General features: G+C 35.4%; 8 protein-coding genes and 1 long non-coding RNA gene across 20 annotated transcripts; 6 read left to right on the top strand and 3 right to left on the bottom strand.

Annotated features, from left to right (window-relative positions):
- Positions 1 to 10435: 10435 nt before the first annotated feature.
- AGD15 (ARF-GAP domain 15) lies at positions 10436 to 47799 on the bottom strand. Of its 2 annotated transcripts, XM_088211483.1 has the most exons (9): positions 47519 to 47787; positions 47135 to 47193; positions 44802 to 44892; positions 41165 to 41219; positions 40886 to 40976; positions 15729 to 15933; positions 15072 to 15177; positions 14873 to 14935; positions 10436 to 10661 (listed from the first exon to the last, which is right to left on the bottom strand). In XM_088211483.1, coding segments are annotated over exons 1-8 (660 nt in total). In that variant the 5' UTR covers positions 47570 to 47787; the 3' UTR covers positions 10436 to 10661; positions 14873 to 14933. The 2 variants fall into 2 exon arrangements, with proteins under 2 accessions (XP_088067609.1, XP_088067610.1); XM_088211484.1 differs by lacking the exons at positions 10436 to 10661; positions 14873 to 14935; positions 15072 to 15177 and adding an exon at positions 24224 to 24710 and having other exon boundaries at positions 15796 to 15933; positions 47519 to 47799.
- Positions 47800 to 53444: 5645 nt separating this feature from the next.
- On the top strand, positions 53445 to 58371 carry LOC110810099 (Polynucleotidyl transferase, ribonuclease H-like superfamily protein). The gene is made up of 6 exons (XM_022036166.2): positions 53445 to 54001; positions 54353 to 54510; positions 55265 to 55311; positions 55412 to 55475; positions 56393 to 57129; positions 57672 to 58371. Exons 1-6 carry the CDS (start codon positions 53713 to 53715, stop codon positions 57901 to 57903), a joined length of 1527 nt encoding a protein of 508 aa, XP_021891858.2. The 5' UTR covers positions 53445 to 53712; the 3' UTR covers positions 57904 to 58371.
- Positions 58372 to 64705: 6334 nt separating this feature from the next.
- LOC110810094 (zinc finger protein ZAT1-like) lies at positions 64706 to 66006 on the top strand. Its single transcript, XM_022036162.2, has one exon. It carries the CDS (start codon positions 65007 to 65009, stop codon positions 65781 to 65783), a length of 777 nt encoding a protein of 258 aa, XP_021891854.2. The 5' UTR covers positions 64706 to 65006; the 3' UTR covers positions 65784 to 66006.
- Positions 66007 to 84472: 18466 nt separating this feature from the next.
- On the top strand, positions 84473 to 143838 carry MIM (P-loop containing nucleoside triphosphate hydrolases superfamily protein). 3 transcript variants are annotated; one of them, XM_088211331.1, is made up of 28 exons: positions 84473 to 84755; positions 85102 to 85207; positions 87982 to 88115; positions 94986 to 95041; positions 100276 to 100362; positions 100432 to 100752; positions 100946 to 101065; positions 101257 to 101391; positions 109552 to 109628; positions 109733 to 109808; positions 112930 to 113004; positions 113179 to 113283; positions 119226 to 119395; positions 119493 to 119595; positions 119775 to 119887; positions 123674 to 123878; positions 128851 to 128976; positions 129077 to 129191; positions 129287 to 129372; positions 129489 to 129584; positions 139372 to 139508; positions 139585 to 139687; positions 140389 to 140468; positions 140583 to 140661; positions 140838 to 140895; positions 141167 to 141264; positions 141415 to 141509; positions 143521 to 143838. In XM_088211331.1, exons 1-28 carry the CDS (start codon positions 84593 to 84595, stop codon positions 143576 to 143578), a joined length of 3177 nt encoding a protein of 1058 aa, XP_088067457.1. In that variant the 5' UTR covers positions 84473 to 84592; the 3' UTR covers positions 143579 to 143838. The 3 variants fall into 3 exon arrangements, with proteins under 3 accessions (XP_088067457.1, XP_088067458.1, XP_088067459.1); XM_088211332.1 differs by lacking the exons at positions 119226 to 119395; positions 119493 to 119595; XM_088211333.1 differs by lacking the exons at positions 84473 to 84755; positions 85102 to 85207 and having other exon boundaries at positions 87977 to 88115; positions 94958 to 95041.
- A 2280-nt stretch (positions 143839 to 146118) lies between these two features.
- Positions 146119 to 149227, top strand: LOC110825572 (F-box protein At5g07670-like). The gene is made up of 2 exons (XM_022056036.2): positions 146119 to 147632; positions 148391 to 149227. The coding sequence occupies exons 1-2, from the start codon at positions 146446 to 146448 to the stop codon at positions 148695 to 148697; spliced, it is 1494 nt and encodes a 497-aa protein (XP_021911728.2). The 5' UTR covers positions 146119 to 146445; the 3' UTR covers positions 148698 to 149227.
- Positions 149228 to 151382: 2155 nt separating this feature from the next.
- LOC110810078 (P-loop containing nucleoside triphosphate hydrolases superfamily protein) lies at positions 151383 to 191418 on the top strand. 7 transcript variants are annotated; one of them, XR_015816377.1, is made up of 17 exons: positions 151384 to 151808; positions 152094 to 152177; positions 152881 to 152954; positions 153042 to 153075; positions 157679 to 157737; positions 163353 to 163467; positions 163556 to 163593; positions 164028 to 164125; positions 164268 to 164323; positions 171923 to 172211; positions 172353 to 172468; positions 173168 to 173224; positions 175092 to 175157; positions 177072 to 177146; positions 178161 to 178533; positions 190424 to 190519; positions 190654 to 191418. XR_015816377.1 is itself a non-coding variant. In XM_088211542.1 (16 exons), exons 1-15 carry the CDS (start codon positions 151635 to 151637, stop codon positions 190484 to 190486), a joined length of 1398 nt encoding a protein of 465 aa, XP_088067668.1. In that variant the 5' UTR covers positions 151388 to 151634; the 3' UTR covers positions 190487 to 190519; positions 190687 to 191418. The 7 variants fall into 7 exon arrangements, 4 of the variants coding, with proteins under 4 accessions (XP_088067669.1, XP_088067668.1, XP_088067667.1 ...); XR_015816376.1 differs by having other exon boundaries at positions 190424 to 191418; XM_088211542.1 differs by lacking the exon at positions 178161 to 178533 and having other exon boundaries at positions 151388 to 151808; positions 190687 to 191418.
- A 1095-nt stretch (positions 191419 to 192513) lies between these two features.
- On the bottom strand, positions 192514 to 195796 carry LOC110810093 (NAD(P)-linked oxidoreductase superfamily protein). The gene is made up of 5 exons (XM_088211544.1): positions 195578 to 195796; positions 195102 to 195277; positions 194768 to 195011; positions 193427 to 193606; positions 192514 to 192866 (listed from the first exon to the last, which is right to left on the bottom strand). The coding sequence occupies exons 1-5, from the start codon at positions 195695 to 195697 to the stop codon at positions 192639 to 192641; spliced, it is 948 nt and encodes a 315-aa protein (XP_088067670.1). The 5' UTR covers positions 195698 to 195796; the 3' UTR covers positions 192514 to 192638.
- Positions 195797 to 215527: 19731 nt separating this feature from the next.
- Positions 215528 to 227017, top strand: LOC110810113 (uncharacterized). 3 transcript variants are annotated; one of them, XR_015816198.1, is made up of 3 exons: positions 215543 to 217823; positions 218329 to 219572; positions 226020 to 227017. It is a non-coding gene; the product is annotated as an uncharacterized LOC110810113 (long non-coding RNA). The 3 variants fall into 3 exon arrangements; XR_015816197.1 differs by lacking the exon at positions 218329 to 219572 and having other exon boundaries at positions 215545 to 216049; positions 217109 to 217823; XR_015816196.1 differs by lacking the exon at positions 218329 to 219572 and having other exon boundaries at positions 215528 to 217823.
- A 371-nt stretch (positions 227018 to 227388) lies between these two features.
- Positions 227389 to 231068, bottom strand: NAC057 (NAC domain containing protein 57). Its single transcript, XM_022056055.2, has 3 exons — positions 230888 to 231068; positions 230373 to 230650; positions 227389 to 228022 (listed from the first exon to the last, which is right to left on the bottom strand). Exons 1-3 carry the CDS (start codon positions 231042 to 231044, stop codon positions 227714 to 227716), a joined length of 744 nt encoding a protein of 247 aa, XP_021911747.2. The 5' UTR covers positions 231045 to 231068; the 3' UTR covers positions 227389 to 227713.
- Positions 231069 to 274773: the final 43705 nt, after the last annotated feature.

A 274773-nucleotide genomic window follows, 5' to 3' on the forward strand; every position in this document is an offset into this window, starting at 1 on the left:
AAATTTGTCTCGAATAAGTGTGGATACTTTTTCTTCATTTCGTCCTCCAATTCCCATGTTGCTTCTTCCGAAGTATGATGTTGTTATCGTACCTTCACCATGGGGATCGTCTCATTATGTAAGACCTTACCAGTCCACCTGACAATTTCTACAAGAACCTCCTCATAGGTCATATCGACCTATACTTGTACCTCATAATGAGGAATAACATGAGAAGGATTAGGGTGGTACCTCTTGAGCATTGAGACATGAAAGACATCATGCAATTCTGTGAACTCTCGGGATAGAGTGAGGCAATAAACCACAAGTCCAATACGCTCGACGATCAGAAAAAGTCCCATATAATGAGGGCTCAACTTCCTTCTCTTTCTAAACCGCATCTTGCTTTTGCAGGGGTAAACTTTTAAGGAAACTTGATCTCCCACAGCAAACTCCAAGGTCGCTTATAATTATCGGTGTAGGTCTTTTGGTGGCTTTAGGCAGTTATCAAATTCTTGTGGATGATTGCAACCTTCTCTATGGTCTCTTGAATGAAGTCTCGTCTAAAGTGGTGCTGGTTCCTGACTTCGCTCCAGCAAGTAAGGGAATGGCAAGGTCTTCTATATAAAGCTTCATACGAGGCCATACCGATACTGGAATTGTAGCTATTATTATAAGCAAATTCATAAAGAGGAAGATACTCGTATCAATTATCATCAAAGTCGAGAACGCAAGCACGTAACATATCTTTCAACGTTTGGATCGTACGCTCTAACTGACCATCTGTCTAAGGATGATAACCAATGCTGAAGTACAACCTAGACCCCAGAGCTTCTTGAAAGTTGTCCCAAAAGTGAGAAGTGAACTGGGGGTCGTGGTCGGATACAATGGATAAGGGAACTCCATGAAGTCGAACAATCTCATCAACATATAGGCAGACTAACTTACTGGTGGAGTCCGTAGTTCTAATAGGCAAGAAATGGGCAGTCATGGTCAACCTATCTACAATGACCCAAATGGCATTTCGACCAAAATAAGTCATGGATAATCCAATGACAAAGTCCATAGTCACGTGCTCCCATTTCTATTCGGAAATTGGAAGACCCTATAGCAAGCCACTAGGTCTTTGATGTTCTACCTTTATCTATTGACAAGTAAGGCATCGGGAGACGTAGCCAACTATATCCTTCGTCATTTCTGGCCACCAATATTTTCATTTCAAGTTCTGGTACATTTTAGTACTTCTGAGATGAATTGATAACTTGGAAGCATAGATGGTCTTGAGTACATTTGTACGTACAGCAACCAGGACCCAAATTCAGTTCCGAAATCTAAACAATCCATCACCAGAGATCCTAAAATTAAGAGATTCGTCAGAAGTGAACTTACTCAGATTCTTGATGAGTTTCGGGTCCGTGACCTGTGCTTTCCAAATCTTCATAAAGAATCTGATAGGGCTCGAATCTAGTCAAGATAGGTGTCTTTGCCATAATAGCTAAGGTGGAGTGATTGTACAGTGTTTATCATCTTCCAACTGGAGGTCATGGTTTGGGCCAATACAGTAGACTCCCTTCGACTTAGAGTATCGGCAACTATGTTCTCTCTCGGTGTGATAAATAATCTGGCAATCATAATCATTCAGAAGAACCATCCAGCGTCTTTGTCTCATGTTTAGCTCCCGTTGAAAAAAGATGTATTTGAGACTCTTATGGTCAATGTAGATTTTAAAAGTCTAACTATACAGGTAAGCTATATCTTCAAGGCAAAGATAATGGATGCCAGTTTCAGGTAAATTAATTAAGTTTAAGACGGTCAAATGTCTGAATAAATAGAGTTTCCAAATCACTTTAGCACAGTGATGGGCAGGGTATTACAGAAACCTTATAATTTTAATAAGAATATTTTCTATTCATGGATACACAATAACTATATGGTAATTTATTAGATTCTAAACTCCATATTAAAAGAAATTTCAATGAATGTTACTTTTTATTACATAATCGATGTAAATGGAGCACAAGATTGACAATAATTACATCGGTAAAAACAAAACTCGTTGCTTATAATGTTTATATAACGAACCAAAATGTGTATGTACAAGTAGTTATTGTCAATTCAAGGATGCTTTTTAGCTAATAAAAATTGGTTAAATAAGTGCTTTTTTTGCACTATGGTTGTATAAAGTCTATAATTTTAGTTTACTAAAGTAATTTGATGTTGAGTATGTTTAAGTCTATCAGAAAAATGAAGGATTATTAGAGAATTTTCTAGGCTATCAATCTTTATTACCTTAAATTAGAATTTTCATCTAATCGTGTTTGAACTAATTATAGATTTATAAATGAATTATAATAATACAGTATTTTAGATATATCTTAAAAGTTGAGGGCAATATATGCATTAGGTAGCCTAAATGGGAAAGAAATCTTTTAGGCATATTTTTTACCTTAATTACTGTTTCTTTTTAGCTTACTGAAATGCACTATAATTTAAGTTATTAAAATTAAGGATTATCTTCTTTTTTTTATATTTCATGCTATTTTTGTGACAAAAGATAAGATTTTTTTTTTATGTATTTTGATTAATAATGTCTTATTTGGTAAAAAATTAAAATAACCAATCCGAAAGTGAAACACATATTTATTTGAGTTACTAGTTGCATTCTAAAGGTCTATAAATATGTCTTCCATTCTTAAAATCTTTCAATCCTTAGCAACAACTAGCTATAATAATTATTTTTATATATTTTTTCCTACAGGAATGGCGAGGATGTCTGACATAAAGCCTCACCCAAAAAAATCTGAAGCTTAAAAACCTGGCGAACTCTTTTTTAACCTTTAGATCAAACTTATTTGAGAAACCAACACAATTTTATGCGCTCTGTGCAATATAGATAGTGCTAACTATGACGTCTCTCACAAAAGCTTTCTTCTTCCGTTTTCTCGATGGTGACACAACCACAAACAATGTCAAGAATGGCGGCAAGAAATCAATATCAGGGCTCGATGAGTGGAGGCAGTTCTACAACTTGATGACCACCCCAATTGAGTTGCTCCAATCAAATGAGATAATAGTGCTAATTTTAATCTTGAATAAAGCTTGTCAAATACTCAGAAATGGGGCTTATACTCCATATGGTAGTCAACTTATCAACAATCCAGGTATCCCTTCCTCGGTTGATACTCATGGCCAGGGTGTTGGCCATGAGAAGTAAAACAAGTCAATGTAAGATTGTCATATGAGTTTGGCTTGATCCTTTTTTGTTATAGGTTTTCGATTTTAGATGATATGATTTTAGCCAAAGTACCTACCATTACACCTGCATATTATGTAATCAATAAATGAAATAATTAAGTTTCCCTTTTTGGATATGCTTTGGGATTTAATGTTGATGAATGCTTAATGTTTTACTTTTTTTTTTAATATTTGAATTAATTAATGTATTTTAGATCCTATTTGAGATTGTGAAATAATTTTATGACAAACCTATGTGCCTAATCATGATGCATTCAGTTATTTTAAGTTTAAATTTTTGTAGTAGAAATAAGAATACGAAACAAATATAATAAAAAATCAAATCATAATGATATTATAATTCAAATCAATTCTATCTCCAATTAAGTATATTTTTTCGTGTTTCAATTTTTATTACATAAGAATTTTAGTGGAACTGAATATATAAGTAAAGTTGATTTAGTAACTAATTAAATACATAACCATCACTAGTTTCTATATATTAAAAAAATCTAAAATCTAAAAACTAGATGAGAATATAATGAATTTAAACTAAATGCAAACTCAGAGAATTATTTGAAGAATTATTTGCATACACACAAATAAACAAGCGTATGTATAACGGCAATAAAAACCTTATCTGAATATATTTTAGTTTTTTCTCTATCAAATACCACTTAATACTATCATAGCTCAAATACTGCCCAAAGAAAGAAAAAGGTGACTTATGTATCAAGAATAATAAATTAAATTGAAACTCAATAAAATAAATGACTTTTGGTCTCATCAAAACAGCACTCAAGGATAGGTCGAGCTATTGAAAGATAATGGAAAAGGAAGACCACGTTGGAGCAAAGAAATTAGCAGATTAATAATTTAATAGACACAAATAGGTGCAAATTTTGATATCACTACAGCCGACTTGATTTTCTCGTTCTGCTCTTTTCCAAAAATTATGTCAAGTGCAATTCAATTCTTTTTTTTTTTTTTAATAAATTTGTAACACCCAACATTTCTTTTTTTTAATTAATTATTATTATTTTTTTGTATAAATATAATTATTATTTATATGATTTTAATTTAATTTATTTAATTTTAATTTAATTAATTAAAATAATAATAAAAAGGGTAAAAAATTAGTTACGGATTTAATTGAAAATAATTTTGAAAAAAAATGGTGAAAATTTGGCTTTTAGAGATATTTTTGAAAGAAAAATCAGAAACTGGGGGTCAAAACGCAATTTTAAAAAGTTACGCCATGTCAGCTGTCCGGTGAGAAGCCCCGACCAACCAGGACGCGCCAGGTGGCAGAGACACTGACGCAGGAGGCCACACGAGGGGGAGCCACGTGGACGATCAGCGTACGCGCTATCGAACGGCTGAGATCCGTTCCCGCGCGAACGGACGGCCCAGATTAAAAACGCGCACGGACACCCCAGATTGCATCACACACGGACAGTCCAGATTGAATCGCGATGAACGGTTTAGATTCACTCCCTATTTAATCGTGATCTGACGGTCTATATTAAATGCGATGGATGGCCATGATCAAAAGCGGATGGGTATAAATAACTCAATCCACACCCAAACCCTAACCCTAACCGCCAGAGCCCCTCACCGGAGAAGACAACCCAGTTGTCAAGGAGCCGACCACCGCCACCCGCTGCCGTACCGGAGAAATTTTCGAACGCCAAACAAGGTAAAAATTTCCCCTCTTGCACGAAATTCAATTTTAAACGCACCTATAGCCAAATCAGAGTGAAAGAACCGGCCGATTGGCTGGAAAATGCCGCCGAAGCTCGGCGCCGCCGCCGCAGGGTGTTTCAAAAAATACCTCCGATGAGGTCCTTCCCGATTCCCGTTCGATGTTATTTTTCCACCGTTGTGACAACCATTTCCTTCTCTACAGGTTGACCGAAGCAAAACACCCAACCGTAACGTGAGCTGGAAGAGCCGCCGCATCGGAGAGCCCCACCGTCGGTGAGTCTCAGTTTTCTGCATTTTTTTGGCCCACCGAGGGCTCTAAGTGTGTTTTCTCGCAGGAACTGGTGCAAGTTCGGCTGAGCTGCCATGCCGGAATTTTAAAATTGGTCCAGTAGGCCCTGGGTCTGATTTTTGGATTTATTTAGGACACTAGTAGGTACCGTAGGCGCATTTCAGTTCCCGAAGAAAAATTCAGGGAACTTAGGGACTGCCCGTAGGCGCAGTAACCATCTAGTTTTCAGCGTCGAATTAAGTAAGAACCCCTCACCCTATTTCCTATCATAGATGTGAAGTTTGACTAAATAATAATACGGTCTTTTGTACAAGTTAGATAAATATGCATAATTAACTACGGATTGCTAATGGAGCCCAAAATTGGACATTATTCTCTGTTGATTCCTGTTGATTTATTTTACAGTTTAAAGGCATGATGGTATCTGGTTTTAGAGTTTTAAATGCATGTATTACTGTATTATTTGACCACTGTGTGATTTTGAGATTTAAGATATAATTGTATTACCGGGTGCATGTTCATTATTTATGTGATTATGTTTAATTTAGTAACGAAGATTAAGGATAAACAGGAAAGGGATGTAATCTAATAAACAGATAAGGTGACAGCCTCACTAGATATCCTAGGAGATGGTGGATGGACCGAGTTCATAAAGAATCCTACCTATACCGGACGGGGTATGGAGACTTAGTCATTTGGCACTCATACCGGACGGGGTATGGGGACGATCCGCTTCACTCTCATACCAGACGGGGTATTGAGGTTTAATGTCTTGACGCTCATACCGGACGGGGTATGGGGACAACCCTGAAATTAAGATTGTAAATGGAAAGGGTTCACGTATAGCGGGGACACCCCTATGGATCTCAATGGATACTAGTAGACTGGTGAAATAAAAAACGGTGATAATTAGTTATTATTAATGAATATGAATTTATAATATGTTCTATGTTACTGATTGTGCATGAAGTCATGATCTGTATGATGTTATTATTTTTATAAGTTGTTTTCACAGATTCTCTAAGGGTAAGAAAAGGAAAATGATTTTAATTTTAATGAATATATTAGTTTAAAATTTGTGTTCCATTGGTTGTGGTTAGTTTTCTACCAATCTTTACTTCTGTGACGGCGATATATTGTGATGTCCTTACAGGGCTAGTGTAGCTCGCCCCTTATTTAACCATTTCAGATCAGGAGGACCCGGATCCCGAGCCCGATCTGCAAGAAGAATACGAGTAAATACTAGATACTTTGTAGTTTCCTTTATTTTTCTATTTTTCATATTTCTTTCAGAGAATTTGTTCCGTGATGTTTGTTAGTACTTTTGAGTTATTGTGTAAGGGATGTTAACCTTAACCTTTATTTCGCTTCCGCACTCAAATTATTATGTGCATTTCCTTTTAAATTTTCGGGGTCGTTACAGTTGGTATTAGAGCCGCGTTCCTCGGACCCGTCCCTTACACAATAATACTTAGAGAAACACCAAAAATTGAATTATCACTCAACCCTTCCTTGTGAAATGCAGGTACAGAGAGATGAAAAGAGGAAGACCCCCACTAAACCGAGCAGCCCGGGAGGGTTTGCTCAGGGAAGACGTGGATAGGATATTTGAGATGTTAGAAAGACTCATTGCAGCCCAGCAGGGCCGAGAGGAGATGAGGGGGCTACCTGACCCTCCCCCGCTGCCACAAGTTAAGCCACCACAGTAGCGAGAAGATCCTAAGCCACCTCGGTATGACCTGCTCCTCCACAATACCATCCGGTACCACCGTCACAGTATAATCCGTTGCCCCCGCCGTATTAACAAGTACCACCACAGGGCCCCCCAGTCTACCATCAGCCTGGCTCAGTCCCTTTTTCACGGGACCCAGTTCCTCCCATGATTGACCCGGACTACATAGAGAGGTACAAGAGACTAAACCCTTCCACTTTTATAGGGGGATCCTCTTTTGAAGATGCTGAGTACTGGTTGGCAGAGACAGATAAGGCCTTCAAGACCTTAGGGGTGACTTCTGAGCAGAAGGTCACCCTTGCTACCTACATGCTAGTGGGAGAAGCAGACCGCTGGTGGGAACTCAAGCAGACCACCCTGCCCATTGCAGTTACTTGGAAACAGTTCCTAGCAGCCTTTTATGCAGAGTACCTCCCAGAGCATCTCCGACATCTGAAGGAGATGGAGTTCGTCTACTTGGTCCAGGGGAACATGACTGATAGTATGAAACAAAATACTAGGGAACGCACTGTTATTTTGTCTAATAAAGATTTTTGTTTTATTTCAATTATAGTTCTCTCTCTCTCTTTCTCTCTCTCTCTCAAGATTAGGATTCTTTTAAATTTTAGTGATTATTTGAATGGACGATGGTTAGAATTGAAACATAAATTGCTCGCTCTATAATAGTTTTAAGGAATTTAATAATTATAATTGCTATATTTTTTTTAGTGTTTGTTCAATTTTTTTCTAATGTGATGTAATGAAGCAAACAATACGAGTACTTGGTGCAAAGGTTGTTTATACATTATATTTTGAGAAATACAATGATCCAAATCCATTTACCTTCAGGATAAATTGGTTTAAGATTAATTTAAGTACTCAAGGACACAAAACTTTATTTTAAAGATATTGTCATAATATCTTTGATTATAAGTCTTTAAATTTAAGGATTTTGTTAGAACATCTTTATATCTATCTATTTATAAGTACTTTATCTCTTATATTTGACTATATTTTATTAATATATTAATATTTCTTTCTCATCATTCTATTCAAGTGTCATGCTAATTGGCTAGTAAGATTAGCAACTATATTGTAATAAATAGTAGTTAAAATATTTACACAGTATAAACAAATGATAATAAAATATAATTATAAATTATAAATTCTACCTACATATAACTAAAAAAAAAAAAGGGGTATCGCAATAAATATTTTATGTTTAATTAGTTTAAGTTTTAATTTTATGAAATAGAAATAAGTATACAATACAAATAAAATAGAAAATCAAACCACAGTAATATTCTAATTCAAATTAATTCAAACTCTAATTAAATATTTGTTTTCGTGATTTAATTTTTATTACATAAGAATATTACTAGAATTGAATATATAAGTAAAATTGATTCAATTACTTATTAAATACATAACTATCACTAGTTTCTATATATATCAAATTAAAAGTGTAAAAAATTAGATGAGAATATAATGAATTTAAACTAAATGCAACTCTAGAATCATTTGAGACTGAATGACCACCTGGACGATGGCGAAGAATCAACATCAGGGCTCGATGAGTGCTCTGTTCAGTGCGATGATCACTGGTTGATGAAGTGGAGGCAATTCTACTCCTTGATGACCACCCCAATTGAATTGCTGCAGTCAGATGAGATAATGGCGTTAACTTCAATCTTGAACAAAGCTCGCCAAAGAATAAACATATTGCGTCAAACACTCAAAAATATGGCTTATACTCCATTTGGTAGTCAGTCTGCCAACAATTTAGGTATCTCTTCCTCAGGTTGATACTCATGGTCAGGGCGTTGGCCATGAAAATTAAAACAAGTCAATTTGGGATTGTGAGAGGAGTTTGGCTAAGTCATCTTTCCATATAGGTATTTGATTTTAAGATTATATATTCTTAGTCAAACTACCTACCATTCATTAGTTTTTTGAATATTTGCATTAATTAATGAATTTACTGCTTTAGATTTTGTGAAATAATTCTAATGGCAAATCTATATGCCTAGTCATGATGTATTGCATAAACAACATGTCGAATTGAAGACTTGCTATTTTTCTAAATAGCCTCCTACAGGAAATCATGAGGCCTACACCCATTAGAATTGGTGTTCTGGCAAACTAGATTTCTGCGTCCACTGTTTTTATTTGACTGCGTGTTCTCTTTTTTTTTCTTTTTTTGATCATTCATGTTTGATAGTATCTTTTCTGTCTTACCATTACTTGTATGAGACAAAATACCAGTGAATTCATAGTTAATTTGTCTGATAAGGATTTCATTTTTAGTTTAACCATAATTATATTTTTTATTTTTTTCTAAAAAAATTGGGATTCTTTTAAGTTTTGGTAATTGTTTTTTTAGACAATACAAGGGTTAAAACTAATTATTTTCATATGAGCTTGTACAAGTTCGATAATTTAACGGACGGTCCATCCAACTTATGGAGGGTCTAAAAGAGAGTTCGACTTGGAAATAAAAACGAAAAAAGGCTAGAGATTGTTCAAAAAATTATATTGGAAACTAATTATTTTCAAAACCATCATATTTAATTTAATACTTTATTTTCAACTTAGTTGTAATGTTGTTTGTGTGTTTTATTATTTGCCGCTCAAAAGTTATGTATTACTTATTATTGTTGAATGTTCAAATTTAGTCTTTTGAAAATGAAAAATATTAGTTATTTTATATATTACCTATAAATTAAGAAATCTTATAGTGGCAATTATCATTCTATTGAACTATAAGCAACGACGGACAATGATTATATCAAGTTAGACATCTTGGTTCACATTTACATCATGTAAAGAAAAATATAGTGACAAAATTCAACCGTAAAAAAAGTAGATTTGGTTGTAAATAGATCCAAAATACAAAAAAAAATCCTTATAGGGATTGTAACGAGATGGGTTTACGACGGGTTATACCAAACCCGAATCTAACCCACCCCAATATACTATAAACCTAAACTTGTCCCAGGTTTAAATTCTTTTTGAATTTTTTGATAGTCTCTAATTTATAAGTTATTTGACTCGAATACAATACAATTATTTTATTATATTAATATAAATATAATTATATTTATAATAAAAAAATTTTAAAATGCATTTATTGATGTAATATATTATAAATATATATATATATTTGTAATAACAAAATTTAATGCATATATATACACACATATATAGGGTCGAAGTTCGGATGAGTTTTAAAATGACAAACTTGAACTCACCCTCAACATGCCCTTCTATTTTCACCATCTTGAACCCGCATTTTAACGAAAAAAATTGCACCAAATCAATTCAAACAAGTCGACTTATGCGAATTTTGATATAAAATGTCATTCAAAAATCCTTATAAGTTACCATTGTTCAAGTTTTTTTTTTTGGTATGCTAAGCATAATTCCATAATCCTATCTTTGTAGGTGACAATTTCATTATTTATTATGAGGATGGCAAATAGTAAAGCAAGACAAGAGAAATCATAAGAGCATAATTAAAGAATAGTGAATTCTTGTAGTAATAAATTTAGTGACCAATTATGTTCATGCCTTTTTACTGTTTGATTCTAACTAAGAAATAAATTACAATTAGGAAAAATATAGGCACCAACTTCCCAACTCTAAATATAATTTTGATTATATAATTTGAATACAATTTGAATGGTCACCACCCCGAGTCTATTGTTGAAGATAATTCAAGGGGAGCCATTAAGTGCAGACCTAAGAAATTCAACATATAAAGGTGTTAGTGATTTTGATAAGACCTGATTTTTCAAGAAACACATCAAAATATACTGAACTTTTTTCTTCTCAAAATTATCATAATTAAAATAATTTTAAACACGTGTAGAATGAACGAGATGACGTGTTAATTATTATAATACATTTAGGTTATAACGTTTTCTTTAACTTATAGTGAATTAAACCAGTGTTGCTCAAGTTACTAAACCAGAGAATTGTCATAATAATTTGACTTATAAATTAACTAAGTGTTTGAGATCATAAAGAAATGCGTGGAAAGTAGTAAAGTTGCTATAAATGACTTAAAATAAGTTATTTTTATTTAAGAAATAAGTAATTACTGAATGGACTAGTTTTAAATTATCTAAATAGATTAGATATAATAATTCCACTTAATGTAAAAGTGCTATACTATTCCCCTGTAAAGGAATTGGAAGAGGAATATCTTGCAGGGTGGAAGAGGAATTTTTTGTCCAAATGTGGAAGGTTAACTCTAATCAAAAGTACTCTTACCAATCTTTTTATATATTTTTTATCTACATTGACCATCCATGTGAAGATTGCAAAGAATTTAGGAAATATTCAGTGTCATTTTCTCTGAGGGGATGATGAGAGGAGTAAGAAATATCACTTGGTGAAGTGGGATGATGTGAAGAAGCTTGTGAATAGGAGGGGCTAGGGGATTAGATCATTTTTTTATTTAAATAAATGCCATGTAGGGAGAGTGGTTATTGAGGTACCTTACGGAGGAGAGGAGGTTATCGAGTTGGGTCATCAAGGCTAGATGGGGGGTGGAGATGGAGAGAGGGGCTATTAGGGAGGTGGTGAGGCCTCATCAGAGGCGCTTATGGGAAGATAGGGTCGGGGAGACGCCAAATCTTAGAGTGTATTAGTGGAAGCTTCGGATAGGCAATAGAATACGCTTCTAAGATGATGAGTGGATTAGGAGGGGAATCTAAAGAATTTCCAAGAATATACGCCATTACTCAAAGGAAGAATATGTTAGTGGAGAAGTTTTTCAAAGGGGAGGAAGGTAGGGGTGGGTTGAGCCTGATGTTGACCAAAAATCTTAATGATTAAGAGATTGATAAGTTTGGGACGTTACTTCAGTTATTGTTTAATGTGCATTTGAATGATAATAAGGATAAGGTGGTGTGGAAACTGAAGACCGACGAATGTCCATAGTCAACTCCTATAATCACTTAGTCAAGGGCAATGGAGAGGGTGTTAGATTTCTGACCCAACAGATATCGAAAGTGAAAGTACCTCCTAGAATCGCTTTCTTCGCATGGGAAGCTGGTCAGAAATGCATTTTAACAATAGATAAGCTAATGAGAATGAGTAAAATTATGGCTAATGGTTGCTTCATATGCATGAAGGCAGCAAAATCTTATAATGATATCCTTCTTTGGTATCTAGTAGCTTATAATATTTAGACTATAGTTTACGGACTTCTGAGTATCAATTGGGTGATTGCAGGAACAGTTAGGGATGAACTTTGGGCTTGGGGAGGGATTTGTAAGAAGTCAAAAATTGTAAAACTAATACCCTCAACTATTATTTGAGTGGTGTGAAAAGAGATGAACAACAAAACGTCTTATGGATATGTGAGATTTGTCCAATACTAAAGATAGATGGATTCATACTTTTGGAGATCTAATGTTGGGGCATGATCTCTATTGGTGGGATGATTTTGGGAAAGTAATTGATGTATTCATAAGTTGTAAATATTTGTACATATGTGGCAACCCCTTAGTACCTTATAAAAATTACACATTGTTTTTATCCCAAAAAAAATATTTAGAAGTCCATTATTATAATTTTAGTAATTTTACTATTTTATTTTTATTAGTATTTTATTTTCCTATTTATTTTAATATCATAATATTTTTAGTTCTCTATCTTACTAGAAGTAGTATTTATAATCTTATTAGATATAATATTTATTAGTTTCATCCAATTTAGTAAATGTTACTAAGGGAGCACGATAAACATTATTATAATTTCACTTCCTCAGAAAATTCAGTTATTAAATAAATATTTTATGACATTCTCAATTTTCCAATTATATGAGGGAATCAAAACCTTAAGTTTAATACTTAGCCTTCTTAAATATGATGTCTAAGAAACCCTGTGTTGTCTAGGCTTTGACTACAAATTCCTAACTAGACAAATCAATCGTATTTGTCATATATCAACTTGATATAAAAGCTAAAAGATTCCTATACCCGAACAAATTAAACTCATTTGAAAAAAAGAATAAAACAAAACAATAAACTCTAACCTAGTTTACTATTGCCATCATAGCTCATGGTTACTATTAATGGAAGATGATCGACACAGTGTGATCATCAGTCTCAAGGTATCAGATCTAAAACCTCCAGAATCCCTTTGTGAAATGTCACTAGAAAATACATCATTCACCAGTGCAAGTTCTCCCACCACTGCCTCTCTCAATCATGTATTTCTATACCACTGTGTCTCATACTGGCTCCAAGGTACAACTGCTACCTCTAGTCAGTTGACTTATGTAAGATTGTCAAACAGTAACCTAAAGTCGGCGTTTGGACCCCATGCCCATGCACCCACGAGTAGACATTATAAAATTATGTTCTCTTTTGATTTTCTCAAGTCGGATTTCACTGAATCGGTTTACCTAGACCATTTTACCCCTCCTAAATTGACTTTCAGCAATTTAAATTGAGTTATTCTTGTCTGCTCTTCTGATTTGTAGTCTCTTTCAAAAGGTACAGCTACAGTTGAACGATTCAACCTTTCTATGCAACCTCATATACAACTATAAAGACTAACTTGGACAAATAATTTAAGCATTTGGGTAACTCAACAAAATCTTATTTCTACACGTCATGGTACCACCAGTGATCTAATCTTATATGATATAGTTTATATGACGTTCACACATATTTTTCTATATCAACCTTGCAATTCCGATCGACATATTCAATGTGGTGAAACTACTAATACTTAACATTTTATGCTCTAATAAAGGATATAGTTTTTAAACCTCTCACTATGAAAGAGATAAATAAATACAAATGTTCAGAATTTACCTACAATCAATGAAAAGATAAGAAGGAAGCCATTGAAATTGAGAAATGAATAAAACTGTCATATCTTCCTAAGAGCAAAGATATTGAGTTATTCAAGATCTTCTACTACCTAAGGAGAATTGCATGGAAGTTTAATGCAAGAAGGGAACTAAGCTGATCATTAGGCCTAGTGATCAATGAAGTTGAGACACAAATTCATCAATGTGTTCACTCCATCATACCATCAAGATTTCACACTATGTTCACTCCATACCATCAAGATTTCACACTATATATGAATTTCCATCATGTTCTCTATTAAAAAAATGACCGTGTACAAAATTCATTAAAATTTCGTAAGGAAGCTCCAACATCAAGTTTTTACCTCATTTGCTGCTTAAAAACTCATGGAGGAGTTTTCTCTTATCAAAGGAAAATGATGGAGAGCAACTTTAAATTGCTTAACTAGATTAATAAATATAATTCTACTAAATATAAAATAACCATACAATTTAAGAATCTATTATTATAGTTTTAGTAACTTTAACATTTTATTTTTGTTAGTATTTGGTTTTCCTATTTGTTTTAATATTTTCTAATGTTATTAGTATTAGTTTCCTAGTTTTCCTAATTCTATTAGCTTTAATATTTTATTTACTTAAGAAACACTATAAATATCTTTGTAATTTCACTTCTCGAAAGATAATTCAATTAGTCAATAAAATATTTTAAGTTTCTTAATTTTTTAATTATGTGGTACACTCAAACTCGCAAGTTTTATGGCTAAGACCTTTTAGATGTGATATTTAAGAAATCATACGAATCGAAAAAATTAAAAATATAGTGTCTAATTAAGGAAGTCAGTTAAATAATAAAAATACAAACTGAAAAAATTTAAAACATAATGTCTATTTTCTATCATCTTAAAGTCTTTAAAAATTTAATGAGCACTCCATTTTGTATTACCAAACGAGAATATTAGAACAGTAATGTCTAAAGTTACTTATAAGCAAGAAATAAACACTGTTCAAACACTCTCTGAATTTGTAAAAATAGTAACTAATAAATTGACTTCGAATATTATATACTTTTAATCATTTGAAAATTATGAAAAGTTATATATCACGACAAGAATCTTACCTATATATAACTTTGTGATGTCGAAAGTATTCCATGTATGCCGTTCTGTAACTCATTTTGTTTCTGTAAAACCGCATACAGTTATGAAATTAAATATCAAATATTTAGTAAAAATATCTCATTTGGTATTTAAGTTATATATACACACACACATACATATATATAACAAGTGAAATATAAATGCAAAATAAAGGCTTACATTCAAATGTTGCCCAGCATGAAGGAGTTACAACAATTTCTGTAACAGATGGTTGTCCCTTTGTTGGAGGTGAAGCAAAAGTTTTGCTGTTCAAATCTACTGAATTCTACACAAAAGAACATAATCCTCTAATTATTCTACATATTCTTTAATTTACTATGAATATATGATAAAGAAAATATACATACATATATATGAGTCCATATGCTTATAGCATAATATTTTCATATTAAATTCTTGGATAATTATGACAAAACCTTTGATATATTTTTACATTCATATGTAATTGATTATTAACATTCTAGTTGAAGCAATTTATCCCAGATAATACAATCTCTTTAATTACAAGAACTTTTCTTTTTTCTTCAAGGGTATGTCAGTCTATTTCCACTTAAAAGGTGCCAATTTGATAACATTAAATTAATTACTTCAACTAAAAGGTTAATCATCAATTCTTTTTAGATACGAGATTGGATATGACTTTAATTCATACCATTTACTTTTATACGAAATGTTATGTCATCTGAATTATATATTATATTCAATTAACAGTCAGAACAAAAAATTTTGTAACGAAATATTATAAATATAATATAGTGTTAAAAATATTATATATGTGTATATATAGAGAAAGAGAGAAAGAGTATAGAGAGATACCGCACGAGGTCTTGAGAGAGGAGGAGTGAGTTGGCCAACATGCTTAACAAGAATCTCTTCCTCTAAGGAAAAAGTTCTTGTTTTCCTTGGAATGTCTATGGTATTGGACCCAATTTCTAATAAGTGATTAATGCTGTAGTTTATTTCACTTGGTGTAGGAGTTGGTTGTGATAACCTTTTTGAAGCCCATCTTTTCTCTTCATACCTGTAAATAATTCTTCTATCCAAATTCAATATTTTCTTAATTAACAAAAATATAATATAATAAAATATTACCAACATAATGTACGAATCATTTATCCTTCACTATAATGCTTTTGATATGTGTATATGTGAGACTCTATCAAGAGCTCTAAACTATTTGCTCTGACAAACTTACGTAGGAACAGAAGTTGTTAACAGATATAGAGAGAAAGAGGAAGTTTAGTTGAGAGAGAAAAACAAAAGAAAATGAGATTATTGAGATTCAGAATCTAGTAAACTGTAACATACTCTAATTCGACATCAACCTATTTATACTGTTGATAGGAAAAGAGTAACTCTTAACTAACTCGGCCCTACACTTATCTCAATTACACACGCACATATAATAACAATACTCAACCTAACAACATATTCTTACAGCCTAACTTTATGCCTCCTGATACACTTTCAGAGGCTTACTAGAGTTAAAAACGCCCTCCCTCTCAAACATCAACCTTGTCCCCAAGGTTGAGGTTTGGAAATTGCTGAAGCAAGAATTCATGATCTTCCTAAGTGGAATCATCAGTATTGGTTCCTGTACAATGCACCAGCAGCTGTTCCACTTCTTTCACACTATGAAGAATTAATCAGCTTTGTAAGATCTTCTCCGGAGCACCACCACCGCACCCTTTGAATCCATCACTGGTAGCTCTTTCAATGAATTTGCTTCCCCTAAACATACTTCTTCAGTTAAGAGACATGAAATACTGGGTCGATACAGGAAGTGGCTGGTAACTTCAATTTGTAAGCCACCTCCCCTTTTTCTGCATAATTTCGAACAGTCCACAGGAACAAAGAGAGTTTGGATGCCTAATCTTTGTGAAATGATCCTTGAAGGTTTGTAACTTTAATAACACTACATCATATTCACAAAAGTATCTTTCACTTTGATGCAAGTTTGCATATTGCTTTGTGCAACGTGACCCTTAAGCAAGTGCTGACGAATTTCACCAACCATCTTATAGCGTTCAGTCAGGCAATCCTCTACAGCTTGAGAAGGTGTGTGAATGTCCACTGTCTGCAGGAAATCGGGAGGGGCGCACCTAAATAAAGCCTGGAGCGAAGTCATTTTCAGGAGGGGTAAGTGGTATTATACCACCATCCTGCTAAAGTAAGCTACTTCACCCAAGCCTTCAGCTTCTAATGAATCATTCATCTGAGATACATGTCAAGACACTGATTAAGCTGTTCAGTCAGCAAATCAATCAACGGGTGATATGTAGAATTGACGTGCAACGATGTTCCAGCCAACCCTATCAACTCCTGGCAAAAGAGACTGTTACAGACTCGATTAAAGACGAATACCTTGGTTACCCCGTGCAGTCTGTGGACAGTCTCCAGATATACTCTAGCAACCCCTTGAGTAATTAAGGGATACCTCAATGCAATGAAATGACCATATTAAGTAAAACAGTCAACAATATCTAAGATCTGTCATTTGCCTCTAATTTGGGTAACTATTCAATAAAATCCAACGAAACATGTGCCCAAGCTTGAGTAGGAACTGACAAGGGATGCAGTAGTCCTGGTAAAGGAACATTCTCACTTTCGCATCACTACCAAACGTCACAACATTGTATCTATTAAATTACTTCTTGCTTGGTTCCTTGCCAAAAGAAGCGTTGTTTAGGCGTTCATAAGTTGTCTTAATTCTCAAATGCCTCCCAACAGCTGAAATATGATACTGACACTTAATTTGTTCCCTTAAATTAGTGCTTGAACCAATCACAATCCGACCCTTGTATCTTAAAATCTCATTTTTCAAGTTGAAAGATGATCATCTTTGAGCTTTATGATCAGTTCTGACAATAAATAATGCAATAAGAGGTCACCCTTTAAACTGTCCAACACCTCAGCTAACTGGGCTAGCGTCACTGTAGTCACCACAGCCTGAACTTCAGCTGCTTCTTCATCCTTAGGCCTTTTTGATAAAGCATATACCATTATGTATCTAGACCCCTTCTTATACTACATCACGTAATCAAATCATAGAAACTTTATCACCCCTTTCTGTTATCATGAAAGAGCGAAAAATATTAGAGACTCCTTTCATCTGGTTTAATTGCGAAATAGGTCACTTCCAGATAGTATCGCCATTTTGTCACCCGTTACGGTACTGCCATAAGCTCCTTGTTGGCCCAAAATCTAAGACAACCCAACTTTTTCTTAAAATTCTTAATTTGGTTATTAAAATTCTTAAGCTCTTAAGCCCACTACCCAACTTTTTCCTTTACATAAGGCTTGAACTAGGACAGACGAGCTACTTATATATTTGTCTTCTTTATTTAATTTGTTAGAAATGTTTAAATATTAGTGAAGTTAGTTTCTATTCATTACGTTCCCATGGAAAATAATGATGATATAAACAAGTGAAAATTAGTAAGAATGCTTGTGATTAAATCTGCGTGCTTGTGCAGTATGAACAGTTATGTGATATCGAATAATGATAAATAAAAATTTTAAGTAAAGAGGAAATAAAATAAAGTACAGAAACTCTTTTATAGAAGTTCAATCACACCACTTGTCCACCTACGTCCTCTTTCTCAAGCCATTCACTACTTTCTTTGAAGTATCAAATAAATTAGTTAATTATAGTGTCTAACTTGCCATTCACTCGTTTTTCACTGAACACCATGGCCTGTTAACCAAGGTGTCAAGCTCAACCATCATTCGTGTTTCCTTGAATAATACAGTTTGGTCTATCAAGGGACCATATTCACCTATCATTTATGTTCCACCGAACACAACAACGTGTTCATCAAGGTATCAAACTCACATTTCTCTTGTGTCCCCCAATATAAAACTTCCTGAAGTTTTCAACAAACCATATGTCCTAAGAGAATAAAGATGAAGGGATTACGGCTTTTTCTCTTTAAGAGTAGATATATAAATGAAAAGTTCATTTAGGAGTTAAACAAAGGGTCAAGAGAATGAAAAAGATTTATCATTTGAAATTCACGTTCTTGCACAAAGTCCCTCTGGTTTAAAATCTATAGAGGCAGTATTTATATGTAGGAACATGAAAAAAGTCGTTAGAAAACAATTTTAAATTTTAATTCAGTTTTAACTCCAAAAAGGTTGCGTTAAATTTTACCCAAAATGTGCAGGAAAATTTCTCTCTAATGTGCTCTGTAACACTGGTAGATTAATCTTAAAATAGAAGCCAATTCTTAAAAGCTATTTTGACTAAATATTGTTTGCTGACAACATACTGTTTTCACTGATACTTTTAAGATCTGCTTTTTCTGACACCTTTAGTATTCAAAAAGATATTTTAACTTGAAAACCAGTATGATTTATAATACAATATAAACCAAACACATAACTGATCATACATAACGTTGAAAGTGTACTTTTCTATGTGTTTTGAGCTGTGTTTTGGTAAATCGCTCCTCAAGTTATATCAACTCTTAAGGAGATACTTTTGAAGTATATGGAGGTGATTCTTCGAATCACATATCATTAAATATTTTATTTTTAAAATTCTTCCAACGTATAAATCGCATTTTAAAAATAATTATTTTTTACAAATCTAATCTCTTTAAAATACTGTAAAGTTAACTTGAAAACAGTGATATCTTCAAAGAGATTTTTAGAGGAATTTCTAAAGGGAATCTTCTTGAACCTTAAACAATGAGTTTCCTAATTAGATAGAAAATAAAAAATTTTAAAATGAATTACTCCTGGTCGTTATTTGTTTATCTTCTTGTTGAAGCCCTTTTCTCAACTTGCTCCTCTTGGTTGAGTCAAGCCTTTAATGCTAATTTAAAACCTCAAATGGGCTCTTAGTGAGAAAAAAGTTTATTCCATTCATCAAAATCAATGTGATTACTTCATTTTGTTTAATACTCCTTTTCATCTACAACTTGGCCTGGTTCTGAATATGTAAGGCCTTGCTAATGACGGCAATTGGTCTCTCCTCCTGTACTAATATCATCCCCATACCCTTACCACTTGCATCTATTTCCACTATAAAGAGCTATGAAAAGTCAAGAAGCCCCAGAACTGGGTTGACTACCATGGCTTCCGTAAGCCGCTGGAATGCTTTAGTAGAGTCTGTAGTCTATCTGAAGGCATTCTTCTTGAACATGTTATATGAGGGATTTGTTAATCCTTTATAAGGACGATGGCTTATTCTCCTTGATCGTATTCTCTATTCTTCTTTTCTTAACTAATAAAACTTCTTTTTTATCCAAAAGAAATCACTCCATAATTTCTAATAAACTTAGGAAATACACGGTTAAACGCATAAAATCTCCTTAAGGCCTTCACTGACTTTGGCTTTGGCCAAGAAATGATGGAGACAACCTTCTTCAGGTCTGTTCTAACCCCTTGGAATGAGATTAGGTGTCCCAAATACTCAACCCTGTGTTGCAAAAAGGAAAAATTAATCTCCTTGGCAAATAGTTTATGCTTCTGCAGTACTATCATTATCTTATCTAACTGCTCAAAATGCTCTTGTTTGTTCATGCTATAAATTAAAATGTCATCAAAGCATACTAGTACAAATTTCTTTAGGCATTCTCGGAAGACAGTTCCTCAAGACATGAAATATTTTAGGTGCATTCGTTAACCCATGTAAACAGTTAGGGAAGAAGAATACTATATATTTTTTGTATTTCATTCCGTAGGTTTAGGGATATACATAGAGGGAAGATCTAGATATGGAAATATAAATCACCCTACTAATATTAGGAAATCAACTAATAATTATATAAAAATATTCCATAACATATTTTGTAATATTCTAACACTTCCCCTCAAGTTAAAGAATAGGAATTAATCATGTTCAACTTGTTACGAAGATATTCAATTCGAGTTTCATTCAAAACCTTTATGAATATATCACCTACTTGTTCCCTTGTTTTCATATAACTAGTAGAAATTACATTTTCCTGAATCTTTTTACGAAAAAAGTGACAATCAATCTCGATATGTTTAGTTCTTTCATGGTACACCGGATTTAAGACAATATGAAGGGTTACTTGATTATCACACTAGAATTTTACAGGTAGCATAGGATTTAAACCCATTTCTACTAAGACGTGTTGTATCTATAAAACTTCACATGTGAACTAGACCATAACTTTGTATTCAGACTCTGCACTGGACCGGGACACAATGATTTGCTTCTTACTCCTCCATGATGCTAGTTTCCACCAACAAAAACATAATAATCTGTATAGGATCTTCTATCAATTTTAGATCCAGCACAATCAATATCTACAAAGCATTCAATGCAAGTGTGTTCATGATTGCTAAACAATATACCAAGTCCTAAAACTTCTCAATATTTGACTGTAGGTGAAGATATAAATTGACTAATCACACTGACAGAATATACAGTATTTGGACAAGTCACTATAAGATAATTTAGTTTCTCAACTAATTCGCCTGTACCTGTCCGGATCATCAAGGGGGTCACCATCATTTTTAGTAAGGTGTACATTTGGTACCATTGGTGTGTTAATTGGTTTAGCTCCCAACTTTCCAGTTTCTATAAATAGATCAAGTACATACTTTTTCTGAGACAAAAAAATCTCTTTCTTACTTCTTATTACTTTTACTCCCAAAAAATATTTTAACTGACCTAATTCTTTGATGTGAAATTTGGTATATAAGAATGATTTGAGAAAGAATATTCCTGATAGCCATCTCATGTGATAACAATATCATCAACATAAACAACAAGAAGGATAAAACTAGCTGCTGACTGTCTATAAAAGACTGAGTGATCACATTTGCTCTTCTTCAGCCCAAATTCCAGAGCTACTTCACTAAATTTCCCAAACCATGCACGAGGACTCTGCTTTAAGCCATACAAACATTTTTTCAAATGATCGATTTTTTTGTACTCCCCTTGAGCAATACACTCAGGTGGTTGCTTCATATATACTTCTTCTAGAAGATTGCCATGAAGGAATGCAGTCTTCATATTCAACTGGTGGAAGAACCAAGTTCGAGATGCTGCAATAGAAATGAATAAACGGACAGATGTAACTTTGACCATCAGAGAGAAGGTATTAGAATAATCAACCCCACAAATTTGAGTATAGGCTTTTGCTATAAGTCTAACTTTAAGTCTTGCTACTAAGCCACCTGGGTTTACTTTCACTGAAAAAATCCATTTGCAACCCATGACCTTTTTTTCCTTAGATAAATCCACCAAATCCCAAGTATGATTTTCATCGAGAGCATTTATCTCCTCAAGTATTGCATTATACCAGTCAGAATGATTCAAAGCTTCTTTAACTGTCTTAGATATGTAAATCAAATCTATAGAAGCAATGAAAGAGCTAGATGAAGGAGATAGATGATCATACGAAACAAAATTAATAATGGAATAAGTTGGCTTAGGAATTGTGCATTGACGTTTACTTTTATGAAAACCAATGAGAAGATCGAGGTCCTGTGAAGCAGAATTAGATGACAACGGATCTGGTGCAGTCAGTTATCTTCTGAAATAAATATGAATAATTGGTAGTATCACTTGGGTCAAAGACACACTAACAATATCATCAACTTGCTATAGTAGATTTAGAATTACACCATCTAAAGAAATACTATTATTTGTTTGCTCAATGGAGGCATCTGATGTAAAACTATAGATGAGTCATTCATCGTCCACCTCCTAACTTGTAGACTTGGACAATAAGGAGAAAAACGGTATACTCTCTGAAAAGACCACATCAGTTAATAGCAAGTATTTATTGAGATCTGAAAAGAAGCATGAGTGCCTTTGTGAGGCGAGAATATCCCAAAAATACATATTTCAAGGCCTTTTGGTCTATTTTGTCACAGTAGGTTGCACATCTCAAACATAACAAATGCTACCAAATATTTTAAATTGCACCAAAAATAAAGACTTGTTTAGACACAAAAGACTGTAAGGAACATCTCCATCAAATACTCTAGATGACATACGATTAATCAAGAAACAAATTGTGGAAACAATATCAGCCCAAAATTGCTTAAGGACTTGCGTTTAGAACAAAAGGGCTCGAGTTGTGTAAAGTAAATGTTTGTTTTTTTCTTAGCAACTCCATGTTAAGATAGTGTATCAACACACGAGAATTGGTGAAGGATCCCATGTTGAGTCATATACTTTTGAAATAAATCTAACATATATTTCTTACCATTATCACTCCTCAATACATGTACAGAAATATTGAATTGTCTCTACTTCAGCATAGAAAGCACAAAAGTGAGAAAATACTTCAAAACAATTCTTCATAAAATATAAGTAAGTCATTCAAGAGAAATCATCCATAAAGATAATGAAATAGTTAAAAGCTGTATTAGATGGAATAGGATAGAGGTTCTAAACATCATAATGAACTAACTCAAAAACAAACTTAACTCATCTATTGACCATTGGACCTGACGGACTACGATAATGCTTTGCAAACTAACATAAATTGCAATCCAGTGAAGATACACCATAAAACTGAGGATATAACTTCTTCAACACAAGTAAAGAATGGTATCCTAATTGACAATGTATTTCAAATGAAGAGATAATACTAGAGCAGACAACTGATCGAGACACCCAAATATAAAGAATGTAGAGACTATATGATGTATTTTCTTTACCAATAATCTTTTTCGTCGTAATATCTTGAAGAATACAGTGATTAGGAAAGAATGTAATACAACAATTTAAATCTCTAGTCAGCTTACTCATAGAAATTATATTGAAGGCAAGTTTAGGTAAACTTAATACAGATGATAGAGTAATATATGAATTTGGTTTTGTGGTCCCAAAACCTTCAATGTTATAGGTTGACCCATCAACAATGGTTTCGAGAAAAGGTACTTGTGTGGTCGAAAACTAGAAAAAATATTAAGATTACCTGCATGTGATCTGTAGCACTAGAATCAATTACCCATTTGTTTGAGGAGGAGATAAGAAATTTTTTCTCTGATTCAGCAAGAGTAAAAAATTTACTTAAAGATTTTTGATATTGAGTGAATTTAGTATTTTCGTAAGCTGAAATCATAACAATTCTCTTAAAAGATGAGTTACCAATAGCAGCAACAATATTAGTGATCTGTGTCATCCGATTGCGATTCTACAATTTCTTACATTACTGTTTTATATGTCCTCGTTTACAACAGTAATAGCAGACAATGTTATCACCCATTTTGATCCATGAATTACAAAAAATGTCACCAAGAATACCTAATACACACAGCTAAAGATATACGAAAAACACTGAAAATAAACTAAAAATTTTGATAAAACAGAGTACCTCTTATCACATGGAAACGAAAAGAACCACACAACCACCACCGGAGACTGATCACCGCTGCACGTGCCACCCCTGGAAAACCACTCGCCGCCGCCGAAAAACGTCAAACAACCTCCCTTTGGCCAGAAATCACCACAGAACCAGAATGTATACTTGAATCCAGAATATGGCTCCCAAAATCACCCTAAATCGGGTTGGAGAACTGGAAAAGACTTGCTGTCGCGCGATCCGCTCAACCTTAGGTTTCCTCCGCTCTGGCCTTCTAGTTTCATGCTCAGAACCAGCCAGTTGAGCTTCCCTTCACCTTCGAACTTCGTATGGGACAGACACGACGTTGCAACTTCAAATTGCGGCGCAAACAGCAAGCAAACTCGACTCCCCGACTCCAAACAGCCGCACAAACGGCCTCTTCTTCTTCTTCTGCTTACACCACCATGCTAGCCGCACTCTGAACTGGGCGGAGATCGGTGGTTGACTTCTTCCGACACTGAGAATAGGTTGTTCAACCCTTTTTTAGTTTGATGTATTATGGTCCCTAAAACCCTAATCCTAACCCTATCTTTAATACTATGTAAACAGTTAAGGAAGAAGAATACTACATATTTCTTATATTTCATCGCATAAGTTTAGGGATATATATATATATAGAGGGGAGATCTAGATATCGAAACATAATCACTCTATTAATATTAGGAAATCAACTAATAATTACATAAAAATAATTCCGTAATATATTTTTAATATTCTAACAACTCAAAAGGCACCCTCTTGAACTCATAATGCTTGTGATGGGTTCTAAAGCAGTCTTATTTGTGTCTTCCTCCTGCACCCTGGTTTGATGATATTTTGCCATTAGATTAATCTTAGAGAACAAAACAACTCTACAAAGTTCATCCAATATATCATCAATAATCAAAATTGAAAATTTGTTTTTTACCGTGAGAAAGTCAAGTTCATGATAATCTATACAAAATCTCAAAGTTCCATCTTTTCTTTAACCAACAGAATTCGAGAGGCAAATTGACTGTTACTTAGCTAGATGATAAGATCTTCCAACATCTTGGTTACTTGATGCTCTAACTTATTCTTTTAAAGATGGCCATGAAGGAACAAACTGATATTTATTGAGGAACTGCATTAAAATCTTGGTTACTTGATGATGCTCTAACTTATTCTTTTAAAGATAGCCATAAAGAAACAAAGTGATATTTACTAAGAAACTGTATTTAAATCTTGGTTACTTGTTTTAGAATTAATTTACAAATTAAAAATAAAATTAATTAGTTTGTTAGTAGTTGTACTTCATAAATCAGAGTCTCTATGTGCCCCTTGATTTATTAACAGTTATGTGTCATAAATTAGATTTATTACGTTTGTTGGTGTTTAAAATAAATTTTAGTATTTGTAATAGCACTTATAAATAACCATATACTTAAAGTTTTTTTGTAACAACCACAATAAAAAAACTTTAAGTTTTCTTATTTGTCTCTCTAGTCTCTTCCTCCCATCTCCAACAAAATGGTATCAGAGTTTTTTTTTTTTTGTTCTAGAAATTTAGTGAGATGGTTAGTCATAATTTTTTTTTTTTTCCAATTTCCTCGTCTTACAAAAGAAACTATCAAAATTGGTGTCTTTGCATGGAAGTCATATTTGGTTCACAAGATGTGTGGAATATTATAGAAATTGTCTTTACTCCACCAGAAGATGAAGGATCCTTAACTCAAAATGAGAAGGATGCTTTTGCAAAAACAAGGAAGAATAATCAACAAGTCTTTGCACTTATCCATCAAGATTTGAATGAATGTATGTTTTTAAAGGTGGCCGATGCTACCAACACAAAACAAGTGTAAAGGATTAGGGAAGAAAAATACTAAATAATTCTTATATTATTATTGAAATAAAAGTTGGGATATATATACATATAAACAGATTCATATATGGTAACCAACATAAATTACCATAATTATTTTCTTCCTAATTATGCTTACATATTTAGAAAGATAATCAAATTATTATGTATAAGAAATATTCTATAATATTCTAACACACCCCCTCAAGCTGGAGTATAGATATTAATCATGTCCAACTTGTTCCGATAAGATTCAATCTGTGTTTCATTCAGAGGTTTTGTAAATATATCACTAAGTTATTCTCCTGTCTTTACATAATCAGTACATATAAAGTTTTTCTAAATCTTTTCTTAAATGAAGTGACAATCAATCTCGATATGTTTGGTTCTCTCATGATACACAGGATTTGAGATGATATGAAGGGCAGCCTAATTATCACACCAGAGTTTTGCAAGAGATGTGGGTTTCAAACCCACTTCATCTAACAAATGATGTATCTATAAGATTTCGCATGTGAACTGAACCATAACTCTATATTCGTACTCTATGCTTGAACGAGATACAATTGTTCACCTCTTACTTTTCTATAATATGAAATTTCCACCAACAAAAACACAATAACCTACAATAGATCTCCTATCAATCTTATATCCAGCCCAATCAACATCTGTAAAACATTTAATGTGAATATGCTCATAACTTTTAAACATTATGCCGAGTCCCAGATCATCTTTTAAGTAACACAAAATCTATTCTAAAACCTCCCAATATTTGACTGTAGGTGCCAACATAAACTGGCTAACAACACTGACGGAGTATGCAATATCTGGACAGTCACAATAAGATAATTCAATTTTTCAACTAGTCGCCTATATTTCTCTGGGTCATCAAGGGGATCACCATTATCTTTTGTAAAATAAATATTTAGTACCATTGGTGTATTGCATGACTTAGCTCTCAGCTTTCTTGTTTCTGCAAGTAGATCAAGTATATATTTTCTCTGAGATAACAGAATTCCTTCCTTACTTCTTATTAGTTCAACCCCCAAAAAGTATTTTAGTTCTTCCAAATCTTTGGTGTTGAACTTGGTATGCAAGAATGACTTAAGAGAGGATATTCATATATGTTCATCTCTTGTAATCACAATATTATCAACATAAATAATAAATATAATATCAGCTGTTGATTGTCTATCGAAGATTGAATGATTACACTTGCTCTTTTTTCAATTCAAACTCGCATACTATCTCATTAAATTTGTCAAATCACGTACGGGGACTCTGCTTCAGACTATACAATAAGTTTTTGAAATGACGAATTTTTCCATATTTTCCCTAAGCAATAAACCTAAGTGGTTGCTCCATATACGTTTCTTCTAAGAGATCACCGTGAAGAAATGCATTTTCAATATTCAACTAGTGTAAGGGCTAATATCAGGATGCTGTAATAGATATGAATAAGGAGACAGAAATGAATTTGGCCACTAAAGACAATGTATCAGAACAGTCTACTCCATAAGTTTAAGAATAGTCTTTCGCTACCAGTCGAACTTCAAATCTCACCACAGAGTCATCTGAATTCATTTTGATTGCAAATACTTATTTATACCCTAGAGTTATTTTTTCTTTGGGTAAATCTACCAGATCCCAGATATGATTATCATCAAAAACATTTATCTCCTAAAGCATAGCATTACGCCAAGTAAGATGATTTAGAGCATTCTTAACTGCCTTGAGTATAGAAGTTGAATCTATAAAAGCAATTAAAGTACTAGACAAAAGAGACAGATAGTCATATGATATAAAATTAGCAATGGAATAAGTTGACGTAGAAATTGTGCACTGACGATTACCTTTACAAAGACCAATGGAAAGATCAAGGTCTTGTGTAGCAGAACTGAATGACAACGAATTTAGTGTAGGACATGTATCATTAGTCTATTATCTTCTACAATAAACATGAACAATTGGTGGTGGTACTTGGGTCAGAGGCACATGAACACGATCATCAACTTGCTCAAGTAGAATTGGAGGCACTCCATTTAAAAGAATACTTTTATCTGTTTGCTCAGTGAAGGCACCTAATGTGAAACTATAGATAAGTCACTCATCGTCCGGCCTCTTCACTTGTAGACTTGGATGATGCGGAGAAAAACAGTATATTCTCTGAAAAAACTATATCAGTTGATACCAAATATTTATTGAGATCTGGAGAGTAGCACTTGTATCTTTTCTGAACGCGAGAATATCCCAAAAATACACATTTTAAAGCCTTTGGGTCCAATTTTATCATAGTAGGTCGCACATCTTGAATATAACAAGTGTTACTAAATATCTTATATTGTACCAAAAACAAATATTTATTTGGAAAAAGAATACTATAAGGAACATTCGATCAAGCACTGTAGATGAAATACGATTAATCAATAAACAAGCTGTAGAAACAGCATCAAGCCAAAATTGTTTACAAACTTATATTTGGAACAAGAAAACTCGAACTGTCTCAAGTAAATGTTTGTTCTTGCTCTCAGTAACCCCATTTTGATATGGTGTATCAACACACAAGAATTGATAAAGGATCCCGTATTGAATTATGTAATTATGAAATGAATCTAAAATATATTTCTTGACATTATCACTCTTCAATACATGCACAGAAACGTTGAATTAGTCTTAACTTTAGAACAAAAAACACAAAAGTAAGAAAATATTTTCGAACGATTTTTCATAAAATATATCCAAGTCATTCGAGAAAAATTATCCACAAAAGAAACAAAATACTTGAACCCAGTTTTGCATGAAATATGCCAGGAACCCCAAACATCAAAATAAATTAACTCAAAAGCAGACTCAACTCATCTATTGACCCTTGGACCTGATGGAGTACAGTAATATTTTGCAAACTGACATAACTCACAATCTAGTAAGGGTACATCATGAAACTAAGAACATAACTTCTTCAACACAGGTAGAAATGAATGTCCCAATTGACAATATACTTCAAATAGAGAAATAATACTAGAGCGGACAACTGATCGAGATACCTAAGCATCAAAAATATAAAGAACATCTAATATATTTTTTTTTACCAATAATCTTCTTCGTCATAAGATCTTAAAGAATACAGTGATTAGGAAAAAATGTTATACAACAATTCAAATATTTAGTAAATTTATTCATAGAAATCATATTAAAGGCAAGTTTAGATAAACTTAATACAGATAACAGAGTAATAGATGACGTTGGTTTTGTGGTCTCCGAACTCACAATATTATATATTGACTCATCACCAATAGTTACAAGAAAATGTATTTTGTGTAGTCGAAAACTAGAAAAAATATTAAAATTACTTGTCATGTGATCTGTAACACCAAAATCAATCACTCATCTGTTCAATGAAAAGATAAAACATTTTCTCTCTGATTCAACAAGAGTAAAAAATTTATTCAAAGATTCTTGATACTGAATGAATTTAGCATACTTATCAGCTGAAATCATAACAGTTCTCTCAGAAGATGAGTTAGCAGTAGCAGCAATAATATTAGCAGTTTGTATCCTCCAATTGCGATTCTGCAATTTCTGACAATGTCACTTTATATGCTCTTATTTACGACAGTAATAACAGACAATATTATCATCCATTTTAATTCAGGAATTCTAAAAAAATGTCACTCAAAATACTCAAAACTCAACAGTCAAAGATACCCATAAAACATTGCAAATACATCAGAAAATTTGAGAAAACAAGGTACCTCTTTACGCACGGCTGTCAACAATCCTACCAGAACGTCACTTCCAACCACCAAAGCTCATGTGTCGCTGCCGGAGTGCATGCGATGCTACCAGAATGCCACGCGCTGCAGCCGGAAATCACCAAAATGCCTCCTTTCGACCAGAAATCATCACACACTCTACCGGACAACCAAAATCCAGAAGGGGCTCACAAAAACACCTCAACTCGCACCAGAAAACTCCAAAAAAACTTGTTGTCGCGCGATTTGCTCTGCCGCGACCTTTCTCCGCTCCGACCTTTTGTTTTCTTTCTCAGAACAGGCTGGTCGAGGGTCTCTTTAGGTCCTAACCTCGTGCCAAACTCGACTCACATGCGAACCGGCCTTCTCCGATTCACCCAATGCATGAAGACTCAAAACCGCCAGAAAAATGGCTTCCTCCACCTCTTCTGTGTGCACCACTGTACCGACCGTGATCTGAACTAGTCAGAGAACAGTGGTCAACTTCCCTCGGCACTGGAAATAGGTTGTTTAACCCTTATTTAGTCTAATCCTTAAAAAATCATAACCCTATCCGTAGTTCTGATACCATGTACAGGATTAGAGAAGAAAAATACTGAATAATTCTTGTATTATTATTGAAATGAAAGTCGGAATATATATACATATAGACGGATTCATATATGATAACCAACATAAATCACCCTAATTATTTTCTTCCTAATTACACTTACATATTTGAAAAGATAATCATATTATTATATGTATAGGGAATATTTTACAATATTCTAACAGCAAACTTGGGAGTTTTTGAAAAATTTCCTCTAAGGAGTTGACAAGGTAAAGAATGTGCGACTCCAAATTTTACAAAGCGAATTTGAAACTTTGGAAATAAAAGATGCTGAATCGATTTCAGATTTTTGCTAAAAGCTAAAGTTTATAGTAAGCCAAATGAGGAGATATGGTGAGATGATAGAAGATCTTCCTGTGGTGCAAAAAATTCATCAATCCTTACCACCAAAATTCGACTATGTAGTTTGTGTCATTGAAGAGTCAAACAGTCTAGACACTTTGACTTTTGAGCAATTAGAATGATCTCTACAAGCTAATAGAGAAAAATTAAAGAGAAGACAAGAAAAATATTTAGAACAAGTTCTTAAATCAAATGTCTCTTTGAATTATGGTGGAAACTAAAGAGACGAGGAAGAGGTAGAGGACATGGTCATGCTCATGGTCAAGTATCAAAACGAAATGACATTCAAGATGATGCCAAAAATGAAGACAAAATTCAACAGTCAAATAGAGGCCGTGGAAGAGGGAGAGATAACTATAAAAATTCTAACAAATCTAATGTTGAATGTTATAACTGTCACAGATATGGATATTATACTTGGCAATGTTGTAACGCTTCAAACGAGAAGGAGAAGCAAGTCAAATTTGTCAATGATAAACAAGATGAGGAAGAAACAATTTTGTTCCTAGCATGTAAAGAGGGAGATAATGATATCCATATGTGACATCTTAGGTGCCAATTAAGGTAAATGGGTGTTAAATACAGATTCAAAATAACAAGTGCATGATAATATTTATGCAGCGGAATCAAAACCTTAACAAATCTCTTACAGATACATATATATTGTTCCAAATACATTACTGAGAGCATAAGTGGGTACAAAATACAAAACATAAGGGACACTTCTCTCACTATGCTACTGGAATTCATCAAAGTGCGGGAACAGACATGCACTCAAACTTGTGGATCCACAGGATCCTCATAGACTTCCAAAGATAGGTCTGTCTGTTTTTCCTCATTTTCTTCCTCATCTGGGAGAGGAATGGAAAGAGTGAGTTGCATATGTTCAGTAAGAAAAATAGTATTTAATAAATATCGTAAAATTTCAAAAGTTTATTATTTTTCTTACCGTTCAGCTTTCTCGTTTACTTAACTCATCATTAAAAAAAAATATTTATTTGGATATCAAAATATTACGTTAGTACAGAAAATCAAATATACATATATCATGCCAACTAATAGAGAAAATCAAATAAATCATGAAATGCTCATACTTTTCTTATCATGCTTCTCGAAATCATTACAAACTTCCGTCTCTGAAGACATATACAAATATAAATTGCTAACTCTCTAAGTTGAATGACCAAATCATATACAGATACGGCAATTTGCTCAGTCCTACTTCCGGCTGGCCAAACTATAATACGATCTATGATCACGGTCGTACCAACCATATTGGTCCTAACAGATAGTCTATAATCACGAGATTACTTAGCCACGGATGACCCTTACAGATAGTACGATACCACTCTCGTCAGAGAGCATGCCGTCATCCAGTGGGAACGGCTCTCATACGTCTTTTCAGACCAAATAGGAGAAGAAAAAACAGATACTCCGAAAAGTAAGGGGAACAACTACCTCTTAGAGATAAAAAGTCTAACGAGACACTTGATGCAATATGTATGTCAATACAGATACATTTTGGACTATACAACCCTCATCCCACTTTTCTCTTTTTCTTTTTTCTTTTATTTTACTTTTATTATCATAAACTATATATTACATTTATTACATGCAAATTTATCAAGTGCCAGTAAATCACACAGCATCCTTGAAAATTAGAACAATTGACTCATTTGAATACAGAGGCACGCAAAACAGGCAAAATAACTATCATATTAAATTTACTTATGTAAAACTACTCTTTAAAACGTTGAAAATAATACTAAATTTCTTACCAAAACCTTAATGTTTTCTTCACCGTTTTTCCTTTTTTTCTCTTCTCCCACTAATTTACTACCTCTCTCTCTCTCTCTCTAAACCTTTGAAAAATGGAAGAAATGAAAGTATGGAGAGGAAGGGAAGGGGGAGAGAAATTTATAGAATTTTAGAACCGTTAGATTTGCGCCAAGTGACAAGATCCGATGAGGAAAGAGGAGAAAAGGATTTTTGGCACTAAAAACGAGGGAGGAAATTTCCTCCACTGGTGGCAGCAACGCGCCGCCCAAGGCAGCGGCGGAGCACTACCCGAGGTGGCAGAGCCCGGTCGGCGCGCTGCAAGCTAGCTTGTAGGCGCACAGGCTTGCTGCCGCGCGCGCAGGGCCTAGGCGCACTTGGCGCCGCGCACGCAAGTCTACTGCACGCAAGCCCCTTGCACGAAGTGATGCACGGAAGGCCCGCGCTGTGCACGCTATGAGCACATCCCGTGCGTGCGTGCGTGCGGATGGGATGGTCGCGTTGTGCGCACCCCCATGGCCACTGTGCATGCATGCGCACGCGCACAGTGCCCACCACCCGCACGGGCAAACCGTTTTACTGCGGGATTTTTCCCGCGAGCTGGTTTTATTCTGTTTCGGCGTTTTCCAATTTTTTCTAAATTTCTCTTTTACAATAAAACAATAGTAAAATAAATAAAATAAATAAAAATAAAAATAAATTAAAATCACGGATCTCGAGAACAGCATAAATTAATTTAAATTTAAGACAGCCAAAGTTCTGAATAAATAAAGTTTCTAAATCATTTTAGCACAGTGATAGGCTTGGTATTACACCATAGTTCATGGCACTTGGATAATGGAGTAAGCAATCATATGTGTGGTTACAAAGAAAATTTTGTGGCTCTTAGTGAGAAGATTAATGGCAATATTTCTTCTGAAGACTCTTCAAAAATTCGAATTCAAGGGAAATATACAATTATAATTTCTTCAAAAAATGATGGGTATGTATTTATTACTAATGTCTACTATGTGCCCAAGTTGAGAAGTAATAATTTGAGTTTAGTTCAATTTCTTAAAAATGGATATGAAATTCACATGGAAAATTATTGTGTTTGGCTTAGAGATCACAGTGTTAATTTGATTACTAAGGTGCATAAGTCAAAGAAAAAAATGTTTATCTTAAATCTCAAAACTATTTAAACAAGATGCTTGAAGGCTAGTGTAGAAGATGAAGCATGGTGTTAGCGTATGATATTTGGCCATTTGAATTTTGGCGCACCCAAGGCGATGGGAGAAGAAAATATGGTAAAAGGGATGTTGTTGATCAACCATTCTAATCAATTATGTGAAACATGTCTACTTGAGAAGAATTCAAGGAGTTTTCCAAAAGAAGCCACTACAAGAGCAGCCAAGCTACTTCAACTCGTACATGCTGATGTGTGTGGGCCAACCAATACACTTTTATTTGATAAAAATATTATTTATTAATAATTTTAGTAGGAAAACATTAATGTATTTTAATATTATTTATTAAAACTCTTGTTAAAAAAGATTGTGACTGTGAAATAAAGTTTTTTAGAACAAATAGAGGAAGTGAATTAACTTTAAAAGAATTCCATGATTTTTGTAAATCTAATGAAATTTGTCACCGTTTAACGGTTTCAAGATCACCACAACAAAATAGAGTTGTGGAAAAAAAGAATACAATTATTCTTAATATAGCTAGAAGCATGTTGAAAGTCAAAAACATGCTCAAAGAATTTTGGGCTGTAGCAATTTCTTGTGCAATATATTTATCTAATAGATCTCCAATATCAAGTTTGAAAGACATGAATCTCCAAAAGCAAAGTATAATGTCAACCATTTGCAAGTTTTTGGAAGTATTGCTCATATTCCATAACAAGAGATATCCAAGCTAAATGATCGAAGCACCAAACATATTTTCATTGGTTATGATGCAAACTCAAAAGGCTACAAATTATATAATCCAAACAATAGCAAAATCGTGGTAAGTAGAGATGTTGAATCTGATGAAAAGGCCACTTGGAATTGGGAGAAGAAAGAAGAAAATGTTTATGATTTCTTTCCATATTTTGAAGAGGAAGGCCAAGAGACCATAGTGCCTTTGCAAGAGACAACTCCACCTCATTCTCCTACTCATCTTGCATCACCCATGTCTCAAGGAACTTCAAGTGAAAGGCCATGAAAGATGAAGAGCATTCAAGATCTCTATAATGAAATTGAAGAAATCACTAACTTTGATATAAATGATTTGTTTGGCCTTTTTCTTGATAGTAAACCAATGAATTTTGATAAAACCATCCAAGATGTAAGATGGAGACAAGCCATGGGGGAAGAGAACAATTTTATGGAAAATAACAACACCTGGGAGCTATTCACTCTTCTTAAAGGGCATAAAGCTATTGATGTCAAATTGGTCTATAAAGTAAAAAAAGATTCTCAGGGAAATGTAAAAAAATACAAGGCAACACTTATGGCCAAAGGATACAAACAAAAGCATGGAATTAATTATGATAATGTTTTTGCACCAGTTGCTCGCATAGAGACTATTTGCTTGCTCTTAACTATTTCAGCTCAAATGAAGTGGAAAATTTTCAACTTGATATGAAATCAGCATTTCTCAATGGCTATCTCAATAAAGAGGTTTATGTAGAACAACTCTTGGGTTTTATGGTTGAAGGACATGAAAATAAAGTATTGATATTGAAGAAATCTTTATATGGGCTAAAGCAAGCGCCAATGGTATCGAATAGCCGTATAAAAAAGTATTTTGAAGATAATAGGTTTGTTCGTTGTCTTCGTGAATATACTCTTTATGTAAAGTATCATTCTAATTGTGACATTCTACTTGTACGTCTATATGTGGATGATTTCATCTTCACTAGCAACAATCCAAATTTGTATGAAGAATTCAAGGAAAACATGTTACTTGAATTTGAAATGACTAATATTGGGCTCATGTCTTACTATTTAGGCTTTGAGGTAAAGCAAATGGAAGATGGTATTTTTGTTTCTCAAGAAAGCTATGCAAGAAAAGTATTAGAGAAATTCAAAATGCTTAATTGCAATCCTATGAACACGCCTATGGAATGTGGAGTCAAGTTATCAAAATTTGATAGTGGAGAAAAAATCGATCACTCTCTCTTTAAAAGCCTTATAGGAAGCTTGAGATACTTGACATTTACAAGGCCCGATCTTCTCTTTGCAGTTGGACTAATAAGTTGTTTTATAGAAGCTCCTACCACCTCTCACATGAATGTTGCTAAAACAATTCTACGTTACCTTAAAGGTATTATTGATTTTGGATTATTTTATTTATCTTTTAATGAATTTAAGGTTGTGAGATTTTTTTATCGTAATTTCGCTGAAGATATTGATTATAGAAAAAGTACAAGTGGTTTTGTATTCTTTATGGGTGATTATGCAATTATATGGAGCTCTAAGAAGCAAGCTATTGTTACATTATCAACCTATAAGTCTGAATATGTAGCAGCAACCTTTTGTGTTTGTCATGTCATATAGTTTAGAAGATTATTGAAGGAACTTTATTTAACACAAGACAAAACTACTGAAATTTTTATTGACAATATGTCCGTACAAGTATTAGCTAAGAATCTAGTATTTCATGAATGAAACAAGCACATAAATACAAGATATCATTTTATTAGAGATTACATTGCTAAAAAGGAAGTGGAGCTCAAGTATGTAAAGCCTGAAGGTCAAGTGGCGGATATTTTCACCAAATTAATACATAAACACAAGATATCATTTTATTAGAGATTGCATTGCTAAAAAGGAAGTGGCGGATATTTTTAACAAACTGCTCAAATTTGAAGTCTTTCAAAAGCTACGTGCTAATCTTGGGTTGAAAAAGAGATTTGCAAATTAAGGGGGAGTGTTAAAATTAATTTGCAAATTAAAAATATAATTAATTAATTTGTTAGTAGTTGTACTTCATAAATTAGAGTTTCCATGTATCCCTTGATTTGTTAGTAGTTATGGGTCATAAATTAGATTTGTTATGTCTGTTAGTAGTTAGAATTAATTTTAGTATTTGTAATAGTGTTTATAAATAGTCATGTACTTGAACTTTTTTTACAATAATCACAATAAAAAAATTTGAGTCTTTTTATTAGTCTCTCCTACCTCTTCCTCCCATCTCCGACAACTTGATGCTCTAGCTTATTCTTTTAAAGATAAGCATAAAGGAACAAACTAATATTTATTGAAGAACTGCATTTAACCAATAGAATAACATGGTCAAAGGCTCTAAGAGGTGGCATTCCTTCAAATTCTCTAAATATATCCTAGAATTTATCCAATAAAGTCTTCAACTACTCATTTTCAAGCCTTTCTCCCCTAACATTATAGGGTTCTCCAATACTCCCCACTTCTGTTCCCATACACAAAAATGACTCCATCGTCTACTTTTTGCTTTTACTCCATCAACTTTTTCATTTATCCCCAGACAACTTTATCAAGCTATATGCTCCCATTGCCCCATTTAAAGATATCTATATGTATTCATATTTGAATTTCACAGTGGACTTCACAGAGTCAAAATATCATGGGGTTGCACTGCTTTATCAAATTAACTCAAGATCATATTTTTACCCTCCTAGTTCAATTATGCTAAAATTGTAATGGAATTGGTAGTTCTGCATGCCCCATTCTCCAACCCCTCCCCCCCCCCACCCCTCAGACGCTCTTTTTTGTTAATCATCTTTTGCCCACTATCCACCATTACCCTGAGTAGTTTATCACCGCAATTTTGTTCTTGACTGGTTTGGCAACGTGTGTGTCAGCCAAGAAGCGAGAGTTGCCATTGCAAAGTAGGATGGCAATATCTATCGTTCTAACAATCCTCTAGCTTTGAGTTTTCTTTCTTTTTGAGACCCTTCAATAGCCTAAAGAGACAAAGTGCCAATATCTTCTTCCTCCTCACTCATTCTAATTTCTTCTTGTTTCACCTCCTCTTCCTCTTTAACTTCTTCCGTCTCATCTGCGGCTCTTACTGTCTTCGCCTGACACTGATGATCCAAGTTATATTAATCACCACACGTAAAGCACAAGTCTCTTCACATCCATTTCTTTCTGACCATTCCTATCCAAAAGGGGATTATTTTCTTAAAGTTACCAGTTGTTCTTCGATGTCCATTTCAAGGAGAAGTAGAACTAACTCTTCCCTACAAAGTGTAACTTCTTGGCATCTTAATGATTGACTGCTCTTACAGTAAGACTTATTCAAACACCTGGTTCAAGTTTTGAGGCTTCAACAGTCTAATCATCAGCATCAGCTCAGGCTTAAAACCACTAATGAAGCTCGAATGAAATACTTCTCAATCAAAGTGGCGTTACCAATCATCATTAGAGCCGTTAGGTGTTCTAGATACTCCTGATACTCTAATATTGTTCCAACTTGGACAAGCTTATTTAATTCTTCAATGAAGTCCTCTCGATTAGTAACCCCAAACAACCTATATACTTCCTCTATAAGCATGTTCCAGTCTTGGCTATCGTTCTTTGATTTCCAGCCTTAGAATCAGACATCAACAGGATTTCCAAAGAAAAGTAACAAGGTCAACTATCTGTTCATCTGGAATTCTGTGAACAAGGAAATACTTAATGCATCTCCTAATCCACAACGTAAGTTTCAATCCTCCAAATATTGGTATTTCAAACTTAAGCTCGTAATCGTTATTGAATTTCATTCTCTTCCAGTGATACTACTTCCTGCAACCCATGCACTTTCTGGGTTGGCAGTAATCCTTTGTCAGAAGCTCAATGATTTGTGCGATTTTCTAATAAGCCTGCGTTTACAAATCGTGCATTTTAGTCAAAGAACTACCATTCAATTTCCTTAACCAATTCCCACTTCCGTTAAAAATAGACACCTTTCTTTTCTTCCTTGCCATCAAAATCACCATTTTGCTTGTGTTTCCTCTTAATCGAGCTGCTCCTATACCACTTTGTCAAGAGCTCTGGACATTAGCTTTAACAAACTTAAGTAGGAACGAAAGAACTTAGAGAGGACCAAAAAGGAAGTTTAGTCAAGAGAGAGAAAGAGAGGAAACTGAGATTATTGACATTCAGAATCTAGTAAATTGCAACATGGTCTAAAACATTCCGATATCAACCTATTTATACTATTGATTAGGAAGACAACCATTCTTATCAGAATACTAACTGTTAACTAACTCAGCCTACACTTGCCTCAGTTACAACAACACATGCACAGTAGTAATACTCTGCCTAACAGCACATCCTCACAGCATAACTTTATGCCTCTGGTACACTTCTAAAGGCTTACTAGTGTTGACAGATTGCAATCCCACATCGAAAAGATATGCAATTGTTGATGTTTCTATAGATTTTTTTTTTTCCTGATTGATTTATTTGCAAGAATTGGCAGCACCACACACTTTGCCAACCATATTGGGTAACAAAGTTGATGAGTTTACAAGGCTCCTAGAAGTTCTTGCTCGTGTATTTGGATAATCATAGAGATAAGACTACTTGGAAGTTCAAGAAAGACAACATTTTTACAGTGAAGTCCAATGACTATTTGACAACTACGGAGGATGATGGCCTGAATTCCCAGATTATCAGAGTTGGAAAGTGAAGGTGCCGCCAAGAATTGCTTTTTTTCCTTGGGAAGCAGATTGGGAGTGCATTCTCACTATTGACAAGTTGATGAGAAGGGGTCACACTATGGTCAATGGTTGCGATCTTTGCATGGAAGCTGCTGAATCCTTTGGTTCCGGGCATGTATAGTCTATGGCATATGGTGTGCAGGTTATTGGGTATCAATTGGGTGATTGGGGGCTCGGTAAAAAATGAACTTTGGGCTTGGGGAGGGATAGGGAAAAGATCAAATATTGTTACACTAATTCCTTCAACAATTTTTTTGGGTGGTGTGGAAAGAGAAGAACAATAGAACATTCAATAGTTGTATGAGAGATATTGGTAGAATTAAAGATAGGTGGTTACGTACCTTTGGATCTCTAATTCTGGGTCATGATGTAAATGGGTGGGATGATTTTAGAATGGTATTAGATGTACTAACAGACATGTAAATATTTTTGTATAGGAGCAGCACTCTCTTGGCTTCATATACTTAATATACATGTTTTTTATTTCAAAAAACAATATTGGTTAACAAAGATTGTATCACTCTTCTCAACGTACTTTTGACATAGTTCTACGTGATTTGTCCCTTCACATGCAACCTTCTTATTCTAAATGTAATTTATGTGATTGTAATAAATATGACAAAATTACCATTTTTTTCTTCTATATTAACTGATATTTCTATTAGAAAAAACTTGCAACCACCCTCTTGAATTTGTACGTAGATTTGGGCCCTGCCCTGATTTTCTATACTGTAACTACTCTTATTATGTAATTTCTATGAATTATTTAACTAATAATATCTTGCTTCATCCCTCAAATCTATTTTTCTTATTCTTTAAATTCAAAACAATGTTATGTCGATGGTCGGTGAGAACATACAGAACTCAAAACCATCTGACCATCATTGACATTTCTCACCTTCAAACCTCACCCCAAATGACATAAGTGGAGCAAATCCCCAATGGTATAATTTTCCAACTTAAAAACTCAGATAGTGGTAAAAATTTGACTAGCGCCCATGCATTGGCTACTTTGAGACCTTCAATCCTATCACTAAATTAGCTACTGTTCTACTTATTTTTCCTATTTTTTTCAATAGGTATTGACCTTTCTTTCAACCAGAGATAAATAATATATTGTTGCATAGCCAACAACACGCTATTTACATGTCGTTTCACAAAGCTATCTATGACCTCAAAGAAGTCCCAAGAGCTGGTTTATGACACTCAACAAGTTTTTTTCAAGCCTATGTATGGATAATTTGTCTATGTGGATAGTTTGATACCAACAAGAGGAAATTTAAAGGATATCCGTGATTCTATAAAGCTTTTGCATCTGATTTCCTTAAGAATCCCTCTTCTCTTCAGTATTTTATTGGTTCAAAGTGATCCATTAGGAGGAAGCTTTACATTTCTACTAACCCCATATATATATATATATATATATATATATGTCATCATCATCTCTAAATGCTATGTACAGATAAGACTTCATGTTAACATAAGAAAGAATGTTTTCGCCCATATGCATAACTCTATAGTTAGCATATCTCTTAAATCAGGAGACATTTGAGCTTAAGTTTCCTTTTCCTATCATTTTCTCTATATAAGAAAGACAATGTATGAGTATATTTAATACATTAGTATCATCTCTTAAGTTCAAGCAATATCACATAAATATTCACAGTGGATATTTTACTTGGCCCGGATAAAGTTCTCGATTCCACTTCTATCAAAATTTTCTGGCAGTTCTGCTTCCCAATATTTGTTGGACTTATCGTTACCCATACCTATACAATAGATCTATATGTCAGATTCATAATACTAATGCGGTAATTAAATATTCTAAATATTTTTTATTAAAAAACTCAAGCACAATCCATCATCTACATAATATGCATTGAGTTAATAAACAAATACCTGTTATTATATAATTCCCTATAATTACCAACATGGAAAACTTGGAAAATATTCTTACATGTCATATAAGCCACTTGCTCCGGTAGCCATGTATCCAAAGTAATAGACCGTACCTATTTCGAGAATAGAAAGACAAGGATATTTAACAGATAGAAATAAAGTAAACCATCTGATTAGTAAAAACAAAATACTTATTCACTAATTACAGAAAATAATAATTAGTTGTAATATCATAAAATCCCATAGTAGTTTAATTATTTGTTAAGACAGTTGTAATCCCAATTTCTTCCACATTCCATAAACAAATTTTTCTCCTTGTATCTCTCAACTCCCACCCATAAACATAAGTTAACCAAGAAAACATTGATAAAGAAATAAATTTATAGATTTTTACAACACATTTTTCTTATTTTTTATACAATACACAGCAATTACATTGCTCAGTCTTGTGCAGCACACAATTTGTATATTTAGTCATATAGATGCATTTTTGGTACTCACTGTAACTAAGTCATTTCCAATACATTTTTCTTCACAAGGAATCATATATGCTTAATTCTAAGTCCTCCTATCTAAATAGTGTATTTTATCCTAAACACAATTTTTAGCAATAGGACTTTACATCGACCAACCAATGAAATCTCTAGTTCTTCTCCATATTACTTAAACCATTTAGATAATCTAGGAGAAATTTTAATTTCTTGTTTATTTGTAGATATAAATACTATAGATGAAACAAGGTTATGAGAAAACTCTTACTAAGAGTAACTATGTTTTTTTTGATAGTACTTCATCTAAACCGCCTAGTCCATCTTAAAAACAAATTTAATTCCATGGTTGTTTCATGGATATGTTCTCAACTCTATATCAATAGATACCTGTAGAGAAATGTGGAAAGATCTTGAAGGTATTCTTTTTTTCCTGAAAATAAGATGTTGGTATTTCAATTGTGTTGTCATATTGTAATGCATATTTTGCTACACTGAAAGGCGTTTAAGATGAGCTAGGAACTTGTGATGTAGTCTCAACTTGTACATATGGAGTATTGAAGGATTACGTCCATATCTTTTTTAAGTTTGTCCTAAACTGCGTCAAAAGGTGTTGAACCCTCATCTTCTTTGTAAAGATGGGAGGATATAATGAAATCAGCTCAATTTAGTTGATAAATTATCTTTATGTTTGAAGCAAAAAAAAAGCTGATAAATTTTAATGGACCTAAAATGATACCTCTGCCACAATTTAAACAGAAACATTAGAAATGGATCCTATGCCATGTACTAATAATTTTTATTCTTTTATTTACAAATTTCGAAAGAAGAAAAAGGTTGCCTCTGTCGATCTGCCTCGCCTTGAAGCAGGAACTCTCACTGTAAAAGGAGAAACATTTAACAATGACAAGATCATGGGTAGAGACAAAAAGGAAACTATTTTACAACCATTATAACTAAACTGCTCTTGGTAGAGAAATTTCTCTACAAACTATTTTTATACCTCCAAATTAGAATGCAAGAATTTGAAGCCAAAACAAGTAAATAGAATCATATCAATTTCTTATAAAAATTAATTATGTAACTATGATGTAAATATTTATTTTTTGTATTGGATTCTTCTTATTATTCAAAATTGTATCCCATCCCTATAAATGGTGGCATCGCAAGAAATAAAATTAATTCTATTCATTTCCTAAAATAATATAATATCATAGCGAAGAACTGAAACAATTTCTCTTTACCTTCATTTCAAACCAACTCATCCATGTCTTCCATCTCCTTTACTCCACTAGCCTCTCAATCTTATCCACCATTCGTTCTCTATTAAACTTATCTCCATCATTTAAGTTAACTATTAATTTTCTACAAGGTTGGTTAGATCTGTGCTTAATCCACGCAGTTAATCTGCAAATCTATGTGTCCAAGGGCATGTTAGAGTATAAATAATTATTAGGCACTTTCATATCAACTTAAGTTTTTAAGATAATCGACTCAGTCACTTGATTAATTGCTATCTACTGTTGTTTGTTCTCATGCTTTATTCTTATTGCATTTATTTTATTATTTTTGGGATGTATGATTATAATTGTTGGACAAATTTCTACCTTTTTGTTTCTTTTATTTTTACTCACTTGATTTTATTCTCTAAATACTTATAAATAGAAAATTGGTGAAGGATGAGACCAAAAATGCTTAAACTTGCATGAAATATTTAAATTTGAAAAGACCAAAAAAACCTAGACAGGAGAATGTACTAGGTCAACCTCTCGGTTGGACAAACTACAATGCCTAACACTTTTCAAAAACCAATCTAATTACCCTTATTTGAAATATATACTTGCATTCCTTATAAGGAATCTAGAAGTTTTAATCTCATTTGCATCATGCTTTTTATCTGGGTGGCGCTTCCTCATAATTTTCCAAGCAGGCCAACAGCCATGTCCCAGACTTCTAAGGCTTCAATTGTGCTTGCTAGAAGCTTGGGTTGTGAGCCAAAATCCATAGCCACAAATGCTCACTTCTATATCAAAAAATGTAAGATCTCTAAAATATTTCTGTAGTATAGAAGTTGCCTATTTGTTTTAATTTACTGTCTTAGCTAATAGAAATGTATCATTGACATGCTTCAAAGATAAGAATAAGAATGCTTGGTGCCAAAACATGTGATATTCATAGGCAGCAAAAATTTTATCTGATTAATGATGGAAACCTATTAGAGGACTCATCCTCGTAATTAGTCTATTAATTTTTTTGGTAATCACTACACCAAACAATTCAATTGATGTACATATTTTCTTTATGTAAAGCCAAGAGAACCATGAAGTTTCCGTTCAAGTTCTATACTATTTGAAAACACTATCTCAAAAACACTCTTGGTAACTTGCCACCTTTAGTGCTTACGTTGATTTGGATTTGGAAACCTGCCAAATGCCACATGGGTCTCCTCAGGCTAGTTTACATGTTTGGGATCCTATCCAATCTCATAAAAGAAAAAGAAACAAGCAAAAATTTCTTGTTATTTTGCTGAAACTGAGTATGGCTCCATAGCGGCTAACCAATTTGAGTTGTTATGGCTCTAAACTCTTTTAGATTGACTTAAATATTCCCATCAATAAGAGTCAACTAAGATTTTCCTTCTAATATCTCTCATCTCCCTTGACAGAAGCCAACCACATTTGCTTAGTTTCTATACTATACATAGCAATTACATAGCTTGATTCTAGTCTCTCGTACGACACACAAATTGTATACATAGTTACACTATGTATTCAATGAAGTCAAGTCATCTTCAATGCATTTGTCTTCACATTATTGTATTAAAGAGTTCATATAATGTCTTAAAATTTTTAATTATTATCATGAATATACAAGATGTACAAAATAGTACCATAAGAAGGATTTTTTAGGAGAAAATCAATAATACTACCTTGTATCCACAAAAAAGTGAGAAAAAGTGATGTTTTAGAAATTTGTATAAACAAGATTGTTAAAACTTAACAAATCATGTCATCTCATGATATTCTTTGATATATTTTCTAAATTCATGAAACTACCTTATTCAATTAAAAGAGATATTAACCATTTTGATACAATAGTAAAAGTAGAAAAGATTTTGTTATATCAATCCTATGGCTTATGTATACCCATTTTTATTAGTTAGGCAAAAGAAAAATAAATAAATAAATAATATTGGATGACAATAACCTTTGAAACATGAACACCGAGACTCCGATGGATCCCTGAGCATTGCATGCATATGAATATGCCAAGATTCACACTTGCCCATCGAGGAGCCCTGAGAAAAGCCAAAGAGAAAATTGTCTTCCAAGAACAATTGCTTCAAACTATTAATTAGTTTGGGAGTGTCGTTAAAGTAGTATATTAATGTTAGTTATAGAAAACAAAATTTGCTCATAGATATATCAAAAAATATATATATATAAAAATAGTCAAAAACTTTTTGTATAATCTACTTGTCTAATAACCAATTATACAAACAAAAAGGAAAAAAATAATTATTTTTAGGCTTTTATTTTACCTTCACAATATTAGCAATCTAGATAATAAAAATTGTAGATTTAAAAGAGACATTTGTACGACCTTGTCGGTCATTGGATTGTGTTTGTGATTGTGATATGTGGCAATGATAAGAACATCACAATTTTGGGTGGTCGATGTTGCGATACTCCGGTCTCACATCCAAAAAGTATGTAACTGTCGACCTATATAGAAGGATAAATAATAGACCACCAACAACTCGAGTTTGAGCTTTTAAAATTGTGGAGATTGCCAAGTCTCTCCTGTTTGAAAAGAAAATGTTCATAGAAATTATAGGGAGTAGTTAAGTTGCAATATGATTACTTACTAGACTTCGAACAAAAGCCTTGAAGAATATGACACATTCTGAGGCTTGGTCTAACAAAAAAATACATGATGGATCACTTCAGGTGTGTTCAGGAGCATCTATTATACACATGTTCCCAATGTGAAAAAGGACAAACTTGATGAGAAGCCACAAATCATTCTGCTCAATTATAGAAACAATGCAAAAGGGTATAAAATCTTCAATCTCCAAACTGAGAAAGTAAGGGTGTTTAGGAGTGTAAAGATTGATGAAGGTATTTGCTGGAATTGGGTGAAAGCAAAAACGGAAACTTCAAGCAGAAATTTCATCTTGATGGCGCTACTCAAGAACAAGATGTTGAGCTGCAAAAGGCTTTATACAAGTTAAAACAAGATGATCTTCTTATGAGTGGCTGCAACAAGGGGTTGGTGGACAAGTTCAAGACTAAAATGCAAAAGGCTTTTGAGAGGAATGATTAAGGAGAAATATTGTATTTTCAATGATATAAGTGCATCAAACTGATCAAAGGATCTTCAACAATCAAGATACGTATACAAAGGAGATAATAAAGTAAACTATTGGCATACATCTTGCTAATGAAACTTCAAGCGTAAATGACGATGGCACATTATTGAAGCTGGATTTTGTGGAAGTTTGGGGAACTACTCGCTCTGTTTGACAGCCAATAGTCCTGCATCATGTATGCTTCAAGTTTGCTCTCAAAGTTTATGAATGATTGGAATCAATTGCACTTTAAAGTTGGTAAAACATTGTTGGGATATGTGAAAAGAACGTCAGACTATGGTATTTGGTTCAAGAAGAGTCCAACTTCCAACTTAATTTAGTTCATGGACAGTGATTGAGCATCTGGCTTGGATTTTTTGATGATGTTAGTAATATATTTCGATATACTTTCCATCTTATGATATGTGCTTTTAACTGGACTTCAATGAAGCAAGAAACATATTGTTCAATCAACTGCTGAACTAGAAAGTTGACGTGAACTACAAAGAACATAAAAATGTGGTGTGTAAGAGAAGTTATGTTCATTGGTTGCTATAAATAGCTTTTAAACTTATCGTATACACATAAAGAAATTAGCAATTCTCTCTTCTTCTTTATTCAAAACTGACAGATTTCAAGTAAAGATTACTAGTAAGGTCCTTATCACGATTAAATATAGTGGAAGCACTCTTAGGATGGCCATTTTTTTATCAGCTATATTTACAAGATTGTTAGAGGCTATTTGCTCATTGATATGAGCTTGTGTTTTGCATAAGAAGTTGGATGGTCCATGTATAATAGAAGTAGTACTTGGGTTGGCTCAAGTTTATTGATGTTTAAGAAGTTGCAAGTGGCTCAATCTTCATACCATTTAACCCAATTTGTATTTTCAATTTCACTTTAAGTAATAATTAGGAGCTAAACTGTTGATGTATTCTTCTTCCATTAAAAATATGTGTAAATATTTCTTATTTATCTTACTCTTCACTTTTTCCTTCTCTTTTCCATCTTAAAGTCTGAATCCAGTAATACAAAAAATATATTAGATTTTTAATAGTTTAACTAAATACTTATTTTCCCATGAAAAATTCTATTCTGACTATAATAAACCCTCTACCTCCTCTTCCTTGGGATGGAAACCAGGGGAATTGATATGAGGACACCATTAAAAAGAGTACTGAATGCATACCTGCTCAAACAATCTGCACATTCTTTATTTCCTGGTAGCTTAACAAGGCCTTCTAAGACCTGCACTATTACAATCACAATCAATATCACCAGAATGAAATCTATTAAAGATTTGGAATAAATTAATCAGCTCATACTCTATGATACACCCAAAGAATGGAAATAAATTTAGCGATAAATCTTTCATTTTCATCATCAATCAATCTACATTTGTTCAAACATGATAACTGTTCATCTCTTCTTCACATTCTAACAAATTGAACGTAAAGGAAATCGCAATCACAGTAATTGTAGAAAAACAAGAAAACCCAAAAGAATTATATGTATATATGTATATATAATAGAAAAATGTGCGATGAAAGAAATAAAAAATCAAGGGAAACACCTTGGAATGTTTTGCACTGAGTTCCTTAGAAACAGAGGCTTTGTCGTTCATGTTTAGCTTCTTCTTCTCTTATATTTACGCATTGATTTGATGGGTTTGAGATTCTAAACCCCAAAAAGTTGAAAAGAAAAAGAAAAACTGAGAATAAATCTAACTTTTATCTTCTTTTCTCTCTCTTTCTCTCTCTCTGTTTGTGGCTCGACAGGTTTAAAGAAAAGCACCATTGAAAAGCCCTAAAAAGACGCAACAAATTCCCCATCTTTGAGATTTTGAGCCACTCTCTTACTTAATTTAACTTGGTATATTCTATTAAAAAAATTGCAAACTTTTATTATTTGTTCATTTACTTATTTTCATGATGAACATATATGTATTTAAGTTATTTCTTATTTAGTTTCTAGTTTTATTTGGTAGGACTCTAAACTGCACAAAATATAATATTATAATTGTATTTTTTTTAATGTGCATATATATATATATATTTATATTTATATTTATATGCTGAAATATAAATTTAGATTTTGAATTATTTATCTTTATGTTAATTTAATTTTCATATTTTTAAATAATATTCTAATTAATATTTATCTATTATTCTAATTTAATTTTTTTTTTCATTTTACATGCTAATCAAATCTATTTGTTTTACAAAAGACTTCCTTCCCCACCAGGTATGATCGGAATAGGCCTTAAATCTATCTAGTCCTATCTCCAATGGCGTACAAATCTAAGACCAATAAACATACTGGTTTCTTTTCCACCTCTTGCCCTTTTGTCTGTTGGTGTATCATTTTTATTTTATTTTATTTTTTCACCTATGCATCACCTCTTACCCTTCATCATCCGCCATTAATACTCCTTCCTTTTCCTAATCATACACTCAAACCTCCTTTTAAGACCAAAGCTCGAAGATTAAGCTCCAGGACCATCATTTCTTTCTCTCTATCATGAGTTTCTTCTTATTCAAATTCCTCATACTCAAGGTCAAGTTATTGATCATGAGTCGACGAGGGAAATTTCTGATTTTGATGCTGATTGTGATAGCGATTTGTCTGTTAAAAAATACAGTTAGAGTGAGATAAAGAGATTCATCTTCAATTTCTCGAAGGTGATTGGTTATGGAGGATTTAGCAATGTTTATCTGGGTCAATTTTACAAGTCCATATTGGTTGTTATCACCTCAACCGAGTTTTTCAAGCAGGAATTAAACATTCTTCTTTGTCTCTGTCATTATAACATCATCAAGATTCTTAACTATTACGATGAACGAGGTCTGCAACTTTGCTTTTCTTTTATCTTTTCTCGTATAGGTTTTCAAGTTGGAGTGACGGAAGTCAAGTGTTTTTGTATGTTCTCAATGGAAACTTGCAAGAGAAGCTCCATGGATGCTCACAGGCAAGAAATCACTTAAAAGTTTTCATGAAGAAATAGAAGGCCTGTAGCTTGGCAGACGCTGTAACGCCCAAATAATTTCAGCATTTTGTTATTATTTTTATTAATTTTATTTATTTAGTAAAATTTAAAAAAAAAAGCCAGGTCAGCAGCCACGTCAGCGGTCCAGTCAGCAGCCCTGCTCAACCAGGACCTGTCGCGTGGCAAGACCACGTCGACCAGGGAACGGGCCACGTGGGCGATCCGCGTGCGCGCGATCGGACGGTCCAGATGCGTCCCGCGCGCACAGACGGCCCAGATCAAGCGTGCGCACGGACGGCCCAGATGCAATCGCACGGACGGCCCAGATACACGCGCACGGACGGTCCAGATTCAATCAAGAACGGACGGCCCAGATTTAACCAAAATGGACGGCTGTGATCAAAAGGCAAAAGGGTATAAATAAAACCCCCACACCTGACCACAAAAACCCTAGCCGTCTGCCCTCGCCGGAGAAGATGAACCAGACGCCGGAGGAGCCGGCCGCCGCCGCCGCTGGCCGCCGCCGCACCGGGGAGTTTTCCGACCGTCGATCGAGGTAAATTTCATACCTCCGACTCGTTTTTCCACGCTGAGTTTCCCTGTGGCCAAATCGGAGCCAAAATCCCGGCCAAACGGCCGGAAAACACAGCCGAAATCCAGCGGCGCCGCCGCGCCCCTCCTCGGTTTTTGCCTCCGATGAGGCTCTTCCCGGCCTCCGTTTGATGCAATTTTTATATCATCGTGATCACCGTTCTCTTCTCTACAGGTTGATCGGAGCCGAATCACGAAAACACGAACCTCGCCGGAGAGCCGCCGCACCCGAGAGCACCGCCGCCGGTAAGCTTCGGTTTTTCGTAATTTTTTGGCCCCCCGAGGGCCATAGGGTTGTTTTATCACAGGGACCGATGTAAGTGTGGCCGAATTCGGCTGGAAACGGCCGAAAATGGCCAACCTGAGGTGAATCGCCGCCGCAAGCGGCGGCGCCGTCGCCGGAGCACGACGGAGCCGCCGTGCCGGAATTGCGATATTAGCCGAAAGGGGTCCTGGGTCTAATTTGGGATTTTTTGGAACACGTGCAGGTACTAATAGTGCGTTTCAGTTCCCATGAAAATTTAGGGGCCTGTAGGCGCACTGTGGAGCCGTGTTCGGACTCCAAAACGAGTAAGTACCCCTCACCCTATTTCCTATCACGGTATTAAAGTTCAATAATGATAAAACGGTATTTCTTGAATCAACGAATGTGTGAAATTGCTTAAAGTCGCTAATGGAGCCCGAGTCTAGTGTTTTGTCGGTTAACTGTTGTTTGGCCTATTTTACAGTTTTAAATGCAGTATGAGGTTTGATGTTTTCATTTCATAGTTTCGTGTGCATATTTTACTGTTTTATTGATTATGGGTTGAATGACTGAGAAACCGATGCTGTATGTTGTCTTGTTTGGCATAAATTACTGTTTTACTTGTTTGTGTGTGAATTGATGATGCTGACTGAGGAAAAGGGGAATGAAAGGTTATGTAAATTGATAATTGTATAATGTGATCAGTCTTACTAGATATCCTGGGAGATGGTGGACGGACCGAGTTCGTAGGGAACCCTACCGGGATTGTGGTCTCTCATACCGAACGGGGTATGGGGACAGCCCGTTTCACCCTCGTACCAGACGGAGTATTGAGGTTTATAGTTTTGGTGCCCATATCGGACGGGGTATGGGGACGGCCCTGGAATCTGATTACAAGTGTCAAGGGTTCACAGGTAGCGGGACCCCTATGGATCCCCATGGATACTAGTAGGCTGGTAAATGAGGAAAAATATGTTGTGTAATGATTGAATTACAAAAGGCGTGATAAGTATTATGTTATACAGTTTATATGATTTCATGATGATGATAATGTTATTGCTTTCGTATATTGTTTTATGAATTTCACCGAGGTAAGTGAATGGTAAAGGTTTTATTATTGATAAAAGGATTTGTTGTAAATTATGCTCCATTGGTCTTTTTGTGTTTTCTACCCACCTTTACCTCCGTGACGGTGAGATATCGTGATGTCTTTACTGGGCTAGTGTAGCTCATTCCTTATTTAATCATTTCATATCAGGAAGACATTGTTCCCGAGCCCGTTCCGCAGGAAGACGACGAAGGGGACGCCTAAAGACTCCATAGTCATATTCATAGCTTTTACTTTCGAGTTTCTCTTTTAGTTAGTTTGATCTTTTATATTTTGAGCACGTTTTTGGTTTTAGTGTAAGGGATGTTAATCGAAATTTTGACTTCGCTTCCGCATTTGACATTTTTAATACACATATTTTATTTTAAATTTTCGGGACCGTTACAGACGCAATCGAGTACATGGTCGCATCAAGGCTTCAAACATCTTGCTCGACAAAAATCTGAACTGAAACTCGCATGTGGCACGAAAATTGGGGCTCTATGCGAGAAGGCAGAGAAGTAATAAACACGAAACGTAATAGTTTTTTTTTTTAGATGCATATTAGTTCAAGTTAGTCCAACGTGCAAACTAATTCTAATATTATTTGAAAGTATAAGAATTAAATTGAACAAAATTAAGATAGAAATTAAATCAAACAAAAATATTTTTTAAGTCAGTCAATCCATGTGCAAAACTTTTTTTCTACATCATGTGGTATTTGTTTTGAGTTAATGGCCTATTAGAAAATGTTCTATTTTAAAAGATTTTATATATAATATTTAATGTTAACGGTATTATATGTTAATAATGATGATAAATTAATTCAAATATTATATCAAATAAAAATATATATTTTTTTTACTATTTTGAGTTAATGGCTATTAAAAAATGTCATATTTTAAAAGATTATATATATAATGTTTAATGTTAACAGTGTTATATGTTAATAACTATGATGAATTAATTCAAATATTATATCAAATAAAAATATACTTTTTTTACTATTTTGATTTCTATGTCTTTTTTCTCTTTCATTCCGTATTCACTATCTAATGAGTGACGCTTGTAAATTATACATTGTAATTCATGGACGTTAGTAAATTAGAAATTTCTTTTATTTTTGGTAAATTTCATAAATGATAACCTTGATATTGTAAGTTCTCCTAATTTACTAACAAAAAGTTCCTTAAACTAATAAAAACTTGATAACGAAGGAGTTATTTTGGGACTACATCGTTTCAAAAATTCATTATTTATAAGAGTTTAGCAAGTATAGAAGTTTTTAAGAGATAATATTCATTCACAAAGATCACTATTTTTTCTTTGCACGATAAAATGAGATACTAAATTCTAAATTTGAGGTGACAAAATTCAAGTTCCAAACAAAATTAAGTATAGACTTAAACCATTATAAACTCCAATTACAAGGAAACATATTATAAATGGGTCTTAAATTTTAAAAATTTAGACACTCAACACACTTAAAAATAAAAATATGCCACTACAAATTTGTCAAAAGTTTTATAGAGATTTTAGGGTTCCAAACATACTACTTCAGATCTCAAATTCAACAAATATAAATTAATTTCCATATTCGGTGAAGAAATTGAAAAAAATTTCTGATAAAGCATTAGTCAATGTTGCAACCGTTTGTCTCAATGAAGTGTAAAAAATTTTTATGTTGTTTAAGTACAAAGACATATTCGGTGTTAAAGCACCGAGTAATTGATTATGCATGAACTTTCGACTCAACATATTCAAATATGATGAACTGCAAAAGGATGAAGATGAAGAAACTTTTGTCAAGGAAAAAAGGGAAGAGGACATAATATATTAGGTTTAGGTGTTTGACCCATTAATGAGGGTGTGACATGGCAGTAACGTGGTGTCCATGCATTCGTGATTAAAAATTTAAATTAAATTATATCAACACGTTATAAATGATTTTAGGGCTTCCTAACATAGAGGGGCTTGTTTGATACATATTTGAAAGTTTAGTTCAAAAAAAATTGAATTTTTTTAACTTAATTAAAATTAAAAAAATTGTTAAATCGCACATAAAAAATATTATTTAAATAATTAAATAATTCTTTATAACTTAATCACTCGATAAATGCAACTATATTTATATATTGTATGTTTCTTAATAGAAAACATCCACGATTCGTGAAATCCTCCCCTTTTTTCTCCTTTTTTTTTATCGCTAGTATCAATATTTTATCAAAAAAACATAACAAAACTGAAATTAAAAACGATATGTCTACTTCTCGATCAACTTTATTATTTTTCAGTTAATCAAAATTGATACAAGGGGATGTTTAAGATTAGTTTAAACTTAATGACAATGGTAAAACTAAATTTTATAAGATGCATGAGATTATTATTAGCCTACATATCCACAAAATTTTATAATTTTTTGAAACCATGGTTGGCTAGTCAATTGATAGTATTTGGTTGTATTCCATGCTTGGTTGAGAAACCAAAGAAAAAGGTAACTTCTTCTAGCTCACTAAAAACACCAAGAGAAGGAAGGTGATATATTCATTTGTTACACAAGGAATCATACTTTCCTTATTCTAAGGAACTTTGGTAGAAGACTTTCTATGAGCAAAAAAAGTAATTTTTCTATTTAACGAAGGAGATGAAAATTAATTAGTATTTCTAAGATCCTCTGGTTCGAAAATGGGCTTTCATCCACATCTCTGGAAAACCCACCAGGCGAAGCAACCCAAAAATCTCAAATCCAAAAACTCTCCCAAACTCTCCCTTATATTAACCTAGTCCGTCAATTGGCGCGCCAATGTCAAGCTCGATTCTTCCATTCCGAACAAGTTACAGTTCACAAATTTAAAGCCGATGATGGGTCTGACTCCGGAGCAAGACAGATCGGAAATTGCATTCTTCGACGTCGAGACGACGGTGCCAACGCGAACCAGACAGGGTTTCGCTCTACTGGAATTCGGAGCCATCCTAGTTTGCCCGAGGAAGCTGGTGGAGCTCCATAGCTATTCGACTTTGGTGCGACCCGCTGACCTCTCACTCATCTCTTCCCTCTCTGTGCGATGCAACGGGATTAACCGTGACGCCGTCGTTTCTGCACCTACCTTTGCTGATATTGCAGATAAGGTCTACGACATTCTCCATGGTGTGTTCCTTTCGTTCTTCATCTTTACGCTTGTGCGTTAACTGGTTGTTGAAAGAAACCAAGGAAGTGAACCAAAAAAATTTTGAATTTGCGTTGGATTTGCTTGCGGAGAAATTAGGAGTTTGAGATTGGCAAAGTGCGTTTTCTTTTCCGTTTTTTATTGGGGGAAGGGGGAGTTTAGCTGCCTTTTTTCTGCAAGCAAATAGAGAAATGGGTTTATAGGCTTCTTTGAATTGCTGATATGTTCTTTTTTTTTTTCTGCGTGGGTGTTCTCCAGAGTCAAACATGTCTAATGATTTTGCTATTATTTTTCGCGTTTAAGTTGACTTTTTTCTGGGTTTGTTTTGGTAGGACGAATTTGGGCGGGACACAATATACTGAGATTTGATTGTGCAAGAATAAGGGAAGCATTTGCTGGAATTGGTCGGCCTCCACCGGAGCCCAAGGGTACAATAGATTCATTGGCGTTGTTGACTGAAAGATTTGGAAGGAGAGCTGGTGACATGAAGGTACCAATAACTATATGTATTTTCCATTTTCCTCTCTATCTCTCTCTCTTTCTCTTTCTATCTCTTTAAGAGGCAATTGTCTTGAGAGTGGAAAGCAGCAAGGCAGCATAAAAAACTTGATTTTATATATATTCTTTGAAAAGAAAAAGCTTGGTTGTATATGGTTGGACAATTATACTTGAAGATGTTTGTGAAGTGAATTACTGCTGGCTTTTTGAATGAGTTTGGAACATTTTGTCATGTGCCTCCAGACTATTTGATCAGCCGTGCATCAGGAGCCACTTCAAAAGTTGATATGTTGGATGCTTTAATATTCTGATTAATTGCATCCTACATTCTTAACAAGAACATAGTAACTGCCTAGTTTGCTCATGCAAAATAAATATATTTTTCCCTTGCATTATACATAGTGAATTTGGAAAGTTCTTTGAGTCCTTACTTGCTTTTACCTTTGAGATTTCTTAGGCTGTAAAGTAGAATGATGACTTTTACCTCTCAGCAAAGACTAAATAGTTAAGCAGCTTATGAAAATTAGTACTTTGATGATAATATGGAGTGCCTTTTTGTTATGGCATACGAGAGTCTCTTTGGACATTAGGTTAGCTGCAGAGCTTTCTTGATGTAAGCTGCTATGTACTCGCTAACCAAAAATTTAGGATGTTGTGGTTGTATGCAGTGTTCAAGGTTAAACACTAAAATTGTAATCTGTGTTTTGGTGACTATGTAAATATTGACATTTTTCTGTTCTTTCAAGATGGCAACTCTAGCTACCTATTTTGGCCTTGGGCAGCAGACACACAGGTAATAGTACACAGCTTTAGCGAGTTATTCTATTTATTTGTTTTGTATGAACCGCTTTCTAATGTTTCCTTCTATATTCTTCTCTGCTTGAATTCGTCAGGAGCTTAGATGATGTTCGGATGAATCTTGAAGTTCTGAAGTATTGTGCGACAGTTTTGTTCTTGGTATGGATTTCACCAATTATGTGAGAAGGAAAAAAAATGTTATCTTAGATTATGACCAGTTCTCTTTTCAGGACTGTTTGAAATCTCTCTCTCTCAAATTTGAAAATTTGAACGCTTCTCTGAGTTTTCCTTATTTAGGGTGGTTTCTTTGGCAGCCTTTGTTATGGCTTATTGTTGAATTTCATGCATCATGTTGATTGAATATACCGTATTCCATTGGTTTACATTGACAGATTAGGTCATTCATGAAGAACTTACAGGAAGTTTGGCTAAGGTTATTTTTATCCTTCCAAAAGTTATACTACCTTAGCTGCACTGTGTCATCAGTAAACACCATTATTAACATTTATTGTTTTTTTATGTGCTTATTGAAACTATTCTTGTACAAACAAGCATATTTTCATTTTTAAGTTCCAACTGTAATGTTAATTTCAAATTGCACCATCATTTGACTGAATAGCAACAGAGATATTTTTATTTAAAATAAAAAAAAATCAGGTATTTGTTTTATTCTCATGATGACTTCTTTGAAAATTTAGTTATATTTCAATCCTGATTTCTGTTCTATTAACCTCTGTCTTGAAACTGGCACTGACTGCATAACCTCAGAATTGACTTGCCTAAAGTTTCCTTTTCCTGGCATCTTGAAGGACTTTATTTACTTTTTCACATATCTTGTGGCCAAAATTCTGTTGTCTATTAGTACCCATTAATGCTGTTATAGGTAACTCCTCCTGGGTCAATGCTCCTTGGTTGCCCGTTTGGTGCTTTAGCATACTCATAGATCACTATTAGATATGCCTCCTTATTGCATGGCAGGACAAGGATGATTTCTGTCGTTGTGACTTTTGAATAAGGGTTGTATAATATTTTGAAATATTAGTTTCATGCATTTTAGCTAACATCCATGATTACAGGAGTCAAGTCTCCCTGACATATTCACGGAGAACCATTGGTTTTCACCAACGAGAACAACAAGAAGTCGAAGTGCTCAAAAGTCATCTCCTGAGGCAGAGAGCCCTAACATGAATACACCGTCATCAGATTTTGAGCTCGAAAATGCTCCAAAGTCATCTCCTACTGATGAGAGAGTGGGAGAAAATCATCCTATATTATTTCCTCTGACTAGTTGCACAGAAGAGGTGATTTCAAATGCAGTTGCACGAGATACAGCTCAATCAGATCCATTTGACATGAGCCTACTAGGCAATGAGATGAATACTGACATCCTTATACCAGACACCACCATGGAAGAAAATGCTAGGTCACAGAATTTTGATGTGTCTTCTCTAGAGGGATGCAGTGGATATGGAGGATTTTTAGGTCCCGATGAAGTTTCTGTTTCGGATATCCATGTATCTCTTGTCCCATTTTATCGTGGGAGCCAAAGAATAAAGCTGTCATATAAAAATGTCCATCTGCAGCTTTTTTCTCATCTGAAAGTGCGGTTTGGAATAAGTTCAAAGTTTGTTGATCATGCTGGCCGACCAAGGTTGAGTTTTGTGGTTGATGTACCTCCCAGCTTATGTAAGGTTCTGGATGCATGTGATGGTATTGCTCAGAAATTGTTGACTGATTCAGGTAGCTGTTCTGAGTGGAGACCTGTTGTCACTCGAAAAAATGGTTTCTTTAACCATCCTACAGCAAGATTGCAGTTAAGTTCTAGTTTCTCTGCTGTTTCAATTTTTTATCCATTATTTTGGTGTATATATGCTATTGCCCTGGTTTAGGAAATACATCTAAACATTACATTGCACTTCACTGCATAAGTTCTAGGGCCTTTTTTTTTTAAAGAAAATGGAGCTATTTTTATGCAATGAACTACCATGTTTCCTTTTAAAATTTTGCCATGTTATGTTCCTCCAATGTCATCAATATTATTTATTTGTTTTGTTGTCATCTTTTGATTCACATCTTACTGCAAAGTTGCAAAATAGATGGACAAAACTGGTCAGTTGGTCCAAAGCGTGCTTGCTTGTTCACAATATCACAGTTTTACCTATTTATTCTTTTAGGAATATTATTTTTGTGCACCATATGTCTGAAGATGTATATATATATCTGTTCCTTTCTCCATCTTGTTAACTGTTGAGCACAGTATGAATCTGGCATGAAAGTTCTATTGAACTATCAGTTATCAGAAGTTCGTCTTAACATATGCGTAGTTTTTACCCTGTTTCTTCGGTGTTTTTACAGGATACCAACAGTAGTGCATGGGGACACAGCCCATCATGCCACAGAGATATATCAGAAAGATGCTTCTGGCACCTTGCAAAAGCTTGTTTTCAGTGAATTTGGTGCCGAAGAGGTTAAACTCTTGTTTAATCCAGGGATCTTCGTAGATGCATTTTTCTCCTTGGATCCATATGACTATCAGCTGAATGCAGGCATCCGACTTGTGGCAAAGAAGTTGATCATAAATTCCTAATTATAGAAGAAATTGTTGATCTGATTCTTACAAGCTATTGTTTGAGTTGGAGTTAGTGTACAGAATAAGCAAGTTTTTCATGATTATGAGATTTGGATGCAGCTGACAAAAATAATGACGCATGAAATTGCATTATCCTTCCTAGTCTAATGGTCCCTGTAGTAACACAGCATAGTTTCATTAGGTTTTATTGGCGATTGTTTAGTAATTTGAAGTTTTAGAGGGTGCATTTACTACAAGAAAAAAATAAGTAACATTAGGAGTGTTGGTGATGTTGCCAGTAATCTACCTTTGTTGCCGTTAAAAATTTCGTTGCTGATGCTGTTGTCAAAAACTAATCAAGTGCAATTTTTCGACAAAAGAGTAGTTACTAATGACCCCCGCACAAACCAACATTAGATTGGAAATTTGTTCACCGAATCTGTAACAAACACATATTTTTCTTGTAGTAAGTATATTTGCTTTTTATTGACTGTACAAGCGATTAATGGATTAGTTTTAGTACGCATACTGATCTGAACTGCATTTAACAATTGTTCTAAGTTCATGATTCTCCAACTGAAAACCTTAAATGGAATGGGAATTTTTGTTCACCATATCTGTGACTTCTATTATAAATTATAAACCAATTTTCTCCTAAATAGTCCTAGAGGCCTTTTTATCATGCAATAATGAATGAAATAGCCATTGAGAAGGACAACATTAAAGGAGAACACTCTTATTAATATTTAAGGTTTAACTACTTGAGACAAGACTATTACGTAACGGTCCTCACTCATGTCACTATATGATTGGCTTAAGGATATACTACTATTGCTTAATCGTTATCTAAGGTCAAAGTAAGAAAATATGATTCCATGGACAAGTGTACATTGTTGATGACATTTTCTGATTTAAAAGAAAAAATCCTAAAATTTAAGTAGGAGTTGTTTTTCAATTAGAACAAATAAATTAGGTCATTTAGTCAAATTCATGATTATTTTTTGTGAAGAAAAAATATTTTGTTAGTAATATGAGAAGCTTATACACTAAGACAACTAGTTGACACAAAGATTTTGGGTGTATGACAATACAATTCCTATTACAAGGATGAAAGTCCAAATGCTTATGATATTCCATAAAGCTCATAAAGAATACCAAACCACACGGCCCAGTTCGGATAAGGAGTGAAACCCTGAGATAGAAAACAAAATCCAATGAATGGAAAGCTACCTTACAATAAGTATACAATCATCACTATCATAAAATATAAGAACAAAAAATCACAAGGCTGACCAAAAATCAGAATGATTTATGGAGTCAAAAGGAGAGGAGGCCAAAAAAATACCACAAAATATCATAAAAAGAGCATAAAATTAACGTGACCATAATATAGTCAAATTAAAGAAAAGCTATTTGAGCACATCACATGAGAACAAGGCCATATTAGAGTGTGAAAGCATCATACTAGACATAGAGGAGTGTATCGGGAGTCACGACCTGTTGCTGCTAGTGGTGACTAGCGATTGTAGGGAACAATAGTTGATTATGGCCAAACCAAGAGGTGCTCCTAGGTTACGTGGTTGTTGCAAGGAGCAATGGCTACTTTTAGGGCCGATTATGAAGGTTGGCTGACGGGGGAGTTAGATGATCTTGTGGTGGTTTGTAATACCCAAATCTGAAATTTAGTTTAGAATTAATTTTAAAATTAAAAATACATATATAAATATAATTTTTAATTTTTTAAATTTTTATTTAACGTAAAATTAGAAAAAATAGGTGGATGATGAAATTAAAAATAATTTTAGAAAAAAATGGTAAAATTTTGAGTTTGGGAGGTATTTTTTTTAAAAAAATAAAAATCGAAAATCAAAACGTAATTTAAGAAAAATACATCATGTAGGACTGCCCAGTCAGCAGCTCCAACAAACCAAAGCGTGCTACGTGGCAGGACACGCTAACTCGGTGCCATGCGGGAGGCCACGCTGGCAATCTGCGTGCTCGTGATCGGATGACTCGAATGCGTTCCCGCGCGCATGGACGGTCTGGATCTGTTCCCTCCTCAGGCACGATCGAACATTCACGATTAAACGTGATGAATGGTCCGGATTTATTTCTTCTTTAAACGCACGATTCAGATCTAATCGCGATGAACGGTTCAGATTTATTTCTTTTTTAAACGCAATCAGACAGCCGTGATCAAACGCGATGAACGGCACAAGTTTAAGAAAGATGGGTATGAATATCTCACTTCACACCAAACCCAAACCCTAGTCGCCAGCCCCCCGCTGGAGAAGAAGAACCAGTCATCGGAGAAGGGAGCCGACCGCCATCCACCGCCGCGCTAGAGCCACCTCCAACGGCTAAAAAAGTTAAAAATTCTCTTATTCGCTTAGAATTTAATTTTGAACACCATCATGCCTAAATCGGAGTAAAAGAACCAGTTGATGAACTGAAAACAGTGGGTAAAGCCTGGCGGCACCGCCGTGGGAAAAATAAAAAATCGCCTCCAATGAGCCCCTTCCCGATTCTTGTTTCGTACAATTTTTTCACTATTGTATTCACCATTTTGTTTTCTACAGATTGACCGAAGAAAAACACCCAACCGCGAAGGTGAGTTGGCAGAGCCGCCGCACTGAAAAATTCCGTCGCTGGTAAATTTTTATTTTTCGTTTTTTTTCGGCCAACCGAGACCCCCTAATGTATTTTCTCATAGGAATGAATAAAAAATTGGCTGAAACTAGCCAAAACAGTCCGAAAACGGCCAATCTAAGGCAAACCACCGTCGTAGGCGGTTCTGTCGTCGCCGAAGCACGATAGTGTCACCGTGCCGGAATTATGAAATTGGCCGAAAAAGAGTTTTAACACCAATTTTGGATTTTTAGGAGGTATTTTTATGTATGTAAAGCATGTTTCAATCTCCGCAGAAAATTTAGGAAATCCGAAGACCGCCAGTAGACACAGTTGAAAGTTTAGTGTTTCGAACACCGATTTGGATAAGAATCCATCGCCTTATTCCCTATTATGGAATTGAAGTTTAATTGTCAATAATACAATATTTTACATAATTTAAAAAATTTCGAGAATTAATTATAGGTTACTAATGGAGTCAGAATCAGTTATTTATTATTGTTGTCCTGTTTAACTGATTGATTGATTAAAACGCATGATAATATACTGGAATTGGCAAAATGATTCAGTTGTATTTTCTTTATGCATGCATTGTTGTCTTGCGTTGATTTACGATTAAATTATGAAACTGAAAATTAAATATAAACAGAAAATTGATTAATTAAGTGGATGAATGAATGACAACCTTACTGGATATCTTGGGAGATGATGGAAGGATCAGGTACATAGGTAACTCTACTGTGAACATCGCCTCATACCGAATGGGGTATTAAGGATTGATATTTTGGCTCTCATACTGAACGGGGTATGGGGACAATTGGTTAATTGACAATGTTGAATAATGGTTCACGCGTAGTGGGAACGTCCCTATGGACCTTTATGGATACCAATAGCAGATAAAAGTAAAAAGTTATTTTTTTTACTTATTTAAATGTGAGATTATGATGTTGTTGAGTTATTCTCTCTATAGGTCAGTTTCGAAAATCTCGCTACGGTAGGTATGCAATAAATGATTTTATTTATGATAAATAAATTTACTTAAATTAAGAGTTTTATAGTTATTTTTATTATTTTTACCAACCTTCATTTTTGTATCAGTGAGTAGTGTGATATTCTTACTAAGTTAATATAGCTCACCATTTCATTAACCATTTCAGATCAAGAGAACCAAGATTCAGATCTCGATCAACAAGGAGGTTGTGCATAGTTCACAACTCGGACTCTCTTCAAAGGATAGTGAAGGTCGTCTTAGGACACCTAATCGCTTACTTTTCATTTATTTTTTGATTTTTCGCTTGTTCTTTTAGAATGGTCATTCTCGTAGCCCTTTTGGGTATTTTAAATTATTGTGTAAGGAATGTAAACCCTAACTCTATTATTTCGCTTCCGCATTCAATTCATGTTTTTATTTCCTTCCATGGACTGTTACATAGTTAGCAGCAAGAGGGTAATGGTCACCTATGTAGGTTGACATTTTTTAAGTTTTTTTATTTCAATAAAGGTAGAATATGATTTGTAAAAGAATTTAGAAATTTCTTAACCTAAAATTTTAGTACCATATTAAAAATATTTTTTTATTAATATATATTCCATTGAAGATTACAGCGATGTATATACAAGTGTTATAGGACGAGAGAAGAAATAAACAATTAAGTACAATTAATTGCTAAATGTATAATTTTCTCCTTTAACTTAATTTGTTTACTCTCTAACATCTTGATTTATTTTATCTCTAACACTCTGATTTATTTCTCCTACAATACTTTGATATATATATATATATATATATATTTTAACATTTTGATTTACTTCCCCTTAAATATTATGATTCTCTTCCTCTTTAACAACCAACTTCTGAATTAGAAAACTGCAAGAAGGTGATGACCTCATCGACCCGAATGAATTCATCACACATCGGGTTTTAAAGGCCTTCATCAATCAATTTATTAATTCCTCTAATACAACCGCATAGATAGGTAAATCTTTTATTTTTTCTCTCAATTAAAATTTTAATTAGAAAAACCTATTAAACTACAAGTGGAGTAACTTTTTGAGCACCACTCGTAACTTTATCTTAGGATGACGAGATTGCTTTATGCTAATTTAACAAATATTTTCAATGAAACCTTGAAAACTAAGAGAGAGAGAGAGAGAGAAAAGACATAAAGAGAACGCTAGAAAGTTTAACCAACTAGATAAAAGTGTCACTTAAAGGTGCCATGTTATATAAATTAAGCACGACATAATGGTAGTATAAGGTTTGATAAAGTTAAGGCTTTAAGAGTTATCACTCGATACCCTAGTCCTAAGCTCCTCAACTTGGTGGCTCTTTTAAGTGGTCTTTAATCTTTCAACAAAATCTTCTCCTTCTTACCTGCCATATAAAATCCATTAACAATGTTCAAAGAATCAATTTCAATACATTTATAATTTAAGTGATACGGTAAGGTCTCAAATTCCATTAATTGGTGTTGAGTTTAGAGGCTTTGATCCAGATTTTTTGGATTACTTTTTAGTTTAATCTCCTCCAAATTTAGTTTTCATTCAATGTCTAACTCTCTCAAATTATTTCTCTCATAATTTCTTTCAGTGGGTTAGATATTTAGCTTCTTGTGTCCTTTTTCTCTCCTTTTATACTCTTCACTAAATAGGATTTAAAAAAATACCTTGAGGGCTTCCTACTCATGTGATTGCACTGTGACAAAAATTTCTTCATTGCAATGCTAAAATATGACTCTCAGTCTCCTACAGACAATCATGCTCGATGAAGCCCAAAGTTTTACTCTAACAACAAACCTCTTGTAAATCATGCGGCAGTGCGCTAATTATAACATTACAATGAGAAGCTCTTTAGGTAATTTCTATAATTTTTGCTAAAATAACTCACTGCAATGCCGTTTACCCTAGAATTTTCTTGTTCGTTGGAGCATGAAAATTATGTGTTACAATGTTATTATGATCTTGAGATTTTATTTTTCATTTTGCTTCTTTTTCCTTAAAAAGTAAAGAATTCGCTACTTGATTTACAAACATAAACTACCAACTAAGTATATCTTGTACTCATAAGCTACCATCGTATCCCTTTCACCTTACTATGAATTTAGTATTAAGATCTCTTCAATAAATTAAATGATCATGACCTTTAATTCAATAAAAATGCAAAAATAGTATATACGGTTTCGAAAACCTTCGCATTTTTCTCTCTTTTTATGATTCTTTATTTTCTATATAAATACAGAAATTAAATTGTTACTTAGTTAAAAATAATCTGTCTCGCACCTTAAAATCTTAATTCATGATAATCTTAATCCATAATGATCTTGTTTTGGTTGGTATATCTCCACGAAGAAGGATTACTTAACTTCTAAATAAATATCACTACTTTGTATTTATTGACATGGATGCTATACCTTGTTTGATTTCTTACATATTAAGTGTCATTTATTTTTGGAGAACTTATCATGTGTTAAATTCAAATTGCAGGACTAAACATAGATGTGATTAGAGTTATCCAGGTCATACAAAGGACTAGAAAAGAAAAATCTCTATTGTGGGTATAAAGAAATTTCATAATTCAAAAATAACAATAAACAGGTTGGATATTAATCTTTGACACTTTATATATTGTTATGCATACTAATGACTAACCAATAAAAATGATGCGAATATTTCACTTAATATTTTTTGTTCTATATGTGAATTTATCGTATTTCGTAATTTAAATTTTGTTCAGAGAGTCAACTTTATTGATAAAATTTTTTTATTATATTATTTTTTTATAATATTCTACTAAAATAAAATCATGTGTTCAATTTTCTTTTCTAAACTTCCCATATTGCAAATGAACAAATTGTTTTTTTTTTTCTAACGGGAAAAGAGCGTAGATGGTACGTTGAAGCATATCTCTCCAAATTGGATCACAAAAAATATTGAAAATTAAAGGAAAAGAAGGTTATAAGATTATTGTGATCACCCATAGATATCTACTTTTCCTTTTTCATTACATATGTTTGTTGGTATTTTCTCTTTCCATGGTATAATGAACATATAGGATTTGATTTACTTGCTTGGATTGTCTTGTCTATCTTCTTAATTTTCGTAATTGTACTTTATAGTCACATTTCCTTCCCTTTGAATCAGTGAATCAGATATCAAATCAAAAAGAGATCTTTCATTAACAGATGAAACCATTGAACTTATCACAATAATTTTAATTTCTAAAGTTAATATGTATATATACATATATATATATATATATATATTCAAAATAATGTAAGGTTTACGCGGACTCCTTGTGTGCCGTTTGCGAATGAATGGTTGTCACCTACTCGATTAAGTTGCCACACTCTCCTTACTCTGTTTGACACTATAAGCATATATGTACATATACATATATACATATATATATATATATATATAGAGAGAGAGAGAGAGAGAGAGAGAGAAATAAAGTCTGTGAAAAGGTGTTTGGGTGCTTCTTCTCTTCTTCCTCCATGGACAAGCAGCAGAGAATATGCAAGATCTGCAACAGGCGGTTTGCCAATGGTAAAGCCATGGGCGGCCATATGAGATCTCATTTCTGCAAACTACCTATTCCTCCCAAACCCAAACCCACCAACCATGGTGGCCCAAAACCCCCATCTTCATCTTCTTCTGTACTGAGTTTTCCTGTTGATCGACAGAGCGATACGGAATCTCCAAGAAACCCAACTAGAAGAAGATCCAAACGGCTGCGCAAATCTGTTTCGAAATTGGTGCAGTCACTGCTGGGGCGAGAATCGGTAAGTTCAGTCTCTCAAACTTTTTCTGATATTGAAGAAGTTGCCATGTGTCTTTTAATGCTTTCAAAGGATAAATGGGTGGAAGAGGAAGTTGATGACGAGGATGATGATGATGTTGATGACGGTGATGATGATGGTTATGAGTCATCATGTGTTAATGGTGTCAAGTTCCGATGTGAGACATGCAAGAAGAGATTCACATCTTATCAAGCTTTGGCTGGACATAGAGCCAGTCATAAGAACAAGAACAAGAAGGTTCAGAAAGAGGAGAAAATGAATGTTAATGGTGAAGGTAAAAAATTATTCAAGTGTCCACTTTGCAGTAAAGTGTTTAAATCTGGACAAGCACTTGGTGGACATAAAAAAGTTCATTTTTCTTACCTGAACATTTCTAAATCATGTAATCATGATGATCATGATGAAGTTAGCCAGGTGGAGTTATCATCAATCTGCAATACAGATATGTGTGATCCAGTAAATACACCTTGATGATACAATACTAGCAGTATTACTCAAGGTGAATCAAGTCAACAAAAGCCCAAAACTATTTTTGTATATATTAATCCCATCTTACATGGTGATGATCAGTTTTACAGTTAGATACATTGGATGATTACGGGTTCAGGGAATAATTTCTTTATAATCATTTGTCTTCTATTCAGATGTTACTCAGTATACTTGTTTTTACTATATCTAATGCCTGCATATGCAAGTTTTCTTTTCTTTTCTTTTCTTTTTTTTTTTTTTACAAAAAGTTTCTACATGATGGTGTTCTTCTTTTGTTTTTCTCTTTAGTGAAATATAGGTAAGAGATACGTTGAAATGTGATTCAAAACTCCCTTGCAAAATAAAAATAAAAATGTTATTCCAAAATAATTAAATTTTCACTTGAACAATCTTTAAAGTTTGTAGAAGATATTTTATTTTACAATTTTTCATTCATTTTTTTTTATCGATATAATTTTTTTTTTTTAGAAAATATTATAATTTACAATATTTTGTACACTTTTTTATTGTAAATTCTTAAATCATATATTTAGATCGTAAATCATTTAATTTACGAGATAATATTATTATAAAACATATTTGATTATAGGAGAAACTCCTATTCTATTACTTATGCAGTTTTAATAAGATTATATATATTTCTTATGATTAATCAGTGATTAACGAAGATGTTTTTTTTAAAAAAAATACGTATTCTGCGTATTATTATACCGATTAGATTAGCTTTATGCATATATATATATATAATAGTATTATAGATACAGTGTAAAGATGTGTACTTGTTAGTTGTTGGTAAAAAAAAATGTGTGACAAAATTATGATGGTTAGAGCATAATTTCTTGAATAAGCATATATAAGTTACTAATTAATTATTTTTTAAAGCTTCTCCTAATCTCTGTAAAAACAATTTTTTTCAACAGAAAAAAACACAAAATATCACGATTGAAATATATGCTAATTATTTTTTACCCGACAAAAAAATGCCAATTAACTCAGGTACGTGTAAGTTAAGGTGAGGTGACACCAGTTATTTACGCATTAGAAAAGGAAGGACAAAAGAGTTATCTTTCTTGTGTTGAATCTCCATTGAGAAGAAGTTGTAATGAAGCTACACTTGTTTTTCTTCTTGTACAGCTGTTGTTAGCTCTTAATTCATAAAATAGAAATATTGAAGATGGCAAGAATCCATAATTTCTTTCTTCTTCTTTTTTTTTTTTTTTAATTTTAATCTTTATTAATTATTAAAGAGAGATTCAACAATTAAAAAAAAAATCAATTTTTTGGGATCATTCATTTCTTTAAATGAAAGTAATAAAGATAGAATCGGACAAATTTTCTAAATGCTTTTTTGGATATTTTGGCTATTTAGAAAGAAATCGAAAAATTTTATTAGAAATCTTACGAGACTTATTCATGTTTTTTTTCTTTTTCATGAATGTAAGAAATTTATTTGAGTTTGAATCCTACCGAAAGATCAACTAGAGATCACAAATTATTGAAGAAAAAATAAAATATTCTTTTATTATTTTCTGGCGATTAAAAAATAATTAATGTATTCAAGATAATTATATATTTATAAAATACTGTTTTAATTCATCATATTTCATCCGTTTTGGTTGTGATATGGTTTCCAAGAATAAACTGGATATGAACTGTTTTAATAAATTTTTTATTTTTGAACAAAAATTTATTTTTTGATTTATTTCCTCTATTCCATGATCGGAATTAACGTTATACTATAATTTTAAATCGGAAGAGAAATTTAAAAAAATAAATAATTGAATATATTATTATATAATAAATAATAGGAATCAATTTTTTATTTATAAAATAAAATGAAATAAATGTAAATAAAAAAAATAATATAATGTGTAACACCCAAATATATATATTTTTTATTTTTGTATTTGAATTTTTAGTTTAATTTTTTATATATTTATATTATAAGATTTTAATTTAATTTAATTTAATGAAAATAAAAATAATAATAATGATAAAATTGGGTAAAAATATTATTTGAATTTAATTGAAATTGATTTTGAAAAAAAGGGGTGAAAATTTGGATTCTGTGGGTATTTTTGAAAAGAAAATCGGAAACCGGAGGTCAAAACGCAATTTAGAAAAGTTGTGCCACGTCAGCAGTTACATCAGCAGCCCCGGCCAACCAGGACACGCCGCGTGGCAAGAAAACGCTGACACGGGACGGGCCACGTGGGCGATCCGCGTGCGCGCGATCGGACGACCCAGATCCGTTTCCGCGCGCACAGACAGCCCAGATCAAACGTGCGGACGTACAACCCAGATTTCACGCGTACGGACGACCCAGATCGCATCGTGATGGACGATCTAGATTTAATCCCAATTAAATCGCGATCGGACGGTCCATATTTAATCCTGATGGACGGTTGAGATTAAAAGACAAAGGGTATAAATAATCCCACCCACACTTGACCAAAAAACCCTAGCCGCCAGTACCTCGCCGGAGAAGAAGAACCAGACGTCGGAGGAGCCGGCTGCCGCCACCCGCCGCCGCACCGGAGAAGTTTCCGACCGCCAATCGAAGTAAATTTTCTCCCCTGGCTCGTTTTTCGATGCTGAGTTCACCTATGGCTAAACCGGAGCCAAACCACCGGCCAAACAGCCGAAAAATCCTGCCGAAGTCCGATGGAATCGCCGCGACTCCTCTCTGTTTTTGCCTCCAATGAGGCCCTTTCCGGCCTCCGTTCGATGCAGATTTTATACCATTGTGATCACTGTTCTTTTCTCTACAGGTTGATTGGAGCCAAACATCAAAACGCGACTTACACTGGAGGAGCCGCCGCACCCGAGAGCACCGCCACTGGTAAGTCTCAATTTTTCGTGATTTTTTGGCCCACCGAGGGCCCTAGGGTTGTTTTATCACAGGGACCAATGCAAGTTTGGCCAAATTCGGCCGAAAATGGCCAATCTGTGGCGGATCGCCGCCGTAGATGGCGGAGCCGCCGTGCCAAAATTCTGATATTGGCCGAAAGGGGCCCTAAGTCTGATTTGGGACTTTTGGGGACACGGGCAGGTACCGGTAGTGCATTTTTAGTTTTTCGAAAAAAAATTTAAAGAAATTAGGAACAGCCCGTAGGCACACTGTAGAGCCGATTTCAGACCCCGAAACAAGTAAGGACCCCTTACCCTGTTTCCTATCATGGTATTAAAGCTAAATAAATAATTAAACTGTACTTTATGACTTTATAGATGTGTAATTGATTAAGGTTGCCAATGGAGCCCGAGTCTGATACATTGTTGGTCAGTTGTTGTTTGATCTAATTTTCAGTATTAAATGCAGTATGATGTTTGATGCAATTATGTTATGGTCTCGTATGCATGAATCATGGTTTCTTTTATTATGGTTTGTATTATGGTGAACACGATACTGTGTTGTCTTATTTGGTGTCAATTACTGGTTTACATGTTGTGTATGATTGGATGATTGAGATCAAGGAAAAAAGGCAAAAAGGTTATGTGAATTGATAAATGGATAATGTGGACAGCCTGACTAGATATCCTGGGAGATGGTGGATGGACCGGGTCTGTAGGGAACTCTACCGGGAATGTGGTCTCTCATACCGGACGGGGTATGGGGACGGCCCGTTTCACCCTCATACCGGACGGGGTATGGGGATGGCCCTGGAATCAGGTTATTAATGTTAATGATTCACGTGTAGTGGGAACCCCCTATGGATCCTCATGGATACTAGTAGGCTGGTAAAAGAGGAAAATATGTTGTTTAATGATTGAAATGCAAAGGCATGGTAAGTGTTATGTTATAAAGTTTATATGATTTCATGATGATGATAATGTTATTACTTTCATATGTTGTTTTCATGGATCTCACCGAAGAAAGTGGACAGTAAAAATTTTTATGTTAATAAACGAGTTTGTTATAAATTATACTTCATTGGTCATTTTTGTTTTCTACCCACCTTTACTTCTGTGGCGGTGAGATAATATGATGTTTTTACTGGGTTGGTGTAGCTCATTCCTTATTTAACAATTTCAGATCAAGGAGAGGTTGTTCCCGAGCCTGTTTTGCAGGAAGACGGCGAAGGGGATGCCTAAAGACTTCGTAGTTATATTTATAGTTCTTATTTCGAGTATATCTTTTAGTTAGTTTGTTCCTTCATGTTTTGAGTACGTTCTGGTAATTGTGTAAGGGATGTTAATCAAAAATTTTATTACGCTTCCGTATTTAAAATTTTTAATACATACATTTCATTTAAATTTCTGGGGCCGTTACATAATGAGACTTTGACTCTTTATAGAGAGGGAAAATACACATCATCATCAAGGTTAGCCTTTGACTTTTCTTTTTTGTTTCTGGTCTCTTAATGTTTCTTTTTTTGGTTTTGTAGGAATAAGTTTAGCTGGTACTCATCATCGATGTCTTCATATCGCGTGTGGGATTGGTGAAGAAATCAAGATTTGATTCTCTCTTGGGCTTCATTTTGATGATTTCTTTCCAGTAAAAATTCATCCAAATACAAGAAAAAATCATCATAAATAAGGTTTTAAAAAAAACCCCCATTTTTCAAATTAAACTGTTTCTCTATATATATACTTTTAATGCTAAATGTTGTCTTTCTTTAAATTATAAATAAAACATTAAAATTTATTTACCAAAACTCTTTATTTTTTCAACTTTTTTGAGTGAACTTTGTATATTTTAATTAAGTAATATGTACACACATTAATTATAACACAACATTTTAATTGTTCATAATACATTCACATGCATAAAAGACAAATAATGTCATATATTACTTATAAATTAAAAAATTTTACCTTACTCTTTAGGATTTTAAAAAATATGGTTTATGTCAAAATCTTATCAATGATACATCAATTAAAAATGGCACATAATTTGTATTAATTATTAACATGCATAAATCATCACTTTAGTCGAAATTTTGATTAACTCCTTAATGGTGTCTCCAAGCTGTTATACGATAAATTAGCATAAAACTTTGTAAAAAAAATAAAATTTAAAAATTTAAAATTATCACGAATTCTATTAAAAGTAATATATGCTCTTAAGATTTACTGGTGTTCTTAAATATTATAAATTTAAGGATGAAACCAAGTAGAAAGGTCTAAAACATCTACCCACAAAGTTCTATTACTTGTAATTATCATGCCGAATTGACTACGCATTTTAATTTCTTTCTATTTTTGTTTTCTGACTTTTAACATTTTTTAACCGAGCTGTTCATTTACCCATAATTTAACAAAGTAGTTTCATACCTAAGTTTTGCCTTGAATGCAAGAGTGCCATACACCTAAGAGATGAAGCAGAAAACTCTTCTAATTTTGTAATACCCGGGCCCGAAAATTGGCCTGGTATCACTTTTAGCAATTCAAAAATAAATAAAAATATTAATTATAAATTAATTTAATTTGAAGTTGTTAAATTATTAAAAAATAGGTTATGGATGTCATCGAAAATAGTTTTGAGAAAAATGAATAAAAATTTAAGTTCGGAGGGTATTTTTGAAAGAAAAATTTAAAATAGAGGGTTAAAGTACAAAAAAAAAATTCAGCCACGTAGGACGGTTCAGTCAGAAGTCCCGACGAATAGACAACGTCACATGGAAAGACACGCTGACGTCGGTGCCACGTAGGAGGCCAAATGGGTGATCCGCATATCCAGCGATCAGACATCCCAAAATTGATCCCGTGCGCATGGACGGCTCGGATTCGTTTCCTCCTTAGGTGCAATCAGACGAAGGACATCAATCGTGATAAACAGTCCAGATTTGTTTCTTCCTTAGGTGTGATCCCACTAATGAGATCAATCACAATGAACTGCTCAGATCGATGCAGGATGAGTATAAATACTTCATGTCGCATGAGAACCTAAACTCTGACCGTCAGCCCCTGCAGGAGAAGAAGAACCAGGCGCCAGAAAAGGAGGCCGACCACTGACCACCACTGCATCGAAGCCACCATCGATCGCTACCCGCTCAGAATTCAATTTCCAGCATCCCTATCGCCAAATTGGAGCAAGAGAGATAGGAGTGAGTCAGAAACTACGGGCAAGGCACAGCAGAGCCACCGCGGCCAGAATAAAAAAATCTCTCTAATGAGCCCCTTCCTTCTTATGGTTTCAAATGATTTTCTGATAATTGTATTCACATTCCTTTTCTATGCAGGTTAGCCAAAGAAAGAATCCCAGCCGTGAAGGAGGATTAGTGAAGCCGCCGCACCCGGAGGTCCCCCCCGTCGATAGGATCAGTTTTTGTGATTTTTTGGTCAACTGATACCCCATAATGTATTTTTCTGTAAGGATACGTGCAAAACATGTCAAAACCTGCCAAAATCAGCCAGACCAAGGTGAACCGCCCCCGTAGGCGACGGAACTGCCACTTGAGCACGACAGCACCACCGTACTGAAACCTCAAAGTTGGTTGAAAAGAGTTTTAGACACCGATTTTAATTTTTGGAGTATTTTTAGGTATGTAACGAGTGTTTTTAATTTTCACAGAAAAAATTTAGGAAATTCGATACCCATTAGGAGATGTAGTAGACAGTTTGACATCTCGAAATACCGATCCAGGTAAGGATCCCTCATTATATTCTTCGCTACAGTAAATTGAGGCTTAACATTGTATAATTTTGTATTTTTACGAAAAAATTAGAGCACCTTAAAAATAATTACAGGTCAATATTAGAGGCAGAACCGATTAGTTCACGATTGTCCCTATTTCCTATTTATTTTCTTGTACTACTCTATTTGCTTGTTATTACATGGTGCATGTTCTTAATTTATATTTTCTATAGCCTTATCGATTTATCTGATTTATTCGGTTATTATATTGTTAGTATGAATATAACTTAATTGATCTGTAAATATAATACAAGATATTGGTGTGCGTGCTTGGTTGTTTTGTTGATGAGAACTGTTATGTGAAAGACTTATTGGGTACCCAAGGAAAGGGCAGATAGACCCGGTACATAGGGAACCTTATCGTGAACGTTACCTCAGTCGGACGGGACTGAAAAATTCCTTACCGAGAAGATTTGAGAGATATAGTTCACCCTCATATAGGTTGGGGTATCGAGATAATAGAATATTTGGAGCTAATGACCGGACGGGGTATGAGGACGACCGGTTAATTATTTAAATTGGATATTAGGTTCACGAGAAGGGAGACATCCCTCTAGATCCCTAGAGGTACCAGTAAGTAGGTAAGAAAGGAAAATTATCGTTTCTTGTGCTCTTATGCATGAAAATAAAAAATTGTATCAATATGGGTTTCATATATTTCTTTTGGAAAACTCATTATGGTAAGTACGGAATAAACAGTTTTTTTATATATTAAATGAATTTACTCAAATTAAGGGTTCCATTACTTTTGTTATAATTTTTACCAATATTTAGTTTTCTGTATCTGTAATTAGTGTACTTTTCTTACTGGGCTAGTGTAACTAACATTTTCATTAACCATTTCAGATCAAAAAGACCAAGTTTCAGATCATGATCAGTAAAAAGGTTGTGAGTAGTTCACCACCTGAACTCCCTTCAAGTACTAATGAAGGTTGTCAAAGAATACTTATTTATTCGCTCTTCTTTTTATTTCATTAATTACCGTTTGTCTTTAGTATGGATATTCTTGTATCCTTATTGGCTATTCTAAATTATTGTGTAATGAATGTAAACTCTAACTCTATTAATCACTTCCACATTTAAATTATAAATTCATTTCCTTTAAAGTTCTGGGTCTTTACAATTGGTATCAAATTCGCGTTACTCGGAACTATTTCTTCACGAAGACTTAAAAATACCAAAAAATAAACTATCGCTCAACATTTCTTTGTGAAATGAAGGTACAAGAATATGAGGAGAGGAAGGCCCCCACTAAATCAAACAGCTCAGGATGGTTCGCTTCGAGAAGATATTGACCGAATTTTTGAGATGTTGGAGAGACTTATATCTGTCCAGTAAGCCCGAGAGAAAAGAAGGAGTTGTCTGACCCTCCCCCACTACCACAATTTTAGCCACCCTTATAGCGAAAAGGTCTGGAGCCACCCCAGTACAACCCTGCTCCTCCACCATACTCTCTGACACCACCATAGCACAATCTGGTGCCTTCACTGCATCATTTGATACCGCCATAGTACAATCTAGTGCCTCCACTATATTATCCGGTACCACCACAAGGACACCCGGTCCCTCCCTAGCACAATCTAGTCACTCTTCCACGGGATCCAGTTCCACCCATGATGGACTTAAGCTACATTAAAAGGAATAAAAGACTAAACTCATACACCTTTGTAGGGGCATCCTATTTTAAAGAGGGTGAGTATTGGTTAGTTGAGATAGAGAAGGCCTTCGCAACTCTTAGGGTGGTTCCCGAACAGAAAGTTGTACTTGCCATTTGCATGCTTGTGGAAGAGGCGGGTCACTAGTGATAGCTTAAGCAGGCTACCCTGCGCATTTCAATCACTTGGGAACAGTTCCTTATGGCCTTCAATACAGAATACCTCCCAGAGTATCTTTGGTATTTGAAGAAAATAGAGTTTACACACCTAGTTCAGAGTAATATGACTGTGTCGGAGTGTGCCTGAAGGTTCCTAGAGTTGGGCCGATAGTCCCCTGAGAGCATGATAGATAAAGGCAGGAAGGTAAAAAAATTTGAGTGGGGCCTCTGTCCTGAGATCGGACAACAGTTGTACATATTTGAGTTCAGTATCTACTCAGTCGTTATGGCTAAGGCACAAGTAGTGAAGAGGAACCTTCGCATCTTTTCTACAATAGTGGGGAATACCATACCCCCAGTTTTACACCGCAGACCAGCACCCATTACATCGGTCCAAAAGAATAAGAGATCTAGGCCAGTAACTTAGGCTCCTCCTTAGGCACCGGTAACAGAATACGGTAGGACTTGCTAGTATTGTGACAAGGATCATGGGGACTGACTCTGCTATCATTTCAATAGTACCTGTCGCATATGTGGGAGTACCTAACACTACGCGTGAGAGTGCTCACAAAATCAGAACTAGGCCAGATCTCCTATCTAGGGCAGAACTTACAACCTCACTCAGTAGGATGCTGAAACTAATCCGGACATGATATAAGATACGTATCCTATCTGTAATCACCTTGCACTTGTTTTGATTGATACTGGTGCTTTACATTCATTTGTCTTTCATACTTTTACACAAAACTTAAATGTATCACCAGAAAGACTTGATTATGTGTTGTTTATGTCTACTCTTGGAAGTAGGATGCTACGAGGGGAGGTTATACACAAAATTTGTATTATAAACATAGCAAATAGGAAGTTGAGTGTGCATCTGATAGAAATTGAGATTGAGGGCTTTGATGTAATCCTATAAATGAACTAGTTAGCAGCATACCATACTACCGTAGATTATTTTCACAAAAAACTTGTATTCAACCATTCGAACGAAGAGTCATTTACAAGTTAATAAAAATTTTAAAAGTTATTTCCTCTTGACAATTTTCTTATTATATTGTACTTTAACTCGATTGTTTTCTCTACATTAGACAAACTTAATAAAGAAGTTTGCATTCAAGAGATCCCGGTAGTCTGAGGCTTTTCATATGTATTTCCTGATGAACTACCCGAACTATCAGTGGACAGAGAAATTGAGTTCACCATAGATCTTCAGTCTGGCACCAAGCCTATCTCGGTTGCTCCTTACCGCATGAGCCGTGTTGAGATGGAAGAACTGAAAAAACTTATCAATAAATTACAGGACAGTGGGTTCATCCAACACAGTGTATCTTCTTGGAGTGCTGGAGTCACATTTGCAAGGAAATTGGATGAGACGTTAAGATTATATATTGACTACAAAGGATTGAATAAGGTCAAGATTAAGAACAAATGCCTCATCCCCAGAATTGATGACCTTTTTGACCAGTTGCAAAGTGCCCAACTCTTCTCTAAAATCGACTTGCATTCGGGTTAACATCAGGTAAAGATTAAGGCAGAGGACATTCCCAAGACAGCCTTCAAAACCAAGTACAGATATTAAGAGTTCTTGGTCATGTCATTTGGACTAACCAACGCATCAGCCATTTTTATGGACTTGATGAACAAGATTTTTAGATAATTCATATATTAGTTCATCATTGTGTTTATCAATGATATTCTGGTCTATTCAAAGAGCAGAAAAGAACACGCTTACCACCTGACTCAGGTTTTATAGGCTCTTAGAGAGAAAAAATTGTATGCCAAATTGAAAAATTATGGGTTTTAGCTCGAGCAGACTACCTTCATAGTGCACATTATATTAAGGGATAAAGTATCAGTGAATCCTGAAAAAATTGAGACAGCACTTGGTTGGGAGAAATTGATCTCGACCAAGAAAATTTATAGCTTTTTAGAAATGACAGGTTATTAACATAGGTTTGTGGAATGATTTTCTAGCTTAGTCGCTCATTTGACCTAGCTCACAAAGAAGAATGTTAAGTTTGAATGGAATGATGACTTTGAAAGGAGTTTTACAGAACTCAAGAAGCAGTTGACTACTGTACCCGTATTGCCTTTACCGATTGAGACATGTGGATATACAGTTTATAGTGAAGCTTCCTACCTTGGGTTGGGTTGTGTTTTGATATAGTATGGCAAAGTCATAGCCTACTGGTTCAGGCAGCTGAAGAGTCATGAAAGAAAACTACTCCACCCATGACTTAGGGCTTGTCGCCATTATCCACACCTCGAAGACCTGACACCGCTTCCTATATGGAGAGAATTTTGATATTTATACTGAACATAAGAGCTTGAAGTACATATTTACTTGGAAAGATCTCAACATGCGTCAGAGATGTTTGATAGAGCTTCTCAAACATTACGATTGTAATATTTTGTATCATCCAGATAAGGGTAATGTGGTAACCGATGCGTTCAGCAGAAAAAGTGCAGGTATGCTAGCTCACCTAATGGTTTCTAATTACAGGGTAATAGGGGCCGCACAACAGATACGACTTTAAGACTTGAAGATAGTTGCATGTTTGGCCCACTTGACTGTCCAATCTCAATTGATCCAGAGAATAAAAGAAGTCCAATCCACCGATTCCACCCTAACAACTCTAAAAAAAAATGCAGAACAAGGAGTAAATTTAGAATTTTAAGTCTCTACGGATGAGGTACTCACATTTCAGGACAGAGTGTGTGTTCTATGTGACAGTAAACTAAAAAAAAACATCATGACAGAGACTCATAGCTAAGGGTTCACCATGCATCCCGGAAGTATGAAACCTCGATTTTGATGGAGCGGGATGAAAAGAGAGGTTGCCGACTTTGTTTCTAAGTATCTAGTATTTCAACAGATTAAGGTAGAACATCAACGCCTAAGCAGGCTACTTCAGCCATTATCGATCTCGGAGTGGAAGTGGGAACATATCATAATGGATTTCGCGACAGGGTTGCCTAAGACACATTCATGACATGATGCCATCTTGGTAATTGTCTATCAGCTCAGTTAGTCTTCTCATTTCTTGGCTATCAAGATAACTGACATTTTCTACAAGTTTGCAAGAATGTACATCCAGGAGATAGTTAGGTTAAATAGAGTTCTAGTGTCAGTAGTATCCGATAGAGATCCCAAGTTCACTTCTCGATTTTGTTCGAGTTTTCAATAAGCCATAGAAATGAAACCGTCCCTTAGTACCACATTTTACCCTTAAATCGATGGACAATCGAAGAGAATAATTCGCACACTTAAGGATATACTTTGATCTTGTGTCCTAGACTTTAGAGGCCATTGAGATGATCACGTACCTTTGGTAAAGTTCGCCTACAATAATAACTATCAGGTAAGTATCGACATGGCTCCGTACGAGGCATTGTATAAACCCCCATGCAAATGACCGATCTGTTGGGAAGAGGTGGGTGATAGAAAATTATTCGACCCAGATTTTGTGGATGAGACTACATCTAAGATAGTTAAGATTAGGAAGAACATCTAGACAGCTCATAGCAGATAGAAAAGTTATGCAGTCACTCGAATGATAGATTTAAAAATTTAGAAATGTGATCGAGTGTTTCTTATGGTCACTCATTTTTAGGAGATTAGTAGGTTTGGTAAGATGTAGAAATTAAATTCTCAATTTATCGGACCATTTGAGATCTTAGACCGGATTAGTACGACTGCTTATAGATTGACACTATCTTCAGAGCTATTCAAAGTTCATAATGTGTTCCACGTATCCATGTTACGTAAGTGCGACCCGAACTCCTCACAGATCCTACTCCACAATCTCTTTTTACTTCAAGAGGATCTATTCTTGAGAAGGTACCAGTGGGCATTGTAGAACAAAAAAGTAGAGTACTCTGCAACAGAAAAATTTCCTTCGTCAAGGTCCTACGACAGAATCACACACCGAAAGAGGCTACATGAGAGCTAGAATCGGACTTCAGAGCCCAGTATCCCTAATTGTTTAACTAAGTGAGAGGGTGACAAATTTAAGTGACCAAATTTCTTCTTAAGGGGGTGAGAGTTGTAATACCCAGGCCTGAAAATTGGTTCAAGATCAAAATTGACAATTTAAAAATAAATAAAAATCTTATTTGTAAATTAATTTAATTTAATTTTGTTAAATTATTAAAAAAAAATTAGGTTATGGATGTAATCGAAAATAATTTTGAAAAAAGTGGATAAAAATTATAGTTCAGGAGGTATTTTTGGAAGAAAATTCGGTCATGTAGGATAGTCTAGTAAGCAACCCCGACGAATTGGAGCACACCGCATGGCAAGACACATTGACGTTGACGCCATGCAGGAGGCCACACGGGCGATCTGCGTACCCAGCTATCAAACCACCCATGATTGATCATGTGCGCTTGGATGGCTCGGATTTGTTCCCTCCATAGGCGCAATCAGACGAACGAGATCAATCATTAACCATTTCAAATTAAGAAGATCAAGATCTAAATCCCAATAAGCAAGAAGGTTGTGAGTAGTTCACCACCTAAACTCCCTTCAACTGCTAGTAAGGGCTTTCTTAGGAGGCTTATTTATTCTCTATTCTTTTTATTTCCTTAATTACTATTTGTCTTTTAATAGGGATATTCTCGTAACCCTATTAGGCATTCCAAATTATTGTGTAAAGAATATAAACTCTAACTTTATTAATCACTTCCACATTTAAATTATAAATTCATTTCCTTTAAGGTTTCGGGTCTTTATAAATTTTTTTTCTCTCATTATTTAATGCAAAATATTCATGTCTGGTCTCACCAAAAACTCTCTTTCTTACTCACCTTCTTCACGGTTTCCCTTACAAGAATTCTCTTTTTCCATTCACTGACAGTCTCCTTGTTTCTCACCAACTTCCCCTAACTTTTCCACCTCATCCTGCTTCCTAGATTCTCCCACACACCAGCTTGCTTTCTTTCTCCTCCAACAAATCTCGGCTATTCGAGCTTGAGATGCTTATGGATTTCTCCCTCACGCATAGCATGTTTTGTGGAGTGAGGAAGAAGGAAGTATCATTTGGCCGAAAGGCTTCCCTCTTATGACATGCTAAACGATGTCGTTTTAACGCTTTAATTAAAACAACATCGTTTTGACTGTTGGAAGGACGATTGTTGGATTTTCTTTGTTCTTTTTCCTTATAGGTTTTTTAATAAGAAAAAAGGCTTTTTCTTCTTTTTTTATTCTTTCCTCACATTTCCTCTTCCCTTTTTTCTTCTTTTTTTTTTTCATTTCCTTTCTCATTTCATCATTATGTTTTAATTTATTTAAGCCGAATCTCAACATTTTTTTATATAGTGAAGAAAATCAAATGAGATAAAGTTGACTCTGAATTACAATAACAATAACAATAATGATTTATTAGCATCAATTTTGAGAAATGTTAAAATTATTTTTGTACTAAATTTTACTTTAATTTTTTTCAATAGAAGACTTCATCATTACAATTATCACCACTCTTTTATTTTGTTTACTATTATTATTACTCCTATTTTTAGTTATGTTATTATTAGTATTTGTTTATTTTTTGTTTTTATAATATTTTTTATTTATTATGGCTAAATAAAATTAAACTATGATAAAAAGAAAGTGAAAATAACAGTAGAGAGAGAGAGAGAGATAAGTGAGTGTGAGATTGAAGAATGAAGAATTTTAATGCGAGGAAAAGAATGAAAAAAGACTTTTTAGGGAGAGAGAGTATCTGAGAACATGGGATAACTTAAAAAAAGTGTTCATTTACTAAATGTCATTTTGTAATGAATTTTGTGAAAAAATTGAATTTAACCTTTATTTTTAACAATTATCATTAAACGAATTAATTATATTGATGTTCTTTCATCTCTTTATTCCATTATTCTTATTGAGCCTTGATTAGCTTGTATTAAGATATGTTTTTGTGTAACGGCCCCGGAAATTTAAAATGAAATGTATTAAAAATATCAAATGCGGAAGCGAAGTCAAAAATTCGATTAACATTCCTTACACTAAAATAAAAAACGTGCTCACAAAATATAAAAGATCAAACTACCTAAAGGAGAAACTTGAAAGTAAAAGCTACGAATATGACTATGGAGTCTTTAGGCGTCCCCTTCGTCGTCCTCCTGCGGAACCTGCTCGGGAACGATGTCTTACTGATATGAAATGATTAAATAAGGGATGAGCTACACTAGCCCAGTAAAGACATCACGATATCTCACCGTCATGGAGGTAAAGGTGGGTAGAAAACACAAAAAGACCAATGGAGCATAATTTACAACAAATTCTTTTATCAATAATAAATCATTCTCCATCCACTTACCTCGGTGAAATCCATAAAACAGTATACGAAAGTAATAACATTATCATCATCATGAAATCATATATGAACTGTATAATATAATACTTATCAAGCCTTTTGTAATTCAATCGTTACACAACATATTTTCCTCATTTACCAGCCCACTAGTATCCATGGGGATCCATAGGGGTCCCGCTACCCGTTAACCCTTAACGCTTGAAATCAGATTTCAGGGCCGTCCCCATACCCCGTCCGGTATGGGCGCCAAAACACATAAGATCTCCATACCCCGTCCGGTATGGGAGACCAAAATCCCGGTAGGGTTCCCTACGGACCCGGTCTGTCCACCATCTCCCAGGATATCTAGTCAGACTGACCACATTATACAATTACCCATTTACATAATCTTTCATTCTCTTTTCCCTCAGTCAGCATCATCAATCCACATACAAACAAGCAAAACGGTAATTTATGTCAAACAGACAACATACAGCATCATTATCTCAATCATTCAATCCATAATCAGTAAAACAGTAAAATATGCACACGAAACTATAAAATGAAAACATCAAACCTCATACTGCATTTAAAACTGTAAAACAGGCCAAATAACAGTTAACTGACAAACACACTAGACTCGGGCTCCATTAGCGACCTTAAGCAATTTCACACATTCGTTGATTCATGAAATACCGTTTTATCATTTATTGAACTTTAATACCGTGATAGGAAATAGGGTGAGGGGTCCTTACTCGTTTCGGGGTCCGAACACGGCTTCACAGTGCGCCTACGGGCTGTCCCTAATTTTCCCTGAATTTTTCCCAAGGAACTGAAACGCACTACTGGTACCTGCACGTGTTTTGAAAAATCCCAAATTAGGCCCCGGGCCCCTTTCGGCCAATATCGCAATTCCGGCACAGCGGCGTCGCTACATTTTGTGTAGTTAAAGTTCACTTTTGTAAACTAGATATTTACCCTTGTTTTCATAGTTCAAGTATGTGTTGGGATGCTAAACATAAAGAGGTTTGGTAGTTCTGATGAAAGAATGAGTTTGAGTCAAAGCATTTAATGGATTAAGGTTTTACATTCATTTAGCTTTAGCCATTTATACCTATACTGCTTCGATGGAATTGACTTTAAAACTAACATGTTTTGTGCCTTTTGAGTGTGTAAAGAATCATGTTTATTATAAGAATTCTTTGTTATATTGATTATTAGTTTATGGACTGTCCAAAGGGTTTATGAAAATATGGATATTGAATTTACTTATAAGTAATAATGTTAGGAGTCTATTAAAGAAACATCTTTTGGAACTTATGGGATGATTGACAATTAGGGACTAAAAAAAGAAAAAGAAAAAATTGATTTCCTTCACATGATGTAGTGTCATTTCCACTTGTTTTATTTTCTAGTTTGATTCTATATTTTGTTGTTAATCTTCGATCGAAAATTTTCAAGCTTAAATTAATTAGTATACGCCATAAGATGGGTAATTTACACCTAGACTACCATTAAACCTGCTCACCAATGACAAAAATCACATTAGTCTGATTGCTCTTGGCATTGGTAGCTAAAAGGAGATGGTACCTTCATTAACTAGATGTAAACAACGTCTTCCTACATGGTGACTTAGAAGAAGAAGTTTAAAAGGAGTTGCCGTAGGGTATTCTCAAACAAGGCCGAAGAAGGTATATTGATAACTAAAGAGTTTCTTATATGACTTAAACAAGCATCCATGCAATTTTATGGAAAACTATTTAACTTTATTATTCAACAAGGCTTCTGGCAATCTAAGGCAGATTATAGCATGTTTGTAAGGATATAAAAAAAATGAATTTATAGTGGTGTTGTGTATATAGATGATATTACTGTGGCAAGAAATAATTTGGGTCAAATTAAAAAATTGAAGGTAGGTATGGACGGACAATTCAAGATCAAAGACTTGAGGAATCTAAAATATTTCTTAGGCTTGGAAAATTGTGCAATCTAGACCAGGAATATATATTTTTCAACAAAAGTATGCATTGGACCTGCTTAAAAATGTTGTAGTTATGGGTGATACGACATTTATAATGCCACTTAATCAAATTTTCAAGCTTTTAAAATGGAATGAGAAATTAATTTTAGATCTGACGGTCTATAAAAAAATGAGGGAAGACCAATACACTTGACTATCACAATACCTGACTTATCATACTTAGCACAACTCTTAAGTCAATATATTGAGCAATCAACAAATAAACACATGAATGTCGCAAACAAAGTATTGAGACACATCAAGAAGGCTCTAGTTCAAGGATTATTATATCCTTTTGGGATTAATATGCAACTTAATACTTTATGTAATAACGATTGGGGAGCATGCTAGGGCACGCAAAGATCAATGACAGGGTACTGTGTATTCCTTGGAGCATCACTAATTAGTTAAAAATTAAAGAAGCAGTACACAGTCTCTCGATCATCAGTTGAGGCAGAATAGAGAATTATGATGAGCACCTGTTGTGAGTTAAGATAAGGTATCTCTTAAACAAATTCAAAATTGATTATAAAGAACCAGTTGTAGTACCATACGCTAATAAAACAACTATCGATATAACTAACAATCTATTTTCCTGTGAGATAACTAAATATGTAGAAATAGATTTTTCATTTGGTGCAAAAAAAGTACAAGATGAAAGTATTACAACTAAAAATATGAGCAGTAACTTCGAGGTAGCTGATATTTTTACTAAATTATTGGAGAACAGATTGCTGCTTATGCATATTGTCGAGATGGGAGTAGAAAATATGAAGAGCTCGTGTTGAGAAGCCCATAAGGAAAAACCATAAGTCAGCAACTTGAAAAAAAAAAAAAACAGAGCACAACAAACTGAAGAGAAAAGCCTGACCAGAAGCAAATGCGATCAAACCTAAAGAAGAATGTAAATATATGTGATCCATCATAAAGAAGAAAGTATTTGTAGAAATTTTTGTTGAATAAAAGCTTACTTAAAAAAGAATGTAAATATGTGTATACATATTTAGGAAACGTTACCTTGTAATTATGGTGTAAGAATATTATACTTTTAAGAAAACCTCAAGTATAAGTATATAACTTGTGCAGAGTTAGAATCATTAAGAAAAAAATAAAATCCTCACTTCCTGAAAATTATAGAGAGGTTTTCTTTCACCACTCACTCATGTTACCTTCTTTATTTGATTTTTATGTTTCTTTTGTGTGTGTTTTGCAGATCAGTAATGGTTATACAAGAATTTCTTTTAGAAACAAAATTTGACACCTACATATGTATTATTACCATTATTTCATATAATTTATCTAACTAAAATAATATTTATTAAAATAAATTATAAATAATAAATAAAATTATCATATAAAATATATATAATAATTATTATAAATTTTAGTACGTATTTTAAATAAATAAGAATATTATATATAAATTAAAACAATACTTATTTTCAAAGATTTATGTTGATAATTATTAACCATCTTATGATTAAATATATAACATACAAGGCATGTATTAATGATCATAAATTCGTATATTATTAAATTTTTATAATTAAGATATCATTAATCTTAAAAATTTATTTTAATAATTAAAATTCTTATAATTAAATATATTATATACAACGCACATATTAATGACTAAAAACTTGAATGTAGATTTTTATATATAACTAAATGAAAATATTATATAAATGAAAAAATCTTATTATTATATGCTGAGATGGCTCGAGGTAATATGTACACACACACATATATATATATATATATAAGATGACGTTATCTAACCCATTTTCAGCCCATTGGAATATATAAGATGACGTTATCTAACCCATTTTCAGCCCATTCGAATCCATTGAGCTGCCGCTTTGTAATATAATGAGAACGGGCATGGCCCTTAAAAATCAAACGAACAGTTCCGCGCGTGTCATTTGAGTCAGTGACACTTGCGTTTCCTTGGTTCCCGCCAGAAGCACACTCTTTCTTTGCCCTCTGACAAATCCTAGGGCTTTCGAGAGAGAAATTCTTGGCATGGCAATGGGCGATTCCGGGGTTCTACCCAATCGCATTCACGGTTCCTCGCGATCCGGTGCAGGTACTATTCTCAGGATTCGAATGGAGAACTTCATGTGCCACAGTAACCTCCGGATTGAGCTCGGCGAATGGGTGAATTTCATCACTGGTCAAAATGGAAGTACGTCCCCCTCGCTTCTCTCTTTGTCTTTGTTTCTCTTATTATTAGTTGAGTTTGCTTATCGTTGCTTTATGGATTTACACGTTTTACCAGTAAATTATTTTCTGGTTGTGCCTTCTTTTTGTTACGATGTGTATGCTCTTACCGTATTTAACTGATATTGATGGCTTTGCGTGCGCGTATCTTTATCTAATTGGACTTTTGAAGTCTATGTAGGGAGTCAATGGCTGATTAGCAAGTTTATATGCGGGAATTTTTCATTCGCTTATGTTCTTTTTGGTGGTGGGTCTAGTTGATACAATGAATTTTGTGCCATTTACCAGATGTCTATTTTTTGTTGTTCCAGGCGGTAAGAGCGCAATACTGACTGCTTTATGTATCGCATTTGGATGCCGAGCTAAAGGGACTCAAAGAGCATCTACATTGAAGGATTTTATAAAAACTGGTTGCAGGTTTGTGGGATTTGGGTCTTTTCCTTTTTGGTCACGGTCGAATTTATAGTTTTTCTTGTTAAATTTATTGTTGCATTTGAGAATTGTTGACTTTGTTCAACAAAAGAAAATGAATTTTCATTTTCATTTGATTTTTTTTTGGAGTATATTGAATCAGCATGAACCTACTGATAATAATAAATTGCTTTTCCATTTATAAGAGAGCGACGTTACTTTTTGTAAAATTCATGTGCATGTTAGACATTGGAATTACATAGCGGCATATCATTACTTAAACATGTGATCTTAAAGGCAGTGTAATTGGTCGCAAAAAAGGCAGTGTAATTTAGAATAATCTGTTTATTACCTGATGGCTTAGCTAAATTATTTATTATTTGGAATCCCATTTTGTCTTTGCATAAACATATTATCAAATTTGGACTTCTGAAATAATAAGAGCACTGCTGGTAGCTATTGGCTTATGGTTATTGTTCTAAAAAATTGCTTGGGTGCCTTCAGCTTTTAGGTTGACTTTTAGGCTAGCATTTCCTTTATTATAAACCCAAAGGTTGTATTCTCTTGGGAGACAATGACTTTTGATCATAATGCATAAGTTCTGGAACCAAAGGTCTCTAAACAAGTATTTAGTGTATTTCAGAAAAGAATGAGGGTAAATAGGTAATAGAATATTACATTATTGAAAAAACAATAAACAGAGCTAAAAACTTCAAAATCTTACCCTTTTTCGTGCTACTAGAGCTTTTAATCCAAATACCTTAATCCAGACTAAGGTCTTGGATTATCTCACAATCACTAGCATATTTTCTTTCTTTTCCAAGAATTACTTACATAAAGTTACTTCGATTTACTAATTTATCTCCTACCTCAATATCTTTGTGGTGTCTTGACTTCTAAGTGAAATTTCTTTATTTGATTGTGTGTTTCCCATAAGTATTGCAGTTATTTGTGGTCTTCTTCACCCTTTGCTTGGTCCTGTATTATTGTCTTTCATTGCCCGGGAAGCTATGTTGTACAAAAGAATTTTAACTTCATAGATTTTGAAGAAGAGAATGAGAATCATATTTTGCATCTTTTTTTTAAAAAGTAGGCTGAAAAGTCTATTGGCCACTTTCTTTTGTGGGTCATGGGAACTGTCTTTTGTTGGAAATTTCCCCATTTATGTTGTATCAAGATAGTTTGCAGCAGGTCTGTCTCAAGTAAAAGGTTGATTGGGGCTGGTATATGAGCCTTGGAGAGATGGTAAAGAGTCTTCTCTCGCACTCTTTTGGCTGTTTGTTTGGTGATTTGGAGGGAAAAGAGCCATAGGGGCTATTGAAGGGTTTACTTCCATTTGCACCAGATTACATATAATTGGCTTTAGACTCGTAGTATTACAATCAAGAGCCATCCTGTTTCTAGTAATGAGGATTTACAAGTCTTGGGAGATATATTTTCTAGAAATCGCTCTTCTATTTCTAATCTTTAGCACTCCTTTTTTTTTTCTCTCTCTAATCAGTTTGAGGGTGGATGATAACTTGCAAGTTCTGCATTGAGAGGATCCTTAGTTTGATAACATACCTTTGCCCAGGCGTTTCCCCAGCCTTTACAATCTGTAACGATGTGTTATTTCAAAAAAAGAAAAATCTGTAACAATGTGACAACACTCATTTCTCGTCTTTCACTCTCCAATATGATGTTCAATGGTTCTGGAACCTTTTTACTTTGAAATTCCAATGAATGTGAAGCTGCTAAACTTTAATTTTTCTTCTCAATTCTAATGTTTTTTCTTTCGGACTGATTGTGGAGTTTGGTTTTTGGATCCTTGCCTATATTTACTTGTAAATCATTCTTAAATTTCTTAATTCATAATCACAATACTTACTAAAGAAGTATACTGCTCTTTCAAAGGCTAAGGTTTTGTTTGAACTGCGGTTCTAAATAGGTCGAATACTAATGTTTTGCTCCAAGCTCATGCGCTGAATTGTACTTTGTGTCCAAGGGCGTGTGTGGCTCATGTTTTAGAGTTGTGGGGTCTAATAGTCATCTTTTTTACTATTGTAATATGACTTGTTAGTTGATACGATTGGTGTTTCCTTTGGTTTTTCTTCTTCACTTTGTGGTATTGGGTAAGAGAAAGGAAGATACATTGCTGAGGTAAGAGGCTTTATTTGTTGGGTTATGGGTTTTGTGGGTGGAGAAAAATGCTAGAATCCTGAAGAATTATTTCTCGCCTTTCATGTTTCTTTTGGACAGGATGCGTTTTTTGCTTCTCCTTGGATTATGGTGTATGGGCTCTTCAAGAATTTTCCTTTGTCTAGTTGCATAGAGAATGTCTTGTTATTCTGTTTTGAATTGTACTGTTTATCTTTTATCTTTTGGTTATTTTCATTTTGGTTTTGTTGGAAGAAGACTAGCCTTCCTCTGGAGTATTTCTCCTCTCTTTAATAATACTTCTTTTTCTTTGAAAGAAGGTGCTCTTAAAGCACTCTTGCTTGCTAATAGTTAGCATCCTTTTAGTGCTTTGCAAATTAAACTTATGCATTTTTTTCAGCTAGAAAATGTAAGAATGTTGTAACTTATATTTGTATATCAGTTTTCTAATTCTTTAATTTATAATTTGGGCATTACTTTTTTGTCATTTATATTTAGGAAACTCTTATTGTGAATTAAAAATGCTAATTTTGGCCCTAGAGGGTTTGGGTATCATTTTATTTTTTCTTGAATATATATTTTCGTGATTTACACAGTTTTGTATATGAGATACTAATCTTAGGTTCTCTCCTTTTCTTTTGCAGCTATGCACTTGTTCATGTGGAAATTAAAAATCAAGGAGAAGATGCTTTTAAGCCAGAAATATATGGTGATGTAATAATTCTCGAGCGAAGGATTACCGACTCAACTAGTTCAACAGTTCTCAAGGATTACCGAGGTTTAAAGTCATCTACTTTAGTTACATTTTTGCCTCCACATCTTAGAGTTGTATGTCTAGAATCCCCTTGTATTACATCTCTTTATTTAGAATCTTAAGGAGGTGGTTGAGAAAATAGAAGATTTAAGAGGAATTTAGTATGGTTTGGGTCAGGTGTATTACTTCATTAAGCCAGAATGCTTCTACTTCCAATTTTGTATGTCATATAGGCAGAGCTGTTGCTTGAGAACTTCACTTTGCAAAAGCCTAACAGATCAGGAGACTAACAACATAACCCTATTAAGTTTGTTGGAATAACTCCACTATACCCAGCAGCCCCATAACAGGATTTGGACCTTAGACCCCTCGGGATTATGCACGTTTAAATCCTATTTTGATCACATAAACAAGCCTTATCTGTTACTAAGTTCTTTTTGTCGATGTATTTGGAAAACTGAAGTCCCTTAAAAGGTGAAGGCGTTTAGGCTAAACAAGCTCAATATTAATGGGTTGCTGTAAATTCTCAGACCTGATCAAGCTTTTTCACTGGACTTTTGTGTTATGTGTCGCAGGAAAGGCGAGACACACACTCATTTATCCTTTCAGCGATTGGGTTTGGAAGTTGTAGATGAGGTTGTTTGATATGTTTAGATTGGTTTGGGTCATTTCTCCTTTAGAATGTATATGAGTTCGAATCTTTATGGGGAAGGAGTAACGCCTAGTAGGTTAGCCTTAGATTTCTTAAATAGTTTAAAAATTGTAATTATATTAAATGTAAAACGATTATTTTTTTTTCTTTTGAGATAAAAAGTCTGATAAGTATATTAAGATAAGACACCAAGGGGATACCATCCATTTACAAAAAAAAAATGTACAACTATTGTACTAGTTAGGAATCTATATTATTGAGGAGTATTATTATAATTTTACTAAATTAGAATTTTATTCTTATTAGTATATTTCATATTTGTATTAGAATTAATATTTCTAATTCTATTAGTTTATTATTTGTCAATTCAATTCTGTTTAGGAAAGTTTACTTAGAAGTTATTATAAACAGTTTTGTAATTCACTTATCATATTGTTCAAGTATTCAATAATATTTTAAGAGTTTTTCAATTTTTTGGTTGTATGATGCAACTAAATTCTTAAATATAATGTACAAAACTTCTTAAATGTGATATCAAATGAAATCAGAGTGATTGAATAAATTTTTTTTGATATGTGTTTCTTGGTTTAGTCTGTGTACTGTTTTTATACATTAATAGAGGAGAAAATATAGGAGAAAATATAGGAGAAAATATAAGAGATATTTTAGGAAAAAATCTAATCAAATTAGCCTAAATCAGCCTAGGATCAAGGATCCTAATCGGAAAAAGAATCATTCTAGGATCAGGAAACTTTGACCAAGAAATGAGTCGAATTACTTATCCCTCGGTCTATTAGTGAATTCTCTCTCCAGGGATTGTGAAAGATGTTCCACTAGAAATATTCTTGTTATTGCTTCGACTCATATTCCTAAAAAAGTGGATCCCGCTCTAATAGCCCCGAATAAATTAAATACATGTATTAAGATACGAAGGCTTCATATTCCGTAACAACGAAAGCACTTTTTCACTCTTTCATATACTAGGGGATTTCACTTGGAAAAAAAAAATGTTCCGTACTAATGGATTCGAGTCCATAACCATGGGTTCTAATGCACGAGATCTTGTAGCACTTGCCAATGAGGCCCTATCGATTAGTATTACACAGAAGAAATCAGTTATAGATACTAATACAATTAGATCTACTCTTCATAGACAAACTTGGGATTTGCGATCGCAGGTAAGATCGGTTCAGGATCATGAGATCCTTTTCTATTAGATAGGAAGGGCTGTTACACAAAATGTACTTCTAAGTAATTGCCCCATAGATCCTATATCTATTTATATGAAGAAGAAATCATGTAACGAAGGGGATTCTTATTTGTACAAATGGTATTTCGAACTTGGAACAAGCATGAAGAAATTAACGATACTTCTTTATCTTTTGAGTTGTTCTGCCGGATCGGTTGCTCAAGACCTCTGGTTTCTACCTAGACCCGATGAAAAAAATGGGATCACTTCTTATGGATTCGTTGAGAATGATTCTGATCTAGTTCATGGCCTATTAGAAGTAGAAGGCGCTCTGGTGGGATCCTCACGGACAGAAAAAGATTGCAGTCAGTTTGATAATGATTGAGTGACATTGCTTCTTCGGTCCGAACCAAGGAATCCCCTATAAATGATGCAAAATGGATCTTCTTCTATCATTGATCAGAGATTTCTCTATGAAAAATACGAATCGGAGTTTGAAGAAGGGGAAGGAGGAGTTCTCGACCCGCAACAGATAGAGAAGGATTTATTCAATCACATAGTTTGGGCTCTTAGAATATGGCGCCTTTGGGGCTTTTTATTTGATTGTATCGAAAGGCCTAATGAATTGGGATTTCCCTATCGGCCCAGGTCATTTCGGGGCAAGCGAATCATTTATGTTGAAAAGGATGAGCTTCAAGTGAATGATTCGGAGTTCTTGCAGAGTGGAACCATCCAGTACTAGACACGAGATAGATCTTCCAAAGAACAAGGCTTTTTTCGAATAAGCCAATTCATTTGGGACCCTGTGGATCCACTCTTTTTCCTATTCCAAGATAAGCTCTGTCTCTGTGTTTTCACATCGAGAATTCTTTGCAGATGAAGAGATGTCAAAAGGGCTTCTTACTTCCCGAACGGATCTTCCTACATCTATATATAAACGTTGGTTTATCAAGAATACGCAAGAAAAGCACTTCGAATTGTTGATTCATTGCCAGAGATGGCTTAGAACCAATAGTTCATTATCTAATGGATTTTTCCGTTCTAATACTCCATCCGAGAGTTAATAATATTTATCAAATTTGTTCCTATCTAACGAAATGCTATTGGATCAAATGACAAAGACATTGTTGAGAAAAAGATGGCTTTTCCCGGATGAAATGAAAATTAGATTCATGTAACAGGAGAAAGGTTTCCCATTACTTAGCCGGAAAAATATGTGGCCATGAAATAGGGATTAAGTGGAACGGAATTGACTGGGTGGTAAAGTCGTGGAAACACCAGATAGCAAACTGTCACACTTGCGGTGCAAGCTCCTACAGCTGCTGCCGTTAGCAAATCTGAACTTCTGCACCATTGTGCTCCGATTTGAGACCAGAACCTCAAGTTGAGTTGATTGTCAAACGGCCACCATTGTCCTGTGGCTGTAAGGCTGCACATGCAGCCTATGAGCAGCCAACTGTGAGTAGACATTGCACAAGCTGTTTTGTTTTGGCTCCCGTGATAAGTTTCCAATTTAACCATACATTCACCAATACAAAATGTACAAGTTTTACAAGTTGCTGTTGAAGATAATGCCAGAAAACTGCTAAGAGGGTGAAGGTCGAAACTCATGATTTTGATGGAACAAGAGGCGTTGATTTTTTTTTTTTCTTTCCTCGATTGACTTAATTGAATGGAAGAATACTTTAACTAGTATGACAAGTTGGATGCACAAAGACTTCAATTTGCTAAGATGATGTTAGTTGCATTTGCAAAAATATGGTAGTATGCTATTAATGAGAATAGAACAAGAAAAAGACAATCAACAATTGAAACATAGGATGAGATGAAAACTAATCTTCGCGAAAAGTATCTACCTTCCAATTATTTTGGCAAACTTCATGATTAAGCTTATATTTTAATCCAGAGCAATATATCAATAACTGAGTACATACAAAACTTTGAAAAATTTAAAGTTTGGAGTCAATTGGTTGAAGATAATAGTCAAGCAAGATCTTGATTTAAGGTAGGACTAAAAGTTGATATTAAAAGAAAGTTAATTCGGCAACTTCTTGCTACTATAGCACAAACTTACCAAGTGCTTAACGTGGAAGAATAGTTGAAATGTCCCATCCCAAGAATTATTACGTTTCCGTTATGGAATCCACTCCTAAGAATACATTTGAATCAAAAGGTAGCTGAAGAATGGATCAATATAGAATTTCAAAGGTCCTTCTTTAAGCAAGAAAGTTGTTCGCTTTGGATGTGGACAAAGTAGGTATATGAGTTACGAATGCCCAACGAAGAATAATTTGCATGTTGCAATAAAAGAAAAGGAGCAAGAAAAAGATGATAATTATGTATCCTTTGAGGATGATGTTTTAGCTCCTAGTAAACAAGTAAGTACCTCTTTTTTGTTAAGGTGCATATTGTCAGATTCCAAAGTGGAAGAGCAGGAAGAACTATGTCTTCTTATTGCTCAAGATCTTTCCCAAGAGTCAACTCTATTGATGGGCAAAAAAAGTCACTATGTTTTCTTATTGCTCAATATATTTTCTCGAGAATCAAGTCTATGAAAGTTCTATGCAACATGGCATTTGACATACCAATTGGTCATCATGTTGATTTAATCCTCCCACCAAGATTTAACACTCCTAAATAATTTTGCATTTCTATTGTTTTAGGTATTGACTCTGGCAAACATCCAGCTCCCAAATCATGACAACAAGCTCAATTGGAACCTAAAGAAGAACGGCCAATTCACTGTCAGTTCTCTCTACCATTATCTGGATGGCCACACCATTGACGGACATAATAAATTCCCCTCGAAAATCATCTGGAACTCTGGTGCTCTCCCTAGAATATCATGTTTTGCTTGGGATGCTGCCAAAGAAAGAATTCTCACTGTAGATAACTTGATGAAAAGAGGCTATACTACTGTCAACAGATGTTTTCTCTGTAAAAACTCTCTGGAATCGTGCAATCATCTACTGCTGGAATGTTCTACTTCTTACAAGCTATGGTTCATGATAATAGAGCTTTTGGGCATCTCCTGGGTTATGATTGATATGATCAATGCTGAGCTTCTGGCTTGGGAGGGACTGAGCAGCAACAACAAATCAATTAGACTCATTCCCCTTACCATATTTTGGCTTATTTGGAAAGAAAGAAATAACTGGTTTTCGAGGGGATGGAATTAGATTTTGAAACCATCAAGGATAACTGGTTTCACTATTTTGGCTCTACTATTTTAGCACATAACCTTAATAGTTTTGATGATTTAGAGTTTATTATAGGTATGCTAATTGATATGTAAATTTTGTACATAAGCGGTGCTCTCTTAGCACCTCACACCAATACAATTTCACACTTTTATTTAAAAAAAAAAATTGTTTTAGGTATTGGTGAGAACAATTATACATAAAGGCTTCTAAATTTTCATAGGGAAGCTCGAAAGCACACATTTGCCATTTTAAAACTTGTGGGTGAGTTTTCTCCAAGCAGAGGAGAATGGTGCAGAATGGACTAGTATTAGATTTCTTAAGTAGTTTAAAAATTATAATTATTAAATGTAAAACTACTGTAATATTTAGGAGTATTATTATAGTTCTAGTAATTTAGTATTTTATTTTTATTAGTATTTTTTTATTTATATTAGGGTTAATATTCTTAATAATATTTTTAATTTCACTATTTTCTATTTCTTATCTTAATTCTATTAAGGAAAATATAGAAATTATTATCAATAACTTTGTAATTTTGTTTATTACGTAATATTCAATAATATTTTTAGAGTTTCTTAGTTATTTAGTTGTGTAATGCAATCAAATTCTTAAATCTGATGTTTAATACTTTTTAGACATGATGTTTAAGAAACAGGAAATGTTATGTTTAAGTTCTTTATTCCCAAATTCTTAAGTAACAAAATCAGCCCCATTTGTCCTACATCAAGGGGTGAGAGAAGTTCAACCTTTTTGACAGGGTGCTCTGTTCACGGGGCTGTGGACATTATGGTTAGAACAAATCATGGATTTTTTAAGATTGTTCCTGTTTGACTGAAGATCTGTGGGAGAGGATGACATTTCTAGCTGCCTCATGGTCCAAGGCCCATGAGAAATTTTCAAGATACTGCTATTTCCATGTCACATAAGAACTGGGGGGCAATAATATACTGTTCTTCAGTGGATTTGGTTGTGACTTTATCAGGTTTTAGAGCTTTTAAAAGGCTCTTGCTAAATTTCTTATTTTCTGTCGTTACATTTGTAACTTTCTCATCCTTAATAATATCTTTTTTTTTCTAGGAAAGGCAATTTCAGGAAAAGACCTCTGGTATTCCTGCCTAATCTAATTGAGAGGGTGCAGTCGGCATTTTTGTGGACCCTGGATCCATGTCTTATGGACTTTAAGTTAGAAATATTCACACAAGGACCTAAAGTTCCCTCAATTCCTGGCTGAGTAAACGAATTAGAATCTTTATCTCATTTCTGAGAACATCCTAAATTTCTCTTGATTCTCTCCCTAGTCTCTCCCTAAAAAGACACTGGTTGAAACATTTTATAGAATGTATTTGGAAAGGCAGGTGATTAATTAAACAATGATTATCCTAGCAACATTATCCTTTTGTTAAATGACAAATTATTGTTCTGTCATGATTCAAAGTACAAAAAGTTTAATGAAATGTTAGCATAAGAAGAAGCAGATGAAACCACAAGAGTATATGAATAGACCATAAATGCTGTTAAGGTTCAATCCAGACATTTTGTTTATGCTTTTCTGCATGATTAACAAAATAAATTATAGACTGCTTTGAAAGTTTTTATGTTGAATGGTAAGAGTGTATTTGTTTTGAAGTTTTCATATATATATTTGAAGGTTGAACATTTATAAAATGGAGTCTGCGGTATTTCTGTTTATTCCTTTGGTTTCCTGCATGTTTTTTTTATCCTTCTCAATAATATTTGTAGATTTTTTACTCATATCTAGATTTCTTCTTTTTAATATAATCTTTATCTATTGACTAAGGAAAGAAGTTGTGTGGTTTACCAGATATTTTCCAACTTGCGCTATTTGACAGGAAAGAAGGTTGCTAGTCGGAAACAGGACGTTCTGGAACTTGTCGAACATTTTAATGTGAGTACTTTTCCTGTTAGTTTATATGCTGATTTTTATCTGTCGTAGTTCCGCTGGTTGTTCATGCTTATGGGATCCAGGAGATTTTAATGTGACTGTTTTCTATCTGTAGTACTTTTTGAATTTTCAGGATCCTTGTAGCTGTTTAAGTAAGCCCAAATTGGTTAAACGTAAAGCTTTAGGTAAAAAGAAAGGCAAAATGGATAGGAGTCTATAGGATAGGAGTCTATAGGTCCAAGTCAAAATCAGACCATCTTCTTTTTGTCTATAGAGGAAGTTGCCCAAGTATTCCTGCCAGGAGCCAACCCAGGTTAATTTTAATTGCCTCTACTCTCCACTGTCTTCTTTGTAAAAAGGCAGAGATGTCCCTGAAAATCCTTCTTTTCCTGATACTCCTTCATTTGTTAAAAATCGTGTCGAGAACCGGTCTTCTTTGAACTCTTTAGGAAATGTTTTGGATACTGATGACTTGTTCTTTTATCCACTTTGAGTCCACTTATGGTCTTCTTTTTCTGATTGGCCTGTTGAGGAGAGGGGAGAGCCCTATGATATTCTGCCTCTTCCTAGAATGAACCTCAAAACTTAGGTATTGGTGGGAGAGTGAGTTCCAGCAGGGAGGACATTAGGCTTTTTGAGTTGCGAAATGGAGGGCTCGGGGAAAGAGGTAGGAGTCTTGGTGCTTGGTGCCTCAAATTGGGTGATAAACGCATGGCTAGAATCAATTGTTTGTTGGGTGTCAAATGAGAATTTCGACGACCATTAATTTGTTTACAACCATTTGAATTGAATAGAGGAGTGAAAGAGCATTCTAAAACATTAAAGTCTTAGGAGAGGAAAAAGCTAAGGTAGGCAAGTAAAGGAGTTGGAAAACTTGTATAGCTTTGTTGATTATGGGAAGGGGTGTAAGATGGGAAAGGGTGATAGGGACTTTACTGACAAGGAGTCCTTGTGTTAAAAAAATAGGAACTAGGAATTTGATATGGAGATATCAAAATAAGCATGCAGATATTAAGATTGTCTTAATGGAAGTCAAATATTGTGTCTACAAGAATCTTAAATGGAGGTTTTTGTGATGTTTTAGCCCATGGGATGGGCAAGGGTAAGACTCTAGGTTGGTACGACTTGCTTGTAGTAGGGGCTTTCGGATTGTGGGCGGTAATTGTTTTATTGGATCAGAGCTCGATGGAGTTGGTGGATTGGGTAAGAGATAAGTGATTGATAACCAATGTTTGAAACATAGAGTGTAAGGGTGGATTTGGATATAATTAGGGGTGCATGGTAGAGGGGCGATCTGAGTAAGTGAGGTTTTGTGGAATGATATGGAGATGATTATGATGAGATAAGGTTTTCCTTAGATTGCTAGAGGAGATTTGGATATGGTTTTTTACAAGCACAAGAGAACCAACGAATCTTATCCGAGGGTCTATAATGATGGACTTGGTTCTTTTTTTTTTTTTTTGATAAAAAATCTCATTAACCTCTCTCTTTCGAGTAGTAAATGGACTTTGTCAAACTTGAGGAAGAGTTCTAGCTTTTCTAAAATTTACTCTTTTCTTGTCTCAACTTGTTTTGAACCCCAAGTGCCTAGAGTAGTTGAGAAGATTCTTAGTTGACCTTTGACTAGTTCTCAATTGGCCTAGAGGTGACTGATATTTACTCGGAGCTTTTTTCCTTTCAGAATTGGGATCAAATGGCTTGGAGATCTTGGTTTTGTAATCTAGTTTTGGTGGGAAGAAGCCTAGGTGGATGCCTTTGGTAGCTTTGTGATGGCAAGGAAATGTGCAATAAGGACTGGAACAAGAATGATTTTTGGGTTATGGAAGCTGAAAGGATAGTTTGATGCAGGTTCTGTCCAGCCTGGTTAACATGGAAGGCGGAAGAATCTTATGTTCTTTTGAGAAGGAGGAGAGGGTAGTGGCTAGAGTGGAGTTGGTGAACCTTCTTTTGATGGAGGAGATTGATTGGAGATAATGACCTAGAGTTACCTGGATTAACAAAAGGAACAAAAAAATTTCGGGTTCTTTGATTGCCTTGCAAGTCGACATAAGAGGGGAAACGTCAAGCAAAGATAGGTAGACTTTGTTTGGAATAGTGGCAGGAGAGATGTGACAAGAGCTTTCTTTGAAGATCTCTGTAAGGAACCTGTTGATTGGCACCCATCCCTTGATAATTTTGCCTGTCTCCTAGTTACTTACAAAGTAGGTTGTAAGGTCTTTGACTAAGGACAAGATGCTTGATGCTATAAGAACTTGTAATAGTGTTAAGGCCCTAGGCTTTGATGTTTTTCTCTTTAGTACTAAGGACATTTATGCTCTATTTCAAGAATTCTTCGAAAACAGGTTCTTTATCCTTAACCTGAATGGGTACATTGTCTACAATATGGCCCAAACTTTTTGGTTTTCATTTTGAAGATTGATAATGTTTTTTACGTCAAAGATTTTTGGTCCATTAATCTTGTAAATTTTGTTTTAAAACTTTTTACTAGGTGCTTGCTAAAAGGCTTGAGGGTAGTGAGGTGGGAAGTTTCGACATGCGTTTATGGAAGGAAGACAATTCTCAATGTAACTCTTATTGCCAATGAGGTTGTTGACTTGATGAGAATAACGGTGAGAAGGGCCTTATTTGGTAGCTTAACATGGGAAAACTTATGATCATTTCTCCTAGGAGTTTCTTCTCTATATTCCGAAGAGGCTGGGATTTAAGTGGAGGTGGTTTTCATCAATTTTATTTGTTCTACTTCTTTAGTGTTCTTTTTATTGGTGACCTTTTTAGATTTTTTCTAACTTAAAGAGATTTGAGACAAGAAGATCAAACTCTCAATAGATTTATTGCCAGAGCAAGGGAGAAACAACTAATCTGGGGTTTAATAGTTGGTGAGGGCGGACGCAAAGGAAGTGAGATATATTCTTTTGCTAATAACATTTGATTGTTTTGTTGGCGTAACTCTGAAACTCTCCTTAACATTAGGTGTATTTTCCTTTATCTACAAGCAATTTTGGTTTCAAGATATTGTCATGGAAGATGGTTCTCTAAATACCATTGTTGGGAAGGACAACATGAAGCTGAGTTCTATCTTGGTTCTAGAAAATGTGTTGCATGTTTTTAGACATGTAGAAATCTTGTGTTAGTCACTAAATTATCACAAGATTTGAACTGTAAAGTAATATTTTTTCTTTTCACTATGACTTTCAAGATCAGAACTTAGGAAAGATGATTGAACGTGTTGAGGTTAGAAACAAATTATATTGTTTGGATACACCTGATGGATCGCTCTCCGTTATTTCTACTGACCTTAACCACAAGTTTTGACTTTACCACGAGAGACTTAGCCATCCATTCTTTTCTATTAAAAGGTTATCTTTAATCTAGTATTAAAAATTCAGATAGTAGAAATTTATATTATGATGAATGTGAGTTAATCAAATATGAGCGTGTACACTTTCCTATTAGCAGTAAAAGAAGTATGCTTTCATTTCTTTAGCCGGTAGTTACTTTTGGTGGCCATCCCACATTTTCAATATTTTTGGGGTTCAATGATTTGTGTCATTTATTGATTGCACTATGGTTACATGAACTTTTTTTTTTTTAATCAAATCCAAATTAGATGTTATCCACATAATGCCCTAGTTCTTTAAAATGATGAAACCCTAATTTTCAACCCACATAAAATGATAGATAATGGTTTGGTAGATTTGTAAGGGTAGTGACAGGCTTTGGATACAAGGAAACTTAAGGAGACCACATTCTGTCTTCAAGCATTTTGAGATAGGGGGAGTTGTTGTCCTCCTAGTATATATCGATGACATTATTATAACATATGATAATAAAAAAAGAGAGATCGATGCTCAAGTAATGCCTGACTAGAGAATTCGAAATTAAGGAGTTAGTTAAGTTGAAGTACTTTTTTGGGAGTTGAAGTCGCTCGCTTAAAGTTAGAGATCTTCATCTCTCAACAGAAATACCTTCATAACTTGTTAATAGATGCGAACAAATCAACATGTAAGCCAGCTAGTACTCCTATCGATCCCAATCATAAACTGCAATTGGTAGAAGAGGATACACCAGTGATAAAACGATGTATCAAAGATTGATTTACGGACTGATATACTTGTCACACAAGACCCAACATCGTATATGTAGTAAGTTTTATAAATCAGTTCATGAACAACTCTAAAAGAGTACACTTACAGTCAACCTATAGAGTGCTGCATTACCTAAAGAGTTACTTGGGAAAAAAATCATATTTAGAAAAAATGACAAGTTGTTTTTAGAAGTCTATATGGATGCAGACTAAGCAAGATCAGTTGTGGATAGAAGATCTACCAAGGTTAACTTATTTTCTTTGGAATAATCTGGTTACATGGAGGAGTAAAAAACAAAATATGGTTACAAAGTCAAGTCAGAACCAGAAGTTTAGACAATGACTCAAGGAATACGTAAATTACTTTTGTTAAAGAGAATTTTAGAAGACCTGAAAATCAAGTGGGACAGCCCCATGCATTTATACTTTGACAATAAATTGGCCATAATCATTGCCGATAATTCGGTGCAACATAATAAAACCATGCTTATTAAGTTGACAGACATTTCATAAAAAAAAGCTATGCAATTGCTTAACATGTATTCTATACATGCCAACCAGCTCACAGCTTACGGATGTGTTGAGTAAACGTCTGACTACTTTAGTATTTCAGACTATTATTGACAAGTTTGGGATTGACAATATCTATTCTCCATCTTGAAGGGGAGTATTAAAGAGAGTATGTAATTAGGTTAAAAAACATTAGAGCAAAATGCACCCTGTGTAATTAATATAATTAATAGTCTATTTACTTTTTTATTCTAGAAAGTTTGTCTATATAGGATTGTGGTATTCAATAAAATACATACTTAACCATTCTTCACAAATCTTACTTACATCTCTCATATCCTCATCTTCACTGCAACTTTCTTTAGAAGCAAATATGCAAAAGAATATATCACTTAGAATTGCTTTTTTCTTTCTCTCTCTTGGGAGGCTGCTACAGAGTAGGTCCTTGCTATTGTTAATGTACAGAAGAAAAAGGATTCAACTGAACTGATGGTTTTTCTGTACGGAGCTAACTAGATCCCAAAATTTATTGCATCGGTTATTTAGATTTTGTTACTTCAAAAATTTATCTTGTCTGTTTATTATTATTATTATTTTTTTTCGCTTTTCCTTGATAACCTTGTGTTTTATGCCACCTGTGTAGATTGATGTTGAAAATCCATGTGTCATAATGAGTCAAGACAAAAGCAGAGAATTTTTGCATTCCGGAAATGACAGAGACAAATTTAAGGTAAAATCTAAATACATGAGTATCAGAAGATGAAAATTACTGATATGCTGAAACTTTCCTGGTCTTCAGTTTTTTTTCAAGGCCACACTTCTTCAGCAAGTCAATGATCTTCTACAACGTATTTCTGGACAACTTAAAGATGCAAATGCACTTATTGAAGAGCGGGAGGCTACAATTAGGCCCATAGAACAGGAACTTAGCAAACTACAGGGCAAAATAAAAAATATGGAGCATATAGAAGAGATATCTCAACAAGTGCAGCAATTGAAAAAGAAGCTTGCATGGTCATGGGTCTATGATGTGGATAGGCAACTAAGGGAACAGACTGAGAAGATTGGAAAGCTTAAAAATCGTATACCCACTTGCCAAGCTAAAATAAATTGGGAAACAGTGAGTCTTTTTTTGTCTAAAGTCATAATATTTCGTCGCCTTTTCACTTAAAAAGTAATTATTCATTTGATGGGAAATGAGGGAAGAAAGGAGGGTGTAGCTATTGAAAGTTTGATTACTGGGCAGGTTGGATGTTTGGGAGTTAATTAGTTTATAAGTTTTAAACAACTGCATTCTTTTATTTACCATGTAGAGTAAGGTACAGTCGCTGAAGGACCGTCTTAAGGAAAAGAAGGCTCAAGTTGAAGTGATGGTGGAAAAATCATCAATTGTAAAGAGAAGCATGGATGAACTAAAACACTCCATTTCTTTGGTATGTTTAAAGTTCTTATTCGATTCAGACAGGCAAGTGTAAATGAAACGAATTATGGACTACGAAATTAGGGTACTAGAGATATAGACTGACAGATAACCAGCTCTTATGAAAATGCTGCCATTTTCAGTGCACTAATTACAAATTTGGTTATTAACTATTCCAATTGCCCAATTTGCAAAATCTTGTAGGCAACAAAAGAGAAGCAAGAATTGGAAGAAGAAAATCGCCGCAGGATGAATGACATTCAAAAAACCATGATTTTAGTTAGGCGGCTTGAGAAAGAAGCTAGTACTATTCATGAACAACATATCAGAAGTACACAGGTTCTCTTTTACTTAAAAAAATTAAATCTCTATTTCCTTCTAACAATATGTTTCTTTCTTGTCCTTAATTAATTTTTAGCTACTCTTTCTCTTTTCATCTATGATGCTAGTGGGCTTTTTATTTATTTCTAAAAATTAATTTTCTTGTAGGAATCCTTTTGAAGGCCAGTGCCTTTTTTATATACAATATGCAAATGCCATTATTAAAGATTCTTATCTCTATGTTAGCATTTGAATCAAGCATGAGGCATGTTACATGATAACCCTTGATAAAATGATGTGGGATGAACTTGGTTGAATTACTATAATATGTTGATCATGTCAAAGAAGGGTTTTGGGGCAGTGATACTCATTATCCTTAAACATTTTTACATCAAGTGGCTACTCATATCCTATGATTCAAACTGCTCTTTTTTGATAAAAAAGAAATGTAATTAAATAAAGAAAGATGGATACAACTAGGGAGGAGTAGATATGCTCCAATCATGAAAAGAAAACATAAACAGTGCGGATACCCAGAATTTTGGGTCAATGAAATCCAGGTTTTTGTATGTAGTTTTTAGGGATCAATTGTTAAAATTTATTTTAATCTCTTTCCAAGAATAAAGGGATATGGGTATTATCTCATCTCTTTCTTAGAATAAAGGGACATGGGTGTTATCATTTTCCAAATTTTGCTTCCCTTGATTTGGTGGAAGAGATTATCCTCTTCCCGGCCATATATATTGTTGAATTTTTCTATTTTATTATTTAAATTACTTTATTATTTAATTAGATAATTTAATGTAATTAAAAGTTTATTAGAATAGGAATTTCCCTAGTAGTAAAATAGTTATTCTATAAATAGCAGGTGTAACAACCTAAATGATGAGAAATAAAATTATATTTTTTATCCTAAAAATCAACATGGTATCAGAGTTAAAGTAAAACTATTTTAAGGTTTTGAAAAAAGTCTTAAAATGGCAAAATAGGTTGAGTAGAAAGACCCAGATCAGAAGAGAGGGAGATTAGAAGAAAAGAGGTCAGAGCAGAGGAAGAAAGAGAGTAGCCGGCCTCCATTGCACGCAGAGCCGTGCGAAGACAGAGCCTCGGAATCCGTCTTTTTCAGTCGTGCGTAGAGTCGTGTTCGTCTCAAGTTCTTCTTTAGTCGTGCGCAGGGACGTGTTAACCCTGGGTCTATTCTTCTTCAATTGCACACAGAGACGCGCAAAAAAAACCAATCAACCCAACTTCTTTTTCCACTGTATGCAGAGCCACACGAAGAGCTACGCGATCTGGTTCTCCTTCCTCCGCACGTAGAGCCGCGCAAAGTGCCGAACAACCAGCTTCTTCTTTGCCGCACGCAGAGCCACTCAACAGGAAGCTTTTTTGGCCGTGATCTCTACTTCGCGTAGATCTACCTGAGCTAAGATGAGCCTTGAGCCGAGCCGAGTTCGAGCCATTTTTGAGCCGAACCTGAGTTGTTTTGAGCCGAAGCCTAACCGTGCCGCCACCTAACATATCTTATTTTAGTTTGCAACTTGATCTGCAAATTAGGCATGAAAAATATCCCTGCACCAACTTGAGGGGGGATGTTGAATAGGATATTTCTTTTTTTATTATTTAAATTACTTTATTATTTAATTAGATAATTTAATGTAATTAGAAGTTTACTACAATAGGAATTTCCTTATTAGTAGAATATGTATTCTATAAATATTCAAGTGTAACAACCTAAAAGGTGATAAATAAAATTATATTTTTTCTCCTAAAAATCAACATAAATGTATTCAGTTCAGCGTAAAAAAAAAAAAAAAAAAAAAAAACGAGAATTATTCTTGAAATTCATTCTCAATCTTTTATATTGTATCCGAGTTTCCTTTGAACTCTTAAAATCCCTTCTGATGACCAAGTACGTTATGGTCATGGAAAAACAAACCACGTCTTCATCAAAGGTGGCTTTAGGTTTCAAAGCACTTATTACCAGCAATCATGGTGGATCAAATGGTTTTCCTCTTGGCATTAGAGGTCATAAGTTGAATGGAAACAACTACCTGTAGTAGACACAATTTGTCATGATGTATGTTTGTGGTAAAGTAAAAGATAACTATGTCACTAGCGTCATCATTCTTCCAGAAGCTAAAGATTCAAGATTCAAAAGCTGGACGATAGAAATAACATGGTCATGTCTTAGTTGGTGAATTCCATGACGAGTAAAATTGGTGAGTACTCCTTACTTTACAGCATTAGAGGTCATAAATTGGCGAGAACTTCTTTGTGACGTTGTGCATGAGCAAAGCATTAGAAAGAACTGCATGAGTATATTGCCTAATAAAAAAAGAAATCAACACTTAGTTATCTACACCTTCCCATATTTATGTAACTTATAGGGATTAGGATGTCTTGTGCATCTCAACCTCAATTTATCAACCAATATAGGACTTGCCATGTTGGTACAACTATCTCCATCAATCATTAGACTATACGCTTTCTCATTCACAAAACAACGTGATACAAATCTTGGAGGCACATATCACAACTCGTAGTCAAGACAAGAGTCAAGCTCATATAAGAGGTTACATGAGCATGAAAATTCAAAAATTCAAGTTCGAAGCCAATAAAATACAAAACTTTTAGCTTGTCAACTTGTGAGGTGTTTCAACCTTCTTGTTGAGTTGGGAAATTGGTGTCTACTTATTAAGGTAACTTGTGGTGTTTTCATCAATCACTTTCCTTAAATTGATTTTAATTTATCAAGATTTTTCTTATGGTGTTCTAATCAATTCATTTATTCTTGTTACCTTAGTTCTAATCATATGTTGATTGTGAGTTAAATAGAGGGTTTGTTTAGGAAAAGTTTTGATGCTAATTGAAATTGTGTGAGTTTTGAATTACATTGTTGATCCTGAGTTTCGCATCACATCGAGTATGGAAGCTGCTATCTCTTTGATCTTCCCTACTATGGAATTGTTCTTCCCCCAAGCCTTTATCACTGCACGGATTGGCCTCCTTCCTTTGGATTTGTCTTCTGGGTATTGATGAAGTAGAGGTTCTTTACTTTACTTCCTTAAGGTTGGTGCTTGAATCTCCAATGGCTCTACCAAGCTTTGTGAGCTCTTTGTGCATAGTTCCCACATAGAGCTTCACATCAGGTGGGACGTTATGAAAAGACATGGTGAGAAAAACCTGCAAGAAAGGTTAGTAAAGAAAATAACACTTCTTCATGTGTTTCTCTTGTGTTTCATTCAAAATTGGTTTTTACCCTTTTTTGAGCTCACTCATTCAAGCTTTTTACCTTTCAATCTTCTTCCCTCAAGTTGAATATCGAAATGAGATTCTCTTAAATCAAGCTACTCGAGTTTTGTCTTATGACACTTCAAGGAACTCTAGGAAAATAAAGTTGTAACACAATTATAGAAGCAACAAGTTTAATACTCACATGAAGAGTATGTGTGTTTGTATTTTATGCTAAGTAAGATGCAATTAGCTAACTAGTAACGTAATGGAACAAAAATACAATGAATGAAAGAAACTTAGAGTGCAAGAAAGACAATTCTGGACATGATGTGATAGATTTGACTTAATCCCTAAGGAGAAAAACAAAGATGCAACCTAAATACTAAACCCACTTAAAACTATGCTCTAATATGATGATTTAGTTTAAGGCTAAGATAAATGGATGCACACTGTCCTTTATTTCGAAAGAACACAAGGTTATGTGGTGGAAGTTTCAGCCTTGCAACAATATGACAAAGGGTTAGCTTGATCAACTAAAGAATGATGATGAAACAAGCAATTGAACAACCAAACAATGGGTGAACCGATTTCGATGATGATCCATCGGTTTTTTTTTTTTTTGGTTCTTTTTTTTTAGTAAAAGAATAACTTGATCCCTTAGAAACAACAACAACAAAAACTTCAAGTGAACATAAACTTGATGATGATGCTAACTGAAATAACAAGCAAGGGAAACCCATCAGTTTTGCTTCTTGCTTAGTTCTTTTTTTTTTTTTATTATGAAGGATAACGAAGATGTAAGGATAAAATATGCATAATAGTAAGATTTATCTTGAACATAAATTCTGATACCAAATGATGCAAAACTCAAGATCAATAATGCTATCCAAAACTCACACAACAAAAATTAGCACCAAAACTTATTTTTAGACAAACCTTTTCTATATAACCCACAATCAATTGATGATTGGAATTAAGCTAATTAGGAAAATTAAAGAATTGATAAAACGTCATAAAAGTTACCATGATAAGTTGAACCAATTCTTCATTCAACAAGAAGGATAAAGAAAATCCCACTAGTTGAAAGTTAAAATTCTTGTATTTTTTTTTTTTGTTTGAAGACTTGATTGATTACAACCAATTCTTGAGAGCTATTTATAGATGTAGGTCAAGAGAAATGCAAGAAAAGAAAATCTCCTAGTTAATTGCTAATGCTTCTTTAGGAAAATAAATAAAAAATAATAAAATACATATAAACAAAATAAGAACTAATTAATGGAGATATGACCGCCTCATGAGGAAACTACTTGATTTGGTGAAGATCTTGATTGGAATAAGGAAAATTAGGGCCGACCATGCTTGAAATAAAGGAGATTTCTCGCTTCCTTAAGTGTTGATGTGAATCCTCCCATGATTCTAGGGAATCCATCCATGGATTTGCCTGTTCTATCCATAATTCGTGAATTAAATGTCCTTGATTTAATTTGCTTTTGGAAAGATAAGATCGGCTCCTTGCTTTAATTCTTTGATTTGGTTTCCTCTTTGCCATTTGAGAAAGATATGGGAAGGAGAAAAATCTCTTTTACGCGGGAAAAGAATCCCTCACGGGTAGGAAAGGAATTTTCCTCCCTTTGGCCGAATGGACTTGGTCCTCCTCCTTTATGGGCTTCCACTTTTTGGTCCAAATTTTATTTTCTATATGAATCCATCCTTTAACATAGATTTGAAAGTCATCCTTGAATTTATTAGCCCAAGATTTAGTAATACTCTATCCATAAAGCCCAAGTGCATATTGAAGTGGGCTCATCATAGACTTGTCTTCATATGGACTTTGCTTGGCTTGAATTGGATCTTTTGTCACTCGTAAATGGATCAAACTATGAGGCCTAATCCGTGGCCTTTTAAGCTCATAATGCTGTGAGCTTCATTGGATCTTCCCATGGAAGATTTATCTTGGGTGGAATTATTGCAAATAATCTGAAGATATAAATTGTAGAGTTCATGGGATATACTAGATTAGTTTGGCCCTTGGTATACTTGGGAGTCCTTTTAGGCAGCAACTTGAAGAACAAATCTTTTTGGGAAGGAATGGAGAATAAAGTGGCTAAACGTCTTGATAGTCCGCGAGGAGGATTTTTTTCCCTCTAGGGTCGGGTCACTTTTATCCGTACTCGTTTCTAGCATTTCGCTTTACTTCTTGTCCATGTTATGGTTACTTGGTCAGCAGTAGAGAGATTTGACGGATAGATAAGGATAGTTTTTTGGGCATGAGTGGGTGAAAAAAAGATTGGGATCACGTTGTTGTTTCGGAAGTGTGTTGTCAGTCCAAGAGTCCAAGGGGATTGGGCATTGGCAATTTTATTGGCTAAATGATTTTGGTGCTTCCCACGAGGATTAAGGAAGCACGAGGATTAACTCTTTGTGGTACAAGGTGATAAACAATATCCATTTCATAGTAAGCCCATCCATTGTTCCTCTCCTTAACCTGATTCAATGTGGAAGACGGAGCTAGTGTGAGGTTTTGGGAAGATACCTGGATCGGAGATCAACTGTTGGCAACAAAATTTCTTTAGTTGTTTACTATCATCCAAACACAACATCCTGATTTCTGACTTCACCTTAATCACATAGGGTAGAGTAGTCTGGAACTTCTATTTTACCTGTAATCTATCAAGTAGGAGACTCCTGAAATGCAAAATTATAGTCTGTTGGAACTGTTTAACCTATCATCTCAGCCTAATATTAGACGTTGGACATTGGAACCTTCAAGTTCATATGCTTGCAAATCGGTTTTGGCCACCTTATCGAAAACTCTTCTGTTACTATCTTCCATATTGCCGAAGTATTTTTGAGTGCTCCTGTTTCTTCAAAGGTAAAGATGTTTACATGGATAGTCATGCATCAAAGGTTTAATACCAATAATATGCTTCAAGTTGTTGCCTTCGTCGTGTTCTATGTCCAGATGTTGATGTCATAAAGGAGGCCTTCATTCTGAAATAGCTTTGAAGATATGGACAAAACTGTACTACTTTTTGGGGTCATTTTGGTGGCACCTCTGACAGTAAAGAGTTTTTTAGTCATCCACCATTGGAATGGGGGTGAGAAAGAGAGGGAAACACCCATTATAGGGGGGCGGTTTTGTTAGGGTTATGGAGTCTATGGACTGCATGGAATCATAGGATTTTTGATGATCGAAAGACCTTCTATTGATAATGGGAAATTGGAATTTTTTTGGAAACCTTATGGATTAAAGCCCTGGGAATTATATGAAGACATCTATTTCCGACCTATATCGGAGTTGGGAGACCATCATTTAGGCCCTTAAGAGGCCCACTTTTCTGCTCCTTAGGTAATTCTTTGTTTTTTTGTTTGCATTTGCATTTACTGAGGATTTCTAATTCTCCATAGTTGTATCATTCTTTCTATTCAATAAAATTTCTTTTTTTATCAAAACATTGTATTTATAGAATGCTATTTTCATTTATTAGCAGTGATGGATACTTAACTGCCACTCACATGACTATGTACAATTTAGGTTATACTCAATAATTAGCTTGGCCAAGACACTTGAATATAGAAATAACTTTTAGTAGCAAAATATGATAGGTCATGCATAAGGCATTGCAGCGGAGCTAAGTTCAAAGAATAACTTTGTGCTATTGTTCTTATTAGATTTTTAATTGACATGTAATAATAAATTTTTGCAAGAATTTAAAGTCAATAAATTAGTACTGGCAACAAACATCTTGCAGTTGCCATAATGCCAACTATATTATTGTTTAATAAGATAAACACTGATCATAAACAACATGATCCATACTAGTTTATCTAGATACAATAGTGTCAATTTATATTATTTTATATGATAAGGAATATTTACAAGTTATTATGTCCCATTATTGTTATTTCATCATAGTCATATTGGCATTACGTAGTTTATATGATATTTATAATTCTAAAACAATTTATGATAAAAGCAATATTTGCTTACATCATAACAATATAGTGTTATTTGCTTATATTATTAAGAAATTTTTTTTCTGTATCCCACTCCCAAGTCTGAAATATATGTGAATATTAAGTTTCATGTAAGAGTTTAAGTCACATATTACGATAACTTAAGTTTGAATTTTGAGGACGAGCGGTTTAACTCCAGAAGGTTATTTAAATAGTGGTGCTTCAGTTTGGTATTATAACTGGTACTAGAGTATGTGATAAGTGACTCAGGTTTGTATAATCTTAATTTCGGAGTACATTATCTCTAATGCCTTTCTTACAACAAACAAGAGCTACAGCCCCCCGTATGCTCCGCTTCCTTCTCATATAAAGAACTTGAAATCTACTTCTTGATTATGCACCCTAAGCTCCAACAGATTCTAACCAAGATTAAGAGTACTTAGTTTTGAAGCCAATGCTCTTAATCTAAGGTCTCTTATCACACTTCCAAAACAAACCACAGAATCTCTCAACAAAGCAAGCAAACTGAATATCTTCTCCCATTAACATTCCTAGATAGCTGGAGCTGCTAATGCAGGGACACACTGCATCATCTCAATCACCTAGAATTTCATGGTGCCCTAATAAGCATGGCCCAAGGTGAAGCCCCCATCAAGGGTAAGAAGAAATAACAAGAAAATGTTTCTCTCTTTAGACTAGAGAGAGAAGGTTTATCTAATTTCCATTACCTTAAAAATGGTTCAAGTTGATGGGATGCTTTCTCATAATAATATGCACAATTGGGTCTTGTCTCCTCAACATATAGTTCAAACAAGCAAATTTAACATTTATCTGTTGCTTCCTAAAAGTAATAATGATGATGTTTACATATCGCTTGGTTGTTACTTGAACCATTTGCCCTTGCACTTGAAAGGGCTTATGCATGGGTTTGCATCCTTTTGCCTTAAAAGGTTATATATGAATTCATATTATGTGATATTACTACAGGCTGAAGAATCTGAAATAGAGGAAAAACTTAAGCAACTCCAAGTGGAGGTTGATGATGCCAAGTCAATGCTTTCTAGGTAATATAATAATAATGTAATTCCATCTTTCTCTACATTGCTTTATTTCCTTGTTATGAATTTTTGTATTTCACTTAGTCTTGGTGAATTTTGATTATGCTTAGGTTAAAGGAAGAGGACAGTGCCTTGATAGAACAAATATCCATGGGAATGAATGAACTCACGAGAATAACTGACTCAGTATGTCTTCATAAATATTATGAATACCTAAGCATGGGCGCTGTGTGCTCTTTTTTTTAATATTGTATTCATGGTGTACTTTTGTTGGATTACATGAAAATATAATTGTAGATCTGAATATCTAATTAATTTAAGATTTTATTGCCTCTAGGATTGATTTATGTGCCTATGATAGGGAAATCATGGTTGAGGTTGGACTGGTGTTCGTGGGTTTCCAACCTTTACGACCTATCTTGACTTTTTAACAAAGGCTCGTTGGAGAAAGCATTTTTGTTTCTAGAGCTGATCATGACTCAAGGAGTTATAAAGGAAATTACTGCTTGCTGTTTTATTTTTGTGGAATTATCAATAGTAGGGAATCCGCATTACTTTCAAATAGAAGTATATTATTAAGATGAGAATAGATATTTTCACGCATGCGAACAAGAAATCCATAGAAAATTGGAAATGAAAGAAAAAGACAAAAACAAATACAATAACCTCAATATGAAAACAATTGAAAAGAGAAACCTTACTATCAAAATGATAACCCTCAATTTTAGGTAAGCCCCAATTATTGTAATGCAGTAACAACACACCAGGCAAGTACAGTTGTAAAAGGAAAGCTGAATAATAACCTAGGATGGAATTAGAGAAATAAAATAAGACCTTCAACAAAATCGTAGGGAAAAATTTGGAAAATAAATCAAATACGATTCTAGTATTGATCTTAGCATAAGAAAATTGAAATAACCTTCTTCCTCTAAGTGACCAGAGTAGAAGATGATTTCGTGATTCTTTAGTCTCAACTAAAGAAAGCATTTATACTGGGATAGAGCCCCATTTTCTCAAACTGTGTACGGGACCGATGTGGCCTTAGGCTGCTTCCCTGGCAAAGGATGTATCCTCATAATACAACTTAAAATATCTAGGTCCCCTGTGTTTGTTCACATTCATGAGCAGCACAGATGCAAACCTAACTGCAAAGCAGTCAAGTGCATACTTCTCGACTATACCCCAATAATAAGATAGGTAGCTATAAGAACAACTTTTCTCAATAGTATTTAGGGACGTGAGTATGAAACAAAAAGGCTCTGAGTTTTAACAAGTAAATGACTATTTTTTCTAAATGACTATTTTTTCTTTCTATTGCTCTATTTTCTTGTGGAGTGCACTCACAAGATGACTCGTGAATAATTTATTCTTAATGAAAATACGAAGAAAGGGTGTGGATGAAAAATCCCTGGCATTTGTCAATTTGAAGCCTTTTAGTGAAAACACTAAACTGAGTCATCATAGTTCGAAGTGTGGAGGAATATTACTTACTTAAGGTTTGGACTTAAGCGAAAATATCTATGTGACTCTTGTAAAATAATCAACAAAAGATACAACTCATCTAGTCCATGAGATATTAGGAATGTTGGATGATCCCCAAATATCACTATAAGTTAGAACGAAAGGAGTTAGACTTCCTGTATTCGTGATAAAAAGATTATTTGTTTGTGTTTAGTAAGTTCATATACACCACAATAAAAATTGTCACCATTTAGTCCTTTAAATAAAGAGGACAACATAATCTTAAGTGTGGAAAATGAAGGGTGTCCAAGTCTTTATTGGTAGTGGTACTAGGGAGAAAGGAGAGAGTTAATCCAGGTGTCTCCAAGAAGTATAATTTATCCCTTACCTTAGCATCTGCAATAATCATCCCAAAATCCTGGTTATGAAAATACATAGTGAGAAGGGAAGAAAGTTACTTGACAATTTAAATCCTGAGGCAGTTTAGTTATCAAAACCAGATTTGTGCAAAGCCATGGGATATAAAATACATTCTTAAGAGTAAAGGTGAGACTAATCTTGATATTATGAACTCCTATTACAATGGTTATTTTTATGCTAATGAGAAAAGGAACATATGTACTAAAATGGTGTGAGGAATGTGTCACATAATCAGTGACTCCTAAGGCTATAATCCATGAATGTGCAAATAGTCTATCTGATATATTTAAAACATTTGAAAAAGGTTACTTACTTGAATCAGCCAATAATGGTACATTTAGTTTTTTTTTTTAAGATAAGGAAATCTTTTAGCCTCTCAATATCTTCTTGGCTGAATTGTCCGGATTGTGAAATTGTTTCGAATATGGTAGCAAGTAGTTGAGTGCAATAATCGCAAACTATAAAGACTGGCAGTGTAGCTCGGCATGGCTGACGGCAATTCGCATGGTAGGGCACTGGAGCTGGGTGTGAAAGAAGCTTTAGACAGAACACACAGCAGGACAGTGCAGCAGAGCAGGTCAGCAGGATAGCAGATTAGATGCAGCAGGAGATAGAGCTATGCACGGCTTGGTGGTGGTAGGAACTCACGCGACTGATATAGAGCTGACTAGCAGAGCCTTCTGGGCCCTGGCAGGAACTGTGCGCAGCTGAACATGGCTGATCACTGGCAGTAAAGCAGGCAGCTATGACAGTCGAGTTAAGCAGGGTGGCACAGCTGGAGAAGGTGGCATGATCAGTGTCTATAGCAAGTGCAAACTCAGCTATAAAGGGTGGTTGTTGGGATTGCCGACTCTCAAGGCTAGTGATGGATTTAAGGCTTTTTCTTTTTCTGTTCCAGCAATAAAGGCCTATTAGGGTTTATAAAAAGACTATGATATTTTTTGTATGAATCTGACATACGTGGGAGAATAGAATGTTACGATATTATTGAATGATTTATATATATGCAATTCTAAGTATAGAAAAGGAAATGCTAAAAATTAATTACATGGGGTATACTTTTACTAATACACCATTCTATACAATAATTACAAATATACACTTTCTAACAGTTTTATCCATTAAATATGTGCAACTTCTCTTGCAAATTATTTGCTGCACTTAAGTTTATTTCACTGTGTATGCTCTTGCTTATTTTATTAAAGGTCCGACTTACTTTAAGCATGCCTTTGTTTCTGTGCACTGTTTGATGAATATTTCTTCATTCAAATGATTAAGTTGTTATTTGACGCCTGCAAGTTTCTTTCACAGTATGCAATCCAGCTTATGTTATTGAAGGTCCAACATTACTAAGAATGCCCTTGTTTTCTATGCTGTCTTTTATTAGTATTTCTTCATTCAAATGATTAAGAATTTAGTTTTATAGATTGCTGATCATGAAAAGAGACAACGGGAGATCAATATGCAAATCCGTGAACTCCGACAACATAAAACAAACAAGGTGCATGCAGGTCTTCTAGTTATTATGATCTTTTGCGACTACTAGCATACTGGTCTGTTTAGCTTTCTAGTTCTCTTGGGGGGATTTCAATTCAGCTCTCTCAGTGCTAGTTCATCTTTTAAGATTTAGTTGTGTACTGTCATTGTCTAATCAAAGAAATTGTTTTCTTGTTAGGTAACTGCTTTTGGAGGAGAAAGAGTGATTAATCTTTTACGAGTAATCGAGAGACATCATCACAGGTTCTATAGACCGCCCATTGGTCCAATTGGTGCACACTTGGTGAGTGCTACATAAGATTTGTACGCATAACTTGCTGTTGTTTTGATGCATTTTTATTTGCTTGGTGTTTTTGCTTTTTCCATGTGTCCTTTTTTTTTGCGGGAGGCCTCCTAGGAACTCATTTTGACATTGAACAACTCAAGAATAAGATGCTGCATGATCGTCAACTTTGCCCCTTTTGTCTTCATGATAAAGGGAGCCTTTAATCATCTCTTTGTCTGGTGTACAGAGTGGAGAAGGGTATGGAATTTGGCTTTTAGCCAACTGGGCATTCAGTGGATGGTGAGTGGTTTGTCTTACCAAAGTCCTTGCTTGAGAGGGTACTGATGCTTGCAAGAGAAATCATTGCGCTTATCCTCACTCCATTTCTCAGACTACTTGGATAAAAAGAAAGAGGACTTTGAGGGTTATCTAGTTTTTCCTGAAAATGAATTGTCAGTGATGCTCTCTTCATCTGAGAAGATCTTCCGTATCTTGACTAATTCTCTTTTCTAATCTCCCACTCTCTGGAAAATATCATTGCCATTAAGCCAATTAAGGTGTTGCATCAGGGAATCCATTCGCATCTCCTGAACAAACTGGATTTCAGAGTAATAGATGAGGGGCGGAGTTAGGTAGTCATATCCCCCAGGAAATACACTCATAGGAAGAAAACAGTACAGATGGGGATTAAGTGTGTGGCGCAAAAACCTGCATGAAGGAGGAGAAAACAACCTAGGAAAAGAGAGTGTCAGATGAGAATTGTTATATGGAATGCTAATGGTTTAGGTAATGAGCTTAAAAGGAAGAAAATAGAAGAGGTGCTGGGGACGACTAATCTTGATATAGTCATGCTCTAAGAAACAAAAAGACAAGAGGTTGAGAGGTTAATCGTTTAGAGTGTGGGGGTACTCGATATAAGAAATGGGGAGCTCTTCCCACTCTAGGAGCTTCAGGAGGAATTTTAATCGCATGGGATACTAGGGTAGACATGTTAGTAGGGATGTTTGCCTTGTATGTTGTGTTGAATATGAAAGGGAAGGGTTGTTGATGGTTAACCTGTGACTACAAACCCACTAGTTATAGAGAGGTGTCATTTTTCTGGGATGAATTATCGTCTTTGCCAGGTCTATGTAATCCTTTATGGTGTATCATGGTGACTTCAACTCCTGTAGCTTTTCTCAGGAAAAAAAATCGGAGGATGAAGGAGAATGACCACACCATGCATAATTGTAGTCCTTTCATCGATGACTGTTGCCTGAGAGACTTGCCCTTGTCAAATGCTTAATTCACTTGGACAATTATAGACAGAGAGTTGTTTCCTCTCACTAGATTGTTTTTTGATATCTAAACAATAGCAGGATAGTTTCTTTGATTTGTTGTAGATGGTTCTACCTAGTCCTTTTTAGATTATTTCCCAATTCTTCTTGAGGCTCAAAGGGTAAGTTAGCCCCCAACCATTTTAGGTTCGTAAATGTAACAAAAAAACAATTGGGATTTAAGAATGGGGTTAGAGAAAGGTGGAAGGATGATGATGGTGCAAATTGGGAGAGTTTCAAATTGATGCATAAATTGAAATGTTTGAAAGGCATTATCAAAATTTGGGGTAAAGAGGTGTTTGGGATGTACTCTTAGAGAAAGCAGGGATTTTAGAGTGTTAACTACCATATTGTATTATTTAATTATTTTAATTTATTATTTGATATTATATAATTAGAATTTCATTAAAATAATAATCTTATATAATTAGAATTTTAGTTAATAAAATTTCTCTATCAATAGGATAGAAATTATATAAATATCCAAGTGTAACAACCTAAAGGATGAGAAATAAAATTATTATTTTTCGCTAAAACTATCATGATATCAGAGACAAAAAAAGTTATTTTAAGGTTCTAATTATAGGGGTACAATAAGCTGGGTTAGTACCCATTTATCCAAATCTACACTTATCACCACCCTAAACAGCGTCAGAGACTCATCACCGGCCTCCTTCCGACTCAGGTTAGAGAGAGAAAGTCATAGAAAAACCGTATGTGATTCTTCCCGTCACCTTCGACCGCCACCTGAAGGAGAAACAGAGGCGGTGGGCGGCAGATCAGACCACAATGTGTGGCAGCAGTGCGGTGACTAGCTAAACTAGAAGCGTTGCACGAGGAGATCTACCCAGGCGCGGCCACATGAAGCCTGAAAATGAAATATCGCGGCTGGTTGGAAAAAAATCACGCGACAAGCAATTTGCTTAGATCTGCGTGACTGAAGAGGAAGAGGACGAGACAAGCGGCAAGATCTGTGCAGGTTGACGGCCAGAAAACCGAAGAAAGAACGCGCGACTGACCAGAGAAGACAAACTAGTGTGACGGCGGTCAGATTGCGTGAAGCATGATCTGGGGCGGTTTTTGGTGTCCTCACCAATCCAAACTGGATTTGACGATTCAACGTATTTTATGATGTTTTCGGTGATTTCCAGCAACGGCAAGTGGTGGCTGGCAGCGGCATGTGGTAGTTCCAGTGAAGGCACGTGGTGGCTCGATGGTAAGGTGTCTGGCGGTGCGTGGCAACGCATGAGAATTCGTGTGGTACTCCGATGGAGCTGAACCCGAGCCGGTTTAAGAGTCAAGCCCGAGCTATTTTGAGTCGGGTCGAGCTGTTTTCAGACAGGCCGAGCCGTTTTGAGACAAGTCGAGTCGTTTTGAGTCGAATCGAGCCGAACTGTTGCCTGACAGATTTGATTCCGGTTTGCAGCACCTTTTGGACATCCTTTGGTATTTGATAAACTGCAGGATGACTCTTTAGAGTTTGGTCTGCAAGTTGGGCATGTGTAATATCTCTGCACCAGCTTAAGGAGGGATGTTAACTACTATAGTTTATTATTTAATTATTTTAATTTATTATTTCATATTATGTAATTAAAACTCTATGAGAACAATAATTTTATATAATTAAAATTATAGTAAAATAAGAATTTTTCTATCAGTAAAATATAAATTGTATAAATACCCAAATGTAATAACTTAAAGGATGAGAAATAAAATTATTATTTTTTCTCCAAAATCATCATAGAGAAAATGAAAGATCTTAATAAGTTGGAAGCAGAGGGAAACTGGGTCATCTTAAGAATGAGATTTAAGCGGTGGTAACTAATAAGGAAAGAAGCTGGAGACAAAAGACAAAATTAAAATGGGTGAAGGAACGGGATGCTAATACCTGCCTCTTTCATAGGGTGATGAATGGCTGTAAGAGGAAGAGTGTCATCAAGGAATAAGAACTCAATAACAACTAAACGGAGAATAGAGGTGAGGTCATGGTAGGGAGATCACTAGGCCTTTTCACAAGCTGTATCTAGAAGAAATTAATCACAGATTGTTTGTTGAAGGTATAGAGTTGGCACCAATCCCCTTTGGCAGTGTTGAGAGAATGGAGAGACTTTTGAGGAGGCAATGAGTTTGGGACTTGGATAGCAACCTAGTACCAGACCCCGATGGATTTACTATCGAGTTTGTTAAGGATCACTGGCAGCGTTGAGAGAATGGAGAGACTTTTGAGGAGGCAATGAGTTTGGGACTTGGATAGCAACCTAGCACCAGACCTCAATGGATTTACTATCGAGTTTGTTAAGGATCACTGGCAGTGTTGAGAGAATGGAGAGATTTTTGAGGAGGCAATGAGTTTGGGACTTGGATAGCAACCTAGCACCAGAGCTCGATGGATTTACTATCGAGTTTGTTAAGGATCACTGAGATATCGTGAAAATAGATTCGGTTGAGGTATTCGAGGAATTTTTCATAATGGTAAAATATGTAATAGCATGAATTATACTTCTATCACCCTAATCCTGTAAAACGATGGATTCAGGAAGTTGTCTGATTATAGGCCTATAAGCCTAATGATTAGCTTATACAAAATTATAGCAGAGATTTTATGTTTAAGATTGAGCGAATCTCTTGATATTACAATTTTCATTCGTCAGAGTGCTTTTATGGAGACAGACAGATCATTGATGCATTTTTAGTGACTACACCAAGGATCTAAAAGGAAAGGCTTGGTATTAAAAGTAGTTTTTCCAAAGGCATATGATATGGTGAATTTTGAAATTCCTAGATAGGATAATGAAGAGAAAAGGGTTTGAGAATAGATGGAGAAAATTGATCTAAGAATGTTTGACCACTTTCTGTTTTGCTGCGATGGTTAATGGAAAACCACGGAAAATGAGTTTTGGCCTCCAGAGGTTTGAGATAAGGGGATTCATTGTCTCCTTTTTTGTTCACTCTTGTGGTTGATGTTTTGAGTAGAATACTCTTAGAAGGTGGGAGGAGGTGATGTGTCAAGGGCCTGAAGGTAGGGAAGGATAAGGCTAAATTGTTACACCTCCAGTTGGAATGTCTTTGCTTGAATCTATGTCTCTCATCAAAGTCTTTGGAAGGCCACTTCCCAGGTGTACTCATTTTTCCTACCACATACCCGAATACAAGTGGGAAATTGTCTTTCATCGAGGTTTTGAGAAGACTATTGGTTGGGCAATCAATCATTAGCCTCTCAGTTCCCAAGGTTATATAGGCTTCTTGAAGACCTCATGCTTACATATTTCACTTCACCACAACATTGGAGGGTAGGACATCTTGGGATTTATATTTCCTTCGGAACCTTTTAGATAAAAAGACCCTTGAAATGTCGACCCTCTTCAATGTGCTAGCATCCATTAACATTTCTACCCAACCTAATAAAAGATTGTGGTACCTAGATTTTCTTGTAAATCTCTCTTTGAATACCCCATAAATAATCCCGTCTACCCATTGCTCAATGTTGCTTGGGGATTTTAGAGTGCCCCTGCTCCTTCTAAGGTGAAGCTCTTTGCTTGGACAGTGACTCATCAAAGCCTTAACATGAACGATCTAATTCAAATACAATGTCCTAATCGTGCCTTTTCTCCCAAAACGTTGTTTTATACTTCTGTGGTGGTGAAAGTACATGCTCTTGTGTTCCTTCATTATGCGGTGGCTTGGAGGTAGTTGACTGATGTGTTTAAGTTTCTTGGTTGCTATTGCGTTTTGCCTCCTATTGAGGATAGCTTCTTTTGCACTTTTATGAATGGAGATGGGATAAGGAAGGCTGCCAACCTTTTGTGGCAATGGGTCCTCTTTGCAGGTTTTTGGTGCTTATGGCTGGCGCGGAACTCAATTATTTTTAACAACAAGAATGCTCCATATTCTAATTTGTGGGAGCGGATGACCTTTTTGGTTTCCCTATGGGCCAAAAGACATAATTTATTTCCTGATATCTGCATAACTGACCTTTACTGAAGATGAGATATTATCATACACGAGTTATAGCTTTTATGTTTATTGTTTTTTCTCTGCTCATCTTTTTATTTTCCTAGCTATATTCGGTCTTTTCTTTTTCTCTTGTTTGATGAGGAGGTTATCACTTCCTCCTTGATTGTGTTCCTTCTTTCCACTCTCCATGATATCTTCTTCTTTGATAATAAAAAAAATAGTCTCCCACTCCATCTTTTACGGAGCTTGTCGGTGCCTGGCTGATGAGACTTTTTTAGAGGGAAGGGGATAGGTCTTGGGTTTGCTTGTTAGTTTTTTGTTGCACACATTTAGGATTTTCAGCTTTGCATGTGTGGACATTGTCCTCTTCGTTCTGGCATTTGATCATATGTTTTTGCCTCTTCCTAGAAACTCATCATGCAGTTTATTCATCTCTTAACTTTTTGTAGACCTGTTCTAATAAAATGCTGAAAAGAAAAATCCTCAAAGGATACTATTTTCTTTTTCTCTGCATATTAGAATCCAGTATTCTAATCATTTAGCTAGTCGATTTTGCTGGAACCTTCCGTAACATTTGAAGAGGTGATGTTATATTGATATGTAGGTTCTAATTGTAAGAATCGTTTTGTTGGTACTCATGATTATCAGATGTTGGTTAGCTCTCAAGCACTTGAATTTCTTATCCTGCAGAGATTGGTCAATGGAGATACATGGGCTCCTGCTGCCGAACAAGCTATTGGGAAGTTGCTTAATGCTTTTATTGTGACTAATCACAAAGATTCACTTATTTTGAGAGGATGTGCAAGGGAAGCAAACTATAACCATCTTCAGATTATTATTTATGACTTTTCGAGACCTAGGTAGAAGGATGAACAACTAAGCCTCATTTGCATACTGAACTCATGTTTGACTGATTAGTTTCTATTACAAGTATTTTGTTCATTCTTCTTGGTGTAGGTTGCACATACCGCCAGACATGCTTCCACAAACAAGGCACCCAACTACTCTGTCTGTTTTAAGTTCTGATAACGCTACTGTTATTAATGTCTTGGTGGACATGGTAATTTACTGGTTCATAATATCTTTTATAGTGTTTGTAATATGCTCCATTTTCAGAGAAAAGAAAAAGATTGTTCAAGTTTGCTGTTTGGTATTTGCCTTTGTACTTCATTCAGATGATGGTCTTTCAGAAATTATTGTTGCCTGCTGATGTCTTGCACAATTTTGTCTACTCTTCAGGGTAAAGCAGAGAGACAAGTGCTTGTTAGAGATTATGATGCTGGAAAAGCCGCTGCTTTTGACACCAGAGTCCCAAATTTGAAGGAGGTCTACACTTTAGATGGTTATAGAATGTAAGTTCTTTTTTCTTTGAGAAGAAAAAGATGTATATTTTGATTTAGAAATAAAACAATAAGAGAAATGCTAGTAGATAGAGAAAAAGGAATATAAAATGTGTAGGGTAAAATATCCTCCTGAAAGAAAAAAATGAAAAGAGAAAATGAGAAGGATGAGCAAGCCTTAGAAAAGCATGGTGGCCAACCTCTATGCAAAATACACAGGATAGTCTTTAGAGTAAATTACTAATATAGTCCCTGAAATATGGATTCTTTTGCAATTAAGTACTAAAATTTTTTTCAATACAATTTAATTTTCAGAACTTACAAAATTGTTTCAAACTGTCATTACTTTAATTAAATTTCTTACAGAAACAGACTTTATTTATTACCTGGATAACATAAAAAATGATCTAAAAATATAAGAAAATTGTAAAAAATTAAAAAAAAATGGTTTCACACATATACATTTCTTCCTTAATATCTGCTATTTTAATCTGCATTACTTAAACTAACAAATTAATTGTTCTTTCTTAGTTTATTATGGTCAATTTTTAGTTATCATTTTCAAATTCCCAAAAAGAAAAAGAGTAAAGCGAAAAGAAATTCAGCTTTTTCTGTTAAAGTTTTTAGAGTTGAAAAACATCATGCATTGCAACAATTTTATAACTTTAGGAACCAAATAGTACTAAAAAAGAAAAAATTTAGGACTTCGTTATAAGATGACAAATAGTTGAGGAACTAAAATGATTGTTTGTCATAATCTTTGAAGTGTCAATGCTAGCTGTGACCGCCCCAGTGGGCTTGCTATAGGCTAGTTTCAGTACAATGGCCAACAGGGATGTTTTTGGTTCTAGAGACATGAAAATTACTGAGTATTATTAATGGTGACCGTAATTAATCATCAACTTATTGTTGTGTTCAATGTGAAGAGGAAATATTTCATATTAGTAGTGAGAATGACTTGTGGGATGTGTGAGAATTAAGAAGAGGCTGTGATATCAATCATATTAAATTCTATTGGTTCCAGTTGGTGTAGGGTGACTGAGGAATTGTCTGAGCACATCGTTATTGAAAGGAGTGATATATTTGACTGATGTATCGAGTGGCTACAAGGTATTTGCTGACAATGGTCTTTGGAAACGGGGGAGGACATTTTCTTGTGTTGTGATACTGTAATGGACATAGAAGAAGAAATAGAGTCTGCATGCCAAAGGTGAGGGAGGCTTGGCTAGAAAGAGATGTCGGAAGCATTGAATATGGGGAAACTAGTGACAACCTGCATGTAAAAGAAAGAGGGATGGTGCACGGTGGAGAAGACCTGAAAACTCAAGGGATGGTGATAGAAGAAAAGAGAATCACCTCGGGTTGGATGGCGAGAAAATACAGGGTACAATCCAGGTTGGCCTTTGGTGACAGGGCAGTTTTGGGAAACAGAAACAAGTAGGTGGGTCACCAAACTGTGGACTAGGTGCAAGTTGATGGCAGCGACACTGAAGGAGACATATTAGGGCTCCTTTGGTTGGCTAACAGAATCTTTGAGGTGGCTATTGTTATGCCACATGATCTGGGATTTTTTCAATTCCAAAATAAGTTTTGTGGGGAAAAGTAATTAATTGTGTGTATCGATTTTTTCCTTTTGTAACAGATTATGTTTATAGAAGTAGGCTTCTTTAATTAGATGTCTATTACGGTAGATTATCTGATGAAATCTTGGGATCCCAAAACAATTGAGATTCCTTTTATATAGCTAAGTTCGCAGTATATATATGTGTGATGATGTTTGTGTCTTAAATTGGAAAGGCAGAAGAGGGTGTAGAAATAAAAAAGAAATGTGTCAGTGCCTGGGAAGAAAACTAATTTATCTATCTCATACATGACTAGATAAGCATATGCGGTAACTTTGATCAGTCAGTTTATAGATAGCCCTAAAAGAGTTCATCTATTGGTAGCTCACCAAGTATTGCAGTATCTTAAAGCACACCAGCTAAAAGTATTCTATTCAAAAGGAATGGAGTTCTGTTCTTAAGGCATATACAGATGCTGAGTATGCTGGGTCAATCATTGACAGAATGTCAACCTCTGGGTATCCTTTCTTAGCAGTAATCTGATAACATTGATGAATAGAAAACAGAATGTGGTAGCACGGTCAAGTGTGGAAGCAGAATTTTGAGCAATGGCCCAGGGTGTGTGTGTACTGGGATAAAGATCATTTTATAAGATTTGAAAATTTAGTGGGATGGTTTAAAAAGACTCTATTATGATATAAGTTTGTCATCAACATAGCTCATAATCCTGTACAACACGATTGAATGAAGTATATTGAAGTTGACAAACACTTTACAAAGAAAAATTGAAAAACGAGTTGATTTGTACACCTTGTGTGTCAGGCATGGTCAACTTGCTGATATACTTACCTAAGGATTGAGTTGTCCAGTGCTTTAGAGTATTGTCTTCAAGCTGCAAATATAAAATACCTGTACACCAGCTTGAGGGGAAGTGTGGAAAAAAATAATGAATTGCGTGTACATTTTTTTCCTTTTGTTACAGATTAGATCTCTATAATTAGACTTATTTAGTTAAATGTCTATTACAGTAGAATATCTTATTATCATGGGATCCTAATGTAATTGAATTTCCTCTTCTGTAGCCAGGATTGCAGTATATATATGTGTAATGTTCTGTATTATTCAATAATAAGACATCAAATTCTTCCACAAGTTTGACAGAGGAAATCCTGGAGAATCAGCAGTTCTTTGGAGAATTTACAGTCTTGATACATACTGATTGTTATGGAAAAAGGAAAGTTTGGTGGGTTGTGTGTGATTAAAAATCCCGTCAGCATCTACAAGGAGGCTGTTGTTAAAAGGCTAGGAATTATATCCAAGCAGGAAGCCCCAAGTATTTTTTTTTAGGCTAACACTCAACCCACTACAGGAAAATGAATTAAAATCTAAAAGAGGAGGCAGCTAACAAATCAGCCCAAGGACTGAAATTTATGTTTAAAAACGCAGGTAATAAGGCAAAGGCTGGATAAGGATGAGGACAATCAAAATCAAGTTAGCATTGAGTTGGGACGAGAAAACAAAAAGGGTGAACAATCTTCATGAGAGGGCGTTTTGAAGCCTTCTGAAATTTACCTTGAGCCAGTAAGCATTCTAACCTGACCATTAATCACAGCTCACTTGTCGGAACTATAAATGAGATGGATCAAGTGGGCAAAGGCACCCTGTCTGTTCCTCAAGCTAACCAGATATCCTGTACTTATCCTGAAGGTCATGAAACAAGAGAACATTAAATAGCACATTTGTCATTAGGCCAGTCCAAGTGACTTCAGATCAAACTTGGATCTAAGTTGGTGGGGAGTCGGGTAAAGAGGTTATATCGATGTATACTGCCATTTCTTTTTTTTTTTCTTTTCATTTGGTTGGATGATGCCTTATATTTTTTACGCTCTCTCCTTTTTTTTAAATAAATATTTTACTATATTTCGTCACTTGTCTTGTTGGAAAAACTCTCAAATCTAGTGGGTAAGTGTATATTTTAAGTGAAAGGGATATTTGTACATATTAAGGCAAAACTTATAGGATATTTTTGTGTAATTTATACTTTCGTATGTGATGAAACTTGATTGATAGGCATTGAGTTGTAATAAAATGAAGGTATATTATTTTGATTCACTCCACAGAAGTCATATTGGGTAATGAGACAATATTATCGACCCCAGAAAAATTCATAGTTTCTTTTGTTCTGTAATATCTCATATTATTTGTCTCTGAAGGTGATATTTTGTTTTGTTCCTAGGTTTTCTCGTGGCTCAGTTCAGACAATTCTCCCGCCCAATAAGCGGCTAAGAACTAGCGGTCTTTGTAGCTCTTTTGATGGTCATATAACTGACCTTGAAAGAGATGCATTGAAGGAAGGAGAAGAAGCTCAACAGTTGAAGCAGAAAAAGAGGCAAGCCGAGGAAAAATTCCGAGGTCTTCAAAGTAGTGAACAAAGTGTCAAGGTAAATGCAAGTAGTTTTTTTAATAATATCAAATATGCATGCAATTTAAAGCTAGGCAAAAGGAGAGTTTGGAAGGGTGGATGGGGGTTTAAAGTCATCCATGGTTTTATTGCAGTCGGAAATAAACATTGATTCCTTACCATTTTCTTACTGATTTACTTTCATATTATACATTACGCATAATTACCATAACACGAAACTATTTATAATTTTACACATACATGCAAACAATGTAGAAAACATTTTTAACTCTTCATTCTAAAGCTTCCCAGGGGCTGTTACTTCTTCAGCCATTTATATTTTTGTAATATCAAGCAAAATTGCTTGTGACTTCATGGAAGTAGACCATCTACGTACAAGGCACCTAGTTTGTTGGTCACTAAGCTTCTCTTGTATGCCTCAATTTACTCTTGAAAAAACATGTTAAGTGGTTCTTATATGATAATTCTGGTTATTTGTTTTAGTTTGTTCACGACTGATACCAGCAGCCAACATTGCTTTGTTCACCACAACCAGATGTATCATAGCTCTCTCCTACCACGATAATCACATGTCAAGTGGTCCTTACCTAATATATTCTAGGTACTGGTTTCAGCTTGTTCACAAGTGATACCGGAAACAAAGTTTGTCTACCACAACCAGATGCACTATATCAGTGCTCATACTGATTTCCTCCTGCTGAACCTAGGAATACGACGTCCCAAAATAATATTGTGCCTTCCTCGTCTAAAATGACGTCCCAAAATAATATTGAGACGAAGTAGTTCTTACAGCTACCAATGTTATTAACCGCTTGCCCTCTAGCATTCTAGACTTCAAAAGCCTTTTAGAAGCATTCTCCAAAGTCTACCCATAAGTGAGTGTCACAAACCGTCTATCCCCTCAGATATTTATGTATATTGCATTCGTTTATATTCATTCCCTTCAAAGACGGAAATAGGATACCTGGATCCTAAAATGTATGTTTGTGAGGTACTCCTCTCAAAAGAGATACAAATGTTACCATCCACTGACACAAAAATTTTATGTGCCTACATATGTCACATTTGTTAAACAATAATCATATTTCATCCAAATCTATCTTGAAGGGAAGCCTATATTGGAAAATAAGGATACATATTTTTTTAATGACTTAATCCTACCATCTTTGCTACACACTCTCACACCATTACTAAATTACATGAGATCCCATTATCAAAATATAACTTAAACTCACATGAAAGGCCACATGGGAGTTCATGGCAATATGGGAGGTTACATGGAGGCTCACTGCCTCAAGAGGAAGCATATGGAAGCTCACAACTTCATGAGCTTGAAAGGCCACAATTTAGGCCTTGTGAAGCATAGAAGTCACGACAAAGTCCAACCCAAGAAAGATCCTCAAGGTTTGGTCCATTTAAGTGAAAAAATAAAAGATCCAATTCAAAGTCTATATGGGGATAAGCCTATGATGAATTCACTTCAATATGCACTTGGGCGTTATGGAGGAAAGATCACAAGAACATGGGCCAATAAGCTCAAGAGAGACTTTCAAGTTTATGTTAAAAGATGGGTCCATGAAAAAGAGAGTCTCGATCCAAACTTTAAAGGACTTGAAAAGGAAAAGTTGAAGCCATCAAGTCAGGGAAGAGGCATCCAAGAACTTGTCCTACAACAAGGGCAAAGCCGATCCTTAAAGAGTCCTATACGTCAAGGACTCTCGGCCGCTCATTCTCAAAGAGTTTTATCCTCCTCCAACTCATCAAAACCAAGCCAAAAGGTGTCCTCAAAATTATGAACAGTTTTGATTTGCACATTAGAAATTTTCTCGCACTCAAGAGAAATTTTCTCCTAATTTTTCTCATCACAAACGGCCAGCCCTTCACAAGAATTTTCTCCTTTTCCAACTCTTCACAACCAGCCATTTAAGAGTGCTAACACCTAGGGAAGTTCGACCAAATCTCTTCCAAGAAGCCTTCAAACAACCGGCCACCAAGGACTTCTGGGTTTTTCATCCCTACAAACATGGGAGCCGTCCAACTCTTCTTCCAAGAGTCCTAACCAAGTTCTCTCACCCAAAAGTAGGTGGAAAAGTATGTGGAGAATCCAAGGAGAAAATTTTCTCCCACATATTTCTAGCATTCCAAGCTAAAGTGACCCACCTTGTCTACAACTCTAGCCGTCCACTCTTGTCCAAGCTAAAGACTTGGTTTTCAGCTTCAATTTGCATAAGGAGTCTTATCCAAGCACCAAGGCTGAGAGTTGTCAACTCGTTGGAGTAATTACCACATTTGGATTTCAACTTCAAGTGTGATTCAAGAGTCCTTATCCATTACAACCAAAATTTCTAAGATGAAGATCTTGATGGATGGCCACACAAGAATCTTTATAATTTTATTTTTTTATTTATTTTAAAGAGTTTTTATTATGTGAACCATGATCTCTTAAGAGTTTGAGATAATCATGATAGTTAGAGTCCTTGTTACTTTAAGAGTTTTATTTCTTTAAGAAATCTCATGGCCTACATCTATAAATAAGCCTTATATATTGGTTGTAATTTCATTTCACATTCAAGTTCAATAAAGTACAAGCTTTTTGATTTGATTAGCCTTCAGCTTTGAGTGCTTCTTGTGGAGGTTTGTTTCAATTTTCTTGTTGAGTGAAAAATCGGTTCTATTTATCAAGATAACTCTTTTTCCGTTCTATTAATTCTTATTCTTTTTCTCAATTACTTTATTTCTCAATTACTTTATTTCTCAATTATAGATTGATTGTAGGTAAGTATGGAGGGTTTGTTTAGGAGTTAAGTTTTTGTACTAAATTGTATGTGTAGGTTTTTTATTACATTGGTTGTTTCTGGCTTCTGCATCATTTGATATCAGAGCTTAAATTTTAAATAGATCTTATTATCTTGCATACGGTTTTTGCATAGTTGTTATTCTTCATTCGGTTATCATATCTTGCATATCTTGCATCCACCCTTTTATTCATACACATCATAAAACAAAACAAAAAAATATATCACAACATACAACTTTGTCTTTTCTTGCACTCTAAGTTTCTTGCTTTCATTGTGCTTTCATTCCATTACATCAGTAAGTAGTTAATTGTGTTCTAGTTAGCATCACACATAAACACGCACCCTTTTTATCTGTGTTTAAATTCTGTCACATTACTATGTAAGAAAGAGCTGTATTAGAAAAATTGGTAGTCAAGAAATATTTCTGTATTGTAAGCCTCCCCTCAAGCAGGAGCATATGTATCATATGGCCAAGCTTGTAACAAATGAACTTCACGCAAGCTCCTTTTAAGGATCTTGTTAACATATCAGCCAATCGGTCTAATGGCTTCACATGAGTATTCCAAATCACATTCTATAGAAGTATTTCTCCAATAAAATGGCGGTCAACTTAATAGAGAAAGTTCAGTAAAATAGAAATCAAATTGCCAAATACCAAAAAAAAGTTAGAATACCAAATTACCAATTTTGGAAACCAATACCGAATTAAATTAAAAGCCAAATTAATTCGGTTTGCTTTCAGCTATTACTGAAAAAAATGACTTTTAATTGTTTTACTTTGGTAAATGATGAAATAACTTTGACAACAGTAAAACATAAAAGATAAATTTATTTTTAAATTTTTTGGCCAATTGCTAGGTTATTGCGTATAATTAAATGATTTACACTATTATTAAATGCTGTTTGCTCAATTATCTATCACATAACATTTAAAATAATGAATGGTGCTATATTTACAAATATGATAATATCACTACTTTCTTTTAGGAGAATATATTTATATGTTTTTTAAAATTGTTATTTTAAATAATTGGTAGTTCAATAAACTAAAATATTGATTTTCTAAAAAATTCAAAACCAAAGCAAATTACTGACTTTTATTCTTGGTTTTTCATTTTATCTACTAAACTAGCATACCACAATTCACAGAAATGGTTGGTTTTGTCCTGTATATGTTTTTTGGTTTAAAATTTTCATCCTAAACCAACCTCACTATGTTTAATTCTCTACCACATGGTGATTCTATAGGATGTGATTGTAGGAAACCAAGTTAGGCAGATGTGTCGATTAAAGCTACTCACAGGTTGCATGAGCCATTGCTCGATTTTCAGACTTAGCAATAGATCTGGCAACTACACTTTGTTTCTTACTTTTCCAAGATGTCATGTTACAACTGATAAAGATGAGTAACTTGTGGTGGATTAACCATTAAAAGTGGAAGCAGTCCAATCAGCATCTATATATCCTTGGATCTAAGTATGCCTATGATCCTCAGGAACCAGTCCAATCAGCATTTTGATATCCGTAGATCTATATAGGCATATGATCCTTATAGCGTAATCTACAACCTGACAGAACATTAAATATCTCCTGGTACATACAGTTATCTTCTATTAATTGTTCCAAGAAGATTCCTTAAATTGACTTATGAAACTCGTAGCAAATGAAATGCCTAGGTGAATCATGGTGAGCTAGTTTAATTTTCCAACTAGTCTCCCATCACACTGAGCTCTTCCAATAGTTCACCATCATGTACAGCCAGTTTGAGATTAGGATTTATTGGAGTGTCAACTGGTTTAGGAAACAACATACTTTCTTTGTGGCAAACGGACTCTCAACCATGAACTAACTATATCAATAACCTGAAGGTAACGTAAAGCTCCTAAGTCTTTATACTAAAATAATTTTTGAAAGAAAATCTTCAACTCATGAATTCTCTTACTATTTTCACATGTGATAACAATGTTATTAAAATCCACAAGTAACAATTTTCCAGCTGTTGAGTGATGATAGAAACAGAAAGGTCAGCTGCTGAGAAGTTGGCTGTATGGAATTTTTACTTGTCAATTTTTTCTTTCGTAGAAGTAATTTATTTGTTAAGTTTTGTTTAGGTGCTTTATTGATGTTCTGCTAATAACTTCTGTAGATAAATTTTTTATGTTCTAATCACTTTCTGTCCTCTGTGTATTGTAGAGGAGGCGCTTGAAACTGGAACAGATTTTGATTGCTAAGGACCTAGAGTTGCAGGATGTGAAAAATTTATCTGCTACTGAAGCTAATGTGTCATCTATTGTTGATGAGCTCCTTCAAGAAATTGCAGTTTGTCCATGGATCTCATGCTACCTAAAAAATTTGGCTGGACTTGGGGTAAATAGTGTTTGCTTTTTTAAATCATATGTTCTTGTGTTATATTTTATAGAGAGCTCGAGAGGAGATCCAGGAGAAAGAAAGTCTTCTGGAAAAGCTCAGAGCCAGGATGAATGAAGCAAATGCAAAGGTTGAAGAACTTAAATTGTCACTGACAAATTTACGTGGTATTTTGGAAGTGCCTTTAACCATCTTGACATGAGTTAATTTCACATTGCTGTATAAAATTTTATATTTACTCAATGCGTTATAATAACTGTAGAATCCACAAAGAAGGAAATCGATGCTTTTGAGGAAGCAGAAAATGAATTAAAGAAGATGGAGGACGATCTTCTTTCTGCAGAAAATGTTTTCTTCCTTTCCTCATCTATTTTTTTTAGTTACATATTTGTTATTTTTCTTTTTTGGTCTCTGGTTTTGCTTACATAAGTTTTAGAGTACTAAAAATGTAAGCTCTTTGTCAGGAGAAAGCCCATTATGAGAATATAATGAACAAAAAGGTCCTCCCTGATATTGAAGAGGCAGAGTCACAGTATCGTGAGCTTGAGAGCATCCGTAAGGTACATATAAGTCTTTCCAGCATCAGAGCAACTCCAAAACAATTTTCGCATTTCATGTTATTTAGGCTCCATTTAGCACAGTTTTTGGGTAGGGTTTTTACTTTTCAAAAGCACTTTACAACCAATCAGGTAAAATGCAAAGTGTTTTTTGCAATAGATAAAGTTAAAATCTGTTTTTGCCAGGTGTATAGCCATACATTACAGTATGTGGCTTTTAAAAACTGACTTTAGTTTTTACCCTCAATCAAGATGTATTATTACACATATACCCCATATGTCCCAAAATCCTTCCTATATTTTCTCAAACTAGTCGTCCATTTCCTCTACCTCCCCGCACTCTAGTGGTCACCTCCAACTACCAACCTCCATGATTCACCTCCGACGCGCCACCGGCAGCCTCCACACCACATCTGCTTTTTTCCGTTGTTTTCTCTTTCTCTCTCTACTGTTGCGTGTGTGTATATGTACACAGACTGTTATGCTTTATTTCTTTGACTATATTAGCAGTAATTTTTTTATTTGTGTTTAAGAAATATAAAACCTATTTTTTTAAATATCTCATGTATATATGTGTGTGTGTGTGTATATATGCATGTGTAGTCGTGCAGAAGAGAATTAGAAGATGATTTTTGGGTGTGCATTATGGATCAATTTTCAAAAAAAAAAAAATGAAAATAAATTGTTTGCTGGGCAGGTTAAAGTTTGATGTATATAAGAGAGGTATATATATCTCTCATATATATATATACACACCAAGCAAATGCCTATCAACACTATTGTGGGTGTATATTATGGATCAATTCTTCAAAAAAAAAAGGATAGGTTAAAGTTATGCGTATATAAGAGAGGTGTATATATCTCTCCGATATATATTTTTTTGAGATAAAAAGTGTGAAATATATATAAATAAGGTACCAAGAGGATACCACCATATATAAAAGATTTACAAAATGTGTTAGAGTGTCAACGACATTCTCAAAATTTTCATTCCTAATGATGTTATGTCATAACAAGGTAGACTCAAAATCATGATACCATCTATCTTTCAACCTGTAAGTCTCTACCTCTTTGTCCTTAAAAATTCTAAAAAAAATTTCTTCAATAAGACCCAAAAAATAGTTAATGGAATTAATTTTACAAACTCTCTTTTCTTGCATACCCCATCCCATGCCCAAATCTCCTCTTTAACAGAACCCACCATCACCCAATTAATTCCCAAAAGACCATAAATCAGGCTCTACAATTCATAACTAATAGGCACCACAAAAGGAGATGATTGCAAGATTCTGCCACACTCATGCATACGATAATTTGGTCTCTAGTCATCAACTTATCGATAATTAATATGCATTCCCGAGTAGCCTACCAAGCAAAAAAAAAGCAATTCTAGGGGGCACCTTTGATTTCCAAATTTGATGAACCGGAAAGTTGTGACTCCTACCAGGCCCATCCCTCATAATATGGTTATAGTAAGATTTAACTGAGAAGTCCCCATTCTAATTCAGCTTCCAAAGCACCTGTGCCATACTGGAATTAAATTGTTGTAAAACTAGTAATTGCAGTAAAGATTCGTACTCACAAATTTTTCAATCATTCAGGTTTCTAATAACATTCACTATCCTTTCTCTTTTGTCATTAATGTCCTTGTACACCTCCTCAATCACTATGTTACTTGATTGTGAAATTATAAATATCTTCGGAAAGCGTCTCATAAGGCACCTCCCCATCTAACCAATCATCCAGTCAAAAATATGATTTTGTTATCTCTGCCTAATTGAATACACTCCTGAAAATGAGATCATTCCATCAAGATTTTTCTCCACAAATCTAACCCATGCGGTCTCTTAATCCAGCCCCTAGCTCCACCCTCCTCAATACCTCCCCACCTCACCTCTAGGATCCTCCTCTACATATTGTCCTCTTCCTTCAAGAATCTCCACGGGCACTTCCCTTGAAAAGCCACATTCATCTCAACAAGGAATTTAATACCCAAGCGACCTTGGTTAAAGGATTTTTGACACCACCTCCTTTAACCAAGTGATATCTCCTTTTCCCCTCCTCATCATCCCAAAAGAAGCGACATTGGATGGCTTTCAATCTATTGCAACTTTCACAAAGATCATCAATGTAGATAGATAATAAACGGGGAGCTTGACAAATGTACTTTTGATAAAAGTGAACCAACCTTCCGTAGATAAAAAATTTCTTGTAACCAGTTAATCTTTTTTTCAAACAACTCGACCATTGATTCTCACATATTTAGATCTTTATATTTAACCTCCAATGGGACCCCCAAGTACTTAATTGGAAGACTAACAATTTTACACTCTATCTCTGGAACAAGACGACACTCATCACATTTATCACCAATTCTGACCATTTCTGATTTATTAAAATTAATATTGAGTCCAAAAATTGTTTGGAAACACGAGAACACACACTAAATGCAACATAATTCTTACATTTGGGAGACAAAAAATCAAAGTGTCATCTGCAAAAAAAAATGTGAGATCTCAAGTGAATTGTCTCCTCTACCCATAAAGACACCTTTCACCAACTGCAAATCCTTGATCTTTGTCATCAAGCCATTCAATGCTTTCATAACAATTATGAACAATAGTAGAGATAGAGGAGACCTCTGTCGAAACCCCCGTGAGGCCTTAAAGAAAGTTAGCGGGCCCCTGTTAATGAGAACAGTAAAAGATGTAGAGGAAATATAAGTATGCATCCAACTTCTCCACTTCTGCCCAAACCCCATTCTTCCCATCATATAATCCACAAAATCTCACTAACATGATGATCTTATGGCTTCTCCATATTTAGCTTACAAATCAGCCTTTCCTTCCTTCCTGCCACCAAATCATCCACCATTTCATTTGTTGCCTTAACTGCATCTAGAATCTGCCTACCCTCCACAAAGGTATGCTGACACTCACAAATTACATCACTAAAAACTTTCGATAGTAATGAATTTATAGATGCAGTCCACCAAACTAATTGGTTTAAAATCTCTGATGTCATTTGCACCTTCCTTTTTTGTAATGAATTCTAAAAAAATACTGTTTAGAAATCTTACAAACGTACCAAAATCATGCATCGCTCTAAAAAGCTCCACCACATCACTCTTGATTACATGCCAGAATTCTTGCAAAAACTTCATATTGAAACCATCTGGACCTATGGCTTTGTCACCATTACGCATCTTCAAGCTCTCGTAGATCTCACCTTCATAAACTCTAGTTCCAACAACTATCTGCTTTCATCGGTTAATCTGTTGAAATGTAGCCCATCTAATCTAAGCTTTTCCACAAATTCTTCCTCATACAACCTGGAAAAATAACCGCGGGCAACTTCCCTCATATCTTTATTACCCTTGACCCTCACCTCATCGATCCATATCTCATCAATGTAATTACATCACTGTCAATAACTGGTCAAAGCATGAAAATATTTTGTGTTACGGTCCTCTTTCTTCAGCCATTTTTCTATGGATTTCTATCTCTGTGAGGTCTCCTCAAGATTGATTTTGCTTGCCAACTTCACCTGCATGGAGTCTCTTCTTGACCTCTCATCTTCATTTAATCTGCCTTCACACTCCTTACCAAGCTCATCAATCTCATCCATCATGATAATGAATTTCTCCCCTTCTCTCTCCCTTTCTTCCTTAGTCCATATTTTAATCTCATCCTTCAACATCTTAAACTTACACGCCATCCTGAAGCTTACCTTGACCTTAACAGTAGAATCTTTCCATTTCTCTTCCACTAAGACTCGAAATTTATCCACCGTCAACCATTTATTGTCTAACTAGAAAGGAATAGGACCCCATTGTATGTTATTTGATTTCAGACATATCGGAAAATTATTCGAAATAGGACATTGCAAAAGTTTTTGACAAACACCTGCAAGCTACAATAAAAAACAAGGTGAGATAAAAAAAGTCTATCCGTGAACATGAAGGTTGGCTTCTCTTATTAGTCTATGTCCACTGTCCCTCAACTAATGGCTAATTTGCCGATTCCAATCTATCCAAAGTATCTTTAAATTCATTGGCCCAAGAATTCGAAAAGTGGGCTCTGCTACTTTCCTCCCTCCTCAAGACCATATTAAAGTTCCCCTCAACAACCTAATTTTCATCCCATTTCTACTTACACTCATCAAGCTCCCTCCACAGTATCTCTATCTCATCACTATCTCCCAGCAGTACATACCTGTGAACACCCACTCAACCTCTCCCCTACAATTTTTGAATAAGGAGGACAGTGTGGTCATGTGATCACAGTAAGCAAAGGAAAAGGGTCTCGTGGGAACAGGAGGGCCTGCACCCGCACGGGGTAAGTATGTCGCACGCACAGCCGCAACACAAGATGAGCATGCCACACGCACGCCAACAGAAGGACAAGGCAGCATGCACCAGCCCCACACGTGCGTAGCTACAAGGCACGCAGAGAGGAATCCGTGCTCGCAAGGATTCTAGTCCCGCAGGAAAATGGAGTCCTTCCTCCCGTTGGAATCCCATGGCCTAAACACCAAAGAGAAAGTATTTTTGAACTTTCCTTACTTCCTAAATTGATTCATCTCAATAAGGAAATTAAGTCCCAACATTCCAAGTTTCCTAAAATATTTCAAGAAGGAAAGTACAAAATTTAAGAGAAATTGGGCTTAGTTCAAGAAGATGGATCCAAAGGTCTTTTAAACGGTCCAACCCGTGAGCCCAAGAACAAGGCAAGGAAGTTTTGGCCTTTGGAGGATCAAACAAAGGGCAAGTGCAAGGCCTCTCAGCCAAGAAGGCTCCAATATTTACGTAATCCTACTTCTACTCCTATTAGTCAAGTGAAGTCTATATAAAGGATCTAAATTAGATTATAAATAACAACTTTGAGAAATCAGAGATTAATAAATTTGAGAAATATTCAGTTGAATATTTTATTCAAATTTTACTCTAAGTTTTTGCTTAATTGAGTGTTTAATTAAGGAGGTTGCTTCAATCCACTTGTTGAGCTTGGGAATCAAATCGACTTATCGGGTAAGTCGTGGTGTTTTTTCCTTTCTTATTTTTATTCCCAGTTACTTTAATTGCATTCAATTCGTTGAGTATTTTTTAAGTAGGAAGAGTTAATTAGGAATTGAGTTTCTAAATGCTTGTGTTCATGTAAGGTTTACGGGAGTCAAAACGATCCTACAAATCCCTCCCGCATCTCGTGGTCATACTCTTCAACACTTCCGCATTAACACAATCCCACCAACCGTACCTCTAGCCGGGTTGCAATCCTACCCCAAATCTTTTTCTCTCCACAAGCTCTTCAGGATGTTATCAGAACACACCTCCATTTTAGATTCCTGGAGACAGACAATATCAGAATGCTACTTGCTAAAACGATCACTTGTAACAAGTCATTTATACCCCTCACATTTCAAGATACAATTTTGTCGATCATTTAAAACAGTAATTTTCCCCCCTCCATCTTCTTTGCCTCTTTTCTCCGACAATTGCAGTTAATAAAAGATTCAAACCTCTTCAATTATCTACGAGTACCCTCACACTGTTTTTTTCTTCTCCATATACACCAACACACCCTCCTTCGTTTTAATAGATCTTCTATCAATCTCAGAGAAAAAAGATAATACTTGATCGTCTATGCCTTCAAAAGAGACTTCATCATCCTGTTGAATTTCTAGATATTTTGCAAAACCCACAAAGAATTTCTATCATCCTCCCTGTCCTCCAAATTGACCACATTAAAGCTCAAAGTCAGAGTCTCCTCACTGTCAGGGTCCTTCACCAAGACAATCGTCTGAATCTCCTCTTTCACCAGGACCATCCAAGATCACTTTCAGTGAAGTACAGAGATTTTACAACATCGTCTCCACTGACCTCCTCCTCCAACACTTCGCGCATTGTGAAAATAGCGCATAAAGTCGATGTTTATCTCCGACGGGCTCTCCCGATCCAACACCTCCTCCCACACATCCTCTCCGCACTTAATCGCCAACATTTTCTCCACCCTCTCCTCCGTTTGCTACTCAATCATAAATCTCTTCGAACAGGTTGACTTTTGTACCTAGCATTCAGACTCGACACCTCACCACTAGTCAAGATACTTCCCATGGACTCCACCATCCTTTCAACTTTGGGTTACTTCTTCTGGGTCCTACCACTTTCAGGTAGGCTCCACAACCCACTTTTCTTTTTCCTCATAAGTGTACCATCTCCGCCCATTTGGCCTAAACAGTGCTTCACGAATTGAGTTAGACCATGTCAACCCAACAATACTTCGAGCTCCAAAATGATGCCCATTCCTTGTGTTTCAGGCATTCCCCCTTTGCCACTTGGAATTCCTACTTTGAGTTTTAAGATTAACCAGACCTGCCTTCCTCATGGGTGGTATCTACCCTACCCGCTTCATAGGCTCCCCCTGGATTAGAGTGTCGCCGCATAGGATTGGGCACCATCAACCTCCATCTAGAAGTGTATGGGCACCGCATAGTTGGGGCACTGAAAAGATGCTTTCCACGGAATTGATTGTCTGTGTTTCACTCTTACAGCATCTCTAACCATCCTCTTAGGTTTCGTTCTACTCTCAAGGTTGACTGCAGACCGCTCCGCGGGCTCGAATGCCGACATCATAAGTCCTCACCAGTCTCTCCCCTGTGCTCCATCCGAAATAAAAATTCTCTTCACCTTTTTACCCCACAACTCATACAATATCAAATAGATTCCTCTCTTGTTACTGTCAAATGAAATCCAGAGTTCATGATTCCATCCCATGGAGTGCTTTGACCACGGGACTCCCCCTTTCTTCCTGTGGGAATCCTCGAGAGCGTCAAGAACCAAACCAACCTTGACCTTTTCAAAAGAAATCAAAATCCAAAATCCATGTCCATTCTAGATTATTCTCAACCCATCCATCCTCCTATCCTCGGCAACTAAGTCAAACAACTAATTGTCAATAATAAAGAACTTCTTTCCGTTCTGGGACATTGTTCCCCTCAAGGTGGTCAGCCACAGCAGCCGACTGAAGGACGTCAAAGTGGAAAGCTTCATTTCTTCTCACACTCTCTCTTACTCTGTTACTCTCTCGCACACATACATATATAGCATTTATCTTTTCATATCTCTCCTATATATATATAGCTAGCAAATGCTTATCAACAATATATTATGTATATCTATATATATATACCATAAAAAGTATCTTATATTGTATAGAAATATCATAAATTTTTTATATTTTATATTATACGTGTAGATTTATATCTATTTCTAATATTTATAATTTATATATATAACATATTAATATAATTGATGTGGAACTCGGTATCAACACGTGCAATCCAAAAGTCCGCATATAATATGCAGAAACTTAAATTCCTAATAAATCTACCCTCCTTATTTAACCCATAATTAATAAGGTGAAGATGAACTAAGGTAATAGAGAATAGAGAATTTGGAATTGAAAAGATATCACGAGCTTACCCTGACAAGTAGATCCAATTCCTAACTCAATGAGATAATTGAATAACCTCCCCAAGAGCACTCACAATTACCAAAGATAAAAGCAAATAATACTGGATTTTTTTATTGATCTTGAAAGTTGTGAATAACAATCTAGGGTTGAGCTCTTTATATAGCCTTTCACCATATTAATTCTACTTGAATTCAGAAAACAAAATCCTAATGATAATGTAACTCAAAGTAGAAAACTATTAAAATAATAATCAAAGAAACGAACTTTAATTAAAAGTAAAATTCTTCTCTCTTAAACGGCTTGAAGACTCATGGCCGAACTTGAATATCCTTTTCCTTCTCGGCTTGATCTTTGTATTTTTAATTGATTTTCAACTTGAAGATGCTTGAAGAGACTTGTTGTTGAAGTAGGATATACACATAATCAAAGAGAAATTCTTGGAGGAAGAATTCGGCTAGGAGAGGTGCAAGGATTGACCCAGTCCTTCTTGACTTTCAACTCCCTTAATTAATTTTCTTGTTTGAGTAGTGTCCTACTTGAGGTCGGGATTCCAAGCCATGAACACCTTTTTTACTGCAAGTTTAGTCCAAAAAGGACTCAAGAAAATCAAGAACTCCAAGAGAAGGAGTCGGGTGAAGAGATAGTCCTCATGGGTGAGGAATCCTGCACGGACGGGATTCTTTTCTCCCTTATCTTCTTGGCCATTTCCTCTAGTTCAACTAGGACTCCAAACTAAAACTATTATTGGATTCTTCTTCCTTTAGCCGTTTGCCTATCCAAGTTGGACTGAAAATTCTTCAAGAAACCAAGAGAAGAAGTTGAATAGGAAGGACTCCTCACGGGATGAGGAATCCCGCGTGGGCGGAACTCTTCTCTCCCCCTTCCTATGGACGAAGTGCGGAAAGTTCCACAACCACACTAGGCCGCGGGCTTCCAAGACTTCTTGGGCCTTTCTTCGAATCTTTATAGGGCTCTAAGCTTGGATGTCCATTAATCCATTCTTGCACAAGAAATTGAAGGCTTGTTGGAGTTTCTTGGACTTTGATCTTGTAATCGAGTCGATGAGCATCATGATTTTATTTCCAATATCTCCAAGTCCATCTTTTTGAAAGTTCTTGGGCTGAAATTGCCCTTGGACTGTTTGTGGGCTTGAAAAAGAACCGATCTCCATCTCTTTCTTTAATCCAATTCTCATGGGAATTCTCACGGGAAGAGGATTCTTCTTTCCTGTGGAAAAATCCCTCCATCCTACAGGTTGTCATGTGCCCACAGGATTCTTCCTGTTCTGGCGTGCGCTCGTGGGTTTCTTCCCTTGTTGGCGCACATCTACGGGATCCCTCATTGTCGTGGGAACTCGCAAGCTCATAGGTTGCATGCCCATGAGATCCATCTCTCGTGCCTTGAAATGTTTCTCAGCTACCTTGACTCACATTAATAATAGTTTTTATAATATATATTTATATATATATTATATTCATAAAATTTATTTTTATACATATACTAATAGATAAATTTATATATTTACTATATTGCATGTAATATATATATTCTATATGTAAAAATAATGATCTAAATTAAATTTTTGTGATTATTTTTTTGTAAAGTAATATAATATATTGTATATTGATTGTTATACATACAAATAAACATTTATATATGTATTTATATGTATATATACTATATTTCTATATATATGTATTATTATATATTATATGGAATATAAGATATGGTGTACAAATAATAATAATATGTAGGATTGATAATTTAAATTATATATTTATATTTATTAATATTATTTTACAAATAATAATTTAAATTAATTTTTTTATTAATATTTTATTAATTTTTTAAATTTAGTTTAGTTTCTCTAACTATTTTAAGCAAATACATAGTTTCTGCTTTTGGTTAATTCTCTTCTTACACCTTTGTTGGTAATTTCAGCATCAACAGTTATTTTTATCAAAACACAGCTTTAGCTTTTTTGAAGTAAAAATATTTTTTACAGTTATTTTTGTTAAACACCAAACAGTTTTTTGCTATAAATACTCTTAGTTAACAGTTATTTTGACGACACTTTCAAAAGTTACAGTACAAAGTATAGTCGTGCCAAACGTATAGTTAGATGCCACTTTTAGCTCATTGACTATTAATTAGTTAATTACTTAATATGTGCGATGCTTTTGGCAATGCCTATGCTTTTTATAAATTTCATATTGGGAAAGTTGCAATGTTTTTGATAATGCCTATGCTTTTCATGAATTTCATATTGAGAAAGTTGATTTTGAAATTATGTGCAAAAAAAAATTGTTCAATTACAGGAGAGTTGCAAAAAGGCTTCTATTATTTGTCCAGAGAGTGAAATTGAAGCTTTAGGGGACTGGGATGGAAGCACGCCTGAGCAACTTAGTGCCCAACTAGACAGACTGAATCAGAGACTTCGGCATGAGAATCAACAGTATGGATGGTGTTTGTTCTTAACAGCATCTAGTTCTGGAACATTTGTTCTTTACTCCATGCCTTTGGATATGCAGATGCTCTGAATCTATTGATGATCTGAGGATGCAGTATGACAAAACAGAGCAGAAGATATTGAGGAAATGGGAAACATACAGAGCTTGTCGAGAAAAATTGAATGTAGTTTCTATATTTGCTTTTCATTTCAATTTATATGTCCTCTATTTGTATTATGTCTGGTATCAGTGTCATTGGTCTGCTTAATCTGTACCTTTTGATCATAGTCATGGCTGGGCATGACCTATCGAAATCCTGGTGTCACCAGTTATAACTTCTTGTCACTCTACCAACCTTCCCGTCTGATAATCTTCTGTCCCTGATCAGTTTAGGAAATTTACTTCTCATTAATATTCCGTTATAAAGTTTTTGTTATGAGTGATCAATATTTTGATTGATGGAAATGACTTATGATGTTTTGGGCTGAAACAGTTGAAAGAGTACAAGAGTTGTAACTGCTTTTTTCTGCAATGAATCATGGACTAAAAGGAAAAGCCATTTCTGTAAATCGATTCTTGTCTGAATAGCAGGAACTTGCTTGTGTTTCCTTAGAATTAATATAAATTCTAATTTACTTTCTTTTTTTTTTTTTTTTATTACTCAACTGAGATTCTGAACTTTTAGACTAAAGATTAACTATTTAGTTCAAAAAATCAAGTTCTCAGATTAATAAATTTCAATCATTCTTTTGTTTTTCCTTGTTTTACTTGATTTGTCATCACATGATTATTTGAGCTATTCTTTTCTCCCGTCTCCTACATTGTTTTGCTACATATAAGGTTCCTGATGGTGTTTTATATATTTACTATTTTGGAATAATGCAGGCTTGCCAAAAAGCCCTTGATTTGCGTAGGAGAAAGTACGAAAGAAATGCAACTCTCTTGAGGCGCCAATTAACTTGGGAGTATGAATTTCTCTTCTTCCTCATTCATCAAGGAGCATGCCATTTCAGCTTTTTTCTATTTTGATTGATGGATATATGCAATTTCTTTCTCTATTTGTCAATCTTGAAAATCAGATTTAATGGTCATTTGAGAAGGAAAGGGATTAGTGGACTGATTAAAGTTAGTTATGAAGAAGAGACCCTCTCTATTGAGGTAAGTAGTGTCCCTTCTACTGGAATTGACCTGGTGGTGGTGAATATCTTTTTGTCCTCTGCAGAACTTCTGGAAAAAAAACTTTTTGCATATCTTTTGCTGACTATCCAGAAGACTTGAGTTACTTTTGCTTGATGTTGTCTGACATTTAATTTCCATACTGGGAACTTTTGCAGGTGAAGATGCCCCAGGATGCATCAAGTGGCACTGTTCGTGATACTAAAGGGCTTTCAGGTTCCTTTTTATAACACTTACTGTTTCTTTTTTTATGCCTCCCCATTCTCTTCTTTTTTTGTCCTTTTTTTTTCTTTTATCTTTTTTGCTTTTTAAATATTGTAAGTTGCCTTTCAGGGCTTGAAACCAATTTTCCTAGAAACAGGAAATTGGTATGACCAATGGAGCTACATCTCTTTGTCTATGCCTCCGTGTTCTTTATAACATTTTGTCCTACCTGTTTATGGTTTTCTTGAACCAACACTTTATTCCTTTTTTCGGCTTAAATTAGGTGGAGAGCGCTCTTTCTCAACACTATGTTTTGCATTGGCACTTCATAAAATGACAGAAGCCCCATTTCGAGCTATGGACGAGTTTGATGTATTTATGGTATGTCTTTTGTGCAAGGTTTGTCATTTTCTCTATTATAGTTGGTCAGTTACTTGACATGGCGAAATATCCATTACCAGATGACTAAGTATTTAGGTCAATTTTGAAATATAAATGTTTTGGTTTTCATGTTTTGATTTCATTCTCCAGGATGCAGTTAGTAGAAAGATTAGCTTGGACACTTTAGTGGAATTTGCATTGGCAGAAGGATCACAATGGATATTTATTACACCTCATGATATCAGGTATATGTTATTGTTATTTCTATTTCTTTCCTAATGGTTGAGAAACTACTGGTGTTACAACATGGCAAAGATAATGATCATGCAATGCTGATGCAGCATTTACAGAACCTGCTCTCAAGTTTTTTTTTTTTTTTTTGATAGAAGTTGGTTTGGTTTGTGAGTCTGGTATATCCTGATAGTCTAGGAGTTAGGAACATACATGGTGGAAAGGCTAACTTATGATATTAAGATCTCCTAGAATGTTAACATACGATCCAAAAGATAACCAGAATCTTTTGATTGCAATCTACTCGTAGTTGCAATTAGATATCCTTAGTCCTTCAGAAGATGTTGGAAATGTTTGTAGAATTAATGCATCTTCTGGAGAAGATTATGTCAGCTACTCTTGTTTGAGTAGTTTCTTAGGATTGTAACAAAAATTCCTCCAAAGGATTGCCAGAATTGCTTGACACCCTCAACTGTTAGATACTGTTAGATTTCCTAGTATATTTCATATTGGATGAATTAAGTCTAAGAAAATTTATAGCAATAAAATATAATTCTAACAGTAGATTGAATACACATGAGCACGCCCCCTGTAATGTTGGTTCAGCCTTGTGCCACTAGCCAGGTCATATTCTCCCAACCTAAGACATGTCCTGGTGTAGTTGTGTTCTGTTTGAATATTTTGGCAGAAAACAAATCCCTTTTTGCATCATGGGACAGTTCCTGTCTCATGATTTTAATTTATAAAATCTGTCCTACCCTACGTTACAGAGGAATGTCCAGAGAGTCCTTTAATGTAGATCAACATAGGACTGGATATTTTTGTATTGCCGTGTCCTATAACATCTTAATACAAGATATCAACCAAACCAGACACCAACCAGCGCCATCTAAGAACAACAGAACAACTTACCTATTCTTCTCAAGTTCGTTTATATATAAGGCAGTACAATGGCCCATTCCTTTGCCTCCATTATATATGAAATATGAATGAAATAATTATTATTATCTTTAAATTTAAATAGATAAATATAAATAGATATTTATGTTTCTATAATTAATTATATCATATGCATAATTTATTGAAGCTAAAAATATATATGACAGATTTTTTTAAGAAAAAATATTATAATAAAGAACAATATATAATATCAAGAACATAATTAAAATAAATAAAATTGTTATTATTTTTTAGTAATAAATATTGGTATATTATTGGTAACTAAAATAAGTTTCTGGTAGGTTTTAATGAAATTGTCCTGAAGAGAGTATGATGGAGGATAAGTTGTGATAGATCCAGAATTATCCTACAAAGTAGAGAAATATAAAAAAATATGGGGAAGAAAATAGAAGAAAAAAGATAAGACAAAAAAATTAGGGATAAAATTGAAGAAGTATAGGGATAAGTAGATAGACCAGAAAGAATAATAACCAGAAGGATAAATACAAGGAGAAACAATAGGGAATACAATCTCAACTATATGGCATTAGTTACAACTAATAGATCAGATTGAATCATGTCTGAATCTAACTGTCGTTGGTGCTGGTGGAAAAAGTAGATCAGGAAAAAAAGAGTTTCAGTTATAAAATATTTAGTGAGATCATTATTAGAATTAATATATCATTTAAAGAGAAAGATAAATTCACAATGAATAGAATTATGTCAAGTTTTTCTCAGAAATAAAATCTCAAGTCTTACATGGTAGAATTAGTAATTTATCCCCAAGAAATTTATTATATAAGTTGAATATATTTAAACATGAAAATGATTAAATAAAGACAAACTAAATGTTACGTGGTCTTAACCACTTTGATTGAACTTTTGAATAGAGGAATACCAAACAGTCTTTGGGTGACTACCAACTAGGGTGGTGATGGATGTTTGAAAATCTTTGCATGTGCCTCTAGATATTTGGTCTCCATTTCATATATTTATTGTATTCAACTATGCATATTCTCGTACATACATGTATAAGCAAAAAAAACATAGGTTGTTTACCTCATACCAAGTGATCTATGGGTGCAGCATTGTGAAGCAAGCAGAAAGAATAAAAAAGCAACAGATGGCCGCTCCTCGCTCCTGAATGTCGTTGAAGGATACTTTTTTACTTGGCCTGTATGGACTGATCACATTTCTTTCATTTTTGTTCTGAACTTATTCTTGCCTTCATGGACATTGATACTTGTTTGGTCTAAATTTCTTGTCATTAAGCGTGTTAGGAAGCATTAAGGGGATGAATATATTGTTATATTCAATCTGTATTATAATTTGTATGTATCATTAATATTATAAATTTTTTACTATTGAGATTATATATAGTGAAGAGTATCAATTGGGTTTTAATCAATTTGGTAAAAAAATTTGAAACTGGACTCAACTAATCAAACTGTTTTGATTGACCCAACTGATCAATTAATGTTGTGAAAAAACTGAATTTGAACTGACCCTTCTTAATTTATCGGCTTCAAACTAAAAAACTTAAAATGTAAAGAGTATTTTTTTAGTTTCTCGTACCTTATATAATAAAATTTTATACATTAATAAGTTAATAATGCCACATATATATTGAGAAATTATGAATTGAAAATCTTATTTCTATAGCAACGATTTTATAATCTAACAATGAAACTTAAGAATCCTATATATATCTTACCTGATGTGGGATGATAATCTAACTAAAATATAATGTATGTTCGATTTGAGGTCACATTATATTTTTATTAATACCGTTTAACTGTTAGAAACTAATTTTTTTTAATAAATACAGAGATTAATTGATAAACAATAGCAAAAAGATTCATTTAAATATTTTAAGATAGGAGGAAAGTAACAAATTAATATTTTGGCATAATTTATTGCCACCTTTCCAACATCCTAAAAAGTACGAATATTGCGTCGTCTGGAAAATGAAGTAGGAATACGTCGTCTCTGTTTAAACCTCTTTAAAATTGTTTCTGTTGAGTTTGTTTTTTTCTTTTTTTCTTTTTTTCGGGAAAAGAAAACAAATAAGTAATTAATTAATTAATTACAACGTTTTCTTTCCGGCTGGCAATAGACCAGACACCAGAGAGTACTAGTTTTTGAATTGTTAAACGGCTACCCGCAACGGCACTTTTGATGGGACCGCAATTTCTTTAATTTCCATTCCAGAAATGCCCCTCTTCATGTCAATAAAGATAATTACATTCTTAAAATTATTTTCTAAAGAAAAAAGCTAATTTTAAGGTGCAATAGTTTATCTGAAAATATTTTTATTTTTAAATTAAAATTAAATAATTAACGTATAGCTAAATATTTATTACATACTTTTTTAAAGATATAAGTTTAACTAAGTGATATTTATCACTAACAGTATATTTAACATCATTATATCGATATCTATGTAACTATGACATACTTAATTTTATTATTTTTAGTTATTTTTTTATAATATACTTTTATATAATACTAAGATAAGTGATATTCTTTAACTAGAGGTTGACAATTGACGTTAAAACTTTTCTTATGAATATATGTCTTATCCTTGAATTTTTATAAATATATAGTTAATCTATAATTGTTTGGAGATAGAAAAAATAAATAAAATAAAATTTACTGTCAGTATATCTACCGCATCCTATATAAGTAACACTTTTAAAATATAGTTATCATATGGATATATTGTGTACTATATATATATCTTTTTAATAATATTAAACATGTCTTTAATAATAAAGATATGTTCGAACAAAATTTGAGATTTTATATTATATATAAATTAAAAGATAATACAAAAATATATTTAAATTTGTATAAATATTTTGATAAATTAAATAATTATATTATAATGTTTAGTTCAAAGTCAATAATAATTATTATCACTCCAATACAATGTTTGACTTTAGTTTATGGTATTATAAGTTAAAATAAAAGTGCAAAAAATTTTAAAATAACAATAGTACTGTTTTTTGTTAGATTCGTTTAAAAATGTATAAATACATTTATATATTACAATCTTATTTATTATTACATAATAAAATTATACAAATTTATAAATAATGTTAATTAACAAAACTATACACATTATAGACTAATTTCATTTTATACTTTCTTAATTTCAGAAAATTATTACAAAAATTTCGTACTTATTGAATTTTTTTTATATTTAATTTTAAATAATAAAAAAATTTAAAATAACTAATCATATGATAATATTTTTAAAAAATTTGATAAATTAAATAAAATTCATATTAATAATTAAAAGTAAAATGATTTTGAATGTAAAATAAGTTATTATACCCAATACTATATCTTTATACATAATCTACGACTATGAATTAAATTTACAATAATATTTAATAATCATAATTTAATGAATCAAGTAATATAATAAATTTTTAAAAGTTAATATCTAATTATATTCTATACATATTTTTATCTTATTTAAGAAAAATACCATCAAATTAATTTAATTTTTTGGGTAAACTGTTAAATGAAAAAGTCTAATAAGCACCGAACCAATTTCTGCAAATTTTTTTTTTTTTTTTATAATAAGAAGTTAAATTGTAATTATATCTTAATATAGAGGGTATTTCTGTAAATAAGCATGGCTCATATGATGTCAAGATTTCAAATCCTCTCCTGTGGAAACAAAAAGCGCCACACCCGAAACATCAAATGATGACAAAAACTTCCTTCGTCCCTAACAAATCCTTCACGTCTCCAAACTCAAAAACCCTTTTGTCTGATTCTCTCATCATTTCAATTCTTCTCAGCAACCATTTTCATTATTCCTTCTGTAAATCTAGAAGCAAAAGACTGAATCTTGTGATGCAGACAAGTTCCGGGAAAGTTCCAAGCGGTGCCAGGTGTTGAATGGGGAGAAGCAAGATTACATGTTTCAGAGAAGGGGAACTAGCGAGGAATTCGTTTTAGGGTTCAAAATTTTTTAGAAGTAAAGCTGAGGTAGAAATGCCGGTTTTTGAAGAGAAGAAAACAACAAGCCCTGACTCTCCATTGAAGAAAAAGAGGTCATCTAGGTGGTCAGACCTCTGGGTAACCAAATCCAAGCCTCTTAAGCATGTTGTTTTTTCTATGCACCTCCAACCTCTTTCAACTCCTTCCAATGATCTCCACTGCAAAAACCTAAACTCCGACTTCTCCAAAATCGACCGTACTCTTCTCTTGTCTGATGAGCTTCTCCTAAAAATACTATTGAAGTTGCCAGATTCCCAGCGGAACCCGAACTCACTTGTTTGCAAGCGGTGGTTGAATCTTCAGGGCCGGCTTGTTCGCTCTCTCAAGGTGTTAGACTGGAATTTTCTCGAATCTGGACGGTTGATTTTGAGATTCCCGAATCTCACCCACGTTGATTTGGTCAATGGATGTGTGGCTTTGTCGAGAAATTCAGGTATTTTGGTTAATCATAGAGTAGTTTCTGTGCATGTTGGTTCTAGGTTCTTACCAAATTGGCGTGTCTGCGAGGGTATTCTGCTCTCTGTTGAAATGGTTGATAGGGGGCTAAAAGTACTTGCCAATGGCTGCCATAATCTGCGCAAACTTGTGGTGATTAATGCCAGTGAATTGGGGTTGTTGGATGTGGCGGAAGAGTGTTCAAAACTGCAAGAACTTGAGTTGCACAAGTGTAACGATAAAGTCTTGCGTGGGATTGCGGCGTATGAGAACCTGCAAATCTTGAGACTCATTGGAAATCTAGAGGGATTCTATACTTCTTTGATTTCTGATATTGGGCTTACTATTTTGGCCCAGGGTTGTAAAAGGTTGGTGAAGCTTGAGTTTTGGGGTTGTGAGGGAAGCTTTGATGGGATAAAAGCAATTGGACAGTGTTGTCAAATGCTTGAGGAACTGACTTTTTGTGATCACAGGATGGAGGCTGGGTGGTTGGCTGCCATTTCGTTTTGTGAGAATTTGAAGACTTTGAAGTTTCTTTCCTGTAAAAAGATTGATCCTACTCCAGGACCAGATGAGTATTTGGGTTCTTGTCCTTCTCTTGAACGCTTGCATTTGCACAAGTGTCAGCTTCGGGAAAAGAGAAGCTTAAGGGCATTGTTCAGGGTTTGTGAAGCTGTGCGGGAGGTTGTTTTTCAAGATTGTTGGGGATTGGATGATAACATATTCAGTCTGGCAAGCGTTTGCAGGTAATGGATTTTGTGTTCTGTATCCTTTTGTTTAATCTTCCCATAAGGCATGATTGCTGTGTGGTCAAGTTGAGTGATTTAGGAATCCAAGTCTGGAAGGAGTTAGATTATTAGTACCACTGGGTGGGATAATATGAGGCTTGTTCAAGTATCAGAACTGAAAAAGAAATTGAAATTGAGCTGGTTGGCTGAAAACAGAAATAATGTGGGCTAGACATGGATGGTAATGATTTGAAGGGGAATTAAAATGTTAATATGGGATAATGGTTTGTTTAGATTTCTCCTTCTAATTTAAACATTCACCGCCGAGGTGTCATATTGTAGTTAGTTTAAGGGAGTTTGATATAAGTACATAATGTTGTATCTGGTACATAATGCTTTTTTTATAAAAAGAGTTTGTGGCTTATTCTGGTGGTTGAGAACCTTTAACTGTGTTAATAAGGAAGATTGAGATGTGTGAGGTAAGGTTTTTGTTTAGTATGATAACCATATGTTATTTATGTATAATTCTATTGCTTAGTAGGTGAAGTTGGATATACTTGAATAGCCAGCTTCTCTCCCAAATTCAAAACCCTTTCTTGGGTTTTAGTGCTAAATAAGCATATGTTGTTTATTAACGATTGCTTAGTGGGTGAAATTGGATCTAAATAGCCAGATTCACTCTCTAATTCAAAATCCTTCCCTGGGTTAACAGAAAGTAAAGAACTTGTACTATTTTGTTTGATTGAATATTTACCGGTTTTATTTTTTCTTCACAGGAGGGTAAGACATTTATCTTTAGAAGGATGCTCGTTGCTGACAACACAAGGCTTAGAGTCTGTGATTCTGTCCTGGCAGGAACTTCAAAGCCTAAAAGTGGAATCATGTAGGAATATGAAGGACAGTGAAGTCTCTCCTGCTCTTTCAACCTTGTTCTTCGTTCTGAAAGAGTTGAAATGGAGGCCAGATAACAGATCCCATCTTATATCATCACTGGCCGGGACTGGCATTGGAAAGAGAGGTGGTAAGTTTTTCAAAAAGACAAGTCGAGAAAGTATATCTATAGGATTAGCATCTGCAATGTGACTGTTGGCACTGTAAATGGTCATGGCGTGTCCAATATGCTATGATCTTTGATCATTCCGCTGGTTAGCGAAGTATGTTGATAACAGCAAAGAGCTTGCCATTTATGCAAAAAGGAGAAAGTATATCTATAGGATTAGCATCTGCAATGTGACTGTTGGCACTGTAAATGGTCATGGCATGTCCAATATGCTATGATCTTTGATCATTCCGCTGGTTAGCAAAGTATGTTGATAACAGCAAATAGCTTGCCATTTATGCAAAAAGGAGACAGTTGATATTTGGAGATCCCTTCTGCAGCTCTTCTCGTGTTGCGTGCTGGCTGGAATTTTGATTTGTATACAAATATCTCTGTTAACACGAAGTGATGTCATACAGCCGGGTTTGTATTAATAGTTAGCAGAATAGGTTTATACATAAATGGTGAATTGTAGCCATCCAGACTAAGCTTAGTTGTTCAAAAACATATATAGCTATTCGAAAACATAGTTCTTGTTCATTATGATTATTAGCAATCATTTCATTTTCTGTTATCTGTTGGCTGCCTGGGGCAATTACATTTGAGACCATAATCGGAGCATGAAACTTTTTTTAAAACATTAAGTAAATAAGCAATTTATTTACTCATAACTTTTTTATGTCTGAAAATGTAGTCAAAATTCTTATCAAGTAATTCAAATAAAGGTGTTGAAGAGTAAGGGATAGTAATGGGGTGGTTGACCCGTCTCCCATGGGCCACTCATACTCCATCATCCCACACCCTTCGATACTCCTGAACTATTCCGATGGCGGGTATAAAAACTTCTTTGTTTCTTATTGAACAAGTGAAATTTTTGTCCTATCATCTATCCCATCACTCTATTCATACTCATCGTATAAATTTTATTTAATTATATGTAAATTATTTATAATTTATTTTTAATAAAGTAAAAAATGATAACTTATCATATTAAATGTATATACGCATAAATACTTAAAAAGAGGGTGGGCCATATAAAGCAAGTAAGATATTTCTTGTACTAGTCTTATTCTCATACAAACTAAGAGGGACTCCTTTCTTCTTTTGTTTTACATCTTGTATTTTATCACATTTATCCTTCTTTTTATAATGACGCAAATAAATAATCGAATCTTTTTTTGATAATAAACTTTTTTGTGTTACACCAAGATTAAGAAATTATTGGCTATTTATTACTTCTCCATGGTATTGGATGGTTATCAAAATGAATATAATAAATTGTGATAGATGTTCTAACGATTAGATAACTAACTCAATCTATATCAATATAAGACTCTAAGATGAAGAGAAAAAAAAGCACAATTTCTAAATTTTATTTTTAAGTAATACAAAAGTTTATTTAAAATATAGAGGTGAAATTAACACGAAAAATGCATGAAATCGTTCAATAAATGACCATAAAAATAGTGTATGCGTAATTAATAGTCAAGTATATGAATATGCGTAGAATGTAACAATAAGTTCAAAAACTTAAAAGAACATATAATATCATTATTAAGTTTTAAGTTCTATTCTACGTATATGAATATGTGTAGAATGTAACAATAAATTCAATGACTTAAAAGAACATGTAATATCATTAGTGAGTTTTAAGTTCTATTCTATTAAAATATTTGTTTGATTTGACTATTGACGGTTGATACGTAATTTGCTAGATAATTAAATTTTGATACTCAATAACATATAAGAACCATTATCATTAAGGATTATATTGTCTATATATATATTAGAATAAAAATACATTATTTACCACATTTGAGAGAGAAAAATGAGATATTTTTATAGTCAAATAAATAAAATCAATTGTTATAGAGAACGTGGAAGAAATGACAAACTACTTTCCTTTAACTTGTTTTAAGTTATATATAGAGACATCTTGACGCTGCATTATAGGTTTTCACTCTCTCTAGTAAAGATGATAATCTGTTAAATGCATGTAAATCTATGAATTAAGTTATTGTATAAGAAGACAATTTGGAATCATCTTTGGCACATCAAACTTTAGGAGAATCACAAAATCATTTAGTAGAGATTTATCAATAAAGCCTTCTAGATAAGCCTAAAAAGGAAAATTATATAATAAACAATATTTATCTTTACATTATAACATGCAAAATATACAATCATCTATTCATTAAATGCTCAATTACAAGAATCATATGAAAGCATCTAGTTAAGAGATTAATATTGATACATTATCAGTTCATAATGTGAATGATACGCTTATAGATATACAGATCAATTTAGAAATAATCATCTACAAAAAAATATTTTAGGGAAGAATTCTATTTTGAGTCCGTCATAATTGACTCACTTGGATTATGCAGGAAAAAAGTTACTATTGTAAAAATTACCATTTAAGCTCTTTTTTCTTATAGATGGTTGCAGAAGCTCTACAAATGCTTTTTTTTTTTTTTCCTAACTTGAAGCCATTTCTTCTTGCATAAAACCAATTATATGTGTGACTTTATAATTTTTTTATGACGTTAAATTTCATAATTAATATGTATTTTTTGTTCACATAATATTCTTGTAACTATTTTAAAATTGGACAAATTCTTAATCATTTGGTAATGGAAATTTTAAGCAATTTTGCTCAGTCCTCAAACTGCTAATGACTTAGGGTTTTTTAAAACCGTAATCAGAATCGATTCAAAAATGATTATTAAGGCATTCACCTCATTTTTGTGTCAAAATTTTGATTACCAATTTTTTCAGTTTTATCATAAGAAATAAATTTTAATAAATTTTTTAGCCCATGAACCCGGACCAAATGATTGGGCTCTAGACATGGTCTTAGGCGCTGTCATTTAGAAACGAATCTTCTGCATGAAAATGGTGATTAAATCATTTTAACTGCTCGCGAAGCAGATTAGAACGAGACAGAACCGAGAATTGGGGAGACAGGAGTGGAGAAGAAGATGAAGAAAGACAAGGAAGTGGAACCATTAGCGACTTCATCAAATACAAACCCTAAAGTAAACAAGTTCGACAGTGGCGATGATGAAGACAGTTCCAGCAAGAACGGCCATCGCATCTTCTCTTCTCCGCAATTCTCTCCTCGAAACGCTTCTTCCAAATACGATTTTGTCAAGGTTCTTAGTTCGTTCTATTTCCCCTCGCTTTCTCTAGTTTTCGATTCTATCCTCCTGTTTATTTGGCTCTCCAGCAAATCCATTAATATTTTTTTGGTAGAAAAATCCACTACCATGTTAACTGAGTTAACTGAGCTGGATTTTAGAAGAAATCCTTCTCCTCAAATATTATTCTTATGAGTTATGTTGCATAGAGGACTTTGTTTAATTCAATTCAGTTAACCGTGTTGTTTTGGACCATTTTTGGTGCTATCCACGCGTGTGTTCGTGTGTGATGTTTTACAGGTCAAGGTGTGGTTGGGGGATAATGCTGATCACTACTACGTTTTGTCCAGATTTTTGCTCAGCAGAATGTTAACTGTCACGAAGGTCTTTGATAATCTCAACTTTGTTCAATATAGATGCATATTTTTGCAAGTTGATATATGCTTATGTTTGGTTAGGGTACCTGCTAAAATTCTGGTTGTTGTGTTACTTCATATTGATCGTTCAAATCCTATTCCATTATGGTCCAATTGGTTGTGAAGAGAATATTAAAGTTTTTAATATTAAAGTTGCCAACTGAAATTAGACTACAGCATGTTACATCCATGGAACTCAAATTAATGGTGGCAACATATGGCAGTTGATTAACCAAGTTTGAACTACACCTATTACATTTGCTACACCCAGTATTTGATTGTAACATATAGATGTCTTAGTTGCCAAATTTTTATTGGAAAAGGATGATGATTAGTTACAGAGGATGACCTTCCTTCTTCTGGTGTCATGAGCACATTATTGATTCCTAAATTTTGCACCATTTATCATCACCTGTGAATTAGCAAATTTTAAGTGCTTTTTTTGTTTTAGCTATCTTCTAGATTCTTTTTTCAAGACACTTTTAATTTTGTATGATCTGCAAGGGCCTTGCCAATATTATATTTTGAGAAAGAGTGGAAATATTTTTGGAAGTGGCTGTGGTATTTTCTTTCTTTTATTCTTTTGTTTTATGTATTGAAATAGTGTGAATAAGGAGTCATAATCACATCTTCAAAAACTGTTTACCATTACATTAACCTCATGGTTTCAGATTCCCAATCATGTTGCTATTAAAATTGCGCTTGAACTCAAGAAGCTGCTCATAGACAACAGTCTTCTGGATGTGTATGCCATCCCTCCTTATCCCTTTTTCTAAGAAGATGTTTGCTTGCATTCAGGGGCGCTAATAATCAGTTTCTACATTATTTACAGCTCTCAATCTGATCTGGAAGCTAATTTATTTAAGGTATGTCTTCCTGTTATCATGCAATGAAGATAGTCAAAACTAGAGCTTTTTTTTGGTTTCCTCAATGGTAGATGTGAAAATGGTGAATACTGTGATTTTTTATTTTATCTTTTGGAAATAATATATGAAATTACTCACAAGAACCAAGGAAGTGCAACCTGTATACCAAGCATTGATAAATTAATCAAAACATCTATTAGGTCTCCAAGATCATCACTAGTAAGCAGCGGTTGACTCTTAATTAAAAACCTAGAATCCGGAACCAATAGTCTTTGCACTTGTCAAATTAGATTCTATACTCTCAAAACCTCTCTTGTTCTTTTCCTACCAAAGGGCCCAAAAGGTAGCCAGAAGGATAATTCCAAGCCTCTTATCCCCATGGATGTCCTTCCAAGCTCGGAGTTCCTCCTTAACCAAGCTAGCAACAACCTAGTTAAAAACCAACAAGCCATACACTCAACTCCAAAGACAAAATAAAAACGGGCATCAAGAAAGAATATGACTGAAGCATTCTTCATCTCTCTTGCATCAGTAACATCCATCCACAAGAATGTTCCCCCTCCTAATTAGCTTATTCAAGGTTAGAATGCATCTCAAGAGAAGAAAGCCATACTTGGACTCTCCTTAACCTTCTAAATAAGAATAGTTGGGAAGTCCTCCTGCTCACATCTAGCATTGCTCAAGTGCTCGTATTGGGATTATTTCAAAAAAAAAAAAAGCATCTTACTCTGAAAATGCTGGGGAATTCAACTTCCAAATAAGTATTCCACTTTCGAGCCATTCCCTTGATCAACGAGATGGGCTCCAATAGCTTCACATCATCCAACGTTCCCAATCGTTCAAGTTCCTAATCAGTTCTGTACACCATGTTTCACAACCTTGAGTACCCACCAAGAACTTCTCAACAGTAGCATCCTTATGACGAGCAACAACAAAGATGTTAGGCTACTTCTAAGCTAAAATCGTCTTCATGCCTCCGCCCACTCATCCATCTAGAATCTCACTTACTTTCCATTTTGCACATCCTTGGAAATTGCCTTGCCTTGAATAGATTTTCTTCCACAACCCTACTCCACATGGGCCTTTCTGGAATTTAGACAACCAACCCATATCTTCCACATATTTTACATTGATGACCCTCCTCCAAAGATTGACTTACTCCCCCATAAACCTCCATACCCACTTACCATGAACATCTCCATTAAACCTACTAGCAATCTCAAACCCAAGCCAAACCTACTGAATTGGTTATTTCAGTCTTTCCCAAGCCATTAGATGATACTCTCTTTCCAAAATTGTCACCCGAAAGGAAAATATATTGAGTCCTTTCTGATTTGTTAGCCACCTCAGATGGTATCATGTTCAATGATTAGGTAGATGGGGATTTTCGCTAGAGTGCTTCTGAGAAGAGTCAACCTCCCTCCAAAAAGAAGCCTTCTCTTCCACCCAACCAACCACTCTACTCACCACAAGATCCCAAGTAGCAACCTCTGTAAATTTGGCTCCCTACGGCATCTTTAGGTACTTTTTAGGAAATTGACTTCCTAACACTCTTCTCAATTTTCAGACCTCTGAATAGAACCCACCTCCTTTGCTTTGAGGAGTAGTTTATTCAGCGCCTACATTACCACAATGAAAAGTAGCAGTAATAAGGGGTCTCTCTGTCTGATAGCTCTCACCCAAAAGAAACTGGATGGGCCCCCCCCGTCAACCATAATTGCAAAGGACGCCGATACAATTCACACCTTAATCTATCTCCCCCATTTATCTCCAAATACTAATTTTTCTAGCATGTAAAGCACAAAGTTCCAGGTCACATAATTGTAGGCTTTTTCCATGTCAATTTTACACAAGATCCCTGGTCCAGAATCTGTCCATCCCCAAGGAAGGCATGTTGACAATCACCAGCTTGGAGGATCTAGATTAAGCTTTTTGATATTTTTATTTTGGTGTGGGTATCCCTTCCTCTGCAAACGTTTCTTGAGTTCTTCTGTAAAAGAGTATGGGTCAAAAGAAAAAGGAAGATTGTGAATGGGTCCTACATGTGCAAAGGCGTCACAGGGACAGTTAACCATCTCTTACTCTAGTTCCTGGAGTCTTATAAATTGTGGAGTTTGGCTGACAGTTTGCTGAGGATAAATTGGGTTGTGGCTAGATCGATCAAAGAGGAACCTTGGGCTTGGCGGAGTATTTGCAGTTCTAAGGAGTATAATAGTCAACTTGGTCTTATATCTTTAGCTACTTTTTAGATTATATGAAAAGAAAGAAACAGGAAAACTTTTGATATTTAAAATAAAAAAATAGGAAAACTTTTGAGGGTACTGTTTTAACTTTTATTGTAGAAAGGATATGTGGTTACATACCCTAAGTTTTTTGATTAAGAATGACCCTCTTTATTTTTGGGAGGACTTTGGATCTAATTGATGTTTTAATTGATATGTAAATATTTTTGTATACGATATGTATCCCCTTAATGCCTTTAATACTGTACTTTTTTATTTTTTTTAAAAAAAACTGTTTTTATAGATGTTTTCGTTCGGGACTTTGTTATCTGTGGCACAAGCTGGTTAAGAGTAGTACCAGTCTTTTTGATTAGAATTCTTTTCTCCTTTGATGGATTTTCCTTTTCATCAGGAGAATCTTTTGTCCTACCGACCTCTTCTCCTTGATATGATCTTCTTTCGCCTTTCTTTTTTTGGTTTTAGTGGAGGATACTTTTTTCTTCATACTTGTATTCTTCTCTTTCTTTTCTTAATAATACGTCATTTTCTATGAAAGAAGGGATATCTTGTCCTCTAGTTTTGTGATTTGTTTTGTTTGTTCTAAAAATGCTTTTTTTTTACATCTGAAAAAAGAGTATGTGTTGCAGAAGAATGGGCGAGGTTCTGTAGCCAAGAATACATATACTTGCAGGAGCCCCTGGAAAGCCATTTTGCAGTTTTATGACACTTTCATCCCTCCTATTTGATTAAAAGTGGCTATGTCTCCCGTGTTTGTAGCTACAACGGATCAGCAGGTTAATACTGAGGAGGACCGGGTGATTTGGAAACTGGAAAAGCATGGTGGATTCTCTGTAAAATCCTACTATAACATTTAATGAGGGTTGATTGTGATAGGAATCCCAATTTCCCGGTGAAGCAGATGTGGAAAGCTAAGGGGCTCCCTAGCATGGCAATTTTTTGCTTGGGAAGCTTGCAAGGGGTGCATCTTAACCATTGATAAGTTGAGATCTAGGGGGTCTGATTCTACCAAACAGATGCTATTTATGCATAAAAGCAGAAGAATCCTGTAATTACTTATTGCTGTGGTGTCCTACGGCCTTTGGTTTATGGAGCATGATCTATAGCTTATTAGGTATCAGTTGGATGATGTCGGGGTCTGTAAGAGAGGAAATGTGGGTGTGGGAAGGTATACATATTAATAGAAGGGTGTTAAACTAATTCCATTGACCATTTTTTGCGTGCTTTTGAAGGAGAGTTTGGATGCTTTGGAAGGGGAGAAATTCTATGGCTTTTGAGAGCAAAGAGATAGAATTGTATAGATTGAGAGATAGATTGTTGCATTATTTTGGGTTTATTTTGTTAGAACATGACATTATTATAAATGAAGATTTTGGGAATGTCATCTACATCTTAACTATATTGTTAATCTTTTATACATGAGCGGTATCCATTTTTTAGTACCTCATCAATAAATACTTCACACTTTTTATTTCAAAAAAAAAAAAATGTCTCCTGTGTTTGTTCTATGAAGATCTATGGCTTAGAAATCTTCCTGGTTAAATTTTCCCCTTGGCTTTATAATCTTTCTTCACATCATCATGATGTCATAAGTCATTTCCTTTATCAGAGTTGATGGGCAAACCTCTTGGAATTTATTATTCTTTCGAGATCTCTATGGTTGAGAATATAAGAGATGACTTCCTTGCCTAAAACTTATGCCTTTTTGTGCTTCTCTTTTACCTGATGGCAAACTGTGGATGTTGGAGTCTTCTAATTGGTTCTCTTGCAAATCTCCATTTTCTCATCTCAGTCATAATTCCTCTAGCTTCAATCATTCCTCTAGCCTTGATAAAATGTCCATTTTATTAAATAAGTAACTGATTATGTCTATTTAGATGATACTCGATAATAATTTCTGTTTAGTATCAAAATATGCTTTCTTAGGAAATTTAAAGAATTGATTGAAGAAAGAAAATGTTAATTTATAAAGATTTACATAACAAGTACATAAAAGTTAAATTAAATTATTATAATAATATTTATGACACAATCTTATACATAACATGTATAACAATGTAATATGTTGTTTTTAATTGATTTTACAATTAATTTATAGTAGGAAAAATATTATAAATTTAATTTTATAAAATAATTTAACACGCTTTGTACACATAAAACCTAGTCCCATGTGAAAGAATTGAGGGGAACACATATGTGAACATCCTAGCATTTCTCTCCAACTATAATACCCTTTGAAAGTTACGTAGGGAAGCTAATTTAGAAAATACCTTATCTGACAATACAAATTCAATAAGGGATACTACTTTTTATGAAAATATCCCACCTCTAACTGGAATATTCTCATGTGATGATATGTTCAGCTTATGGAGCGGCGAGGTTATGGAGAAGAGTATATAAGTCGCTACAAGATGATGACCAGGTCAGTACGCTTCTAAGAAACTAGATCTTACTTCCACCCCCCTCAACTTCATCTTTTCCAGTTTAAATCTATACAATCTTTGCCTTGAATGCTGAGTTTTTACATTCTCATTACAATTTGCTACCTATTATTTTTTGAGTCTTACAACACTTTGTCCTTTTGCAAAAGTTTAATGAGTTCTTTTTGCTTTTACAAGTCAAGTTTTACCATGTTGCCTCCATGTAAATTGTTTTGGTTTTTGTTTGTTATCATTATCAAGTATCCGCTATGATCTTTGAAGCATCTATTTATTATGGACAACTATGGCATCTTTTCTTTTCTGTTTTTTCCCTTCATTTCTTTAATTATTCTTTTGCTGTGTCAAAGGATGAGTAGATTGTAGATTAAGTCTCAATAGAAAGAGGACCTGTTGATCTTTTTTTGTTCTGCTAGAGTTGACCATTTTGGTAACAAGGACATGGGTTCTGGACTAGCTGATAAGTAAATTGCAACAACTATAGATAGAAATACCATCTTTTGATTTTTTTTAGTAATAAAAAGGATGGAAAGTGAGTATGAGGAATGAGGATATGGTGTTCTTATATAAGAAGAAACAAAATCCAAAGATATGACTGTTTTGGAGGCTTACAGGGTAACTAACGGGCACACGGTATGGTTAATTAATACTAAGAGGAATTTGAATGATTGGAAGGTTGAAGAGTTTGAAGACTTGATGTCTACTCTTGAATCTGTGCAGGTGTCGGATAGTGATGACCAGGTGGTATGGAATCTGGAAAAAAATGGAATATTTTCAGTCACTTCATATTATAAGTTCTTAAATGAGATGGGTGCTGAAAACAGAAGATTTTTCCCTGCTAAGCTGATTTGGAAGACTAAAATTCCTCCACGCATTGCTTTTTTTGCATGGGAGGCATGCTGGGAAAGAATCCTTACTTTGGACAGGTTGAAAAGTAAAGGCACGATTATTGTAAATTGTTTGCTACTGCTGTTTTAAGGCTGAAGAAACTTGCAATCATCTACTACTGTGGTGTCCTACTGTTTCTAACCTATGGTGCAGGATTTATGGGTGGTTAGGTATCAATTGGGTTATTTCGGGTTTGGTTGGGGGGAGATTTGGGCTTGGGATGGTTTATATGTAAAAAGAAACATTGCTAGCTTTATCCCTTTGACCGTTTTTTGGGTCAATTAGAAAGAGTAGAATAGAAAGGATTTTGATAGCATAGAGAGTAGTTCTAATATATTAATTGATAGATGGATACACTTGTTTGGGTCAATTGTGCTAGGTCATGACATCATTAGTGATGGAGATTTTGGGGATGTCATTGATGCTCTAACTTCATTGTAGAGGTTTTATACATGGGTGGTACTCCCCATTTTTGGTTCCTTGTGAATAATACTTTACACTTTTTATTTCAAAAAAAAAAAGGAGAAACAAAATCAATACACAAATAAAAGAGGGAAAGATGGCTAGTTTAAATAGAAAAAAAAAAGAGATACCCTCCCATTCTCTTGCAGAATAGATAAAGGCGAATCCTGAAAAATTGTCATGTGTCCTTCCCTACTTTGAAGCCATATAAATCATCCTGTACCAAATGACTTTTTTTTTTTTTTTAAATATGAATATGGTTAACTCGATGGTTTAAGAATTCTGGCATTGTGGTCCAGCAATAAAACCCAATATCTAGGAAAAGGTGATCCTCTCCATAGTATTTTTTTAGAACATGAATATGGTTAGCATGATGGTTAAGAATTCTTGCATTATGTTCCAGCAATAAAACCCAAAATCTAGGAATAGGTGTTCCTCCCCATAGTATTTAATGCTTTAATTCTTCCCAAAACTTTTTAAATAATTACAAGAAAACAACACATCAAGAGTGGTTGTGCAAACTTAACACTCCCAAAAGAGGGCCACAACTTAGTCCAAAGTTGTGAAGCTTCTTGACAGTGCAAGAACAAGTGAGTACTATTCTTCAAAATCTTATAGAACACTATCTAAATATTTGGGAAAGTAGTTCTAATTCAAAATTACCTTTGAGGTTCTTCTAAAAAAAAAGGTATATATAATATATATATTTGTACCACCTTTGAGGCCTGTCTTAGTGTTAATTCTGTGAAGTTTTGTGCTCTAAATAAAGATTTTGACTTTATGGGGAACTTCCACATTCCAATATGACTCAAAAAGGCAAAGAAGAATTCACAAGAGAATGAATATGAAGATTCTGGTAGGAGCCAGGACTTCATTTTCTCTTTTTGTTCTAACAAAAAAATGTAATGACAGAAAAGGGACAACAGTAGATGTCATACTAGAAGTTCATTACCTCGATTGAACGCTGGTTCTATTGCACTGTTGGAGCCCAGTTTAGAAGAAGGAAAACATGAAGAAGGCCAATGAGAAGTTGGAGTTGGGTGATTAGGTTGTGGAGAACTTCGATGAGCTATGGGATGCTACGAAGGGTTATTGTAAAAATATTTGTAAATAGTCTTTCTCTTGCTGATTCTTTCATTCCCAAAATGAACAGAATGATGAATGGACTGAGTGACCCATTCTCCGAGAAGGAAATTCTAAAAGAACCCATGTGCTGTAAAGGTCACTAGGCCTTGTGCTCGGATCATCTAGCTTCTCTTTAAAAGACTTGGACAGTGGTTAAAGATGATTTCCTGGCTGTATTATCCAATTTTTTCTAAAAGGGCGTCTTTTGTTTTTAGCCTCAATTGTACCTTCTTGGTGCTACTTTCAAATGCTGAAGGGGTTTTTAATAATAAAGTACTTCAGACCTGTTAACTTGGTAGATTGCATATAGGAACTCATTGCAGAAGTTATATATAGGAGATTGGGGTGGTTGGCTTACCCTATGGTGGATTTCCTTCAACATGCTTTTGTGGATTGGAGGCAAATATAGGATTTTGCATTGATAGTCAACAAGGGACTTGGGCCAAAAGAAGTGCATGAAGGGGTTAATTTTGCAAACTTGATACAAAGAATACTTATAATCACATGTTTTGAAATTTTCATTTTTGTATGTTGAGGAGGCTTGGTTTTGGCACTAAATGGTGTTCATGATAAATGCTTGTATTTGATCCTCTATCCCCCTGCAATTTATCATTGTAATGGAGTTTCTGAACTTGCAACCTACGGGCAAAAGCTTATGGCCATTATGCTACCGTTTGTGCCAACAATTTGTGCCTTTTTTTGTTGTTTTACTTATAAGGAGAATATCTCATTCTCCAATTTTAAAATTCTCCCCTCTTTTTTAGTCGAATTTCTTCTTTTATCAAAAAAAGGAGAACCTGAACAAAAGGCTTGTCAAAGCTAAGGAGCAACAAATTGTTGAGAGTTGGTTGTGGCAGAAGGAGGCGAGGTGGTGGAAATGACCCACCTTCTTTCTACCAATGATGCTACTATTTTGCAAGCTCCATTGTGATGCTCTCCTTTCTTTTATCTTTCTAAGCCATCTTTTTTCTTAAGATTGACATGTCAAAATCGAAGTTGGTCCCCTCTCAGGAAAGATTTGAGTATGGATTCTCTAGTTGGCATTTTGGGGGTGCAAGGTGTCTACTTCACTTTGGAAGTACCTAAAGTTACCACTAGGAGCCAGATTCAAAGATATGGTAGGATGGGGAGCTTGTGGTGTCTACATATTGAGAGAAGGCTTGCTTGTTGGTAACATGGTTTCTTGTCCTGAAGAGGTAGACTCAACCTCATAAAAATTACCCTTTCCAATTGCCAACATATTACTTGTGTTTGTTTTAAATCTTAGTGTGGCGAAAAGATTGGAAACACTCAAATGCTGTTTTTTGTGGGTTATTGGAGGCATAGAGGAAGTTCCACTTACTGGGTTGGATGGAGTTAAACTCCTTATCCTTCTTGAGGAGTAAGAGGGTGGGGGCTTGGCATTAGAACCCTCACTTGTTTCAGTAAAATTTTGCTTTGGCATTGGGTTTATAGACTCGTGAATGCTGAGGATAGTCTTTGGTCGAAGGTGATTAGGGCCAAGTGTTTTGGTGTGTTGACAGGAGTTGAAGGGTCAAACACTCTAAAGCCCCTCATTGCTTGGGTCTTTGGAAAAAATCAACTCTGGTTGGTTGACTTAAATGAGTTCATTGAGATGATAGTTGGTTCTGGGCATAGTGTGAGCTCTAGGCATGATGATTGGAGTTAAGGAGGGCCCTTAGATTAGCAGTTTTCCCATTTGTCCTTTATTGCTAGAAGGAAAGATGATTGGTGAGTGAATTTTTCTCCTTATCTTCTAGCTATAGGTGGTGGATTGTGGATTTTACTAGAAACCTGAATGACAATGGGTTTGATGAATATGTGAAGGTTCTTCAACACTCTTCCCGCCTCCATTTCCTCATTGAGGGGAATGATAAACTGGTGACGAAACTAGATGCTTGTGGCTCTTTAACAATGGAATGTTCTATTATCATTCACTTACTTTTTGCCCCATTGTGATTCCCTTGGAAGTTCATGTGGAAGCTTAGATCTTCTTCTAAGATTGCCTTTTTTCTTGGTAGATAATGTGAAGTTGGACTTTTACTATTGATAATCTTTGAAAGAGGTGTAAGATTTTTGCTAATTGATGTTTCCTATCCATGAGGGTTTTGAGACAAGGGTCATCTTCTTTGAGGTGTTGCTCTCCTTGCCATTGCATGACTCTCGAGTCCTCAGCTTGAGTTTGGTTATGGCTTCTATGGCTGATGAGATATGGGTGTGGCATTGGACTTGCAGTGATGAGTGCAGAAAAAATCTCCTCTTTCTTACACCCTTGCTACCATGTGGGTCATTTGGAAGTTAAGGAATGGGACTTCTTAGGGCTTATTTTTTTCTTTTTATAGCCTTAAGGATTTGGGGTTTTAAGACCTTAAGTTTTCTGTTTAAGACTATTGTCTTATCTATGAAGAGGATCTGAGATACCTCATTGATCTTTTGACCGATTTATAACTATTTTATATGGGGTTGGGCCCCTTTGGTCTAGTATAAGGACGAGACTCAAGATGGGTTCTTTCACCATCTTAGAGTGGTATCACTGGTCCCCGTCTTTCTCAAAGAAGTTTCTTGCACTTTTAGTGAAGCTTTAATTGTGTTTACAAAGTGATATCAAGCAAAAGCTCAATCAACTAATACACTTTGTTGTCTCCCTTTAAATGTACCCTAGGAAAGAAGAACAAGAGTTGCCTCTCCTAGAAGTAATTGAAAGGAAGAAGCCATCCCTATTCTGAGTTGTTTAGATATATTTCTTAGGCTTTTTCTTGCCCCTTTCCTCTCCCCCCCCCCTCCAACCCCCCCAGCCCAAAAAAAAAAAAAGAAAAAGAAAAAAAGAGAACCCTTTAATACAAAAAACTATTCTATATGGGTGTGGGGAGAGGAGGGAGGCTGTGTATAAAGCAATGTTAGATGTGACTTCACAATTTTTCTTTTCCACAAGATCATGTGAAATAGTATGGTTCTTAATTTTTAATGTAGAGGAAAATTGGTTAATTTAAATGCATTTGATTTCATGTATGTGTGGTTATTAGGTATTACTTGTTTCCTACTTAAAAGAGAGGAAAAGTGATACGACAAGAAGTAACTCTCAGTTTTAAAATATTTGACACTGTTTCCAGTCATTTTTTTTCAGATTTCACCACCAAAGAGTGCCTCTGGTAATCCTTGTCTGTGGAACTGCTTGTGTTGGGAAGTCCACTATAGCCACCCAACTTGCCCAAAGGCTAAATTTGCCGAATGTTTTACAGGTTTGCTCATCACTTGCGCAAGGTTTTCCAAGGGCTACTTATTTTCAGGATGCACACTGATACTGTTATCTATGATTTATTGTTACAGACAGATATGGTTTATGAATTGCTACGAACATCAACAGAGTATGTTATGATTCTCTGTTTTTTACTTATTTTTAATGACTGAGTTCACTGCTGCAAGGCTCCATCTTGTTTTCAGATACTCCTATAGAGGGGGTTCTACTAAATGGCCCAATAACAGTAACTAAAGATATTTTCCTCAGAGATATATGATATAAAGAATCCAGACTTTTGTGGAATGGAGTTTAGTGAAATGGAAATTGTGTGCTTATGACAAGGAGGATATGTAGCACACAAGTCGTTAGTTGTTTTAAAATGTTTCTACAGTTCAATTTATTAATACCTATAGTGCGTTTCGTCTCTTTTATTTCAAAAAAAATTAATACTTATAGTGCGTTGTATGGTTTTTTTGGTTAGTTACAATTTTTAATAATGCCAGCTGCAATGTTGTCCTAAATTTTGATGCCTGATTTCATCACTTTTCTTGTCCTGTTTAGTGCTCCATTGGCCTCAACTCCTGTATGGGCACGGAATTTCAGCTCCTCAGAGGAATTAATTACTGAGTTTTGTCGAGAATGCCGGATCGTTCGAAAAGGTGATTTCTGTTCTGCCATCCACGTCTTGCAAGTGTTTTATTTATTTTTCTAATATCAAATTACAGGGGTAATTTTAACTTTTTAAGCACATATTTTCTTTGGTTTTTAAAGTTCTAAAATCTTCTAATGCTTATTTCCCAGGTTTGGCTGGTGATTTGAAGAAAGCAATGAAAGATGGAAAACCAATTATAATTGAGGTACATTTGTGTTTTTTTTTTCAACTAAAAAAAAAAACGTTTTATTATAATATAAAAAGGAAATGATATTAGGAGGTGTGATAACCCATATTCAAGGTATATACAATTCTCATAAAGAGAAAAGATCCATTAAATCAACAAAGTTAATCCCATGAAACATATAATAAATTTAGATAAGCTATGAAATAAGCCAATGATGAGGATTAAAGTGAGAGGGCGTTGAGGAATTTTAGTGGGCTCTATTCTTCCTCTCTTCTAAGTGATTCAAAAGATGGTATTGGGGATGACATAAAAATTTCTTTCTACACTTCACAGCTGGGATCTCTTTCCATGCTCATAAGTCATCCTTGATGAAAGCATCGTTAAGGTTAGGGAGGTTCCAAATTGAATCCCAACACCTTCTACTTTAGAGCACAAAGAAGATGACTTGGTATTTTTGTTATGACCATGACACAAGAAGCATCTGTTTACCAAAATTCTACCTCTCTTCTGGTAGTTTTCGATAGTTAGGACCCTTTTCCATTCTACACTCCATGTTAAGAACGCGACTCTAAGTTTGGCCTTCATCTTTGACACTTTCTTATAAGAAAAATAACCCAAAATCTTGTTTGACATTATCAAGTGACCCCAAAGATGGCATGTAGGATGATGAATAAAAGCTTTTTTCAATACTTCATAGTCGGAATCCCCTTCCTTGCCCATCCTTGATTGAAATACCTATCCCTAGTTGAGGTTAAGGAGATTGAAATGAATCTCAAAGCTTGAAGATGGCTTGGGTTCCTTATCAGCATGACATAAGAAACATTGTTGTCCCCGTTGGGGTCCTTTGCATGTTGTCTCCTATGTGAAGAAAGCTATTTCCATGTGGTCTTGGTCTTCTACACTTGCGTCTAGAGGAAGCAATCCAATATCTTGTTCAACATTATCAGTGAGTGTAATAAAATTTAATTTTTTTTTATAGAAAAGGACGTATTATTGATAAAGAGAAGTGAAAATTACAAAAAAGCAGTACATAAGATATCTAACCAAACAAAAAGTAAGATGGACAACAAAACATAAAAGAATAAAGTGAAGGACAAAAAAATGACAACTGATCACGTGACTATTGCATCGCAGTTCCTATGGAGGATAGTTAGAGAGATGTCAAAGTATTTCCCTTGAGCCTTAGCTCATAGGGAAGCCAAAAGGGTCATTCTCTCCCATAAAACTGTCCGGAAGGATTGCCAAATATTCGATGATTTGTTTCCAGCCAAATTGTCATAGACCTGCAAAGAATGCTCCTTGCAGCTGCAGTCTTGCTTCTTCCTTATCTCTATACTGCCAATATTGGAATCAATGAAGCATTCCAATGAGAGAGGTGAAATCCGTGGTAGGGTACAATGTGTCAAATAACCTTATCCATAACTTCTATGCCACCTCATATTGGAGGAAATAATGATTATATGTTTCCCCTCCTTTATGGTACATCACATAATATCAAGATATAAAGCTCAGTTAAGCCTACGAACTTGCAATAGCTCATTGGTGTTTAATCAATTCAGAATTATAGTGAACGCGAACTCCTTCACCATCCAATGAACCTTGACTTGCCAGAATGTCTTGGTAAATGAGCTATGATAACTTTTAGAGTTTTTGTAATGTGATTAAAAAGATATTTATAAGTACATGTACCCAATGATTCTAGAGTCTTTGAGAGGACTGTAAAAGGTTGTAATTGGCTCAACATAGTATCAAGTTCTTAGATGTCTCTATCATTCAAACTCTGGATAAAAATGGAAATTCCAATTTAGAGTGCCATTTATAAGACAAAAGAAGGGGTCAGTTGGGCTTCTGTGATGTGGGGGGATGTGAAATAAGTGTGGAAATTTAGTAGCCAAGCGACTGTCCCCCTCCAATTGTCCTCCCAAAATAGGACCTTAGATCCATCCTCTACGTTATATCTAGTAAGAGGCATGTTCGAGGCTAGACTAGCAGTGTGGAAGAGAAATTTCTTGTCTAAAGGTGGCAGACACACTCTAATAAAGAGAACCTTTGCAAATTTACCCGTATATTACCTCACAACATTGACTATCCTGGCAAGCGTTGCAAAAAGGTTGGAAACCATCCAATGGCTTCCTTTGGGGTGATGGAGGGGGTTACAAGAAGTTTCACTTAGTTAAGTGGGATGAAGTCAAGAAGCCTTATCATGGGGGTGGTTTGGGGATTAGATCAGTGATGAAATTCAATAAAACTCTTCAAGGAAAGTGGTTGTGAAGATTCTTGAAAGAAGATGGAAGGCTGTGGAGAAGGGTTATTTTGGCCAGGTGGCAGAATTGTGCACTATCAGGTTCGGGAAGATTGGATAGAAGAGGGCACGATTTAGGCTTATGGAAGAAAATCAAGATGGGATGGCCTGGTTTCAAGGAGAGCATGACTTGGAAAGTGGGCAGAGGTAATGTCACTAGATTTTGGCATGATCAATTATTGGAGGGGGAATGCCTAAAATTCTGTTATCCAAGAATTTATGCGATTGCATAATCCAAAGATATGCTGGTGGAGGAGGCCTATTCGAAGGAGAATGACAGGTGTACTCGGTCTGTAATTGTATCTAGAAATTTGAATGACTGGGAAGTAGAGGAGTACAAAGAGCTAATGCATAAAATTTCAGAATTTCATATTAGTAGTGATCTGGAGCAGGTGTTATGGAGGTGGATAAAAAATGGTGAGTTCTCTGTGTGCTCTTATTACAGTAAACTGATGGGATTTGTAACGAATAATTCCCTCAATCTCCTGGCAACCCTGATTTGGAAAACTACAGCGCTTTCTAGGATGGCCTTCTTCGTTTGGGAGGCTTGTCGGGAAAGCATTTTGACTTTGGATAAACTAAAGGCTAGGGGATTTACAATGGTGAATGGATGTTTCATGTGTTTGGGGGAGGAGGAAAACTTTTGTCATCTTCTGCTTAAATGTCTTGCTGTATATGAACTATGGTATTTGGTTTATGGTTTATTAGGCATCTGCTGGGTCTCTCTAGGTTCAATTGTGGATGAGGTTTGGGCTTGGGGGGGTGTTGGACTGAAAACCAATATTGCAAGACTTATTCCCCTTTCCATCTTTTTGAGTTATTTGGAAAAAAAAGAAATTTGAGAACTTTTGAGGGGGTTGTGAATAATATGAGGAAATTAAGAGAGAGATGGTTTAATTACTTTGAATTTCTTGTGTTAGGGCATGATATTATTAAGGCTGAGGATCTTGGAGATGTCATTGATACACTAGTAAACTTGTAAATCTCTTGTAAATGGGTGGTATCCTTTTTTTGCTATCTTGCTAATATAGATACTATACTTTTTCTTTAAAAGAAAATATCAAGTAAGAGGCATATAAAGGTTTAGGAAACTGGAAATGACGTTCTATGGACTTTTATGTTGGATGGATCTGGTAGACAATGAATCCCAACCATTCCACTGATTCCAATGAACACTTTTGATCATTTTATGGCAAAAGGAATTTGGTTCTTGTTGAAAGTGTCATAGTGACTTGACCAATAATGACATATTTCTTAAGTTTAGGTTCCCAGTGTCTAACTCTCTAAAAGTTCTAAACCTACAATGCACCTCCCCATTTTACTAAATGATTTCTTCTCTTCTCTCCATTCCCTACCCATGAAAAGCTCCTTATCACCCCCTCTGAACACTGGGTCACTAGTGTTGGAACCTTAAACAAAGATATATAGTGAACTAGGATAATAGATAAGCATGTCTAAATTAGTGTAACATGTACCCCCCGTAAACAAGACCCCCTTTCCAAATTTCTAACTACATATACACTTTATTACCACTTCATACTAAAATGACTTACATCTGGGATTATTGCTTAAAGGATTGCTTAAATGTGTAATCGGCGATGGTAAGATTGCCCATCCTATTGCCTTAACTAGGTTGCTCACTATACCATTTGTCACATTTTCGCATACCAAACTATAGAATTTTAGGAGAAAAAATATAATTTTACTTTTTACCCTTTAAATTGTTACATTTGGGGTATTTATAGAATTCCTTGTTACATTTGGGGTATTTATAGAATTCCTTACCTACTAATAAGGAAATTCTTATTTTATTAGAATTCTAATAATATGATATTATAATTCTCATACAATTCTAATTACATAATACTAAATAATTAAATAATTAAATAATTAAATAATAAAATATAGTATTCAACACCCCCTCTCAAGTTGGTGCAGGGATATCGCACATGGTTAACTTGCAAATCAAGTTATGAAGAGTCATCATGGAATCTACCAGAGACGTACATGCGCTTGACTCGACTCAAAATGGCTCAGTTCGACTCAAAACGGCTTGACTCGACTCTAAAACGGCTCGACTTGGCTCAAAATGGCTCGACTCGACTTTAAAACAACTTAGATTTGGTTCTAAAACGATTTGGATTAGGCTCTAAAACGGTTCATACTCGTCTCTAAAACGGCTCGAAATTGACTGAAAAAACAGTTCGAAGTTGGCTTGGCTCGTCTTCTCCGCAAAAATCTCTGAATGTGCGTAGATACTGAATGATGCGGCCTTTTTTACCAGCATCTGCAGATGTACGACTGTAGTTTTTTACCGACGCCTCCAGAGTGCGGCTGCAGCTTTTTACTGATGCTTCCAGAGTGCGGCTGCATTTTTTTACTAGCATCTCCATAGTGCGGCTATGCTTTTTTACTGGCGCCTGAACCGCCGCTAAAAATCACCGTAAACACCACAGAACATATCGGCGGGTTCAAATCCATTTTTGATAGTGATGAGAGTAGATCAGGATAAAAAGGTACCAACTCAGCATATTGTGCTAGTTTAAGGTTTGGAAAGAACTCTAAAGTGGAATCCTAAAATAGTTTTATTTGGTTCTGATACCATGTAGAATTTTAGGAGAAAAAATATAATTTTATTTCTCACCCTTTAGATTATTACATTTAGGGTATTTATTGAATTTCTAATCTATTAATAATATTTTTTTTATTTTACTAGAATTCTAATAATATGAGATTATTATTTTCATAAAATGCTAATTACATAATACTAAATAATTAAATAATTAACTAATTAAATAATAAAATAATAAAATATGGTATTTAACACCAACGTATCTAGCCATGTTAATGCAGAGTCTTGGCATATGCTCAAACACACTCCCCAATATGATTGCATTGACAATTGATCTATTATCATGTGATAGGAATAGTTTTGTGTCATCTATGAATTGAAGGTGAGACACCTCAATTCTATCTTTACCAATCATAAAGCCTTCAACTGCGGTCTTTTCAGTCCGTTTGTTAGCATTCTACTCAAATCATCCACTGCCAAGGTAGAAAGAAATAGAGATGAAGGATCTCTTTGCCTTATACCCCAAGCACCTTGAAACCACTCCTAGGCCTTACCACTTATTATGACTGCAAAAGAGACAGATTACAAGCCATCTTTCGTCAAACTTCTTCATCTAATCCAAAACCCTTGCAATTTATCGCTAAGTCTAGGGATCCAATTTACCCTATCATAAGCCTTTTCAAAATCTAATTTAAGGCCAACCCTTCTTTTTTCACTCTTTGCATATGTTCTACCTATTCGTTTACTATAAAGGAAGTGTCCATAATTTCTCTTCCTCCAATAAAAGTACTTTGATTTGATGTATGGTGTCATCCAAAACTTCATTAAGCCGTAGTAACAAAATCTTAGTTATTATTTTGTAGGCACTAGTCACTAAATTGACAGGACAATAGTCTGATACCCTGTTTGATTTGTCTTTGTTAGGTATGAGGGTGATGAAAGTTGAGTTCATACTTTGACATATTTTTCCATTCAAATAGAGCTCTTGAAATACCTTCATCAAATCGTCCTTTAAAATGTTGCAACAAGACTGGAAGGAAGCTCCCGCAAATCCATCTGGGCTAGGGGCTTTCTATGTATACATTGCCCAAATAGTTTTCCAAATGTCTCAAACTTTCTTTCAATTTGCTCAACTATGGCAGTACTAATGAGCTACCGATAAACCCTTATTAAAGGCCTAATATTTCTTCCTTGATGTACAAGTGCTGGTAAAACTTGGTGATTTTGCGCCCAAATAAAATTGAATTGTAAAACTGCGACTCCTAGAGTTTCTACACTAGTATGTCCTTTAAGGTTGGTTGGGTAGATGAAATCTCATCCCTGGTAAGAAATGAAATCCAACCATTGATCTCCCAATCATTCAACTTTTTGGACATCAATGCTCAACCACCTTCCAACCAAACATCTCTAAACAAATTGCAAACCCTTGCCTCCTTGAAGAGCACATTTGAATAGATAAAAGGAAATGCCTCTCTCAAAGACCTATCCTTACACCATATACCACCATGATAAGGCGGCGCCACCCGTTTACAAAAAAAATTACATGTAAGTAAGTATAAATACAATGACCCCAAAATCTCCAATCTAAGTTATGTCGCAAAACCACATAATCAAAATAATGAAACTACCTATCTTTAATATTAATAATTTGCTCTTCCCTCCCCTCAAAAGTCATTTTGTTTCTATCTCTTCAAATCACCCAAAAAATGGACAAAAGAATAAGCCAAAAAAACTTATTCTTCTTACTAAGCCCCTCCCAAGCCATTAACTCGCTTTTCACTAACCCTGCAATAGCCCAATTGGTGCCCATAAGACCATAGACCAAAGTCCAATGATTGTAAGTTAATGGATACCAGAGCAGGATGTGGTTGCAAGTCTCAGCATCACTTTTGCAAAGGAAGCTTACATTCACCATAGTTTTTCCTCTTTTCATCAGATGATCAATATTCAATACATTCCTTTTCTGCTTCCAAGGCAAAGATAGAGAGTCTTGGTGGAGCTTTTGCCTTCCAAATCATTTTAGTCGAGAAATCAGTGTCCCCCACCTCTCTGTAACCAACCAGGTTTGTCAGTTCGAAAATTTTTTACTTTAGCATCAAACTGTGGGTAGACAATTACGTGTGAATAACTCAAAAGTAAGAGAAAATATTAGTCTTTGGCATGCAAAAGATATGTATAAACTCTCTGCAGTGAGATAATGACAGTTTGAGTTGGATGTCACACATTTATGACCATATAGATATGTATACGCATATATACATATATCTATGTACATATACATAAGCACACACTAAGGATAGGAATTGAAACTTGGAGAGTACGTTCACATACGAAAAGCGGCCTACTATATGAGAGGAGACCTAGGGAAATGATATTCTTTACAGTTTCAAAGCTCAAAACACCAGACTGTATTTTGAGATGCTCAGATGGTGTCTTTCACCTTCTGTGATCCATAATATGTCTAATCAAACACGGTTTCCTGCATTTAGCAACATGATGAGACGAACCCCCACCAAGGAATGATGTGCATAGTCAATGTGTATTAAAAGTTTCTTGTATATGTTATTGATATCGAAGAATTTGAATGAGCTTTTGTTGTTGGAAAGTCCAGGGTAGTGATGTACCACAGTTGTTCAGCATCTAATCAATAAAATTATGGCTTCTTTAATTTGAATATAGAAAAATAGGAGACTTCTACTCTCCAGGGCTTGCCGCATGATATTGTTTACGCTGATACTGACAGGGTATACATTTGGACCCAAGCATCTATTTAATGGATGAAGAGAACAAATCACCAGCTAATGTGCCAGAAAAAGTGAAGGAGATAAACGCTAACTCTGCGTCTGTTGCATCAGACGATAATCCTGTGGCACAAAACGGAAATAGTTCTAGTGGTCTCTGTGGAAGTCATAATGAAATAAACAACATTTCTGAGCATATGGGCTCAGAAGGGCCATCTTCTGACCTGCTGAACAAAGTTGCTGCTTCTCTAAAGACTGTAGACCTAGCAGAAAACGTTTCAGACCATAAAGGTTATATTTTCTTAATTCTGCTAACATGTTTGAATTTCCTGTTATCAGAATTGTGGAATGTGTCTGTATAAATGTATAGATTCCAAAGAATGAAAAAACTTTGATGTGGTTGTTCATTAACTGTTGATTTTATCCTTGCAGTTGAAACTTCTAAAGATACAAAAATGGACGGGAAACCTCATGTACAGAAAGAAAGATCTGGTCCTGAACCAATTATTATTCCTCTAGTTCTGAAGATGGCTGAATTTGATCATAAGGTGCCATTGTTACTTATATAACTTTTGAGAGAAATTTATGTGAAAAGCTTTAACTTCACTAGCTTTATGTTTTGTCTTCACTGAATCCCGATGGTTGTTGTGTTAGAAATGGTAGCCTTGAAATGCAGGATACAGTGGGAAAAAAAATTTCCAGGGGGAGGGTGTCTCTTTAGCTATTTTGCAAAGATACCAAGGCTGCTATCTTGTACTGATTTTGTTCTTGCTTTTGTTTTTGTGTTGTTGAGGTTGCTCTGGGGTACTCCTTTCCCCCTTTTTTGAATTCTTTGCTTCTTTTATCCTAATAATAGTTCTTCTTTGATCTAAAACAATCATTAAAAAATTAAAATTGAAGAACATAATATTCATATAGTCAGCAGCCATATGGATGATATTCTGTCCTCTTATATTGTTTGAGAAGAAAATTACAAGGTGATCAAATGCCTGCAAACTGGGGTATGTAAAATGAACAAAAGGTATATCTATTTGCTGAAAGGGAAAAAAGCAAATAGCTATTGATATTTGGTGTGTACTAGCTAAGCACACAATATATGAGATAATAGGTTACTATTCCTTCCAATAAATGGACATAAGTCCTAATTTCTGGAATCTGAGAAGGTCAATGTTAGTTCTCTCTCAAATTTGAATTTTTTGTTTCCTACCAGGATGCTTTTAACTTTGAATCTTTTCCCTTCTTTTTAGGCATTGCTAGAGGAGTGGATCTCAACTCGTACGTTTGGTGATAAATGTTTAGATCAGGTATGGAAAATATCTTAATTCCAGATAACTTTAATTCATTTTTTAAATAAAAGAACTTAATGAAGGGGAAGAGAATTTCAAAAAGAGGAGATGATAAAGAATCCTTCACCCAAAAAACAAGAAATAGAAAATGTAAGATAAACTGCCTGGAGCTCCAATCCCAGTGAAAAGTTGATGAAGGCATTCCTTTGAAGAAACCTGTGGGCTTTAGCCCAAAGCAAACCAAAGAAATTCTCCTGTCCCGAACAGGTGGTTTGTGTTTGAAAATGATGCTTGAAATTCTAGTATTCTTTTCCGAGTAGATGCCCCAAATAGCAGAAATAAGCTTGGATCAAAGTTACTCTATCTCCTAGAGAGAAAAACCACCTTCCAGCTCTCTCGCATCTTGACCACTTTCTTCTCCATCCCCTTCTAAAAAAGATTACTTGTAGTGCATAGAGATTATAAACCGATCAAGTGTGATGACAAAATCCCTTGTCTATCAACTGACCAAGTAAATTAACAATTACATAGGGGGGATCTCTCACCTTTCATTCCTCTATAAAATTATTAAAATTTTCCATTTGTGTAGTCATTCTATTCCCTCCTATGCTCCCATCTGGATACCTACATATATTGAAATCCTCTCTTACACACCAAGACAGATTGTAGAGACCTATTTATTACCTAGGCTAAGACAAGATATTCAGAGATTTTTTACATTAAATAAAATGAAATTCTTCTTTAACACCTTATATTTCTAATTTTTTCAAGACCAACTAATTTTCTTTTTTGAAATAAAAGAAGATTCGGATTAAAAGGTATCAAGGGGTACCGCCCAATATATAAAAGGATATTACATGTCAATTAGCATATCAACATCTGCGCCGATATTCTATAAGGATAGTAAATTGTGACCCAAGAGTAAGAAGTCAAAATAGTGTAACCATCTATTTCTAATATTTACAAGAGTATTTTCAATGCCCTTAAAAGTACGGTTGTTCCTCTCTTTCCACAAAATCCAAAAAATAGAGAGGGGGATAAGGCAAGCAGCTTTGTTGTAAGAAAGTAGACCTTCCCAAGCCAAAAGTTCTTTATCAATAGAGTCCGCCATTACCCATTTAATACCCATCAAGCTGTAGATCATATTCCATAAATCTGTAGAGAAGGAGCACCATAACAGAATATCGTGCAGCTTTCAGCGTTGCATTTCCAGAGGAAACACTTGTTGACCAAAGTTTTTCCTCTTTTCATCAAATTATCCAAAGTCAGAATTTTCTCCTTAGCCGCTTCCTCTTTTCAAGACCAACTAATTGAACTGATATAAGATGTAACTATGATTTATCTAATAGAACAATAAATTTACTTAAAAAGAAAAATAAAATTAAGATTTACTCTACTGCGGGGGCTTCAACCCTACGCCCCTTTTTTACTTTTACCGGCACAAATTTTTGCCTCCCTTAAATCAAGTCTCCTAACTCTGCCATTGCTTTTGACTCAAGGTTCCTAATGCCAGAATCAAGGAGATGGATATTGTAGAAACAATCAAGAGCCATGTTTGTTGTTTCTCTATCATTTAAGTTACAGAAAAAAAAGAAATTCCGTGAAAACCGACTATCAAGACATTTGTAAAAGTAGTTTATTGAAATTCTTGTTGTTGACTACTACTTTCATTACCTAATATGGTCAATATAGGGAAAGAAACAATGAGTTAAAGTGAAGTAATTTGATATATAGAAAAAGAGCATATTGTCTTCAATGGCTTGAATTCTATAGTTCCGTGTCTTTATTACCTATTAACTGAGTTGACATTTGTTCTTTCACATACTTTGGTCAATTAGAAACATAATTCAAAGCCAGATTTAATATTTATTCTCTTACTTTGCAGGATAAGAGCACGTTAATGACCAATTTAAAAACTATTCAAGACTATCTCTGCTCCTTCAAGTCACAGGTACACTAATTCGTGTTTGATGCATTTGGTCAAAAAGGAAAAAGTACCATTTTCTTCATCCTGAGTATTTAGTACTATTTAGGAAGGCTTTTATTAATGCAGATGGTTTAGTTTGTATAAGCACCATGTCTATTATAAAAAGATTTAAATTCAATCAGTCTCAGTTTTAGGTAGTAAAGTAGCTCCTCTAATAGTTGCTTGTGTTCAAATCTGACCATTTAGCTAGTATTTCAAAGTCAGTTACATTATAACAGTGGGGATCAGCAGGTATTCCAATAGTTCCTTTTTTTTGGCATCATTTTGCAGGTTTCATGAAAAATTTATTCAACAATTTTCAAGACTAGTTAACACTTGGTCTGCTGTGGGTGAGGCTTCCAGGGGCCATTTAGTTGGATTAGAGGGATGGTGTTAATCTAAGGAGAGGAGCCTTAGTATAGGAAACTTAATGCCTAGAAACCTCGTGGCAGAAGATGTTGAAGAGCAAACTCGGACTATGGTTGGGATTTTAAAGTGCAAATGAACATATCCATAGACGTTCTTAGATATCCATCACGCAGGCTTATGAACTCTATCTCCTTGACTCTGATTGAGGGTGAGGGATGGGTTGTCTTGGTTTCTGAGAGGATACTGGATGAGGGTGACATCCTTTGACTCTGATTGAAGGCATAATTCTCCTATCTCGTCCTTTTTGAATCATTTTGAACTCACCCATCTTAAAACATTTTTCTCTTTAGAAGTTTCGATGATTGAGAATAGTTGTATTTGGTGTCCTAATTGCTTTTGTTGATAATTTTTTCTGCTTCTAACTGTAACCAATTTATGGGGACCCTTTTTGGGGGTTTATGCCTGTAAATTCTTATCTAGAGTTTCTTATTCAGTCTTGTTAGATGTGATTTTGTTGTATCTCTCTCTTTTTGGAAAGTGAATTTCCCTCTAAGGCTAGATTTTGATTTGGAGTATCTCTTGTATGCCTTCACATGTTACCTGATCCTTATCAGAAAGATTCTGCCTTTTTTTTTTTGAAAGGCACCTGTAATTAACCCTGCTTCGTCTACACTACTAAAAATAATCATTGCACTCTTACAATTCTCGTGCTGAAGATAGGAATAAGCTAGATATAATGAAGCTAAAGGATCCGTCCCGAGAACTTGGATCCGAATTGGGTCATACTCAATATTTAAGCCAACAAAGAAGCCATAGATTCTTTTTTTAGTAATCTCTGGAGTTTTCAGGCCTTGTTACAACAATTTGCTTGTAAATCAAAGCAATACTAATTCTTGCCACAATCTACCCAATTCAGTTAAGTATTATGCCTTAGTCATCTCTCTAAAATGTAAATATTTATGTATACGGGTCGCACCCTCTTTTTGTTACTGATTTAATATATTTTTCATCTTGTTATTTGAAAAAAAATATGCTTTAGTCATCTCTCCTTATTTGGTTATATGTAGTTGATATCATAATTCTTAAATTTGTACATTATTGTCAACTTGAGAATATATTTGGGATGCGACACTTTAATCTTATGGGTTCTGTTGAGTAGTAGATACCTATGAGAAATCGACAGTTACATTGAGTTAATTAGAGGAGCTACTTTATATTTTTAGAACACTCAAGAATCCCTTTGTTTACCCTTTGTAATACTAATGATGATATATAACAATGGGTAGACTTGCCTCTTGTTATATTTTTAGAACACTCATTATTACCATTATATTAGCTCATTTCTATATTTTCTATTAAGGTGGAAAAAGTTTTCTTTATCATGATGTTATAGGTTTTTTGATGTTTGTAGCTGCTTTTAAATCATAAAACTGTTGTCTGTAGATATCTGTTTCTAAAGTATATGTGGTAAGAAGCAACAGCTTTTGCCTCTGAATCTCTCTTTCTTTTCTAAACTTTCTCTTGGAACAGGGCTTGTCGGTGGTGAACGTATCAGCCACTACATTTCCACAAACATTAGATTGGCTGCATGGCTATCTTCTTCAGGTATAGCCATTTCTGTTAACAATTAGAATTAGATGAACTACACAGAATATCTGACGTTTCTAAATGTGCATACCTTTTATGTAACTAGATATAGGACAAAATTTGGGATATGTGCCTACTCAGACATTAGAGTTAAGCCTAGATATCATTGATTGTATAACTCAATCTAGAGAGAAACTCTCTGCCTCCAATGTAATCCTACCCTAAAAAGGACAAGAAATCTAAGTAGGAATTTAACTCAAAAAAAAATCGTAACACGACTAGAAGGAGAACTATTATAAATAAATTAAAAACCATAATTTAGATAAGGTAAATTACAACGGGTTCTTGGGTGTTCAACCTAATTATAATAAGGTCAATTAGTTTGAGAAAATGACAATCCAGTTATTATGTTTTAAACAACTGCTACAACTCGATAGATGTAGGAGAAAAATATAACTGATTTGCCTACTTAGGGATATGGATAATAAACATTGCACCTAGGGTTCCTTAGACAATCTAAGAAATCTTAAGTATCACATTAAGAGTCTGATTGTATCATACAACCAGAAATTTAAGAAACTCCATTAGTTTTTTCTTTTGTTTTTGAAATATAGAAACTCCATTAGTATTTGCTGAATAATTATATTCTATTTCAGGTAGTGAAATTATTGAGATATTTATGATGATTCCTAAGTGATGAAAAGTATTCATGGTAGTCATATAAATGGATGGGATGCTGTAGCAAATAGCTTATTTATATACAAAACCACCTATGGAAGGCCATCTCTTAATTATTAGACCTATATATTCCTCTTACTCTCCTAAAAGTTGGAGATGGTTCAGGAGTGTTGTTTTACAGTCTTATCATGATTTGCAGTAGAGATGCAATCTGTCTTAATAAATTTGTGGAAAAAGACCATGCATATCAGTTTGTGGCAAAGCTAAATCCTGAATATGATCAAGTATGAATCCTGATCTTGTGAAAGCAGGAAATTTCATCATTCAATGAGATAATTTCCATTATAACTGCAGAAGAGAGCAGAAGAATAATTTTAACAGAACCTCACTCCATTAATAGTTCAGCTCTAATCACGAGGTTCCAGATTACACCAACAAACAAAGGAACTGAGTCACACTAAGAACTCATCTCCTGTAGTGGATACGGACAATTTTCAATGTACTTTTTGCAAGTAACTTAGACACACCAAAGAAAAATGTTGGAAACTGCACGGTAAATCTGATACCTCCAACAAAGAGTGAGGATACAAAACTACCTCACAGAAGATCACCATACAGGTTTTTATGGTCAACCAGCAAGAGGAAGAAAAATCTGCTGATTTCACTACATTCAAAGCTGAGATTGAATGACTACGAAATCAATTGGAGAACCTTAAGAGACCCACAGGTGAAAGTATAATAAAGCACTTAGGTTTGCTTTCTTTTTCACATAGTCTAAATGCCCCATATAAACCTTTTGAAAATTCTTAAATTAAATATTTAGAAACCACCAATCATATGATCAGTACTTGTAGATATTTTTATATATATATTCTCTACTCAAGTAATAAGAAAATTATCATTACAGATGTTTCTCTCAATATTATTGTAGACAAAGACAACATCGAGTTTAGTCCTATCCTTGTCCTAGAAAATATATTACATGTTCCCAAACTGTGTTACTAATCTTGCTTGGTCAATAATTTATCACAGGACTTGAACTGCAAAGTAATATGTCTTCTCTCAATCTGACTTCTTTTTAAATAAAAGTGTTGTATGTATTAATATAATGTGCCAAGGGGACACAACCCATTTACAAAAAAATTACTAGTTAATTAAACTATCGATCACAAAACCAGGTCATTTAAACAGTCAATGTTATGCTTTAAAACAGTATAGTCAAAATAATGAAACCAACTGTCAGTGATGATATTAAAGTTTACTTCTTTTCCTTCAAAAGCACAATTGTTTCTCTCTATCTGGAGGACCCAGAAAATAGTGAGGGGATGAGTTTGAGAGTTTTCCTTATATTGCTAATGCCCTCCCAAGCAAGAAGCTTAGTAGCAATTGAACCATTTGAGATCCAAGATAAACCCATAAGGCTAAGGACAGTGGACCAAAGATTTTGAGAAATAGGACAATGGAGTAGAAGATGATAACGAGTTTCAAGACTGTTTTTACAGAGGAAGCATATGTTGACATGAATGATCCCTCTTTTCATTAAATTATCAATAGTAAGGATGCGGTCTTTTGCAGCTTCCCATGCAAAAAAAAAAAAGAAATTCTTAGAATGGCTCCTGACTTCCATACTATATTGTAGGGGAAATTTTTATGGATGCGGGTGAGATTACCAACTAGGAAATTGTATAAGGATCTGACAAAAAAAAATTTCATTCTTAGTGAGAAGCCATTTTAGTTTGTCTTCCCAATTACTTACATGATTAGTAGCCAAAGTCTGCAGTAAAGATTCGTACTCCTCAATCTCCCAGTCTTGCAAGTTCCTATTTACATTCACTTGCCAAAGCCCAGGAAAGTCTGGATCAACAACATCCATGACCAACATGTTTTTGTCTCTAACAATAGTATAGATGTGTGGAAATCTAGATTGGAGTGACGCCATATCATGCCAAATGTTTGACTAATAGTGGATTTTGTTGCCCTTTCCAATGTGCCATTTAAGAAGGATGAGATTGTTGAGATTCCAAATGTTTTTCCAATGGCTTAGACCATAAGTGTTGTTATTGATTTTGGAATAATCATGATAGTCACCATTAAACCATTTACACGAGATGATCGATTTCCATAGGTTGTTACCTTCATTCCAGAATCTCCAAATCCACTTTCCGAGAAGAGCTCTGTTTAGCTTATCGATGGATCTCAAACCCAAACCGTCCTCTTTGAGTGGTTTCTTGATATCATTCCAGTTTATAAGGTGGAGTTTCCTACTGTTGTTGTCTTCATCACCCCATAAAAAGTTACATTGAATGGATTCCAATTTGTTAGCAACACTAGTAGGAATGTTAAGCACCGACAAAAAGTAAATAGGAAGGTTGCTGATGGTGCTTTTGATGAGACCAGGACTCAACGAAGATGATCAAATGTGCTGAAACCAGAAACAGATTCTCTTACTTTGATGCACTTGGAGATCTTTATTTACTAGTACTACTAACACTACACAAAAGTTTTGGCTCTACCGTGAAAGATTTGTGCACTCATCCTTTTCCATATTGAAAGTTATATTTTATTTGTTATTTAAGAATTCATAATATGAAAATATACATTGCGACATATGTGAGTTTGTCAAATATAAGTGCGTAACATATCTTCCTAGTAATAAAAGAAGTTTAGTTCTTTTTTCATTAATCTACAATGATATTTGGTAATAGATTCACACACTTAATATTTTTGAGACTCAATGATTTTGTGTTATTTGACATTTTGACTAGAGTCACCTAATTTTTCTTACAAAAGTCAAATTCGTTGTCAGACATATCATATCCCAGTTTTATAATATGAAAAAAATTAAATTTGGAACCCACATAAAAAGATTCTGCATTGACAACGCCAAAGACTTTTTTAGTCATGCATTTTCATCATTCTTCTACTAAGAAGGGATACTTCATAAATCATCTCGCTACCACACTTTATAACAAAATGGAGTAGCGGAATGCAAGAATAGTCATCTTCTAATCATCACTAGAGCTTTCCTCTTTTAAAATAACGTCCTAAAATAATATCGAGGCGAAGCCATTCTTACAAGCACCTACATTATTAACCACTTACCCTTTAATGTTCTAGATTTTAAAAGCCCTTTAAAAGCACTCTCCAAGTTCTACCAAGAACTAAGTATCACAAATCATCTGGTTCCTCAAATATTTGATTGTGTTGCTTTCATCTATATTTTATTCCCATCAAAGAAGGAAACTTAATCCTCAGACTCTGAAATGTACGTTTATGGGGTATTCCTATTCTAAAAAAAGGTATATATGCTATCATCTGTCTATACAAAAATTGTATATGCTTGTGGATGTCACATTTGTTGAATATAAATCATATTGAAAGATAATGATACAAATTTTTTAGTTGACTTTACCCTACTGTCTTTGCTACACACTCCAACATCACCTTCACGAGAAAGCCCTCAAAACCCACTAGAAAACTCACCCACTTGAGAGACTGTAACAGATCCTAGATTCACTCAGGTGTATACGAGGAAGAATCTGAGTTCCGAGCCTAAGTCGATCCAAGCATTCGACCTTGATCATAAAATTGAGATAAGTTCCGAAGATCTTATCTAGTCGGATAATATTATACTTATTGTACTTCGTAAAGGTATTGGAGATTGCACTAAGTATTCTCTTTATCCTATTTCACAATTTATCATTTGATAAGTGCTTACAGTCCTTTAAAAATTTCTTTACGAGTCTGAATACTGAGTCTATTTCTAACATTGTATTATGAAAAAATGTTATGAATGTACGAATATAGACACTAGAGAAGAACTAGACATGGGAAGTGGTGAACTTACTCAAAAGAAAAAAAACCTGTTGGGCAAGTGGGTATTTACAATCAAATACAAGGTAGATGGGACATTCGAGAGGTATATAAGTAAAATTAGTAGCAAAATGCTATACACAGACTTGTGGGATAGACGGTTAGGAAATATTTGTAGTAATAGCCAATATGAACACTGTGTGGATCTTGTTGTCCTTAATTATCTACTTTCGATGTGAAAAATGTCTTCTTGCTTAGAGACTTGAAAGAAGAAATCTATATGAAGATTATATCTGGTCTTGTTAGAAAAGCAAGACCAAACAATGTGTGTAAATTAAAGAAGATACTTTATGAACTCAAGCAATCTTCAAGAGTATGATTTGGTAGGTTCGTGAGGGTGATGATAAGGCTAAAATATAAGTAGGTTTAGGAAGACCATACTCTAGTTATCAAACATTCAAAGATAGCAGGAGTTGATTATTATAACAGGAGATGATGAGAAAGAAAAATTAATGCTAAAACAATGTCTGACAAGTGAGTTCAAAATCAAAGAGTTAAATAAGTTAAGTATTTCGTTGGAATTATACTTACCCGCTCAATTGGGGATCTTCATTTCTCAGTAAAAATAGATTCATGACCCATTTGAGAGATACTAACAAAATAGCATGTAAACTAGCTAGTATTTCTATTGATCCTAATCACAAATTAGGAGTAGCAAAAGAAGATAACCAATAGATAAAGAGATGTACCAGAGTTGGGAGATGGATATACTTGTTAGACACAAGACTAGATATTGTTTATGTAATAAGTGTTATAAGTTAGTTCATGCACAACCTTAAAGAAGTGTGCTTACAGACAATCTATAGAGTATGACATTACCTAAAAGGATCACCTGGAAAAAAGATCTTGTTCATGAAGAATGATAAATTATTTCTAAAAGTTTATGTGAATGCGGATTTTGGAGAGTCAATTGTGGACAAAAGATCTATCATAAGTTACTGTATTTTCCTTGAGGGTAACCTAGTTACTTAGAAGAGTAAGGAGCCAAACATAGTGTGGATCAAATGTATTATCATAATTTTGAGCAAGAACCCAAGGCGTACGTGAAATATTATGTCTAAGAAAGATTTTAAAAGATCTAAAAATCAAGAAAGAGAGCTTCATGTATTTACATTATGACAAAAAGTGCATAAGTGTTGCACACGATCTATACAACATGATGGAAGCAAGTATATTGAGGTCGGTAGACATTTTATTAAAGAGAAACTTGATAGTGGTTAATATATCAAAATATAGATTTATATATTTAAATATATAGCTTATTTTTATTCAATTCTTTTTATTTAATAAAAATCTTTTTTAAGCAACTAATTAAAATATAAATAAATATGAAAAGTTCCTCAAACTTTTTAAAATTACAACTCTTGTAATCTATATTTCCATCTTACCTAGACTACAAGTAAATGTTATTTGAAATCAATTCAAGTGATGAAAAATAAACGATTCTTCCCTCTGAATTATTAAAAATTAGAAACTTATACTTCATACATGTCTACCAATTCAAAGCTAGCAGAAATGTTGACTAAAAGTTTGAGCAATCCGACATTTTAAACTCTCAATGGCAAGTTGGGGATGGACAATATCTATTCCCCATCTTGAGATATATTCTAATAATTTTTATGAATAAATAACAATTTTTTTTAAAATAAAAAGTGTAAATATAGTATCATAAACATAGTACCATAGGGGTACCACCTGTGTACAGTAAATTTACACTCTGGTATGAGTGTTAATGACAAATCCAAAATTCTCATCTCTCATCATATCATTGCCCCAATAACATAATCCCAGAAAAAGGTAACTACCTATTTTTCAATCTATACATCAAATTCTCTTTTCTCTCAAAAGTTCTAAAGTTTCTTTCATTTCAAATAACCCAAAACATAGTCATAGGAATCAATTTATTGGAATCATTTTCAAGCTTGAGTCCACTCCATGCCCAAATTTCCTCTCTGATGGTACCGGCCATCACCCAATTTAGCCCCAGAAGCCCATACACCATGCTCCATAATTCAGAAGGCACTGGACACTATAATAAAAGATGATTACAAGACTCCGCAGCTGTCGAACACAAGTAGCACCTATTGACAAAATAATAACCTCTTCGAAATTAACTTCTCTTGTATCAAAATACATCCCCTGGCAGCCTCCCAAGCAAAGAAAGCAATCCTAGATGTCACTCTAGATTTCCATATCTGTTTTGCCAGAAAGTTCCAGATTATGTCATCCCTTCCCCCCACCAATAAAACAGTAGTATGACTTAGCAGAAAACAGTCCATTTTGATTCAACTTCCATTTCATACTATCAGCAGAGTTATTCAGTTTTTGCGCCTCCAGAATACTTAGCAAATTATGGTATTCCTGGATTTCTCAATCATTTAAATTCCTGCTGACATTCACTTTCCAAAACCTGTTACCATTATGCTCCTTATATGCCTCATTGACAACCATGTTTTTAGATTGGGCTATCTCAAATATTTTTGGGAATCGGAGACAACCCCCTTCAATCCAATCATCCTTCCAAAATTGATTTTGACCCCACAATCAATGCTCCAGTCAATACAGTTCTGAAACCGGTGCCAATCCATCAGAATTTTCCTCCACAGCCCAAGACCGTGCTTCCTCTTGACTCTGCCTGACCCCTCTCTGCCCAGAATATCCCCCCTTTTGACAGTAATGACCTTTCTCCATAGTCTGTCTTCTTCCCTGAGAAATCTCCAATACCATTTCGCCCTAAAAGAAGTACTTACGTCAGTAAGAGATTTTATCCCTAGACTCGCTTGCTTGGTTGGTTTCTTGATGTCACCCCAATTTAAAAGGTGATATTTTCTGGATCCCTCATTGCCCCATAAAAAGCAACATTATATAGCCTCCAATTTTTTAGCAATTTTTATTGGGATCGTGATGGAAGAGACAAAATATATTGGGAGTTTTGTAAGGGTACTTCTAATTAAAGTATATCTGCCTCCCTTTGACAAAAAATTTCTTTTCCATACTGCAAGTCTTCTCTCAAATAACTCAACCACCGATTCTCAAGATTTCAGATCCTTGTATTTGACCCCAAGTGGAAGGCCCAAATATTTGATAGGGAGTCTAACCAACTTGCAACCCAACACTCTGGCCGGCCTAGCTTCATCACCTCTGTCCCCTAATTTGAACATCTCTTATTTGCTTAAATTTATGCCCATTCCCGAGACAGCCTGAAAAAATTGTAGAACACAGCTTAAATGCATGAAGATTCCCACTTCCGGTTGACAAAAAATCAAAGTATTGTCCTCGAAAAATAAATGTGTGACCTCCATGGTATTATTGGAATCCAATCATTGATATGTTTCAAAACCGACTTGCCAACTGGAAGAGGAAATTCCTATCAAAGAGGGGACGTTTAACTCTCATTAAAAGTATCCTATCTAATCTCCCTATTTATCTCATTTCGGTGTTCAGCATTCCAACTTGTGTTGCCAACACTTTGGAATCCATTCAGTGCAACTTTCTTTGGGGAGATGACAATAGTAACAGTAGAAAAATCCACCTTGTAAACTGGAAAGAAATCAAGAAACCTATTAAAGATGGTGGATTGGCCTTGAGATTTATAACTACACTTAATAAGGTCGTCTTGGGAAATGGATTTGGAAATTCTGGAATGAAGGTAATAGTATATGAAAATCAATCATATTGTGCAAATAGTTCAACAGTGACTATCATGATCAATCTAGAATTAAAAATAGCACATTTGGTTCGAGCCTTTGGAAGAACATTTGGAAACTAAATAATATCATTCTACAACACTCTAGTTAGGTTATTGGGAATGATAACAAAATAAGATTTTGGTCTGACACATAGCTTGACAAGTTTAGTCTTCAAACAAGATTCCCTCTTATTTATATTATTGTCAGGAATAAAAATATTTTGGTTAAAAACGCTGTAGTTCTTGACAAATAGGGCTTTTGGTAGGTGTTAGTATTCAGAAATTTACAAGATTGGGAGTTAGAGGAATATTTATCCTTGTTACAGATTCTATCTTCAATTCAAGTTTATAACAGGAAGGACAATTTAAAATGACTATTCTCCAAAAATGGTATTTTTATTGTCAGATCTCTTTATAACCACTTGGCGGACAATCTTAATCAGAACACATTAGCTTCCCTTCCAACATAAAATGGAAATCGGGTGCAAATCCAACAATTTCATTTTTTTGCTTGGGAAGCTACAAAAGGCCACATTCTTACCCTTGACAACCAAATGAAAAGAGGTTTCATGATTGTCAATAGATGTTTCCTATGTAAAAACAATTTTGAAACCTGTAATTACTTGCTTTTAGGCTGTTCAGTTTCACAGTACTTGTGGAACACCATTATTAGTCGTATGGGGCTGTCTTTGGTCATGAACAACAACATTCATGCTGAACTCCTAGCATGGGAAGGCTTCAGCAGCAACAGAAAAATGTTAAGATTAATTCCACTCACCATAATATGGGGTCCTTTGGAAAGAGAGAAAGAATCGCTCTTTTGAAGGAATAGAACTTGATTTTAATAAACTCATTGATTGTTGGTTTCACTATTTTGGGTCATAACATCGATTGTTTTGATGATCTTGGTTTTGTTGTTGATAATTTAATTGACTTGTAAATACGTTGTAAATGGGTTGTGTCCCCTTGACATTCTCACATCAATACAACTCTTCACTTTTATTTAAAAAAAAATTAAAAATAGAAGAGGGGATAATGGGTCCCCTTGTCGGAGTCCTCTACAGGCTTTAAAGAAAGTAGATGGGCCCCTATTGATGATCGCTGCAAATGAAATAGTTGAGATACACTGCATCATCCACCTCTTTCATTTTAGGCCAAAACTCAAATCTTTCTCACATATATTCAACAAAATCCGAGTTTATATGATCGTAAGTTTTTTCCATATTAAGTTTGTGCAGTAGACCCTCTTTTCCTTCTGCTACCAGCTCATCCACCACTAAGTTTGCTATCAAAACAACATCAAGAATCTGCCTCCTTTCAACAAACAGATGCTGGCATTCTCCAATAACTTCTCCAAGGACTCAAGATAATTTTCTGGCGAATATCTTTGCTAAAAGCTTGTATATACAACCAATCAAGCTAATGGGTTTGAAGTCCCAGATGTCTTTGGCCCCTCTCTTTTTGGCAATGAGTACCAAAAAGGTGGAGTTCAAAGACTGCACAAATTTTTCAATAAACGTCTCCATAATGTCGTCCTTAACAACATACCAGAATTCTTGCAAAAAATTGATGTTAAACTCATCCGGCCCTGGCGGTTTATCACCATTACACAGTTTCAATGCCGCAAAAATTTCCTCGACAATAAAATCAGATTCCATCAGAACCCTGCTGTCATCAGACAATCTGTTGAAGTTTAATCCGTTCAGTTTCGGTCTCAAGGCAAATTCTTTCTTATACAACTCTGCAAAGAAGTCGCGGGCAGCCTCCCTCATATTGATACTTCCTTTGATTTTAGCATTATTAATCCACAACTCATCCATAAAATTGCATCTCTTCTGATGGCTTGCCAATGCATGAAAATACTTTGTGTTCCTGTCCCTATCCTTCAACTATTTCATTTTTGTTTCCAGGACGCATCCTCAAATGCAAGCTTTTGGGCCAAAGAGCTTTTCAAGTGGTCTCTCTTGATTACATTCCATTTCATCCAGGCTGCAAACCCCATCCCTCTCATCCAACTCTTCAATGTTTTTCGTCAGAATGTTGACTTCCTCTTCATTGTTTATTTTTTCCTCTTTAGTCTAGGTTTTGATGGCCTCCTTTAGACTCTTCAATTTAGTTGTAATTTTATAGCTTGCTTTTCCTTGAACCATCGCATTTTTAAATATCCTCCACCAGTCACCTAAATCTGTCAACCCCAAGCCACTTGTTATCAATCCTGAACGGGGCTGGTCCCGACTGAATACCCTCATCTTCTAAATGGATTTGAAAGCGATCTAAGTGAGACGGGGCAATAACTTCTAGCAAGCACTGGCCAGCTGCTGCAACAAGGTCGGAGACAGTAGGAAACGATCAATTCTAGACCATGAAGGGGGCCCTTGCAGATTAAACCAAGTCCATTGTCCCCCAACCAAAGACGTCCATCAACCCCAACCTATACAGATTCTCATGGAACTCCATTGCTTCAGCATTTAGAAAACTGATACCACTCTTTTCCTCCCTTCGTAAAACCATGTTAAAGTCTCCACCAACAACCCAATCATCGCCCCCTGACTGCTTACAGTCATCAGGCTCCTGCCACGACATCACCCCCTCTCCTCCATATTACCCCTGCAGTACACTCTAGTGAACAGCCATTTTTCTCCCCTCCTAATACTTTTAAAAAGGACGGACAGAGATGTCCGACCCCTCACCACTTCAGGACATTGTAATTTCTCTTCCTTCTACATAATGACAACCCCCCTCAGTCGCTCCTTTTGCAGGACTATAGTGTCATCCTACATCTCTAATATTTCATAAACTTCTATTATCACAAAATTCAAGTTTGTTTTCCTGAAAGCAAACCACATCCGACTTCCACTAATTAAGACAACCTTTAATTATCGCTTTCTTCTTGCTGTCGTTGCAACCCCTCACATTCCATGACACAATTTTTCCAATCATTTCTCATCAAAAGAATCTGTCACCTTCTTCTTCCCCTCCCTCTTCCTTCCTTCATAATCGATAGAAAATTTTAGTCTTTTCAATTCTCTAGGGGTTCCTTCGCACTGTTTTTTCTTTTCTTTTGCCCCAGCCGCACTTTTTTTCTTTTTAACATTCTCCTTCTAAAAATTTCATGAAGAAGGGAGCATACCTGGTCTTCCAAGCCGTCGAAAGACACACCCATCATTCTGCTAAGCTCTTGAGCGTTTTAGAGCACCCAAGTTGAACTTGCATCATTCTCTTCAACTCCCCGTCCAGCATCACAGTGGCTTAATGACCTCTCCCTAACACCGCAGTCAGAATCAAGAGGCTGAATTTCATCATTAACAATCATCAGTTCCAGCTTTCTACTATCCACCCCTGTTAAGAGCCCCTCATCACCCTCTGTACTCGTCTCCTCATCCATAGATGCGTAAGAGCTAAAATTGTCTTCCTCATCGAGTCTTCCTTCTAGTTCCCTGCACAGAAGCTCCTCATCATTATCCTCTTCGATCACCTCCTCCTCTTCTTCCTCTTCCTTCTGCTTTTCCTCGGTTACTCCTTTATTTTCCCCGATTCATCCCTATTGTTGCCTTAAATTCTGACCCAAAGTTTCTCCTCGGGTCGGATGCTATTAGCGGGTCTCGATCAGCCCCTCTTAGTTGGGCTTCATTCTCTGAGACTCATTACACTCGGGCTTGGGTCCAGATCAGTGACCCATTTTGCTTTCTCCTCCCTTGTATATCTTTTTCTCTCAATGGGCTCCCATCTAGTGTTATTTGAGGTCCCAACCCATCGCGAGACCATATTCTTATGGAACCCAAAACGACTACGGGCTCCTGCATTTTGCCCGTGCACCTGATTCCTCTCCAAAGTCATGTATCTTGCACCAGAGATCCGACCCAATGCATTCCTGGGTCTAGTCTGCCCTACCTGATTCACAGGTTTGCTATACGCCTGAAGCGCCACCACATAGGACTTTATCCTATCTACTTCCGTGGCAACGTGAATTGAAGCCGAACAGTGAGGGCACTGAATCGAGGCTTTTCACAGAGTCGCTTGGACCAACTCCACTCTTTCCTCTGCTTTTTCATTTCCACCATATAGTTTTTTTGCTGAAGGATTAATCACAGGTCTTTCCGCCCAATCGAATGCCTGATTCATGAACAACCACCATCCCCTCCCTTGTTCTCCTTCTGGAGTAGAAATCCTGTTAGGCCTCTTTTCTCAGCCTTCAGATAAAATGATAAATAACCCATGTCTGTTTCTCCTGAAAGCAATCCACTACTCCCTATTTCTGCTAAATATTCGTCGCGACCATGGGACTTGATTACCCCAATAGAACTCCTCCAAAGAGTCGAGAAACCACTTTACCTCCTCCTTTTCTAGTAAAATCAGTACCCTTTACCCCCTGCAATTCTCACAAATTCTTAACCCATCCTTTGTTAGTTAAATCGAAAGTCTTCCTCTCAATCACTAGAAACTTCTTTCCTCCAAATGACAACATAGCCTTAACGTGGGTTACGAGCAGCCGAAGGCCATCGTGACCAGTCGTCACGCTCACTCACGCGCACTCAGTCATCACACTCCCTCACACGCACTCAGTCGTCACATATATTATGTAGCACTGACTAGAAAACTCTTCATTTTAGTATGCAGGTACAATATTATTAATGAAATGTATAAACTGGCATTAACATAAATTTCATTATAACTTTCAAACATCAAGTTCTCTGGCTACATACAAAATCATTAATAAACAAATAATAAATGACTAGAGTAACAGTGGCTCATGTTGAAGAAGTTCTCAGTCTATCTAATTCATACATGTAATATTTATTTGAGTGAAAGAAGCCTTGGGTTTTGGAGGGACTATGGTACTCCCTTGCACCAGTGGCCCTTTCCTTTTGATAGGAAGCACAGCACATTGAGGAATCTTACTGGAAAGCACTATATTTTATGTTAATAATGAGGTAGTGAATTGTTTTATGTGGAGCTTAGTCTGTGCAGAGCTAATTTAGCAATGGAGCTTTCGAGAGTAAGTAGTGGAGCATTTTGGAGGTGTTTGCTTCTCACTTTTATATTTCTTTTTGTGCAGTGTATTGAGCAAGGAATCTCATCAACATCTAGCGAAAGTGGTAGGCAGCCTGCTGAGGGTTAGATTGTATGCAGATGTTAGCTCAACTATTGACAGGTATTAGTCCAACTGCCAATAGTTTGAAAATTTTCATCATCCATATGGTCATAGTCTTCAGAACATGGAGGATGAGAAAAGTGGTGAGATCTTAAGACAGCAAATTTTGTTTTGACATGTTTTGGCATTCACAGTTTCTTGAAGTTGCTTGAATTTAATGGTAGTAGTATGAAGTGGTGCAAGCCATGGTGCCTCTGCCAGGAATTGGCTGGTTTTCGTCATCAAGTATTCATCACGGCCTGAGTTTCCTCTTGACCAAGAAGGCTGATTTCTTCATTGGCGTGCAGGAATCACATCCTGTGCATCAGACTTTCTTCATTTCTGTTACTCCTTTTAACCTCTAATAATCTGAACAGAACTGAGAGGACTTGAAGCCTGAAGGTAACCATGTGGACAAAGCTGCTGGATGTTCAAAATCTAATATCAGAAACAAATCAAGCAAAAGGAAACCTGGCTGCCTTTGAGCACCTTGCCTAGACCTTTTAAAAATAAAAAAGAAACCTGGCTGTCCTCTAGCACCTTGCCTGGAGCCTTTTGAAAACAAAAGTTCTTGCAGGATGTATGAAAATTTTTGGTACTGAAAACTGTATCCATATTGCAAATGCAATACCCGCATAAAATTGTCATCGTTACGCCAGCAGAAAGCCTGTAACTTAAACCTTATTCATTCCATTTGATGGAAATAGAGAGGAGACATAAGCAGCCTTCCAAAAGATTATCTAATTCTCTTCATGACATTCATATCAACAAGGATGAGAGAAAACAATGGTTCAAGGGAGGGATATAAGGTGAGAATATAATGATGATATATAACCTTAATGCTTAAGCACTTCTCATGTATTGTCTATTTACCCTTTTCTGGTGATACAAAAGTAATATGATTGTTATTGTTGTCGAAAGTTGAAAAAGTCCAAGAATATTAGCATTACACATAGTCCATCTAATGCTTGCTAAATGAGATATTTAGATCCTAATAGTAGCTTTTGTTTATGATAATAAATTAGGGTGATGTTCAGGAATGTTGCTCATTAACGTACTTGGTAGGTCATTAGATCTCAAAATAGCTATTCCTAGAAAACCAAAGTCTATCTAGCTATTCAATTGGTGGCCCTGTGGGTGGCACATCTCCCATTGGTCACCCTCTTTTGCTAATGTCCTGAAGACAAATGCAAAGAGAGATAAAATCAATCCAAATAGCTGATTCAAAATTCATGTTGGATCTTTCTTGGCTCTTGGCTCTTGTGGGCATGTTGTTGGAGCTTGAAAAAAAAAAAAAAAAAAAAAAGGAAACTCCAGTTAGCTTTGAAATCTTTCACTTTATGTTTGGTTTAGGAGAGCCAGAGATGTGGTTTGGACGGGACTATATCTATATCCGTCCTTGTACAGTTCTCTACATTATGATTAAGTTTTGGGTAAATTATATATTTGCTTTATATGTTTGGTGTAATTTAATTCAAATCATGGTTTCTTTTATTATGATAGTTTAGTTGTGTGAGAAATGTTTTTTTTTTTTTTTTTGTTAGTTTAATTAGTTTATTAATTTTTTAACTTATTATCTTCTATATTTAGATCTTTTCCTAATTTGATTTGTTTATGTTCAAATAGAAATAAATTTCTTTCAGTTCTAAAATGAAGGATAACAAACTTTTCATTGAAAAAATCATCTACTTTGAATTGCAATAAAACAAAACCTCATGGTTGGGTGAACGAGAGCACTTTGCCTTTTAAGAATTCTGAACTTACAATGTAAAAATTTTCAAGTTATGACCATTACGGTATAAGCATAGGTTATAGTTTCATTATGATAGATTATTGATATTTAATACAGAAATATAAGATTTTTATTATCTGTGAAACTAGACCAAAAAATAATTATGAGAATGTCATTTTTGTAAACTAAAAATAATGATGAGAATGCTGTGTACTGTGTATTGTAATTAAATAAACAATAAAACTGTATATTATTAAAATATATTCACTAGGAAATCAACACATAGAAAAAGCCACGTAAAAAATTTATAGTAAATATCCCGATGTAGATAACAGAGACACACATATTCCAATAATTAATTAACAATAAAAACTACAAATTAAAGTAGAAAAATGTATAGGGTGTGATCTAAATCTCGTCGTCCCATAGATCTTGAACCTTCTTGTATGGACTTGTTGTTTGGTTAATGAGAAAATCTCCTCTCATGATCTTTCTTTCCTCAAGATTATCAATCCCATCCAAATCTTCTTCGTCCAATTTCAGATTGAACGAGCCAATATTCTCCTTTAATCTCTCTGAATTGAAGCTCTTCGCGATCACACTCGCTCCTTTAGACATCCCCCATTTTAGAGCAACCTTCATCAAATCCAATTCGTTTTTATTACTTTTATGTTTTGATTATAAAAATATTCTATATATATGGTCGAAAATATTTTCTGTATATCTTACGAAATATTTTAAAAAATATTCTGTACATCTTCTGAAAGAAAATTATAATATTTTATTTATATAAAAATTTATAATTTTATTAATGAAATATTATTAATTTTATTAATAAAATAGTTTTTTTTTTAATTTTACTCGTTAATGCAGATATATTTATGGAACAATATTAAATCTTGTATTTTTTTTATTTTTTTTATTACTTTATAAAATTATGTGCGTATAGAAATTTTATTTTCTCCACAATTATTACTTCACTTCGCTTTTATTTTAGTGGTAAGAGAATTTTTATATCAATTTTTGCATATTAAAATTAATTTATTTTGGAATTATTTTAAGAGCATCCTAGATTTTAATCCCAAAATATTATGGATAGAAAGTCAAATTTTGAATAAAAAAATTTAAGGAACATAGTTTCTTTATAATTGAATTAATGTTTTATTGTTTGTATATGAATTGATTATATTAGATACCTGTGCTGGGGTTGCATGGTGTTTGAGAGCGATGGATTTGATGACAGGGCTATCAATCACAGCCGTTGATCCCCACACATTTCCTGGCCCACCAATTGGTGAATAGGCACTCACATGGATCTTATGTTCTGCACATATCTCCCTAAGCTTTTTCTGCCTCCACATCGGATGCATCTCCACCTATACATATAAACATATGTAAATTCAAATCATCTAAATTCAAGGCTTCATTCTACCATTGTGAATTGAAAAATTGGATCAAAGAAAAGAAAAGAAAATCATAAATTCTCAAATTTAACATATATATTTATATATATACATATATTTTACTTACTAATATATATATATATATATATATATATATTTTATAAAAAAAAAAAGATCCATTTTTATTGGAGTTTTTCCAATCCTGATTACATTAGAGTGAAAAGAACAAGGGTTTTGGTCTAATTTAGAATCCTTGAAGGTTCTCGTACATTTTAATAATTATGTAACATATAAAATTAATAATAAAATATTTAATAATATAAAAATATACAGTTAAATTAGAATTCATATATTTATTATAAAAAAAAAAAAAAAAGATAAAAGTAACCTTCACTCTATCTATATGTATGTATGTATGTATACATATCTGTCTGGTATTTAGAACAATAATTTGTTCTAAGCATGTGATGATATAGATAAGCTTGAGAGATGAATTTCTTACTTGAATTTGTCCTTTCGTGAAGAAAATAATAATAATAAATAAAATTATAAATGTATACTTACGGGATATATGCATCCGCGTTGACCTTATGGGTTTATTTGATGTTAAATATGTGTGATGAGAATATAATAATGGTGGTAGAAACCGACCATACCTCCCATTTATTATTATTATTATTATTATTTTAAAATTCCACAAAATAATAATATTTGAGGATATATATATAGAAACTGAATACGCCAAGAGAAATAATTAATGTTGCAAAATATAAGTAATTTTCACAAAAAAAAATTTAAAATAAATTAATCATTAAACTTAGCTGTGTGGACAAAAAAAAATCTGAGTTGATTCTACTTAGATTATATTAATTTTAAATTAAATTTAAATCAAACTCGGTAAAAAAAAAAAAAAAAAAAGCTCGTCAAAATACGACCTCACACACAATATATATTTATTAATTTAGTTAAGAAGTCTTATTTGATAAATATATATAATATATTTTTAATTTTAATTCAAAACATATTTTTATTTGATGTAATAGGATTGAATGTCACTAGACACAACTGATTTATCGAATTATCTAAATATATATTTAATTTTTTTATAATGTCAGATGAAATCTATAGAATTACCTGATTAACTGCTGGAGTAATAGAAGCAAAATCAAGAAGGCTAAGGATCTTGTTTGAAGAGAAATTACTGACACCAATGCACCTGCAAAATCCCATTTCTAAGCTTTTCTCCATGCCTGCCCATGTGCCTTCTATATCCAACTCCTCAAAGTCTTCTTCTTTAGGTACTGGATAACATGCCCATGGCTTCAATTTCACTGGCCAATGCACCAGATACATATCTATATATTCTAGTCCTGTATTCCTGCACATTATTAATTTCTCTCTTATTTTACATACATACATACATATAGCTGTATAAAAATAGAGTATAAGATCTTGTTTATGTAATTACTTGAGTGTTTGCTGGAGTGCAGAAACAGGATCATGGTGATCACTTGACCAGAGTTTAGATGTAACAAAAATATCTTCTCTCTCAACCCTTCCGTTCTCGATTGCTTCTCTCAACGCATTCCCTACTGCTGGCTCCGACCCATATATCTTTGCTGTATCCAAGTGTCTGTAACCCAACTGTATTACCCATATATGTAGTCAGAATCTTGCTTAAAAGTTAAAAAGAATTATACAAACCATTCTAGAGACAAGAATATTACATCCATTACCACTCTTATCTTACACAGAATGGATGCAACGTATATCGTGTAGGGTATTAGATAGATAAATAAATTACTTCCTCTCATGGTATATTAAATTACAAAGTAAAATGACAAAATTGACTCTAATACAATGCTGTTATATTTTTATTTAAAATTATATTATCTTAAAGAAATTTTTTAATAAAAATATAAATTACGAATGGTATGCAAGTACCTCCAGGGCGGTATGAATAGCTTGTTCGGTAGTGCGCTGATCATTAAACAAAGAGTAAGTTCCTAATCCAACCACTGGTAGTGTTACTCCACCTTTCAATCTTATCTGATCGCTCCTCATGGTCTCTTTCTCACCTTCTCACGTACTTCATATGTACACACACATGTATGTGTGTGTATTTGTCTATCTGCCACAATATGCAAACACCCACACACACATATATATATATATATATATATACACACCACCCCAAAAGTCAACTTTACAAACTGTTTTCCTAAGACACCTCATCACGCTCACCAATAAATTATGATATTAAAAAAATAAATGTTTGAAAAAATGAAGTCATTACAGGAGATGAGGTGTATGTGTATTGTCAAAGTTAATGAAAAAATATTGGTTTCTACGTATCAAAGCTTGAGATCTTCCATGTCTCTTGGGATTTCACCCGGTGGCCTCCAACCCATCAACATAAAGCCAAAGTTATCTCTCTAGATTTGGAGTTTTCAGAAGATGGTTAGATAGAGGTGTTTAAAAGACAGTAGATAAAGGTTCGATTTTAGTGAAAACTTTCTTTAAAAGTATATTTTAGTAAATAAATTACGATTTTAATAAAACTTTCTTTGAAAAAAAGTTTATTTTAGTCAAGTAGATATTTGAGGGATAAAAAATTTATTTTAAGGATAAATATCTACTTTAATCCTACAACTATGGACAAGTACTTTTTGTTATAATTTTTAGTTCTAAATCTTTTAGTCTTTTTCCAAAAAAAAAAAACATTTTAAACTATAAAACTATTAATTGTTTAGACAAAATTGTTTATTTATTTGTAAACAAGAAAATGATAATAGTTAAATCATTAATAATCAATTTTAAAATTTTCTTTAAAAACAAAAAGATTAAGCATTCAATGCTCACCTCTTCATCTTCTTCTTCATTAAGTTTCCTTCACACAAAATATTGGTGATGCCTCCACCCCTCTTTTTTTAAAAAAAAAAAAACTCTAAGCATTCACGGAACATTTTCATCTCATTCTTCATTAAGTTTCCTTCACCAAAAAGAATCGGTGATGCCTCTACCCTCTACATGCCACTACCATTCATTCTCCTTTTTTATTTTCATCATTAACAACAAGTAACACTTTTTACGTGTCCTTTATTATATTACTTTAGCTTTAATTCCTAAATCGTGATATTTTTTTAATTCAAAAAAAAAATAAGATTATTTTATTATAGTATACGAAATATAATACTTTTTTTAAAGACAGATCACACTACAACCAATATGAAAAAACTATAAACTAGTTTACCAAATAAAAAATAAAAAACAAGCAACTAAGTTTACACGAAAGGGTATGCCTCTAGCACCATCCACTACCTATAGGTTGCCCTTTAGCACTGATACATATGATATACAAGCAGTGGTAAATTTACATTCAAACTGTACACATATGATATGGGCTTCCATGTTAACACCTATAATCATACTTAGTAAAACTTCGGTCCAAAACTTCACATACTATTTTCAAAAAATAAAAGTTTTAAGATACAACCCGTCACTCGTTATAGCTATCTTCTTGTAGGCACCTTTTCAAAAAGTAACTTGAAGCAGCAAGAGGCCCAATTAAATTATGCTTTGCAATCCACATAAACAACGTATTCATAAAACACAAGACCAACTAAGGGCAACATCCATAGGGATCACAAGCCTTTTATTCTAACTATAAAATAATTTCTCTATTAAAACCCTTCTCTCAAAATTGCTCCCTCTCTTTCTCATTGTTTTTACATTTCATTTTTATTTATTTTGGAAATTTGGTTCGATTTACTATTGGAATGGCAACTTGTCGTAAGACTCACAAGGCTAGGGTTTATGTAATACCCTTGAATTAATTTTAATAAATTTAAAATTAATGTAAAAACATAATTTTTAACTTTTAAAATTTTTATTTAATGTGAAAATGAAGAAAAATAAGTGGGGGATGAAATTGAAAAAAATGGGTGAAAATTTGAGTTCTGTGGGTATTTTTGAAAGAAAAATTAGAAACTGATGGTCAAAATACAATTTAAGAAAAATGTGCCACATAGGATGCCCAGTCAGCAGTCCCAACGAAGCGGAGTGCGCCGCGTAGCAAGGCACACTGACGCGGTGCCACGCGGGAGGCCACACTAGTGATCTGCGTGCCCGCGATCGGACAGTCTAGATTTATTTCCGCGCGCGTGGACGGTCGGGATCCGTTCCCTCTTCGGACGCGATCAGACGATCGCGATTAAACGCAATAAACAGTCTAGATCTACTTCTTATTTAAACGCGATGGGATGGTCTAGATCAAATCTTGATGAACGGTCCAGATTCACTTCCTATTTAAACGCAATTAGTTTGTCCAGATCAAACGCGATGAACGGCTCATATTAAAAGGAGACGGATATGAATACCTATCTTCACACCAAACCCTTATCCTATCCGCTAGACAACCCCGCTGAAGAAGAAGAGACAGTTGCTGGGAAGGGAGCCGACCACCGACTAAAGTCGTGCCGGAGACAAAGAACTAAAGACGTTTCCAATACCGACAGCAGCTCCCACCAACGCAATTGTAGCAGCTCCAGCACCCATTGATTTTGCACCTTCTAACATCTCGGGTTGAGAATTCTCGTCACGCTTTTTCATTCACGATTTTCTGTTATAGATTCCTCGTCGATTCTTCCTCTCGTTCCTTTTCTCTTGGCCATCTCACTTGGAATGCGAAGCTGGGTCGCTTATTCACGAACAAAGAATCGAAGAATCAATTCAACCAAGAACTCTCTTTCGCTCGTCTGCATCTGGTTGCCTCCAAAGTTTTCAGCTGGATAGCCGCGAATGGGAAGAGGCAAGACAAAAACCCCTTTACCAGTTCTAAGGCCTATGAAGGGATGGAGCTATTCCCCTGGGAAGGTCAAGCCCGTTACCAAAGCCCCACCCATCCGCCATAATGGACGCTAACACCATTTTAGAATGATAATGAAAAGGGATGATCAGGCTGATTTTATAGTTGTCACGTGGGAACCCAACTATGGTATCACTTACCTAACAGATACCATATGCAAGTCCGGACCTATATAGTGAGGGTGTGTTAAGGCGAGTTGATGAGCTAAGACGACAAGCTGACTTTTCATAGTAGGCATAATTGAAGGTTTAGCATCTCAAACATCAATTTGAGTAAGAATCCCTCACCTTATTTTCGGTGATGGAATTGAAGTTTAATTATAAATAATATAATATTTTGTGTAATTTAGAAATATCGATAATTGAAGGTTACTAATAGAGTCGGAACCGGTTATTTATTAATGCTTGTCATGTTTCACTGATTGATTGATTTTACGGTTTCGAATGCATGATAATACACTAGAATTAGTATGATAATTCGATTGTGTTTCCTTGATGCATGTATTACTTGTTTTACATAATTTATAGTTAATTGGAAAACTGAAAATTAAAGATAAATAGGAAAGTTGTTTGATTAAGTGAATGGATGAATGGTAGCCTTACTGGGTATCTTGAGAGATAGTGGACGGACCGGGTACATAAGGGACTCTACTGTGAACATTGCTTTATACCGGATGGAGTATCGAGGATTGGTAATTTGACGTTCATACCGGACGGAGTATGGGGATAATCCGTTTCACCCTCATATCGGACGGGGTATTGAGAGATGGTATTTCTTGACGCTCATACCTTACAGGGTATGGGGACGGCCCGTTAGTTGAAAATATTGAAAAATGGTTCATGCGTAGTAGGAACATCCCTATAGAACCCTATGGATGCTAGTGGGCTGATAAATGAGAAAGTTGTTGTTCCGACTGACTGAATATAAAATTATGATATTGGTTACGTTATTAACTTTATAAGTCGATTTTGAAAATCTCGCTACGGTAAGCATGCAGTAAATGATTTTATTTATGATAAATCAATTTTACTTAAATTAAGAACTCCATTAGTTATTTTTTTTATAATTTCTATCAACATTCATTTCTGTGTCGGTAAGTAGTGTGATATTCTTACTGGACTAGTATAACTCACTCTTTCGTTAACTATTTCATATCAAAAGGACCAAGATCCAGAGTTCGATCCATAAGCGGGTTGCGAGTAGGACGTTCTGTTTATTCACTTTTTATTTATTTCTTTGATTATTAGTTATTCTTTTAGAATGATCATTTCTGTAACTCTATTGGGTATCTCAAATTATTGTGTAAGGAATATAAACCCAAATTTATCGTTTCGCATTCGCATTCAATTCATATTTTATTTTCTTTCAAGTTCTGGGTCGTTACAGTTGGTATCAGAGCCAAGTTCCTCGAAACCATTCCTTACACAAAATCCTTAGGAAATACCAAAAACCATGAATTATCACTCAACTGTTCCTTGTGAAATGCAGGTACAGATAAATGAGGAGAGGAAGACCCCCACTAAACCGAGCAGCCCGGGAGGGTTCGCTTCGAGAGGATGTTAATCAGCTATTTAAAATGCTGGAGAGACTCATTGCTGCCTAACAGGCCTAGAAAAAAATGAGGGAGCTACCTGACCCTCTCCCGCTGCTACAGGTTGAGCCACCCCTGCTACAGGTTGAGCTACCTGTACCCCAACTGCATCACCCGGCTCCACCATAATACAATCTGGTGCCTCCACCGTATCATCCAATACCACCATAGGGTCATTCGGTCCATCCCCAACACAATCTAGTCCCTTTCCCACGGGACCCAGTTCCTCCCATGATGGACCCAAGCTATATTGAGAGGTATAAAAGACTAAATTCATCTACTTTTATAGGGATATCTTCATTTGAAGAGGCCGAATACTGGTTAGTTGAGACAGAGAAGGCCTTCACGACTCTTGAGGTGATTCCCGAACAAAGGGTCATACTTGTCACCTACATGCATGTGGGAGAGGCATGTCGCTGGTGGGAGAGGCAGGCCGCTGGTAGCAACTCAAGCAGGCCACCCTGCCCATTCCAATCACTTGAGAATAATTTTTGATGGCCTTTAATGGAAAGTACCTCCCAGAACATCTCTGACATCTAAAAGAAATGAAATTTCAACACCTGGTACATGGTGATATGACTGTATCGGACTATGTCTGAAAGTTCTTGGAGTTGGGTCGGTATTCCCCTGAGAGCATGATGGATGAAAGCAAAAAGGTAAGGAAGTTCGAGTGGGGCCTCCATCCTGAGATCAGACTGTAGTTGTATGTATTCGAGCTCAGTACTTACTCGGCTATTCTAGCAAAGCACAGCTAATAGAGAGAAGCCTTTGCATTTTTTCTCTAGCAGTAGGGAACCTCAGGCCCCCAGTTCCACACTGCAGATCAGCAGAATAAGAGACCTAGGCCAATGACTCAGGCTCCTCCTCAGATTTTAACAACAGGACGGGGCAGGACTTGCCAACATTGTGGTAAGGATCATGGGTACCGACCCTGCTATCACATCAATAATACCTACCGCATATGTGAGAATGCCCAACATTACGTGAGGGAGTGCCCGAGGAATCAGAACCGGACCAGACCTCCTATCTAGGGCAGGGCTTACAACCTTACTCAGCAGGATACAGAGGGCAACCTATACGTGATACAGAGTACGTACACTATCTATAATTATCTTGCACATGTTTTGATTGATATTGGTGCCTCGCATTTATTTGTCTCACATGCTTTTATATCAAACTTGAATGTATTATCTGAAAAACTTGATTCTGTGTTGTCTGTGTCTACTCTTGGGAGTAGAACACTACTGGGTAAGGTTATACATAGAGCCTGTGTCACAGATATAGCAGATAGGAAATTGAGTGTGGACCTAGTAAAGATTGATACGTGGGACTTTGATGTAATCCTAGAAATGAACTAGCTAGCAGCATATCACGCCACCGTAAATTATTTTCATAAGAAACTTGTATTTAACCCTCCTAATGAGAAGTCATTCACAAATTAATAAAATTGTTTAACATTTGTTCCCTCAGGCCAATTTTTCTATTATCAAGTGCTTTAACCCGGCTATTTTCTCTAACTAGGAAAACCTAATAAAGAAATTTATATTCAAGAAATTCTGGTAGTCCAAGACTTCCCGGATGTATTCCTGGATGAACTACATGGACTGCTAGTGGATAGATAAGTTGAATTCACCGTAGACCTTCAGTCAGGCACCCATCTTATTTCGATTGCTCCTTACCGCATGAATCGTGTTGAGATGGAGGAGTTGAAAAAACATATCAATGAATTGCGGGATAGTAGATTCATCTGACATAGTGTGTCCTCTTAGGGTATCGGAGTCACATTTATAAGGAAGGGGGATGGAACTTTAAGGTTATATATTGACTACAGAGAACTGAACAGGGTCACGATCAAGAACAAATACCCCCTTCCCAAAATCGATAACCTTTTTGATTAGTTGCAGGATGCCAAAGTCTTCTCTAAAATAGACTTGTGTTTAAGTTACCATCAGTAAAGATCAATGCATAAGACATTCCCAAAACAGCTTTTCAAACTAGGTACGGACACTATAAATTTTTTGTCATGCCATTTGGACTAACCAACACATCAGTCATCTTCAGGGATTTTACGAACAGGGTTTTCAGATAATTTCTGAATCAGTTCATCATTATATTTATCAATGATATCCTGATCTATTCAAAAAGTATAGAGGAGTACACTCATCATCTGACTCAGGTTTTACAGGTACTTAGAAAAAAAAAGTTGTATGCAAAACTGAGCAAGTGTGGGTTCTGTCTCGAGCAGACTACCTTCATATGGTACATCATATCAAGTAATGGAGTGTTAGTGAACCCCGAAAAGGTTGAGGCAGTGCTCGGCTGGAAAAAATTAATCTCGATTAAGGAGATTTGTAGTTTTCTAAGAATGGCAGGTTATTACCACAAGTTTGTGGAAGGGTTTCTAGTTTAGCTACTCCTTTGACTCGGCTCACAAAGAAGAATGTCAAGTTTGAGTAGAATGAGAACTGTGAAATGAATTTTTTAGAACTAAAAAAATGGTTGATTACTGACACCGATGTTGGCCTTGCCGAGTGGGTCGGATAGATATACAGTTTATAGTGATGTCTGCTACCTAGAGTTGGGTTGGGTTCTGATGTAGCATACGAAGGTCATAGCCTATGGGTCCAGACAGTTGAAAAGTCATGAGAAAAACTACTCACCCATGACTTAGAACTTGCTGCGATTATTTGCGCCTTGAAAACTTGGCGCCATTACTTGTATGGGGAGACCTTTCAGATCTATACCGACCATAAGAGCTTGAAACATATATTCACTCAAAAGGATCTCAACATGCGTTAGAAAAAATGAATAAAACTATTCAAGGACTACGATTGTAACATCTTGTATCACCCGAGTAAGGGCAACGTGGTAGCCAACGCACTCAGTAGAAAAAGTGCAGGTATATTAGCTCATCTAATGGTTTCAGAATGTAGGGCAATAGGGACCACACAAACAGGTACAACTTCAGGACCTGAAGAGCGTCACATGTTTGGCTCACCTGACTGTTCAACCTGAGTTGATCCAGAGAATAAAGGAAGCCCAATCCGTCGATTCCACCCTAATAGCCCTCAAGAATGATGTAGCAAAGGGAGTTAATTCAGAATTTTGAGTCTCTACTGATGGGTTGCTTAGATTTCAAGACATGACGTGTGTTCTATGTGATAATGAACTGAAAAGAGATATCATGACAGATGCCCATAGCTTAAAGTTTGTCATGCATCCCGAAAGCACTAAGATATATCAAAGTATGTGACTCCGATTTTGGTGGAACGGGATAAAAAGAGATGTGACCAACTTTGTTTCTAAGTATTTAGTATGTCAGCAAGTTAAGGCAGAGCATTAACACTCAGGCAGGTTACTTTAGCCATTACCAATCCCAGAGTAGAAGTGGGAACATATCACAATGAATTTCGTGACAGGATTTCCTAGGGCACGCTCAGGACATGATGTCATTTGGGTAATTGTTGACCGATTCCCCAAGTCTTCCCACTTCTCGGCCATCAGGATGACCAACCCCTTGGACAAGTTAGCAAGAAAGGACGGCAGTGTCCGACAGGGACCCCAGGTTCACTTATTAGTTCTGGTCTACTTTTCAACAAATTATAAGAACGAAACTGTCCCTTAGTACTGCATTCCACCCTTAGACCAATGGACAATCAGAAAGGATGATCCGCACACTGGAGGATATGTTTCGAGCTTATGTTTTTGACTTCGGGGACTATTGGGATGATCATTTACCCCTAATAGAGTTCGCCTACAATAACAGCTACCAAGCAAGTATCGGCATGGCTCCGTACGAGGCGTTGTATGGCCATCCATGTAGATTGCCGATCTGTTGGAAAGAAGTGGTTGATAGAAAATTGTTCGGACTAGATCTTATAAAGAAAACTACAGCTAAAATAGTAAGATAAGGAAAAACATTTAGACGGCTCAGAGCAAGCAGAAGAGTTATGCGGACACCCCGAGGAGGGATTTAGAATTTGAGAAAGGAGATCGGGTGTTCTTTAAGGCACTCTTTTCAAAGGAATCAGTAGGTTTGGCAAAAGGGGAAAACTAAATATCCAGTTTATTAGGCCATTTGAAATATTAGACAAAACTGGCACCACCACCTACAGACTAGCACTGCCTCCAGAACTATTCAGGGTCCATAATGTGTTCTATGTGTCCATACTACGCAAGTACAACCCGAACCCCTTTCACGTCCTAGCCCACGAGCCTTTTTTGCCCCAAGATGATTTATCTTACGAGGAGATACTGGTCGGTATTGTGGACCGAAATAGCATAGTACTCCACAACTAAAAAATTCCCTTCGTTAAGGTCCTATGGAAGAATCACATACAGGAAGAGGTCACATGAGAGCTAGAATTAGACTTCAGATCCCAATATCCCCAAATATTTGATTGAGTGAGAGAAACAGATTTGAGATATCAAATTTCTTTTAAGGAGGGGAGAGTTGTAATACCCTTAATTAATTTTAATAAATTTAAAATTAATGTAGAAATATAATTTTTAATTTTTTAAATTTTTATTTAATGTGAAAGTGAAGAAAAATAGGTGGGGGATGAAATTGAAAATAATTTTGAGAAAAATGAGTGAAATTTTGAGTTATGATGGTGTTTTTGAAAGAAAAATAAAAAAACTGGATGTCGAAATGCAATTTAAAAAAATGTGCCACGTAAGAGGCTCAGTCAGCAGCCCCGACGAACTGGAGCACGCCTCATGGCAAGGCACGTTGACACGATGCCACGCGGGAGGCCACACTGGCACCACGTGCTCGCGATTGGACGGTCTAGATTTATTCCTGCATGCGTGGACGGTTTGGATCTGTTCTCTCCTCATACGCGATCAGACAGTCGCGATTAAACGCAATGAACGGTACAGATCCACTTCCTATTTAAACGCGATCGGATGATCCAGATCAAATCGCGATGAACGGTTCATATTCACTTCTTATTTAAATGTAATCGAATAGTCTAGATAAAAAATGATGGACGGTCCATATTAAAAAGAGACGGATATAAATACTCTTCTTCACACCAAACCCTAACCCTAGCCGCCAGACCCCTCCTCCCCTCCCCCCCCCCCTTTCGGAGAAGAAGAGCCAGTCGCCAGAAAGGGAGCTGACCGCTGCTCGCCGCCGTGCCGGAGCCACTTCCGACTGCTAAAAGAGGTAAAAAAAATTTCATTCGCTTGAAATTCAATTTTGAATACCCCCATGACCAAATCGGAGTAAGAAGACCGGCGGATGAATCAAAAACTGTTGGTAAAGCCCAGCGGTGCCGCTGCAGAAAAAATAGAAAATCACCTCCGATGAGGCCCATCTTGATTCTCATTTTATGTAATTTTTTCACCATTGTAATCACCATTCTTTTTTCTATAGGTTGACTGAAGCAAAACACCTAACCGCGAAGGTGAGCCGATGGAGTCGCCGCATCGCAAAACTCCGCCGCCGGTAAGCTTCGATTTTTCTATTTTTTTGACCAACCGAGACCTCTTAACGTGTTTTCTCACAGGGATTGGTACAAAACCAACCGAAAATATCCAACCTGAGGCAAATCGTCGTTGCAGATGGCGGTGCCGTCGTTGGAGCACGACGGAGCCGCCGTGCCGGAATTCTAGAATTGGCCAAAAGGGATTTCTAACACTGATTTTAGATTTTTTTGGGATATTTTTAGGTATTTGAAGTGTGTTTTAATCCCATAAGAAAAATTTAGGGAACCCAGGGACCGCTAATAGGCGTAACTGAAAGTTTAATATCTCGAACATCAATTTGATTAAGAATCCCTCACCTTATTTTCAATGATGGAATTGAATTTTAATTATAAATAATATGGTATTTTGCGTAATTTAGAAATATCGATAATTGAAGGTTACTAATAGAGTTAGAATCGGTTATTTATTATTGTTTGTCATGTTTCACTAATTGATTGATTTTACAGTTTCGAATGCATGATAATACACTATAATTGGTATGAAAATTCGATTGTATTTCCTTAATGCATGCATTACTTATTCTATGTGATTTATAGTTAATTAAAAAACTAGAAATTAAAGGTAAATAGAAAAATTATTTGATTAAGTGAATCGATAAATGGTAGCTTTACTGTGTATCCTGGGAGATGGTGGACGGATCGAGTACATAAGAGACTCTACCATGAACGTTGCCTCATACCGCACGGGATATCGAGGATTGGTAATTTGGCATTCATACCAGATGGGGTATGGGGACGACCCATTTCACCTTCATACCGGACGGATGATTGATGGATAGTATTTCTTGGTGCTCATATCGGACTAGGTATGAGGATGACCCGTTAGTTGAAAATATTAAAAAATGGTTCACGCGTAGTGGATACATCCTTATGGATCTCCGTGGATACTAGTGGGTTGATAAATGAAGAAAGTTATTGTTCTGACTGATTGAATATGAAATTATGATATTAGTTACGTTATTGACCTTATAGGTCGGTTTTGGAAATCTCGCTACGGTAAGCATGCAGTAAATGATTTTATTTATGATAAATGAATTTTACTTAAATTAAGAGCTCCATTAGTTATTTTTTTTATAATTTATACCAACATTCATTTCTGTATCGGTGAGTAGCGTGATATTCTTACTAAGCTAGTGTAGTTCATTCTTTCTCTAACCATTTTAGATCAAAAGGAACAAGATCCAGAGTTCAATCCACAAGAGAGTTACGAGTAGGACGTTTCATTTGTTTACTTTTTATTTATTTCTTTAATTATTAATTGTTCTTTTAGAAAAGTCATTCATGTAACTCTATTGGGTATTCCAAATTATTGTGTAAGTAATATAAGCCCAAATTTATCGTTTCACTTTCGTATTCAATCAATAATTTATTTTCTTTTAAGTTCCAGACCGTTACAGTCTAATTTCAAGTTAGTCATATTATTAGGTTCTTGAAAGTCGGTAAGTATACTGAGTGAGTATTATTGTGTTTGAGTACCTTAGTCTTCATATTTTAGTCATGGATCAGCCTTATCGAGCAAATTTAATTGACAACCTTTTTTTTGCTCATTTTTTGTAAATTTTTTAATAGTGGTGGCATGTCACAATTAGCTAACAAATTTAGGCATGGAGCTCATATGGTTCTAAATTATTAACCCTTTTAATTACTAGTAAAAGAATTTTAGTGTCCATTTTCTTTTCTAAAAAAGAGATATACTCTCTTTCCTCTCTCTCTCTCTCTCACAACAATAGTGGATTTGAATAGTGAGGTATAAGCATTGTAACGGTCCCGGAAATTTAAATGAAATATATGTATTAAAAATCTCAAATGCGGAAGCGAAATAAAAATTTTGATTAACATCATTTACACAATAACCAAAATATACTCAAAACATGAAGGAACAAACTAACTAAAAGAGATACTCGAAATAAAAACTATAAATATAACTATAAAGTCTTTAGGCGTCCCCTTCGTCGTCTTTCTGCGGAACGGGCTCAGGAGCAACTTCTTCCTGATCTAAAATGATTAAATAAGGGATGAGCTACACCAGCCCAGTAAAGACATCACACTATCTCACCGCCACGGAAGTAAAGGTGGGTAGAAAACAAAAATGACCAATGGAGCATAATTTATAACGAACTCGTTTACTAACATAAAAACCTTTACTGTCCACTTACCTCAGTGAGATCCATGAAAACAATAACCTTATAATATCATGAAATCATACACACTTTATAACATAACACATATCATACCTTTATATTTCAATCGTCAGAAAATAAATTTCCTCTTTTACCAGCCTACTAGTATCCCTGGGGATCCATAGGGGGTCTCTGCTACACGTGAACCATTAACATTTACAACCTGATTCCAGGGTCGTCCCTATACCCCATCCGGTATGGGTGCCAAAACACATAAGGTCTCCATATTCCGTCCGGTATGAGAGACCACGTTCCCGGTAGGGTTCCCTACGGACCCAGTCCGTCCACCATCTCCCAGGATATCTAGTTAGACTGTTCACATTTTCCACTTATCAATTCACATAACCTTTTTGCCTTATTTCTTAATCTCAATCATCCAATCATACACAACATGTAAACCAGTAATTGACACCAAATAAGACAATACAGTACCGGATTCACCATAATACAAACCATAATAAAAGAAACTATAGTTCATGCATAGGAGACCATAACATAATTACATCAAACATTATGCTGCATTTAATACTGAAAATTAGACCAAACAATAACAGACCAACACTGTATCAGACTCGGGCTCCATTGGCAACCTTAATCAATTATACATCTATAAAGTCACAAAGTATAATTTAATTATTTATTTAGCTTTAATACCGTGATAGGAAACAGGGTGAGGGGTCCTTACTTGTTTCGGGGTCTGAATTCGACTCTACAGTGTGCCTACAGGCTGTCCTTAATTTCTCTGAATTTTTTTCAAAAAATTGAAACGCACTACCGGTACCTGCACGTGTCCCAAAAAAATCCCAAATCAGACCTAGGTCCCCTTTCGGCCAATATCAGAATTCCGGCGACGGCACCATCGCAAGCGGTGGCGATTAGCCTCGGGTTGGCCGTTTTCGGCCGAATTCGGCCACACTTGCATCGGTCCCTGTAATAAAACAACCCTAGGGCCCTCGGTGGGCCAAAAAAATTACGAAAAACTGAAATTTATCGGCGCCGGTGCTCTCGGGTGCGGCGGCTCCTCTGGCGTGAGTCGCGTTTTAATGTTTGGCTCTGATCAACCTGTAGAGAAAAGAACGATGATCACAGTGGTATAAAATTTGTATCGAATGGAGGCCGGGAAGGGCCTCATTGGAGGCAAAAATAGAGGGGGGGCGTGGTGGCACAGCTGGACTTCGGCTGGGTTTTCCGGCCGTTTGGCCGGTGGTTTGGCTCCGGTTTGGCCATAGGCGAACTCAGCATCAAAAAACCAGCAAGGAGAAAAAAATTTACCTCGATCGGCGGTCGGAAACTTCCCCGGTGCGGTGGCGGCCGGCTCACACCGGCGGCGGGTGGCGGCGGCCAGCTCCTTCGGCGTCTGGTTCTTCTTCTCCGGCGAGGCACTGGCGGCTAAGGTTTTGTGGTCAAGTGTGGGTGGGGTTATTTATACCCTTTGCCTTTTAATCTCAACCGTCCATCAAGATTAAATTTGAACCGTTCGATCACGATTTAATTGGGTTTAAATCTGGGCCGTCCGTGCGCATGTTTGATCTGGGCCATCTAATCGCGCTCATGCGGATCACCCACGTGGCCCGTCCCCTGGTCAGCTTTTTCTTGCCACGCGGCGTGTCCTGGTTGGCCGGGGCTACTGACCGGGCCGCTGACGTGGCTGCTGACGTGAAACAACTTTTTTAAATTGCGTTTTGACCCCCGGTTTCTGATTTTCTTTTAAAAACACCCCCAGAATCTAAAATTTCACCCCTTTTTCCCAAAATCAATTTCAATTAAATCCAAATAATATTTTTACCCAATTTTATCATTATTATTATTTTTATTTTCATTAAATTAAATCAAATTAAATTAATTAAAAATCTAAAAAATTCAAATATAAAAAAAAGAAAATAAAAAAAAAATAATAATAAGAATAAAAATTAAAATACTTGGGTGTTACAAGCATAATGAGTACGAGGGGCTATTAGAGGAGCATTAAATCAAAATCCAAATTGAAGTAAAAATATGTGTATTATATATTTCTAGGAGCTAGACTTTATGGAGAAAATATGACACTCCAATTTCATGTTATAAAGATATGTGATTATTGAGTTGCATATAAGAACTAAAGTCAAATACTACCACTAACCTGACTTCAAACTTTTAAGATCAGTAGTTTAGGGTCAAAAGATTATTAGAATAGATATCTTTTGATTTGAAGAATCATAAATAGTATTAGAGTACGTGCTAGTTTGGTAATTTTGATTGAGACGATATTAAATCTTATGTGTAACACCCACTAATTTTATAATTTTTATTATTATTATTTTGTATTTTTAATTTATTTTATTTAGTTTATTTTATAATTTTTGAATTTTAATTGATTTATTTAATTTAATTTAATAAAAATAAAAATAATAATAATGATAAAATTGGGTAAAAATATTATTTGGATTTAATTGAAATTGATTTTGGGAAAAAGGGGTGAAAATTTAGATTCTGGGGGTATTTTTGAAAAGAAAATCGGAAACCGAGGGTCAAAACGCAATTTAAAAAAATTGTGCCCCGTCAGCGCCACGTCAGCAGCCACGTCAGCGGCCCAGTCAGCAGCCCTGGCCAACCAGGACCTGCCGCGTGGCAAGACCACGTCGACCCGGGAACGGGCCACGTGGGCGATCCGTGTGCGCGCGATCAGACGGCCAGATGTGTCCCCTCGCGCACGGACAGCCCAGATCAAGCGTGCGCACGGACAGCCCAGATCAAGCGTGCGCACGGACGGCCCAGATGCACGCGCACAGACGGCCCAGATGCACGCGCACGAACGGTCTAGATTCAATCAAGTACGAATGGCCCAGATTTAATCGCGATGGACGACCCAGATTTAATCCAAATTAAATCGCGATCGAACGGCCCAGATTAAATCAAGATGGACGGCTGTGATTAAAAGGCAAAGGGTATAAATAAAACCCCCACACCTGACCACAAAAACCCTAGCTGCCTGCCCTCGCCGGAGAAGACGAACCAGACGTCGGAGGAGCCGGCCGCCGCCACCTGCCGCCGCACTGGGGAGTTTTTCGACCGCCGATCGAGATAAATTTCATACCCCCAGCTCGTTTTTCAATGTTGAGTTCTCCGGTGGCCAAATTAGAGCTAAACTCCCGGCCCAACGGCCGAAAAACACGGCTAAAACCCAGCGGCGCCGCCGCGCCCCTCCTTAGTTTTTTCCTCCGATGAGGCCCTTCCCGGCCTCCGTTTGATACAATTTTTATATCACCGTGATCACCATTCTTTTCTTTACAGGTTGATAGGAGCCAAATCACCAAAACACGAACCTTGCTAGAGAGCTGCCGCACCCAATAGCACCGCTGCCAGTAAGCTTCGATTTTTCGTAATTTTTTTGGCCCCCCGAGGGCCCTAGGGTTGTTTTATCGCAGGGACTAATGCAAGTGTGGCCGAATTCGGCCGGAAACGGCCAAAAACAGCCAACCCAAGGCGAATCGCCGCCGCTTGCGGCGGCGCCGTCGTCGAAGCACGGCGAAACTGCCGTGCCGGAATTGCGATATTGGCCGAAAGGGGCCCTGGGTCTAATTTAGGATTTTTTGGGACACGTGCAGGTACCAGTAGTGCGTTTCAGTTCCCTGGAAAAAATTCATGAAAAATTAGGGACAACCTGTAGGCGCACTGTAGAGCCGTATTCAGACCCCGAAGTAACTAAGGACCCCTCACCCTATTTCATATCACGGTATTAAAGTTCAATAAATGATAAAACGGTATTTCATGAATCAATAGATGTGTGAAATTGTTTAAGGTCGTTAATGGAGCCTGAGTCTGGTGTGTTTGTCGGTCAGCTGTTGTTTGGCATATTTTACAGTTTTTAAATGCAGTATGAGGTCTGATGTTTTCATTTCATAGTTTCGTGTGCATATATCACTGTTTTATTGATTATGGGTTGAATGACTGAGAACCCGATGTTGTATGTTGTCTTGTTTGGCATAAATTACTGGTTTGCTTGTTTGTGTGTGATTTGATGATGCTGACTGAGGAAAAAGGGGAATGAAAGGTTAAGTAAATTGATAATTGTATAATGTGGTCAGCCTGACTAGATATCCTGGGAGATGGTGGACGGACCGGGTCCGTAGGGAACCCTACCGAAATTGTGGTCTCTCATACCGGACGGGGTATGGAGACCTTATGTGTTTTGGCGCCCATACAGGATAGGGTGTGGGGACGGCCCGTTTCACCCTCATACCGGACGGGGTATTGAGGTTTATAGTTTTGGCGCCCATACCGGACGGGGTATGGGGACGGCCCTGGAATCTGATTACAAGTGTTAAGGGTTCACAGGTAGCGGGACCCCTATGGATCCCCATGGATACTAGTAGGCTGGTAAATGAGGAAAAATATGTTGTGTAATGATTGAAATGCAAAAGGCGTGATAAGTATTATGTTATACAGTTCACATGATTTCATGATGATGATAATGTTATTGCTTTCGTATGTTATTTTATGAACTTCACCGAGGTAAGTGGATAGTAAAGGATTTTATTATTGATAAAAGAATTTGTTGTAAATTATGCTCCATTGGTCTCTTTGTGTTTTTTACCCACCTTTACCTCTGTGACGGTGAGATAGTGTGATGTCTTTATTGGGCTGGTGTAGCTCATTCCTTATTTAATAATTTCAGATCAGGAAAACATTGTTCCCGAGCCCGTTCCGCAGGAAGACGGCGAAGGGGATGCCTAAAGACTCCGTAGTTATATTTATAGCTTTTACTTTCGAGTTTCTCTTTTAGTTAGTTTGTTTTTTTATACTTTGAGCACGTTTTTGGTTTTAGTGTAAGGGATGTTAATCAAAATTTTTATTACGCTTCCGCATTTGACCTTTTTAATACACATATTTAATTTTAAAATTCCAGAGCCGTTACATTATGGGTCTTGAAAATGATATCAAAGATTTGACGGACAGAAATCGTGATACTCTGGTCTTAATTATTGATCTTCATATAAGAGTTTAAATCACACACTATCAATAACTTAAAATAAGATTTGAAGATCAGTGGTTTGTTTTTAAAAGGTTATTAAAAAAATTATGCTTGAGTTAAGGCATTTAGAAAAATTAAAGAAGATTGGGAAATGGGTTCAGAGAAATTTATTTCATGCGTATAGTAGATAGAAAAAGTTATGGCTTACTTCCCAAACAAAACCTAAAAAGTTTATACTTATGGCATTCAAAACTTTGATGTCACTTGTTCTAGCAAGCCATTAAAAAAGCAAAAAGTTGGTTCTACTTAGCATTAAAAATGAAACATATTTGTTATGTTTTAGCCATTAAGTGATATTATTTAGATAGTCAATTTAGGAGAGTTTCAAATTTTTGATAATATGATTGTCAAGGTAACAAATGTAGATTGCTTATAAACCAAATTATAAATCAAGATAATACATGTAATTTTAGTTTGTCAAGAAAAAAAAAAGGTAATTAATATCTTATGAATCAATAGAATATCAGAAATAAAAGATAAATTGATTTAAACATAACAAGTTGAAACTACCAACATTCATATTCCTACCTCTGTCCCTTTAAAAAATAGGAAAGATATTTGTTGTTCGATTGTATTTTTCAAATATTGATTACATTAATTAGCTAAAGTAACAATAAGGTGAAATATTGATAACAGTTGAACAAAACCCATTTTAGGGATTAGAATAAACACTTAAAGAGGCAAGGGATGTCTCAATGTAAATTTCTTATTTCTTCCTAAAAGCTTTTGTTGACAACGAAGGATGTATGTATATGTCTAATATATATATATATATATATATTAACAAAAGGAATTAATCAAGTAATATAATGGTGGGTTGGGGGACACATCAATGAATTTCCTGTTTTGAAGTCAATGAAAATTTTAAATATAAACATTTTGGTTGACTTCTTTGTGTGGAATTATTTGATGTGTTCTTGGGTTGACAAGCTCAAAAAACTCCAAATATTAAATAAATAAAATAAAATAAACAGGATAGGTCATTAAGAATTGGTTGGTCTTTGTAATGACATATAGATATATATATATATATATATATATATATAATAGATGAGAAAAGAAAGAAAGGAGTGACACCATGATCAATATTATCAAACTAAAATAGATAATATAAAAATATATTTCATTTTAAATTAGATTAATTTTTATTGATTAAGCTAAATAATTAGTTTATCAAATTTTTTGGATTTTAAATTAAGAATACTACCAAAGCACGATCATTAAAATATGAAGTATGTTTAATTGTCAACTAAATTAATTATCTCTTTAAGTGAATTCCTTTTAAAATTGAGATAAATTTATTTAAAAAATTTATTGTGAGTACGTTTTCATTTATAAATTTATTCTCTTTGATTTGATATAAATATATGAAATTTTTACATAAATATTAAAATATTATTTTTATAAAATAATTAAAAATTATTATTAATTAATTGAGTTTAAGTCAACTTTAAATTAATATAAAAAGAAATGTAAAAATTAGGTAATTAGAGATCATATTAAAGAGAATTTATTTTTACGAACTTTTCATATATATATATATATATATATATATAAACAAAAGGCACATTAGATGTTGGAGGTTTGTAGTGCAGCGTCAGAAATATCTATCGAGATCTGAAATATGCTTTTTCGCTTGCCTCATTTTAACCAAACCATTTGAAATAAATAAATTTTGTGCACCTGTCTAGGCGTGTTTCACTCCATCACTTTATTCTATACACACCTATACATATATATATACAATTTCTATTTTTGTGTTAATTTTCTGTTTAAATAGATTTTTGCTTTTAAAAATTATTTAAATAAGTTTTTAAACTATAACTTTCTTTTTTTTCTTTAAATTATTTCATTTAATTATTTTTATGTCCCAATAAGTCATGTACTTTTGAAAATTATTTATATAAATTTTTTTATTATCAACTTTTGTTACAGCTATATATATATATATATATATATGTTATGTGACAGTTGATAGAACCGCATGAATTAATATAAGTGAATATATTAATTCACATAACAACTATGATATCAATTTTCATCACATAATTATCATGTGATAATAATGTATCTAAAATTTATTTATTTTAATTAAAAAAGATTATAAATCAATTTGAAGAGAAAAAAGAGCCAAAATTCAGAAAACTAATAATTAAATATTGATTATATGCAAGTTCGTCTAATAATTTCTCAAAATTAGTCAGCCCACAGTCCAAGTTTGGAAAGTCAAGCCCAAAAAAATTCAAGTCCGACTCAAAATTATTTTTTGTTCATCTACCCCCACCCAAAATTTACCATATATATGTATATATATTTATTATTTACGAAATTTTTTATAATGTATAATCGTAAGGTATTATTATTTTTTAATACTAAAAGTAATATATTTTTAACTGTAACTCTGTATGATTTTGCTGAGTTTGAATCATATTCAATGAATAATATATAAAATTAATATATAATATAATCATTTTATATAAATTAATCATGGTGGAATTAAATCAAAGAAAAACTATTGTATTAGTTGAATCACATTTATTTGTTTGAGTCAATCTAATAAAGTTGTTATTGAAATAAAATTGACCAAATAAATATTAATATTTTAGGATCAGAAAAAAAAAAAGTATAAATAAATAAATAAATAAATATATTGTGAGATGTACAAAAAAAAAAAAAAAGAGAAAAGCTTGTAAATCAAGATGAATGAATATTCAGTTAGTTTCTGTTTTATACATAAAATAAAGAAGGAAAGAACCAGAAGTAGTAATAAGTGATAAAAGAAGGGACTCCTTTAAAAGGGAATGCTTAAAATGGGGCGTGAGTGCAATTTAGACTAAAACATGGGTATCTACATCCAAGCACCAATAAATCGATTCACCTAAGCCAGGTTCCATAAGTTGACCTTGCAATGCATCTGTTACAGAGGAACGGTATGGATGGAGACACGCAATGTTGATGGCGACGTTGCAATGCGTCTGTTATAGAGGAACAGTATAGATGGAGACACGATGCGAATGGAGCAAAAATCGTTTAGTGTTCTTCATACGTGGATGGCCCAGATTTAAGGAAACAGAACAACCATCAGGATTGAATTTGATAAGTTATATAACTAGGGACGAGGGAGATCGAGCTACAGGGAGAGGGAAGGGAGTAGAGAGCTAAGCGGATTTCAGTGAAGAGGGAGGAGTGAATCGCGGTCTTCACGGTCGAACCAAGAGCGAATAGCGAGGAATTTTTTTTGCTGGAATGCGTACATTGTACTCGAGAACAAACAGGTCAGATCAACCTGATCTTAAACCCAAGTTTTGAAATAGGTGGATTAATTTCCTGAGATATAACACTGTAAATCAATTTTTGGGAGTGTTCATGAGTAGGCAGTTTAGACTTAAATTGCTGTGTAAATTGCTTGATAAAGAAATCTTGATAATTTGAAATGACGGATAGATAGTTCCAAATGGAGGTTACTGAACTCTTTAAGAGATAGGGCGGGTGTTAGAGGTTCGAGTATATAGGTTCAATTGAAATGCTGAATTTATTAGTTCTGGGTGATTTGTAATAGATGAAGTTTAGAAAGAAAATATAGAGGCCATGAACTGAAATAGGAGAAAAAGAGAACGGTGGTGAACTTGGACAAACTATTGGAAGGAATTATTGAGGAAAGAACATAAACGAAAAAAAATCCCAAATTTTAGGAGAGTCAAACAAACTGTGTCTATACCTTAAATTAGTAATGTGTGTGTAAAAGAAACGTGGAAACAAACTGTGAGTAAGGATAACCGTAGAATAAGACGAAGAGAACAATATCTTAACGAACAAACCAGTTACAGGCTCAATGAAGGAGTTTGAAAAAGTAACAGAGAAGGGAAAGAAAAAGAAAGGAAAAGAGAAACAAACAAATAAAAAACAAAATAACATAATGGGCAGTGAATTACCACTAAGTACAACAAGTGGAGAAAATCTGAATCAACAATAGAGATATAGTAGAATGTAGTTGAATGAGAGAATATTAGGACTCAAAACTAAGAAGGGGAAACCATTTGGGAAGCTGAGGGAATATTAGTTCTGTCTTTTCGGTATAGGTAACCAGTGCGTGAAAAGGGTGAAGTGGTTGACTGTTATTATTACCTTTCCTAATCTGAATTTAATTATGTTGCATGTTTGTGCATAATATGGTTGTATATGATATGACATCTTATCCTAATTTTAATTAGTACCAGATGAGTATGCATGTGCATAATAACCACGTGTGGACATTTTAGAAATTAATCTGTGTTGCTTTTGTATATGTATTAAATGCATAAATAATGACTGCATATGATGATTTTTTATTCCAGAATTATGAGATGTTGTGAATATGTGTGTGCGGTGCAGCCAGGTGTTATGGCTTCAATGAAGGGTTATGTGTATGTATATATAATTCGAAAATGCATTGAAATGGTACTATTGTGGAATGAGTACAGTCTGAAGGGGGAAATCATTGAAGGGAGTAAAGGAAATAAAAGAAAAGGGAGTGCAGCTTCCTGTGATGGATTAATGCAGGAAGAGGGAGAAACTGAAAAGAAAGAAACAGAGGGAGAGTGGACCTGCTGAGTCTGCTACAGTAAAATGAGTGCAGGAGGATAGAGAGGCTAAGAAGAAATAAGGATAGGATGACCTGATCAGTGTAGGAAGAAAGAGAGATTTAAAAGAGGGAAACAGAGAGAGTGGACCTGACAGGATTACATGAGCAGGGTGGGGGGGACAGGTTAGCATGGTGAGAGGGAGGATACAAACCTAACTGAATGGAGAATTGTTGTTATGATGTTCCAATGAGGGAAGGATACTTAAAAGAGGAAGAATTTTATGAAATGGAAAGAAAAGAGTTATCAGAACATGGGAATTATCGAGGTGCAGACAATTATTGAGGAAATTTTTTTGGGGGGGGGGGAAGAGGTTTATGCTTGAGTTTATTCTTACTGGGCTATATTGGCTCATCTGTTTATTTTTGTACAGAGGTAGTAAAACAGGAGCCCCTGCAAGAACTCCCAGAGCCAAGACATGACATGAATGGTGCGCAGACTTAGCAATATTCTCAATTTTGTAGATTTCAGTTCAGTTTTTGCTTTGTTGAGTAGAAATAGCTTAAAAGAGTAAATGTTAGTGGCTGGATTTAGTTGTTGAGATATGAGATACCTGTATTTATAAGTCAGATAAGGTCTATTAGTTTATGATGATTCGAACTGGATATATGTTTAGATTCACGTCTAATGACTGCAATGGTAAAATATCATATTTTACATCTATGCATATGTTGATTTGATACTGATAGATGGTATTTTAGACCCTACAGTTTGGAGAGATTACAGTCAAATTTTACATATCTATTGTATTGATCTTTATGGATGGTATTTTAGACATCACATTTTGGGGATATTATTGTTGGTATCAGAGCAGTTCCCTGGGACGAATTGCAGTACGATAAACTTAAAAAGGGTACAATATATATATATATATAATGATAATAGAACACAATGATAGTAATAATGAGTGATAATATGGTTATACGCATGTGCAGGGCTAGACAAGACAAACTTGAATGCCACGGGGGTTACTCTATCTAACTTTTGGTGGCTTGCAAAAATAGAGAAAACCATTAAGAAGGGCAGAGAAAGACGAGGAAGGAAATCTACCCTGGCTCCATAGGAACCACAGGAGACTCAACCTAGATCTCCTTTCTTCCATTAGGTACCCCTTTATGCATTCCAAGGACCGCCACCTTTTTGCCTAGTACTACTCCCACCTCATCAAGTGCCGCCCCCAGCTCCAGAGGCACAAACCCCGAACTTATCGGGGACTGGGCAAGAGGATTTTAACTGGTTATGCAGGGTGATAAAGAGCTTGGCAGTTATGATCAGGGAGAGATAATTGCGGCAGGAAACATCATAGTTACAAGTACTAAATCTTGTGCATGTTGGGGTTGACACCAGCAATATTGAAAAATTTAAGAGACCTAACCCCCATGCCTTGCATGGCGGTTCCGACCCATTAGTGGCAAAATACTGGATTAAGAAAACTGAAAAGTTGTTTGGGGTTATAGAGGTGAATGCAGAGCAGAAAGTGCAATTGGCCACCTTTATATTAAGAGGAGCAGTGGAACGATGGTGGACTCTAAAGAAGGGAGCACCGATCCCTCTTATTACCTGAGAGATCTTTCTAAAGCTTTCAATGCAGAATATTTCCCAGATTTTCTCTGACAACGGAAGAAAATAGAGTTTGCAGATCTTCACCAAGGTAAACAAACAATGACAGAATATGTTGAGAAGTTTATATACTTGGAACATTTTTCCCCAGAGGTGATGATGAATGAATTAAAGAAGGCTAGGAAGTTTAAGAAGGGGTTAAGACCTGAACTTTATCACCAGGTAGTAGTCTTTGCACTACCGACCTATCAGGTGGTTCTAGAGAAGACTCAATTAGTGGAGACACTTCATAGAGAGAGTATGGAACATCCTAGGGGATTTTCAAATTTCAAGAGACCTATGTCAGCACCTAGTCAGCCAGACAAAAGACAGAGAACGGTTTAGATTCTAGCTATAAGTTAGGGGGTCAATGCAAGGAATTTGAGATGTCCCCATTGTGGTAAAAACTATGGTAATCGCCCATGTGTTATGTTCAACCGTGGTTGTCACCGGCGCTGTAGTATGCAACATTTGGTTCGAGATTGCCTAGAGCCCCGAGAACCCTAAAGACCCATGACCTAAGGTAGAGTATACGCTATCACCACACAGAATGCAGAGGCAACACCTGACTTAATCCAAGGTATGCTTTTTATATCTAATTGTCCTACAAAAGTCTTAATTGATCTGGGGTCCACACACTCTTTCATTTCACCCACATTTGCACTTAAATTAAAGGTTGACCTAGTTCTCTTAGAATGTGTGTTGAAAATGTCTAGATTGACAAGTGGCGCTCTATATACCAATATAAAATATAAATCTTGTGTAGTAGAAATTTTAAATATAGAATTAGAAGTAGATTTAATCTTGTTAGACATTAAGGATTTTGATTTAATATTAGGAATAGACTGACTAGCAGTCTCTCATGCTAATATAGATTGTTTTAAAAAAGAAGTTGTATTGACAATTCCTAAGGAATAATCCTTAACCATTTAAAAAAAAAATTATGTATGTATTGACTTGATATGAAAAAATATTAATAATAATAAAATATAATTTGGAGATGATACTACTACTATCACATAGAGGGCATGAATCATTGCATTCTTTACATTTCATTATTGCTAATGCACATAATTAACACTAATACATTGTTAGGGAATAAGAGTATAAAGGTCATACTTCAAGAGATACCTGTGGTCTAGGATTTTCCTGACTTATTTCTATATGACCTCCTAGGACTACTACCTGACCGAGAGGTAGAACTCTCAATTGAACTACAACCAAGAACACAACCTATTTCCAAGACATTGTATCGAATGACAAGAATTGAGTTAGAAGAGTTAAGCATGTAGTTACGAGAGTTATTAGATAAAAAATTTATTCAGCGAGCGTGTCGCCGTGGGGTGCACTAGTGTTGTTCGTAAATAAGAAAGATGGGACGATGCGGATATGTATAGATTATCGAGATCTAAATTAAGTTACTATTAAGAACAAGTACCCTCTCCATAGAATAAATGATCTTTTCGATCAACTACAAGGGGTTCAAGTGTTTTTTAAGATAGACATGCGTTTTGGGTATCATCAAGTGAAGATCATGGAGGAGAATATATCTAAAACAACATTCAGAACCAGGTATGGATATTATGAGTCTCTAGTTATACCTTTTGGATTAACAAATGCACATGTTGTCTTCATGGATTTGATGAGCAGAGTGTTCAGACCCCTCTTGGACTGTTATGTCATTGTATTTATTGATGATATTCTTATATACTCCAAAGACCGGGACAAGCATGTCGAACATTTGACCAGGGTATTGGAGATCCTCAAGAAGGCCAAATTATATGCGAAGTTGAGTAAGTGTGAATTTTAGCTGGAAGAAATTTCATTTTTGGGTCATATAGTGTTCAAAGATGGAGTATCTATAGATCCTTCAAAGGTCGAGGTAGTGGTCGATTGGGTACATCCAAAGTCGGTGACAAATATCAAAAATTTCTTGGGATTAGTCAGATATTACCACATATTTGTGAAAGGGTTCTTGAATATCGCCACTCCACTCATAAGATTTACTAAGAAAAACGTGAAATTCGAGTGGGACAATGAATGTGAGAAAAGTTTCATAGAATTGAGACATCGACTCACCACTACTCCAATACTTACCATACCTTTTGGCACTAGAGGATATGCGGTATATAGTTATGCATGTCACCAGGGCTTGGGCTATGTATTGATGCAACATGGAAAGGTTATTGCATGTAGGTTTAGACAGCTAAAGGTTCATTAAAAGAAATATCGGGCTCGTAATCTTAGAACTTGCCATTGTGGTATTCGTTCTAAAACTCTGGCGATACTACTTATACGGTGAGGCCTTAGAAATTTACACAAACTATAAGAGTCTACAATACTTGTTCACAGAGAGAGCTTAATATGCGACAGAAGCAGTGGATGGATTTGCTAAAAAAATTTGATTGTAAAATCTGTTATCAGGCAGAAAATGTGATTGCAGATGCCCTTAGCAGGAAAAATACAAGAATGTTAGCACATGTAATGGTCTCAGAATGGGAAGTAAGGGAACCCATGCAGAGATTAGAGATCAAAGAACAAAATAGTAGAGAATACATATCCATAATAAATATACAATTGGATCTGATTCAAAGAATTAAGGAATGACAAATGACTGACACTATGTTGCAAGCGGTTAAGAAGGATGTGGAATAATGACAGAAATCAAAATTCAGTATATACCATGATGGACTACATAAGTTCAAGAACAAGGCATGTGTCCCAAACAATACAGAATTGAAAAGTGAGATTCTAGAGGAACCCACAACTCACATTTCACAATACTCCCGGGCAGCATCAAGATGTACCAAAATTTGAGGGACCGCTATTGGTGGAACAGAAAGAAGTGGGACATCGCTGAATTCGTGTTGCGATCCCTCACATGTCAACATGTAAAGATCGAACACCAGAAATCAGGAGAATTATTGCAGCCTTTACTAATACCAGAATGAAAATGAAAAAATATCTCGATGGATTTTGTAATGGGTATACCAAGAACGCGAGCAAATCATGATGTTATATGGGTATTAGTGGATCGACTGACGAAATCTATTCATTTTCTTGCAATGAAAGTCACTGATTCAGTGGATAAGCTAGTTAGATTGTATATTAGAGAAATAGTTAGATTGCATGGAATTCTTGTGTCAATAGTGTCGAACCGAGATCCCAGGTTTACATTCAGGTTTTGGAAGAGTTTCCAATAAGCCGTGGGCACAAAGCTAAACTTTAGTATGTATTCCACCCATAGACAAATGAACAAACAAAAAGAACCATCCAGCTATTGGAGGATATCTTGTGGGTATGTGTTATAGATATCGGGGGAAGCTGGGATGAGTTACTACCCCTAATAAAATTTGCATATAATAACAGTTATCACTCTAGTGTTGGGATGACACCTTATGAGGCCCCATATGGTAGACCCTGCAGATCTCTGGTGTGTTGGGATAAAGTGAGAGAGAGAAGACTGATCAGGCCTAAACTAATAGAAGAGACCGCAACAAAAATAATGATCACTAGAGACAACCTTCGAATTGCTCAATGTAAACAGAAGAGTTATGGAGATAATAGAAGGAGGGAACTAGTCTTTGAGATTGGTGATCATGTATTCCTGAATGTGTCACCCATGAAAGAACCACTAAGATTCGAAAAGAAATGAAAACTGAGCCCTAAATTCATAGGATCTTTTAAGGTGTTGGAAAGGATTTGCACGATAACCTACAGGATAGCATTGCCACCAGAATATTCGGGTGTACACAATATGTTTCATTTGTCCATCTACGCAAATATTATCTGGACCTATCACACATGATATAACATGAGTCACTCGCCTTGGGGAATAACTTAACATATGAAGAGGAACCCATATGCATAGTTGACGTGAGGACGTTGAGGAACCAAATGATACCAATGGTGAAGGTACTATGGCAACACCACTCCAAGGAAGAAGCAATATGGGAGCATGAGGACCAAATTTTTCAAGCAGTATAACAATTTGAGGGACCAAATTTTTTTTAAAGGAAGGGATATTGTAACGACCGGATAAATGTTAATACTCTTTTATAAAAAAAGTATAAATAAATAAATATATTGTGAGATATATTAAAAAAAAAGAAAACCTTCTAAATCAAGATGAATAAATATTCAATATGTTTTGATTTTATACATGTTGAGAAATATTAAGGGTACAATTCTAAAATAAAGAAGGAAAGACCAAGAGTAATAAGTGATAAAAAAAGGGACTCATTTAAAAGGGAATGCTTGGGGTTAACCTCTACTGGGTAACTCCGATGGGGTCCTGGTAACCTTTATTCGCAATTCTCCTGTTGTTCAGGATCTGGATTTTGGTTTTCTTGATCTGAAATGATTAAATAAGGGAATAAGTTACACTAGCCCAATAAGAATATCACACTGATCACATATACGGAGAACTGAATGTTGGTAAAAAATTATAAAACCAATGGAATCATTTACCTTTTTAAATATATTCATTTAACATAAAAACCATTATTTCATATTTACCCTTATGAGTTTCTAAAACTGACCTACGAAGATAATAACCCGAATAACATTGTGATTTCATATCCCAATGAGCAATAATAATAACTTATCTTCTTACCTATTTACCAGTACCTCTGAGGGTCCATAAGAATCCCCCCTACGCGTGGACCCAGTATCCATGTTATCAATTAACCGGTCATTCTCATACTTCGTCCAGTAATTGGCATCAAACATGTCACCGCCTCAATACCATCCGGTATGAGGTGAACTATATATCTCAACCCCTTTTGGTATGGGATTTTTCAGCCCTGTACAACTGAGGTAATGTCTATGGTAGGGTTTTCTTATGTACCGGATCCATTCACCATTTTCTATGGTAACTAGTAAGTCTTTTATACATAGATCTGCATTATCAAACCATCACCAATCGCATACCAATACCTCATTTTATATTTATAGATCAATATATCGGCATTTAAGTAGACAATATAAATTTATACCTTAACAATTAAGAAACATAATTAAAGAATTTATTTCAAATCAGTCAACATATGAAAAAAAACGGTTAGGCAATCAATAAATGAGAATTCAATTAAACCGATAAATTAAAGTGCATGTGGTAAGGAAATCGAACAGCCTAGCAATAAATGAGTAGTGCAGATAAAATAAGCAATTACATACTAACTAGTTCCGGCTCCACCGGTGACCTACAATTAATTTTAAGATTTTTTTAATTTTTTGCAAAGTACAATATTATTAGTTATTAAACTTCAATTTACCATAACAGAAAAAAAGGTGAAGGATTCTCACCCGGATCGGTGTTCGAAATACCATTTTTTTTTTTGCGCCTCCTGGTGGTTCCTCAATTTTCTGGATTTTTTCTGTGAAAATTAAAAATACTTTTCACGAATCCAAAATACCCCCAAAAGGTTAAAATAGGCGTTTAAAAAAAATTTCGACCAATTTAGGGTTCCGGCATGGCGCCACCATCGTGTTCCAGCGCCGGCTTTGCCGCCCACTGCAGCGGCTCCTCTCGGGCTTGTTGTTTCTGGCCAGTTTTGTCCGATTTGCATGAAAACCTGTGAAAAACCAAGTTAGGGGGCCTCTGTTGGTCAAAAAGGGCAAAAACAAAAACCCTACCGGCAGGGGGTCTCCGGGTGCGGTGGCTCCGTCGTTCGTCTTTCACGGTCGGAGTTCTCCTTCGACTAACCTGCACCAGAAAATGACAAGGAACACAACCATCAAAAAATCGTGGGAAACAAGAAGCGGGAAGGGGGTCATCAGAATTTTGGATTTCGGCCGCTGCGGCTCGGCCAACTTTCACTCATATTTTTGGGCTCACCTGTCGGCCTTTCAACTTCAATATGGGCATAGGGAGATTCGGGATTAAATTCTGAGCGAATGGAAGGAAAATCTTACATTTTCAGCATTGGCGGTGGCTTCGGTACGGTGACGACAGTGGTTAGTCTCCTTCTTTGGCGTCTGGTTCACTTCCTGACTACCCTTCTTCTTCTTCTCCGGTCACTCCTTTGTCGGGTAGAGTTTTGGTTCCCTGCGAAGAGGAGTTTAAATACTCCTCTCTATTCGATCCAGGTTGTTCGTTCGAGTCAACGTTGAGCGAGGGTAACCATCCGATCATTGCCTATTTAGGCCAATCACGTGGACAAATCAGGATCGTCAATCACGATTAATTTCATTCGTCCGATCGCATTTGAAGAGAAAACAGATCCGGGTCATTCGTGCACGCAGGATGCAATCTGGACCGCTTGATCCCCCAAGCACGCGGATCACCCAGGCACGCGGATAGCCCGCGTAGCCTCCAGCGTGGACTCGGTGTCAAGCGTGTCTGCCATGAGGCGTGTTCTAAGTCGTCGTTGCTGCTAACGTGGACATCCTACGTAGTCATATTTTTTCTTTTTATGATTTTATCTTCTGTTTTTAAATTTTCTTTCAGAAATACCCTTCTTTTTTCATAGTTTCACCATTTTTTAGAATTATTTTCATTTTCATCTCTAATCTATTTTTTTCAATAATTTCACAAAAATAAAATAAAATAAATATTAACGTATTTTATTAATGTAGAATTTATTCCGGACTTAATTTTTGGGTTCGGGTGTTACAGAGAATATTAGAACTCAAACCTAATAAAGAAAAATCGTAGAATTTATTCCGGACTTAATTTTTGAGTTCGGGTGTTACAGAGAATATTAGAACTCAAACCTAATAAAGAAAAATCGTCTGGGAAGCTAAGGGAATATTGGTTATGTCTTCTCGGTATGGATAACCAGTGCATGAAAGGGGTGAAGTGGTTGACTGTTAACATTACCTTTCTTACTGAATTTAATTGTGCTGAATGTTTGTACATAATATAGTTGTAGATGATATGATATCTTATCCTAATTTTAATTAGTACTTGATGAGTACACATGTGCATAATAACCACATGACATTTTGGAAATTAATCTGCATTGCTTGTGTGTATGTGTTAAATGCATAAATAATGACTACATATGATGATTTGTTATTCCAGGAATTCGGAGATGCTGTGAATATGTGTGTGCAGTCAGCCAAGTGTTATCGCTTCGATGAAGGGTTATGTATATGTATATATAATTCGAAAATGCATTAAAATTGTACTGTTGTGGAATGAGTACGGTCTGAAGGGGAAAATCATTGAAGGGAGTAAAGGAAATAAAAGAAAAGGGAGTGCAGCTACCTGTGATGGATGAATGCAGGAAGAGGGAGAAACTAAAAAGAAAAAAATAGAGGGAGAGCGGACCTGCTGGGTCTGCTATAGTAAAATAAGTGCAGGAGGAGGGAGAGGCTGAGAAGAAACAGGGATAGGATGACTTGGTCACTGTAGGAAGAAAGAGAGATTGAGAAGAGGGAAACAAAGAGAGTGCCTCTGACAGGATTACATGAGCAGGGTGTAGGGGACAGGTTAGCATGGTGAGAGGGAGGATACAGACCTGACTGAATGGAGAATTGTTGTTAAGATGTTCCAATGGGTGAAGGGTACTTAAAAGAGGAAGAATTTTATGAAATGGAAAGAAAAGAGTTATTAAAACATGGGAAATACTGAGGTGCAAACAATTATTGAGGAAATTTGGAGGGAAAAATTAATTGCTTTTATTTTTATGCTTGAGTTTGTTCTTATTTGGTTATGTTATCTCATCCTTTTATTTTTGTAGAGAGGTAGTAAAACAGGAGCCGCTACAAGAACTCTCGGAGTCGAGACATGACCCGGATGGTGCACAGACTTAGCAATATTCTGAATGTTGTAGATTTCAGTTTTATTTTTGGTTTGTTGAGTAGAAATAGCTTATAAAGTGTAAATGTTAGTGGCTGGATTTAGTTGCTAATATATGAGTTATCTGTATGTAACAAGTTGGAGAAGGTCTACTAGTTTATGATGATTGGAAATGGATATATGTTTAGATTTACGTCATGACTGTCATGGAAAAATATCACATTTTACATTTATGCATCTTCTGAATAAATATTAATGGATGGTATTTTATACTTTTACGGTTTGGAGAGATTACAGTCAAATTTTACATATCTATTGTATTAATTTTTATGGATGGTATTTTAGACTTTACATTTTGGGGATGTTACATTATTAAATTTTGACAAAATTAAATACTTTCTTATGAATGAGGTAATGTGTGCTTCTCTATTTGGATAAATGACCTCTAAGGTCCCATTAGTCATAATGATTTAACATGCTACATATTTATTTTTGTTAATATGCATTAAAATTAGCAATGTTAATTGAGTGATGCAAAAATTTAATGATGTATTCTACCAATGATGCTAGATGTTAGCAGTTGAGAGAAGAAAAACCATGAGTTGAAAGAAATGGATCAATAAAGGTAAAAGATAATTGGTAATAATAATTAAAAAAAAAATTATTTCTTTTTATTTCACAACTACACCAATATCATCACCCTCTAGATCTAAAGAGACAGAGAGAATGAGAGTAAAAACTCATGGAGCCATATGATAAAATGGCTCTAGTCCTCCAAACAAACCAGTGTTAAAAGAAGCAAAACTAGCTAGTGATAACTAACCTACTAATTAGAACCAAATGTAATCAATATTACAAACACCACTTTTATGATATTCCCACTTCTTTATTGTAACAATATTTGTTTATATATGTATATATAGATAATGCAAAACCTATGTTATTGATGATTTTAATCAAACTTTGAGTTTCAATTAATTTGTAAAAGCCACGTGTTGAGAAACTTCTTCAACTCCCATTAATCCAGTGCTAGAAGAACACCATGCATCGTCTGTGATGAATTGCATCCATGAATCATCTTTATCATCCTCGTCTATGTATGACGATGATGTTATAGGAACATCAGGGGACGTCGTTTCATATTCAATATTACTATTGTTATTGTTATTGATCACGCCTTGTGGACTATCCATCATTAACAAACTACATTGTGCTTGCTGTTGATCTTCTGTGTCGGAGCAAATTCCATTTTTTTTGAACACTCGACAAAGCGCATAAGAATCCTGCATTATAATTTTCAGTATCATTCATTTTACTTTAGGTATCAAAGATATTCTTTTTGCCATTGAATTAACAATCATTACAACAAAATATATACTTAAAAACAAGATAAATGCATGCATGAAACTAGATTGGAAAATAATATTTAATCTTCAAAAGATTTTTTGATATCCTTCTCAATTAATTGCTAATAAAACCAAGATCATAAAGTGATCATTTTCTATCCATTTTAGTTGCTATGATGTAGGTATCTCGAGGACTTCACATTTTTTTCGTTTGGTTAAAAGCAGTTCATTCATACTACAAATAAAAACTTTTATAAACTTTATATTTTTTTCGTTTGATTAAAAGCAGTTTCATTAATACTACAGATAAAATTTTTTATAAAAATTAATCTCGGTGAATTCATATCGATACATGCTAATTCACTAAATATACACACACAAAAAAGTAGACTTTTTATTGTCTAAATGAAATGCTATACTTAGACAATTTATTATTAGCAGAAGATTGGTTAATATAGTATACGATATGGTAATTATATAGAAGAAAAGCAAAATAAATCTTTTAATTAAAAACTAACCACAAATACAAATGAACCATACTTAAGCATCATAATTAATTATCTAAAAATACAGATAAATCGGCACATCTTAAGAAATTCCATAAATGTGATTGGTTAATTTTATTATATAAAATATTGTAAAAAAGAACGAAAAGAACACCAATATCTCTGTAAACAGAAACATGACATATATATATATATATATATATATATTGGTATATTTCTGTGTTTGGAATAAAGTAAAAAGTGAGGGGGACACCATCCCATCAGAGCTCAAAAGAAAGCGATTGGGGAGCTGCTTTCAGCATATAATTAGTGAATTTATTGATCGTATCATAGAATCTCTTATGCTAGATCACAGAATGTTAAAAAGTTGGTAAGAAAAACCAGTTGTTAAAAATAAAATTTATAAAAAGAAAAAGCAAATAATGACAGGGTTTGAGAAGGAACTGAGTCATATGGGAATAGTACTTTTGTCCTATTATAGATAAAAGACAAAGCGAAATCCAGAGCAAGCAACGAATATGTCTGTGTCACTCATTATCTGTATCTACATTTATATTATGATAACAATAATAATAATTATAATAACAATAAAATAAGATAAAAGCACGTATGCAGATATTATATGCTTTACATGCAAGTCATGCGCACGTCCCTACAATGCCTGACTATGGATTTTTTTGCTAATCACACATACTCCATGCAGTACGATCTGTGTGTAATATATGTATATATAGATATGCTGGAAATCAATGTCTAGCTCTGGCTTAAAGCATATGATGATGAGGCTTTAGCTTGCTTTCTATACTTTTGGAGTTAAAAGTACTTGCTGGTAAGACATGAGAAATCCATTCTTGTTTGTGAAGCCACAATATTAAATAAAGGGTGAACTGATCAACAAACATGACTAAAATGAAGGATGTGCTTGTCTAATATTCTTGAATTCCACGCTATAATATTTACACTTTACAACACAAGTTTGCTAGCCTATCATAAATTATATATCATGAAGAAAATTAAATGTAAATACTAGTATCTATGACTTTCACATTATGGGAAACATATACAGACACACGCATATATATATAAAGAGAGGTAGAGATTATTAGTAATGTGTATATATATGCATAAAACTGATAAACTAAATTTAGAAAAAAGGACTGGTTTTAGCTTTCATAACCAATTTGTTTTTAAGTTTCAGTTTCATTTGGTAAGAATTCTCCTAAGCTCATTGTTCACACTTAATTCAATTCTATTTATCCTATCACTTAATACATTAATTTGTAAAATGACCTTGTAACTTCAATATTAGTCTGTATTAGAGTTTCTCTTTAGATTTCCAGGACTGTTTTGAAAGTTCCTACTTTGAAAACTAAGAATTGAAAATCCACCGTCAAATAATACAATATAAGAGCAGAAGTTGTTCAATCATAATATTAGTCGAATAAATAAGTACAGAAGCAAAGAAAAATCAAAATGAGAAATCAAGCAAGCAAGTAATAATATGTAGGAAAAAGAATCAGCAAATTAATAACAAGTCTTTCATAGGTATGATGACAATGATGATTCTAGAATTCCAGAACCAAAAAGGTTATTATACAGGTATATAAAAACTGAGATAAACCTTCATATTCAACCCATGTAAGATGAAATTTTTCATTGAAGATTACCGATAATTTTTATAGGCTTTAAAATTGGTGTTTAAGATCATATGGGTTTGATAGATGAAGCAGAATTAATTGGTTGGTGAAGGTATATCTCAGTTTATATATATATGATTTTACCTGGATTCCAGAGGTATCCTCACAGTCTTTATCATCAAGACGATATTCATGCATCACCCAATCTGTCCTAATCCCTTGAGGAGCCCGACCTCTGTAATAAACCAAAGTTTTCTTCATCCCAATGGGTCGATTCTGGGATGTCACCCTACGATCTTTTCCTGTAGATTTCCAGTACCCTGCTCGTGTGGCTCTGTTCGTCCTAAACCCATTTGGATATTTTCTATCTCTGGGTCCAAAAAAGTACCACTCCGGATCTCTACTCGGCAAAAATGATTTCTCTGACACATTAATATAAATCACGTATCAGTTCAATATGAAGAATATATGCATGGGTTAACGTCGTAGACATTGCATGCATGGGCAATCTTATCTACGTAAAAATGTATATGAGAGTGAAAGAAGAATTAAATAACAGAACTCCGAAGAAGAAGGAGAAGAAAAAGAAGAAGAAGGAGGAGGAGGAGGAGGAGAATAAGAAGAAGAAGGGGAATAAGAAGAAGAAGAAGAAGAAGAACCTGCCAACTCCCATGGCTCACATTTGTAAAGATCAACCTCAGGAATAATGTCGAGCTCAATTTCTAGACCGTTTATTTTTCTCTTGAGATAATAATTGACGAGCTCTTCGTCGGTGGGATGAAACCTAAAGCCGGGAGGTAATCCCACCGGTGCCATCACCTTCTTCTGTAACTAATTGCAGTGATCAGAAGTATGTCTTTGACAAGTCTTTTGGGGTATATAAAGAGATTCAAAGTCCCTCGCTCTTTGCCTTATTTTATTTTCACTTTTTTTTGTCTTTATTAGATTCCTCGACAAACGTTCTTAGCAAGCCCGATCACCTTCTTTCCATTACCGCATATATATATAATTCGTCTCTTCCAACACATTTTACTTCATATAACACATATGGATATTATATTGTTTACCTATATGTATATACATATGTGTGTGTGTATAAATATATTGTTACTATAACTATAGGCCCAAGTAGTCTAATCACGGGCTTCTGTCCAATCACTTTGCCAGCTTTGGTCTTGCACTTCAGAATCTAACCATTTTCTCTCTCTGTCTCTCTCAATTTTGTATTATATGTTATAATTGTTTTGTTGAATTTCATTTATGAACTTTTACTTACTTACTTACTTCATGTAAATTGATTGTGTTAGAAAATAGATCATGTTCGTTTCTAAATGAGTGCCCACTTTAAGTTACCTCGTAGCCTAATCCAAATGCATGGAAGTTAGAAGATAACATTTTATAGGTTGGTTTTTGCGGGGAGCCGATCAAAGCCCTCTCTTGGGCACAGCCGAAAGGGGTACTTATAATAAAGAGAACAACAGGATATGAGGCCTTGTTTCGGGCAGGCCAAGCCCATAAGAAGGATTCCAGAGAAATCCAAAGGCTCTCATGGGTTGAACCTGAAGCAAATTTTAAGGAAAAATAGATGGTAGAGATAAAAAGGGTTAAGGGACATTTGATTTGAGCTCTTAGTCTACAGCCCAACAAACAGTCATTACATTCCGGGCAATGAATAGTACTGGGTTTGGAAACAAGAGTGATTAAGATGGGGTAGAGATCTAGAATATTGGTTGAGGAAATTTATTACAACATTGAAAGGTAAAATATATAAAAGGAAGCACTTTTAATGAATATAATATCTTAAACAAATATTTGGATATGTGATTAGGTTTAATGATTAATATGATATTTAAGAAATCATAGATGGGTTGTGATTAATTGGTGGGTAACTATGAATTAATATAGAATTTAAATCATTCATGAAGTGAATATTTTGGAGTTTAAATATTATGAACCATCTTTTAATATTTTAGATAGAGTAAAATATCTTGGAAGTTGATGAGTTCTGAATTCGGAAGTTAATAAAAGTTATGCATGAAGAAATGAGGAATTAGGACTCAGCCCAAGAGTAGAATAAGGATAGATAAAGTAGAAATATCAATATATTATAAAAAGTAAATTATAATAGATGGCGTTGGAGAATAATTGTAAAGATTTTCTTTATTATAGAGATGTGCATTCCAGCATCACAATGAAGTAAGATTACAAACTCTATCTCATGTACCATCTAATTATAACAATAATTGTAATTGTAACTATGTCTGTAACTATGGCACTAATTATAGCTATAACAGTAACTGTGACATATAATTGTGTAACTATGACTAGGTTTATGTTGATAGTATGAGTTATCAAATATTTATGTGATTGTGACTAACTGTATCATATAAAATAACCCAGACATATATATAAATATTAGTTGTGTTTGGGGGATTTACTGTTACGTGATTTTGTGTTTAAAGAATGACATCATATATGTAAAAATATAAAATTAATGTGATTACAATATTTGTATTATGAGATTTGTGAATTAATCTAAAGTGACTATAAAATTTTAAGTTATGAAAAAACATGTGGTTAATGGATTGACGTAGTTGTAATTAAGTGTGGAAATCATATAGGTGTGAAAGGTATAGTAAGTTTGGAGTAAAAGCAATTGGTCGAATCAATATATTAACTTCAATATTCGAATTGGAGTTCTACATTATTCTTACTAAATATGTGGTGACTTATTTCTTTTTACTAATTACAGGATAGAGAAAGCAGGACCAAACCAAAAGATCGTCGAGGCAATGAGATCTTATACAAAGGGAACATAAGATAGAAATACACTTCTTTTGTGACTTTAATTTTTTAGACTTTAAAACATTATCTGACTTTTTAGATTTCAAATGTTTTATGAAAGTTTTAATAATTTATTATATGTTATAATTGATACATATTATAATTCATTAAAAGTATGAAAATCACTATATAAATATATGATATTATTACTTATTTCGATATAGATGAGTGAAAGGTAACAACTATATTTACTCATGAAAATCCGTATTGCTGCATTTGTGTCACAATTACATCCTTACCCACATGCTTAATTTATGATATCCCTCTTTCTTTTCTTTGACTAACAAACACTATATGAATTTATTTATATTGCCCCCAAAAAGCTATTATTTTGCATCATCAAAAAATTGCACTTGTCCAATTTTTGAATTTTATCTAAATTTTATTTTTTATTGTGTTTATAAAATTTATACTTAAAAGAAAAAAAAATAGAGAAAACTAATTGTCAAGCGAAGTCATTCTATTATAGGATGAACTTCTTTTTATTTTTTTTTTATTTTCTTTTTAGTCCTTGTTCTTTTTTCATTTTGATTTTTTTTTTCTCTTTTTCTTTTAGTTTTTCCTTTTTTTTTTCTTTTTCATTTTTTAACGTGATTATAATAATAATTAATAATAAAACTACTAATATAATAATACAATAGTAATGTTGACGATATTAATTGCATATTAATAACAATTTCATTTCAAAGTTTTATTTAAAATTAAGATGATTATCAAAATATGATAAAATCAATCATATTCATAGAATTTATCATTTAATATATGCAATCATTTGTATATAGTTAATTTAATTTGTCTTAATTTATATATAATAATTTTTAAACATAAATGGTGATTAATTAAATTATTTTATAAAGTTAATAAAATAAACTATACAAACAATGAATAATTTTATTTTAAATTTAAATTACCAAAAAATGTCTTTTAATTTATTTTTCCAACTAAATGTCTTTTGAAATGATAAGGAACTAATTAAATATATAAAAATGTAAATTATGTTAATTAATATACATCTAAACAAATGAAAAATAGTAGTTACAATGCACTTGGGAGACTAGATATACTCACATTATATGAGTCAAAATTCAAAAGCAGTATTTATTATTATTTATCATCATATACATGCATATAACCTAAAAGTATAAAAGATACACATATTTGTGATAAAATATTTACTTAAAATAATAAAAATATTTAAAAATTTAATAGTTAAAAGACCTACTAAAATTTATTATTGATATTTTAATAAAATAAATTGGACCAATCAATCTTTAGTGTATACGACTAATGTAATACCCGGCCTCAAAATTTGGATCGAGATTAATTTTAACATTCTAAAAATGTATATATTTTAAAATTAATAAATTTTAATTTAATGTAAAATTATGAAAAAAATAGGTTGAGGATGAAATTGAAAATAATTTTGGAAAAAATAAGTAAAAATTTGGGTTCGGATGGTATTTTTGAAAGAAAAATCAGAAATTGGGGGTCAGAACGTAATTAAAAAAAAATTTGCCACGTAAAATTGCCCAGTCAACAGTCTCGACGAACCGGAGCTCGTCGCGTGACAAGGTACGCTCACTCGGTGCCACGCGGGAGGCCACGCTAACGATCCACGTGCCCCGCGATTAGACGATCCAGAAGCGTTCCCGCACGCGTGGACGGTCCAGATACGTTCTCTCATCAGGCGCAATTAGATGGTCGCGATTAAATGCGATGAACGGTTCAGTTTCATTCCCTCTTTAAACGCGATCTGACGATCGAGATCAAATCAAGATGAACGGTCAAGATTTATTTTCTCTTTAAATGCGATTGGACGATCGAGTTCAAACACGATGAACGGCTCAGATTAACGCGAGATCATACACGATGAACCCTAGGCGCGGGAGAAGGGAGCCGACCGCCACCAGTTACCGCGCCGGAGCCACCTCTAACTGTTAAAAAATGTAGAAATTTTTTTATCCGCTCGGAATTTGATTCTGAGCACCCCTATGGTCAAATCATAGCAAAAAAAATGGCGGGTGAGTCGAAAACTGCAGGCGACGCTCGGTGGCGACGCCATGGGCAAAACCCACAACAGCCTTCGATGAGCCTGTTCCCGTTTTCCGTTTCGTGCAATTTTTCTACCATTGTGTTCGCCGTTCTATTTTCCATAGGTTGACAAAAAAAAAACACTTAGTCGCAATGGTGAGCCAGCAGAGTCGCCGCACCGAAAAATCCCACCACTAGTAGGTTTTTATTTTTTGATTTATTTTCAGCCAACCGAGACCCCTTAATGTGTTTTTTCACAAGGATATGTATAAAACTGGCCAGAACCGACCAAAAATAGCTAGGTCGAGGCAAATCACCACCGCGGGCGGTGGTGCTGTCACCGGAGTACGGCGGTGCCGTGGTGTTGGAACCCCGAAATTGGTTAGAAAGATTTTTTTTCACCAATTTTAGATTCCTATGGTATTTTTAGGAACGTGAAGCGTGTTTTAATCTCCGCAAGAAAATTCAAAAAATCTGTGGATTTCCAGTAGGTGCCGTAAAAAGTTCGGTATTTCGGACACCAATTCGAGTAAGAATCATTCACTTTATTTTCTGTTACGGAATTGAAGCTTAATAATCAATAATATAATATTTTGTATAATTTAAAAATTTTTGAGAATAATTATATGTTGCTAATGGAGCCGGAATCGGTTAGTTATTTATTTATTTGTCCTGTGTAACTGATTGTTTGCTTTTACAGCGTTAAATATATGATAATATACTGGAATGGTTAAATAATTCAGTTGTACTTCCTTGATGTATATCTATTGCTTCTCTTACGTTATTTACGGTTAATTTATGAAATTAAAAATTAATATGCAAACGAAAATTGCTTGGTTATGTGAATTAATGAATGGTTGTCTTACTGGATATTTTGATAGATGGTAGACAGACCGGATACATAGGGAATGTAATACCTGGAATTAATTTTAAAAATTAAAATTAATATATAGAAATATAAATTTTAATTTTATAAATTTTTATTTAATGTAAAATTAGGAAAAAAATAGGTAGATGATGAAATTGAAAATAATTTTAGGAAAAAAGGTGAAAATTTGGGTTATAGGAGTGTTTTCAAAAGAAAAATCGAAAATTAGGGGTCAAAACTCAATTTTAAAAAAAGTACCACGTAGGACCTCCCAGTCAGCAGCCCCGACAAACCAGAGCGCACCGCGTGGTAAAGCACGCTGACTCGATGCCGCGCGGGAGGACACGTTGGCCATTCGCGTGCCCGTGATCGGACAGTCTGAATTTGTTCCCACGCACGTGGACGATCTGAATTTGTTTCTGCGCCCGTGGACAGTCTGGATCTGTTCCCTCCTCAGGCGTGATCGGACAGTCGTGATTAAACACGATGAGCGGTGCAGATTCCTTTCCTTTTTAAACGCGATTGTACGGTCCATATCAAATTGTAATGAAGGGTCCAGATTCATTTTCTTTTTAGACGTGATCGAACGGTCGAGATCAAATGCGATGGACGCCAGCGCACCACCGGAGAAGAAGAACTAGTCACCAGAGAAGGGAGCCGACCGCCGTCTGCCGCCATGCCGAGACACCACCGACAACCAAAAAAGGTAAAAAAAATTTATTCGCTCAAATTTTGATTTTGAACACCCCCATGGCCAAATCAGAGTAAAAGGATCGATGGATGAGCCAGAAACTGCAGGTGAGCCAGAAACTACAACTGAAGCTCGGTGGCACTGCTGTGGAAAAAACTAAAAATCACCTCCGATGAGGCCCTTCCCGATTCCCATTTGGTACAATTTTTTCACCATTGTATTCACCATTCTATTTTTCACAAGTTGATAAAAGAAAAATACCCAACTGCGAAGGTGAGCCGGCACCTAAAAACTATGTCGCTGATAAGTTTCTACTTTTTGACTTTTTTGAGTCAACCGAGGCCGAAAATGGCCAGTTTGAGGCAAATTGCCACCATGGGTGGCGGTGTCATTGTCGGAGCACGATAGTGCCATGGGTGGCGGTGTCATCGCGGGAGCACAGCGGTGCTACGGGTGGCGATGTCATCGTCGTAGCACGGTGATGCCGCCATGACGGAATCCCAAAATTTCCCTAAAAGGGTTTTAATACCAATTTTAGATTTTTTGGGGGTATTTTTAAGTACTTGAAGCGTTTTTTAATCCTCAAAGGAAAATTCAAGAAACTTGTAGACTACCAGTAGGCGCAGCTGAAAGTTTAGTATTTCGGACACCGATTCAGGTAAGAATCCCTCATTTTATTCCATGTTATGGAATTGAAGCTTAATAATCAATAATATGGTATTTTGTGAAATTTAGAAAACTTTGAGAATAATTACAGGTCTCTAATGGAGCTGGAACTGGTTAATTATTTATTTATCATGTTTTAACTAATTGATTGATTTTACAGTTCCAAATGCATAATAATACACTGGAGTTGGTAAGATGATTCAATTGTATTTCCTTGATGCATGTATTGCTTGTTTTGCGTTATTTACAGTTAAATTGTGAAACTGAAAATTAAATATAAAGGAGAAATTGTTTGATTAGGTGAATGAATGAATGGTAACCTTACTGGATATCCTGAGAAATGGTGGATGGAACGAGTACATAGGGAACCCTACCGTGAACGTTGCCTCATACCAGACGAGGTATCGAGGATTAGTATTTTGGTACTCATACCGGACGGAGTATGGGGATGACCCGTTTCACCCTCATACCGGATGAGGTATTGAGGGATGGTATTTTTACCATTCATACCGAACAGGGTATGGGGACAGCCAGTTAGTTGACAATGTTGAATAAGGGTTCACGCATAGTGGGGACATGCCTATGAACCCCCATGGATACTAGTAGGCAGATAAAAATAGAAAGTTGTTGTTCTAGTTAATTGAATATTAGATTATGATATTGTTTGTGTTATTGCCTTTATAGGTTAGTTTTGGAAATTTCACTACAGTAAGTGTACAATAAATGATTTTATTTATGATAAATGAATTTACTTAAATTAAGAACTCAATTAGTTATTTTCATGATTTTTACCAATCTTCATTTCTGTATCGGTGAGTAGTGTGACATTCTTACTGGGTTAGTGTGCCTCACTCTTTTAATAATTATTTCATATCAAGAGGAGCAAGATCCAGATCCCGATCCATAAGAGGGTTGCGAATAGGATGTTTAGTTGTTTACTTTCCATTTATTTCTTTAATTTTTCGTTATTCTTTTAAAAGGGTCATTATCGTATCCTTATTAGGTATTCTGAATTATTGTGTAAGGAATGTAAACCCTATCGCTATTATTTTGCTTCTGAATTCAATTTATAATTTATTTCCTTTCAAGTTCTGGGTCGTTACAGTTGGTATCAGAACTGCATTCCTCATAACCATTCCTTACACAAAAACCCTAGGAAACACTAAAAAAATGAATCATCACTCAACCATTCTTTGTGAAATGCAGGTACAGATAAATGAGGAGATGAAGACTTTTCACTGAACCGAGCAGCCCGGGAGGGTTCACTTCGAGGGGATGTTGACCGATTATTTGAAATGCTTGAGAGACTCATCGTTGCCTGACAGACCTGGGAGGAAATGAGGGAGCTACCTGATCCTCCCCCACTGCCACAGGTTGAGCCACCCCTACAGTGGGAATATCCTGAGCCACCCCGGTACGATCTTGCTCCTCCACAATACCATCTGACACCACCACAGTATGATTTTGTGTCACAACCACATCACCCCGCACCACCACAATATAGCTCGGTGCCCCAACCGCATCACCCGTCACCACCACAGTACAATTCGATGTCTCCACCGTATCATCTAGTACCACCACAGGGTCATCCAGTCCATCCCCAGCATAATCCAATCCCTCTTCCACGGGACCCAGTTCCTCACATGATGGATCCAAACTACATTGAGAGATATAAAAGACTAAATCCATCTACTTTTGCAGGGGCATTCTCCTTTGAAGAGGCTGAGTATTGGTTAGCTGAGACAAAGAAGGTCATCACGACTCTTGGGGTGATTCACGAATAGAGAGTCATACTTGCCACCTACATGCTGGTAGGAGAGGCAAGCCGCTGGTGGCAACTCAAGCAGGCTACCCTGCTCGTTCCAGTCACTTGGAAACAATTCTTGATGGCGTTCAATACAGAGTACCTCCAAGAATATCTCTGACATTTAAAAGAAATGGAGTTTGCACACCTGGTCCAGGGTGACATGACTGTATCAGAATATGCCCAAAATTTTTAAAATTGGGCCGGTATTCCCCTAAGAGCATGATGGATAAAGGCAGAAAGGTAAGAAAGTTCGAGTGGGGCCTCCATCCTGAGATTAGACAGTAGCTATATGTGTTCGAGCTCAGTACTTACTCGATCGTTTAAGCCAAAGCACAGTTAATGGAGAAGAACCTTCGCATTTTTTCTCTAGCAGTAGGGAACCTCAGGCCCTTAGTTTCACACCGCAGACCGGTACCTACTGCACTTATTCAGCATAACAAGCGACCTAGGCCAATGACTCAGGCTCTCCTCAAATTCCAACAACAGAATGCGGTAGGATTTGTCAACACTGTAGCAAGGATCATAAGAACCGACCATGCTATCGCCTCAACAATGCCTGACGTATATATGGGAGTGCCCAGCATTAAGCGAGATAGTGCCCAAGAAATTAGAAGTAGGCTGGACCTCCTATCTAGGGCAAGGCTTACAACCTTACTCAGCAAGATGCAGAAGCCAACCCATATGTGATACAGGGTACGTACACTATCTATAATCATTTTGCATATCTTTTGATTGATACTGGTGCCTCACATTGATTTATTTCATATGTTTTTACACCAAAATTGAATATATTGCGTGAAAGACTTGAATCTGTATTGTTTGTATCTACTCCTAGGAGTAGGACACTACTGGAGAAAGTCATATACAGAGCCTGTGTCATAGATATAGCAGATAGAAAACTGCATGTGGACCTAATAGATATTGACACGGAGGACTTTGATGTAATCCTAGGATGAACTGACTAGCAGTATATCATGCTATCATAGATTGATTTCATAAGAAATTTGTATTCAACCCTCCTAATGAAGAGTCATTTAGAAATTAATAAAATTCTTTAAATATTATTTTCTCATGGCAGTTTTTCCTATTATCAAGTGCTTTAACTCAATTGTTTTCTCTAACTAGGCAAACCTAAGAAAGAAATTTGTATTCAAGAGATTCTGGTAGTCCGAGACTTCCTGGATGTGTTCCCGGATGAACTACCAGACTACTAGTGGACAGAGAAGTTGAATTCACCTTAGATCTCCAGCCAGGCATCCAACCTATATTGGTTGCCCCTTACCGCATGAGTCGTGTTGAGATAGAGGAATTGAGAAATAGATCAATGAATTACAGGATAATGGATTCATCCGACATAGTGTGTCCTTTTGGGGTGTCGGAGTCACATTTGTAAGGAAGGGAGATGAGATGTTAAGGTTATGTATTGACTACATAGTACTGAATAAGGTCACGATCAAGAACAAGTACCCCCTCCTCAAGATCGATGACCTTTTTGATCAGTTGCAGGGTGCCTAGGTTTTCTCCAAAATAGACTTGCGTTTAGGTTATCATCAGGTAAAAATCAAGGCAAAAGACATTCCCAAAATAGCCTTTCGAACTCGGTACGGATACTATGAGTTCCTGGTCATGCCATTTGGACTAACCAACACACCAGTCATCTTCATGGATTTGATGAATAGGGTTTTTAGAAAATTTCTAGATCAGTTCATCATTGTATTCATCGATGATATTCTAGTCTATTCAAAAAGTAGAGAGGAACACGCTCACCATCTAACTCAGGTTTTGCAGGTTCTCAAAGAAAAGAAATTGTATACAAAGTTAAGTAAGCATGGGTTTTGGCTCGAGTAGACTACCTTCATATGGTACATCATATCAAGGAATAGAGTATTGGTGAACCCCGAAAAAGTTGAGGCAATGCTCGGCTGGAAAAAATTAACCTCGATCAGGGAGATTCTTGGCTTTCTGGGAATGACAAGTTATTACCGTAGATTTGTAAAAGGATTTTTTAGTGTAACTGCTCCTTTGACTCGACTCACAAAGAAGAACGTCAAGTTTGAGTGGAACGAGCACTGTGAAAGGAGTTTGTCAGAACTAATGAAACAATTGACTACTGCACCTGTGTTGGCTTTGCCGAGCAGAACATATGGATGTACAGTTTATAGTGATGCCTCTTACCTGGAGTTGGGTTGTGTTCTGATGCAGTGTGGGAAGGTCATAACCTATGGGTCTAGGCAGTTGAAAAGTCATGAGAAAAACTACCCCACTCATGACTTAGAACTTATCGTGATTATCCATGCCTTGAAGACTTGGTGCCATTACTTGTATGGGGAGATCTTTCAGATCTATACCGACCATAAGAGCTTGAAACATATATTCACTCAAAAGGATCTCAACATGCATCAGAGAAGATAGATAGAACTCCTTAAAGAGTATGATTGCAATATCTTGTATCACCCGGACAAGGGCAACGTGGCAGCCGATGCACTCAGTAGAAAAAATACAGGTATATTAGCTCACCTAATGGTTTCAGAATGATGGTAATAGGGGCCACACAACAGGTACGACTTCAGGACCTGAAGAGAGTCACATGCTTGGCCCACCTGACTGTTCAACTTGAGTTGATTCAGAGAATAAAAGAAGCCCAATTCGCCAATTCTACCCTAGCAGCCCTCAAAAAAGATGCAGAAGATGGATTAAATTCAGAATTTCGAGTCTCTGCCGATGGGTTACTTAGATTTCAGGACAGGGTATGTGTTCCAAGCGACAGTGAGCTAAAAAGGGACATCATGACTGACGCCCCTAGCTCAAAATTTGTCATGCATCCCATAAGCACTAAGATGTATCAAAGTATGTGACCCCGATTTGGTAGAACGGGATAAAAAGGGATGTGGCCGATTTTATTTTCAAGTGTTTGGTATGTCAGCAAGTCAAAGCAGAGTATCAACGCCCAGGTGGGCTACTTCAGCTGTTACCAATTCTAAAGTGGAAGTGGGAACACATTACAATGGATTTCGTGACAGGATTGTCCAGGGCACACTCTGGACATGATGTCATTTGGGTAATTATTGACCGGCTCACCAAGTCTTCCTACTTTTTGGCCATCAAGATGACTGACCCCTTGGACAAGATAGCAAGAATGTATATCCAGGAGATAGTTAGGTTACATGGAGTGTCAGTGACAGTAGTATCCGATAGGGACCTTAGGTTCACTTCTCCGTTCTGGTATAGTTTTCAACAAGCTATGGGAACAAAACTATCCTTTAGTACCGCATTCCACCCTCAAACCGATAGACAATCAGAAAAGACAATTCGCACATTAGAGGATATGTTTTGAGCTTGTGTTTTTGACTTCGGGGGCCATTGGGATGATCATTTACCCTAATAGAGTTCGCCTACAATAACAGCTACCAAGTAAGCATCGGCATGGCTTCGTGCGAGACGTTATATGCCCGCCCATGCAGATCGTTGATCTGTTAGGAAGAAGTTGGTGATAAAAAATTGTTCAGTCCAGATCTTATAGAGGAGACTACAGCCAAAATAGTTAAGATTAGGAAGAACATCCAGACGGCTCATAGCAGGCAGAAGAGTTACACGGATACCCGAAGGAGGGATTTAAAATTTAAGAAAGGTGATCAGGTATTCCTTAAAGTTACTCATTTCAAGGGAATCAGTAGGTTTGGCAAGAGGGAGAAACTAAATTCTCGATTTATTGAGTCATTTAAAATTTTAGACAAAATTGGCATCGCCGCCTACAGACTGGCACTACCTCCAGAACTATCCAAGATCCATAATGTATTTCATGTGTCTATACTACACAAGTACAACCCGTACCCCTTTCATGTCTTGGCCCACGATCTTCTTTCACTCCAGGAGGATCCGTCCTACGAGGAGGTACCGGTGGGTATTGTAGACCGAAAGAGCTGAGTACTCCGCAATAAAAAAATTCTCTTCATTAAGGTCCTATGCTAGAATCACACACACAAATAGGCCACATGGGAGATAGAATCAAACTTTAGAGCCCAATATTCATAACTGTTTGATTGAGTGAGAGAGAGAAAAATTTGAATGACAAAATTTCTTTTAAGGAGGGAGAGTTGTAATACCCGGAATTAATTTTAAAAATTAAAATTAATATATAGAAATATAAATTTTTATTTAATGTAAAATTAGGAAAAAAAATAGGTGGATGATGAAACTGAAAACAATTTTGAAAAAAATGGGTGAAACTTTGGGTTCTGGGTATATCTATAAAAGAAAAATTAGAAACTAAGGGTAAAAATACACTTTAAGAAAAATGTGCCAAGAAGAGCCGCCCAATCAACAACCCCGACGAATCGGAGCGTGCTACGTGGCAAGGCACAAAGACTCGGTGCTACGGGGAGGCCATGTTGGCAATCCACGTACCCGCGATTGGACGGTCTGGATTTGTTCTCGTGTGCGTGAACGGTTCGGATCCATTCTCTCTTTAGGCGCGATCGGACGGTCGTAATTAAACATGATGAACAGTTCATATTCATTTTCTCTTTAAACGCGATCAAACGATCGAGATCAAACGCGATGGATGACCCAGATTAAAGGAAGACGGGTATAAATATCTCACTTCACACCGAACCCTAACCCTAGCCACTAGTCCCCTGCCGGAGAAGAAGAACCATTCGCTGGAGAAGGGACCCGACCACCACCCGCTGCTGTGCCGGAGCCACCCCGACTGCTAAAAAATGTAAAATTTGATTTTGAACACCCCGATGACCAAATCAGAGCAAAATGACAAGCATATGAGCCGAAAACTGCGAGTAAAGCCCGACAGTGCTACCGCAGAAAAAACCAAAAACCACTTCCGATGAAGTCCTTTCTGATTCTCGTTTCGTGTGATTTTTTCACCATTGTATTTACCATTCTATTTTTCACAGGTTAACTGAAGAAAAACGTCCAATTGCGAAGGTGATCTGGTGGAGCCGCCGCACTGAAAAATTTTGCGACCTGTAAGTTTTTATTCTTTTACTTTTTTTAGTAAACTGAAGTCTTTTAACATGTTTTCTCGCATGGATGAGTGTAAAACCGGCCAAAATTTACTAAAACTAGCTGAAAATGGCCAGTTTGAAGCAAACCGCTGCCGCTAACGGCAAAGTCGCCATGCCAGAATTCTGAAATTGGCGGGAGAAGGGTTTTAACGCCGATTTTGGGTTTTGTGAGATATTTTTAGGTACTTGAAGCGTATTTTAGTCCCTTAAAAAATCTGAGGATCGCTAGTAGGCACAGCTGAAAGTTTAGTATTTCGGACACCAATTCGGGTAAGAATCCCTCACCTTTTTCCCTACTATGCAATTTAAGCTAATAATCAATAATATGGTATTTTATGAAATTTAAAAAACTTTGAGAATAATTACAGGTCACTAATTAAGCTGGGGTTAGTTATTTATTTGTCATGCTTTAACTGATTGATTGATTTTACAGTTTCGAATGCATAATAATACACTAGAGTTGGTTAGGTGATTCAATTGTATTTCTTTGATGCATGTATTGCTTGTTTTGCGTGATTTACAGTTAAATTGTGAAACTGAAAATTAAGTATAAATGAAAAATTGTTTGATTAAGTGAATGAATGAATGGTAGTCTTATTGGGTATCTTGGGAGATGGTGGACGGACCGGGTGTATAAGGAACCCTACCGTGAATGTTGCCTCATACCGGACGGGGTATCGAGAATTGGTATTTTAGCGCTCATACCGGATGAGGTATGGGAACGGCTCGTTTCACCCTCATACCAGACGGGGTATTGAGGGATGATATTTTTGGTGCTCATAGTAGACGGGGTATGGGGACGACTGGTTAGTTGACAATATTGAATAAGGGTTCACGCATAGTGGGGACATCCCTATGGACCCCCATGAATACTGGTAGGCATATAAAAAATAAAAGTTATTGTTCTGGTTAATTGAATATGAGATTATGATATTGTTTGTGTTATTGCCTCTATAGGTCAGTTTTAGAAATTTTACTACAGTAAGTGTATAATAAATAATTTTTTATGATAAATGAATTTACTTAAATTAAGAGATTCATTAGTTGTTTTCATAATTTTTACCAACCTTCATTTTTGTATCAGTGAGTAGTGTGACATTCTTACTGGATTAGTGTAACTCAATCTTTCATTAACTATTTCATATCAATATGACCAAAATCCAGATCCCGATGCACAAGAGGGTTACGAATAGGATGTTCAATTCTTTACTTTCTATTTATTTCTTTAATTTCTTGTTGTTATTTTAGAAAGGTCATTTTCATAATCCTATTGAGTATTTTGAATTATTGTGTAAGGAATGTAAACCCTAACGCTATTATTTTACTTTTGAATTCAATTTATAATTTATTTTCTTTCAAGTTTTGGGTATTTACAGGAAACCCTACCATGAACGTTGCCTCATACCGGATGAGGTATCGATGAATGGTAATTTTGGCTCTTATACCGGATGGGATACGGGGACGACCCAATTCACCCTCATACCGAACGGAGTATGGAGACGGCTGGTTAGTTGACAATGTTAGATATTGGTTCACGCGTAGTGGGACATCCCTATGGACCCCCAAGGATACCAGTAGGCAAATAAAAAAGGAAAAGTTGTTGTTCTTGCTCACTTGAATATGAGATTAGAATGTTATTTGAGTTATTATCTCTATAAGTCGATTTTGAAAATCTCGTAATGGTAAATATATGCAATAAATAGTTTTCCTTATGATAAATGAATTTACTTAAGTCAAGAGCTCTATTAGTTTTTTTATAATTTTTACCAACCTTTAGTTTCTGTATCGGTAAATAGTATGATATTCTTATTAGGCTAGTGTAGCTCACTCTTTCATTAACTATTTCAAATCAAGAGGAGCAAGACCCAGATCCCGATCAATAAGAGGGTTGTGAATAGTTCACCATCCGGACTCCCTTCAAAATTTAGTGAAGGTCATCCTAGAATACTCAGTTATTTGCTTTTTTTTATTTCTTTGATTTTCGTTTATTCTTTTAGAATGGACATTCTCGTAACCTTATTGTGCATTCTAAATTATTGTGCAAGAAATGTAAGCTCTAAACTCTATTATTTCACTTCTACATTTAATTTATGATTTTATTTCTATTTAATTTATGGGTCTTTACAACTAAATACTACGACATTTGTATTTCAGTCAAGAACAATATTTTTTTGTCTAATTCAGTTAAGACTAAATTGAATTGATATATTTTTTCTGTTTAATTATGTATTTAATTTATTAAAAAAATTAATATATTTAACTAAAAATAATTATTAAAATAAATAAAAATATTCATTTGTCAAATTATAATTAATAAAATTAATACAAGGAATAGTGATTCATCTAATAAAATTTATTTTATTTTATGATTTTTTTAAATTTCACATTAAATCATATTTAATTTTTTTATTGTTCCACATTTGATCATGTTATATGATTTAATCTAAAATTTATCATGCTAATTAATTATATTATTTTAATGTAATAATAGAAAAATTATCAACTTAATATATATATATATATATTTATATTTACATCACTAAGTTATTTACTATTGATGAATATGAAATGTAATACTCGGGCCCGAAAATTGGCCCAGATGATGTTTACGGATTATGAATATATATATATATAATAATTAAAAAAATTTATTTTATTTTAATTTGATTGAATTTTTGAGAAAAAATGAAGTAGAGACGAAACTGAAAATAATTTTGGGAAGAATGAGTGAAAATTTGAGTTCAGTGGTGTTTTTGAAATAAAAATTCAAACAGGGGGTCAAAGTGTAATTAGAAAAAGTTCAGCCATGTAGGACCGCCTATTCAGCAGTCTCAACGAACCGGAGCACCGCGTGGCCAGGCGCGCTGACAATGACGCCACACGGGAGCCCACGCTGGCAATCTGCATGCCCCACAATCGGCTGACCCAGGATCGATCCCGCACGCATGGATGGTCCGGATCTGCTTCCCCTTTAGTTGTGATTGAACGGTCGAGATCAAATGCGATAAATAGTCCGGATCTTCTTCCCCATTATGCGGGATCGAACGATTGAGATCAAACGTGATGAACGGTGCAGATATGTTTCCTTATTAGGCGCGATCGGACGAACGAGATTGATCGCGATGGACAACCTATATTAATGAAGGATGGGTATAAATATTTTGCATCATACAGAACTCGAACCCTAGCCGCTAGACCCCCGTCGAAGAAGAAGAACCAAACGCTGAAGAAAGAAGCCGACCGCAAACCACCGCCGCACTGGAGCCACCTCCGACCGCTAAAAAATGTAAAAATTCTCCTACCAGCTCGGAATTCATTTTCGAGCACCCCCATGGCCATATTGGAGCAAAATAAATGACAAACGAGTCGAAAACTACGAGCAAAGCCCGGCGGGGCCATTGCGGCCCAAAACCTGTAACCTCCTTTGATAAGCCCCTTCCCTGTTCTCGTTTCATGTGATTTTTTCACCATTGTGTTCACCGTTTTATTTTCTACATGTTGACTGAAGGAGAAATCCCAGCTGCAAAGGAGATCTAGCGGAGCCATCGGGCCTGAAAACCCCACACCTGGTAGGTTTTAATTTTCTGATTTTTTTTCTAACCAAGGCTCCTTAACATATTTTTTCGCAGAGATATGTGCAAAGTCGGAGGAAACTGACCCAAATCGGTCGAAAACTGCCAGACTGAGGTAAACTGCCGCCACAGGCGGCGGTGCCATCACTGGAGCACAAGAGCGCCCACGTGCCGGAATCTCAAAATTGGCTGGAAGAGATTTTTAACACCAATTTTGGATTTTTGAGTTATTTTTTTAGGTACGTGGAACGTGTTTAATCTCTGCAGAAAAATTCAAGAAATCTGGAGACCGCCAGGAGGCACGGTAGAAAGTACAGTGTTTCGAGCACCGATTTAGGTAAGAATCTCTCACCCTATTCCCTGTTATGGAATTGAAGCTTAAAAATTAATAATATGGTGTTATTGGAATTTAAAAAACTTTGAGAATAATTACAGGTTACTAATGGAGCCGGAACCGGTTAGTTGTTTATATGTCCTGTTTAACTGATTACTTGCTCGTACAACTTTAAATATATGATAATTTATTAAAATAGTTAAATGATTCAGTTGTGTTTTTTTTATATATATATCGCTTGTTTTGTGTGATTTTACGGTTGATTGTGAAACGTGAAATTAATATACAGGTGAAAAATTGTCTGATGATGTGAATTAATAAATGGTTGTCTTACTAGATATCCTATGAGTGGTGGACGGACCGTGTATATAGGGAACCCTACCGTAAATGTCACTTCATACCGGACGGGGTATCGAGGGATTGTATTTTTAGCACTTATACTGGACAGGGTATGGGGACAGCCCGGTTCACCCTCATACCGGATAAAATATAGATGGATAGCATTTTAGCACTCATACCGGAAGGAGTATGGGAACGGTCGAACAATCAACAAGTTTAGATATTGGGTTCACGCGTAAGGAGACATCCCTATGAACTCCCAAAGGTACCAGTAAGCAAATAAAAAGGTAAAGTTGTTGTTCTTACTCACTTGTATAATAGATCATAATGTCATTTGAGTTATTGTCTTTCTAGGTTAATTTTAAAAATCTCATAACGGTAAGTATACAATAAATAACTTTTTTAGTGATAAATAAACTTACTTAAATTAAGAGCTTGATTAGTTGTTTTATGTTTTTTTTTACCAACCTTTAGTTTCCGTATCAGTGAGTAGTATGATATTCTTATTATGCTAGTATAGCTCAGCACTATTAATCATTTCATATCAAGAAGATCAAGACCCAGATCCTGATCAGCAGGAGAGCTGTAAGTAGGTGTCCCCCAGATCCCATCAAGAGCTAGTGTAATACTTGGAATTTGACCCGGGATTAATTTTAACATTTTAAATATATAAAAAAAATTATTTTTAAATTAATTTATTTTAATTTTTGTTGAATTTATGGAAAAAAAATATGTTCGTGATAAAATTGAAAATAATTTTAGAAAAAATGGGGGAAAATTTGGGTTCGGGGTCTGTTTTTGAAAGAAAACTTAACAAGTGGAGGTCAGAGTGCAAATAAAAAAACTTTTACCATGTAGGACTGCCCAGTCAACAGTCCCGACGAACCAGAACACGCCGTGTGGTAAGGCACACTGACGTCGGTGCACGTGGGATGCCACGTAGGCGATCTGTATGCCCCATGATTGAATAGACCAGGATCGATCTCGCGCATGTGGACAGCCCGAATTTGTTCCCTCTTTAAATGCAATCAGATGATCGAGATCAAATCGCGATGTACGGTTTAGATTCATTTCCTCTTTAAACGCGATCGAACGGTCGAGATCAAACGCGATGAACAATTCAGATTAATGCGAGATTAGAATAAATATTTCACATCTCACTGAACCCAAACCCTAGTCGCCAGCCTCCTGCCGGAGCAGGAGCCAACCACCGACCGCCGCGGCACCGAAGCCACCTCCGATCGCCAAAAAAGGTAAAAATACTCTTACCCGCTCGAAATTCGATTTTGAGCACCTCTGTGGCCATATCAGAGCAAAACGAATAGCAGGTGAGCCGAAAATTGTGGGTAAAGCCCCACGACACCATCGCAGGAAAAAGCCGCAACCTCATCCGATGAGCCCCTTCCCATTTTTTGTTTTGTGTAATTTTTTCGCTGTTATGTTCACCGTTCTGTTTTCTACAGGTTGACCGAAGAAAAACTCTCAGCCGCAAAGGTGAGCTGGCAAAGCCGCCGCACCTAGAAAACTCCACCGTCGGTAGGTTTTTGTTTTTAGATTTTTTTAGCTAACTAATGTCCCCTAACGTATTTTCCGTAGGGATATGTATAAAGCTAGCCAAAACTGGGTAAAATTGATCGAAACAGTCAGACCGAGGCAAACCACCGCCGCTGGAGGTGGTGCCATCGCCAGAGTACGACAGTGTCGCCATGCCGTGTAGTGACTGGAGAAGAAAAAAATTGGAGGAAACGATGCCGTTTTAAAGAGGGGGAAAACATCATTTTGGAAGGGGAAAAACGACGTCGTTTTGAGTAAGCTGGTAGAGTATAAATTGAGGTCGGGAAAGAGAGAATAAAAAGAGAAAAAAAAAGGGAAAAGAGAGAAAAGCAGAGAAGGAAGAGAGCGAGAAGGAGGAAAAGAAGAGGGGAAAGAAGGTTCCAAAAAGAGAGAGAGGGGAGTCAGAGCGGAGGGGAGCGAGAAGGGAGAGAGAAGAAGGCTGTGGATGGTGATGGCGATATCGGCAAAAGGAATGAAGATGGAAATGGGATGTACAGTGAAAATTTCAGTTGCGTAGGTGTAATGTGAGTTGTAAATTATTTGCAGGTTACGGAGTCCGTAGGTGGCGTGACGGAGCTGAGAGGTGGAGGTACGCGGTGGAGTATGTGACTGTTCAGTACGTTCGCGGAGGAGGCCATGGGAAGGGAGAGGATGGCAACGTTTGGGGCGTATGGGAAATCCGTGGGAGAGAGTGGAGGTTGTACGAGGAGAGTGTGAGCACAGAGGGAGGGCCACTGAGAGGAAAAGTGAGTGAAAAATTCAGTGTGTGTGGGGGATATGAGATAACAGGGAGAGTTGTGTGCGTGAGTGGGGGTGCGGAGTGAGTCACGAGTGAAAGGAGAAGTATTCGGTGAATGTCCAGTGGGAGGGATGAGTGTAGTGATTGTGACGGAGTGAGTCGGGAGGCTTCGAACAGCCCTGGGGAGACAGAAAAATAAAGGTAGAGTGAGTGAGAAATTTAGTGTGTGTGGGGGATCTGAGATGACGGGGAGAGTTGTGTGAATGAGTAGAGGTGCGGAGTGAGTCGCGAGCAGAAGGAGAAGTATTTGGTGAGTGTCCAGTGGGAGGGATGAGTGTAGTGATTGTGACGGAGTGAGTCGGGAGGCTTCGAACAGCCCTGGGGAGGCAGAAGAATAAAGGAAGCGTGGGGAGACAAAAGAATAAGGAAAGCGGAGCGTGAGGGCTGTGAGGGAGAGAAGAGTTCCAGACTGTGCGAAGGAGGGGACTATGATATAGGAATCGGGGTGTGTGATGAGATTCGGGTGAGGGAACGGGTGTATCATAACAGTAGGGAGGGGTAAGTTTAGAGGGGCGGAGAGTATAGTTCCTTGAGATTAGGATGGCACAGGAGGAGATGGTAGAGTGTGGTTTAGGATGGGAGAGTAGGGGCGTGTCGATAGTTGTGTAGTGTGAGTGTATGGAGGGAAATATATTGGTATAACTGCTGTAAATTTAGAGGTGGGCGAGGGAACCTTGCCGGAGTATCCGTGCAATGGTATTTGGGTGTGTGTGTGTGACCTAATAAGGTCGAGAGGTAGAGGAGAGTGTATGAGTCACCGATGTTGGTGACGTTGGATAATGGTACTTGTGTGTGTGTAGCCTAATAAGGCCGAGAGGTAGAGGAGTGAGTATGGGTCGTCGATGTTGGTGACATGAGATTGATACTACCTGTGTGTGTGTGTGTGGCCTAATAAGGTCAAGAGGTGGAGGAGTGAGTACGAGTCGTCGATGTTGGTGACGTGAGATAATGGTACTTGTGTGTGTGCATGGCCTAATAAGGTCGAGAGGTGGAGGAGTGAGTATGAGTCACTGATGTTGGTGACGTGAGATAATGGTACTTCTGTGTGTGTGTAGCCTAATAAGGCCGAGAGGTGGAGGAGTGAGTATGAGTCGCCGATGTTGGTGACGTGGGTTAATGGTACTTGTGTGTGTGTGTGTGTGGCCTAATAAGGTCGAGAGGTAGAGGAGTGAGTATGGGTCGTCGATGTTGATGATGTGAGGTACTAGATTTGTTATTGTTGTGTGTGCTATTGATAACCAGAACTGTTCTTTTAGGGTAGGATCTTGATGGCTAGTTGTAGGGAGGTTCTACAGTATGATTTGGGTAGGATAAATGCATATAGACATTTTTGAATTTCTTGTCACTACATACTATACCTGCAACTTGATTTTTATCGTATTGAATTATGTGAACTCACTTCTTATCATTAACAGATGATATAGCAGCCCCGAAAATTTAAAATGGAAATTATATTATAAATATCAAATGCGGAAGCGAAGTCAAAATTTGAATAACATCCCTTACACTAAAACCAAAAACGTGCTCACAAAATATAAAAGATTAAACTACCTAAAGGAGAAATTTGAAAGTAAAAAAAACTACGAATGTGACTAGGGAGTCTTTAGGCGTCCCCTTCGTCGTCCTCCTGCGGAACCGGCTCGGGAACGATGTCCTCTTGATCTGAAATGATTAAATAAGGAATGAGCTACACTAGCCCAGTAAAGACATCACGATATCTCACCGTCACGGAGGTAAAGGTGGGTAGAAAACACAAAAAGACCAATGGAGTATAATTTACAACAAATCCTTTTATTAATAATAAAATCTTTACCATTCACTTACCTCGGTGAAATTCATAAAACAATATACGAAAGCAATAACATCATCATCATCATGAAAACATATATATGAACTGTATAACATAATACCTATCAAACTTTTCGTAATTCAATCGTTACACAATATATTTTCCTAATTCACCAGCCCACTAGTATCCATGGGGATCCATAGGGGTCCCGCTACCCGTTAATCCTTAACACTTGAAATCCATTCCAGGGCTGTCCCCATACCCCGTCCGGTATGGGCGCCAAACCATAGACCTCATTACCCCGTCTGGTATGAGGGTGAAACGGGCCGTCCCCATACCCCGTCCGGTATGGGCGCCAAAACACATAAGATCTCCATACCCCGTCCGGTATGGGAGACCACAATCCCGGTAGGGTTCCTTACGGACCCGGTCCATCTACCATCTCCAAGGATATCTAGTCAGGCTGACCACATTATACCATTACCCATTTACATAATTTTTCATTCTCTTTTTCCTCAGTCAACATCATTAATCCACATACAAGCAAGCAAACAGTAATTTATGCTAAACAGACAACACACAGCATCAATATCCCGGTCATTTAATCCATAATCAATAAAACAGTAAAATATGCACACGAAACTATAAAATGAAAACATTGAACCTCATACTGCATTTAAAACTATAAAACATGTCAAATAACAATTGACCGACAAACACACTAGACTCGGGCTCCATTAGCGACCTTAAGCAATTTCACACATTCGTTGATTCATGAAATACCGTTTTATCATTTATTGAACTTTAAAACCGTGATAGAAAATAGGGTGAGGGGTCCTTACACGTTTCGGGGTCCGAACACGGCTTCACAGTGCGCATACAGGGTATCCCTAATTTTCCCTGAATTTTTTCTCGGGGAACTGAAACGCACTACTGGTACCTGCACGTGTTCCAAAAAATCTCAAATTAGGCCCAGGGCCCCTTTCGGCCAATATCACAACTCCGACACGGCGGCTTCGCCGTGCTCCGGCGACGGCACCGCCGCTGGCGGCGGCGATTCGCCTCGGGTTTACTGTTTTCGGCCGAATTCGGCCACACTCGCATCGGTCCCTGCGAGAAAACAACCCTAGGGCCCTCGGGGGGCCAAAAAATCACGGAAAAACAGAGCTTACCGGCGGCGGCGCTCTCGGGTGCGGCGGCTCTCCGGCGAGGTTCGTGTTTTGATGATTCGGCTCCGGTCAACCTGTAGAGAAAAGAATGGTGATCACGATGATATAAAAATTGCATCAAACGGAGGCCGGGAAAGGCCTCATCGGAGGCAAAAACCGAGAAGGGGCGCGGCGGCGCCGCTGGGCTTCGGCTGTGTATTCCGGCCGTTTGGCCAGGATTTTGGCTCCAATTTGGCCACAGGAGGAATCAGCGTGGAAAAACGAGTCGGGGGTACGAAATTTACCTCGATCGGCGGTCGGAAATTTCCCCCGTGCGGCAGCGGGTGGCGGCGGTCGGCTTCTGGTTCGTCTTCTCCGGCGAGCGGCAGGCGGCTAGGGTTTGTGGTCTGGTGTGGGGGTCTATTTATAACCCTTTGCCTTTTGATCTCAGCCGTCCATTTTGTTTTAATCTGGGCCGTCCGTTTTTGATTGAATCTGGGCCGTCCGTGCGATTGCATCTGGGCCGTCCGATCGCACGCTTGATCTGGACCGTCCGATCGCGCCTACGCGGATCGCCAACGTGGCCCGTTCCTGAACGACATGGTCTTTCCACGTGGCAGGTCCCGGTTGGCCGGGACTGCTGACCGGGCCTGCTGACGTGGCTGCCGATGTGGCTTTTTTTTTTCGGCCCCTTTTCGGGTGCTACAGATGAAGTAGGGATGGAGCCGGGATCTGAGTTACTGGTTACGGAGCCTAGTCTTTAGCACCATAGGGCACGAGTTTTCTTTGTGGCGGGTTGTAGTTTGTAAAAGTTGTTTTAGTACGGATACTGATTACTGGAGATGTATGATATAGTTTTGCTATGTGATGTATATTTAGAAATGTACTTACATTAGGTTTTAACAATGAACTGTGGACAAGTTTCTTTTATGTGTGATTAAATTGGCAGGAGATTTGCATGTTGGGTCATAGGATTGTTTTATCTTATGCCATTGAAAAAAAAAAACGGGGTGTTACATACCAGAATCCCAAAATTTGTCAGAAAGGATTTTTTCATCGATTTGGGATTCTTAGGATATTTTTAGGTACGTTGTAGCAGCCCCGGTAATTCTTAATGGAAATTATATTATAAATATCAAATGCGGAAGCGAAGACAAAATTGATTAACATCCCTTACACTAAAACCAAAAACGTGCTCACAAAATATAAAAGATTAAACTACCTAAAGGGGAAACTTGAAAGTAAAAACTACGAATGTGACTATGGAGTCCTTAGGCGTCCCCTTCGTCGTCCTCCTGCGGAACCGGCTCGGGAACAATGTCCTCTTGATCTGAAATGATTAAATAAGGAATGAGCTACACTAACCTAGTAAAGACATCACGATATCTCACCGTCACGGAGGTAAAGGTGGGTAGAAAACACAAAAGACCAATGGAGCATGATTTACGACAAATCCTTTTATTAATAATAAAACCTTTACCATCCACTTACCTCGGTGGAATTTATAAAACAATATACGAAAGCAATAACATTATCATAATCATGGAATCATATAAACTGTAAAACATAACATTTATCACGCCTTTTGTAATTCAATCATTATACAACATATCTTTTCCTTATTTACCAGCCTACTAGTATCCGTGGGGGTCCATAGGGGTCCCGCTACCCATTAACCTTTAACATTCGTCATCGGATTCCAGGGCCGTCCCCATACCCCGTCCGGTATGGGCGCCAAAACTATAAACCTCAATACCCCGTCCGGTATGAGGGTGAAACGGGCCGTCCCCATACCCCGTCCGGTATGGGCGCCAAAACACACAAGATCTCCATACCCCGTCCGGTATGGGAAACCACAATCCCGGTAGGGTTCCCTACGAACCCGGTCCGTCCACCATCTCCCAGGATATCTAGTCGGGCTGAACACATTATACAATTTCCATTCACATAATCTTTCATTCTCCTTTTCCCTCAGTCAGCATTATCAATCACATACAAATCAGTAAAACGATAATTTATGCCAAACAGACAACATATAGCATCAATATCCCGGTCATTCAATCCATAATCAATAAAACAGTGAAGTATGCACACGAAACTATAAAATGAAAACATCGAACCTCATGCTGTATTCAAAACTGTAAAACAGGCCAAATAACAGTTAACCGACAAACACACTAGACTCGGGCTCCATTAGCGACCTTAAGCAATTTCACACATTCGTTGATTCATGAAATACCGTTTTATCATTTATTGAACTTTAAAACCGTGATAGAAAATAGGGTGAGGGGTCCTTACTCGTTTCGGGCTCCGAACACGGCTTCACAGTGCGCTTGCAGGCTGTCCCTAATTTTCCCTGAATTATTCTCGGGGAACTGAAACGCACTACTGGTACCTGCACTTGTTCCAAAAAAAAATCCCAAATTAGGCCCAGGGCCCCTTTCGGCCCTAATCGCAACTCCGGCACGGCGGCTCCGCCGTGCTCCGGCGACGGTGCCGCCGCTGGCAGCGGCGATTCGCCTCGGGTTGGCTGTTTTCGGCCGTTTTCGGCCGAATTCGGCCACACTCGCATCGGTCCCTACGAGAAAACAACCCTAGGGCCCTCGGGGGGCCAAAAAATCACGGAAAAATGGAGCTTACTGGCGGCGGCGCTCTCGGGTGCGGCGGCTCTCCGGCGAGGTTCGTGTTTTGGTGATTCGGCTCCGGTCAACCTGTAGAGAAAAGAGTGGTGATCACGGTGATATAAAAATTGCATCAAACGGAGGCCGGGAAGGGCCTCATCGGAGGCAAAAACCGAGAAGGGCGCGGCGGCGGCGCTGGGCTTCGGCCGTGCATTCTGGCCGTTTGGCTGGGATTTTGGCTCCGATTTGGCCACAGGAGGAATCAGCATGGAAAAACGAGTCGGGGGTACGAAATTTACCTCGATCGGCGGTCGGAAGTTCCTCCGGTGCGGCGGCAGGTGGCAGCAGCCGGCTTCTGGTTCGTCTTCTCCGGCGAGTGGCAGGCGGCTAGGGTTTGTGGTCTGGTGTGGGGGTTCTATTTATAACCCCTTGCCTTTCGATCTCAGCCGTCCATTTTGTTTTAATATGGGCCGTCCGTTTTTGATTAAATCTGGACCGTCCGTGCGTTTAAATCTGGGCCGTCCGATCGCGCCCACGCGGATCGCCAACGTGGCCCTTTTTGGCACGATGTGGTTTTGCCACGTGGCAGGTCCCGGTTGGACGGGACTGCTGACCGGGCCTGCTGACGTGGCTGCCGACGTGGCTTTTTTTTTTTCCTCCTCGTTCCGGGCGCTACATACGTGACAAGTGTTCTGGATTCTGCATGGATAATTCAGAAAATCTAGGGACTGCCAGTAAGCACAGTAGAAAGTTTAGTGCTTCAGATACCGATTCGGGTAAGGATCCCTCACTTTTTTCTCCGTTACAGCAAATTGAAGCTTCATAATTAATAATTATGTATTTTTATGAAAAATTAGATAACTTTAAAAATAATTACAGATCCCTAGTGAAATCGGAACCGGTTAGTTCATAGTCGTTTTAATTTTCTATTTATTTTTCTATATTACCTATACTTGTTTACTATTATACTGTTCATAACTTAATTGATGATTTTTAGGGTCCTTTTGGTTATTTTGTTATTTGTTTTCCATGCATTGCTTACCGGTATTTCGGTCATTGGTTATTTGGCTGTGTTAAACTATATTGTTGTCTAAATAAACTATAAGTATAAAATGAGATATGGTTATTGCATGATTGATTGTTATGCTGATAAAAATATGTATGAAAAAGACTTACTAGGTACCCGAGAAAGGGAGACGGGTCCAGTACATAGGAAACCCTACCGTGAATATTTCCTCAGTCGGACGGGGCTAGGAAGTCCCTTACCAGTAAAGTTTGGGAGATATGGTTCACCTTCATACCAGACGGAGTATCGAGGTGGTGGAATGTTTGACTCCCATTATCGGACGGGGTATAAGGATAGGACGACTGGTTAATTTTGCAATTGGATATTAGGTTCACGAGTAGGAAGACATTCCTATAGACCCCCAAGGGTACCGACAGGTAGGTAAAAATGTAAAATGATCATTCTTGTTATCTTCTATGTGATAAATAATAGTGTATGAATATGAGTTTTCATAAGTTATTGTTGGAAAAAACTTGTTGCACAATATAGAATAAATGGCTTTCTTTATAGTAAATGAATTTACATTAAATTAAGGGCTTCATTTTTGCCAGTCTTCAGTTTTTCATATTTGTGATTAGTGTGATATTCATACTGGACTAGTGTAGCTCACACCTTCATTAGCTATTTCAGATCAAGAGGATCAAGAATCAGATCCCAATCAACAAGGGGGTTGTGAATAGTAAACCACCCGAACTCCCTTCAAAAGCTAGTAAAGGTCGTCTTATGATTGCTTAGTTATTTGTCTTTCGTTTATTTCTTTAATTTTCGTTTGTTCTTTTAGAATGAACATTCTCGTAGCCCTATTGGGTATTATAAAATATTGTGTAAGGAATGTAAACCTTAAATCTATTATTTTACTTCCGCATTTAATTTATTATTTTATTTCTATTTAAGTTTCGGGTCTTTACAGCTAATAGAGGTTAACCTCCCTACAACATTTATTTACTATTTTTATACGTTTATTTATTTTTTTTATGCAAAACTATGAAAATGACATTTCTATAACCTTATTGGACATTCAAATTTATGTGTAAGGAATATAAACCTTAAAGTTATTATACATTTCCATATTAAATTTCCGAATTTATTTCTCTTATAGTTCTGGGTTGTTTCATGAAAAGTCACCGAAATTTAATAATAATTGAAATTATTAAGTTATTTAAGATCAATGAATATGTAAAGTCATTAAAATTTAATACTAACTTATTTAATAATTAAATTTTTATAAAGCAATTAATGCTTATTTAAAATTGTTTAATAATATCTTTATTTTTTTAATAATCGTTATTTATAGTACTAACATTTGTTAATCTTTTAATCCTTAAAAACATTATCTGATTTTTTAGATTTCAAATGTTTTATGAAATTTCTAATACTTTACACTATGTTATAGTTGAAGTATGTTAGAATTCACTGAAACTACAAAAATATATTAATGTTATTATTTATTTCGATATAAATGAATAAAAGGTAACAAGCATATTTACTTATGAAAATCTAGATTGTTACATTTGCACCAAATCTACATCCTCATCTGCATCCTTAATTTATAATATCTCTTTTTCTCTTGTTTGACTAACAAAAAGCTATATGAAAATAATTACATTGCCACCAAAAAGATGTTAATTTGCATCATTAAAAAATTGCACTCGTATGCTTTCTGAACTTTATCTAAATTAATTTTTTATTGTGTTTATAAAGTTTATACTTAAAAGAAAAAAAAGAGAGAAAAATAATTGTCAAGCGAGAATGTTCTTTTTTATTTTCTTTTTTATTTTGATTTCTTTTCTCTTTTTTGTTTTTCCCCTTTTTTTATTTTGCTTTCTAACATGATGGTAATAATAATTAATAATAAAACTATTAATATTGTAACAGCCCGGAACTTGAAATGAAATAAAATCATAAATTGAATGCGGAAGCGAAATAATAGAGTTAGGGTTTACATTCCTTACATAATAATTTAGAATATCCAATAGGGTTACAAGAATTACATTCTAAAAGAACAGACGAAAAATCAAGAAATAAATAAATAATAAATAATTAGGTATCCTACGATGACCTTCACTAGCTTTTGAAGGAAATCCGGATGGTGAACTATTCACAACCTCCTTCTTGATCGGGATCTGGATCTTGGTCCTCTTAATCTGAAATGGTTAATGAAATAGTTAGCTACACTAGTCCAGTAAGAATATTACACTACTCATCGATACAGAAATGAAGATTGGTAAAAATCATAAAAACAACTAATGGAGCCCTTAATTTAAGTAAATTCATTTATTATAAATAAAATTATCTATTGCATACTTACCGTAGTGAGATTTTCAAAACCGACCTATAGAGACAATAGCTTAACAACATCATAATCTCACATTCAAATAAGTAAGAATAATAACTATTCTTTTTTATCTACCTACAGGTATTTATGGGGGTCCATAGGGATGTCCCCACTACACGTGAACCATTATTCAATATTATCAACTAATCGGTCGTCCCCATACCCCGTCTGGTATGAGTGACATAAATATCATCCTCAATACCCTGTCTGGTATGAGGGTAAAACGGGCCGTCTCCATACCTCGTCTGGTATGAGACGATGTTCACGGTAGAGTTTTCTATGTACTCGGTCTGTCCACCATCTCTCAAGATATCCAGTAAGGCTACCATTCATTCATTCACTTAATTAATCAATTTTCTGTTTACATTTAATTTTCAGTTTCATAATTTAACCGTAAATCAACGCAAGACAAACAACACATGTATCAAGGAAACACAATTGAATCATTTTACCAATTCTAGTATATTATCATGCATTTAAAGCTATAAAATCAACCAATCAGTTAAGTAGGACAACAATAATAAATAACTAGTCCTGGCTACATTAGTAATCTATAATTAATTCTGGAAGTTTTCTAAATTATGCAAAATATCGCATTATTGATTATTAAACTTCAATTCCACAACAGGGAATAAGGTGAGGGATTCTTACTCGAATCGGTGTCCGAAATACTAAACTTTTAGCTGTGCTTACTCACGGTCTCCATATTTTCTAAATTTTTCAATGAAAATTGAAACACGTTTTACGCACATAAAAATACCTCAAAAAATCTAAAATCGGTGTTAACAACTTTTTTCGATCAATTTCAGAATTTTGGTACGGCGACACCGCTGTGCTCTTGCCACGGTTTGCCTCAGACTGGCCGTTTTCAGCTAGTTTTGGCTGGTTTCGGTCGATTTTATATCTATCCCCACGAGAAAACACGTTATGGCACCTCGGTTGGTCCAAAAAAGTTGAAAAATAAAAACTTTCTAGCGGCGAAATATTCCGACGCGACGGCTCCGCCAGCTCACCTTCGCAGCTCACCCCTCGAACCCAAATTTTCACTTCTTTTTCTCAAAATTATTTTTAATTTCATCATCTACCTATTTTTTTCTTAATTTTATATTAAATAAAAATTTATAAATTCAAAAAATATATTTTATATATTTTTAACATTTTTAAAATTAATCCCTGACTAAATTTTAGGTTCGAATGTTACAATTCTCCCCCCTTAAAAAAAAAAATTAGTCCGTCAAATTTGTCTCCCTTTCACTCAATCAAACAGTTGGAGATACTGGGCTTTGAAGTCTGATTCTAGCTCCCATGTGGTCTCTCTCTGTGTATGATTCTGTCATAGGATCTTAACGAAGAAAATTTTCTAGTTGCAAAGTACTCTGCTCTTTCGGTCCACAATACCTACTGGTACCTCCTCATAGGACAGATCCTCCTAGAGTGAAAAGGGCTTGTGGGCCAAGACGTGAGAGGGGTATGGGTTGTACTTGCGTAACATAAACACATGAAACACATTATGGACCCTGGATAGTTCTAGAGGTAGTGCTAATCTGTAAGCAACAGTGCCAATTCTGTCTAAAATTTCAAATGACCCAATAGACTGGGGATTTAGTTTTCTCCTCTTGTCAAATCTACTGATCACATAAAAAAGTGAGCTTAAGGAACACTCGATCACCTTTCTCAAATTCCAAATCCATCATTCAAGTGTCCGCATAACTCTTCTGTTTGCTATAAGCCATCTGAATGTTCTTCCTGATTTTAACTATTTTAGCTGTAGTCTCCTCCACAAGATCTAAATCGAACAATTTTTTATCACCCACCTCTTTCCAACAGATCGGCGATCTACATGGATGACCATATAACGCCTCGTAGGGAACTATACTGATACTTGCTTGATAGCTATTATTGTAGGCAAACTCTATTAAGGGTAAATGATCATCCCAATGGCCCCCAAAGTCAAGAACACAAGCTCGGAGCATATCCTCCAGTATGCGGATCGTCCTTTCTAATTATCCATTGGTCTGAGGGTGGAATGCAGTACTAAAGGACAATTTCGTTCTCATAGCTTGCTAAAAACTAGACCAGAACTGAGAAGTGAACTTGGGGTCCCTATCGGATATTACTATCACTACACTTCATATAACCTGACTATCTCCCGGATATACATTTTTACTACCTTATCCAAAGGGTCGGTCATCTTGATGGCCAAGAAGTAGGAAGACTTGGTGAGTCGATCAATAATTACCCAAATGGCATCATGTCCCGAGTGTGCAATCCTATCACGAAATCCATTATGATGTGTTCCCACTTCCATTCTGAAATTGGTAACGGCTGAAGTAGCCCGCCTAAGCATTGATGCTCTACCTTAACTTGTTGACATACCAAATACTTAAAAACAAAGTCGGCCACATCCCTTTTCATCTCATTCTACAAAAATTGGGGTCATATATTTTGATACATCTTAGTGCTTCCAGGATGCACGACAAATTTTGAGCTATGGGCCTCAGTCATGATGTCCATTTTCAGCTCACTGTCGTATGGAACACACATCCTGTCCTGAAATTTAAGTAACACATCGGTAGAGACTCAAAATTCTAAATTTATTCTCTTTTCTGCATCTTTCTTGAGGGCTACTAGGATAGAATCGGCGGATTGAGCTTCCTTTATTCTCTGGATCAACTCAAGTTGAACAGTTAGGTGGGCCAAATATGTGACTTTCTTTAGGTCCTGAAGTCATACTGTTGTGCAGCCCTTATTCTCCTGTATTCTAAAACCATCGGGTGAGTTAATATACCTACATTTTTCTGCTGAGTGCGTTGGCTACCACGTTGTCCTTACTCGGGTGATATAAGATGTTGCAATTGTAGTCCTTGAAAAGTTCTATCCATCTTGTCTTACGCATGTTGAGATCCTTTTGAATGAATAGGTGTTTCAAGCTCTTATGGTCGGTATAAATCTGAAAGTCTCATCAGAAAAGTAATGACACCAAATCTTTAAGGCGTGGTTAATCGCGACAAGTTCTAAGTCATGGGTGGAGTAGTTTTTCTCATGACTCTTCAACTACTGGACCCATAAAATATGACATTCTCATGCTGCATCAGAACACAACCCAACCCCAAGTAGGAGGCATCAGTATAAACTGTATATCCACCTCTCTTGCTTTGCAAGGCCAATACAGGTGCAGTAATCAACCGCTTCTTTAGTTCTGAAAAACTTCTTTCACAGTTCTCGTTCTACTCAAACTTGACGTTCTTCTTCTGAGCTGAGTTAAAGGAACAGCTAGGCTAGAAAATCCTTCCATAAGCATGCGGTAATAACTTATCATCCCTAGAAAACTACGAATCTCTTTGACCGAGATCAATTTTTGCAGTCGAGAACTGTCTCAACTTTTTTAGAGTTTACTAACACTCCATCCCTTTATATGATGTGCACTATAAAGGTAGACTGCTCGAGTCAAAACTCACACTTACTCAACTTTGCATACAACTTCTTTTCTCTAAGAACTTACAAAATCTGAGTCAAATGGTGAGCGTGTTCTTCTCTACTTTTTGAATAAACTAGGATATCATCGATAAATACAATGACGAACTGATCTAAAAATTATCTGAAAACCCTATTCATTAAATCCATGAAGATGGCTAGTGCGTTGATTAGTCCAAATAGCATGACCAGGAACTCATAATGTCTGTATCTAGTTTGAAAAGTTGTTTTGGGAGTGTCTTTTGCCTTGATCTTTACCTGATGATAACCTGAACGCATGTTTATTTTGGAGAAGACCTGGGTACCTTGTAATTGGTCAAAAAGGTCATCGGTCTTAGAGAGGGGGTACTTGTTCTAGATTGTGACCCTATTAAATCTCTTGTAGTCAATACATAATCTTAACATCTCATTCATTTTTCTTGCAAATGTGACTCCAACACCCTAGGAGAAACACTGTGTCGGATGAACCCACTGTCCTGTAATTTCTCGATCTATTTCCTCAACTATTTTATCTCTACATGATTCATGCAGTAAGGAAAAACTAATATAGGCTGCGTGCCAAGCTGAAGATCTATGATGAATTCAACTTTGTTGTCCGCTAATAGTCTAGAAAGTTCATCAGTAACACATTCGGAAAGTCTCGGACTCATCCGATACCATCCCTTGATATGAGCACTAAAATATCAATTCTCGATACCTCGTCCGATATAAGGCGATGTTCACGATAGAGTTTCCTATGTACCCGGTCTGTCCACCATCTCCCAGGATATCCAGTAAGGCAACCATTCATTCATTCACTTAATTAATACATTTTCTATTTATATTTAATTTTCAGTTTCATAATTTAACCGTAAATCAACGCAAGACAAACAATACATGCATCAAGAAAACACAACTGAATCATTTTATCAACTCCAGTATATTATCATGTATTTAAAGCTGTAAAATCAATCAATCAGTTAAGCAGGACAACAATAATAAATAACTGGTTCTCGCTCTATTAGTAATCTGTAATTAATTCTCGAAGTTTTCTAAATTACGCAAAATACTGTATTATTGATAATTAAACTTTAATTACATAACAGAGAATAATGTGAGTGATTCTTACCCGAATCGGTGTCTGAAACACTAAATTTTTAGTTACGCCTACTGGCGATCTCCAAGTTTCCTAAATTTTTCTGCGAAGATTGAAACACGCTTTACGTACCTAAAAATAACCCAAAAAAACTCAAAATTGGTGTTAAAAATCTTTTCCAGCCAATTTCAAAATTCTAGCACGGCGGCACTGCTGCCTACAGCAGCAGTTTGCCTTGGATTGGCCATTTTCGACGAACTTTAGCCTGTTTCGATCAGTTTTATACCTATTCCTGCTAAAAAAACACATAAGGGGGCCTCGGTTGGCCTAAAAAAGTCGAAAAATAAAAACTTACCGACAGCATAATTTTTCGACGGGGCAGGTCTGCCAGCTCACTTTCGCAGCTGGGCATTTTTCTTCGATCAACCTATAGAAAATAAAATGGTAAACATAATGGTGGAAAAATCGCATGAAACGGGAATCAGAAAGGGACTCATTGGAGGTAATTTTTTGTTTTTCCCGTAGTGACACCGCCGGGCTTTACTTGCAGTTTCCAGCTCATCTGTCGATCCTTTTGCTCCGATTTAGGCATGGGGGTGTTCAAAATTAATCGAGCGAAAGAGAGAATTTTTACTTTTTTTGGCTATCGGAGGTGATTCTGGCGCGGCGGTGACTGACGGTCGGCTCCCTTCTTTGGCAACTGGTTCTTCTTCTCTAGCGGGAGGCTGGCGGCTAGGGTTTGGGTTTGGTGTGAAGTGAGATATTTATATCTGTCTCCCTTAAATCTGGTTCGTTTATCGTATTTGATCTCGGTCGTTCGATCGCGTTTAAATAGAAAATAAATCTGGACCACTCATCGTGATTTGATCTAGATCGTACGATCACGTTTAAAGAGGAAACAAAACTGAACTATTCATTGCGTTTAATCGCAACCGTCCGATCACGTCTGAGGAGGGAATGGATCCGGACTGTCCACACCCGTGGGAACACATGCGGACCATCTGATCACGGGCATGCGGATTACCAGTGTGGCCTCCCGCGTGGCACTAAGTCAGCGTGCCTTACCACGCGGCACGCTCCGGTTCATCAAAGCAGCTGACTGTGCAGTCTTACGTGGCACATTTTTTAAATTATGTTTTGACCCCCAATTTTTGATTTTTTTTTTCAAAAACACCCCTAAACCCAAAATTTCACCATTTTTTCCAAAAATTATTTTCAATTTTATCCTCTACCTATTTTTTTCATAATTTTATATTAAATAAAAATTTATAAATTTAAAAATTATATTTTTATATTTTTTTTAAATATTAAAATCAATCTCCGATCAAATTTCGGGCTCGGATATTACAAATATAATAATATAATGGTAATGTTGATGATATTAATAGCATAATAATAACAATTTCATTTCAAAGTTTATTTAAAATTAAGATGAGATTTGGTAAAAAAATTATCAAAATATTATAAGAACGACCATATTTACAGAATTTATCATTTAATGTATGCACTCATTTGTATATAGTTAATTTAATTTGTTTTAATTTACATGTAATAATTTTTAAATATAATGGTGATTAATTAAATTATTTTATAAAGTTAATAAAATAAACTATACAAACAGTGAATAATTTTATTTTAAATTTAAATTACCAAAAAATGTCTTTTAATTTAATTTTTAAAATGACAAGGAACTAATTAAATATATTAAAATGTAAATTATGTTAATTAATGTATATCTAAACAAATGAAAAATAGTAGTTACAATGCACTTGGGAGACTAGATATACTCACATTATAAGAGTCAAAGCAACATTTATTATTATTTATCATCGCATACATGCATATAACCTAAATGTATAAAAGATACACATGTTTAAAAATTTAAAAGTTAGAAGACCTACTAATATTTATTATTGATATTTTAATAAAATAAATTAGACCCAACCAATCATATAGTGTATAGGATTAAATACTATGATATTTGTATTTCAGTTAAGAATAATAAATTCAGCTCAAATTAAATTGGATTGATTTATTTTTTTCGTTTAATCATAAATTTATTTTTTTAAAAAAAATAGTATATTTAATTAAAAAAAATTGCTAAAGTAAATAACAATATTCATTCGTTAAATTATAATTAGTAAAATTAATAAAAGGAATAGTAGTTCATCTAATAAAATTTATTTTATTTTATTATTTTTTTAAATTTCATGTTAAATCATATTTGATTTTTTTATTGTTCCACATTTGATCCAGTTATATGATTCAAACTAAAATTTATCATGCTAATTCATTATATTATTTTAATGTATTAATAGAAAAATTATCAACTTAATATATATACATATATATTTATATCAGTAAGTTATTTAATATCAATGAATATGAAAAGTCATCAAAATTTAATAATAATTGAAATTATTGTTATTTAGGATCACTGAATATGTAGAGTTATTAAAATTTAATAATAACTTATTTAATAATTGAATTTTTACAAATTAGAATTAAATACGTTTCAATGTAATCATATTAATTAATATACATTTAACCAAATTGAAAACAACACATGTGAAGTGGGTGTTGACAGACTACTTTTTCTTTGTGTATTATTATTTTACAAAAAAATTGAATTGATAATATAATAAATAAACTATTAGTTATTTAGTAAATCAAAATAAATATACATGTCGGTTAATGTACAAAAAAATATATTTAAAATTATAATATTGTGATATAAGGCAGAAACTAAAAAAATATTTAAATAATTTAAATATTTGCATATTTATAATTGATCCAATAGATAACAATAATTATTTATCATATTAACATATAGCAAAATTTATGAAATGAGCAGTAATTCGTCAAATGTTAATATATAATTAATTTTTAAATATTACGTTGAATCATACTCAAAATTTTTAAAATCTGATTCTCTTACTTGAATCAAAATTTAAATATCTATACTAATTTATTATATTATTTTAATGCAATAATAATAAAATTATCTAATTCATTTGTATACATCACTTAGTCATATTAATATCAATAGATATAAAAAAAATTAATATTTTATTTAATAATTAAAATTGCATATTTCTTAATAATTATCTTTTAAATCAGACTATATTATTGAATATATTAAATATTTTCATACAACTAATTATGATGACATATTTCTTATTGATGAGTTACAGATGTTAAATTTATTTGCAAATAATTTTATAATACCTCATGTATATTAGATTTTAATAATTATTATATTACAAGAGATGCGCAATAATTTTTTGTGTCATTGTATGTAATTACTCTTTTATCAATTATACGAATTTGAAATAATGCCTAACGTCTTTTTTTTTTTTTTGTAAATCACTGTTTTGAACGTTACACTGATTTAAAATGGTGTCTAACATCTCTTTTTTTTCTAATGTCTTTTTTTTCATAAATCAAGATTTCGAGTATTACACTTAATATAAGATAAAAATATCTTTTAAAAATTATTTTTCAAATTAACACAATATTTTTAAAAAAAATAAAAACATAATAATTATTATAATCTTGAGATATAAGATAGAAATATACAATAATCTATGTCAAATAATATTGAAAAATAGGAAAAAATAATAAATAAAAATCTCTTTGAACACAGAGAAAGAGGATGGGTAACACCTCCGCATTCATCTTTTTATGAATTTTTATTTTACAAAATTTTTGAATTGATAATATAATAAATAAAAAATTAGTTACTTAGTAAATCAAAATAAATTTATATGTCGGTTAATGTAAAGGTTCAAACATTTATACTAAATAATAATTTTGAAATTTATAAGTTTGCACAAGCAGTTTATTAATTTAGGTTATATTTCTTGCACCGTTTAATTATAATGTCCAATAGAATTACGAGAATATCTCTTAAGAAAATTAAAAAACGCAAAAGAAAGATAAATGTAAATGGAAGACCTAATGCGATCAACTTCCACTGCGTAACTGAGAAAAAGCGGGAGGCCACCTTTTATTTGCTAACTCTCTTACTGTTCAAGATCCGGATCTTGGTCGTCATGATATGAAATAGTTAATAATAATGGGGTGAGCTACACTAACTTAGTAAGAATATCAACATTTTACTACCGATACGAAATATAACACCCAACTAGCCCATGTCTCCTTTGGTTTAATCCAAAAAGAAAAAAAAAAGAAACCCAAGCCCTACACGAACAAGCTCCCTTTTTGTAATAACTGAAGAAAGAAAAAAAATGAAAAAAAAAGAAAAGGAAAAAAGGGGGGGGGGACGATGTCGTTTTGAAAGGGAGAAAACGACGTCGTTTTGATGAGGCAGGTGAGGTATAAATAGGAGACGGGAAAGAAAAGAAAGAACGAAGGAAAAAAAAGAAAAAAAAAAGAGAAAACAGAGAAGGGAGAGAACGGGAAGAAGAAAGAAAGAGAAAAGAAGGTTCGAGGAAGAGAGAGAGGGGAGTTAGAGCGGAGAGGAACCAGAAGGGAGAGAAAAGAAGAAAGAGGACAGTGACAGTGCGATCCGTGGGAGGAAAAAAGATGGAAATGGGAGGTACGGAAATTTTAAGTTTTTTGCTAGTTGATGTGGATTTGAGATTTTGCTGTAGGTGGAGGAGCTGTGGAAATGTGAGTGGAGGGGTATGGAGGAGGTTAGACCGCGAAAAGAGAGAGAGGAAAAAATGTGGCATAGAAGGGAGATCTGTGAGGGAGAGTTGAGGTCGTGCGTGAGAGAGGGCGTATGGAAGAGGTTAGGCCGCGGGAGGAGGGAAAGGAAGGAGTGTGGTGTGTGTGAGTGCGGTCTGTGAGGGAAAGGAGTTGTTGTGTGTGCGTGAGGGCGAATGGAGGAGGAAAAGAAAGGAGTGCGGTGTGTGTGAGTGCGATCTGTGAGGGATAGGAGTTGTTGTGTGTGCGTGAAAGTGAATGGAGGAGGTTAGGCCGCGGGAGGAGGAAAAGGAAGAAGTGCGGTGTGTGTGAGTGCGGTCTATGAGGGAGAGGAGCTATTATGGGTGAGTGAGGGCGTATGGAGGAGGTTAGGCCATGGGAGGAGAGAAAGGAAGGAGTGCGGTATGTGTTAGTGCGGTCCATAAAAGAGAGGAGCTATTGTGTGTGAGCGAGGGTATATGGAGGAGGCTAGGCCACGGGAGAAGGGAAAGGAAGATGTGTAGGGTGTGAGTGAGGTGATTTCGGGATTTGAGGGTAGAGTATCTAGAGTAGGCCGTGGAGGGGGAGAGAATGAGAGATTTAGGAAGTGAGGTAAATATGAGTAAGGGAGGAAGTAGGGTGTGTGAACGTAGAAAGTTTGGGAGGAGAAAAAAGAGGTCGTAGACCGTGGAAATGAAGTGTCGGTATGGAGGTGTGGGGGTGTCTCTGTGTAGGACGAGGGGATGTGTGGGGTAGCTGTGTGGTGTGAGGGTATGGGTCGTGTATAGATTGGTATAGCTGCTGTAAATTTGGTAGTTGGCAAGGGAACGTTACAGGTGTGGGTATATTGAGTGTTAGTGCATGCTTTATGGGGAGATGGATATAGTTTAGGTACACAGGTTAAAAGTATAAGAAAGTTTCAAGATAAGGTGGGGGAGTAAGGACATGATGATGTTGTGTTGGGTCGGTAGCATCGGGGGACGTCGATATTGGTTGTTGCTACCTAGAAAAAGTAAGTTGATCGCCGATGGCAGTGACTGTTGGGAGATTCTGATGAGAATGGATTTGGTCGCCGATATTGGTGACGATAAAGGATGGTATTTCTGTGTGTGTGAGTGGCCTATTAGGGGTCGAAAGATAGACGGTTTATTGGTGGTCGCCGATATTTGTGACGGGTGTGAATATTTGTACGCTTGGGGTGACGTTGGGGGGTGGTGACACATGGTATGCATGATATTTAGGATACCGGGGCACGTTTTAGTCATGCGTAATCCCATAGTGATGACAAGGTAGGCTTAGGTTGGGTGATGGGGTACATATAGAAATATTGGATTTCATATTTGATGCATATCATAATTGTAACTTAATTTTTACTGTACTGAGTTATATGAACTCACCCTCTATTGTTCACAGACGATGTAGGAATGGAGTCGGGATCGGAGTTGCTGGTTTCCAAGCCTAGCGTATAGAGCAACAGAATAAGGATCTTTATGGACAGATTGAATGTGTAAAAGTTGATAGTAAAGTTGATAGTATATCTGTTGATAGTGTATATGGTTGTATTTCACATGATGTTATATGTGTGATTGCCGATCTATCTTAACTCTGAACAATAGATTATGATGGTGTTTCTATGTGCATGCCTGACTTGAAACGAAATTTATGTATTTGATCATGGATTTGTTGTAAACTACGCCATTAGAAATAAAAAAATAAGGCGTTACAGTGGGTATAAGAGCAAATTAAGAATAATACTAACGAGTGTCACTATTTTACAAGTAGACCAAGAGAGGTGACGAAGAAGGGAAGGGGCCGACCCCGTCGTGAATCTGCTTCGGGGGCGCAGGGCTCACCAGGGGCCCCATAACGAGCACCCGGGTTTCTCCAGGTGCCACTCACTATATTTCAAGGGCCGCCCCCGTACCAAGCCGTGCCCCCTCCCACACAGCCGAGACCCGCTACTGGTCCATTTGCAGCCCATGCAGGGCAGTCCAGCGTGCAACAGGAGGACTTTAACCGACTATGTAGAGTAGTTGAGAGTCTAGCCACTATGATCCGGAATAGAGAATTACGAGCGGAGTCAGCATCGGTGCCACAACAGGAGATTCACCTAGGTGTAGTAGATACAAGCAACATTGAAAAATACCGAAGGCTAAACCCTCCTGCCTTCAATGGGGGTTCTGACCCGTTGATGGCGGAAGATTGGATAAAGGAAACAGAAAAATTATTTGAAGTGATAACCGTGACCACGAAATAGAAGGTATAACTGGCTACATTCATGCTAAGAGGATTCGCCGAGTGCTGGTGGAAATTGAAAAGAGGAGCTCTGATCTCCCCAATCACTTGGGAGGTGTTTTTAGAAGCTTTCAATGCGGAGTACTTTCTAGATTTTTTGAGACAGTGGAAGGAAGTAGAGTTTACCGAACTGAGATAAAGAAGATTGTCTGTGGTGGAGTATGCTGAGAAATATATAGATTTGGGCCGGTTTGCGCCCGAAGTTATGATGAATGAGACTAAGAAAGCCAGAAGGTTCAAGAAGGGGTTGCGGTCAGAATTTTATCACCAGGTTGCTATGTTTGCATTACCTACATATCAGATGGTATTGAAAAAAGCACAGTTAATAGAGGCACTGTATAAGGAACATGTTGACAATACTAAAGGACTTTCCAGTTATAGACGACCACTACCATCATCTGGCCAAACAGAGAAGAGGCAGAGAACGGCGTAAGATGCAGCCCCAAGTCAGCAGATGGCTCTGAGCCACTCGATCTGTATGCGGTGCGGTAAAAACAATGGGGATCGGCCATGTATGAGTGGCGTTCGGGGCTGCTATCGGTGTGGGAACACTCAACATTTCGAACGAGATTGCCCTTTGCCGAGAGAGCCTGGTAGACCATTGGTTCAAGGACGGGTATTTGCCATAAAAGTTTCGGGTAATAAAAGGTATACTTTATATTTCAAATATTCTTGCTAGAGTACTAATTGATTCCGGTGCCACACATTCATTTGTATCGCCTAGGTTCGCATATAGGATAGGATAGAACCTTGAATGTTAGACCGAGTATTGGTAATATCTACGCCAACTAATGGCGCTTTATGTATTGATGTAATGTTTAACTCCTGTAGAGTAGAAATAGATGGAAGGAAATTAAAGATAGATTTAATTTTACTAGACATTAAAGACTTTGATGTAATACTAGGAATGGATTGGCTTGCTGCCCAACATGCTCATGTACACTGTTTCTGCAAGAGGGTAGTGTTTAAGATTCCTAACGAAGAACCTTTTTTTGTATGGGGAAAATCAATGAATAAATAAATATTACGTTAAAATAATGTGTTAGAAAGAATATATGCATGAATTATAATGCTATCTATGTCTTTGATAGGGAGCGAGAGTAAGAGACTTACACTCCAGGAGATACCAGTGGTGAGAGATTTTCCAGAAGTATTTCCGGACGACCTTCCGGGACTGCCACCCAATAGAGAGGTCGAATACACTATAGAACTCCAGTCTGGCACCCACCCAATCTCTAAGGTTCCATACAGGATGGCAAGGTCAGAACTAATGGAGTTAAGTAGACAGTTACAAGAGCTACTGGATAAGAAATTTATTCAGCCGAGTGTGTCACCATGGGGCCCCCCAGTACTGTTTGTTAAGAAAAAGGATGGGACTATGAAGATGTGCATTAATTATAGGGAACTGAATCAGGTGACAATAAAGAATAAGTATCTGTTACCCAGGATCGACGACTTGTTTGATTAGTTGCAAGGGGCGCAGGTATTTTCAAAAATAGATTTGCATTCGGGGTATCATCAGCTACGGGTTAAAGCAGAAGACATTGCTAAAACGGCGTTTCGCACCAGGTATGGGCATTATGAATTTCTGGTGATGTCTTTTGGGTTAACGAATGCTCCTGCAGTGTTTATGGATTTGATGAATCGGGTGTTCATACCCCTACTGGATCATTATATCATTGTCTTCATAAACGACATATTAATTTATTCAAGGGATTCGGTGGAACATGCGGAACATTTGACAACTGTGCTAGGGATGCTTTGAAAAGCCAAACTGTATGCAAAGCTCAGTAAATATGAGTTCTGGTTAGATTAGATAGCATTCTTGGGCCATATTGTGTCGAGAGATGGGGTATCAATAGACTCAATGAAGGTAGAAGCAGTAGTAAAGTGGGAAAGGCCAAAGACTATAACAGAGATCAGAAGTTTTTTGGGGTTGGCAGGATATTACCGTCGGTTTGTGCAAGAGTTTTCGAGTATTGCGGCACCTCTTACTAGGTTGACAAAGAAGAATGTGAAGTTTGAATGAGATAAGAAGTGTGAGGGGAGCTTCCAAGAATTGAAACGCAGACTGACTACTACCCCAATATTGGCTATTCCGTCGAGAGAAGGTGGTTTTGCAGTGTATAGTGACACATCTCATGTTAGATTGGGTTGTGTATTAATGCAACAGATGAAAGTTATAGCGTATGGGTCTCGACAATTAAGGACACATGAAAGGAATTATCCAACCCATGATTTGGAACTAGCTGCAGTGGTCTATGCCTTAAAGCTGTGGCGATATTATTTATATGGGGAAAGCTTTAAAATTTATACAAACCATAAAAGTTTACAGTATCTGTTCACACAGCGGGAATTGAATATGCGGCTGAGGAGGTGGATGGACCTGTTGAAAGATTTTGACTGTAGAATCAGGTATCACCCTGAACGGGAAAATGTGGTGGCAGATGTCCTAAGTCGTAAGAGTACTGAGGTGCTAGCTCATTTGATGGTATCTGAGTGGTGTTTATGGGAAGCCATGCAATAATTATGTATTCAGGAAGGGGACAATAGAAGGTATGTGGCTAGTTTGAGGGCACAACCTACCTTGGTTCATAAAATCAGAGAGGGGCAGTTAGTAGACACCGAGGTGCAGAGGATTCGGAAGGGGGTAGAACAGGGGACAGTGAGAGACATTGGGGTGAAAGATGATGGGATACTCAAATTTCAAACCAGAATGTGCATTCCCAATGATCATACGATACGAGAGAAAATACTCAGTGAGGCACATGATACCAAATTTTTCATGCACCCGAGGAGTACTAAGATGTACAAAAACTTACAAAAAAGTTTCTGGTGGAGGGGCATGAAGAGGGATGTGGCCGAGTATGTATCAAGGTGTTTGATATGCCAGCAAGTGAAAGTGGAATATTAGAGGCTTGGGGGGTGGTTGTTACAGCCCTTACCCATACCCGAGTGGAAGTGGGAACATGTCTCCATGGATTTTGTGACCGGGTTGCCAGGTAACCATAAGAAACACGATAAGATTTGGGTGGTAGTTGATCGTCTAGCTAAATCTTCTCATTTCTTGGCAATGAAGGTAACTGATTCAGTGGAGCATTTGGCCAGACTGTATGTTAAGGAGGTAGTAAGGTTACACGGTATTCCCATATCTATTGTTTCTGATCAGGATTCCCGATTCACCTCTAGATTTTGGAGAGGGTTGCAACAGGCTTTGGGTACTAAATTGATTTTTAGAATAGCTTTTCATCCACAAACGGATGGGCAGACGGAGAGGACGATACAGGTATTAGAGGATATGTTGAGAGTCTGTGTCATCGACGTGGGGGGAGATTGGGAGGATATACTGGCCTTAATAGAATTTACATACAATTGTAGTTATCACACCAGCATCGGAATGACTCCTTATGAAGCTCTGTATGGTAGGCCCTGTAGGTCGCCGGTGTGTTAGAGTGAAGTGGGAGAAAGACAGTTGTTGGGACCAAAAATGGTACAGGAAACTACGGCTAAGGTGCTGGTGATACGGCAGAATTTACAAGCTGCCCAAAGTAGAAAGAAGGGGTACG

Source organism: Carica papaya, chromosome 9 (genome assembly GCF_054855325.1).
Source record: "Carica papaya isolate Zhongbai chromosome 9, ASM5485532v1, whole genome shotgun sequence".
Classification (NCBI taxonomy): Eukaryota; Viridiplantae; Streptophyta; class Magnoliopsida; order Brassicales; family Caricaceae; genus Carica; species Carica papaya.

What these genes read in the sequence shown, in the direction of transcription:
- LOC110810078 (XM_088211542.1), top strand. Translation starts at nt 151,635, where the DNA reads ATGAAGAAAGACAAGGAAGTGGAACCATTAGCGACTTCATCAAATACA. An exon ending in GACAACAGTCTTCTGGATGT is followed by an intron (nt 152,955 to 153,041) that starts GTATGCCATCCC and finishes CATTATTTACAG; the next exon opens with CTCTCAATCTGATCTGGAAG. An exon ending in TTGCTACGAACATCAACAGA is followed by an intron (nt 163,594 to 164,027) that starts GTATGTTATGAT and finishes TGTCCTGTTTAG; the next exon opens with TGCTCCATTGGCCTCAACTC.
- MIM (XM_088211331.1), top strand. Translation starts at nt 84,593, where the DNA reads ATGGCAATGGGCGATTCCGGGGTTCTACCCAATCGCATTCACGGTTCC. An exon ending in GCCAAGTCAATGCTTTCTAG is followed by an intron (nt 109,629 to 109,732) that starts GTAATATAATAA and finishes GATTATGCTTAG; the next exon opens with GTTAAAGGAAGAGGACAGTG. An exon ending in CTTGTCGAGAAAAATTGAAT is followed by an intron (nt 139,688 to 140,388) that starts GTAGTTTCTATA and finishes GGAATAATGCAG; the next exon opens with GCTTGCCAAAAAGCCCTTGA.
- LOC110825572 (XM_022056036.2), top strand. Translation starts at nt 146,446, where the DNA reads ATGCCGGTTTTTGAAGAGAAGAAAACAACAAGCCCTGACTCTCCATTG. An exon ending in AGTCTGGCAAGCGTTTGCAG is followed by an intron (nt 147,633 to 148,390) that starts GTAATGGATTTT and finishes TTTTCTTCACAG; the next exon opens with GAGGGTAAGACATTTATCTT.
- NAC057 (XM_022056055.2), bottom strand. Translation starts at nt 231,044, where the DNA reads ATGGCACCGGTGGGATTACCTCCCGGCTTTAGGTTTCATCCCACCGAC. An exon ending in TGAGCCATGGGAGTTGGCAG is followed by an intron (nt 230,651 to 230,887) that starts GTTCTTCTTCTT and finishes TTAATGTGTCAG; the next exon opens with AGAAATCATTTTTGCCGAGT. An exon ending in AGGATACCTCTGGAATCCAG is followed by an intron (nt 228,023 to 230,372) that starts GTAAAATCATAT and finishes ATTATAATGCAG; the next exon opens with GATTCTTATGCGCTTTGTCG.
- LOC110810094 (XM_022036162.2), top strand. Translation starts at nt 65,007, where the DNA reads ATGGACAAGCAGCAGAGAATATGCAAGATCTGCAACAGGCGGTTTGCC.
- AGD15 (XM_088211483.1), bottom strand. Translation starts at nt 47,569, where the DNA reads ATGAACGACAAAGCCTCTGTTTCTAAGGAACTCAGTGCAAAACATTCC. An exon ending in TGTGCAGATTGTTTGAGCAG is followed by an intron (nt 44,893 to 47,134) that starts GTATGCATTCAG and finishes GGCTTTTCTCAG; the next exon opens with GGCTCCTCGATGGGCAAGTG. An exon ending in CTCTCTCAAGACCTCGTGCG is followed by an intron (nt 15,178 to 15,728) that starts GTATCTCTCTAT and finishes TCTTTTGTGTAG; the next exon opens with AATTCAGTAGATTTGAACAG.
- LOC110810093 (XM_088211544.1), bottom strand. Translation starts at nt 195,697, where the DNA reads ATGAGGAGCGATCAGATAAGATTGAAAGGTGGAGTAACACTACCAGTG. An exon ending in GCACTCCAGCAAACACTCAA is followed by an intron (nt 195,012 to 195,101) that starts GTAATTACATAA and finishes AATAATGTGCAG; the next exon opens with GAATACAGGACTAGAATATA. An exon ending in TTACTCCAGCAGTTAATCAG is followed by an intron (nt 193,607 to 194,767) that starts GTAATTCTATAG and finishes TTATATGTATAG; the next exon opens with GTGGAGATGCATCCGATGTG.
- LOC110810099 (XM_022036166.2), top strand. Translation starts at nt 53,713, where the DNA reads ATGATGGGTCTGACTCCGGAGCAAGACAGATCGGAAATTGCATTCTTC. An exon ending in GGAGAGCTGGTGACATGAAG is followed by an intron (nt 54,511 to 55,264) that starts GTACCAATAACT and finishes TGTTCTTTCAAG; the next exon opens with ATGGCAACTCTAGCTACCTA. An exon ending in GTGCGACAGTTTTGTTCTTG is followed by an intron (nt 55,476 to 56,392) that starts GTATGGATTTCA and finishes CCATGATTACAG; the next exon opens with GAGTCAAGTCTCCCTGACAT.